We start from the raw sequence: 266,959 nt of genomic DNA, 5'->3' as shown, positions 1-266,959 counted from the left end.
CAAACTTTTTTAAAAATTAAAAAACTGAAAAATTGGGCGTGCAAAATTATTCAGCCCCCTTAAGTTAATACTTTGTAGCGCCACCTTTTGCTGCGATTACAGCTGTAAGTCACTTGGGGTATGTCTCTATCAGTTTTGCACATCGAGAGACTGAAATTTTTGCCCATTCCTCCTTGCAAAACAGCTCGAGCTCAGTGAGGTTGGATGGAGAGCGTTTGTGAACAGCAGTTTTCAGTTCTTTCCACAGATTCTCGATTGGATTCAGGTCTGGACTTTGACTTGGCCATTCTAACACCTGGATATGTTTATTTGTGAACCATTCCATTGTAGATTTTTTGCTTTATGTTTTGGATCATTGTCTTGTTGGAAGACAAATCTCCGTCCCAGTCTCAGGTCCATCAGGATTTCTTCCAGAATGGTCCTGTATTTGGCTCCATCCATCTTCCCATCAATTTTAACCATCTTCCCTGTCCCTGCTGAAGAAAAGCAGGCCCAAAGCATGATGCTGCCACCACCATGTTTGACAGTGGGGATGGTGTGTTCAGGGTGATGAGCTGTGTTGCTTTTACGCCAAACAGAACGTTTTGCATTGTTGCCAAAAAGTTTGATTTTGGTTTCATCTGACCAGAGCACCTTCTTCCACATGTTTGGTGTGTCTCCCAGGTGGCTTGTGGCAAACTTTAAACGACACTTTTTATGGATATCTTTAAGAAATGGCTTTCTTCTTGCCACTCTCCATAAAGGCCAGATTTGTGCAGTATACGACTGATTGTTGTCCTATGGACAGAGTCTCCCACCTCAGCTGTAGATCTCTGCAGTTCATCCAGAGTGATCATGGGCCTCTTGGCTGCATCTCTGATCGGTCTTCTCCTTCTATGCGCTGAAAGTTTAGAGGGACGGCCAGGTCTTTGTAGATTTGCAGTGGTCTGATACTCCTTCCATTTCAATATTATCGCTTGAACAGTGCTCCTTGGGATGTTTAAAGCTTGGGAAATCTTTTTGTATCCAAATCCGGCTTTAAACTTATCCACAACAGTATCTCGGACCTGCCTGGTGTGTTCCTTGTTCTTCATGATGCTCTCTGCACTTTAAACAAACCTCTGAGACTATCACAGTGCAGGTGCATTTATACGGGGACTTGATTACACACAGGTGGATTCTATTTATCATCATTAGTCATTTAGGTCAACATTGGATCATTCAGAGATCCTCACTGAACTTCTGGAGAGAGTTTGCTGCATTGAAAGTAAAGGGGCTGAATAATTTTGCACGCCCAATTTTTCAGTTTTTTATTTGTTAAAAAGTTTGAAATATTCAATAAATTTTGTTCCACTTCATGATTGTGTCCCACTTGTTGTTGATTCTTCACAAAAAATTACAGTTTTATATCTTTATGTTTGAAGCCTGAAATGTGGCAAAAGGTTGAAAAGTTCAAGGGGGGCGAATACATTCGCAAGGCACTGTATGTCATACATCACATGTTATGGATTTATTTCATTACCTATCATGTATTCAATTATGTGATTTGTGCTAATGTTACTTTTATGAATGTGTTTTTTCACTCATCATGTTTAGCGCTGCACTTATTATTATTCACCTAAACATTAGGGGTTGCTTAAGTTTATTAGTTTTGACTACCAAATTTGCCTCTTTTATTTCCAAATTGATATGGATGCCGGTGAGAGAATTCCATGTGTTAATTAAACAATTAATCTTTGCGTAGTTCTGAGCGCTTAGATAGTAAAGGTTGAAGGGTGAGAGGGAAATTATTTATGAGTCTTTTCAAGGGTCTGAATACCATTAAGACAAGTCATTATCACATTAGCTTTAGCCTTTATCAAACAGGAGCTATGCTTAATAAAGATCTACCTGAAAATCTATTTAGAGCTGCAAAGGAGTGGGGTCAGTAGCATTCGTGCTTTGGAAATCTTGAATGGCTTTCTCAACATCAAACTGTAATAAAGTATCTCATGGTCATGTTTACTTCAGATGCCAGGATGCTAGTCTTTTAGAAGTGTTAAGTACTATGAAGCATATAAATACTCGGAAGTGATCAGACCAAAGGCAAGTCCCTATATGTGCTGTAGGATTCAAGCTAAGAATATGGCGAGGTACGAATAAATCACCAATGTGGCTATAGGATGCCTGGGAAGCAGTGTAGAATGTATCACCTTTGGTTGTGGGGTGTAGTAGGAGCCACAGAACTACCACTAGCAGATTGTATAATCTAAACAGTATGGTGGAGCGCTAAATCATGAATAAAAATATAAACCAAACATCTAACAAATCAAATGAGGTAAGCAAGCATAAAAAAGTCCATATATGAACACACAAAGTGCACAAAAAATGGTGATAGCTTGAATAGATGCCCAGAAATAGAAAAGCTCCAGATAACAAAAGAGGGATCAGGTGTGCCCAGGAGTAGTAGAGATGAATCCACCAGACAAGTGTGTTAAAAATGGCTCCTTACCGGATCACCCTTGCCACTAAATTATAGGTGGCTAAACGCTCTAAATGAATTAATGGCTGTTAAGATGAAATCCTCCAATACAATATAGGGAAAATATCCAGGCAAGAGCATATGCAATTCACTCCAGGGGCAAAAGAACACATCTCAGGAAAGGACTCATTGTATGTAATCATGGAATAAAATAAAGGGAAGACTCCCATAGTGCATTATCAAACGGCAACCTTTTAATTAAAAATCAATGATAAATTGCACTCACGCGTAAAAGATCAAATATCAGCAAAACAAACAGAGCATGCAGCAGCAGCAGCATTCCTGCAGATCATTCCTCCTTAGATCACAGGTCTACCGGCCGTAGACGGACTCATATGGGAGAGGAAATAACATCACCCCTTCATCCATCCACCAGGGACCGATAAGAAAAAACTTGCTCCGTCAGGATAAACCACGCCCCTACACGTTTCGTAAACCCCCAAAGGACGTGAAGTATCACGAAACATGTAGGGGCGTGGTTTATCCTGACAGCGCAAGTTTTTTCATATCGGTCCCTGGTGGATGGGTGAAGGGGAAATGCAATGACAGACATCGCATGTGATTTGCAGCGTACTGCTCTGCAAATCACATGCGATGTCTATGCGATGCGAATTCAGCTATACAGATTGTATGTAAGAAACAATGAGTATGAAATGCTCGCGTGAACGTGCTTAGGTATTTTTGTAAATTATTTGGTGTTATAGATTAAAAATATAATTCGAATTTTACATAAATTATAAAAAGGTGGAAAAACTTTAAGCTGCTAGTCAAAACAATATAAATTGTGATAAATGCAATACAAGGGGACAGCGCTCAAACCTATAAAGTGAAAAATATTGATATACCATTATCTCAAACTGCGTATTCAATAATATAAAGAAAGTGCTAAAGAGATAAAGTGGCTGTGCTTAAAAAGATTAATGGTATAAGTAGTAACAATCCCTTTAAGTGGCAAGTGCAAACAGTAATAATAATAGCACACTCCTTAGTGAAAAAGGTGCTAGTGCTAAATAATATCCAATTTCAATAGTAATATAGTCCTTAGTGATGTGTTTTGTGAAAAGTGCTGGTGCTCAATAAGGTGTGATTTTACATGCAGACACAGGGAGGAGAATCCGTCACCGGGTGTTCAGCCCACTTACCAGACGACCCCTTGGGGTCTAGCGTGGGTAAATGGTCCCTTTATGCTGGTCACAAATCCTCTGTGGGCTTTAGGATGTGTATTCAAGGGTCCAATCCACTGTATGGGAGGGGCTGTGTGGGTTTCCTATGTGTGTCAGTCGGAACCTTGGTGGTCTCAGTGAGCTGCATAAAACACAATGGGGAGGCTCATAGCGTGATATGCATAGGTCATTTTTAATAAATAAATTAGTCACTTACATTATAGAACATGATATCCAGCTGGTACATTGAAAACAGCGATGGAGCCGGTTTGCGTTCCAGCTTGCGTTCCGGAAGGTTGAAGTGACATTAGGGCGTAGCACGTGACCCTGATTGTATGGCTGAATTCACATCGCATTCAGACACAACTTGCACAGGACCCTTTTTTGGGTCCGCACCAGAATCGAATTGCATGGGTGTTCACACCAATGCGATCCGATTCATGTCTGAACTGACAGTTGGCACTGCGACATGCGAACTGATCTGGGGGTGTCGGTAACTTTGTATTGACACCCCCAGTGATTCATATATGGCAGTGTGAACTGCCTGCGAGTTGAATGCGAGCGGGGAACACAGTGGATTCTCAGGGTTCCTGCATCGCATATGTGTGAACCGGGATTTATCGCAAATAACCCTGCAAACAGACGTGCACTTCGCCCCTTTCATGGATGTCCTAAGGTGGCAAGGTATAACTTACAGATGTTTTTCCTGTCAGCTACCTCCAGGGGTCGCACCACACTTTTAAGAACACCAGAAGACCTGCATGCGTTCTGTGAACAACTCGACATCCAACTAATAGATTTACCTGAGTGGTATGCCTTCAACTTTCCTGCAGAACCCTGGAAACCTACCTCTCACAACCTATCTCCTAAGGCCCAGAGAAATCTCTCCATGTCCTGGCACTGAGAGGTTGTGAGGGTCCTTGGAACATTTTTTAAGTCCTAGCCTATTGGGATAAATGTAGCCCTTTGTGGACTCTGCAGCATGGAAATCCAAGCTCACAGAGATGCCTTATAGCAGAGATATGCCTAAACGATAACATTGCTGTCCCAGATTGACACCAGCATTGGAAATAGACATCTCATTTTCTTGGGTCTTTTACAGTCAACACCAAAAACAAACCCCTCACCAAGCTCGATCCTGAGACCGGTTGTCATGCCTGATATTCAGACACGCTGATGGGGCTACCCTGTCTCTTCCCTGGCCGGTGACCTGTCTGCAATCGGGGGTTGAGCCTGGCTTAGCATGTCTGCTACTTGTTATTAATCTCATGCTTACCGGTTATCTAATTTTATTCTTTATATTGTTTTCACTTTGTTTAACTGTTTTTGGCAAACTTTTGCTCATAGATTGCTGTTTGCGGCGAACCATGCACTGGAGCCCAACAAAACCTTATATTTCAATTGTGGGGGGTTGGAGAAATATACTATTTGCATGATTCTTCATTAGTTTTATTAAAAATGAGGGATAGGGACCCATACTGTTGCCTTAATTTCTATAGTTCCCTGGTCACTTTGGATTTATTTTAAAACTCCTACGTAACCTCCATGTTCTGTTTCATCAGTGTGTAGACACTTGAGTTGCTCGGTTTTTCTCCCACTCCCACACAGCAATCCCACTGGGAATCCGCTGACCTTCTGGATTCTCCTCCACCTCACCTTTCCTACCCTCCCCTAGGTAAGATAGCGGGCCTATCTATACCCCTGGAACTGCTCCATTGTTGCTAAAGTGTGTTTCTTCTCTTAACGTGAAGGGACTTAACGTTCCTGAGAAAAGGTCGCAGGCGCTGACTGCATTTGCCAGATTAGAAGCAAATTTTATTTTACTCCAGGCAGCACATTTTAAAACAACATACTCAAGCTAACAACCAAAAAGGTTTCTAACTGCTTATCATGCAACTAACCCTTTCTCGAAGACGAAGGGGGTCTCAATCCTTGTATTTAAACACACCCTGTTCCAATTGACAGACACACTCCTTGACCCGGAGGGGAGATATATTTTCTTAAAGGGCACATTCGCCTCCAAACCCGTAAATTTGGCCAACATCTACTGCCCCAATGAACACCAAGTCACCTTTTTCAGACAGATTGGTGAAATTTTACTCTCATTTCAAACGGGAATTTCGATACTAGGTGGTGACTTTATTGTACCTCTAAATACCTTATTAGACTCTTCTTCGGGTTCCTCAGTCCTACCATACAGAGCACTGAGACAAATCTCATCACAACTATAATAACAATATAACATAATTTGACCTTGCACGATACTTGGAGAACGTTTTTTCCCTAATGAGAAAGACTACACCTTCTTTTCCTACCCTCACAGTAAATACTCTCGACTAGATTATTTCTTCCTGTCACAAAGAGACCTCCCATACCTATCTTCAGCCACTATTGAACCCATGACTACATCTGACCACCATCCGATCACACTGACCATGTCCTTTACAGAACCCACCTTTTCTGGAGACTAAATGCAGCGCTTCTTAAAGACCCTAGCACAATCAAACGTCTTACGCCTTTTTCCAGCTTTTCTAAGAAAACTCTACACCAGACATGAATTCCATTACCATCACGGAAACCCACAAGTGCATAACCCGGTAACCCGGGGGGAACTCATGGCAATGTCCGCCCAGTATAAAAAAGCTAGACAAAAGTGTATCAATTTTCTACTTGATCATATTAAAATGTTGGAATTAACCCATAAGAGATCTTTAGCCCAAAAAACGCCAGTGGAACTCATCCACACCTGATCCCTCCTTTTGGAGGAATAGGGAAAACAAGCCAAACAATGTTATATTCTAAACCAGAAGGTTTTTTACGAACACGGCAATGAAAGAAGCCGCCTTCTGGCCCGAGCTATCCAGGCGACAAAATCCTCTAATCACGTTCACCACCTAAATACTCATACGACAATAATTTACTCTCCAGAAATGACGATATAAGCCGTCAGTTTGATAGATTCTACAAAAAAACTATGCTTGTACAGAGCCAAGCATTCCTCTTTACCAGAGCCTGTTATACTACAACTAGGGGGACTACAGAACCCAGCATTCCTCCTTACCAGAGCCTGCTAAACTACAACTAGGGGGACTACAGAGCCCACCATTCCTCCTTACCAGAGCCTACGGTACTACAACTAGCATCAGGTAACTCTTCTAACCTGATGTGGCCTGCTCTAAAGGGGGATCTATGAGGGGACCTGCTCTACTAAAGGGGGATCTATGGGGGGGCCTGCTCTACTAAAGGGGATCTATGGGGGGACCTGCTCTACTAAAGGGGGATCTCTGGGGATGCTGGCCTGCTCTAAAGGGGGATCTATGGCGACCCTGCACTAAAGGGGATCTATTCCATAGATCCCCCTTTAGAGCAGGGTCCCCATAGATCTCCCTTTAGAGCTCAGTTCTCCTGGATCCCCTTTAGGACAGGCCCAGGCTCCCCATAGATCCCCCTTTAGAGCAGGGTCACTATAGATCCCCCTTTAGAAAAGGGTCCCCATAGTAATCGTGATGCATCGTGATACATCGCGGAATCGAATCGTATCGAATCGCGACCCTAATAATCGTAATCGCATCGAATCGTGAGGTAAGGGAAGATGCGCAGCCCTAATATCCAATGTGGGAAATATCCCTTGTGCTCCATATCGGTTTGCTGTAAAAAAATATATGTGTATATGCGTATATAAGAATATGTAAAAATAATGAAATAAGGAAATCTACTATATATAGTAATTAGAGTTTAGCGGACACCTGGATGTCCGTGTTCGGCGTGTCCCGGACTTTTTCCGAACTTTACCCGGACACCGAACCCCATTGAAGTCAATGGAAAGGGCTAGAGTGGTGCAAATGGCAGCAAAATGTAGTTAAGAGCATGGCAAGTGCTCTGCAAACAAATGTGGATAGGGAAATAACTTAAAACAACAAAAAAAACCAGAAAAATAAAACAATTTTCTTCATCTGTGAAGGACGAGGCCCATATGGAGTAGGAGGGAGGTTGAGGTGGCGGTGGATGTGGTGGTGTAGGTGGAAGTGGTGGTGGAGGGGGACGAGGTAGCCAACACTGCTCTTTTTCAGTCATTTTAAATGAGGGTACACCCCAAAAGAGGTGAAAGATCAAAAATATAACAATGGCTGGGGAAGGTCGGTATCCATCTCTATTCTGCACAAGGTACGGAAAAGTCCTGTGGGATCCATGCCTGGTTCATTTTAATGAACGTGAGCTTGTCCACATTGTCTCTGTCTCTGTGATAACGCCCCCCAGCAGTGCTAAATACACTTTCAGATAATACACTGGCTGCAGGGCACGCCAGCACCTCCAAGGCGTAAAGGGCAAGCTCAGGCCATGTGCCCAATTTGGAGACCCAGAAGTTGAAGGGGGCAGACCCATCATTTACTACATGTAGGCGTGTGCACACATACTGCTGCACCATGTTAGTGAAATGCTGCCTCCTGCTAAGACGTTCCATATGAGCTGCTGGTGCTGCTGTTTGTTGTGGCGTGCTGACAAAGCTTTTCCACATTTCGGCCATGCTAACCCTGCCTTCTGAGGTGCTGGCGGTGCCCTGGTTGCGTTGGCGACCTCTTCCTCCTCCTCCTCTGCCTTGGCCTTGTGCTTCCACTGTGGCCCCGCTGTCAGGTGGGAATGCCAGCAGCATCACGTCTACCAGCGTGCGCTTGTACTCGCGCATCTTGCGATCGCGCTCCAGTGAGTGAATTAAGGACGGTACGTTGTCCTTGTAACGGGGATCCAGCAGCGTGGCCACCCAGTAATCAGCACAAGTTAGAATGTGGGCAACTCGGCGGTCGTTGTGGAGACACTGCAGCATGTAATCGCTCATGTGTGCCAGGCTGCCCAGAGGCAACGAAAGGCTGTCCTCTGTGGGAGGTGTATCGTCTGTGTCCTCTGTATCCCCCCAGCCACGCACCAGTGATGGCCATGAGCTGGCCTGGGTGCCACCCTGCTGTGAACATGGTTCCATCTCCTCCTCCTCATCCTCCAGAACTGTGCCCCTGCTGGACAATTGTGTCCCTGGCGTTTGTGTGTGCAGGAACCCACCTTCGGAGCCACTTGCGAATGACTGCCCTGAAAGCCTTGGAAATGTTACCTCTTCATCCTCCTCCTCATCCTGTGCCACATCCTCTTCCATCATCGCCCGAATCGTTTTTTGAAGGAGGCATAGAAGTGGGATAGTTAAGCTGACAACGGCGTCATCGGCACTGGCCATGTTGGTGGAGTACTCAAAACAGCGCAAAAAGGCACACAGGTCTCGCATGGAGGCCCAGTTATTGGTGGTGAAGTGGTGCTGTTCCGCAGAGCGACTCACGCATGCGTGATGCAGCTAAAACTCCACTATGGCCTGCTGCTGCTCGCACAGTCTTTCCAGCATGTGCAGGGTGGAGTTCCACCTTGTGGGCACGTCACATATGAGGCGGTGAGCGGGAAGGCCGAAGTTACGCTGCAGCGCTGACAGGCGAGCAGCAGCAGGGTGAGAACGCCGAAAGTGCGCAAAGACGGCCCGCACTTTCTGCAGCAGCTCTGACATATCGGGGTAATTTTTAAGGAACCTCTGCACCACCAAATTCAGCACATGCGCCAGGCAAGGGATGTGCGTCAAACCGGCTAGGCCCAGAGCTGCTATGAGATTTCGCCCGTTATCGCACACCACCAGGCCGGGCTTGAGGCTCGCTGGCAGCAACCACTCATTTGTCTGCTGTTCCATGCTCCTCTACAACTCCTGTGCAGTGTGTGTTTTTTCCCCCAAACAGGCAAGTTTTAAAACTGCCTGCTGTCGTTTACCCCAGGCTGTGCTGAAGTTGGTGGTGAAGGTGTGTAGGAGGAGGCAAACTGAAGCACCCTGCAATCCTCGGTGGTGGAAGGACATGCGCCAAATTGCTATCTGCCTCAGGCCCATCCGCCACTGTATTTACCCAATGTGCCGTTAGGGAGATATAACGCCCCTGACCGTGCTTACTGGTCCACGTATCGGTAGTTAGGTGGACCTTGGCACAGATGGCGTTGCACAGTGCACACCTGATTTTTTCCCCCACTTGGTTGTGCAGGGAAGGGATGGCTTGCCTGGAAAAGTAGTGGCGGCTGGGCACAACGTACTGTGGGACAGCCAGCGACATAAGGCTTTTAAAACTGTGCGTCTCCTTCCTCTTCCCCTGAAGTGTTTGGGAGATGGAAAGCTGAATGCTTCCACGGGACATTGTGGAGATGGTTGGGGACCCAGGTGGTGGTGTTGCTGACAGATCGTCTGTTTGCGGGGTGGCAGGTGCCGGTATCACTACAGAGGTGGATGAAGAGGCCGAAACTGCAGCAGAAGAGGAAGCAGGATGAGCCAGAGACGTTTCTTGGTTTTGAAGGTGTCTGCTCCACTGCAGCTCGTGCTTTGCACTTAGATGCCTGATCATGCAGGTTGTGCTCAGGTTGAGAAGGTTTATGCCTCGCTTCAGGCTCTGATTGCACAGGGTGCAAACCACTCGTGTCCTGTTATCAGCACATTTTCTGAAGAACTTCCACGCTAGAGAACTCCTTTGAGCTGGCTTTGGTGCGCTCGGTCCCTTGCTGCGTTGGGCAGTAGCAGGCGTAGTGTCTAGGGCACGGTCGCTCCGCTTCTGCACCCTGCTCCCTCTTCTGCTGTGCTGGTGGCTCTGTGCGACCACCGCCTCTTCCTCCAAACTACTCAGGTCACCTGCATGACCTTCATTCCATGTGGGGTCGAGGACCTCATCGTCCTCCACATCATCTTCCACCCAGTCTTCACCCCTGCCCTCCTTGTCGGTCTCCACAATTCTGAGTGCCGCAGCAGTTGGCACCTGCGTTTCGTCATCATCGGAGACGTGCTGCGATGGTCCTTCCATGTACTCATCTTGAGAAATAAGTGGTTGGGCATCGCTGCACTCAATCTCTTCCACTTCTGGGGCAGGGCTAGGTGGATGGCCCTGGGAAACCCTGCTGACAGAGTCATCAAAAAGAAGAAGAGACTGCTGCATGACTTGGGGCTCAGACTGCTTGCCTGATTTGGAAGGGGGTGAGGTGAAAGACGGTTGGACATCGGCTGCAGGTGCCAACTCTGACCTTTCTGCAGTAGACTGGGTGGGAGACAATGTGAAGGAACTGGAGGCACTGTCAGCAGCAAACCAATCTACTATCGCATCTACTTGTTCTGGCCTCAACACTTGTAGAGGCGCATGATGCTCTACCAAATACTGCTGCCGGTTTTGTCGCCTACTCACACTTGAGGAAGGTGTTTCACTTGTGCGTGTTGCTGGCACAGATCGACCACGTCCTCTCCTTGCAACAGGAGCTCTGCCAGCAGCACCACGACCCAGGCCACGTCCCCTATTTGACAGTCTCCTCATATTTCTGTAATTTATGATCTTGCCCTAGAAAGGTGTTTATTGAATAGCGGAACAAAACAACAACAGTATTGCATGGGGTATCTCACAGTCAAATATGCAAACTATGCCGCAATTTAATTTTTTTTACCCCAAAAGGGTGTTTATTAAATAGCGGAATAGAAAAACAGTATACAAATACAACGGGTGTATCTCACAGTCAAATATGCAAAGTATGCCGCAATTTAATTTTTTTCACCCCAAAAGGGTGTATATTGAATAGCGGAATAGAAAAAAGGATATAAAATGGTGTATCTCACACGTACAAACACAGACTAGGCCCCGATTACAATTTTTTGTACCCTAAAGGGAGGATGAGGAAGAGGAGTAGGAGGAGTTCGGAACAGGAGGCAAACTGAAGCGCCCTGCAATCCTCGGAGGTGGAAGGAGATGTGCCAAACAAATTTAAAAGGTGTATCTCACACGTACCGATACAGACTATGCCGTAATTTAATTTTTTACACTCGTAAAGGGTGTATATTGAATAGCGGAATAGAAAAAAATTTATAAAACGGTGTATCTCACACGTACAAACACAGACTAGGCCCCGATTACAATTTTTTGTACCCTAAAGGCAGGATGAGGATGAGGAAGAGGAGTAGGAAGAGTTCAGGACACGAGGCAAACTGAAGCGCCCTGCAATCCTCGGCGGTGGAAGGTGATGCGCCAAACAAATTTAAAAAGGTGTATCTCACACGTACTGATACAGACTATGCCGTAATTTAATTTTTTACACTCCAAAAGGGTGTATATTGAATAGCAGAATGGAAAAATTTTTATAAAACGGTGTATCTCACACGTACAAACACAGACTAGGCCCCGATTACAATTTTTTGTACCCTAAAGGCAGGATGAGGAGTAGGAGGAGTTCGGAACAGGAGGCAAACTGAAGCACCCTGCAATCCTCGGCGGTGGAAGATGCGCCCCAAAAATTTGGAAGGTGTATCTCACAGGTACCGGTACAGACTATGCCGCAATTTAATTCTTTTTACCCCAAAGGGTGTAGATTGAATAGCGGAATAGAAAATATGATATAAAAAGGTGTATCTCACACGTACAGACCCAGACTAGGCCCCGATTACAATTTTTTGTACCCTAAAGGCAGGATGAGGAGTAGGAGGAGTTCGGAACAGGAGGCAAACTGAAGCACCCTGCAATCCTCGGCGGTGGAAGATGCGCCCCAAAAATTTGGAAGGTGTATCTCACAGGTACCGGTACAGACTATGCCGCAATTTAATTCTTTTTACCCCAAAGGGTGTAGATTGAATAGCGGAATAGAAAATATGATATAAAAAGGTGTATCTCACACGTACAGACCCAGACTAGGCCCCGATTACAATTTTTTGTACCCTAAAGGCAGGATGAGGAGTAGGAGGAGTTCGGAACAGGAGGCAAACTGAAGCACCCTGCAATCCTCGGCGGTGGAAGATGCGCCCCAAAAATTTGCAAGGTGTATCTCACACGTACCGATACAGACTATGCTGCAATTTAATTCTTTTTACCCCAAAAGGTGTAGATTGAATAGCGGAATTGAAAATATGATATAAAGTGGTGTATCTCACACGTACAGACCCAGACTAGGCCTCGATTACAATATTTTGTACCCTAAAGGCAGGATGAGGAGTAGGAGGAGTTCGGAACAGGAGGCAAAATGAAGCACCCTGCAATCCTCGGCGGTGGAAGATGCGCCCCAAAAATTTGGAAGGTGTATCTCACATGTACCGATACAGACTATGACGCAATTTAATTCTTTTTACCCCAAAGGGTGTAGATTGAATAGCGGAATAGAAAATATGATATAAAAAGGTGTATCTCACACGTACAGACCCAGACTAGGCCCCCGATTACAATATTTTGTACCCTAAAGGTAGGATGAGGAGTAGGAGGAGTTCAGAACAGGAGGTAAAATGAAGCACCCTGCAATCCTCGGCGGTGGAAGATGCGCCCCAAAAATTTGGAAGGTTTATCTCACATGTACCGATACAGACTATGCCGCAATTTAATTCTTTTTACTCCAAAGGGTGTAGATTGAATAGCGGAATAGAAAATATGATATAAAAAGGTGTATCTCACACGTACAGACCCAGACTAGGCCCCGATTACAATTTTTTGTACCCTAAAGGCAGGATGAGGAGTAGGAGGAGTTCGGAACAGGAAGCAAACTGAAGCACCCTGCAATCCTCGGCGGTGGAAGATGCGCCCCAAAAATTTGGAAGGTGTATCTCACAAGTACCGATACAGACTATGCCGCAATTAAATTTTTTTTCACCCCAAAAGGGTGTAGATTGAATAGCGGAATAGAAAATATGATATAAAATTGGTGATTTTTCAATAGCACATGTGAACACAGCAGTGTCTTATGTTTTATGTCACGGTCAGTTCAGCAGCAGGCTATGAAGGGAAAAAAAAAAAAAATTCCCCTTTAACTTTGTAATTTTTAAATAGCAGATTAGTACAGACTATGCCACAATTTAATTTTTTTTTTTACCCAAAAGGGTGTATATTGAATAGTGGAATAGAAAAAAGTATATAAAATTGAAAATCACTCAATAGCACATGTGAACACAGCAGTGTCTTATGTCACGGTCAGCTCTGCAGCAGGCTATGAAGGGAAAAAAAAAATTCCCCTTTAACTTTGTAATTTTTAAATAGCAGATTAGTACAGACTATGCCACAATTTAATTATTTTTACCCCAAAAGGGTGTATATTGAATAGCGGAATAGAAAAAATTTTATAAAACGGTGTATCTCAAACATACAAACACAGACTAGTCCCCGATTACCATTTTTTGTACCCTACAGGCAGGATGAGGAGTAGGAGGAGTTCGGAACAGGTGGCAAACTGAAGCACCCTGCAATCCTCGGCGGTGGAAGATGCGCCCCAAAAATTTGGAAGGTGTATCTCACACGTACCGATACAGACTATGCCGCAATTTAATTTTTTTTACCCCAAAAGGGTGTAGATTGAATAGTGGAATAGAAAAAATGATATAAAAAGGTGTATGTCACACGTACAGACCCAGACTAGGCCCCGATTACAATATTTTGTACCCTAAAGGCAGGATGAGGAGTAGGAGGAGTTCGGAACAGGAGGCAAAATGAAGCACCCTGCAATCCTCGGCAGTGGAAGATGCGCCCCAAAAATTTGGAAGGTGTATCTCACACGTACCGATACAGACTATGCCGCAATTTAATTCTTTTTACCCCAAAGGGTGTAGATTGAATAGCGGAATAGGAAATATGATATAAAAAGGTGTATCTCACACGTACAGACCCAGACTAGGCCCCCGATTACAATATTTTGTACCCTAAAGGCAGGATGAGGAGTAGGAGGAGTTCGGAACAGGAGGCAAAATGAAGCACCCTGCAATCCTCGGCGGTGGAAGATGCGCCCCAAAAATTTGGAAGGTGTATCTCACATGTACCGATACAGACTATGCCGCAATTTAATTCTTTTTACCCCAAAGGGTGTAGATTGAATAGCGGAATAGAAAATATGATATAAAAAGGTGTATCTCACACGTACAGACCCAGACTAGGCCCCAATTACAATTTTTTGTACCCTAAAGGCAGGATGAGGAGTAGGAGGAGTTCGGAACAGGAAGCAAACTGAAGCACCCTGCAATCCTCGGCGGTGGAAGATGCGCCCCAAAAATTTGGAAGGTGTATCTCACAAGTAACGATACAGACTATGCCGCAATTACATTTTTTTTACCCCAAAAGGGTGTAGATTGAATAGCGGAATAGAAAATATGAAATAAAATTGGTGATTTTTCAATAGCACATGTGAACACAGCAGTGTCTTATGTTTTACGTCACGGTCAGCTCAGCAGCAGGCTATGAAGGGAAAAAAAAAAAAATTCCCCTTTAACTTTGTAATTTTTAAATAGCAGATTAGTACAGACTTTGCCACAATTACATTTTTTTTAACCCAAAAGGGTGTATATTGAATAGTGGAATAGAAAAAAGTATATAAAATTGAAAATCACTCAATAGCACATGTGAACACAGCAGTGTCTTATGTCACGGTCAGCTCTGCAGCAGGCTATGAAGGGAAAAAAAAAATTCCCCTTTAACTTTGTAATTTTTAAATAGCAGATTAGTACAGACTATGCCACAATTTAATTATTTTTACCCCAAAAGGGTGTATATTGAATAGCGGTATAGAAAAATTTTTATAAAACGGTGTATCTCAAACATACAAACACAAACTAGTCCCCGATTACCATTTTTTGTACCCTACAGGCAGGATGAGGAGTAGGAGGAGTTCGGAACAGGAGGCAAAATGAAGCACCCTGAAATCCTCGGCAGTGGAAGATGCGCCCCAAGAATTTGGAAGGTGTATCTCACACGTACCGATACAGACTATGCCGCAATTTAATTATTTTTACCCCAAAGGGTGTAGATTGAATAGCGGAATAGAAAATATGATACAAAAAGGTGTATCTCACACGTACAGACCCAGACTAGGCCCCCGATTACAATATTTTGTACCCTAAAGGCAGGATGAGGAGTAGGAGGAGTTCGGAACAGGAGGCAAAATGAAGCACCCTGCAATCCTCGGCGGTGGAAGATGCGCCCCAAAAATTTGGAAGGTGTATCTCACATGTACCGATACAGACTATGCCGCAATTTAATTATTTTTACCCCAAAGGGTGTAGATTGAATAGCGGAATAGAAAATATGATATAAAAAGGTGTATTTCTCACACGTACAGACCCAGACTAGGCCCCAATTACAATTTTTTGTACCCTAAAGGCAGGATGAGGAGTAGGAGGAGTTCGGAACAGGAAGCAAACTGAAGCACCCTGCAATCCTCGGCGGTGGAAGATGCGCCCCAAAAATTTGGAAGGTGTATCTCACAAGTAACTATACAGACTATGCCGCAATTACATTTTTTTTACCCCAAAAGGGTGTAGATTGAATAGCGGAATAGAAAATATGAAATAAAATTGGTGATTTTTCAATAGCACATGTGAACACAGCAGTGTCTTATGTTTTACGTCACGGTCAGCTCAGCAGCAGGCTATGAAGGGAAAAAAAAAAAAATTCCCCTTTAACTTTGTAATTTTTAAATAGCAGATTAGTACAGACTTTGCCACAATTACATTTTTTTTAACCCAAAAGGGTGTATATTGAATAGTGGAATAGAAAAAAGTATATAAAATTGAAAATCACTCAATAGCACATGTGAACACAGCAGCGTCTTATGTCACGGTCAGCTCTGCAGCAGGCTATGAAGGGAAAAAAAAAAATTCCCCTTTAACTTTGTAATTTTTAAATAGCAGATTAGTACAGACTTTGCCACAATTACATTTTTTTTAACCCAAAAGGGTGTATATTGAATAGTGGAATAGATAAAAGTATATAAAATTGAAAATCACTCAATAGCACATGTGAACACAGCAGTGTCTTATGTCACGGTCAGCTCTGCAGCAGGCTATGAAGGGAAAAAAAAAATTCCCCTTTAACTTTGTAATTTTTAAATAGCAGATTAGTACAGACTATGCCACAATTTAATTATTTTTACCCCAAAAAGGTGTATATTGAATAGTGGAATAGAAAAAAGTATATAACATTGAAAATCACTCAATAGCACATGTGAACACAGCAATGTCTTATGTCACGGTCAGCTCTGCAGCAGGCTATGAAGGGAAAAAAAAAATTCCCCTTTAACTTTGTAATTTTTAAATAGCAGATTAGTACAGACTATGCCACAATTTAATTTTTTTTAACCCAAAAGGGTGTATATTGAATAGTGGAATAGAAAAAAGTATATAAAATTGAAAATCACTCAATAGCACATGTGAACACAGCAGTGTCTTATGTCACGGTTAGCTCAGCAGCAAGCAATCTATGAAGGGAGAAAAAAAAATTCCCCTTTAACTTTGTAATTTTTAAATAGCAGATTCGAACAGCAATCTGTAGTAAAATATAGCTGAACGCTGCACACAACAGACTGATAAAAATATATTTTTTTCTCCCTCCTCCTCCTCAGTGGGCTCAAGTGAGGGCAAAAAGATCGTTCACTGCACCACCCCCCACACTGCAAAATCTATGTAGATCGCTAAAGAACGATTGTTCTGTCCCTGCCTAATCTCTCCAGCCTGTCCCTAAAATGCTCAAATAACTTTCCCTGCCTACACTCTGACCTGTCCATGCATTCTTTTCAGGCACAAGTTTTCACTGTCTGTCCCTAATCAGCAGCCAGCACATATGATGTGTGCTCTCTCCCTACACTACAGCAGAATGATGCACCGCGCTGTGTCTCTCAAACTTATAAAGACATGGGTCACATGCTTCAGATGGCCAATCACAGCTACTAATACATTAGTAGGCATGGCTGGGATGGCTTAAGGCACACCAGTTAAACACTTGTTGATTGGCTGTTGAAAGCCCACCATTAAAAGCGCGCCATTACATACAAAACAGGAAATAAAATTACCGAACACGGATTTTAAACCCGAACATACAGTAATACAGTCCGTGTTTGCTCAACACTAATAGTAATGGAGTAAAGGAGGTATCTGTATAATATACATATAGTAGAGCATAAGCAGGAGTATGGAGCAAGAGAAAAAAAGATCAAAGATGTATAGTGAAACAGATGGAGACCAGGGAAGTGGAGGAAAAAGAAACAATAATACCAATAGAGAGTGTGGCAAAAAAAGTCAAGAAAGAGTGAGAGATATATAGGGGTAGGAAAGTGTGAAATCAATAGGGAATAAACGAATATACGTTGTGTCCGACGCAATGGCGTCACTGGGGTGATCATCAAGCGTCAGGCACGGTGCATGGCGCCGATGTGAAGGTGGTCCTGCCCTTCCATGTAGTGAAAAGGAGGGGACAGCAGGGGAGAGAAATCTCCCCAAATCACACATCGTAACTCCCGGAGCTCCTGCACCATGCCCTCAGCCCTGCATCTCCTGCACCATGCCCTCAGCCTTGAATCTTCTGCACCATGCCCTCAGCCCTATGGGGCTGGTATGAAATTTTTCCCAGGGCTGAATTTTATTTCCCAGTCCGGCCCTGACACCAGGGCTGTCAACTTTCACCCTTGATTTTGTCCTAACACCGGAACCTTTCCTTAACATGATACGGGCAAACAGAAACATTTGTGGTATTACAATGAAGAACACCGAAAACAAGGTGGCAGCTTTTGCTGATAGGAAACCATAATAGTCCTGGCGCTGGACCTCCGGATAAACAATTCTTGGGGTACTCAATCCATGAACCACATGTGTAAAAAAAATGGTATTGATCATGATAGTAATGAAGTTAATATAGTATCCACTGCTTACAGTGCAGCCAATCCCTGGCATGGGATGTCAATGCAATGGACTGAAACTAAAAAGAGGGGTGGTGCATAGAGGTGGTAAGAGTGGACAATCACCCCAAGATTAAAACAGTCAGTGGAGGGGGGGGGGGTAAGCAATAAGAATTTATTCATATTACCAGATAAAATGAGGGAACAACGCTTGGTCATCTAATCTTGGGCATCAGATGAAGACGCTGTAGGGGTCCGGAGTCACTTCTGCGAACAGCGTCACACCACCGGACTCTGGCAGCTGTGTGACACGGCCAACACACACGCCGGTTCTCCATTTGGCTCTGCTCCTCTTCTCCCATCTGCTCCCCTAGAGGTCTCTCCCAATGGGGCTATCCAACTCCATCTGACCCTTCTTGGACCCCTACAGCGTTTTCATCTGACGCCCAAGATTAGATGACCAAGCGTTATTCCCTCATTTTATCTGGTAGTATGAATAAATTCTTATTGCTTACCCCCCACTGACTGTGTTTTAATCTTGGGGTGTTTGTCCCACTCATACAACCTCTATGCGCCACCGCTCTTTTTAGCTTTTGCTGATAACTTACTGTTCTTTCTTACCAAATCACATGTCTCCCTCCCTAACCTACTTAAGGACTTAACCCACTTTGGCCATCTTTCGAGCCTAAAAATTAACTATTCTAAGTCACAAGTGCTCAATATCTCCTTCCCGACTTCCTTAATCTCTCTTTGTAAAGATAACTTCCCGTTCTCATGGCCCCTGATGTGATAACCTATCTGGGGATCCAAATACTTTCCAAACTGGACAAAATTTACGACCAAAACTTTACACCACTCCTTAAAAAAGTACAGGAAGACCTGAAGAGATGGATGAATCTTAATATTTCATGGTTTGGGCACTTAGCACTCATCAAAATGAACATACTCCCTAGACCACTCTATTTCATACAAACTATGCCAATTGCTCTGCCAAATGCTTTATTTTCCCTATACAAACGCATATGCACAATATTTATTTGGAAAGGGTCTCCGCCTCGAATCAGATATGCTCAACTTACCAAAAGGGAAGGGCGGAGTCAGTATACCTGACCTTTTTAAATATTATTTGGCATGTCATCATAGACTGTAATGTTCACCAACACAGAAAGGCATGGGTGCTACTAGAAGATGCCCAGTCCCCCATACCTCTCCGTACATCACCTTGGCTGCTACCTTCGCACCTTCCACTACAACTAACCGAACATCTCTTTCCCTGTTATGCTTCAGAATTGCCTGCAAACTAAGTGCCCTTTCATCCTCACCAAGTCCTCTTACCCCACTGAGAGGCAATCCAGATTTCCCCCCCGAGAATGGAGCATTCATTACTATTCAGGAAATGGCCTCACAGAGATGTCCTAGCATATCACTTTCTGGCTAAGGGCACTATCCTTCCATTCTCCCAACTTGAAGCTTTCTCCAGGCTCTTTTCTTTGGTGGATATACGAGCAAATTAAACACTTCCTTAGATCGTCACCGAGAAATGCACAAATCACAAGACCTCTTACGGACTTTGAAAACATTTGCACCAAAACCTCGCCCCAATGTTATCTAATCTCTACACTTTACTCACTAGTCCCTCTTGACGGATCATCAATCAGTACTGACACAGCACAACACTCATGGGAAAAAGACCTTCAAATCTCTCTCTGATGATGATTGGGAAACCATAAATGAATTTGCCCATAAATGCTCTTTTAATGTAGCCATACAGGAAAACGCCTATAAAATTAGATCTAGGTGGTACAGAACACCTTCTCTGAAGCATAATTTCGACCAAAATTGTTCCAACCTATGTTGGGAATGCGGCCGGGAAGTAGGGACTACGTCACATATATGGTGGAGCTGTGAACTCTTGCAAACATATTGGAGATCGGTACACAAAATAATTTCTCTGGTCTCATCCAACTCCCTAGACTACTCCCCGTCTCAATACCTCCTGTATTACTCCTCCCTTTCCAGGCAGAAATATTTTAAATTCCTTGCGATAAATATGGTCAATGCAGCTCGCCTCTGTATACCAATCCATTGGCGCCTTGTCTATAGTGACGTCACGAGACTGAACAAAATTGAGGAAATGGAGTTAATACACATTGCGTATGAATGATTGCATACGTTTACGAGAACTTGGGCTTGCTGGTCCCACTTTAAGAACTCAGATCAATACAAGAAATACGCATAAACTTTATGGTACTGTCGATTGACAAAAATAACAGTGTTCTCTCCACTTCCTTTATCCCCCCTCCCTTCCCCCCCCTTTTTTTCCCGTTCCTTCCCTCTTTCTCTCGCTCTATATATCTCTCTCCTCCTCCTCTCCTTTCTCTCCAATCCCAAACCACTTACTTCTTTGTGTCTGCACTGTATTCCACACTAAATATCCTCCGATTTTTCTCTCTCATGCTAAGCGGTCATGACCGTTTTTAGTTGACAGTGCATGTTGTTCACGAAATTTCTCATCCGATTTTTTTTTTTTGGGACATTTGTTCCTAGACTTCGGGTCGTCAGCAACTTCAGATCATGCGTGGTCTTTCGTATCCGATTTTTGGTCAACTGGGGACAGACGATAAAAATTTGGGTGTTTGTTCCTCTGTTTTTTTTTCATTGAAAATGTCGGCATCGGCTGCTGAAAGTTGTGTACACACTAGCCGAAAATCGTACGATTTTACCTCGGACGGGATTTTTCAGCAGATTTTCTACTAGTATGTACCCCACTTTACATTACCGTTTTGTGCCCTGACAATTCATGCAAGGGTGGACTATAGATGCTTGTTTTGTTCTGCAATTAAAAGCGGGATAGAATCCCTTAAGTGCACTTTGATGGCTAGACTGTTTTTACTGAAAGTTTCATTTTATTTTGCACACCTGCTGCCATTATGTTTAGCACTGTTTTCTCATCTACATTTTGTAAAAGATACCTTTAGCTCACATTGTTTATTGCTGTTAAACATGATGAGGATTAATAATGTTGTGGGCAACCAATTAAAGATAGTCATATATACACTATATTGTCAAAAGTATTGAGACACCTGCCTTTACATGCACATGAATTTTAATGGCATTCCAGTCTTAGTCCGTAGGGTTCAATATTGAATAGGCCAATCCTTCGCAACTATAACAGCTTCAACTCTTCTGGGAAGGCTGTCCACATGGTTTAAGAGTGTGTCTATGGGAATGTTTGACCATTCTTCCAGAAGTGCCTTTGTGAGCTTAGGCACTGATTTTGGATGAAAAAGCTTGGCTCACAGTCTCCACTCCAATTCATCCCAAAGGTGTTCTATGTGGATGAGGTCAGGACTCTGTGCAGGCCAGTCAACTTCTTCCACCCCAGACTCACTCATTCAAGTCTTTATGGACCTTGCTTTGTGCACTGGTCCAAATCATTTGGTGGAGGGGGGATTATGGTGTGGGGTTGTTTTTCAGGGGTTGGGCTTGGCCCCTTAGTTCCAATGAAAGGAACTCTTAAGGCATCAGCATACCAAGACATTTCAGACAATTTCATGCTCCCAACTTTGTAGGAACAGTTTGGGGATATCCCCTTCCTGTTTCAACATGACTTCACACCAGTGCACAAAGCAAGGTCCATAGGGACATAGATGAGCTTAGGGTTTAGGGTGGAAGAACTTGACTGACCTCAACCTGACAGAACACCTTTGGGATGAATTAGAGTAAAGACGGTGAGCCAGGCCTTCTCATCCAACATCAGTGCCTGACCTCACAAATGATCTTCTGGAAGAATGGTCAGGCTGGGTTTACACTGCTGTGCGGAGCGGCTCACAGCAGGGATCCACTGCGTCCCTGTTCCTTGTTTCAGAGACGAATCAGGCCTGAATTTTTGGCGGTATTCAGACATGAACTGGACCAGAAGATGTACAAGACTCTTCCGCAAACCACTCCACAGCCATCCCGGAGATGTGTGAACCGGCTCCATTGAGAGCCGGGCATACTCTCCTGTAATGCGAATTGAATGCGGGGAAACCTGCATCCAATTCGCACTGGTGTGAACCCAGCCTCAACATTCCCATAAACACTCTCCTAAACCTTGTGGACAGCCTTCCCAGAAGAGTTGAAGCTGTTGTAGCTGCAAAGGGTGGGCCAACTCAATATTGAACCCTACAGACTAAGACCGGGATGCCATTAAATTTCATGTGCATATAAAGGCAGGCAACCCAATACTTTTGACAATATAGTGTATATCTTGAATAGATAGATAAATAGGTTAAACCCTTCATTTTTGTGCCTAACTTTAACTGCAGTGGTTATTTTGCTATAACTTAGACATCTGATACACTTAGCTTAACACAGTACAATTACAGCCCATTCATACTGGCTCGACACGACTTTGTGTGGCGCGACTTGCACGGACTTCATATAATTGAAGTCAATGCAAGTCGCCTCCAGGTCGCCCCAAAGTAGTACAGGACCCTTTTTCTAAGTCGGAGCGACTTGTGTCGCTCCTTTTAGAACGGGTCCTGTACTACTCAATGGCGAGCGACCGACCACGACTTGTCAGGCGACCAAGTCGCCTGACAAGTCGTGCTAGTCGGAATGGACTCTTAATGTACTGTATATAGAAAATATAAATTTTGTAAATTGATTTGCAAATCTTGACACAGACAATCAATTAGCTCCCATTAGCACTAAATAAATAAATACATGAATATATAAATAAATACATTCAGAGGTATAGTGTTCCATGATAAAATATAGCGCAAGAACGCATTATCAGCTATCAAAGTGTTAAAATACAAATTGCAGTTTTTCCTTCAATGTTAAATAGCTAATTCAGTACAATCAGCAATGAGAGCTTGGCTTCTATAATAAATAAGTGTTCTATGGTTAATCGTGTCACTTAACATCTGATCAGGTTCATATTGTAACCCTGACATCATCACGTTTCTTGTATTACTTTTACAGGAAATATCTAATTATTCTAATTGAGGTTTTGTACTTCCAGGCTCAAATATGAAGGTCTTCATTTGCTTCTTCAGTTCCTATGGAAACATCTGGTTTCTACAGCAACAGCAATTGCTTTGTATTACCTAACCCTGGGAAAAATACAGTGTCTATGGAGCAGAGCTAAAATTTCCTTTTGAATGAAGATCAAGGAAGGTACTTTAATTATTGAGGTTATGCATTACTAATTAATGCACGTTTGATTAGTCAGGTTTTCACAGTCTACACTTTTAGGTGCACTACAAACAAGCTTTTGCCACAAAGGCATATGTAATACTTAGGGGCACAGCAGTTTAAATACATCTTCCAATTACAAGGAAATGCAATAATTTTTCCATTTAACTTTTCGGCATAATTAACCACAGAGAAGACAGAAAGCCAAAGAAATTAAGGTAGGAGACTGCAATGACACTTATACTTCAAGGTCGATGACAGGTGAATTTATGTCATGTAGTAGAAAGGACGTTAGTCAAGCTTACATACATATAATGATGTTATTGTTAAAATGGTTCATAGCAAAGGTCGATATTAAGTTGATTTTTGTCCCTATAATTTTTTTTAGCTATTGTTCATATTCATGAATGCAAAAAATGAAATCCTATACAATTCAAGCAAGCTTTATCTTTCCATGCGACTGTGTTCTTTAGTCCTAGTTGTACGTGAGTTAGTTTTATGACTTGATAAAGACATGTACCACTCTGTTTTTTTTTTGTTTTTTTTATCAACGTATATTGAAATCTGAATTGGATGGTATTTAGTTTATTAAAGCATTGTGCAGCTGAAGCAAATTGTAATTTTTTGGGGAACAAAATACAATTTTTACCTTTTTCAAAAAAAATGTTTTGTTTTATTTAATAGTACTGACAATCTACTCTTTTTTATTGTCTGTATCCCAGTTGGAGATTTGCTAGCACTTCCTGTCTCGAAAGAAGATACATTTCCCTAACATAGATACAGACAGCAATTAAACCAGGCAAACTGTATTTTTTTCTAATTCCCAGAATGGTAATAGGAATAATAAACACATCTTTACCCTTTATTTTTTTTAGAGAAATTGTTATTGTGGGAGCAGTTTACAGCACATTTAAATGAATTCAATTATATATTGATTTGTATATTTTGCAGATACCATCACCACAAAACATTGCTGGGGACTGGAAGACATGGAGAGAGCCAGTCCAGTGAGGGACAAGAAGGAGTAAGTAAAAATGTAATTTTGTATATTTTCTTCCATCAAAGGCATAACTGCTGCATTGTCATGTATGTAATGGCATATTTTATGGCATATATTCAGGAAATAAGTTGATATAATTCATTGGTTAAATGTTATTGCACTCAGTCTAATTACATACAACACATATCACCATTTTTTTTTATTTTAACTGTTTTCTGCGCTTAGTGTGAATATTCTACAGATTGTGCCAATATTCAATGATACCAACAGCTGCACTCACTGTATTGCACATACCAATATGAAAATATATATTAAGGGAGAAAATGTTGCGCTGTCATTTAAAATGCTTGTAAGTGCTTCTCAACTTATAATAGTTGCAATAGGCAAATTTGTTATAATAAGCGCTATCATGCAACCAGTAACCATAAAGTGCAAAAAAGTACCAAAAAAATCATAAATAACAGTTCATGTGCATATAATAAACAAAATCATCATAATCATAAATAATCAAAAAACTGTTCAAATTCATAAAGTCTGTGCTAGCATGCAAAAGTGATAGGCAAAATCCAAAAACGTTGTGTATATATAATAAAGTCCCAAATAAAATGATGATATTAAGAATGGATATTAAAAATGGTGCTCCACGTGTGCACTTCCTATTTGGCTAGTGCTCCAGGTGATCACTCATTAGTGCTCTGCTCATAGGTGTAAAAAATAAGCCTCTTTCCAGATATTAAGACCTTATTAGCCTTGCTTTAGTGAGAACACCCCTCACTTTGGGTATGAAACATGGCTCCCATTAGAAAGGCTCATAACAATTGGCCCCTTAGTAAGGATCTCTGGATCTCTCTGCAAATTTTTAATCCAGCATATTCATATAGAGCAGGGTACGTGTGAAAGGAGGGAACGGAGTATGGTACTCATTTAGCAAGATACACTTTATTTTAAAAAAGGCATATTCTCACAAGTATTGGGAAAAAAATAAACAGCCATTCAGTAAAGCCTGGTACAAACTAAACAAGTTTTTTTTGTTTGCCCCCCACCAGAACATTGCACTCAGCGCTCTATGCAATTGGCTGAGAGCACTGATCGGGATCCAATGCCCTGGTGGGTGTGCTGATGTCACTGATACGACCTCTGCCCAACATACCATTGAATGAGACATCGTCACTAGGGCAAGTAGTTCTAAAGTATAATAGTATAACAATAATAGGCACAACAAGGGTAACAACTACAAAATCCCCTCTTACTTTATCTAAAACAAAAAAAAAAGTTTGTGCCAGGTAGGTATTAATAATAACACAGAAATGTTTGAGGACCAGGTTCACATTGCATTTGGTATATTGTATTCTATTATGGTACTTTATATTGCCTTGAGAAATTTAGCTTCACCCCTGATGAAGTAAAATAATGATTTTCCAGCCTCCAAATTGATCAAATAGGATACATTGTCATAAACTGTGAAAAGTTATGGAATACCCTTCTCTACATTTTGGAATTAGATACAGTTTTGCCCAAAGTTATACTATGACATGCGATGCCAGGCATTGTGCATGTGCACCTTATTTGCACATTGTCCCACTGCACTCCTAGGACAGCCCATTCTATGTGCATTTGCAGGCGCTACCATTGAAGTCTATGGAGGCAAAATGCCTGAATACACTAGAAAAAGCTCATGTATTTTTCTGAGTGCAGGACGTAACTTGTCAGGTGATTGAGCCTACAACAGAGACATTTAGAAAGAATGATATTGTGCATGTTGAGCAAAGTCAGGCATAGTCAGGCATAGGGAACTGAACAGAAAAATGCTCAAGTGTGAATGGGGGCTTACTCCAAAACTTCCTACCAAAACTTACATAGTCTACCTAGGAATTGTTACTCATTATATGCTACTCATGATATACCCATTATTTTTATATTTTTACAGTGCAGTTATTTTGCAACATAAAACAGGATGCATAGAATTGTCTAAAGATTGTAAGGAAAAGGAAATGAACTATGCTGAATCCCTTGAGCCACCATCAATGCAGGTACAATACATTGTATTTCTCATTAGAAATCATAGATCTCAGGAACATATGGGCAGGAATTGTCACCCAACGTGGGGACCTTCGTGAATGTGCTATAAAATGGCTAGGAGCAGAGGCATAGTGGCAGCGATCATGCGGATGTCAGCATTAAGACAGCATCCCAACTTGAAAAGAGAGCCATTTACCTTGCACAGTTTACTGTAATATGCCAAGTAGCTGTTAAGCACTCTTCCCATGTCACTGTAAACTTTCTCTTTCCATGCGAATGCAGCATTTCCCGTCCCAAATATGTGGGGTACTGAACGTTAGGGCTGGGGTCAAGCTCACCAACCCCCACGCTACCCCATGCCAAGTGGCTCACTTCCCACTGGCTTGCTGCTATAACATTCCACACCACTCAACTGGTTACCCATGACAACAGTGGCATGAATGCATCTCATGCTAACTCCCCTGCACCAATAACCCTTCATGGTGGCCAGTAGGGATGATCAAACGATTCAGGTCGACCATCGGTTCGACCTGAATATTGGGTGTTCGAAATTCAGGCGAATTCCGAACTTTTTGCGGTAAAAGTTCGAATTCGGTCACCAGAACCGCCCAAAATGCAATGGGACAGGAAGTGGGCTTTAAAAGCCCGTGATTGGCCCAGAAACGTCAGTAAACGCCAATGAGGGGGCAAGAGTCTGCTAGGAACGTGATTGGAGTGACTACGGGGACCAGAGGCCAATCAGGAGTGAATACGCCCCACAGTATATAACATAGCCCTGCCTAACCTCTAACACTGTGATACAGAGACTTTGGAAGAGAGTGGAAGCATTTGTGTTTCTCCTGCTGTGTTACAACGTTTGCTGCATTGCTTGTAAAGCTCCAGTGTCATTTTGCAATTATCTTCTGCTGTATGGAGCTGTTCTTTTAGTGTGGGGAAAGGGATATGCAGTGTAGTTAGGATACTATATACCACTATAGTTAGATTCAATAATCTAGTTTTTTAGGGATACTAGGTTCCGTCTAGTGAGCATGTTGCACTGCTGATATATCTATAGCAGGTATACGTGCTTGCTAGTCAGCTATTGTGCAAAATTCCACACCCCTTACAGGAAGCACATGGTGACCCCACTCTGCCATGTCAGGGTGACCGGAGTTTAGGGTGACCTGACTCTGCCATGCCAGGGTGACCCCACTCTGTCATGTCAAGGTGACCGGAGTTTAGGGTGACCTGGCTCTGCCATGCCAGAGTGACCCCACTCTGCCATGTCAGGGTGACCGTAGTTTAGGGTGACCTGACTCTGCCATGCCAGATTGACCCCACTCTGCCAGGTCAAGGTGACCGTAGTTTAGGGGGACCTGACTCTGCCATGTCAGGGTGACCGTAGCTTAGGGTGACCTGACTCTGATAAAGCCTCAGTGACAACTATACATAAATTAAAATTCATCACAAAAAAAACAGATTATCTTTCTTAGAATTTCAGTAGAGCAGGGATGGCGTTACCCTCCTTTCATAAAGTGCAAATAAATAAAGTGCATAAATTGCATAAATAATCCAAAACATCCAACTAAGCAAGAACAGAGTCCTTCAAAAGTCTTAATTTATATAGTGCATTTATTTGCACTTTATGAAAGGAGGGTAACACCATCCCTGCGCTACTGAAATTGTAAGAAAAATAATCTGTTTTTTTTCTGGTTCTGGACATGCAAAACATCTGAACTTCTATATAGGGGTATATATACACACACACTTATATGTATTTTACACTTACACATATATATGTGTGATAGGAGCGGAGCCATATTGGTGTTAATTATTTTATTAGCGCAAGTATAGTGTTCTGCTACTTTCACACCTATATATGTGTATGGGTATATATACATATAAGTGTGTGTGTGTATATATACCCCTACACAGAAGTTCTGATGTTATGCCTGCCTCCAATAACCCCCCCAAAAATGCCCAAAAAAACGCTTGCTACAAAACCGGCAAGGTGTGAAAATAGCGGAGCCATATCCCTGTTCTTTATTAATTCTAATACAAACGACCTTTTTTTTCTGGTTCTGGACATGCTACAGAGCTGAAACTTCACAGGTACACTTTTTAGACCCCCAGACACTAAATCCAAAGAAATTTAATTTTTTTTTTCAATAATTTTTTCAATAATTGGCTCTCTATCAAAAACAACAATTTTTAAGAACTTTTTTTTCCTGATTCATAGTCCCTGGGGCATGACCCAGAACCCTAGGCACTTTTTAGGGGCATTTATTAGGTTTTAGGTTTTTTGATTCCCGAAGTTTGGGTCCCATTGATTTCAATGGGGTTCTGGAATCCGAACCAAACTTTCTGGAAATTCAGGTGTTCTGGTCAAACCAAACTTTTCAAAAGTTTGATCATTCCTAGTGGCCAGCCCCCTTCTTCTCTTCATCCCCCTTTTCAGTACAAGCCCTGTTCTTTTAATGGGTGCTTATGTGGACCCCTTTGAAGGAACTTCAGGCCAGGCATTTGGTAACTTTGAGAAATTTTACTTGAATTCACAAGTTACAAAATTAATGTGGCACAGTCTCTCAAAAATCCTAACTTAGGATGCCCAAATGATTAGTAATTAGTAAAAATACCTCTAGTGCAGTTGTATGATAAAATGTGTTATGTATCAAAAGGGACCTAAGACTTAATCTATATAATGAATCAAGCTTTTAAAAGTGTTGCCGCTAGAACCTATGTGTCCACATCACATAATCAGACAATGTTAGTATTAAAGAGACCACCCTACATCATACCTAAACAGGCTAGTAAAACCCTCATCTCTATGCATAGGTAAATATAAAAACAGATGGATGAAAATAACAAAGTCTCTAAATTAGCAATAATTGACAACAAAAGTTTTGAAGATAGTTCATCAAAGTGTTATAGGTGAGTTTTTAATGGTCATACTTCCACCTGTACGTATACTATTTTTATTGCGGGTGTCCAAAAAAGACAATTTTAAATTCAAAATGCTTGTTTAAGGTCTCAGAAATTACAGCCTGTTCAAACAGGGTTTCTAGCTGTGGTGCAAACCTGTATGCTATTTCCATCGTTCTATCGTTGGTGTAAAAAAATACCTTTGATGGATGCCTGTTCAAGCGCTCATAAATTGAAACCGTTTTGCCTAAAGCTGTGCTAAAAAGCGTCAAATTTTTTCAAAGTTTAGTCTGCCAAAGAAAGGACACATTTTATATATTTCAAGGTGCAATCTGATTTCTCTCTCTCCTTCCAAAAATTGCAGCCTATACAAGAAAGTATTAAAAGGTGTCCTTCAAAACCGCTCCATTTTTCCATCTTCTTAGAAAATAGCTGTTCTGATAGTGAAATAGCAAAAATGCTCCAAGAAGGCTGCATCAATTTTTTTACAATTGTTTAGGTATACAGTCTGAGAAAAAATATATTGTGATTTGTTTATCCCAGATCAGGTCTGCTGAATCTCCCTCTGACATATAATCTTACTAAATAAGGAGTACATACTGTTCAATTGCTAATCATTTCGTTTTCTGGCCTGTTGTGCTAAAAAAAAGCATACTCTAGTATTTACATATTTTAGGAGGATCAAAACTGCATAGATTCTCTATCTTGCACTGTAGTCTAGTAAATAGTAAATGGTTTTATTGCCTCTTCTGCTTCCAATGTCAAATTAGTGTTTCTACACAAAAAAAGTTTAGCAAAATGTTTTTGGTGTGGAAATCAATCATATTGGGTTGCTGCTGCTGTATGCATACTAAGCAACTATGTAAAAGTAAAGAAAAAACAGATATCAATTTATGTGGTGCCGGAATATGGTGACATTAAAGTGGTTGTAACCCTAAAAAAAAAAAAAATAAAAAAAAAATAAAAAGACCCTGATCCTTCACAGCAGGAAACACATTATAGTGCTTGTGCTGTGTCATTTGTCCCTCTCTATGTTCTAAAAAAAGCCTGGTTGATCCTGCAAGCTCCAATGTCCCTCTGTCTGTGCTGACCATGGTAATCATGGCTGCTGATCCTTATCATGGTCAGGTTACATGCCTCCGTCATCCTGCCGTCTCCCCCCCCTCCCCCCCTTTGATTGCCAGCAGATGACATGGCTCCCTAAATCGTCACGGTCTGTGGAAACTTTACACTGGACCTCATGCAACTTGTATTCTGTGCTTCTCCACTCTTCCTCCAGACTCTGGGACCTTGAATTCCAAATGTAATGCAAAATTTTTCACAGTCTGTGATGATTTGGGGAGCCATATCATCTGCTGGTGTTGGTCCACTGTGTTTTATCGAGTCCAAGACAGCGCAGCCTTCTATCAGCAAATTCTAGAACACTTCATGCTTCCCTCTGCTGACCAGCTTCATGGAGATTCTGATTTCATTTTCAAGCAGGACTTGGCACCTGCTCACACTGCCAAAAGTACCAATACCTGGTTTAATGATCATGGTATACTGTGCTTGATTGGCCAGCAAACTCGCCTGGCCTAAACCCCAGAGAGAATCTGTGGGGTATTGTCAAGAGGAAGATGAGAGACACCAGACCCAACAATGCAGATGAGCTGAAGCCACTATCAAAGAAACCTGAGCTTCCATAACACCTCAGCAGTGCCACAGGCTGATCACCTCCATGCCACGCCGCATTTATGCAGTAATTCATGCAAAAGGAACCCTGATCGAGTATTGAGTGCATACTATACTGTACATGGACACGCTTTTCAGTAAGCCAAAATTTCTGTATTAAAAAAACTTTTTTTATTGGTTCTAATGTAATATTCTGATTTTCTGAGACACTGGGTTTGGGTTTTTACTAGCTGTGAGCCATAGTCATCAGAATTAAAATAAATAAATGCTTGAAATATATCACTGTGTGTAACGCATCTATATAAAATATATGAGTTTTACTTTTTGAATTGAATTACAGAAATAAATTACTTTTTTGATGATATTCTAATTTTATGAGATGCACCTGTATTCAGTGTCCATGTGTTATCCTTTGTTTTCCTGCCTTCTCTTTTTTGTTTGATTGCTAATCCCACAGTAGACTAACATGTGGTGCTCCATTAAAATAGAAAATCGTTTACTTATACTTACTGTAATTTTTCTTTCCTGGCGCATCCTCATGGCATTCCCACCCTTCGGGATTGCAAGTCTAGCTATGAAACATCTGTACACCAGCCAGTTTAAAAGGACTGGTTAGGAGAATGTTCTGGGAGGGTCAAAGGGTGGAGCTGACCTACAGCAGGTTTACATGAGGATGCAAAAGAAAAACATTCATTTTAGGTAAACAATTTTCGATTTTTTTCACCTATTTAGTGCCAATTCACATATATGCGATGCGGGAACCCTGCGAATCCACTGCGGGTTCCCGCATCGCATTCAACTCGCAGGTAGTTCACAAAGTTAATGACACCCCCAGATCAGTTCGCATATTGCAGTGCGAACTGTCAGTTTGGACATGAATCAGATCGCATAGGTGTGAACACCTAGGCGATCCGATTCTGGTGTGGACCAAAAAAAGTATCCTGTGCGAGTTGTGTCCAAATGCGATGCAAATTCAGCCATACAATCTGTATGGTGTAACGCTCTTGCGTTTTATGTATGATGTGGATTTTCAGCTGCAGAAATATTCCACTTCAGTAGTCATGTAGAGAAACGCTGAGACATTAATCCCAACTCCCAATGACTCATCATGTGTGGATGATCTCAATTCAGCAAGTAAATACACACACTCAATAAGATGTTTCCTAGAGTGGCTTATGTATATAGTAACACAGTGATGATAGGCTGAAGAGACAGGTTGGGTAGAGATGGTAGATGACAGACACTTGAAAGGAAATGTTCTTGAAAGTAAGATAGTAGCAGATGGGATGCAGATAGGTTTAGCAATCATGTATGGTAGCAGATGACAGAGTAGCAGGTGGACATACAAGAGAGATCAACCCAGTGCAAGAACAGGTGGTAGTAGGTTCAAGAGCTAGCAATCTTAGATAATGCAGATGTAGTAATAGTCCTTAGTATGCAGAGCTAGATAGTGTAAGCTTTAGTATGAAGGTTATAGAGGTTTCCCCTGTGGGGTACTTATCACTAATAGCAATGTAGCAGAGGAGAGGTTCGGCAAGAGCGGATGATCCGGTAGCGGGATACAGGGATCAGCGCAGCGTGGTTCCGACAGCGAGGTATGCTTGCAAGCATGAGAGCTTCAAGACAGGTTAGCATCAAGGCACAAAGCAGTTTGAACGAACACATGTGAGTGAGAGCCGGCAATCTAAATAGCCATCCAGTCCGGCGCTCAGTGATGACAGCATCAGTCTTAAAGGTGTATGCGCACCTTACCAAAAGAGAATGGTGGGGCGCATACACTTATGAAAGAGTAATTAGGGTACCCAAAGGTACCAGAACATTACATATGGCTGAATTTGCATCACACAGATTTCGCATTTGATTTGCAGAGCAGTGCACTCCTAATCACATGCGATGTCTGTCATCACACATATGTGAACCAGGGCTCCAATGTAAAAGAGAGCAATGAAAACACTCATCTCTTTCCATGCTGTTTCTCTCCTGATGCTAGAGCAGCAATGTTATATTGAGAGAAAAATATGCCCGATTCTGTCAGCAAGGGAGCGATGCCTAAGGCCCCTTTCACACGGCTCTGTTCTGTCAATGGAGCCGTTCTGCTCAGTGGGGGATCGATCTGCCGATCCCTGCTAAGCAGGCGGATGACAGCTCCGTCTCAGCTCTGCATGCATCGCATATATGTGAACCGGCACTAAATCAGGCAGTGTTATTAATATTAATATTATTATCAACCACCCCTCTCCTCACACACACATACAACATACACAGTCACACACGTGTTTTCTGATATTTATCTGAAACTTTTTACCCTTACACAGAAAACAAAATATACAAGAATGCATTGTACGTTTGTTTTTATTAATATATATATATATATATATATATATATATTTTTACAATTTTTTTTGTTGTTGTAAGCATTGCCATATCCACCAATTTTCTTTCAAAATCGTACCCTTGTATTTAAAAATAAAGATTAAAATGTCAAATAATGGCCTGTTTTTATTTAACTTAGGCACTTCAGTTTATCAGAACAGAGCTCCAGAAGACACAGAAATCTATAAGCGATCTCCAGACCGAGCGAAGGTAAGCCATTTATAGCAGTTTGATTGTTGTCTTATCTTCATCCATTAGATTCAATTTCCATGCTATTCGGGGAAATGTGTATGCAATAATTGCCTTCATACAAGTGAACATCAGGCAGTCATAAATGCAGGAGTCTTGATATTAAGAGGATTTTTGTAAGGGACAGGCATTATCCCAGACTATAAGACCACAGTTGCACAGTACTTCACATTTTGCAGCCAAAATGTCAGCAAATGAAACCTAGGCAAAGTGACCATAGTCCTTGAGGGGTCAGGCAAAGGCTAGAAGTCGAGCTGTCTGAAGAAAACCTGAATGTACAGAATTTAACCAGAAGATAATGTAAATAATAACTGTATAACAAAGCAGGGGTCAAAGTTATTCAGGCACAGATTGTGCCTAGGGATGTGAAAGAGTCAAAAGTCAGGGAGAGTAACAGAACTTTTTGCCAGGGATACCATGCCTCAAATCCAAAACTTGTAACATAGCAGAAGTCAAAAAGAGGCCAGTGTAGACAGAATTTAAGGGAGGTTAGGAAACCATTGTGAGTAACAGCATCAGTTCCTTGCTGAAGACCACATAGCTGGAAAACCCACTTCTGGTAGTTTCCTAACAATTTGGTCATAAGTAGAGATGATAAAGTCTACAAGTAATTTATTCTGGAATATTTGTAGGACAACTAAAGTAGGTTTAAAATGTATAAAGGCACATGCTATTATCAAGCAGCAAACTCATTTACTGCACTTTTCTTGTTATTTAGGGTTTTTTTTTTTTGTCCTACTTTGTGGTGGATTCGGGGATATTGGTCTCTTTTAGGTGTGGTCCCATCCTTAGTAAACCCCTTTCTTTTGGTTGCAAGGTTTTCATTAAAAAAAGTGGGCCTCTGCTGCACTATTCTCCTCCGGCCAGCTGGGAGAGAGCCAAAGCCAAGCAAGCCCTTAAATTTCTATCTAGAGCACTGAGAATCCTGGATAATGTAGTTTGAGACGGCAGCCATATATTGGGACAAATAGACTCCCTACCTTAACTTGGTGTGTCATAGGGGCTGAAGCTCTTATGAAGGTTGAGGAAAAGAACAGAAGACCTATCCTATCCAGCAGCTCTTAAGAGGGCCATGCTACACTTGTATCCTGTGTCTCTAGCACATTTGGGCTTAGACTTACACTGATGCTGGTCACCTTTTCAATGTTTTATCACAAGCAATCTCTTAATTCTTGAATGAAAACAAATCTACCAGTTCCCTGAGTTTCTAGTACATTTCATCCCAGTCTTGCTCATTAAAACTCTAAAAGTGTTTGATAGAAACTGACCAGTGGCAGGACAATTTTGAATCTGCGATAACAGGGACAGGAAAAAATACATTCTACTGCCTAATATGCACTGCCAGAGTATGCTGTCCCTGAGGCAGTCCATGGACATTGTATTATTCCATAATACCACCTGCACTTTACTGCACCCCCAAGCCTATAATATAAAGGATTTTCTGTTTTTTGCAAGTTGCTCTTGAAGCCACATGGAAAGGATTCTCTCCCTGCTGTACTGTATTTTTAAAAACATTTTTTACATTGGTACATACATGTCACATATAGCAGTGCCTGGCTCCCCATGACTTTTTTTTAATAATAACTTGCCTCTTAGCCCTAACGATTTGCAGAATTTAAAAAGATATCTCCATGTAATAGGATTTGCAGCTAAGGAAAGACTTGTTGAATTTCAAACAGGATTTGCCAAATTACCTAGGCAGATTTGCTTATCCCTAAGAACCATAAATACATGAAGGCACTAGATGTCCCACTGGTTTAAGAATACACTTTTTCATTAACCGCCGACATAAGGAGGCACATCCCAACTGACCACCGTACTACAATCTTCACTTTTATTCTCACAATTACTGTATATTTGTTGAATTTCATAATTACTGAAAATAAGTTTGTTATATAGCTAAGGGGATGTTAATACATTATTCACCCCCAAGTGACAAACATGCTAGGTATACCACAGACTGCAGACATTGTATTATGGAGTGATTACACAATATTAAGTGGCTTGGGTTGGGATCGTACCGGACTTTTGGGTGTTTGGTACCCGGACCCGAACAGTTTACTGTATGTCCAGGATACAGTCCGTTGTTTGGTAATTTATTTCATGTTTTGGCACGGTTTTAATGGCGCGGTTTCAACAGCTGCAGGGCAGCCAATCAACAAGCATTTAACTAGTGTGCTCTTAGAAGCCATCACAGCTATGCCTACTAATGGCATGGCTGTGATTGGGCAGTGCAGCATGTGACCCAGCCTCTATATAAGCTGGAGTCACATAGCGCCACGTCACTCTGCTCTAACTACTGTAGGGAGAGGTTCCTGATGCTGCTGAGAGAGAGATAGGAGATTATTGTAGGGGCAGGCTGGAGATTGCTTTCAGGGAAAGAATAGGAAGAATCTTCTTTAATCAGACAGCGATCTACATCGATTTTATTGTGTGGGGGTGCAGTGCACAATCTTTTTGCCCTGACCTGAGCCCAGTGAGGAGGAGGGAGAAAAAAAAAAACTTTTACCAGTCTGTTAGGTTGGTGGCGTGCGGCGTGCAGCGGCCGTGTAATGCAAGCTCAGTGCATATGTGTCTGCTTAATCGGGATTTAAAAAAAAAAAAAAATTTTCCTTCATATTTTACATTGACATACAGTGTTTAGACACTGCTGTTCTAATCTGCTATTCAAAAAGCACCAATTTAAGGGAAAAATAATTATTTTTCAGTTTTTAGGGAAAAATCACTATTTTTCAGTTTTTCATTCAAATTAGTTTTTATTCAATAGCGGAATAGAACAACAACAGTATCCAACCTGTTAGGTGGGCGGCATGCGGCGTGTAGCGGCCATGTAATGCAAGCTCAGTGCATATGTATCTGCTTAATCTGGATTTAAAAAAAAAAAGTTTTTTCCTTCATATTTTACTGTGACATACAGCGTTTGACACTGCTGTTCTAATCTGCTATTCAAAAATCACCAATTTAAAGGGAAATTTTTTTTCCATTTTTTTTCTTTATATGTTACTGTGAGATAAAGTCTTTAGACACTCATGTGTCCTAATCCGCTTTTCAAAAATCACCAATTAAAGGGAAAAATAAAAAATTTTCATTCATACGTTACTGTGAGATACACCCTTTGGATACTGTTGTTCTATTCCGAATTCAATAAGAACCCATTCAGGGGAAAAAAAATAAGTTGCGGCCTAGTCTGCATATGTTACTGTGAGATACACCCCTTGTATACTGTTGTTCTATTCCGCTACTCAATAAACACCCATTTAGGGGAAAAAAATTAAATTGCGGCCTAGTCTGCATATGTTACTGTGAGATACACCCATTGTATACTGTTGTTCTATTCCGCTATTCAATAAACACCCATTTAGGGAAAAAAAATTAAATTGCGGCCTAGTCTGCATATGTTACTGTGAGATACACCTGTTGGATACTGTTGTTCTATTCCGCTTTTCAATAAAAACCCATTTAGGGAAAAAAATTAAATTGCGACCTAGTCTGCATATGTTACTGTGAGATACACCCATTTAGATACTGTTGTTCTATTCTGCTATTCAATAAACACCCATTTAGGGGAAAGAAAGATATTAAATTGCAGCTTAGTCTGTATCTGTACGTTTGAGATAAACCCTTTTACATACTGTTGTTCTATTCTGCTATTCAATAAACACCCATTTAGGGGAAAATTAATAATTTTGCAGCATTTGCTGATTATGTTACTGTGAGATACACCCTTTAAATTTGTTTGAAGCATCGGCTTCCACCACTGAGGATTGCAGAGCGCTTCAGTTTGCCTCCTGTTGCTAACTCCTCCTACTCCGCTTCCTCATCCTCATCCTCTACCGCCTCCTCATCTGGAGCAGTGATCATTTCTAAGGCTTTCAGGGTATTCATTCACAAGTGGCTCCGAGGGTGGGTTCCTGCACCCACAAACGCCAGGTACACAATTGTCCAGCAAGGGCACAGTTCTGGAGAATGACGAGGTGGAGGATGAGGAGATGGAGGAGGAGGAACCATGTTCACAGCAGGGTGGCACCCAGATAACAGATAACAACAGACACAACACTTGATCTTAGCCAAAAGGTCGAGAAGCGATGCTGGTGGCATTCCCACCTGACAGCGGGGGCACAGTGGAAGCACAAGGCGAAGGCAGAGGAGGGGGAGGAGAAGGTCGCCAACGCAGCAAGGGCACGCCAGCACCTCAGAAGGCAGGGTTAGCATGTATGAAATGTGAAAAAGCTTTGTCGGCATGCCACAACAACCAGGGACACTCAGACTATCACCCGGTGGGTGCATAAAAAAGTTTACACCAAAAAAGTGAAACACAAAAAGTGCACAGGGTGTACACATGGTCCCTGACCCTGATGCCCCGGAGCGCAAGGCTCTTGACAGGGACTAGGGTACTTACACTGGCTAACCTGGCCGAAACCAGGCAGCCCCGTTCTTTAGGAGGTCTGCTGAAACAGGCCACCCCAAGTACTAGGTGGGGCTCTCCTGAAGAGACACCCCATGAGAGAGGGTAACCCAAGCCAGAAGGCCATATCCACCCCCTCCCAAGACTTTCAGGGACAGGCCTAAGGACCTACACCCTACTAATCACGCTGTGCAAAACAAAGTGTACCGCCACAATAAAAAACACAAAACGTGAGACACACAACACATAAGAGTGGGGAAAGGGATAGAGGAGAAGTGCAAGGTTAGTGCCACATTGCAATACTATGGCAGGCCCTTCGGCCAGGAATAAAAAATTCCTCTGGTCCTGACTCCTGACCAAAAGGCCCAGCCCTAGAGGCAGGTGTGAAAAACATGTGTAGGAAGTGCAGTGTCCTTGGTGCCATACTCATAGTAATGCCATCCATCGTGAATTATGGCACCCCTGGACTGCCACTCCAGGGACACATACACCACAGGCTTTTCAGAATCCTGGTCCCTGGCAAGACCAGTGCAGCCCCGTCCCTACCAGAAGGCCTCAGAACTTAGACAGCCTTGGGAAAGCCCGGCCCACAAATAGGGACACATACCTTTTCCAAGGCCAGACACGACCCAGAAGGGGGAAAAAAAAAACCCTGCCACTATCACTGTTCCTTGTCATATACCATATACCATACACATACTGAATGACGGGTCTGCCCCCTTCAACTTCTGGGTCTCCAAATTGGGCACATGGCCTGAGCTTGCCCTTTATGCCTTGGAGGTGCTGGCCTGCCCTGCAGCCAGTGTATTATCTGAACATGTATTTAGCAGGACTAGGGGCGTTATCACAGACAAGCACAGCCGCCTGTCCAGAGCCAATGTTGACAAGCTCACGTTCATTAAAATGAACCAGGCATGGATCCCACAGGACTTGTCCGTACCTTGTGCAGAATAGACATGTATACCGGACTTACCCAGCCATTGTTGTATTTTTGATCTTTCTCACTCTTTTGGGGTGTACCCTAATTTAAAAAGAAATTTAAAATTAAAAACAAAAACCAGTGTTGGCTACCTTGTCCTCCTCCACCGCCGCTTCCACCTACACTGCCACATCCACCGCCACCTCAACCTCCTACTCCATATGGGCCTCGTCCTCCTAGTTCAAGATGATTATTTTTTATTTTTATGTTTTTATGTTATTTTAAGTTATTTCCCTATCCACATTTGTTTGCAGAGCACTTGCCATGCTCTTAAGAAGATTTTGCTGCCATTTGCAGCCCTCTAGCCCTTTCCATGTTTTTTTAGAGCCATTTTAGTGCTCAAAAGTTTGGGTCACCATTGACTTCAATGGGGTTCGGGATCAGGGTAAAGTTCGGGTTAAGTTTCGGGTCATGAACCCAAACTTTTTTTTCAAGTTCGGCCGAACCCGGACATCTAGGTGTTCACTCAGCTTTACTTAAGAACAAACCTACAGTACCTATCTTGTTCATAACCCGGGGACCGCCTGTATTGTGTACTTTACAATTAATATTAAAATCTGTGTAATAATGACCATGTGACTGAATAACAGCATGTTCCTTATAATCTAATATAGTTTAAGCCAGTGCCTGCATTTTATCAGAAAATAAAGTTAGAATTGATTTGAAGTGAAAGCACAAGCCTATTGTCCTAATTTAAATTCTACCAACTCATATCACCACATGAGATCAAACAATAAAGTAGTCTTTATAGAATAAACAGTTTGAATTCTGATTCATTGGACAATGCTGAACAAACTGATATGTTCTGCTAATATCCTTTTTCCCCCTCAGGTCACTCTGCTACTATTAATCACTGCAGGAATGACAGGTTTTCCCAGGTAATGCATCTTTTTTTTTTTTTTTGCAATGCAGGTTACTGAGGAAGCAATTAAGTCGCTGGAATGGCGTTGTCCAAGTGCTCCAAGAAACTCAAGAAGACAATCATTGCAGAATAGAAGCCCATATACGTACTTTAGCAGTCAGCAGTGACTGTCTGAGAAAAGAACTGGAAGAGCTAAGACAGAATGTTCAGGTACTGCCAAAGCAAAGCAAAAGTACTTATTATTTTTGTTTAATCAGAGTTGATAAAATCTAGGGCCCTTTTATACTGTGGCATTGTAAGGCTCCATGTACACGGGACGTTGTTAAAAGTCCCTTTGAATGCTGGAATTTTTAGGACGTTTAAAACGTCCGTTAGGTCGCGTTTGCACCCGCTTTAGCGGGCGTTTGCAGGCGTTTGTGTTTAGAACCGTTCCTAGAGGTCAAAATAATCATTCCCCTTTAAAATGGAAAAACGCGAGCGCTAAACGCGGGTCATCTCGTTCGGTCGCGTTTTTGCGTTTGAAACGCCGGGAAACACACGTTCGAACGCAAATAATTGCTTTCCAAAAAACGTTCCTGAACTCAACTGCCTGCAAATGACTGTAAACGACCCTGTGTACATGGACAGATAAGATAACATGTAGGTGGGTTCAGGGGCTTCTGAAAAAAACGCCCAACTGCTCCTAAACGGCCATTTACAACGTCCCGTGTACATGGAGCCTAAGGTAAAACAAAATGTACACATTTAAAGTGATTTCTTAAATCTAGATACAGGAACAAGGTGCTGTTCCTGTAGAGGGCTATAAGATGTGTCCACTTTCCTGAAGTTATCTGCTCTGTGTATCAAGAGTGCCACCAGCAGCTCCTTTGTGAATCAAGCCTTGTAAATAGATTGTCAAAATATTTCTACAATATACAGTATTTTGGTTAGTGTATACGTGCAAATCAAAGACTTGCTCCTTTAAAGTGCACATTTTGTCAGTTCTAGCATACATGCAATTGCAGAATAAAATTTGAAAAATAAATCACTTTTATTTAACATTTTATTACTATTTAGACCTATTGAATGTGTATTAGTTCCTTAATAACTTTTTTTTACAGTTTATATCCAAACCTTTTTTCATTTTTGCAGCGCTGCTTTAAAATAATATAGGAATCATAACTGTAGTGCCTTTGAAAAAGGTGAAGCTTGTAGGAAAAAAGTAGCATTTTAGTAAGAGGAGACTTCAGTTTGAGACCTTTAGCAAGAGGTATTACCTTAGTTCCTAGGTGAAAGAAAAAAATGTTGTTATTTTATAATGTTAATGAAAACCTTGCTCCTTTATGCAGTGTTCATTATGACTTAGCCTAGGTTCACACTAGTGCAGCTGCATAATAATGCTTTTTTAGCGCATTTTTGTGTGAATTTTTTTTTGCTTTTTCATGGGTTTTTTTTTTTTTTTTTTGTAAGAGGAGAAGCCTGGATTTTAAACACAGAACATGTTTTGAAGGCATTTAAAATGATTTTTCCATGAGCTCCTATTAAAGTCTATGGGGAGAAAAACGCACTATGCTGCAACAAAAAAAGCACCTGCACCTTTATAAAAATTGCACTTGACCATGTTGCATTTATGTGAATGGACACCATATTGAGAATTAAAATATGGATGTAATCTTGCAAACTTCTATGTGGATGTTTAATAAACACTTGTGTTTTGCCCACACCCACCACACTCTCATATAAATGCGTTTGTGCAATGCTTCAAACCTTATTGTACCGCGCTACACAATATGTCCACAAATTATCTAAAAAAAACCCCAAAATATACTTAAACAACACAAAAAGTCCATAAATTAGTCCCATAAATTAATATTTCTTGTTATGAGAAGTAAATCACTTCTCAAAAGAAAACAGTCTCCAGTGCTAAACATGCTTATTGTTCTTCTACTGTCAATCCCCCATTGCAAAAAACACTGCATGCAATATGTGCACCCTTCACCGGCTGAGCTCTCACCTGAGGTATATGGCCATACAATGAAGTATGGTCAAAACACGCTTATGTCCCACCATTGAAGACTCAAAATGGTCTTTCCAGATCCTTGGATAACTCAGTACTCCTGGCCACACTCATACAATGATTTTATTCCTTGCTATGCCTTCATTAAGCTGTATTTATAATTTATAAAACTGGTTTATTGCCATAAAAAAACAAAATAAAACACTCACACTATCTAGGTGTTTGTAGTACACCAAACTGTAATGGCATGTGTGATATATCCAATAGCCAATTTCAAAACAGTACTCTGTGATAATTGTTACCGCGGTGCCTCATTCTCCTGGCGTTGTGATGTCATCAAGCCCCTCCCCTATACATTACACCACAGGGCCACGTGACTTCATCAGGGAGTAAGTTCAGCACTAGAGACTGTTTTCTTTTGAGAAGTGATTCACTTCATATCACAAGCAATACTGATTTATGGGACTTATTTATGGACTTTTTCTTTTTGTTTAAGTGTATTTTGTATTTTTTTAAGATCATTTGTGGACAAATTATTGTTTAGCACTGCACCATCTAGCGAATAATGTGATTTGCATTGTTTTTCATGGCAACGCAATGACAGACGCAGAAGAAATTGCACTAGTGGGAACAGGGCCTAAAACACATTGGTTAAACCACACATATTAAGCCACTTTAGATAAGTTACACCCATAGTCAAGGGAGTCACACCCAAATAGAGAAATTAAAATCTATAGGATTCCATAAAATTGGCTGAAACCAGCTAACATAAGTTTCAGAAAATATGTTTGTTAATATCTCCTTTCAAACACTATTGTGAGAGTTTTTTTTTTTTTTTTACATTGGAGCATTCATTTTTGCCTATCCATAAAACAACACAAATGTATCATTCCCTATTAAATCATTTTTAACATGTAGTACAAAGGGTATAATAGTTTACTGTTTCTATCTCAAAGATTTCAAAATTCCAACTTTTAGAAGATCTAACAGTGCTTTTAGATTTATTCTTTAGATTAATTTTAAATTTGGTGTTAGTTCACAAGTTGGTACTTGGCTTTAAAGGTGTTTTTCGTTAATAAAACTATGCAAATTATCTTGCCTTTGTGGTAACCTAAGGTTTGACATTGTAATTTTATGGAATTGTCTGTATTTATCTTTCTATAGTCACCACAGTTTTGTTCTCGTAGTTCTAGAAGGTATTTTAAACTATAGATAATTTTAGGTTTGAAAGAATAATGGAAAAATAACTTGTGTAAGTCAAATCTATGTTGTAATAGTGTGTCCGGCATACAATATAGCAAATATAAATTATGTGTGTAACAAAAAAGTTTCTTTGCCATTCATTGAGAGATGCAGGCAGTGGCGGCCGGCCCATAGGGGGCGCAGGGGCGCCGCCCCCCCCCCCCAAAAAAAGAAAAAGAAAAAAAAAAGATTTAAAAAAAAAAAAAAAAAAAAAAATTTTGCCCACAAGGGGCGCCCGTCTCATTGGTGCCTATGGGGGTGGGGTTTTCCACCCGCAGAGGCGCCGATAGACGGCCTTCTGGGGCGTAACTGTAGCGCAGAGCTCTGCACTCCACCACCCCTCTTTCGGCGTCCGCCGCATTGGTGCCGATGGGGGGTGGGGTTTTCCACCAGCAGAGGCGCCAATTGGCGGCCTTCTGGGGCGTAACTGTAGCGCAGAAAAATGCGCTACACCACCCCCTTTTGTGATGTCTTGGATCATGATTGGTCCAGACTCCAGCCTGGACCAATCATGATTCAGGACATCCATGGTGACCTCGTTGGGGGCGGTGCCGGTGCGTGCATCAGTCACTCACCGTCACCGCCCGGTCACTTTCCCGCCGCAGCCCGCGAAGAAGAGGAGTCGCGAGGAGGGGAGAATTCGCCGCCAGGAGCCGAGCAGAAGAGGACGGACATCAGAGTCGCGAGGAGGGGAGAAGCCGCCGCCGGGAGCCGAGCCGTCGCCAGGTAAGTGCCTATTCCACCACCTGCGCCATGCCTGTGCCATGCCTATTCCACCACCTGCGCCATGCCTGTGCCATGCCTATTCCACCACCTGTGCCATGACCTTACCACCACCTGTGCCATGACCTTACCACCACCTGTGCCATGCCTGTACCATCTGTGCCATGCCTATTCCACCACCTGTGCCATGCCTGTACCATCTGTGCCATGCCTATTCCACCACCTGCGCCATGCCTGTGCCATGCCTATTCCACCACCTGCGCCATGCCTGTGCCATGCCTATTCCACCACCTGCGCCATGCCTGTACCATCTGTGCCATGCCTATTCCACCACCTGTGCCATGACCTTACCATCACCTGTGCCATGACCTTACCATCACCTGTGCCATGCCTGTACCATCTGTGCCATGCCTATTCCACCACCTGCACCATGCCTGTGCCATGCCTATTCCACCACCTGCGCCATGCCTGTGCCATGCCTATTCCACCACCTGCGCCATGCCTGTGCCATGCCTATTCCACCACCTGCGCCATGCCTGTACCATCTGTGCCATGCCTATTCCACCACCTGTGCCATGACCTTACCACCACCTGTGCCATGACCTTACCATCACCTGTGCCATGCCTGTACCATCTGTGCCATGCCTATTTCACCACCTGTGCCATGCCTGTACCATCTGTGCCATGCCTATTCCACCACCTGCGCCATGCCTGTGCCATGCCCATTCCACCACCAGCGCCATGCCTGTGCCATGCCTATTCCACCACCTGCGCCATGCCTATTCCACCACCTGCGCCATGCCTGTACCATCTGTGCCATGCCTATTCCACCACCTGTGCCATGACCTTACCATCACCTGTGCCATGACCTTACCATCACCTGTGCCATGCCTGTACCATCTGTGCCATGCCTATTCCACCACCTGCGCCATGCCTGTGCCATGCCTATTCCACCACCTGCGCCATGCCTGTGCCATGCCTATTCCACCACCTGCGCCATGCCTGTGCCATGCCTATTCCACCACCTGAACCATGCCTGTACCATCTGTGCCATGCCTATTCCACCACCTGTGCCATGACCTTACCACCACCTGTGCCATGACCTTACCATCACCTGTGCCATGACCTTACCATCACCTGTGCCATGCCTGTACCATCTGTGCCATGCCTATTCCACCACCTGTGCCATGCCTGTACCATCTGTGCCATGCCTATTCCACCACCTGTGCCATGCCTGTACCATCTGTGCCATGCCTATTCCACCACCTGCGCCATGCCTGTGCCATGCCCATTCCACCACCAGCGCCATGCCTGTGCCATGCCTATTCCACCACCTGCGCCATGCCTGTGCCATGCCTATTCCACCACCTGCGCCATGCCTGTACCATCTGTGCCATGCCTATTCCACCACCTGTGCCATGACCTTACCATCACCTGTGCCAGACCTTACCATCACCTGTGCCATGCCTGTACCATCTGTGCCATGCCTATTCCACCACCTGCGCCATGCCTGTGCCATGCCTATTCCACCACCTGCGCCATGCCTGTGCCATGCCTATTCCACCACCTGCGCCATGCTTGTGCCATGCCTATTCCACCACCTGCGCCATGCCTGTACCATCTGTGCCATGCCTATTCCACCACCTGTGCCATGACCTTACCATCACCTGTGCCATGACCTTACCATCACCTGTGCCATGCCTGTACCATCTGTGCCATGCCTATTCCACCACCTGCGCCATGCCTGTGCCATGCCTATTCCACCACCTGTGCCATGCCTGTGCCATGCCTATTCCACCACCTGCGCCATGCCTGTACCATCTGTGCCATGCCTATTCCACCACCTGTGCCATGACCTTACCACCACCTGTGCCATGACCTTACCATCACCTGTGCCATGACCTTACCATCACCTGTGCCATGCCTGTACCATCTGTGCCATGCCTATTCCACCACCTGCGCCATGCCTGTGCCATGCCTATTCCACCACCTGCGCCATGCCTGTGCCATGCCTATTCCACCACCTGCGCCATGCCTGTACCATCTGTGCCATGCCTATTCCACCACCTGTGCCATGACCTTACCACCACCTGTGCCATGACCTTACCATCACCTGTGCCATGACCTTACCATCACCTGTGCCATGCCTGTACCATCTGTGCCATGCCTATTCCACCACCTGTGCCATGCCTGTACCATCTGTGCCATGCCTATTCCACCACCTGCGCCATGCCTGTGCCATGCCCATTCCACCACCAGCGCCATGCCTGTGCCATGCCTATTCCACCACCTGCGCCATGCCTGTGCCATGCCTATTCCACCACCTGTGCCATGACCTTACCATCACCTGTGCCATGCCTATTCCATCACCTGTGCCATGCCTGTACCATCTGTGCCATGCCTATTCCATCACCTGCGCCATGCCTGTACCATCTGCGCCATGCCTATTCCACCACCTGTGCCATGCCTGTACCATCTGTGCCATGCCTATTCCACCACCTGCGCCATGCCTGTGCCATGCCTATTCCACCACCTGCGCCATGCCTGTACCATCTGTGCCATGCCTATTCCATCACCTGTGCCAAGCCTGTGCCATGCCTATTCCACCACCTGTGCCATGCCTGTACCATCTGTGCCATGCCTATTCCACCACCTGCGCCATGCCTGTGCCATGCCTATTCCACCACCTGCGCCATGCCTGTACCATCTGTGCCATGCCTATTACATCACCTGTGCCATGCCTGTGCCATGCCTATTCCACCACCTGCGCCATGCCTGTACCATCTGTGCCATGCCTATTCCACCACCTGTGCCATGACCTTACCATCACCTGTGCCATGACCTTACCATCACCTGTGCCATGCCTGTACCATCTGTGCCATGCCTATTCCATCACCTGCGCCATGCCTGTACCATCTGCGGCATGCCTATTCCATCACCTGTGCCATGCCTATTCCATCACCTGTGCCATTCCTATTCAATCACCTGCGCCATGCCTGTACCATCTGTGCCATGCCTATTCCACCACCTGTGCCATGACCTTACCATCACCTGTGCCATGCCTATTCCATCACCTGTGCCATGCCTGTAACATCTGTGCCATGCCTATTCCATCACCTGCGCCATGCCTGTACCATCTGCGGCATGCCTATTCCACCACCTGTGCCATGCCTGTACCATCTGTGCCATGCCTATTCCACCACCTGCGCCATGCCTGTGCCATGCCTATTCCACCACCTGCGCCATGCCTGTACCATCTGTGCCATGCCTATTCCATCACCTGTGCCATGCCTATTCCACCACCTGCGCCATGCCTGTACCATCTGTGCCATGCCTATTCCATCCCCTGTGCCATGCCTATTCCACCACCTGCGCCATGCCTGTACCATCTGTGCCATGCCTATTCCACCACCTGTGCCATGACCTTACCATCACCTGTGCCATGCCTGTACCATCTGTGCCATGCCTATTCCACCACCTGCGCCATGCCTATTCCACCACCTGTGCTATGGCCTTACCATCACCTGTGCCATGCCTATTCCATCACCTGCCCCATGCCTGTACCATCTGTGCCATGCCTATTCCACCACCTGTGCCATGACCTTACCATCACCTGTGCCATGCCTGTACCATCTGTGCCATGCCTATTCCACCACCTGCGCCATGCCTATTTCACCACCTGTGCCATGACCTTACCATCACCTGTGCCATGCCTATTCCATCACCTGCGCCATGCCTGTACCATCTGTGCCATGCCTATTCCACCACCTGTGCCATGACCTTACCATCACCTGTGCCATGCCTATTCCATCACCTGTGCCATGCCTATTCCACCACCTGTGCCATGACCTTACCATCACCTGTGCCATGCCTATTCCATCACCTGTGCCATGCCTATTCCATCACCTGCGCCATGCCTGTACCATCTGTGCCATGCCAATTCCACCACCTGTGCCATGACCTTACCATCACCTGTGCCATGCCTATTCCATCACCTGTGCCATGCCTGTACCATCTGTTCCATGCCTATTCCATCACCTGCGCCATGCCTGTACCATCTGTGCCATGCCTATTCCACCACCTGTGCCATGACCTTACCATCACCTGTGCCATGCCTATTCCATCACCTGTGCCATGCCTGTACCATCTGTTCCATGCCTATTCCATCACCTGCGCCATGCCTGTACCATCTGTGCCATGCCTATTCCACCACCTGTGCCATGCCTGTACCATCTGTGCCATGCCTATTCCATCACCTGTGCCATGCCTATACCATCTGTGCCATGCCTATTCCACCACCTGCGCCATGCCTGTGCCATGCCTATTCCACCACCTGCGCCATGCCTGTACCATCTGTGCCATGCCTATTCCACCACCTGTGCCATGCCTGTACCATCTGTGCCATGCCTATTCCATCACCTGTGCCATGCCTATACCATCTGTGCCATGCCTATTCCATCACCTGTGCCATGCCTGTACCATCTGTGTCCTGCCTGTACCATCACCTGTGCCATGCCTGTACCATCACCTGTGCCATGCCTGTACCATCTGTGCCATGCCTATTCCATCACCTGTGCCATGCCTATACCATCTGTGCCATGCCTATTCCATCACCTGTGCCATGCCTGTACCATCACCTGTGCAATGCCTGTACCATCACCTGTGCAATGCCTATTTCATCACCTGTGCCATGCCTGTACCATCACCTGTGCCATGCCTGTACCATCTGTGCCATGCCTATTCCATCACCTGTGCCATGCCTATACCATCTGTGCCATGCCTATTCCATCACCTGTGCCATGCCTGTACCATCACCTGTGCAATGCCTATTCCACCACCTGCGCTATGGCCTTACCATCACCTGTGCCATGCCTATTCCATCACCTGCCCCATGCCTGTACCATCTGTGCCATGCCTATTCCACCACCTGTGCCATGACCTTACCATCACCTGTGCCATGCCTGTACCATCTGTGCCATGCCTATTCCACCACCTGCGCCATGCCTATTTCACCACCTGTGCCATGACCTTACCATCACCTGTGCCATGCCTATTCCATCACCTGCGCCATGCCTGTACCATCTGTGCCATGCCTATTCCACCACCTGTGCCATGACCTTACCATCACCTGTGCCATGCCTATTCCATCACCTGTGCCATGCCTATTCCACCACCTGTGCCATGACCTTACCATCACCTGTGCCATGCCTATTCCATCACCTGTGCCATGCCTATTCCATCACCTGCGCCATGCCTGTACCATCTGTGCCATGCCAATTCCACCACCTGTGCCATGACCTTACCATCACCTGTGCCATGCCTATTCCATCACCTGTGCCATGCCTGTACCATCTGTTCCATGCCTATTCCATCACCTGCGCCATGCCTGTACCATCTGTGCCATGCCTATTCCACCACCTGTGCCATGACCTTACCATCACCTGTGCCATGCCTATTCCATCACCTGTGCCATGCCTGTACCATCTGTTCCATGCCTATTCCATCACCTGCGCCATGCCTGTACCATCTGTGCCATGCCTATTCCACCACCTGTGCCATGCCTGTACCATCTGTGCCATGCCTATTCCATCACCTGTGCCATGCCTATACCATCTGTGCCATGCCTATTCCACCACCTGCGCCATGCCTGTGCCATGCCTATTCCACCACCTGCGCCATGCCTGTACCATCTGTGCCATGCCTATTCCACCACCTGTGCCATGCCTGTACCATCTGTGCCATGCCTATTCCATCACCTGTGCCATGCCTATACCATCTGTGCCATGCCTATTCCATCACCTGTGCCATGCCTGTACCATCTGTGTCCTGCCTGTACCATCACCTGTGCCATGCCTGTACCATCACCTGTGCCATGCCTGTACCATCTGTGCCATGCCTATTCCATCACCTGTGCCATGCCTATACCATCTGTGCCATGCCTATTCCATCACCTGTGCCATGCCTGTACCATCACCTGTGCAATGCCTGTACCATCACCTGTGCAATGCCTATTTCATCACCTGTGCCATGCCTGTACCATCACCTGTGCCATGCCTGTACCATCTGTGCCATGCCTATTCCATCACCTGTGCCATGCCTATACCATCTGTGCCATGCCTATTCCATCACCTGTGCCATGCCTGTACCATCACCTGTGCAATGCCTATTCCATCACCTGCGCCATGCCTATACCATCACCTGTGCCATGCCTATACCATCACCTGTGCCATGCCTATACCATCACCTGTGCCATGCCTATTCTACCACCTGTTCCATGCCTATACCATCTGTGCCATGCCTATTCCATCACCTGTGCCATGCCTGTACCATCTGTGCCATGCCTATACCATCACATGTGCCATGCCTGTACCATGACCTCAAAGTCATGCAATTTTTTTACCTCGTTTTTTGCCGCGAAGCAATACCTATTACATTTTTGTTTTTGCGCCCCCCCAAAAATTTTGAGCACCAGCCGCCACTGGATGCAGGAGTTAAGTTTGTCTCTACAGGGCAGCTGTCTGGAATAGTTGATACTCAGAGCTGCCTCGGAAGCCGTACCCAGACCCTGCATGGCAAAAGAATGAGCAGCATACTTGTCATGTGATCGTCAAGCATTGGGCTCTGCTTTTGGGGTTCCCCACACACCTAATGTACTGGCTTACTGGCCACAGGGCAGTTTACAGGTCCAAAGTTGTGTCACATCCCCTAGTATGAATCAGTCTTTGAGGATTCACTCAGTCAGTAAGCCAATAAATGGGGCAAATATATACTGGAACCTTTGGGCACTGGGCTCTGCATTATAGAGCTTTGCAGACTTGTTGGTACTGTGTCAGTTAGCCACAGAGTGGTCTCCAATTTTAAATCAGTGGTACAACCTCCAGTGTACTAAATCTTTAGTGTCTCCCTCTGATGCAGGTAAGTGGTGTATGTGATATAAGCTCTACTGGGGAAGTTATTCACATAGTATAATCCAAATATTAGAACAGTGGTTCCGCTTTCTGGATTATCCAGCCTCTGGCATTTTCTTAAGAAAGTATATCTCAGCAAGTTACAAATGGTATGTTAATTTCGAATGCTGCACTCCATGTTAATGGCTGCTTTCCAGACCTGTGCATTCTGAGGCTAAGAGCACTCTCATTACTTGGAGCAGAGGGGTTACTTCCACTGTACCCAGTCTCTGATAACCTGCATGGTCTGATGAACATTTTATAAGTTTCCATTGGACATTCTGCTCTGCCCTGGCATTCTCCAGTCCTTGTAATGTGCTTGTTAGTGGCAAAATGCTGTTTCCAAGCTCAGAGTTGTGATACAGTTCTTGTGTGTTCCACTTTCTAAACACAGACTCTATCACTAGACGTCTGTTTATTAGAAATGTATTTTTCATGTCACCTTTATTCACAGGCTACAGCATCCTACACAGACTTAAAACAAGTGACCCCTCATTTCAGTGTGACCCTGTTTCGTTCACTCATTAATGAGCTGTGTTGTCATTCCAGAACAGTAGGAATTGCCGCATGGCTCTGATTCATGAATTATTAAAATGTTTCCGCATATTTTCCTGAGGTGATGTCATCAACTTGTGTGAACTCAGTGCTGATGTCACTCATAGCACTCACACCTCTTCTTCTTTCCCTTGCTTCTGGAAGTAGAATTGTAATGTTACTGCTACTGCTGTGTTTTGGAACACCATGTGGATTCAGAGCAAATGTCTGTGGCCAAAACCCAGGGACCCCTATTTATATAGGTTCACCCCCATTACCAGCTTCTTTGGCATAAGTATTTGAGCCTGCTGTTTCTAATGGATCTACAAGGCCTCTTACCTCCACATCTGACATGTGTCAGTCTGTGTGCAGGTAATGACTCAGCCTGCTTACAGACATTCAGAACTTTTTACTGCTACCTCTTCAGCAGCATATACCTCTGACCCTGCTAGTACTTTACCTTTAAAGTGTTAATTCTTCTTTTCATAAAAAAATAAAAAGGGAACTAACGCCATACATCCTCCCTACCCCTTCTTCCGGACTCCGCTGTACTTATCTCTGGGGATTCTAAACTGTCAGTGCACACGCAACTAGGCCAGTAGACCAGAAAATTGAAATCCCACTCTACCTCTTCTTAGTGCAATTATTCCAGGACAGACCAGAGTGATTCACTGTGCAGCTACGGACAAAGCAGAATCTTTCTGGTCTTGTCCCAGGAGTGCTGATTAGAGATGAGGGAGAAGAGCACAGGTATAAATTCCCTAGACAGCTGGACTGGCTGCATGGGCACTGACAGCTCAGCAACCCCAGTGAGTAAAGTGAGTACTAGGGAATAGGGAGGGTTTATGGTGTTTATTAATCTTTTCATTCATCTGAAAAGGTGAAATAACACTTTAAGTATACCTGTGGCTCATATTATTTTTTCTGATTTGATTCAGAACCTTCACAGCCTACTCCTGTGGGATCTCTTTTAATCAGGTCATTGATGATTCTGACATGCTCAATGTTTTCATTTAATCGGATTAACATTGTCTGCTTTACTACACCCATGGGAGGTCCATCTGATGAATTTGCCTTCATGACCGTCTCCTGATTATGTGAGACAGTATTAACTCTGAAAAGGGTGTTGGCAGGTGTAGTTCCTACTCCAACCAGCAGGTGGTGTCTTGCCATGATCAGAGGAGGTGCTTTGTAGTCCAACTTTTGGTCTGAATTTCTATAGGATCAAGTTTGATATATGTAGGCCATATTACCTTTCATGAGAGGGGCAGTTTTTTATGCTTTTTTTTATATACTTTATTAGCTTTTACTGTGCAATATTTGTTTTTTAAATGTAGGCCACTATTTTTTTTTGTTGAGGGGGGGAGGGGGGCAGTTGTGAGCAACGCCCCCCCAAAAAGGATACTGTGCTAAACCTGTAGGTAAATAGGAGGATCAGAACCTTTGCTGAGTGAAAGAGTGGGATTAATAATAAAGTTGGCAGTGTCTCCACCCAGGACAGGGCCTCTGTGAACAGAGGAGATCCCCTTCTTGCATATAACATTAACCATAAGCATATAGATGCACACCAGTGATGAAGTAATACAAGCTTTTGTAGTGATGTGATAATTTCTTTGCCCATTTTCCAAGTGTATACTCCTGTTATGCAGTGCTTGTTTTGCCCTTTTCCAATATGGCTACTGCAAGGAGAATAAGATCATCAAGAAGAGCAGAGGTAGGGCAAGGATTCTTGGGTAGTTGTGGAAGAGAGAGAGTATATGTTGAGGGAGAACAGTGTATTCCTGCTGGGAGAGCACAAACTGTAAGTTGCTGCAGCCTCCCCTCACTGAGACATACATAGAGACTGTTAATGATTTCATGTTTCTGTTCGGAAAATACCTTTTGTTGGATGGTTCACTGAATGCTATTTCTTCAATACATGGACTTTCAAATACAATGCTGTGTGGATTACTGTCTATGTGGATGATACACTGCTCAAAAAATTAAAGGAACACTTTGAGAACACATCAGATCTCAATGAGGAAAAATACCATGCTGAATATCTATACTGATATGGACTGGGTAATGTGTTAGGAATGAAAGGATGCCACATCGTTTGATGGAAATGAAAATTTTCAACCTACAGAGAGCTGAATTCAAAGACACCCTGAAAATCAAAGTGAAACAATGATGCAGCAGGCTAGTCTATTTTGCTGAAATTTCACTGCAGGAACTCAAAATAGTACTCAGTAGTTTGTATGGCCCCCACGTGCTTGTATGCATGCCTGACAATGTGCATGCTCCTAAAGAGATGACGAATGGTGTTCTGGGGTTTTTCCTTCCAGATCTGGACCAGGGAATCACTGAGCTTCTGAATAGACTAGGATGCAACCTGGTAGCATCGGCTGGACCAAAACATAATGTCCCAGAGTTGTTCTATTGGATTTAGGTCAGTCAAGAGTGGGGGCCATTCAATGGTATGAATTCCTTCATCCTCCAGGAACTGGCTGCATACTCTTGCAACATGAGGCTGGGAATTGTTGAGCACCAGGAGGAACCCAGGACCCACTGCACCAGCATAGGGTCTGACAATGGGTCCAAGGATTTCATCCCATACCTAATGGCAGTCAGGGTGCCATTTTCTAGCCTGTAGAGATCTGTGCGTCCCTCCATGGATATGCCTCCTCAGACCATCACTGACTCATAACCAAACAGGTCATGCTGAACGATGTTACAGGCAGCATACCCTTCTCCACAGCTTCTCCAGACTCTTTCACATATGTCACATGTGCACAGGGTGAACCTGCTCTCATCTGTGAAAAGCACAGGGCACCAGTGGCGGACCTGCCACTTCTGGTGTTCAGTGGCAAATGCCAATCGAGCTCCACGGTGGTGAGTAGTGAGCACAGGGCCCACTAGAGGACGTCTGGCCCTCAGGCCACCCTCATGAAGTCTGTTTCTGATTGTTTGCTCAGAGACATTCACACCAGTAGCCTGCTGGAGGTCACTTTGTAGGGCTCTTGCAGTGTTCATCCTGTTTCTCCTTGCACAAAGAAGCAGATTCCGGTCCTGCTGATGGGCTAATAAAAACTGGACAGCCCTGCCCAGTTTTCCTAGAGTAACTGCCTGACGCCTGAAATCTCCTCCAAGCTTTTAAAACTGTGCTGGGAGACATAGCAAAACTTCTGGCAATGGCATGTATTGATGTGCCATTCTGGAGGAGTTGGACTGGCTGTGCAACCTCTATAGGGTCCATGTACCCCCTTATGCTATCAGTAGTGACACTGACTGTAGCGTAATGCAAAACTAGTGAAAAACAGTCAGAAAAGATGAGTAGGGAAAAAAAAGTCAGTGGCCTCCACCTGTAAAACCATTCCTGTTTTGGAGGTGGTCCCATTGTTGTTCATCTGATGCACCTGTTGTTAATTTAATAAATACCAAAGCAGCTGAAACTGATTAACAACCCCCTCTGCTACATAACTGACCAGGAATTTAATTGACTTGATGCTATACTCTGAATAAAAAGTTTTCCTTTCATTTTTTTGAGCAGTGTACATTTCTCAATTGGGTTTTCACTTGCTATTCACAAGCCCCAATTGAGTGGAGGCACTAGCGCTTGTTAGAAATCCTGTCCTGATCACACAGATTATAAACCATCATACCCCAGTAGCCACAGAGAGTGAAAAGAATAACTCTACACTTTATTTAAAACCACTTCCATACCGGGCGCTTTCTGGCACTCCGCTCATACATGTAAAAATCATCATTTTTTTTGCTAGAAAATTACTTGGAACCCCCAAACATTATATATTTTTTTTAGCAGAGACCCTAGGGAATAAAATTGCGGTCATTGCAACTTTTTATGTCACACGGTATTTGCGCAGAAATTTTTCAAACGTGTTTTTTTTTTTTAAAAAAAAACTGTTTTATGAATTAAAAAAAAAAAAACACTTAAGTTAGCCCAATTTTTTTGTATAATGTGAAAGATAATGTTACGCTGAATAAATAGATACCTAACATGTCACTCTTTAAAATTATGCACACTTGTGGAATGACGCCAAAATTCGGTACTTAAAAATCTCTATAGGCAACACTTTACAAATTTTTACAGGTTACCAGTTTAAAGTTACAGTGGAGGTCTTGGGCTAGAATTGTTGCTCTCGCTTTTAACGTTCACAGTGATACCTCACATGTATGGATTGAACTCCGTTTACACATTTGGCCGCGACGTACGCATGCGTTCGCTTCTGTGTGCGAGCACGCTGGGACAGGGGCACTTTAATTTTTTTGTTTATTGTTTATTTTATTTTTTAATTTAACACTTTCCCTTTAATTTTTTTATTTTTATTGATCATTTTTATTCCTATTACAAGGAATGTAAACATCCCTTGTAATAGGAATAGTGAATGACAGGTCAGATCTCTCCTACAGGCTAAAGCGTAAAAAAAAACAAAACATCTCGGCTATTCAGCTGAGATCAGTGCAGTATTGAAAACTGACAAGCTGGGCGTGACGTCATTACGTCGCGCCCGAACCTCCGAGAGTAATAGAGACTGCTGGGGACAATCTGGTCCTCGCAGTCTCTATGGTGTACTTCTGCTGGCGGCCGATTCCCTCCTCGGCTCGCCGATCGCACGGGCGAGCTAATAGAAGCACCGGAGGGTGGTGGGAGTCGCCAACTGAAAAAAATGAAAAAAAAAAATGATATCTGAATGATGCAGGCAGCTGCAGGCATCATTCAGATATGTCCACCTAAAGCCCAGGACTTCATATGACGTCCAGCAGTAAGGAAGTAGTTAAGAAAAGATTACTAACAGTACATACTGTACATTTAATATACAAACTGATATCTTCAGTAAAGGACCAGATAGGAGTCCTTGTGGAATGGTGCACATATAACCAGATATATTAATTTGTGACTATGATGTTTCTGTGGCAGCTTTTGGTGTGATTTGTAGGTTCTCCTTCTCATCCCTCTCATTCTATCTCTCTCCTCTTTTGAGACCTACTGTATTCACCTGTTTTCTTTATCGGCCTCTTGAACCAGTATCACACTTTACCTGGCAGTGCAGTCATCAGAAATTTTGGGGCCCCTTACACAGCTTTAAGCCTGGGCCCCCTGGGCCTGACCACCAAGTTACATCCTTCTACTCCTCTGCCTGTGGCTGTGAATGCATATAGTTGAATGCTAGGATGCCAGGCGGTCCTAGCAAACAATAATTTTGACAGCGGCGGCCAGCGGGAGTCAGGAGCCAGTGCAGTGGGTGACACCAGCGAGAGTCGGGACTAGTTGCCGATGTAGGGGAGGAAAGGAAAAACTTGGAGCTAGGGGAGGAGGTGTCAACTTGGAGCCTGGGCATCTCTTGGGACTACTACATCTATATGGGATGTACCCCCCTGATGGTGGCCCTGCTGTCTAGTTACCCTACTTTCTCTCCTCTGAAATACCCACTATATTTCTTGGTGACTTTAACATCCCTGTTAACAGTTCATCTACATCTCAATGTCTCAATGTCTTAACTTACCCTGATCTTTTGGCCTGAAACAATGGACACACAGTTCCACGCTCACAGATGGTAAAACCCTTGACCTTGTATTTTCCTATCTCTTATTTACCTTACTTCTGGTAACCTCAACCCCCTTTTTTTTCTCTGATCACAGCCTCATCAGTATCACAGTGTCCTTGTCCTCAACCACCTATTCCTCCAAGCATGAAACAATTACTCATAGAAACGTTTGCCACTTTAAAGTGTTTGTAAAGGCTCCGAGTTTACCTTTATGCATTCTGTTGAAGGAGGTAAAAAACCTTCTCTGTGTAGAAGCCCCCAAGCCCCCCTAATACTTACTTTAGCCTAATCGTGATCCATCAATGTGCACAAGAGCCTTTGCTCTCTGGGGCTCCCACTCCTCATTGGCTTAGGCAGCAGTGGGAACCATTGGCTCCACCACTGTCAATCACAGCCAGTGAGCCAATGAGGAGAGAGAGAGGGCTGGGCCAAGCTTCGGCTCTGTGTGTGGTTGGGAGCGAGCTTGCTCAGGTTCCCCCATAGAAAGTTGCTTGCTGCTAGGGGACCCAAGAGGAGGAAGAGGATCCGGGCTGTTCTGTGCAAAACCACTGCACAGAGCAGGTTAAGTATGACATACTCGTTATTTTAAAATAAATGGGAGCCTTTATTATCACTTTAACCGTTCACTTCTCTATTCTGCTTCTCACCACTTCTTTGACAAAATCTTACCCTTGTTCTGTCCTAACCTGGCTATCTCTAACTACACTCAGAATGAGGCCTGACCTTTACATCCTTGGCAAACTGACGACGCCAGAAACTTCAAGAGACATATCCGTGCTCTTGAGCGACTGTGACTTAAACCCAAATCCCGGCAGGACTTTACTATACAAATCTGCCTTCCTAAATTACAATTCCTGACTCTATGCTGCCAAACAAACCTACTTTGTCACACTACTATTAATGCTTTGTTATCCAGTCATTGTTGTCTGTTCTCTACTTTTAACTCTCTCTGCCTTGTCCCCCAACCCTCTCCACCCACCAACTTACTCACTGCCCAAGAGATTAACAATCACTTTGAAAACAAGATCGATGCAATTCTTTGGGACACCTTCACTGTACAGATATCTTCCCCACTTAACATACCCTGCCTAACAGCACATTCCACACTTTCTTATTTTTAACTGGCTACTACTAAAGAGGTTACCAAACTTTTCTTACTATTATGGTCACCCTATACTTTTATCCTATGCTTTCTCACTCTTATCTTTAATCTCTATCTACTTGCACCTTACCCATGCACAAATAACACTATACTTAAAAAGCCCTCACTGGACCCCACTAACCTGAACAATTTAAGACCCATCTCTTTGCTCCTATTTACCTCTAAACTTTTAGAATGCTTAGTCTATAACCGCCTGATCTCCTACCCCACTGAAAACAATCTTCTTGACCCCTTAAAGTCTGGGTCAATATGGGTCACAGCACTCCACAGAAACTGCCCTACTACAACTCACTAATGATTTACTAACTGCTAAAACTAAAGCCCATTACTCCATACACTTACTGCTAGACCTCTCTGCGGCCTTTGATGCTGTTAACCACCTACTTCTTCTCAATAAACTCCACTCCCTTGGCCTCCAAGATTCTGCTCTTTCCTGGTTCTCCTCCTATCAATCACAGTTCTCTTCAGTGTTACTTGTAACTCTGTCTCTTCCTCTCCACTTCCTCTTTCTGTAGGGGCCCCCCAAAGCTCTGTTCTTGGACCCCTTTTATGGCTTCCAATACTAACTCTATGCTGATGACACTCAAATCGATCTCTCTACTCTTCACCTCACCTTTAGTCTCCTCTCACAGTACTTGTGTACTAACTGACTTATCTCCATGGAGGTTGTACCACTTCCTCAAATTACATTTTCTAAAACTGAACTAGTAATATTCCCACCTGCTCATGCCCTCCTACTTGACATTTCCAACAGGATCAATAATACAACGTTCAGTCCCTCTCCTCACGCCAGGGTACAAGGTGTAATCCTAGACTCTAACCTGTCCTTTTGGCTCCAAATCCAATAACTATCAAAAATCTTGAAGACTTCACCTCCATAACATTTGTAAAATTTGCCCCTTTTTAACTAATGAAACAAGCCAAACTATTCATTCATTCCCTTGTTACCTTTCACTCAATGTGTGCCACCCCAATCTGCCAATCTCTTCACTAGCTTCTGAATATCCAGTAAATTAAATTCAAAATACTAACAACAACATACAAAGCCATTCACAACTCTGCCCTGAGCCACATCACCAATCTTGTCTCCAAATATAACCCAAACTGTCCTCTCCGTTCCTCCCAAGACCTCCTGCTCTCTAGCCCTCTTGTCTTCTCCTCACATGCTTGTCTCCAGGACTTTGTCAGAGCCTCTCACATCCTTTGGAACTCTCTACCTCACTCTGTCTGGCTATCTCCTACTCTGGCCACCTTTAGGCAATCCCTGAAAACTCATCTTCTCAGGGAAGTCTATCATGCCTCCGACTAACAATTGAACTTTAAATTCTTCCATCAGCTTATCCCCCATATTTATTACCTTTTGTACCACTTTCTCCACCCTACTAGGCTATAAGCTCCTATGAGTAGGGCCCTCTTAGCCCTCTTGTATTTTATTATATTATAACTGCACTGTCTCCTTTTAGATTGTAAAGCACTGCGGAAACTGTTGGCACTATCTAAATCCTGTATAATAATAATAATGATAATCATAATACTTCTAAAGTCCCTGCACATCCATTGTGCTACTATGTGTCCTCACTCCTGCCTTTTCTAATATATAGGTGTATAAATCTCTCCCGCCCTTTTATAACCACTTGACCTCTGGAAGATTTACCCCCCCCCCCCTCATGACATGGCCATTTTTTGCGATACTTTAACTGACAATTGTGGGGTCATGCGACGCTGTACCCAAAAAAGATGTATGCCTTTTTTTCTCACAAATAGAGCTTTCTTTTGGTGGTATTTGATCATCTCTGCGTTTTTTTTTTATTTTTCCGCAATAAACGAAAAAGACCAACATTTTTGAAAAAACACAACATTTTTTACTTTCTGCTATAAAACATATCCAAAAGAATGTAAAAAATCTAATTTCTTCATCAATTTTGGCCAATATGTATTCTGCTATATACAGTACTTATTTTTTAAGTTTGGTTAAAAAAAATCCAAATAATCATGTTTTTATTGGTTTGCTAAAAATTATAGTGTCTACAAACTATGGGAGGTAATGGAATATTTTTATGTATAATCACAGCAGAAGCGTGTCGCCAGCGCCGCGCATACACACCCCAGACTCGGAAGTGCAGGATCATGTACTAGTTATGTGATCCTGCGCAGCAGAGCCGCCTTGCCGCCGTATATATAATATAAGTTATATGGTCAGCAAGGGACTTGATACTCCACCCTTCTTCTTGAGGTCAAGGGGTGTCCTCCACATTGTTGTTTAGGTCCATCGTCCTTCAGATAGCTATTTTGCTCTAGGGGTGCTACCTTTAGTGCTGTGGAACACAGATTCATTCTTGGTGTCTTGTACTTGTTAGTAGCAAAACTCTCCCTTTTCATTTAGCATATTTTGGATATTGATACCTTTTGATAATCTTCTAGTCAGATTTCACTCAGTGGGTGTTGTCCACCCCTCAGATGGATTGCATTTAGTTGTCCCAAAAATATCATAATTACTATATTCCTGCATTCCTCAATGGTTGATGAAGAAAATAAGATTTTTGAATTTACAGTAAAAAATGTTTCTTGATGTTGATTGGGGGACACAACTCCCACCTCTCTGTGTTTATTGGCCCTATGTACTGCTTGCACACAATACTGAAGCATGACCGTTTCCAACAGATGTGCATACTAAATTAGTAGGCTCACATGTGTTACGAAGAGTCCCAAGTTCTGATATTGCTCTTTCCTGTCCCTTCACATGCTAATTCACCTCATGGTTTTATGGAGGGAAAACTCCACATAGCCACATGAATAATTTCTAACAATTTTGTAGAGGTACATCTTGCTAGAAACAATACAACCACAGCATCTTCGCCTAAGCAAGCAATGTCCACACTCAGCCTTCATCAACATGATCATATCCCACACACCTGCTTGATGGTTAGAACTTTTGTAGGAGACAGGCATGCATGCATTCTTTTCATAATGTAGCTGTATAGTAACCCTTGACAGCAATAAATAACTATATTCGTCCAATGTGTAATGTTTTAATGATTCCCTGCATAGTTCTTTTATAGACAGGGCTTTTTTCAGTGGGAACGCGGGGGGATGCGGGAGGACGCGGGAGGACGAGGGGGAACGCAGTTCTCCACACCTCTAGCATTGAATGTATGTAATGGCAAGGAGTGCTGAGGTATGCTGAAGGGTCTATTGATGCTGGCTGCTGGCGGTTCAATCATCGCTGGTGGGGGTTCTTTTTTTGTGTGGGGGTCTGTGTCGATAGGTAGGTCTATTGTTGCTGGTGGGGTCAATTGTTGCTGGGAGAGATTTACTGTTGAGGGAGAGGTCTATTGTTGCTGGCTGCTGGGAGATCTGGTGTTTTATTTTTTTGTGGGGGTCCATTGTTGCTGGGGGTGGAAGTATATTGTTGTGTGAGGAATCTATTGCTGCTGAAGGGGGTTTATTGCTGCTGGGGTGGGGTCTATTGTTGCTCACTGTTTTACTGTCTTTCTTGTTATCATTAACTCATTCCATACAAATTACTTAGTAGCACAAAATTATATTTGGTTTTGTAGTCTCTAAAAGGGGCAGTACTAGGAGGTGGGTAGGGGGTTGAAACAAGGGATGGTGCTCAGAGGTAGGTAGTGGGCAGAGACAAGGGGTGACTCAGAAGGGGGGAGTTCCTGCACCTGTTCTTTGAGAAAAAATGCCCTGTCTATAGATATAGCTAAAAAAGCTATAAAACTTACACAATTACTATAATTTCATAGAATATTTATATAGAATACTTAAAGAAAAAGAAAAAGAAAAAAGAAAAAGCTGTGCTAATCTGAGGTGGAACAACCAAATGTCCCAAAAAATGAATAATTGGAAAACTGTAATCAATCATGGACAATAACCACAAATTGTCACAGCTAAATAGAAATCACAAATAAAGTGAGCAAATATTAACAAATATTAAAATGAAATCTCTCTTCAATGAAGTGTGAATTATCCCAATTATTTGCATGCAATAAATACAGGTCACAAAAAACAAATATAGTAAATTAATCACAAAGGTTATAACAAAAAATAGTGAAATATTGAACAAATAACTCATCCCCAATATAAGTCATTTGTGACGAGCGTGTAGGGTCCGGCCTGCTGACGTCGCCTCGCTTCCCAGAAGGACGGGCTAGTCTATGAGCCGGCCGGCTTATTTGTTTCGTGCAGTTTTATTTCCTGCACAATGTGAGTTATTTTACCATTTATTTTAATAAATTATATACGGTTTAACACTATGGAGCCTATCATGTTTTTTTGAGATTACCGGACATATCATAAGGGTTAGTGCCATGGAACATCGCTGTCCCAGTTGGTTGGCTGAAGAAAACAATCTCTCCTAAGGATGATATGAGCTTTTGCTCTACACAAGCCTAGTTCCTCTGATTTCTGGTAAGCTCGTGAATATGCTAATTTAACCGGAGCACCGTGGTGAAGCCAGTATTGCTGAAAATCATTATTCACCTTTATTTTCTACTATTCACCATCTTGGGACTCTCAACTACAAGGGACTTTCACTCAATTTAGGTTATTTGTTCAATATTTCACTATTTTTTGTTATAACCTTTGTGATTAATATTTCACTATTTTTTGTTATAACCTTTGTGATTAATTCACTATATTTGTTTTTTGTGACCTGTATCTATTGCATGCAAATAATTGGGATAATTCACACTTAATTAAAGATAGATTTCACTTTAATATTTGTTAATATTTGCTCACTTTATTTGTGATTTATATTTATCTGTGACAATTTGTAGTTAAGGTCCATGATTGATTACAGTTTTTCAATTATTCATTTTTTGGGACATTTGGTTGTTCCACCTCAGATTAGCGCAGCTTTTTCTTTTTCTTTACTTATGTTTGGTGGTATCTCACTATAAGCTGCAGCTTTATTATCTCTGGCCCCATTAACGCAGTTATACACTGGTGTTATATAGAATACTTACTTTTGTGAAATCCTGCTTGAAACAATATTCTAAATATATCTCATATACTGTTTTTTAGGGTATACTTTATTTCTCTAAGATGAAACAAAAAATGGATCAAAGGACACCAAGGTTTCCAAATTCCATTAGTTTGGATGACCGTGAATTTAACAAGACTAGGGTATCCATCCAAAGGAGCAAGAAGAGTTGTCATCTCAATTTAGAGAGAGAAAATGACCATCTGAAGGTGCGAAATAAACAGACACTGACACATATGAGACACTTGTGTGAGTCCATTAAGATTTCTACTAGCTATAAAGGAAATTACACACTAGGAACTGAAATGAGGCCTGAAAAAAGTAGCTTCGTTATAAAAGATACAATAAGCAACCAACCTACACATGGTCCTCAAGAGTCGTCTGTGAAGAATGAGGAAGATGAGCTCAAGGAGTTAATAGAAAAACTGAAAGATGCATTATCTCTCCAAATACAGCCAGGTAATGTAGTTATTAACCTCTGGCTACAGGAATATGACATTTCATATTCTTCTAGCAGATTTTATGGCAAATCTCTACTAATATGAGACACACAACATCATTTAAGAACTTCTTTGAGCATCATTACATACCTTTAACAATCATTTTCCATTACTTTTCAATCCATGTTCTCTGTGGCAGTCCCAGGGGTGTGCTTGAGTGTGCTATAGTGAACCCAAAATTTCTTTAAGCACCTCAATCCAGTGGACCCCTGCTTCATTAGCAAAAAAATCCCATTAACACTATGCTTGCAATAGTGCTTCCTTCCTCTGTTGAGAAGAGTACTCCCCCCGCCCAACAAATAAACTATAGTGCTGGCAGCTATAAGTAAGCTTTGCAGAGCCAGGTGCCCAGGTAAGTATAACTACAGAATACCAATGCTGAAAATTGCCTGCTCTGACACTTACTGGGGGGTATAGTACTGGGTGTTTTTTGCTGAGGGTTATTGCTTGCCCTGATTCTTACTGGGAGTTACTGCCGGGGGTTTATTATTGCTGGCCCCAACACTTGCTGGGGGTTCTTGTACTGGCAGTTTTTGTGCTAGAGGTTATTGCTTGCCCTGACATTTGCTGGAGATTATTGTAGAGGGTTATCATTGCTGAGCATAACACTTGCTGGTAGTTATCACTGTCCCTTAAAAATGTATTGGAGGTTTTTTCTGTGGTTTATCATTTCCAACATTGACACTTGCTTGGGGTTATCCTAACTGTTCCTGATACCTGATGGGGGTTGTCATTGCTGGCTCTGACACCAATGCTGGGGGATATTATTACCACGGACACCATCAATAGGGCTTGCTTTAATCCAACATTTTTTTCAACTGTACCCCCTAGGCTCCATTTCATATAAAACTTACCAAAACATAAGGGGAAAAGGTGGCATGCTACATTCCACACATCATTCATATAAATGTATTATTTATTTTAACTTTAAAATATATATTTTTTTATTATTATTATATTATTTTTTTATTTTAAATATGTTAGGAATTTTGAATAATACCAGCTGTGGCAAATGTAAAAGGACACTGGCTAAAGCCAATATACAAATATACATGGATACAGGGCCGATCCTGGGCGGGTTCACGGGGTGCACCGCACCCAGGCGCCGCAAACTGAGGAGGAGGAGGGGCGCCGAAGCTCCGGTGGCAGAGTCCCTTCCCTCCCTCCTCCTCTCCTTTTGTGCGGTTACTGTAGCGGCAGTATACCAGCGGGGGGAGGGGGGCATCCCGACTCCCACGGGTGCCACTCACTGGAGGGTCCGTGCAGGTCTCCTGTCACGTTCGTCTGCAGACTGTAGTACACCTGTGCCTGAGCCAGAGTCGGGGGGCGGAGCTGGGAGGCGCCGAGGCGGTCCTAGGTACGGATAACTTACTGCTTACCACTTGTTCACACTGTGGAAACAGCTGCCACTAGAGAGTATAGGCGGGCAGGAGGGGCGACATATAGGAGAACCGATCTCCTCCTGGTTCCTGCAGGGCTTTCAGTGGCTGCAGGGGCGGGATTAGTTCTACCATATGCCGCCCCACCTGACCTCCTATCCAGCCTGGTGCTAGCTAGCTCAGCTGTATTCACGATGTTAACAAGTGACAAGCAGTGATTCGTACCTGGGACCGCCTCCCAGCTCCGCCCTCCGACTCCGGCTTCGGCTCCCGCTTCTTGGCTGTTCCTTCCTAGCACTGCCACTGGGCAAGGTAGGAGAAATTCTCCCTGTCCTGAGGCCCCTCACGGACAACACAATCTCTGCCACAGCAGAGTCTAAGTAAGGATATACACTGTCTAGCGAGTTCCAGGTGTCCTACTATCACTCTGCTCCCCCCCCGCCCCATACTTCCCCCCTCCCATTATGCTGCTCCCTCCATACTGCCCCCCTCCTGGCACACTGTCCCCTATACTGCCCTCCACTGCCCCCCTCCTGGCACACTGTCCCCCTATACGTCCATCCACTGCCCCCTCCTGGCACACTGTCCCCCTATACGTCCATCCACTGCCCCCTCCTGGCACACTGTCCCCCTATCCGTCCCTCCACTGCCCCCCTCTCTAATCATGCTGTCACCCCATACTGCCCTCCACTGCCCCCCTCCTTCATGCTGTCCACCTATACTGCCCCTTCCTGTCACACTGCCCCCCCCCCATACTGCCCTCCACTGCCCCCCCTCCCATCACACTGCCCCTCTCCCATCACACTACCTCCCTCCTGTCACACTGCCCCCCCCCATACTGCTGTCCACTGCCCCCTTCCCATCACATTGCTCCTCTCCAGTCACACTGGCCCCTCCCAACACACTGACCCCCTCAAATCACACTGCCCCCTCATACTGTCCTCCACGCCCCCCCCTGTCACACTGCCCCCCCTTCTGAAGGTGCCCCCTGTGCTCCCTCACCCAGATTGAGGCACCCGAATACAGAAGGTGTAACTGTGTGTGGCAAGTTTAGTGGGAGGATGTTAATGGAGAATGCGGAGCTGCAAAATGCCCCACTCCCCCGCAGCGCTACCGGCATCCCCTCTCCCCCTGATATCTCAGTAAAGCTCCAAAAATGGAGCTCCTAAAAAATTGTAAAAACAATAAAAAATAAAAATGTAAAATAAAATGGTAAAAAATTATTAAAAAAAACAAAACAAAATAACAAAAATTTTAAACTTCTGGCCCCGACCACTGTCATACTGACCATGTCCACTGCCATACTGACCACATCCACTGCTCTAATGACTATGTCTACTGCCCTACTGACCATGTCTGCTACAATACTGACCATTCCACTGCCATACTGACCACGTCCACTGCTCTAATGACTATGTCTACTTCTCTACTGACCATGTCCACTGCCATACTGACCATAGGTTGCATTTGGTGGTCACTGGTAAGCTGCATTTGTTGGACACTGGTAAGCTGCATTTGGTGGGCGCTGGCATTTAGTGAGCACTGGTAAGCTGCATTTGGTGGGCACTGGTAGGCTGCACTTGGTGGGCACTGGTAACTGCATTTCGTGGGCACTGATAGGCTGCATTTGGTGGGCACTGGTAGGCTGCATTTGGTGGGCACTGATAGGCTGCATTTGGTGGGCACTGATAAGGCTAAATTTGGTGGGCACTGGTAAGCTGCATTTGGTGGGCACTGGTAAGCTGCATTTGGTAGGAACTGGTAGGCTGCATTTGGTGGGCTCTGGCAGGCTGCATTTGGTGGGCACTGATAAGGCTGCATTTGGTGGGCACTGGTAGGCTGTATTTGGTGGGCTCTGGTAAGCTGCATTTGGTGGGCGCTGGTAGGCTGCATTTGGTTGGCACTGGTAAGCTGCATTTGGTGGGCTCTGGTAGGCTGCATTTGGTGGGCTCTGGTAGGCTGCATTTGGTGGGCACTGATAAGGCTGCATTTGGTGGGCACTGGTAAGCTGTATTTGGTGGGCACTGGTAGGCTGCATTTGGTGGGCACTGGTAGGCTGCATTTGGTGGGCTCTGGTAAGCTGCATTTGGTGGGCACTGGTAGGCTGCATTTGGTTTGGACTGGTAAGCTGCATTTGGTTGGCTCTGGTAGGCTGCATTTGGTGGGCTCTGGTAGGCTGCATTTGGTGGGCACTGATAAGGCTGCATTTGGTGGGCACTGGTAAGCTGTATTTGGTGGGCACTGGTAGGCTGCATTTGGTGGGCACTGGTAGGCTGCATTTGGTGGGCTCTGGTAAGCTGTATTTGGTGGGCACTGGTAGGCTGCATTTGGTGGGCACTGGTAAGCTGCATTTGGTGGGCTCTGGTAGGCTGCATTTGGTGGGCACTGATAAGGCTGCGTTTGGTGGGCACTGGTAAGCTGTATTTGGTGGGCACTGGTAGGCTGCATTTGGTGGGCACTGGTAAGCTGCATTTGGTGGGCACTGGTAGGCTGCATTTGGTGGGCACTAATGAGGCTGCATTGATCACTTGTATCATATCCGCAGTCTCTGACCATCTCTTGTATCAAGTCTGCAGTCTCTGACCATCTCCTGTCTGGGGGCTCTGTCTAACACACTCTCTAACTACAGATGCCCTCTCTGTGTCCATTAGATAGACCCCCCTCCAGTTCCCATTAGAGTACTCTGCTTCTCTTACTTTAATTTGTTTATTGTTAAGAGATAGTGGGAGGGTCCCGGGGTGAGGAAAGACTTCTTAGGGGAGCATCTCTGTGTTTGAGCCGTTGCCATAGAAACATTTGTAAAGGGGAGGAGATAGTAAGATGACCACGCCCATGTGGGGGCGCCAGAAATATTTCTGCACCCAGGCGCCTGTGACCCTAGGATCGGCCCTGCATGGATACATATACAGTTTCATGTAAAGGTTTATCCACCCTGTTCACATCACCTGTTTTGAATATATTTTTCAGTTTAAAAAGGCATGGGGAAAAAAAGTGACACGTTTTAACAAGTTTTAATTCTTAAAGACCAACTCCAGCTTTTCTTGGGCTTCCTCCCCATGCCCTTCTTCTTCACTTTCTGAACCCCCCCAGTTAAAAAAATCACTGTATACGTGCCTTAAAGAAGGAGGGCAGTAAAGCCCAAAACAACATTCGAAGCACATGGGTGAGCAACATGAATATCAAAATGTGGAGAGAACAAAAAGAGAGCTAACCCTGGTGTGCCATAATCCGAAGAAAATACAAAGAAAAGGGGAGGTATAGCAAATGCTAACCCAAAATTGCGGACTTTAAGGGCACATAAATGGATAGGCAGTGAGTTAAGTAAAAATTAAACATTTTATTAATTTATATATGTTAAAAAGAACACACAGGTGTAGACACACACCAACATATTAAAAAGGAGAAAAACATAGAGTGAAAACCCTCAATGAAGATTCACAGTATACATAGTGGGGTCATTGTCACTGTACAATACATATTTTAATAAGAGGTCATTTAGCAGAGTACTAGTCTGGAAAATGGTCGACGCGTTTCACGGTAAGCTTCGTCAGGACCACAAACGATTGTGCACCCTCTTAATAAGGAAAACATAGCAAAAAATTAATTAATAAGATACATTTATTTATTTCCTTTTACCAATTTATATGATCTGCGACCTTATTTTAAGAGTAACGTATTCATGTATATACCCCTGCCCCGCTGCCGCCTTTCATTCCTTACTAAGATTCCTAGGTAACCACTATATATATATAAATATAAACATACATATATAATTTTTCTCTCTTTTTTTGCTATATTTTTCTGCTATTTATATGGCTTATATGCTAATAAGCCTTTCTCCTGCAATGCTACCTTAACCATATTATCTTGTTACCTAGTATTCGATATTGGTGTGCGGTTGTCCTTTTGCCCACCATACCTGCCGTGAATCACACACAAATTTTGCACCCTAAGAGGTTGGTCCATTTATCATAAACATTACATGTTATTGTAACTTTGTACTTTTCTTTTTTTTTTATTAGATTTTGTTATGTTTATTGTATGTTATTAATTAATTTTTTGCTATGTTTTCCTTATTAAGAGGGTGCACAATCATCTGTGGTCCTCACGAAGCTTACCACGAAACGCGTCAACCATTTTCCAGACTAGTACTCTGCTAAATTACCTCTTATTAAAATATGTATTGTACAGTGACAATGACCCCACTATGTATACTGTGAATCTTCATTGAGGGTTTTCTCTCTATTTTTTTCTCCTTTTTAATATGCTGGTGTGTGTTTACACCTGTGTGTTCTTTTTAACATATATAAATTAATAAAATGTTTAATTTTTACTTAACTCACTCTCACTGCCTATCCATTTATGTGCCCTTAAAGTTTGCAATTTTGGGTTAGCATTTGCTATACCTCCCCTTTTCTTTGTATCAAAATGTGGAATTTATTTTGGTATAAACTTCCAAAATTTTGCTGATACGATGAGATGTGAATTTATCCAGTCTTACTCATCTCAGGTATCCTGCTTTGAATATTTGGTCTGCTCTAATAATCTCATATATCAGAAATATATACATGTATATAAATATAAATAACTAAGGTTTTTTTTTGTTTTTAATTTTCTCTTGTAGGACAAGTGCCTGAAATAAAACAGGAGTTTCTACATACTGCAGGGCAAGTTTGCAAGTCGTACTCTGACCTTATAGGAAAAGTTATTGAACCAACTTTAAAATGATATTTGGAAGGGTTAGCACTAAAATATACGTTATCAATTAGAATGTAACTCTATTTTTGCAAAATGCCATAAAAGCCATTTTGTGATTTAAAGCTTTTAAAAATATACATGTTTCTCTTTCATCTGTAGCCATCTACAATTTATTTGCTAGCAACAAATGTAGACCAATTTATATAAAAAAAAAAAACATTCAGCTCAATGTATTATATGACAATGATTAAATAATTTTTTAGAATTTATAGTCTAGTAGTGTATTTGAAATGTCTTTATATTGATGTGCCAAATTTAAATAAAAAAAAAATGAGGTTTACAATGATAGTCTGCTATGTGAACCAATGAGTGGTAAAGGGGGATACTTGGAGGAAAAATACTCAGGGTGGGCATCACCAGTGTAGTGATGTTCAATACTACTCTAAGGCTCCATTCACATATTGGCGTCCCAGGTCACAGTCAGAATCCCAAATCATTGCAAATTGCAGGACGCCCGTGCGATTCCCATGACTTGCAATGGCACCCCAAACGCGGCGCGATTTTCTTTTTCGATTGTCGCCTGAGGAATCGCGGTGAAATCCCGCAAACAGAATCATGGGGTGCCTGTCACCCAAAATAAGTTCTTGTACTTGTTCTTGGCATCCTGGATCGTGGTGATTCTGCCTGCGATCCGGGACACCAATATGTGAATGGAGCCTAAGAGTTGACAGTAGGCAGGATGATTATACAAAGGAAGCAGAACTGAAGACCCCAGGCCAGCTTCACAATATATTTAATACTTTACATATCTTTTGTCTGGTGAAAATACTTACTATGTGTGTCTTTCAGCTGAGTATTTATTTGACTTGTGTTGCTCTTTGTGTGGATTCCAAAATACTTTACAATACACCATCAGCAAAAGTCTACACCAGGGGTCTTCAAACTATGGCCATCCAGTTGTTCAGTAACTACAATTCCCATCATGCCTAGTCATGTCTGTGAATGTCAGAGTTTTACAATGCCTCATGGGATATGTAATTCCGCAACAGGTGGAGGGCCGTAGTTTGAGGATCCCTGGTCTACACGTTGCATTCAAAATTTCCCAGAATCCTTATCCCTATAATTTTGTTACTGGTTTTCTTCCACTATGTAAAGAATATCCTCAGCACCTCCCCATATACAAAAAACATTGTGTTAAACCAAGTCAAAATTGTTATTTTCAGCTTAAAAAGATGAGAACATGCAATCCCCCTGCTCTTCTTTTGAGATTAACCCCCCCCCCCTTCTGTTGCTACACTTACTCATGCAATTCTGCAGATTAAAGCCTCGTACACACGTGTCGAAATTCGTCCGGGAATTTTTATCCGACGACCGATCCGCCGATTTTCGGCTTGTTAGTATGATGCTTCCGACAACCGACTCCGACTTTTCGGCCGAAAAAATTCTGGTGTGCAGGCTATAAAATTTTTGTCCTCCGTCAAAACACGTCCGATTTTCGTCTCATTAGTACAGATTTCGACAGAGAAAAATCTTATGAGCAAGACTGGGCATGCTCAGAGAAGAAAGAACACAAAGAAAGCAATCCAACACATGATATCACTTCTGAAGTAGAATTCTGTCGGTCGACAAAATGCGTGTGCAGTCTAGAGCACATTCCAACCAACAAACACCACTCTGGACAAAAGATGGACGACCGGTCGGCGGAAATTCATTGCGTGTGTACTAGGCTTAAGGCCTCATGCACACTGGTTATTGCAAACGCTGTTTCTACTGACAGAAGAAAATCAGTGTTAAAATCTCACCTAAGCTGCATTTTTTCAAACAGCGTTCGGCTTTTTTTATTTTTATTTCATTAGCTAGAATTTTAAACACTGAAGTTGTAAACGTGTCTAGCACTTAGGTGCGTTTAGCTGCGTTTTTATGTCCAAAAGTTCCTCTTCTGAATGCAGTTGTTCTGCATTCAGGAGTGGGAACTTTGACTGCCTATAAACTTTGCTGCTCCTAAACTCCTCTAAAATCCTGAGGTGCATTCAGGGGCTTAGGCAAAAAGTGCCAAAAGCCCCAAAAACAACAGTTTAGGAGCAGCAGTGTGCATGAGGCCTAATACCGCAGGACATGTTTTATTTTCATTTGGATACAACATGGTAGTTGGTAAGTCACATTTACTACTTTATTGTTTAATATTACATACCAAAGTTCTAATTTTCTGTAAAGTTGAAGTCATCGCCCTGCTCCAGCTAATCATCCCAACAATAATTTTTTTCATTTTCAACTGTATTTGTAGTTATGTGCGGGAACGCAGGGGAACGCAGTTCTGGCACCTCCAGCACTGAAAATATGTAATAGCAAGGGGTGTTCTGGAGGATCTGTTGATATTGGCTGCTGTAGGATCCATTGGGGTCTATTGTTGCGGGGGGATCTTAAATTGCTGGTAGGGATCTACTGTTGAGAGAGAGGTCTATTGTTGTTGGCTGCCAGAGGGCCTCTTGATGCTGGCTGCTTGGAGATCTGGTGTTGCTGCTGGTGGGTTCTAATGTTTCTGGGTGTGGTATTTTGTTGTGGGTGGTCCATTGTTGCTGTATGGGGGTCTATTGTTGTGTGGGGGGTCTATTTTTTCCGGGCGGGGTCTATTGTTGTGTGGGGTATTTTGTTACTGGGACTGGATGTATTGTTGCTGTAGGGGATCTATTGTTGCTGGGTGGAGTTCATTGTTGCTGGGGGATCTATTTTTATGTGAGGGATCTATTGTTGCTGGAGGGTCTATTGTTGCTGGCTGCAGGGGATCTATTTTACTGTTTTCTTGTTATCATTAACAAATTCCATGCAAATTATTTAGCACCACAAAATGTATTCTTGGTTCTGTATTCTCTAAAAGGGACAGTACTGGGGGGTGGATAGGGGTGGAACCAAGGGACAGTGCTCAGAGGTGAGTAGGGGGTAGAGAAAAGGGGTGAATCAGTAGGGAAAATAAGCAGTACTGGGAGGTGGGTAGGGGTGGAACCAAGGGACAGTGCTCAGAGGTGAGTAGGGGATAGAGAAAAGGAGTGAATCAGAAATGAGGAGTTCCTGCACCTATTCTCTGAGAAAAAAGCCCTGGTTATGTGGCAATTTGGAACCACTCTCTTCTGGACTACAGAGTGGGAAGGTCTTTCTTTGGTGGCCTATGTGGCCGCCTGGTGACATGGATACTTTCTCATGAAACAATTAGCGGGGTTTTCACAGGGTTTTGAAAACTCCAGCAGCAGTATGGTGACTTCATGACTGCGGTGGGGGAGTGGAGTCTTCACTATCAGAATAGGTATGATGGAGGATCACATGAATGTGGGTTCAGGTAAGTTAAAAGAGGATTAGGAAGGATGTTTTTAAATGAGAATAGGTTAGGGGGAAGGAGGGAGTTTTTAAAATTTGCTTGGAGAAGAGCATTAAGTGTGCTTGGCCCTCAGTAGGCATAATATGGCCCTTTACCCACTTGCCGACCGTCCCATGCAGATTTACCGTGGCAGGGCAGCTGGGCTGTGCATAATCACTTAGATCTATGTGATTATGTGCACGTGGCACACCGCCGGAGCTACGCTCCTACTGTGATTAGACACAGTGAGAGCCAGACCTCAGGAGGAGTGGGCTTGATCGCCGCCGGCCTCCCACTGTCTTCAGAGAAACTGACAGGAGAGCCGCCTGCCTATGTAAACAAAGCATGCGGCTCTCCTGTCGCACAGGCACAGTGAGATTCTGTGTTTCAGCTCAGCTTAAACACCGATTTCTGTGTGCCTGTCACAGAGCCCCCCCCCCCCACAGTTAGTAAGCACATTGAGGCTTACATTTTATCCCTTGATCATCAACAGTGTTTACCCCTTCCCTGCCAGTGTCATTTATACAGTAACAGTGCATATTATTTAGCACTGATTACTGTAATAATGTCACTGGTCCCCAAAAAGTGTAAAAAATGTCAGTTAGGGGTCTGATCTTTCCACTGCATTGTCACAGTCCCACTAAAAATCGATGATCGCCGCCATTACTAATAAAAACAAGTAAAAAAAAAGTCCAAAAATCTATCCCGTAGTTTGTAAATGCAATAACTTATGCACAAACCAATTAAAATATGCTTTTTGGGATTTTTGTTTTATACCAAAAATATGTAGCAGAATACAAATTGGCCTAAACTGACAAAAAAAATTAGATTTAAAAAAAAAAAAATTCTTGGGAATGTTTTATAGCAGAAAGTAAAAAATATTTTTTTTGTTTTTTTTTTTTTCAAAATTGTCGCTCTATTTTTGTTTATAGCGCAAAATCTAAAAACCGCAGAGGTGATCAAATACCACCAAAAGAAAGCTCTATTTGTGGGAAAAAAAGGACATCAATTGTATTTGGGTACAGTGTTGCACGACCGCGCAGTTCTTAAAGTAACGAAGTGCTGAATCGCAAAAAATGGCCTGGTCATTAAGGAGGTAAAACTTTCCAGAGCTGAAGTGGTTAAAGAATAATTCCAGCTTGTTTTTCACACCCAATCTACAGTAGTGTATTTTGCTGACATGCAGATATTTATGCAATGGATGGATAATTGTGTCAGTTATTACAGCACTGAATTATAAAGCTAAGTACTGGTAAGGTCCCATTCCCTGGTGTTTAGCAATTCAGTATAATGGAGTAATAAATCTTTTTTTTCATCAAAAAAAATGTACAAGTACAGTACAATTTAATTTCACTTCATTTGTATTATTGCAAGATATACATGGCACTTTTGAATATCTAAAGGCTATTTAGCATAGAAAAAGTTTTTATTTTTCCAACAAAATCAAATATGTATTTTCCACTTAACTTATGGGTCCATCTGAATGTGTTGCAAATGTATCCTGTATATTCTTTTTTAATATTTATCATATCACATTAGCATAAGGATGGTAAGCACAAAATCAAATAAATATGTTAATTCTTCCATAATAACTATTTATTTATTTATTTAAGGCATTTGTATCAAACAATGGTATTAGAATTTCCAAGCACAACCTGAAAATGAATGTATGACAAACTATTCATTATTTGCTCAGGGTTCATTGATTTAATGATATGAAAAAAAATAAAATGTCATTTTGGTTTTCACATTGCTCTTAGGCTATTTTCTCTTCATGTGTCTTTTGATAATGCCAAGTAGCCTGGATTCACTTTTGTTTACATTGATACCCTTTAACTGTTCAAGGAGTTCTTCCCATTGTTTTGGTAATGGTCTTCGATTTTGGGAGAAGGTTTCTGAAAAAAAAAAAAAAAAGTTAACACGATTTAGCAGTCAGCAAATTAATTCTATACACATAATAGTAGCTAAGTAGAAGTTTGAAAAGTTGTTTTTATTACAAGCTGTTATGACAGATTCAGAACCTACCTAATACAAAGTAGCTGCCGCTGGTTAAAGTACCCAACTTTTTATTGCTCAGAGTTACCTTCCTCTGCTACAGCCAGTGCTGTATTTTGGCCCAGGCCTAGGGCAGCACTTTGCAGGGGGGCAGCAAAAAAGCCGCCCCCCTCCACCTGAGACTATTGGCTACTGGTTTCTAGAGCCGCCTCTCTCTCTCTCTCACACTCACCCCCCGATCTCTCTCACCCTCTCCCTCTCTCACACTCACCCCCCCTCTCTCTCTCACCCTCTCTCTCTCTCACACTCACCCCCCCCCTCTCTCTCACCCCCCTCTCTCTCTCTCATCCTCTCTCACCCCCCCCTCTCTCTCATACCCTCTCTCTCATGCCCCCTCTCTCTCATACCCCCCTCTCTCTCTCTCACCCCCTCTCTCTCTCACCCCCCCTCCCTCTCTCTCCCACCTCTCTCTCTCTCATCCCCCCTTCTCACCCCCCATCTCTCTCTCTCTCTCTCTCTCACCCCCCTCTCTCTCTCATCCCCCCTCTCTCTCTCACTTACCCACCCACCCCTCTCACTCCCTCCCTCCCTCCCTCACCCACCCCTCTCTCTCACTCCCTCCCTCACCCCCCTCTCTCTCTCCCACACCCACCCCCTCTCTCTCTCTCCCACCCCTGAATGAGTGGGGCAAATTTACATAGGGGGGGGGGTGCCCAATTTTAGTCTTGCCTAGGGCAGCACATAACCAAAATACACCACTGGCTACAGCCTCTATAGTCTGACGCATTACAGAGATGACAGTACTATACATAGGTATTTAATTTCCTCTCCATCGTTCTATATGTTTATTTTTAGACTTCGAGTGTAATTTCACAGAAAGTACTATTTCATGAGTTCTGGCTTTGATTCTATTTAACATGGAAAAAATTAAATATAAAAATTAATTGCCTAATTTTTGAAAAACAAATGGGTCTGCAAAAGGTAAAGAGCCTACACCATAAATTCAGAACTTTCGCCTCGCATCAAAGAACGCTAAACTCGTGTACAAATACCAAATCGACTATCATAAAACATTTTGTTTATTGTAAAAATAAGGTCTTAAAGTGGTATTAAAGCCAAAAGCAAACATTTCTTTTATTGCAGCTTACCAATTCCTAGATGTGATGGCTGCATTTGTTAAACTTTTTTAAGGCTTGGTTTTCTTTATTTTCATCTGAATCTGCCAGTAATGCCTCGTACACACGCAACGATTATCGGCCGACCGATCGTCCGACTTTTGTCCAGAGTGGTGTTTTGTTGGTTGGAATGTGCCTAGACTGCACACGAATATTCTCAGCCAACAAAAATCTACTTCAGAAGTGATGTCATGTGCTGGTTTACTTTCCGTGTGTTTTTTCTTCTCTAAGCATGCCCAGTCTTGCTCATCAGATTTTTGTCTGCCGAAATCGGTACTGACTGACGGAAAATCGGCCGTTGTGTTGACGGCCAACAAAAATTTTATAGCCTGCATACCAGATTTTTTTCGGCCGAAAAGTCGGAATCGGTTGTCGGAAGCATCATACTAACAAGCCGAAAATCGGCCGATCGGACGATGGCCGAAAATTCACGGCCAATTATCGACGCGTGTGTACGGGGCTTTAGTCTGTTGTCTTTCAAAATAACCCTCTGCTCTGCACTTAGAAGTTTGAGGCAAACCATTTACTATTGACAGGTGCTTACAATTACAAATTACAAGCAAACAAACAAAGGAGGGAAAAGGATCTTGTTAAATCATACCCTATATAGCAAAAGAACCCCACTTTATTCAAGAGTTGCTGTCCCCTTTCCCACAAATTGTGAATTTTTAAAAATTTTCTCTAGTCGCAAACACACTGGCCAATCAAGGATTAAATATATCCAGAGGATACCCTTAACAAACAAGTAGAAGGTCCAAAAATGCATTATTGTGGGAAAGATGGCGCTCCGACAAATTTTTTAGGGATGGTACCAACAGAGCATAAGATGTGTATCTTTAAACCTACCCTTTTTGCTTGTTAATGTAGTGAAATAAAATCAGACCTACTGGTTTCTCTTTAATATCCCAACAAGGCTCTTAATATTATTGAATATTAAAGTTAATGCTTGAGACAACGAGAATGAAGCACTATTTTTTTTTTCAAACACAATCACATTGTAATTTTAAAGTTATAATAACTAATATTATTATTAATATTATTATAACTAACTTATAATATCTCTCTTTTTGAAATACAACTGATTGAGGGTAGATTTAATCCTTACAGTTACAGAGATATAAGATCATTTAGAAATCCAGCATGCCTCTGTGACTTCTCCTCTCTCACACATTCTGTAACTCATTGCTGGCAGCTCTGATAAAAAACTATATAAAACCTTCATTCCCTTGCAAACACTCCAGTAAGACAGCATTGTTCTAGTCACTTTTAACCACTAGATGGTGCTGTGAATAAGGCTAGTGTATGGTCTGCAACATCAAAGGGAAAACAGTGAGAAGGATTCTGTTAACGCTAGCTTTTATCCTACTTGGACAGGCAAGTCACTTCTCACTGGCAAACAATTAATTATTAAGATTATCGGTTAGGTGAACTAATTCATGTAATCAGGACTATGCATCTAACTTATGTGAAACACCAAGCGTAAACAGTGGATGACCATGCCTGAATTCCTTTTGACTAGCTTTTGTGTATATATATATATATATATATATATATATATATATATATATATATATATATATATATATATACATACATACACAGTATCTCACAAAAGTGAGTACACCCCTCACATTTTTGTAAATATTTTATTATCTCTTTTCATGTGACAACACTGAAGAAATGACACTTTGCTACAATGTAAAGTAGTGAGTGTACAGCTTGTATAATGGTGTAAATTTGGTGTCCCCTCAAAATAACTCAACACACAGCCATTAATGTCTAAATTGCTGGCAACAAAAGTGAGTACACCCCTAAGTTAACATGTCCAAATTGGGCACAAAGTGTCAATATTTTGTGTGGCCATCATTATTTTCCAGCACTGCCTTAACCCTCTTGGGCATGGAGTTCACCAGAGCTTCACAGGTTGCCACTGGAGTCCTCTTCCACTCCTCCATAATGACATCACAGAGCTGGTGGATGTTAGAGACCTTGCGCTCCTCCATCTTCTGTTTGAGGATGCCCCATAGATGCTCAATAGGGTTTAGGTCTGGAGACATGCTTGGCCAGTCCATCACCTTTACCCTCAGCTTCTTTAACAAGGCAGTGGTTGTTTTGGAGGTGTGTTTGGGGTCATTATCATGTTGGAATACTACTCTGTGGCCCAGTCTCTGAAGGGAGGGGATCATGCTCTGCTTCAGTATGTCACTGTACATACAGTACATACATAGTTCCCCAGTGCCGATAGCACTCATGCAGCCCCAGACCATGACACTCCCACCACCTTGACTGTAGGCAAGACACACTTGTCTTTGTACTCCTCACCTGGTTGCTGCCACACACGCTTGACACCATCTGAACCAAATACGTTTATCTTGGTCTCATCAGACCACAGGACATGGTTCCAGTAATCCATCTCCTTAGTCTGCTTGTCTTCAGCAAACTGTTTGCAGGCTTTCTTGTGCTTCATCTTTAGAAGAGGCTTCCTTCTGGGATGACAGCCATGCAGACCAATTTGATGCAGTGTGCGGCGTATGGTCTGAGCACTGACAAGCTGACCCCCCACCCCTTCAACCTCTGCAGCAATGCCCTCATTGGACAACATTTAGTTTCCTAAAGTAATGTGCTTCATTTACAAATGACAACTTTTTTTTTATAAATTACTATTTTACCCTTCTTATACTTTTTTTTCCATCTCAATGCTGCTGATCTCTTCCAGCCACTCTCTGTCTACATGCACTCAGTCATTGACAATAGTGGACGATTCCTGCAACGTGTGCTGCTTTTTTTGTTTGACAGGGTCTGTCTTTTTTCAATATATTGCCCATTAAGTGTGTTAAGGTTGCTTTCACTTAATTTCAAATGTAATGGTAACAACATAATGATACTACCAGTATTACTGAAAATAATTTAATGAGTTATATTTTTGTTTTAATTATGTCACAATAAATGTACACAGGGATTTAGGATGGAGATCAGTACCAATTGCTCCTGTGTCCATTCATTACTAAAACATAGTTAACTGTGTTTGCAATGCTTCAGTTTGTGAAAGAACAGGAAGTTGCTCAGCACAGAGCACTTCCCATTCTTTCACTGCCTCATGCAGCTGAGGCTTCAGAGAAAGGGACTGGGGAATCTCTGTCCTCAGATCATTTCTGTCTCAAAAGTTAGACATCTGGGGTTTGTTTAGCCCCCTGATATTTCATGTCTGACAGCCTCAGCGGGAGGGGCAGAGAATCCCCCGCTGACGTCAGCCAGGAGGAGAGTAGAAGAGGAGGAGAGAGGCGGCTAATCACGTGATCACTGACCGACGCTCTAAAAGCAGGTATAGATGGCAATTTTTTTTGTAAATCACACACACGGGCATACAGGATTAGGAGATAGAGACAGGGCCGGTGCAAGGATTTTTGTCTACACAGGTGCATTTTGGTGCCCCCCCACCCCCACTGTCTACAGCCTCGCTGGTACATCCTTTACGTTGTGCCCGTAATGTGATGGAGCGAAGCATTAACAATTTGGGGAAGCTGGCAGGTGAGGAGAACTAAAATCTCCAAGCTGAGCCCAATAGGAGAGAGGGCGCAGCTTTAAGTAATGCATACCTCTCAACACAGAATGCAAGGGACAGGAATATTACGCACAGAATACATTGGGCAGGAGTGTAATGCCCAGAATGCAGGGGGCAGGAGTGCAATGCCCAAAATGCAGGGGGCAGGGGTGCAATGCCCAAAATGCAGGGGGCAGGGGTGTAATGCCCAGAATGCAGGGGGCAGGAGTGCAGTGCCCAGAATGCAGGGGGCAGGGGCGTAATGCACAGAATGCAGGGAGCAGGAGTGTATGCACAGAATTCATGGGACAGTGTAGTAGTAAGGAGAGTAAAAATCCCCACTCCCTCCCCTTCAAAAAATAAAATAAAATCCAGCACTAATTTGTACACTCCCCCCCTCCTCCAGCCTTCCCTAGTCCCAGGCCAATCCCCCCTTCTTCTAATTTCCCCATCTTAGCACTCATCCCCACACCCTTCCCAGCACCAATCCTCTACCCCCTTCCAGCACAAATCCTCCTTCCCCCTATACCCCTCTCAGAATAATCCCTCTTCCACCCCCCAAATGCTCCCTCCTAGCACAACCCCCCATTCCAGTACAAATTCTCTCCCACCCAAGCCCCCTTCCCAGCACAACAAATGCCCCCTAATTTCTTCTCCTAGCAAAACAATCCCCTAATACTTCTTCTAGAACAGATCTTCCTGCTAGTGTAAATCTTTTCCCCATTTCTAGCACAAATTCGCTCCCCTATATCCCCTTTACCAGCACAATTTTTTTTCCACCCCCTAAATACCCCCTCCCAACACAAATCCACATCCCAGCACAAATACACCACCCCAAAACCTCTGCAAGCACAAATCCGCTTTCCCTCCCAATTCCCCACGCCAGTACAACTCAGTTGCTTAGTTCCATCATAAATCCCACCCAAAACCCCTTCCCAGTACAAAACCTCGCCCCAAACACAACCCCCCCCCCCCCCCCTTTCTAATGCAAATCAATCAACAATACTTCCCAAATGTCCTGCTTTTTGTGGGACCTTCCGGAGATGAGGACAAAATCTTGCAAATCCAGGGCTAGTTCAAACCAGCATGCAGTGTGGGAAACCTGCATCCTGTGTGTGTTTCCTCAACTGCATTTAAAATGCACTGCAGTTGCAATCAGCAGTGGGTGTCAGTGGTAACATAATTACACCCCAAACTTAGGTTGCAAATGTAATGCGTTTGCCTGCATCAGATTGTATGGTGCAGTAGTACCATGTGATCCGCATCCTGTGCGTTTTATAACTCTTGGTGCAGTCTGACACGATTTCAGCCCATTCAAACGAATGGGATGAAATTGCATGGCAACTGGAATGCATGTAAATCACACAGGAACGCACAGTGTGCTCCTGTGCGATTTGTGGTGTGATCTGGCCCTGAGTCCTGGAGTGAGCCCAATGCCGCAAAAACGTCTGCCACCTGTCTCCACTAAACTTGCCTGGCAGGGGAGTACTAATGTGGGCACCTGGAGTGATTGCCCCGCATCTCTAGTGGGGTTCCCATTGTCCTAAATGCCAATTTGTTCCCTGTGTAGAAGCCAGCATCTCTTTGATTTTGGGGGGGGGGGGGGGATAAGAGAATACTGTATGTCCTAGGGGTGCTTTGGGAGGAGAGAGGACTTGTGCTGGGGGGTGGTAAGATTTCATATCCATTCTCCCCTCCTAGCACAAGTCTCTCTCCTACTGAAACACTCCCTAAGACATACAGTATTCTCTTAGCATCCCCCCCTCTCCCTCTTCCCTCCTTATCACTCTTTTCCAGCTGTTCACCTTCACCTCCCTCCTATACTTCCCTCTCCCAATTCCTCCCTGCAAGTGCCATCTACATTGTAATAATCACAGACCTCAGATCAGCCGGGAACATTCACAGCAGCACAGCAGTGTCTCCTCCTCCTCCTGTCAGTGTATAGGCATACATCACAGCCGAGGAGGGGGGGGCAGTTCAGTCCACTCTGTGAAAGGCAGCTGGTGGGCGGGGACTCGAGGAGAGATGCCTGGTGCCGTGCAGAGTGGACAGCGTGCTGTGTGGGACACCAAACACCCTGCACAAGCTGCGGGGTAGATGACACTGGTGCCCACACCAGCGCACCCCTGCACACTTGCCTCTGCTCCTGAATGATGTGCCGGGACTCCTCTCCAGGACTAATGTAAGAGTTATGGGAAGGGAATTTCCCGCCCCCGCCACCCTAGCGCCCTCAGGCGGCTGACTGTGCTGCCTTATGTGTAGCGCCGGCCCTGGATAGAGAAGATAGTATAAAAATGTAGATGTTATTTCAGCAGCAGGAGTGGACTAGCTGACAGGTAGGGAGGGGATAGGGAGAAGGACAGAGGAGAGCAGACAGGATTGCTATGGATGACGGAGGCACGTAAACTGACCACGGTGTCAGGGCTCAGCATCCATGATATACCGTGAGTAGTTTACAGGGGGGAGGGTAAAAACTGGCAGGATCAGCCAGGTTTTTTTAGGGTAAACAAGGGGCAAGATTACACAGCACACGCACTGTGCTGTATAACATGCTTTAAAAGGACAGAATCCTTTTTTTTTTTTTTTTAGGGTAACAAACGCTTTACCATTCACCAACAGAGAAAATATCCATTCCTAAGGCTTTAGGCTTTAAAAATTCACCCAGCAGGGGAAATCATATGAGGGAAACGTCAGCACTATGTACAGCCTATGAAGAATCTTATGTGAACAGCTGAATGAATGGGTTCAAACAAGCGAACCTCCAACTGCAGTGTTACGTGAACGTCATGGGGATTTGCAAAGCAAAACATTTTTTATAAATAGACCCCTTTGACCCAACTGTTGTCTGTGACTCTGGCAGACAGGCAGAGTTCACCGGCTTTTTCCATGCTATAATATGAGCCAATATAAATTTAACCAAAAGAATGTTGCCAATGTTGACTCTTGGTGAAAGTAACTAAACAGACTTCAAAAGTAGTTTAAAGGATAAGCTTACCTTTGGGAACATGCTATGTGTCCTATCCGTTTTTAAGGTGGAACAAGTAAGATGTTCCCAATGCTGCAGCCATTGCCCACACTGCCTGTGACAGCAGTTCAGGGAGAAGTTCCCTGAAGTGACAGAAGCTGTCACTTTTGAAATTAGCGCGGCTGTGCTTGGCTCCTCCCACATGGTCACATCATTCATTTACACAGCTCTGTGTGCGAATGAACTACAAGCCCCGACATCCTTTCTGGCTGTCGGCTTGACGTTCTCAATTAACTACCACGGCGCTGTGGAGCGATCTGCTGATCGCTGGTTCAATGCTTTACAGATTCCAAAAAACAATGAAATAAATAAATGCACATTTTTTTTTTTTTTTTTTACCTGCAAAAAAATGTGTGTTTATTTTTTATTTTTTTTTAAAGTGAATTTATCCTTTAAAAAATAGCAGTTTCTTCTGGCACTAGGGCTATGCTATTGGTTCAAGAGATGGAAGTACAGGACAAGGAAAGAATGCAGGGTTAGAGATTAGATTAGGAGTTGAGTTAGTTTAATGCTAAGATTAGGCTTTGGGGCTCAGTGTTTTGGAGTGTCATGAGCGATGTTAAAGCGGAACTTTACCCATAGCAACTTAATAAACATAATGTTCTTTAGCAAGAAACATACACTCCACATTAAAAATTATGCTACCAAAATTAGTGTGTGCTGTAAATGGCCTGCAGCATTGTTCCTGTTTCTTCATTCTGGAGGCTGTCATTTTAATGAAGCCCAAAGCCCCTGAACAGCAGTAAATCTTTAGGCTCTACAAATTCGGAAAATGCCTAAAAATAGAGTGCAACTGAGCATGTGCAGAACAGGGTGACCAATTTTTTTTACTGGATTTTAAACAGTACAGGCACTTTTTAATGTTTTATGTTTGTATGTTTTGCATAGCTGAACCTGCAGAAGGGGCCAGTCTGAAATTATCTTACAGGACTTAAATTTTTAAGTTTTAAGTGTTAAATGCCTATTTTAAGCTGTTAATTAAGCTTTAGGGACATTAGTTGTTGTTAATTGTTCGTTGATAGTTACAATGGAACCACAGTTTCACACAAACAAAATCTTTTTTCTGAACAAATAATAATAAATAATAATAATATGATAGAGGTGTGCAGGTGGTATACAGGTATCTCTTTAACGACAACTTGTATTCTCAATGCTGTAATTTTTTTGTTGCTACTTTTTTCATTTATTTTTATTTTTCCCCTATTTTCAGTTCTTTTATTCTGTGTGACAGTATGTCTGTATGTCATTCTGTACTTGTAAAGAAAAAAAATCATTAAATAAAATTTGATTAAAAAAAAAAAAAAGCCACTTACACTGCAATACTCACCTTTACTTCACCTCCCTGCAAGGTTAACTTTAACCGCATATATACATATAACTAGTCCTGGTATGACATGTCTCTTTTTCACAGTTACAACAAAAACATGCATATTATTCTTCAACATCTGGACTTGGTAACCTACCTTTTTATGAAGCATAATATAGTTTATAACATGTAGTAGTGCTCAGCTGCTACAATTTTAAAATCATTTCTTAAGCACAAATTATACTGTACAAGGGTCAGCAGAAAGAGCAAATAAAAACATTTGCACAGAAGATTGTCTTACTGTTCTGATCTCTATACCCCTGCCTCCTCGCTCCTCTGGTTTCCTGCATTCACCTTATCTGGTCTCTCACAGTACACAGAACATAGAAATGAAATAATTTGAGTAAATAGAAACTGCTAAATACCTTTTCTCATCAGCAGTATATAGCAGTCCTGTACCTTCTATCAGTGCCTGGTTAATGCTTGTAGGAGGAGTTTTCATACTGCACTGGCTGTCCTATCAGAATGCAGGATCCCTGACCCTCTGATAGGACAGAGCTGATTGACCCTGTGCTGATTACTTGCAATCTTCCAAAAAAAAAATTCTCTAGCAATACACACCAAACTGAGCATGTGCAGGCTGACTCCACTTACTGTCTTATCCTCAATAAATGATCCCCTAAATCTAGTCCACAATTTATTTTCCAATATCAAACAGTGAAGAGAACAAGTAAAGGGCCCTCCATATCTTTTCTTTTTCAGCCAGTGATTCCCTGTAATGTAAAAGCCATCCTAGCGGCTAATTAGCTTCTTGATTGCTTTTTCAGGCAGCGGGAGGGGACGTCCATCCCCTTCCCGCCACCCATTGATGCCTATCTGGGCTCTCCCAAGCGATCGGCAAGCCAGAGATCCGATCCGGCAGTGGTGCTAGATCACCACAGAGCTGGTTGAGGATCGGTCCATCTGTATGACCATGGGAAATGTAAACACTGCCATTTTTTTCCCTAGAATTTTTTTTTTTTTTTAATAAAAGTTTTTTTTATCTCATGTTTTCCAGGGTAGAGGAAATATCTATGGTCTTATGGCCCGTACATATGATCCAAAAATCATATGACAGACCGTCTATTTTTTTTTTGGTTGTTAGTTTCATATCGAAAATGAAGAGTTTACTAAAGTGATGAAAATTCTTGTACTACAGAATAAAAATTTGGGAAGTGATGTAATGTGTTGTAGCGTATTTGTATTTTATTTTTGAACGACAACTGTACTGATTAAACGGAAATCATACAATCTGGTATCGTACGAGAAAAAATGTCATGTTTGTTCAATTGGATATCGGATGAACTTTCATGATCAGCTCTCAAAAGCTGTGTATCAGATTATTGTACGATCAATTTAAAATAGGTATTTTTCGCATGATTTTCATACCGTGTGTGTGGGCCATTATAGACTCCCAAATGTCTCCATAAATAGGACCTGCCATGCCCTTTTTCTAATACAAGGGATGTTTAAATTTCTTGTTATAGAAATAAAAGTGAAAAAAAAGGGACAGCGTAACAAAAAATAAATAAAAACATTTTTTTTTAAACCACCTCCATCCCCTCGTGCTGGCACACCGAAGTGAATGCATATGTAGGTCGTGCCCGCAAATATAAACAGTGTTTGCACCACACATCTGAAGTATCGCCATGTACATTATAGTGAGAGCAATAATTCTAGCCCTAATGCTTCTCTGTGACTCTACACTGGTTACCTGTAAAAAATGTTAAGCGTCGCCTAAGGAAATTTTTAGGTACTGTAGTTTTTGTGACATGTTAGGTATCTATCTACTCAGCGTAACATCATCTTTTATATTTTACAAATAAATTGGGTTATATGTTGTGTTTTTTTTTTTTTTTGCATTCAAATTCATTGAAGTGTATTTTTTTCCAAAAAAAATCACTGCACAAATACCATGTGAAATAACAAATTGCAATGACCATTCTCTGGGGTTTCTGCTAAAAAAAACATATATAATGTTTGGGGGTTCCTAGTAATTTTCAAACAAAAATGTAGGCGAGAAATGTCAGGATTGGCTTGGGTGGGAAGGTGTTAATAAAACACTTACTGTGAGTGCAAAAAAACAATGTACAATAAGTAAATAAAACTGCAAGCACACCTATGTGCGTATAGTGATAGTAGATTAAAAAAAAGACTGTAGCTAAAATACATATATACAAACAAAAAAAATTGTACAAAATATAAGTAATGAATATCAAACAAAATGTGTCCAAATAAAGTTTCCTGCACAAAAAACACTGTTTCCTCTTTGTGTTATCTTTTTCTTCAACACCTTCTGATTGACATTGGTGTATCTGGAAGGACAATAAAGAATATCTAATGTTTTTTCTTAGTAAAAGCAGATAAAAATAGTTTTGATATAAAACTATTGAGGGATTTAAAAAAAAAGTGACAATTCTGGATTTGAAGAAAAGTTACAAGTTACTGTCATCTAAGATGGCTGCCCAAGATCCTCGGGCCCACCAGGTTTAAAAATAAATTGTACAATGGAAAAACATTTTTTTTTACAGCAAACCTATTTATAAAAGTAGATTTAGATATACAGTGCATCCGGAAAGTATTACAGCTTTTCACTTTTCCCACATTTTGTTATGTTACAGCCTTATTCAAAAATTGATTAAATTCATTATTTTCCCCCACAATTCTACAAACAATACCCCATAATAACAATGTGAAAGAAGTTTGTTTGACATCTTTGCAAATTTATTAAAAATAAATAAACAAAAAAAATAACATGTACATAAGTATTCACAACCTTTGCCCAGTACTTTGTTGAAGCACCATTGGCACCAAAAACAGCTTCAAGCCTTTATGAGTATGATGCCAGAAGCTTCACACACCTATTTTTGACCAGTTTCCCCCATTCCTCTTTGCAGGATTAAGCTCCATCAAGTTGGATGGGGACATCGATGCACAGACATTTTCAGATCTCTTCAGAGATGTTAAATTGGGTTCAAGCTTGAGTTCTGGCTGGGCCACTCAAGGACATTCCAGATTTGTCCCATAGCCACTCCTTTGTTATCTTAGCTGTGTGCTTAGGGTCGTTGTCCTGTTGGAAGATGAACCTTTGCCCCAATCTGAGGTCCAGAGCAGAGGTTTTCATCAAGGATGTCTCTGTACATTGCTGCATTCATCTTTCCCTCAATCTTGACTAGTCTCCCAGTCCTTGCTGCTGAAAAACATCCCAAGAGCATAATGCTATCACCACCATGCTTCACTGTAGGGGTGGTATTGGCCAGGTGATGAGCAGTACCTGATTTTCTCCACACATGACACTTGCCATTCAGTTTAATCTTTGTTTCATCAGACCAGAGCATTTTGTTTCTCATGGTCTGAGAGTCCTTCAGGTGCCTTTTGGCAAACTTCAGGCAAACTGTCATGTGCCTTTTACTGAGAAATGGCTTCCGTCTGTCCACTCTATTTTCCCAGGCCTGTAGAATGCTGCAGAGATGGTTATTCTTCTCGAAGATTCTCCTGTCTCTGCAGAGAAATGCAGGAGCTCTGTCAGAATGTCAGAATGACCATCGGGTAAACTGAATTTACCACAGGTGGATTCCAATCAAATTGTAGAAACATCTTAGGGAAGATCAGTGGAAACAGAATGCACCTGAGCTCAATTTTGAGTGTCATGTCAAAGATTGTGAATACTTATGTACATGTGATTTTTTTTTTATTTTTAATAAATTTGCAAAGATTTCAAACAAACGTCTTTCACATTGTTATTATGGGGTATTATGTGTAGAATTGTGGGGGAAAAATGTATTTAATCCATTTTGGAATAAGGCTGTAACATTACAAAATGTGGAAAAAGTGAAGCCCTGTGAATACTTTCCGGATGCATTGTAAAGGATATAATGCTATTATGTTAGAAAAATAAATTAATAGGTTAAGAGAGATAGGCAAAGAGGAATTATTAAGGGGCGATAGACTAGGAGGAATCAATAATAGATTAAGACAGAAATTGAGAGCCAAAGGACCAGAGGGCTTTAGTTTTATAACCAATTTTATTACCCAAAACAGGCACATAGAAAAACATTTAGGGAGGGAATATTTTTAATATAGGAACTTATATAGAACCGTGAATTTATGCAGCACTTTACACCTATATATTGTACATTCACATCAGTCCCTTACCCTCTAACTCACATTCATACATACACAAACTAGGGCCAGTTTAGACAGGAGCCAACTAACCTACCAGCATGTCTTCGGGGTGTGGGAGGAAACCTGAGTACCCAGAGGTAACTCACGCAGGCACAGGGAGAACATACAAACTCCAGACAGGTAGTGTCGTGGTTGGGGTTACGAACCAATAACCCTAGTACTGCTAGGTGGAAGTGCTAACCACTTAGCCACTTGGCCACTTTTACTGAGAAATAACATTTTAGGGCCCATTCTACCCAAAAAAGCCAAATTATTTACAGAATGACACTCCTGCTTAAAAATAAAATAGTTCATAATGGGGGTCAATACACCTAAAAAGAAGTTAAAGTTTTTGCAGATGTGTTTAGTGTATTGGGTATAATTATGTGTAGCACCCTCCTAGTTAGGTAGGTGCTAGGTAAAGCATCTTTTGCTCCTGCTGCTTGTCAGGGGAGCCTCATCTATTAGGTTGCCTGTCACATGTTTCCAGGTGTGATTCACTTGGTCTGAGGGAGTGTCCCCATTGTACCCAATGAGGGAACTTGTTGGACAGTGGAGGAAACCCAACCAGTGACACATTAGCTTCTATTGGAGTCCCATTCATTCTTGCAATGCATCCTGAGATTGCTCATAAAAGCAGAGGGGGCATGTGACAGGGTGTCTTTGGTGGGAAGCAGAGTCCCAGGAGGAGGTGGATGGCTGTCTCTCCTCTTGCAGTGTGTGAGGAAGGTGGTCTTAGGCCGTCGGCCTAGTGAACCAGGTGTGGAGCTGAGCTGCAGAGGATCCAGAGTGCTGATGGTGGAGATGCTGGCAGAGTCTCTTGGGAAAAAAAGGGTAGATGAGTACTGAGGGACCTGCCAAAGGGTCTGGCCCAGGAAGGGGGACCACTCCAGTGAAGTCAGGGGATCAAGGAGCTAGCTCACACTGAGAGTATGACAGTAAAGGGGGTGCCATGTACAAAGCCCTAAAGAATAGGAACAAAAGGGGGTGCCAGGAAGGGCCCTGAAGTGTGTTCTGCAGTACAGTACAGCTTATCTAAAGTGGTTCTTTTATCACTACTTCATCGCTATTGCCAAGGTGAAGCAGTCGCCTTGCCGCATTCAAGTACAATTAAACGTCCCAGCAAATTGTGCATAGTTTATTCAAGTTGGAGTATCCCACTCAGTCCCTTCTCCTATCCAAGTTCTCAATAAAACAACAAAAAAACAAAACCCCTAGACTGTTTCTTGACTGAGCCAAGCAATTTAAAGTCTCTGAACCATTGTACTGTTGCTATGGGTATCCCAGGGGAACCCGTCATCAGCAGCTCCCTAGGGAGTAGTGCTACATATGCAAAAAAGAATCAAAGAAAAAGGAAATATTTTATTTCTAATGGGACAAAAAGAAAAACAAAATCAAACAATCTATATTTTGTGGTACCAAAAGGGTGGTCTATGCAAGCATTCAGTGCCCATGTGCATATCAACATATTAGATACACCACCAGGACCCTATCAAATAGAATGAGTGAACATATTTATAATATAAAGGGTACAAATACCACAGCTTCTCAGCAAATTTTAAAAGATGTCATAGTAAAAATCTGTAGTTTTCGAAATCTTGAGGTATAGATAGGGTTATAATGGATTCGAGCTGGGGAAATCTAAAATGTGCTATTCTTCGAGAAGAGACAAAAGGAATAAGACTTCATCCCTCCATCCCTTTATCCCACTATTATCAAGCCCTCCTGTAATCTCTGCACAATCAGTTCATCAAAAAAAGCTCTATGTAGAGAAAGCATAGTTTTAAGACCAATTCATTTGTCCTAGTTGAAATAAAATCAATTAGAATAAAATCTCAGACCAGTTTGCTACTGTAATGGTATACTCAACGTATCATCAAACACTGCTACAGAAGACTAGCTCCTCAATTATAAGTTTTTTAAACTAACATACTTTTATTGCAACTGAAATGTTCCCTGCCAACAAATATTAACTTCAAATCCCCGTAGCACATTAACAGATGATAAGAAATCATTTGAACAGAAAAGTAAGTACTTTATTGTACTGTTAGTATTGAAACCCAGAGACTTTGGCAAGGACAAACCATCAAAATTTAGGAAACTCCATGTAAAATATTAACAGTTGCTGTACTATACAGATATGGTGGGACATGCAGTCAAGGCAGGTTGCAGAGGCAGCATAGACCAGGGAATAATTGTTTTATAATGACACAAAGAGACATGAGACAGAGAAGAGACCTACTTGCAGCTCCAATTAGACCAGACAATTGGGTCTTAAACACAGTGGCTGTCATGCTTAGCAAGAAAACATTAAAGTTCCAGGCTTCTTCATAAAAAATTTAAAGTTGAAGTGTGAAGTTGAAAAGTGAAGCTGCAGCGAAGTCACCAGGAAGTGGTACCTGTCAAAACCAGGTACTCACTCCCCCCCCCCCCACCCTGAAAGTTGCATGTGGCAGGGGAGGGAGGGGGGCAAACAATTGGAGCTTCCCCTTTTAGGTAGAGCTCTTTTTTAATTAGCATAACTTGTACTGGGATAGTGAAGGGTGTGGTATAATGAATGGTATTGTTACAATTGCTTGTATAAGGACATAGTTACCATAACATAGTTTAAAGAATAACTCCACTTTCATGGGGAAAAAATGCAAATAAAAAAGAATAATATAGCATATACAATTGCTACACAAGCCATATTGGAATTTAATGTTTTTAAAAACTCCCTTTCCTTTTCAATCTATAGCACTGCTGTTTTCTGTAAAACTCAATGCAATTGCCAACCTTGGGGCTTTCTGTACTCAGTTGGTGTACAGAACTTCCCCAGAGATGTTATTATCTGCTTACATGATTGGCTCACTGATTTATCCAGACGTCTGCACTAAGATACAAGAGTAGACTTTAGGCATCCTCTGCAATAGGAATTATATTTTTGTTGAGACACTCCCTAAGGGTAATTACATATAAAGGGATGCAGGCACTGTAAATGCATCAGTGGATTAGAATGAACACAAACACTCCTATTTAGGAACCAGACTTCCAAGAACGTAGTTGAACATACGGCTTTTTGTAAGAACAGGTTAAAAGGGGGTGATGGTGCGCTTCAAGGATGAATTAAATTATAAATGTGCTTCAATATAAAATTGTGATAAAAATCTTCTTTAAAACATGTGGTGAAATTAATATCTGAAAGTGCCCAGTGCTTCCAATTCTATTTCTTACAAAATATAACAAAATACTGACAGCTTATGTGATTATTAAAATCGGTGTAAATAAATATCCAAAATTGTCCAATAAATAAAGGTGAATCTTCAATCCAAAAAAGACGATTCAAAAGGTGCATTCGTGCAACAAATGGTGTGACTAATTTCCTCCACCTGGTGTTACTTCTAGGTGCTCTAAATTCTCACCTCAAATAAGGGAATAAAATGCCTGTGTTTATGTGCCTTTCCTCTAGCGTGGTTCCTTATGGCTTCTGGGACCTTCCTAGGGAATCCTGTGTATGTTTCCGATCGTTGGTGTATCTCTGGGGCTCCTTACTTGGGACTCCTTGTGATGCGGGTTCTTTGTTTAATACCACCACCTCAGGGGCTCATTGAATAAAAAGGGCCATCATGGTGCAGTATTATGAACACTTTTTATTTAAAATATATTATATATGTATATAAATACATATACACATTTTTGTAAGAACAGAAACAGGTAGGACACTGCTACAAAGTGTTAAAATCCTTGCACTGTAAATAGAGCACTGAGAGGGCTTTGTTTCTTTCACAACAAAAAGTGGAATTTTGCTTTAAGATATAATATCATATCATTCATATTAGAATATATATTTAACTGCACATCTATAAAAGATGGAAGCACTCATCTTCTGGTGTTGTCCTTACACAATCTGTATTGTGAAACTTATAAACTTAAGTTCTGTTTAACTTAAAAACTTACAGTTGCTTTATTTGTAGATACTACTCACACTGTGTGCACACATTCATGGTGCAATTAAATGCATGTACTGCCCACAAAATGCATCACATCAAAACATTTTCTTTATTTAGTTCCTGTACCATTGTCTTCAATGGAAAAGTTTTTATCATACATTTTGTGTTTTACATACACAAGTATGAACTTGCCCTAAAATTAAACCTTTTTTGCACTAGAAGGGTAAGTATACCCAATATGTTACATGGTGTGAACATTTTGTGGTGTTTCCTTTTTTAATAAAAAACTTTTCAAACATGTAGGGTGTTTATTTAGTTTTCAACTTTCCTTGTGAAAGACTAACCCGGGATACATCATACCCCTTTAACCACTTCAGCTCTGGAAGGTTTTACCCCCTTAATGAACAGGCCATTTTTTTGCGATTCGGCACTGCGTTACTTTAACTAACAATTGCGCGGTCATCGGACACTGTACCTAAATACAATTGATGACCTTTTTTTCCCCACAAATAGAGCTTTCTTTTGGTCATATTTGATCACCTCTGCGGTTTTTAGATTTTGCGCTATAAACAAAAAAAAGAGCGAAAATTTTGAAAAAAACATATTTTTTACTTTCTGCTATAGAACATTCCCAATAAAAAACAAAGATTTTTTATCAGTTTAGGCCAATTTGTATTCTGCTACATATTTTTGGTATAAAAAAATCCCAAAATGCGTATTTTAATTAGTTTGCGCAAAAGTTATAGTGTTTACAAACTACGGGATAGAATTTTGGACTTTTTATTTATTTTTTATTAGTAATGGCAGCAATCAGCGATTTTTAGCGGGACTGCGACATTGCGGTGGACAGATGGGACCCCTAACACTGACATTTTTAAATGACACTGGCAGGAAAGGGGTGAACACTGGGGGTGATCAACAGAGACAGATACCTGGGTACTCTGATGGGCTGCAGATAGGTATTTTTTGCACTCTGATGATCTGCAGATAGGTACTCTGATGGGCTGGAGACAGGTACTTGGGTACTCTAATAAGCTTGAGGCAGGTACTCAGGTACTCTGATGGGCTGCACATAGGTACTGGGGTACTCTGATGAGCTGAAGATAGGTTCTCGGGGAGGAGAGGTTCCTGCCGTCATCATTTTGCAATGCACCGGTAGGGAAGTGGTTAGGATGTAAAATTCCCCACACACAGACTACCACTACCACTAACCTAAACATTATCAACCTCACTCTTTATCCACTTACCCCTGACGAGATCTCAGTCCTTCAGTTAGGACTGGGCTTTTGCCCTTCTGATACACTGGATGTCCTGGACACCATAAAAGATCTATATATGTTTGCGAGGAACTTGACTTTTAAGTTCGTCTTTGATAAGAGTCAACTTGACTTAATAGTGGAAAAAGGATTAACGGAGTGTACTAAACACTTCTCAATTGCTGAGTATCGGGCCCTAAAGGATCTTATGTTATTATACGAGGAGGGGTCTACTGAAGACCAGCCGCCCAGTTTGGCGACTGGCCTACAGAACACTCCCTCCCCTGCTTTTGTCAGCCAGGCTATGGAAGTCGTCAACCCCAAACCAACCTTTAAACCCCGCTCTACTATTTTTCCCGATCTGATGACATGCCCAATCATCTGGTAATTTTCATATAACACAGTACAAATAAAATAAAAAATTTCCGCGCTAATATGATGAATGAATGATAAATGTCAGCAGCCAACACAAAATCAACCAACAGTGACTCAAATTATAAATAAAACGTAAAAGTGTAGCGCTAAAAGTATTGATGATCACAAAAATGATGAATAGTGTCCAAATGAATGAAAAACTAATAATCACAATAATGTGTATAAAAGAAAAAAAGTGTCCAAATGAATGAGTCCCAAAGAAAACTGATGTGAAGTAAAATCATAAATCCGCATGCACAATATTCCAAGGGGGGATTCTGCTCGTGACACCAAGGGTATGTGAAGGAAGGGAACACCTCTGTGATGGAATATGATAAGCAGCTTACCAGATTTCCATGGCTGCTCAACTTAATGAGTCAGCCTCTCCCAGCTATTAATCAAGACCACTGAAGATCTGATGTTACGTGGATACTTTGTCGATTCAAATAGACCACCTCTCAAGATGCGTGAAAAGGATCAGTATAGGATTGGCACTCCTCATTATTTTTCATCAATCATAAATGAATATGTAAGGAAAAAGAAAGCCAGGCCCATAGCGTGATCCCGTTTAAAAATTATATTCTTATTTATTAAAAAAATAGTACTCACAATGTATCATGAATAGACAGGCATATCGAATGGCTAAAACAAGGGATGAAGGTGCGAACAGTCCCAGGTAGCAAAAATGGTGAAGGCCGGCTAATTTCCAGGGGGCGTGTGGACGTTGCGTCTGGAGTCGCCAACGTTTCGTCTCAATAGACTTCGTCTGGGCCCTTCTGATACACTGGATGTCCTGGACACCATAAAAGATCTATATATGTTTGCAATTGCTGAGTATCGGGCCCTAAAGGATCTTATGTTATTATACGAGGAGGGGTCTACTGAAGACCAGCCGCCCAGTTTGGCGACTGGCCTACAGAACACTCCCTCCCCTGCGTTTGTCAGCCAGGCTATGGAAGTCGTCAACCCCAAACCAACCTTTAAACCCCGCTCTACTATTTTTCCCGATCTGATGACATGCCCAATCATCTGGTTATTTTCATATAACACAGTGCAGGATTTAAAAAAACAAACTTGGGACAGTGTTCCCACAAATCTGACTCCAGCCCAGAACCAGGCCCTAAAAAAACTTCAAACCAGGAACAATTTAGTAATAAAGCCCTCCGGCAAAGGGGGGAATATTGTTCTCATGACTCATGAGCAATATCAGGACATGTGTTATAATGTCCTTCGCAATGACACCTGGTACCAGTCCATCCCCATGACCACCATGCAGGAGTACATAGGTGAATACTATGGCCTGATTGCGGAGGCATGGTAGCAGGGTGTCATTGATAAGGATACCTACAAATTTCTTCATACCAAATTTCCTCGCATTCCTACCTTTTATACTCTTCCCAAGACCCACAAGAACCTCTCCTCCCCCCAGGTAGACCCATTGTCTCTAGCATTGGTTCCTTGACCGACAATGCTAGTCGGTTTGTAGATGCGCATCTTGCTCCCCATGTTCACGCCCTGCCCTCATATATTAAAGATACTACGGATTTATTAAAGCATATTGAGGATGTCCAACTCCCTCCTGAAGCTCTGCTCGTGGCTATTGATGTAGAGGCACTTTACTCTAGCACCCCCCACGAGCAGGGCATCGGGACGGTACAGACGTTCCTCATGGAGCAGGAGCGTTCCACTTGGCCACTCAATGTGTTTATCGTGAAACTTCTACGGTTTATCCTTACTAGGAACTATTTTACTTTTATGGACAATATGTATTTGCAGATTCAGGGCGTGGCCATGGGGACCACATGCGCACCTTCCTATGCCAACATCTACCTGGGGGGGTGGGAGAGGATGGTCTTCTCTGGGGAGGAGTTTGTACCATACTTACAATATGTGCCCTTTTGGCACAGATTTGTTGACAATCTGTTCCTGGCATGGACCGGTCCGGAGAATGTGCTAGATGAATTCCTAGCCATGCTCAATGAGAATGAGTGGAACCTACGGTTCACTTACTCTCATAGTAAGACCCATATCCCCTTTTTGGACATCATGATTTTGAAATCTCCTGATGGATACCTTTCTACTGATCTATACCATAAACCGTCAGCCGGTAATACCTTACTCCATGCAACCAGCTCACACCCGAAACCCGAACCCGAAACTTATTCATAGCATTTCATATGCGCAATATCTATGTTTGCGCCGGAATTGCTCTCATGATAAGGACTTTTATGTCCAGGCAGATCTTTTGTGTGAACGTCTCCTACAGAGAGGCTATACACGTATCAACTTGAGAAAAGCATTTAATAAAGCCTGTGCAAGGTATAGGTGTTCCTTGTTATATCCCTCTCCTAAATCTTCCCAACCCAACACCGTCAAGTTAATCACCAAATTTTCGGCTCACCACCAGACACTTCGGTCGGTCATCTCACGCCATTGGCATATGCTTACAGAACATCATATTATAAACAAATATGTGAGGGATACTCCCGAGCTAGTTTTTCGCAGAGCTACCTCTCTGCACGATCGACTGACGCACAGCCACTATGACAACCGTGGTCGCCAATCAGTGGGTATTCGGGGTACCTTCCCCTGTGGAGAGTGTCCCTGATGCCCATGGATATTGGAGGGCACTACTTACTGCCTACCTGGTGGAGATCTTTTCTCACCACGTGCCCACACAACTTGTGACACCAGAGGGGTCAGTTATCTCATGATCTGCAATTGCAATGCCTACTATGTAGGCAAGACTAGACGAGAACTACGCCAGCGGATTGGTGAACACCTTTATTGTTCCAACAGTGGCAAATTAACGGCTGTAGGAAGACATATTGGGCTACACCATAGATTTCAACCAGAGGTAGTAAAGTTTTTTGCCCTGGATGTCATCCCAGAGGATCCTAGGGGTGGCAACTGGGACCGAAAGTGGTTACAGTGTGAGACTCGCTGGATTGAGAGGCTTAATGCGGTGATTCCCCCTGGTATAAATGAGGTCAACAGTTATAAACCTTTTTTGTGACTCCATATCCTTTTCCCCTTCCATTTCTTTCTTCCCTCCCCCTTTCCCCCCTCCTCCTTTTTTCCCTCCCCCTCCCCCCTCCTCCTTTTTTCATCTCTTCTATGAGATGGAGCATACTCTATGGTTTTGCAGGGTTACCCTTCGTGACAGAGCTCCTTTTTAATACTGTATCTCTATTACTGTATTTTTTTGTTTTTTTAGTGATTGTCATCATATATGTATATGGCTCTGTACACCTGCATATGCTTTATTGGTATTTACATGTCATTATTGTTCATTATTCCTGTAATTATATGGGCATGAATATTATTCTGATCTAATGCATCAACTTTATGCTTGTTCTGTTTGTTTGTTTCATCTGATGCAGGGCTACCGTGGACTCCCTTCGATGGGCGTGACCGTTCCTCTCCCGGTGGACATGTGATCCCTTGGTTGACTGCGTCTACATTAACGTTCCATCACTCTCGCTGTGTTTTTACACAGCGTTTTCGCGCATGCGCGGCCACCGTGATCAGAGCGGCTGAGTCACGCGCCTCGTGTGGACGTGCTGACGTGCGCCGCTAGGAGACACTTAAATAGCGTCCGCCGCCGGCCATGGCGGCGGATGCTGTTCATCATTTTCCACCGGGGCCTGTGTACTTTAGACTCCTGCGGGGTAAGAATTCCAGTACATCACGGTATCTGGGCTGGCATCATAGTCTCTCTATATAGGGGGGTTTGCCTGCCCTCTACAAGGTGACATGGGTCTTTGTTTGGTATATTTATTTACAATATCTCATTGCTTTATTAGGTTTATCTATCGGAAGTACATGATCTTCCTTGCCTCTACCATACTAACTACATCAAACCGCTTTACAACCAAATTTGGCTTCTAGATATACCCGCTATTTGAGTCCTTTTGAGTGTATATGCCCTGGTGGTTAATTTATCTGTTTTTTATGGCCCAATTTGGTATGTAACTACAACCAATAGCACCCCCTATGATTTTTGGGAGACTCTGTGGTACCACGTGGTTCCTTCCTCTGGGGGATTGTTCCCTCCTTCCCCCCTTTTTTCTCTCCTTTTCTCTCTTCTTCCCTCTTCTGCATTTTTCCCTCTTCTTTTCCTTTTACCACATGGTTCTTACAGTGGGGTGTCCCCCTATCTTATATATTTCTTTTTGCTGCTCTCTCCTATCTACGGGTGGTGCATTGATATACCTTCCTATATAGATTATATTTCTAATGTAACCCCTCTAATGTTTTACTATAGTGTCTCCCATGTCCGCCGGTGAGAGGCATTTTGGTGGTCGGGCCTTTTGACTGTGATCCATTGTGGCTTTCAGCATCAGGTAAGGCAACTCCTCCCATTTATTTATGTATATGTCCTGTTACATTTGGAGACATTTGATACTAATTGATTGTTTATCATTATCAGAATAAACGTAGTGTTTAAAATATCCTCCTGAAGAAGTGGTTTTTACCATGAAACATGTCGAGGGACACACGCCTGGATGTCTGAAAATCCCTGTTGGGATAATCACAATTGTAATTTGTCTTTGTTTATTTTAGTTATTTGCATTTCTATAGCACATTTGTGTGTCTCTTTGTGCTATGAATTTTTTAATATTCTTGAATAAAACTATCGATTTTTTATCTTTTATCTTCCTTTGTATTTATGACTACAGTACCCTTAAAGTCCTAATTTTGCTTTTCCCCCTCCTCATCCCCCTTCCCCTTGGACCTCACTTGGAGGTTTGGTCCTTGATATCCCTTTTCCCTTTCTTTTAAAATCTATACATACTGGATGTTGGTACTATTTACCACCACATATCACAGGCTTCCATACACATTTCATTTTAGTTATATTTTGCAAAAAAAAAAAAAAAAAACAGCAATAAGTGAAAAAGCAAAAGTTTGGAAAAAAAGGCTTTTTTTTTTCTTTCGTTTCTTTTATAACATTTTGCAAATAAGTAATTTCATGTTCATACATTTGGACCAAAATGTATACTGCTACATATCTTTGGTAAAAAAAAAAAAAAAAAATTGTGTATATTATTTAGTCTGTGTGAAAGTTATAGAGTCTACAAGCTATGGCACCAATCATTTAAAATTGATCACACCTGATCACACCTGATGTACTAACGGCTGATCTAATTTCTTGAGGCCCTGAAATGTCAGTACAGTACAAATATCAATGACCCCCTTTGGAAAGTAAACAGTCCAAGCTATTTAGTAAGTGACATGGTGAGTTTTTTGAAGTTTTATTTTTTCCCACAATTCTTAGGAACATGAAGAAATTATTTAATTATTTATTTATGTATTTATTTATACAAAATTGTCATATTAACAATTAGGTTAAGTTTTTTCTAACACACAACACAGGAAAACTTGCAATGACACCCCAAAATACATTCTGCTACTCATCCTGAGTATGGTGATACCATATGTTTGAGACTTTTAAACAGCCTGGTCACATACAGAGGCCCAACATGCAGGAAGCACCGTCAGGCATTCTAGGAGCATAAATTACACATATACAGTAGTTTCCTGACTACCTACCACACCTATGCAGGCTCTGAAGCGCCAGGACAATGGAAAAGCCCACAAAATGACTCTATTTTGGAAAGCAAACTCCCCAACGTATATTCTATGAGGCATAATGAGTAGTGTTGAGTGAACACGGACTGTATTATTCGTGTTCGTACCGAATAATTGGATTTTTGTTACCCGAACACGGACCCGAAAACTTTACTGTATGTTCGGGTAAAAATCCGTGTTCGGTCATTTTATTTCCGGGTTTGTATGTATTGGCGCGCTTTTAATGGCGGGCTTTCAACAGCCAATCAACAAGCGTTTAACTGGTGTGCCTTAAGCCATCCCAGCCATGCCTACAAATGTATTAGTAGCTGTGATTGGCCATCTGAAGCATGTGACCAAGTCTTTATAAGTTCGAGACCGAGCGCCGCTGCGTCATTATGCTGTAGTACAGGGACAGAGCACACATCATACGTGCTGGCTGCTGATTAGGGACAGAGAGGCAAAAAATCATATTGTGTCCGAAAAGAATTGAGGGACAGGTCGGAGTGCTGCAGGCAGGGCGAGATATAGGCATTTTAGGGCGAGGCTGGAGATATTTAGGGTCAGTGTTCTACAATCGATTTTGCTGTGTGGGGGGGGTGTGCAGTGCCGGCAGTGACCGATCTTATCAATCCTTTTAGGGAGAGGCTGGAGATATTTAGGGTCAGTGTTCTACAATCGATTTTGCAGTGTGGGGGGGGGGGTTTGCAGTGCCGGCAGTGACCAATCTTATCGATCCTTTTAGGGAGAGTCTGGAGATAGGCAGGTGTCAGTGGTCCACATCGATTTTGCTGTGTGGGGGGTGGTGTGAACACAATCTTTTTGCCCACTGAGGAGGAGGGAGAAAAAAGTATTTTTTTATCAGTCAGTTGTGTGCAGAGTTTTTCCTTCAGTGCTGCTGTGCTGACTGTGATAATACCCTGCTGTGTTCACATGTGCTATTATTGAGTGATTTCAAAAGTTATACACTTTTTCTATTCCACTATTCAATATACACCCTTGGGTTAAAAAAATTAAATTGTGGCATAGTCTGTACTAATCTAGTTAAAAATTACAAACTTAAAAGGGGAATTTTCTTTTTTTTTCCCCTCCATAGCCTGCAGCAGAGCTGACTGATATAAGACACTGCTGTTCACATGTGCTATTGATAAATCACCAATTTTATATCATATTTTCTATTCCGCTATTCAATCTACACCTTTGGGTAAAAACAATTCAATTGCAGGATAGTCTGTATCGGTACGTGTGAGATACACCTTTCCAATTTTTGGGGCGCATCTCATACTACCGAGGATTTGAGGGTGCTGCCTGTTCCGAACTCCTCCTACTCCTCATCCTGCCTTTGGGGGTACAAAAAATAGTAATTTGGGCCTAGTCTGGGTCTCTACGTGTGAGATACGTACAGCTTTTGATATCATATTTTCTACTCCGCTATTCAATCTACACCTTTGGGTAAAAACAATTAAATTGCGGGATAGTCTGTATCGGTACGTGTGAGATACACCTTTCCAATTTTTGGGGCGCATCTCATACTACCAAGGATTTGAGGGTGCTGCCTGTTCCGAACTCCTCCTACTCCTCATCCTGCCTTTGGGGGTACAGAAAATTGTAATTTGGGCCTAGTCTGGGTCTCTACGTGTGAGATACATACACCTTTTGATATCATATTTTCTATTCCGCAATTCAATCTACACCTTTGGGTAAAAACAATTAAATTGCGGGATAGTCTGTATCGGTACGTGTGAGATACACCTTTCCAATTTTTGGGGCGCATCTCATACTCCGAGGATTTGAGGGTGCTGCCTGTTCCGAACTCCTCCTACTCCTCATCCTGCCTTTGGGGGTACATAAAATAGTAATTTGGGCCTAGTCTGGGTCTCTACGTGTGAGATACATGCACCTTTTGATATCATATTTTCTATTCCGCTATTCAATCTACACCTTTGAGTAAAAACAATTAAATTGCGGGATAGTCTGTATCGGTACGTGTGAGATACACCTTTCCAATTTTTGGGGTGCATCTCATACTGCCGAGGATTTGAGGGTGCTTCAGTGTGCCTCCTGCCTGTACCGAACTCCTCCTACTCCTCATCCTGCCTTTGGGGGTACAAAAAATAGTAATTTGGGCCTAGTCTGGGTCTCTACGTGTGAGATACATACACCTTTTGATATCATATTTTCTATTCCGCTATCCAATCTACACCTTTGGGTAAAAACAATTAAATTGCGGGATAGTCTGTATCGGTACGTGTGAGATACACCTTTCCAATTTTTGAGGCGCATCTCATACTGCCGAGGATTTGAGGGTGCTGCCTGTTCCGAACTCCTCCTACTCCTCATCCTGCCTTTGGGGGTACAAAAAATAGTAATTTGGGCCTAGTCTGGGTCTCTACGTGTGAGATACATACACCTTTTGATATCATATTTTTTATTCCGCTATTCAATCTACACCTTTGGGTAAAAACAATTAAATTGCGGGATAGTCTGTATCGGTACGTGTGAGATACACCTTTCCAATTTTTGGGGTGCATCTCATATTGCCGAGGATTTGAGGGTGCTTCAGTGTGCCTCCTGCCTGTACCGAACTCCTCCTACTCCTCATCCTGCCTTTGGGGGTACAAAAAATAGTAATTTGGGCCTAGTCTGTGTCGTGTGAGATACATACACCATTTGATATCATATTTTCTATTCCGCTATTCAATCTACACCTTTGGGTAAAAACAATTAAATTACGGGATAGTCTGTGTCGGTACATGTGAGATACACCTTTCCAATTTTTGGGGCGCATCTCATACTGCCGAGGATTTGAGGGTGCTTCAGTGTGCCTCCTGCCTGTTCCGAACTCCTCCTACTTCTCATCCTGCCTTTGGGGGTACAAAAAATAGTAATCGGGGCCTAGTCTGGGTCTGTACGTGTGAGATACATACACCTTTTGATAATATTTTCTATTCCGCTATTTAATCTACACCTTTGGCGTAAAAACAATTAAATTGCGGGATAGTCTGTGTCGGTACGTGTGAGATACATACACCTTTTGATATCATATTTTCTATTCCGCTATTCAATCTACACCTTTGGGTAAAAACAATTAAATTTCGGGATAGTCTGTGTCGGTACGTGTGAGATACACCTTTCCAATTTTTGGGGCACATCTCATACTGCCGAGGATTTGAGGGTGCTTCAGTGTGCCTCCTGCCTGTTCCGAACTCCTCCTACTCCTCATCCTGCCTTTGGAGGTACAAAAAATAGTAATCGCGGCCTAGTCTGGTTCTGTACGTGTGAGATACATACACCTTTTTTTTGATAATATTTTCTATTCCGCTATTTAATCTACACCTTTGGAGTAAAAACAATTAAATTGCGGGATAGTCTGTGTCGGTACGTGTGAGATACATACACCTTTTGATATCATATTTTCTATTCCGCTATTCAATCTACACCTTTGGGAAAAAAACAATTAAATTGCGGGATAGTCTGTATCGGTACGTGTGAGATACACCTTTCCAATTTTTGAGGCGCATCTCATACTGCCGAGGATTTGAGGGTGCTGCCTGTTCCGAACTCCTCCTACTCCTCATCCTGCCTTTGGGGGTACAAAAAATAGTAATCGGGGCCTAGTCTGGTTCTGTACGTGTGAGATACATACACCTTTTTTTTGATAATATTTTCTATTCCGCTATTTAATCTACACCTTTGGGTAAAAACAATTAAATTGCGGGATAGTCTGTATCGGTACGTGTGAGATACACCTTTCCAATTTTTGGGGTGCATCTCATACTGCCGAGGATTTGAGGGTGCTTCAGTGTGCCTCCTGCCTGTACCGAACTCCTCCTACTCCTCATCCTGCCTTTGGGAGTACAAAAAATAGTAATCGGGGCCTAGTCTGTGTCTCTACGTGTGAGATACATACACCTTTTGATATCATATTTTCTATTCCGCTATTCAATCTACACCTTTCGGTAAAAACAATTAAATTGTGGGATAGTCTGTGTCGGTACATGTGGGATACACCTTTCCAATTTTTGGGGCGCATCTCATACTGCCGAGGATTTGAGGGTGCTTCAGTGTGCCTCCTGCCTGTTCCGAACTCCTCCTACTCCTCATCCTGCCTTTGGGGGTACAAAAATTAGTAATCGGGGCCTAGTCTGGGTCTGTACGTGTGAGATACATACACCTTTTGATAATATTTTCTATTCCGCTATTTAATCTACACCTTTGGAGTAAAAACAATTAAATTGCGGGATAGTCTGTGTCGGTACGTGTGAGATACATACACCTTTTGATATCATATTTTCTATTCCGCTATTCAATCTACACCTTTGGGTAAAAACAATTAAATTGCGGGATAGTCTGTGTCGGTACGTGTGAGATACACCTTTACAATTTTTGGGGCGCATCTCATACTGCCGAGGATTTGAGGGTGCTTCAGTGTGCCTCCTGCCTGTTCCGAACTCCTCCTACTCCTCATCCTGCCTTTGGAGGTACAAAAAATAGTAATCGCGGCCTAGTCTGGTTCTGTACGTGTGAGATACATACACCTTTTTTTTGATAATATTTTCTGTTCCGCTATTTAATCTACACCTTTGGAGTAAAAACAATTAAATTGCGGGATAGTCTGTGTTGGTACGTGTGAGATACATACACCTTTTGATATCATATTTTCTATTCCGCTATTTAATCTACACCTTTGGAGTAAAAACAGTTAAATTGCGGGACAGTCTGTGTCGGTACATGTGAGATACATACACCTTTTGATATCATATTTTCTATTCCGCTATTCAATCTACACCTTTGGGAAAAAACAATTAAATTGCGGGATAGTCTGTGTCGGTACGTGTGAGATACACCTTCCCAATTTTTGGGGCGCATCTCATACTGCCGAGGATTTGAGGGTGCTTCAGTCTGCCTCCTGCCTGTTCCGAACTCCTCCTACTCCTCATCCTGCCTTTGGGGGTACAAAAAATAGTAATCGGGGCCTAGTCTGGTTCTGTACGTGTGAGATACATACACCTTTTTTTTGATAATATTTTCTATTCCGCTATTTAATCTACACCTTTGGGTAAAAACAATTATATTGCGGGATAGTCTGTGTCGGTACGTGTGAGATACACCTTTCCAATTTTTGGGTCGCATCTCATACTACCGAGGATTTGAGGGTGCTTCAGTCTGCCTCCTGCCTGTTCCGAACTCCTCCTACTCCTCATCCTGCCTTTGGGGGTACAAAAATTAGTAATCGGGGCCTAGTCTGGTTCTGTACGTGTGAGATACATACACCTTTTTTTTGATAATATTTTCTATTCCTCTATTTGATCTACACCTTTGGGTAAAAACAATTAAATTGCGGGATAGTCTGTGTCGGTCTGGTTCTGTACGTGTGAGATACACCACCGTTTTGTAAAATTTTTCCTATTCCGCTATTCAATATACACCCTGTTTGAGTGTAAAAATTTTAATTACGGCATAGTCTGTATCGGTACATGTGAGATACACCTTTTTAAATTTTTTTGGCGCATCTCCTTCCACCGCCGAGGATTGCAGGGCGCTTCAGTTTGCCTCCTGTTCCCAACTCCTCCTACTCCTCTTCCTCATCCTGCCTTTAGGGTACAAAAAATAGTAATCTGGGCCTAGTTTGTGTTTGTACGTGTGAGATACACCGTTTTGTAAAATTTTTCCTATTCCGCTATTCAATATACACCCTGTTTGAGTGTAAAAAATTAAATTACGGCATAGTCTGTATCGGTACATGAGAGATACACCTTTTTAAATTTGTTTGGCGCATCTCCTTCCACCGCCGAGGATTGCAGGGCGCTTCAGTTTGCTTCCTGTTCCCAACTCCTCCTACTCCTCTTCCTCATCCTGCCTTTAGTGTACAAAAAATAGTAATCTGGGCCTAGTTTGTGTTTGTACTTGTGAGATATACCGTTTTGTAAAATTTTTCCTATTCCGCTATTCAATCTACACCCTGTTTCAGTGTAAAAAATTAAATTACGGCATAGTCTGTATCGGTACATGTGAGATACACCTTTTTAAATTTGTTTGGCGCATCTCCTTCCACCGCCGAGGATTGCAGGGCGCTTCAGTTTGCCTCCTGTTCCCAACTCATCCTACTCCTCTTCCTCATCCTGCCTTTAGGGTACAAAAAATTTTAATCGGGGCCTAGTCTGTGTTTGTACGTGTGAGATACACAGTTTTTTATCATTTTTTCTATTCTGCTATTCAATATACACCCTTTTGGGGTATAAAAAATTAAATTGCGGCATAGTTTGCATATTTGACTGTGAGATACACCCGTGCGATACTGTTGTTGTTTTGTTCCGCTATTCAATAAACACCTTTCTAGGGCAAGATCATAAATTACAGAAATATGAGGAGACCGTCAAATAGGGGCCGTTGCCTGGGTCGTGGTGCTGCTGGTAGAGCTCCTGTTGCAAAGAGAGGACGTGGTCGATCTGTGCCAGCTACACGCACAAGTGAAACACCTTCCTCAAGTGTGAGTAGGCGACAGAACCTGCAGCAGTATTTGGTAGGGCATAATGCGCCTCTAGAAGTGATGAGGCCAGAAGAAGTACAGGCGATAGTAGATTGGGTAGATTGTAGATTGGGTTGCTGACAGTGCCTCCAGTTCCTTCACATTGTGAAGGTGCCAACTGCTGCGGCATTCTGAATTGTGGAGACCGACAAGGAGGGCAGGGGTGAAGACTGGGTGGAAGATGATGTGGAGGACGATGAGGTCCTCAACCCCACATGGAATGAAGGTCATGCAGGTGACCTGAGTAGTTTGGAGGAAGAGGCGGTGGTCGCACAGAGCCACCAGCACAGCAGAAGAGGGAGCAGGGTGCAGAAGCGGAGCGGCCGTGCCCTAGACACTACGCCTGCTACTGCCCAACGCAGCAAGGGAACGAGCGCACCAAAGCCAGCTCAAAGGAGTTCTCTTCCGTGGAAGTTCTTTAGAAAATGTGCTGATGACGGGACACGAGTGGTTTGCACCCTGTGCAATCAGAGCCTGAAGCGAGGCATAAACCTTCTCAACCTGAGCACAACCTGCATGATCAGGCATCTAAGTGCAAAGCATGAGCTGCAGTGGAGTAGACACCTTCAAAACCAAGAAAGGTCTCTGGCTCCTCCTGCTTCCTCTTCTGCTGCAGTCTCGGCCTCTTCTTCCACATCTGCAGTGATACCGGCACCTGCCATCCCGCAAACAGAGGATCTGTCAGCAACACCACCACCTGAGTCACCAACCATCTCCACAATGTCCCGTGGAAGCGTTCAGCTTTCCATCTCCCAAACACTTGAGAGGAAGAGGAAGTACCCCCCTACCCACCCGCGATCCCTGGCCCTGAATGCCAGCATTTCAAAATTCTTGGCCTTTGAAATGCTGTCATTCCGTTAGGTGGAGACGCACAGTTTTAAAAGCCTTATGTCGGTGGCTGTCCCACAGTACGTCGTGCCCAGCCGCCACTACTTTTCCAGGCAAGCCATCCCTTCCCTGCACAACCAAGTGGGGGAAAAAATCAGGTGTGCACTGCGCAACGCCATCTGTGCCAAGGTCCACCTAACTACCGATACGTGGACCAGTAAGCATGGTCAGGGGCGTTATATCTCCCTAACGGCACACTGGGTAAATGCAGTGGCGGATGGGCCTGAGGCGGATAGCAATTTGGCGCATGTCCTTCCACCACCGAGGATTGCAGGGCGCTTCAGTTTGCCTCCTGTTCCTAACTCCTCCTACTCCGCTTCCTCATCCTCTACCGCCTCCTCATCCGGTCAGCGTAACACCTTCACCACCAACTTCAGCACGGCCAGGGGTAAACGACAGCAGGCAGTTTTAAAACTTGCCTGTTTGGGAGAAAAACCACACACCGCGCATGAGTTGTGGAGGAGCATGGAACAGCAGACAAATGAGTGGTTGCTGCCAGCGAGCCTCAAGGCCAGCCTGGTGGTGTGCGATAATGGGCGAAATCTCATAGCAGCTCTGGGCCTAGCCGGTTTGACGCACATCCCTTGCCTGGCGCATGTGCTGAATTTGGTGGTGCAGAGGTTCCTTAAAAATTACCCCGATATGTCAGAGCTGCTGCAGAATGTGCGGGCTGTCTGTGCGCACTTTCGGCCTTCTCACCCTGCTGCTGCTCGCCTGTCAGCGCTGCAGCGTAACTTCGGCCTTCCCGCTCACCGCCTCATATGTGACATGCCCACAAGGTGGAACTCCACCTTGCACATGCTGGAAAGACTGTGCGAGCAGCAGCAGGCCATAGTGGAGTTTCAGCTGCAGCACGCACGCGTGAGTCGCTCTGCGGAACAGCACCACTTCACCACCAATAACTGGGCCTCCATGCGAGACCTGTGTGCCTTGTTGCGCTGTTTTGAGTACTCCACCAACATGGCCAGTGCCGATGACGCCGTTGTCAGCTTAACTATCCCACTTCTATGCCTCCTTCAAAAAACAATTCTGGCGATGATGGAAGAGGATGTGGCACAGGATGAGGAGGAGGAGGAGGAGGATGAAGAGGTAACATTTCCAAGGCTTTCAGGGCAGTCATTTGCAAGGGGCTCCAAGGGTGGGTTCCTGCACACACAAACGCCAGGGACACAATTGTCCAGCAGGGGCACAGTTCTGGAGGATGAGGAGGATGAGGAGGAGGAGATGGAGGAGGAGATGGAACCATGTTCACAGCAGGGTGGCACCCAGGCCAGCTCATGGCCATCACTGGTGCGTGGCTGGGGGGATACAGAGGACACAGACGATACACCTCCCACAGAGGACAGCCTTTCGTTGCCTCTGGGCAGCCTGGCACACATGAGCGATTACACGCTGCAGTGTCTCCACAACGACCACCGAGTTGCCCACATTCTAACTTGTGCTGATTACTGAGTGGCCACGCTGCTGGATCCCCGTTACAAGGACAACGTACCGTCCTTAATTCACTCACTGGAGCGCGATCGCAAGATGCACGAGTACAATCGCACGCTGGTAGACGCGATGCTGCTGGCATTCCCACCTGACAGCGGGGCCACAGTGGAAGCACAAGGCCAAGGCAGAGGAGAAGGAGGAAGAGGTCACCAACGCAACCAGGGCACCGCCAGCACCTCAGAAGGCAGGGTTAGCATGGCCGAAATGTGGAAAAGCTTTGTTAGCACGCCACAACAAACAGCAGCACCAGCAGCTCATATGGAACGTCTTAGCAGGAGGCAGCATTTCACCAACATGGTGGAGCAGTATGTGTGCACACGCCTAGACGTACTGAATGACGGGTCTGCCCCCTTCAACTTCTGGGTCTCCAAGTTGGGCACATGGCCTGAGCTTTCCCTTTAAGCCTTGGAGGTGCTGGCGTGCCCTGCAGCCAGTGTATTATCTGAATGTGTATTTAGCACGGCTGGGGGCGTTATCACAGACAAGCGCAGCCGCCTGTCCAGAGACAATGTGGACAAGCTCACGTTCATTAAAATGAACCAGGCATGGATCCCACGGGACTTTTCCGTACCTTGTGCAGAATAGAGATTGATACCGACCTTACCCAGCCATTGTTCTATTTTTGCTCTTTCTCACTCTTTTGGGGTGTACCCTCATTTAAAATGACTGAAAAAAAGCAGTGTTGGCTACCTCGTCCTCCTCCACTGCCGCTTCCACCTACACCTCCACATCCACCACCACCTCAACCTGCCTCCTACTCCATATGGGCCTCATCCTTCACAGATGAAGAACATTGTTTTATTTTTCTGTTTTTTTTTTGTTGTTTTAAGTTATTTCCCTATCCACATTTGTTTGCAGAGCACTCGCCATGCTCTTAACTACGTTTTGCTGCCATTTACTGCACTCTAGCCCTTTCCATTGGTGTTTTAGAGCCATTTTAGTGCCTGAAAGTTCGGGTCCCCATTGACTTCAATGGGGTTCGGTGTCCGGGTAAAGTTCGGAAAAAGTCCGGGACACAGACCCAGACTTTTTTTTCAAGTTCGGCCGAACCCGCCGAACACGGACATCCAGGTGTCCGCTCAACTCTAATAATGAGTCTTTTGAGCGTGTCATTTTTTTATTCCATAAGTTTTTGGAAAATATGGAAAGAAAATGAAAACCTATTTTTTTCACACAATTGATCAATTTATAAGATATTTCTAACACTTAGCATGTACATAGCAAAATTATCCCTCAGATATATTCTGCTACTCCTCCTAAGTATGGCAATACCACATGTGTGTGACTTTTACACAACCTGGCCACATGCAGAGGCCCAACATCCAAGTAGCACCTTCAGGCATTATAGGAGCATAGATTACACATATAATTTCCTGACTACCTATCACATCTATGAAGGCCCTGGAGCACCAGGACAATGTAACAGACCCACAAAATGGCCCCAGGAGACAGGTACTCAGGTACTCTGATGGATCTGGAGACAGGTACTCGGGTACTCTGATGGGCTACAGATAGGTACTCGGGTACTCTGATGAGCTGGAGACAGGTACTCGGGTACTCTGATGAGCTGGAGACAGGTTCTCGGGTACTCTGATGGGCTGGAGACAGATACCTGGGTACTCTGATGGGCTGCAGATACGTATTTTTTGCACTCTGATGATCTGCAGATAGGTACTCTGATGGGCTGGAGACAGGTACTTGGGTACTCTAATAAGCTTGAGGCAGGTACTCAGGTACTCTGATGGGCTGCACATAGGTACTGGGGTACTCTGATGAGCTGAAGATAGGTTCTCGGGGAGGAGAGGTTCTTGCCGGCATCATTTTGCAATGCACCGGTAGGGAAGTGGTTAGGATGTAAAAATCTTTCTTTCCACACCTCCAAACTCTTCAAAATATAATGGCTTTGCTGCCAAAAGGACATTCAGTGAATGGTTTCTTCTGCTGTAGGAGACCAGTACCCGCAGTCCGTATACTAATCTAACCATATGCACTTTTTCAGCAGCACTCATAGTTGCATAGTTACTTACATAGTTAGTCTGGTTGATAAAAGAAGTCCATCCAGTTCTTTCCAATACTTACCATAGTTGGTAAGGTTGAATAAAGACACCAGTCCATCCAGTTTATCCTATGCTTTTTTTCATTACATCTAAGCACATTGTCAGTGTGGCTGCTGGGAACCCTACCTTTTTGTAGCAAGGGGCTGACACAAAAATAAACTCTAATATTTTTATATTCTAATCCATTTGACCTAAGTTCAGAGTTCAGAGTCTAGAAAGTGCAAACAGTGGAATTAGTTAGCAATATCTACCACTGTGAATCTATGCTTGAACTGAACCATAATCATTACCAAAGCACTTAATGCTTGCAATTCAATAAATTGGAATTCATTTTTATATTGCACTAAAATACCTGATAATTTTAGTGGCATTGCTTTGTGTCATAATTTTTAGAAAACATTTAAAGAGACTCTGTAAGGAAGAGGGTCGAGGGAACACACTGCACATGTATGAAGGCTTCTTCTTTCTAGTGGCCAATTATTATGAGGTGCTGCCTTACTGGACAATAGGGATGAATCAAACATACCCCGGTTCAGTTCAGCGACTGTTCAGTGAATGTCATCACTGTCTGATTTGAAACCCTGTTGAAATCAATGGGTGCCAAATGTTTATTTTCAGTAATGGCCATTTTATAGGCTACAAGTCAAGGGACTGACAAAGAAAAGTCATGGGGGGGGGGGGGGGGGCGGGGCTGGAAAATATGTATTTAAAGACAAAGAAAAAAATATAATTTAATGAAGAGAGGTCATTTTGAAGTGACTCAGAGTGGAACATAAAACATATGCAATTTTTTTCATAGAACTTGCTTGGGAAATGCCTTATAGCTGTGTGTGGAAATAATCGAAGACTTTCACCATGGGGTTAATTTACTAAAGCTGGAGAGTGCAATATCAGGCTCACTTCTGAAAAGAAACCATTTAGCTTTTAGGTTTTATTGCCAAAGTTTAATTGAACAAGCTGAGGTTAGAAGCTGATTGGTTTCTTTGCAGAAGTGAGCCTGGTTTTGCACTCTCCAGATTTATTAAATAACCCCCCATGTCTTTTCTTTTACTATACTTTTACATAATTGCTTGGCTTAAATACAGCAGCAGTAACCCAATATGGTTGGTTTAAACCCCAAAATATATTTGTAGTGGGTAGTTTTTGCCAAAAAAAAAGATTTTTTTTGTGTAGAAGGTATTTACTTTAAAACAAAAAACGAAAGCTATCAACTTCAAATAAATTGGCCAACGAGGCAAAACAAATCACAGAGCATAGCTTGTTGTGATCATCACAATGTAAATCTGAGGAAGTTGTTATGACAAAAAAATAAAATAAAATCACAATACTGCGTTTTGGAAACAAAAGCAAAAATTTAAACACAGTAGTTGGAGTGCATGCAAGCAGTTTGATAGGGGCTAACGGTGGCAATGTAAGAAAGAGAGATTAGTTCATTTTTTCCAAGAAAAAACAGAAGATGCATGATATTACAAACATGGCGGCCCTAACTATTGTAGAGACTTGCAGACTATTAGGCAGACATATTTTCTTGGCCAATATTTTTTAGAGGAAGAGATAAGGCATATTTTGTTCAGAGAAAAAAATGTTTCTCTTTATTATGTCATGAAACACTGTATGGACATGTGTGGACAGGTTGCAATTTCTGAGAACTTGAGCAGGCATTTACCTTCCATAAAAAAAATGTGTCTTTTTTGGATACCAACATACCATCGAAATAGCATACACGTTTGCACCATAGCTTGTAGCGAACAAGTCACATACGGGTTTGCACCACAACCTTTTTTAACAAGTCACAATTCTAAGAATTTCAGTAGGCATTTAGCATTTGAGGAAAAAAAAAATGTTGTGTCATTTTTGGACAATGATGATGGAAATACTATAGAGGTTTGCACTAAAGCTAAAATGTTCTTTGAACAGGTTGCAATTTCTGAGAGCCCGAGCAGGCATTTAGCATCTGAGATAAGACAGTTGCGTCTTTTTTGGACACTAGTGTTGGAACTAGCATACATGTTTTTGCTTCGGCTAGAAAGCTTTTTTTTTTTTTTTACAGATGGCAATTTCTGAGAGCTTGAACAGACATTTAGCATCTGGGGAAAGAAAGTTGCATCTTTTTTTGGACACTGATGATGGAACTAGCATACAGGTTTTTGCTACAGCTCGAAAGCCTTTTTAACAGATGGTCATTTTTGAGAGCTTAACCACTTCAATACAGGGCACTTTCACCCCCTTCCTGCCCAGGCCAATTTTCAGCTTTTCGTGCTGTTGCATTTTGAATGACAATTGCGCGGTCATGCAACACTGTACCTAAACCAAATTTATGTAATTTTTTCCCCACAAATAGAGCTTTCTTTTGGTGGTATTTGATCACCGCAAGGTTTTTTCTTTTTTGCTAAACAAATAAAAAAGGCCGAAAAGTTTAAAAAAAAAACAAGTTTTTTTGTTTATGTTATACAATTTTGTAAATAGATACGTTTTTTTCCTGCACTGATGAGCACTGATGAGGCTGCACTCACAGGCACTGATGATGAGGCACTGATGGGATGGCACTGATGGGGTGGCACTTATATGCGGCACTGATAGGCAGCACTGATGGGCACTGATATGTGGCACTGATAGGTAGCACTGATATGCAGCATTGGTGGGCACTGATAGGTGGCACTGTTGGGCACTGATAGGCATCATTTATGGGCACTGATAGGGGGCACTGATGGGCACTGATTGGCGACACTGATAGGTGGCACTGATGGGAACTGCTAGGTGTCACTGATGGGCACTGATATGCGGCACTGATGGGTGCCACTGATGGGCACTAATGGGCACTGATAGGCGGAAATGGTGGGCAATAATGGGCACTGGTGGGAAGCACTGATAGATGGCAATTATGGGCACTGGTGGGCAGCACTGATGGGGAGGGCACTGGCAGGCAGCACTGATGGGGAGGGCACTGAGCCCTGATTGCCATCCCTGGTGGCCATGGTGGGCATCCCTGGGGTCATGGGTGGGAATACATGGGGTCATGGGTGGGCATCCCTCGTGGTTCTAGTGGCAACCCCCCCCCCGAGGGTCTGCACTGGTAATCAATGATCTGATTACCAGTGCAGACCCCCCCCTGTCAGGAGAGCCGCAGATCTCTGTCAGGCACAAACTAAGGAAAGCCGATCAATGGCTCTTCCTGTGTACTATGTCACCAGCTGTAATTGGTCACAGCTGGTCACATGGTAAGGAGCCTACTTCAGAGTGACACGCCGCATCACCGATCGCCGCTCTGCCGCCATCATATGACGTCCGGTCAGGAAAATGCAACCACTTTCCCGCCGTCAATCGCCTATAGGGCGGGTGGGAAGTGGTTAAGCAGGCATTTAGCATCCCTGACACCAGTTGTGGCAGGGGAGGGAGTTTTTAGCTGATTGAGAGCCTCCGCTCTGTTCCTGTATGCTGTGTGAAGTGGACTGTGTCCTTTCCCTCCAATCAGCTTTTAGAGCTCTTCTCACTCCGCTCTGCCGAGTGTAACTTCAGCTCTCTGCCCCCCTTTTCTGAACTCTAGGACAAGCTTATAAATTCAGTTTTTTGAAAAGTTGTAGAGAAGAGAAGACCGCAGATACACAGGTACAACTTATGTAGGAGGATTTGTTTTATCTCTGTGTATCACCTGAGGCCAACCCCTTCACTGGGCATTTGTACCATTTTACAATCACTTTAACTTATTTGTTTCCATGCAGCAGATGGAAAAATGAAAGTACTTTAAAGCCAACAAAGCTTTTATACCCTTTTTAGGGAGGTCACTATTTCTTGCAGGACAGAACATGGAGATTGAAATTAGATTGTATATTTGCAGAGATTTGATATAAATATTTTTACATATTTCAGAGAATCTCATCCTTATTAATGGAAGGCAGTCTCTTTTTTTTTCTGACACATGTTTTTGAAATTGTACTGATTTTCTGCACATAACGTGTTCATCAATGGCAAGAAAGAACAGACAGTCACCACCTGTAAATTCAAAAATGTTATTTTATTCTCCCTGGGACAAAGAAGAAAAATGTTTTGAGGAATATTCTGCACACATTTTAAAGCACATTTTAAAGGTTGGAATTTCAGCAGTTTTCAAAAGCAAGGAGCAGGCCATCAAGCTAAGACATACTGTCTGGCTACTGCATGTGTGGATAGGCATAGGCATGCACATTTCTATGGGCATAGAAGATGGACTGCAGGTACATCATTGCTCACATGGACTTACATGCATGTCCACTGCCACCAAGCAGCCTATTTATATATTTCCATAGTTAGTCAGGTTGAAAAAAGACATAAGTCTATCTAGCTCAACCAACAAAAAAAAAACAAATAAAAAACACAACCATACAATCCCATATACACAATCCTATACCCACAGTTGACCCAGAGAAAGGCAAAAAACCTCAGAAAACATGATTCAATTTGCTACAGCAGGGGAAGAAATTCCTTTCTGATCCCCTGGGAGGCAATCAGATATTCCCTGGATCAGTTTTATTTAAACCTGAACTTTGCACTAGTTATCTGTTGATTGGTCTTCAGTCTTGTTCCTGTTATCCAGTTCCTGATATTCATCTTAATCCTGTTACTTTGTCTATATTCCCATCGCACAGGTTCTTGGAATGAGCTCTTAAGGTATTGGGTGCTATAGTGACCCCCAGCTGGATACTGGAATGTGTATGATATGTAGATATTTGCCAGCACACCAAGGATCATAAATTTAGTCCAATTGGTTTTTATTTAAGAAAGATCACATCACAAAATTATGTAGTGCAATGTTTCGGAGCCACACAGGACCCTTTCGTCACATACCTGTGTGGGGTCCGAAACATTGCACTACATTATTTTGTGATGTGATCTTTCTTGAATAAAACCATTTAGATGAAACTGATGATCTTTGGTGTGCTGGCCAATAGCAACATATTGATCCTGTTACTGACCCGGCTTCCTCTCTGACCTTGCTCTTGGATTATCCTTGTCTCATCATGTTTGCTATCTGCCTTCGCTACCGAACTCAGCTTGGACTACTGACCATGCTTTTGCCTAGTAAATCTGAACCTTGCTGCCTGATTGTTGCTGCTTTCTGCCTGTTCCTGGCATTCCTTATTTTACTCACGTTCTGCTGTTCTTCCACTCGGCTATCATTCGGCCAGGTTTGGGACCTGACTCCACCATCAATGGGACTTGGCATTTCCATGGTGCATTGTCAGCTGTGCCTCTGCTCATCAGATACCAATAATCCCAAGTTGCTGCTCACAGAGTCTGCACCTTGGCACCTGTGCCTTTCCTTTGCTCCTACAGACCCTGTCTCAATGCCCAGGGGTGCTCAGATTGGAACTGTGCATGAGGCCACCCCTGTCATCTCATGCTCTACCTACATGTGCAGTATGTGACAGCGGTGAATAGTAAGATCAGGCCATTTTTAACAAAGGCATCACTGATAGGACCACACCAGAATGGAGGGAGCAGCATGATCATTTCTAATGATGATACCCTGTAATTCACCAACATAATTAATGACCAATACAGTAATTACCCAGCCCCCAAAACTGAACAATTTCTTTCATGCATAAATAAAACATTGTTAAATTTAGGTTTCAGGTATTAATAGCGTCAAAGCACCATAACCCAACACAAATATTCTTGCACAGGAGAAGCTTGATCCTGAGCAAAAAAATTGTATATTTTGTGAAACTGTCGCACAGCTGTGGAAAAAATTGTGATACTACATTGTACTTCTGTTTCAAATTAGAGCATCTATGCCCCCATTTATTTAAGGTTATTGTAGCAGGCCTACAGCAGTAGCATGAGATGCTAACATTAGCAGATAGCTGGGAGTTCTCACAAGGGCTGGACATGCCAATGGTGGCAGCATCTAAGATTTGTTAAAGGCCTGGAGCAATAAAAGTGGAATGCAGCAAAAGCTAAAAAGAGAATGGCAGGACCCCCCACAAATATAATCAGCAGCATCTGCATCAGGGGCTTAGTAGCTGCTGCTGATCCAAATCTGATTCATTTTCAAAAATGTCAGCCGGTATACAGTGTCTGTGGACAGATGCACTTTTTTGTCTTTCATAAAGGGGCAGAATTCACCAGCCTGTAGGCAGGAATTGTAGAACCAGCAATTTGATGAAGCTGTCATTTACACACTAGGCTTGGAGGTGGCTTTGGGTGTATTTTCTTTTTCTCTCTTGCAGCTTGGGAAGGGACATTTAGCAGCTCAATACTGCAGCTGGTGCTGTGGTGCTGGCAGAATCAGAGCAAGGTTCCTGCCTATGCTAGCTTCTACTCTACATGTAGGCTCTCTTCCCCACTGGAGGAGCCATGGTGTAGACCTCTGACACCCCTTTCTATACTGTCATCCCTATCACTGGAGGCTGCTAAGAGGGAATGGTAGATAGGGGACGTAGAGATTGAATGGGAGGTGCTGGCAGGGGGGAGGAGTGAGGCTCTTTTCCTGATGTGTGGCTTTCTTGTGCTCCCAGTGAGATGCATAGTGAGAGGTCAGATGTCTTTTCATGCATGTGGTAACCAAATGGCCGATGCAATTGCCATGCTTGACCCCCTTGAGGCAAACACTGCATCAAACAAGGGGGTGGCCTTCTGCACAGGTTTTAAAAAAGGCCCACCTAGCTGAGTTCTGGAAGCAGACTGGGGAACAACTGTGGACTGCCCCTTTGGAGCTCTGCCAACCGGTAGAATTGGATGGTTGATCCCTACACTTTTCTGTCAGCTGCTCCTGGATATTATCCTGCTTCACTGAGATTGTGCCTCTTCCTCACCTTCCTCCTGTGCTTTATCAGGCACTCAAATACAGTCAGAGACCTCATCATCATCCCCCCTCTGCTCAACTTGGCAGCTTGCTGTGGGTGCGGGAACATCACTGACAATTGTCCATGACTAGTGTCCTCTCCTTTTAGGCACCCATTACTCTCTTTCTCAACCGCAGAGCCAACATCAGAGCCAATTAATTGCTGTGCATCCTCTTGCAGCAAGTGGTTGACACTATGCTCAAATAATTCACTCTTGCTAGTTGGTGGGGCAACAACAGAGGTAACCTTGGATAAGGAGTCATAATATGCCACTTTAGCAGCATTCGAAGCAATCTGAGCCTAATTGATAGAAAAGGACCAGGATGGCTTCAATAGCCACTGCACCATCTCTACTGTACCATCACGTGCTGTGGCTGTACATCATGTCCAGCACCCAAAAAAGGGTAAATGTGCCTTGCCTGCAGATGGGCAAAGGACACATGTTCCCCGCCTGTGGCTCCTTAGACTCTAGGAATGTAATAGGAAGAAATATTGGGTAAACTAGCGCTATCAGAGTGCTGAAGCTTGGTCTAGAATGCCCTGAGATTCCCCCAAGACAGGAAGGTTTGGAAGGCAGACAGTTTTTCATTTTTGTCTCCTTACAGATCTTTTTAAATTACTTTTATACAGCTATTATTTGTATGAATATATATATATATATATATATACTGTATAGATAGATAGATAGATAGATAGATAGATAGATAGATAGATAGATAGATAGATAGATAGATAGATAGATAGATAGATAGATAGATAGATAGATAGATAGATAGATATTAGGCAGAAGCACTTTTTTGTGAAATACCCAGAAAAAAAATATTTTTTTCTTTAAAGTTGAACTTCAGGAACAAGCATTTGTTTTAAATATATCCCTCAATGGTGATGGGCTAAACACGTCCAGTTCAGTTCGCACCAGAACTCTCGAACATGGAAAATGTTCGGTCCCGAACCGCAAACCCTATTAAAGTCTATTGGACCTGAACTTAAAAAAAAAAAAACAAAAGTCCCCATTTTGAGGGACTATATGCAAGTGTTTGGCCATAAAAGGGGTATGGAGGCCCAGGGGACATGTATAAATGCAAAAACATTTTTTTAAAAGATCGTTTTTAAAGGAGCAGTGATTTTAATAAAGCTTAAAGTGAAACAATAAAAATAAAAAAAATCCTTTAAATATAGTGCCTGGGGGGGGGGGTCCCCTTAGTCTGTCTGTAAAGTGGCTCGTTTGTACCATTTATAGAACCTGCTGTAGCAAAACTTATTTTCCCGGTTGCAAGCTTTCTTGCAAAAATAAAAACATTGCCGGCAATACAAAAATGTGAAAATTCACACCCTTGTTTGATGCAGTGTTTGCCCCAATCCATACCAGACCTGATAGGATTTTAAGTGGAACCGAACAGCAAAATTTAAAAAAAAACCCACGTTGGGTCCTCCACCCTTAGGTCTGGTATGGATTTTGAGGGGAACCCCCCACGCCAAATTTTTTTTTTTAAATGGCGTGGGGGCCCTCTTCAAATTCATACCAGACCCTTATCTGAGCATGCAGGCTGGCAGGCCAGGAAAGGAGGGGACGAATGACCGCCCCCCACCCTTCTGAACCATACCAGGCCACATGCCCTTAACATGTAGGGGTGCCCCATACTCATTCCCCAAAAAAAGTGTCAAAAAGAAATAAAAACACACACAGTTTTTGACAATTCCTTTATTTAAAAAAAAAAACATGTCCCCCGATGTAGATCTATCGTCAATCACGACGCCTGAAGCACCGCTGGACCTGAAGAAAGAAAAAAAAAGCTCCACGAAGGCTACTGCTGTCTGCCTGCTCTGGTGTATGACAGTTCTTATTTAGGTAAGGGGCGGGGCCACTTGGTGATGTCACCTGCTGGCAACATCCCCTTGTGGCGTCACTGGTTGGTGAAATTACATGGGGCCTGCCACCAGGTGACGTTGCCAGGTGGCTCCGCCCCTTACCTATTTAGGAAGTGTCACACAGTGGACAAGGCAGGTGGTGGTAGGCTTCGTTGCGGATGGAGCTTCTTTTTTTTTGTTCTTTTCTCAGATGCAGCGGGTGTTATGATTGTTAATAGAGCTACATTGGGGGACATTTTTTTTTTTTTTAATAAAGCAATTGCCAAAATCTACTTGTGTGTTTTTTAAATTTCTTTTTGGTGAATGAGTAAGGGTACAATGTACCCCATACTCATTCACATGGGGGGGGGGCACGATCTGGGGGCCCACTTGGTAAAGTAGCTTCCAGATTCTGATAAGCCCCCTGCTCCCAGATGCTGGCCCCCCCTATGTGAATGAGTATGGGGTACATTGTAGAGGCCCATCCCCCCTGCCCCTAATCACCCCCCATGTTGAAGGCATGTGGCCTCCTATGGTTCAGGAGGAGGGACTGTATGTCAATTTTTTTTTTTTTTATTATGGCATGAGGTTCTTCTTAAATCCATACCAGACCCTTTTTTTTCATAATTTTTAATTGCCGGCAAGTTTTTTAATATTCAGCTGTTAGCGGGGAAAATACCAATTCACCAAAAAAGTGTAAACGTGAATAAAGACAGGAGGCGTTTTTTGGCAATTTTCTTATTAAAAAAAAAAACAATGTCCCCCAATGTAGATCCATCGTCAATCATGATGCCCGCTGCACCACTAGAAAAAGAAAGAAAACTTCTGCTCGCAAAAGGTTACCAACAGACGGCGGGCGTCATGGTTTACAGGATCTACAACAGGGGACATTGGTTTTTTATTTTTGAAAAAATACTTTTTTTGACACTTTGTTTTGGTGATTGAGAAGGGGTACAATGTACCCCATACTCATTCACATCGGGGGAGGCAGGATCTGGAGACCTCCTTATTAAAGGGGGCTTCAAGATTCCGATAAGCCTCCTGCCTGCAGACCCCCACAACCACAGCCCAGGTTTGTGGGGAAGAGGCCCTTATCTCCATTAACATTGGGGCAAGGTGCTTTGGGGTTGGAGGGGCAAAGCTCATGTTGAGGGCATGTGGCCTGGTATGGTTCAGGAACGTGGGGGGCACTCACTCCCCCCCTCTTTTCTTGAACAGCCGGGCTGCATACTCAGATAAGGGTCTGGTACGGATTCTGAGGGGGAACCCGTGTTTTTTTTTATTCTGGCGTATGGTTCCCCTTAAAAATCCATACTAGACCAGAAGGGCCTGGTATGCATTAGGGGGGGGGGGGGGCGTTGCTGTTTATTTTTTCATAATTTTTAATTGCCGGCATGTTTTTTAGCATTCAGCTGATGAGTCATCTGTTGTTAAGAACGCGTCAGCAAGCTTCTTGGCCACTCCTTCGCAACCAGCTCAATGCGATAAATTACAGCATGAAAAAATGCTGTAATTACCACTCAATTGAGTAAACACTGCATTCATTATTTAACACAAAATTCTTATTGAATTGCACTTTCTAAACTGATTTACCGCAAGCACTATTTTACTGCATTTTATTTGCCATAATTAACTCTTAGTGAATTGACCCCATACTGTCCAAAACGAATCAAAATTGTTACTCTCTCTCTCTTGTTACATTCTTTTCCTAAATAAAATTATATCTATCCTTGCCATTGCCACAAATGGGAAATCCACTGAAGCACCTCTATAGTGACAAAAGGGGCTCAGACTGTTGCTGCTTGTGGTGGGGAGGATATTTCCCCTGAGCAACTTGCAGTAGAACATTAACCCCTGTTGTTTATTAAGGGATCAGTCCACCCAAAGCTTTTACTTATGTTGGTTTATTTTAAATGCTTTAGACAGTTTTATCTCGATGAACCCTAGTGGATAGATATCTGCACTTGAGTTAATGGGTCTGCATTTCTGCTGTGGTCATTTTAAGGGTTTCCCACTCTCCCCTCTTGATTTTTTTTCATTTATCCTATTTTTTTTTTTTTGCGAGGTGCTGGAACACATAAAAGACAGTAAAAACATATCAATCCTCCAGGTGGACTTGAAGAATCAACAATTATGACAGGGAGATCTTACTGTTGGTGCTGGAGCATTCAAGATAAAAAAAGAAGTAGTTTACTTTGACCACCTATAACTAAAATATAATTTTTGGGTAGACTGACCCCTTACATTTGACCATTTTACTATAAACAGCTGGACATGTACAGTTTTTTGTTTTACATAACTACAGTAAATGATCTGTGCACATTACACAATAACTCTGTAGATGCCAAAACAAATCAACATTTTTGCTAGAAAATGTTTTCTTCACAGTACTAACAGATTATATTGTGCTTTGTGCAAAATAGTTTGAAAGCTTGTTGCGACCCTTCTGGCCAAATCTCAAAAGACTTACTTGAGGTGTACTGTGAAATGAAGTTAGTTACTTTTTTTTCTCCTTCATTTAGTTGTCTTCTACCAAGGCCATGCGCTCTGGAGAGTACACAATGTACATAGATGTCCCAGAAAAGTTGTGCTAGGTCCCAAAACAAAACACCATGTTTAAGGTTGTCAGATGACTTCAAATATATCATTAAGTCCCAGAATTCAGGCACAGAATCTGCTATCCGGGGTTTCTTCATCTCCAGTAGCTTTGCTGTAGAGGATTCCCAACACTGGGGATCTGCACGGCTTAGGGCAAGTGGATCAACTTGACCATGACAGCAGAAGATGTGGATTCCAAATATTCCCAGAAATAGCAGTAAATACGTTAGTTGCATACTACTGTACGCTTGCACCGTGCGTCCAGTGATCATATCACTTTCAGACTCCTACAAATGCAAATAGACATGAAATAAGACATTAAAGAAGAAAATTATTTTAGAGATCTTGTAATGTTTGAGATTTAAAGATATACTCTGGGCACAAAAGTTTTCATTTAAATGAATTCTTCAATAACTACAAAGGATATAAAGGTTATAAATCCGCTTTGTGTGCACCAAATTAATTTGAAAACCCTTACAGTATATTACCATGTAAAATTAGTAATGACATCATCAATGTACTGTACATGACCTGGGCAGAGAGCAGAGCTGTGGAAGGGACTAGCGGGCTTCAGCCACTACAGGCTGCCTGCAGAAAAAAAAAAAGGGGGAGAGAGCTGCACAGGGCATCCTGTAATTGCTCCTCTGTCCGACCACACTGATTCCTTCTGCTGTTCTGGCCCCCCTGTGTGCCCGGGCCCCCTACAGGAGGACTGGTGGTTCCCCCCTATCAGCGGCCCTGATTACCATCTCAAGTGAAACACATGCATATTGTTTTGTGAATATTTTCCATAAAAAACTCAAGACTTAAAAACAAACACATGTTTGTGGGTAGAAAATAGTGCATGTGTAATACAGAATGTAAAAAAAAACAAAAAAAAAAAACGTGGGGTACAAAGCAAGAACATTTGTGCAATATATGGATATATGCTAGTGTTTTTCATTACATTACATTCTTATCTGCTGCTTATAGAAAGTGTGATATGTCAATGTATACTACCTAACTCCATCATCAAGGACTATGATTCTTCCACAGTTTTAGGGTTTGTAACAAACAATGAATAAAATATATGTAATGCACCCCCTAAGAAGCAGCAAATAGAAAGGGATCCCCCACCCTGCACAGCCAGGCACACCACATCTTCACAGTACACTTGAGTGAGAAGAACAGCCCAGTGCTTTGTTTAATGTTTTATTGAGGGGGATAAACTTGGATAAGGATAAGGATATTATGGGATGCTCACTTGATCAAAGCAGTAGAACTCTTCAGGGACACAACTATATACAGTCCGCATTTATACTTCTCCTCTGCACACAGCTTAATTGCATAACTGCAACTCCCAGGACCATCTGGTATACTGTTGGGTGATCTGACAAAAGACTCAGTCTGATCAATAGCAAAAGCTCTTTGCAGGCAGTGACCGCGGGCCCCTTGTTTGTGTAGCAAAGTCCTGGTGCCCAGCTGTCCACCTCCTGTGGCTGCTGATCCCCACACCACCTCTTCAGGTACTGCCAGCCCACCTGGCTGCAGCTGCCCCTTTCTCTAGCCCTCCTAGCTAAGACTCCACAGTCCCCCCAGACTGACTTTGCTTCTATCCCTGACTGCTCTTTCCCAGTCCTCTCAGGCATGCCTCTCAGTCCTCTCCCGACTGGCTGGCTGTCTTCCTCCCTGGAGATTTCCCTGGCAGTAATCTCCTGCTGTCCTTCTCCTGCTCCTGTGCCTCCGGTCAGGACACCTCTGTGTGTTGTGAAGAGGGTCCCTTCCGCATTTGAGCCCAGGCCTAAGGTCACCCCCCCCAGACTAGGGGGTTACCCTTTAAGGGCCACCGACAGCCTAACACTCCATCTCAAGCTTCCTTTCAAACTTCACTGCCCCAGCTGGGCTGACCCAGAGTATTTGAGGGGGCCTGCCCCCTGCACACCCATCTGGGATTGGTCAGGGCCCTCAGGCTCGTCCACTCCCATTCTTCTGGAAATTTCCAGCAAGTTCCAGAAGTAGGTGGAGGTCTCAGAGATGCTGCCTGGGAGTCATCAAGCCCTCCCTGAGTCATTCACCAGACACAGATAAATACAGGCTTGGAAGCCAGCCAAGCCAAACATTTTTTCCAAACTAACAAAAATCCTAGTCTAGCACACTAGAGGGTGCTACATACAGTTTGATTCTATAGTAACAAATCAAACAATATCAATAGGCAAAAAAATGTTTTTTTTTTTTTTGGGTAGAGTGCAGAGGGAATAAAATGCTTGTCAATTTTTATTGCTGTTTGTGCCCCCTGTCAAGGAAATTTATCTTTTGTCTTGTTCTGAAAGTAAATGATAACTCAAATTTTGGGTTGTCCCCAGAAAAGTAATAGAGGGGAAATCTTTCAATAGAGACACCGGTTCTGCTTGAATTTCCTTAGATTTCCTCTCACTTCTTGTTTGGCTATAGGACAGAAAGTGAAAGGAAATCTACGCAATGAGACACAGACAGGGGTTATAACCCTTCCTTGCTCTATCCAAAATATAGAAAAAAAAGTCTTCCCTATACTTCTACTTTAAAGATAACTAAGATACAAAACATGACCCAGAATGAGTGCATGTCTGTGTTTGGCACACTGACCTTTAATTCATAGCACCCAACTCTCCTTATTTACAACCCAATTAACTCTTTCCCTCTTTTTTGCCCATCTGTCCCCTCATTTTGAGCTGATGTACAAATGTGTATCTGTATTACTTTTTTAACAATAGTAGAATAGCGCTATAATGATTTTTGAAAAACAGACATTTTTTTTTAGCGAAACCCAAGAAAAAAAATAATTTATTACAGCTTAATAGTTCTTAGATGTGACGGCTGCATTACTTTTCTTTTTGTCTTTTCACCTGATGATCCTGTCCTAGGATAACAATGCTCATTCACTGTAATGTATCTTTGCAGGAGTAGTATTGCCAGCTTAGGACGGGACAACAGAACACCTCCCCCTCTCCATAACGTAGGGAGGAGGTGTCTTGTACACAAAGGTGAGCTGGGCAGTCTGATAACATTGTTTAAAGCGGTTGTAAACCCTATATAAAAAAAAAAAACCTGCAAGACAAAGGCATAATGAGCTAGTATGCATCGCATACTAGCCCATTATGTTTAACTTACCTTAAAACGAAGCCCCGACACGGACCCCCGGACATCGATGCGGGCGCTGCCATGATCCCTCGTCGTCTCTTCCAGGTTCGGCGGCTCCGGCGCGCTGATTGGCCGGAGCCGCGATGACGTCACTCCCGCGCATGCGCGCGGGAGTGATTTTTCCGGCAAGCTCCCGGCAAGTTAATTGAAGGTCCCCCCGGACCTTCAGAGCGCATGCGCCGCTCGCGCGAGCGGCTGCATGCACTGTAAATATCTCCTAAACCGTGCCGGTTTAGGAGATATTATTTGTACCTACAGGTAAGCCTTATTATAGGCTTACCTGTAGGTAAAAGTGTCAAAAAGCGGGATACAACCGCTTTAAGAAAAGGCTGCTCGCTGGAATAATGGGTCTTTTATTGCTCTTGTTGAACAGATATAACCAAACAAAACAGGGAAAATAAGAGAAGCTTACTATGATTATTTAGCATATTTATTTATTATTATTTAGCATATAGGTTAATTCTGAGTTCCAGTGCCACACCACAGTCTCTGCCCATGAGAAGCTGCATTCCAGGCTGGATGTTTCACTGCCTTTACCCACCCGTCTTGTCCTTTCTAGCTATATCTACCAGTTACTGTGGGCTAATATATACAGTATATATATATATATATATATATATATATACTGTATATATATATATATATATATATATATATATATATATATATATACACACACACAGTATCTCACAAAAGTGAGTACACCCCTCACATTTTTGTAAATGTTTTATTATATCTTTTCATGTGACAACACTGAAGAAATGACATTTTGCTACAATGCAAAGTAGTGAGTGTACAGCTTGTATAACAGTGTAAATTTGCTGTCCCCTATAAATAAATCAACACACAGCCATTAATGTCTAAACCACTGGCAACAAAAGTGAGTACACCTCTAAGTGAAAATTTCCAAATTGGGCACAAACTGTCAATATTTTGTGTGGCCACCATTATTTTCCAGCACTTCCTTAACCCTCTTGGGCATGGAGTTTATCAGAGCTGGTGGATGTTACAGACCTTGTGATCTTCCACTTTCTGTTTGAGGATGCTCAATAGGGTTTTGGTCTAGGTTAAGGGTTTATACATGCTTGGCCAGTCCATCACCTTTACCTTCAGCTTCTTTAGCAAGGCAGTGGTCATCTTGGAGGTGTGTTTGGGGTTGTTATCATGTTGGAATACTGCCCTGCGGCCCAGTCTCCAAAGGGAGGGGATCATGCTCTGCTTCAGTATGTCACAGTACATGTTGGCATTCATGGTTCCCTCAATGAACTGTAGCTCCCCAGTGGCGGCAGCATTCATGCAGCCCCAGAACATGACACTCCCACCACCATGCTTGACTGTAAACAAGACACACTTGTCTTTGTACTCCTCACCTGGTTGCCGCCACATACGCTTGAAACCATCTGAACCAAATAAGTTTATCTTGGTCTCATCAGACCACAGGACATGGTTCCAGTAATCCATGTCCTTAGTCTGCTTGTCTTCAGCAAACTGTTTGCAGGCTTTCTTGTGCATCATCTTTAGAAGAGGCTTCCTTCTGGGATGACAGCCTTGCAGACCAATTTGATGCAGTGTGCGGCGTATGGTCTGAGCACTGACAGGCTGACCCCCACCCCTTCAACCTCTGCAGCAATGCTGGCAGCACTCATACGTCTATTTCTCAAAGACAACCTCTGGACATGATGCTGAGCACGTGCACTCAACTTCTTTGGTCAATCATGGCGAGGCCTGTTCTGAGTGGAACCTGTCCTGTTAAACCCCTGTATGGTCCTGGCCACCGTGCTGCAGTTCAGTTTCAGGGTCTTGGCAATCTTCTTATAGCCTAGGCCATCTTTATGTAGAGTAATCATTTTTTTTTTTTCAGATCCTCACAGAGTTCTTTGCCATGAGGTGCCATGTTGAGCTTCCAGGGACCAGTATGAGAGAGTGAGAGCGATAACACCAAATTTAACACACCTGCTCCCCATTCACACCCGAAACCTTGTAACACAAATGAGTCACATGACACCGGGGAGGGAAAATGGCTAATTGGGCCCAATTTGGACATTTTCACTTAGAGGTGTACTCACTTTTGTTTCCCAGCAGTTTAGACAGTAATGGCTGTGTGTTGAGTTATTTTGAGGGGACAGCAAATTCACACTGTTATACAAGCTGTACACTCACTATTTTACATTGTAGCAAAGTGTCATTTCTTCAGTGTTGTCACATGAAAAGATATAATAAAACATTTACAAAATGTGAGGGGTGTACTCACTTTTTATATATATATATACTGTATATATTAGCCCACAGTGACCGGTAGATATAGCTAGAAAGGACAAGACTGGTGGGTAAAGGCAGTGAAACATCCAGCCTGGAATGCAGCTTCTCATGGGCAGAGACTGTGGTGTGGCACTGGAACTCAGAATTAACCTATATGCTAAATAATCATAAATAAATATGCTAAATATTTTCAAAAATGTGAGGAGTGGACTCACTTTAGTGAGATACTATATATATATATACTGTATATATATATATATATAGATATTTTTTTTTTTTTGTGTGTGCATGTGTGTTTCACCTTTACCTGAAAGACGGAAGTATTCTTAGCCTAAGTTGTGACAGTTATATTGTGCCAGCCATTTACTAACCTTGTAGTAACCTTCCAATTGTTTACTAACCTTTTAGTAAAATATTATCCTATATTAAACAATATTGCTCAGTGCCACTGTCAAATTACTCCTCACATTCTTGAGTTGCTTGATTGGTAATATTTCCTAGTGCTCCTTGCAAGCTGTTATGCCACTTTTTAAGATGCTTCCTTTCACAAATGAAATTAAATAAAATACTTTCATCGTCAGATAATATGATTTACAGGCCTACAATAGTTGGCACCTTGTTCTGTTACACTGTCAACTACAACTAAGGCTATGCCCTTGGTTAAGCAACAGTTTACCTTTTGTAAGAAACTAAACACATTATGTAAATTTTTACAACAATGCCGCATATTATGTATGTAAGTATAGTCTTCATAGCTTTGGATATAGTATATTTTCTAACCCGAAATGTTTATTCAAAAAGTGCACGGTTCTTTCTGCACCATGTTTAATGCTTTGCATCAGGTTACATAAACAACTATTTTCAAAGGTTTAGCAAAATGTGTGAATTCATATTGCTTTTAACCTGTTGTTTAATAGCAACTTTTGTTTCTAGTTAAGCTACTTTCTAAATATTGTATATAGTCATTAGTTCGGTTTTTATTACTAGTTATACCAACTATGGCCCAGGACACCATTTCTCCTGACCCTCAAGATATGTTACTCTGTAGGTAACATAATCTTTTTTGCGGAATTATTTGCAAAATGATAACCTAACCTAGTGTAAATCCTAGTAAAAGCTGGTCATCTCCGTACTAATTCAGCCACGTATAATACTATTCATTACCAGCAAATGGACACTTGTCTTTCTCCCACTAATCCGAAGATATGTACATTGCATTACCAATCTGGAATAAAGTATGTCTCAAGACAAACCATTTCCTGTTTTGAAACGAGGGAAGAACAAGAACCTGTGCTTTTGAAGGTTCTAAACTTCCCTCACTACTAATAAAAGTGTTTTTATTGCCACTGTCCCTGTTAGAGAGAGGTGCCCTCACTTTATGTCTAAGAAAAGAATGGGAAGCAAAATTTTCTGTATTGGGCTACAAAAAGCAAAAAAATTAAAATAAAAACTGACAGGGGCCCTAGAAGTCCATACTTTTTGGGTTGTTAGAAAAGTAATTAAGGGGAAATCATCCAATGGGGACACTCATTCTGGTGACCTAGGGGTCCCCAAGGAATTTCCTTTAATTTGCATGGATTTCCTCTAACTTTCTGTTTGGATATGGGGAAGAGATGACAGAAAAATATATGATGTTGATGGATGTATTGGAAGTAAGTCTGGGCACACTGGTAAAAAAATAAAAAGCTAAAGTATTGAATAGGTATACACTTATTATAGGTTCTTTGCTCAGCCAATAATTAAAGTTGTAAACCTTAAGAAAAAGCTCCTGCTCCTTTAAAATATGACCTTTAGAGTGTGCATGCGTGCAGGTTTCTGGAGCGGACATGTTCTAATGGAGCTCCGCTCACCACCGTACTTTCTCAGCTTATAATCAGCGATCCGGGCACAGAAAGCAAGCTCCCCTGTGGGGGATTGCATCATGCAGCAAAGGACAGGGGGGCCAGTTAAGAGGAACCCACCACGCTCTAACAATATGGCCAGATCCGGATGCCCATTACCAACAGCACACCAGGCCTCCTTTCCCAAGATGGTGTCCGGTCAGAGAGGAAAGGGACATGCAGCCATCATGCAACCCAGTCTCCCCTCACTCTGCAGCTACATCCTTAAGTGCCTCAGCCGCTCCACAAGTGAGTCAAATCCCTGACCCATTCCCCTCCCAGTCTCAGGATGAAATTACACCACTGAATAGAGGTGAGCTCCCTCAGTTTTCTCCAGCCTCTGCTTATCAAGGTGAGGGCCTAGACTATGCAGGGTCCCCTGCCTCATCTATGGACAGACAAATGGTGGACTTAGCAGAGCTAGCTTTGAGCCAGTCCAATTCAGTGCAGGAACAGCTACAACCTCCTCCATCTGCTCCTTATCCTGGAGATGCAGCCCTATTAGCTCCTTTCTCAACATTACTCCAGCAAGAGCTATCCAAAGCTTGCACAATGATAACAGCAGAGATGAAGGGAGATTTTCACAGTTTTGGGGAAAGACTGGACACAATCTAATCTAAGATGGATGGCACAGTAAAAAGGGTTAACCACAGCCCCACAATGATTACTTCCTTACAAGAACAACTTGACCAAGCTAATGCAAAAATAGAAGATCTGGAGAACAGATCCAGATGGTACAACTTTAGGATACGTGGACTGCCAGAATCAGTTACCGATTTGGAGGACACAGATACAGATACTGATACAGGACCCTATTCCTGAAATATCCCCTAATCACCTAGAAATCGACAGAGTACATCGCGCCTTGACAGCTCTGAGGTTGGATGGTCTCCCTAGAGATGTGATAGTAAAACCACACTTTTTATAGGATAAAGGAAAAGTTTGTGTATGAGGCAAGGATCAAGGGAGATATCACCTTACTGGGCCACACTGTCCAAATATGTGCGGATATCTCTCAACTGACCTTCCAAAAGAGACGATCACTGAAACTGCTTTTGCTGCATTTAACCAATCGACATATAAAATACTGCTGGTCTATTCCATTTCGCTTATCCTTCACCCACAAGAGCAAGACATACTCCTTCACCAATTTCTGCGAAGGGGAAAAAGTTCTGCTTAACCTGGGACTGATTTCCAGAGATGCTTCACCCCTCTCCTCTCAAGAAGCTAGAGATCGACCGATCTTGTGTATATGGTCTCAACAAGGTCGTTCATCAACCAAGAGGCCCTCTTCAGTCACAAGAGCATATGGTTGATCTTGCTTTGGTCCTGATTGTTGTTTTTTGAACCAAAGTTAGCATCCAGCTAGACGCAAGCCAAACTTGATGGACAACTACGGAACTTCCTGACTGTTGCCGGGACTTGACCCTCATTTTTTTCCTAGTTTTTGTTTCCTCTTTTTACATTTAATGTGATACACAAAGTTCTTGCATTTGTTTACTTGGGAGGTGGACACCTCTACCCTGGTATTGGGTGGGGGCGTGAGTTATCTATACGCTGTTTCTGTGTTATAAGTGGGAGCCACCCTGGTCGGGTAGCAGACATCTGATCTATCCCCTAAGCCAACAGGGATGTGCAATTTGATTAAATTTGTACACCGGATACTCCTCTTCTTTTACTGCTATATAGTAAGAAAGGTACCAGGGCGCAAATGCATGCCAATTCTTGTGAGCTTGTCCCTTCTCATCAGAGGGCGACAACCCCACAAAATACTATGGGAACCTTGATTTTTCAGACGTCCTTGACCTACACTATGTTATGTAAAATCTTATTGTTACATATTATATGTTCATCGACACGTGATCGCTCAGTGTGTTAAATTACGACTCTCTTCTCTTTCTCTCTTTATTCATCTCTTTTTACTTCAGTGCACTCTTTCCCTTAGATCCAGAGGTTCTCCCTTGGCATGCTGGAATCTTGACTGAAAGGAGGAAACATGACAACAGGCGAGTACAGTCTATTGAACCGTTATGCTAAGTACCCAGTCAACCAAATTTACAATCTTAACTCATAATGTACAGGGCTTTAGTTCCCCCCCCCCAAAAAAACAGGTAATGGCTTTTCAACAATACCATGAATGGGGAGTGGATATAGTATTCCTACAGGAAACACACTTTTCCTGCACCTCAGCATCCAAATGCTTGCATGCCTGCTTCCCCACCTGCTATTTATCTAATGGTCCAGAGAAAAAAGGGGGAGTTGCGATTTGCATTGCCAAATGTCTCCCCTTTACCCCAAACATGGCAATTAAAGCGGAGTTCCGGCCTTTTTTGCAACTTTAGTGTTTCCTGGAGTGCTCGCTATGCTGATCAACAATTGGGCATTTTCAATTTTTTTCTTACCTTACCTTATTTTCAGGGCTTTTTTGATTGAACTTCCTCCTTCTCCCCCCTCTGTGGCCGTGGCCACCGACATTACTTTCGCCTTTGCATTGCATCCTGGGAGCTGTTTGTCATCACTCCCAGGAGGCTGGAATCAGGAAGAACTCCCAGAACACTCCCTGGAATCAGGAAGATCACAGCAGATTACACTGCGGTTTCAGATGCCCACATCCAAGATGGCCACGCTCAGACAGCTTTTTTAAAAGTAAGATTTTGACTAAAATCCAATACTATACACCTTGTAAGTATGAGAATAGCGGTTCTGTAAAGGGCGATGGATTAATATTATAGGGGTATTTTTAGTTAAAAAAGGTATTTGAGGCCTGAACTCCGCTTTAAAGATAAAGAAGGGAGATATATAATAGTGGTCGGGAAAATTTATGAACAAGCTATCACTATAGTTTCCTACTATGCCCCAAAATGTGGGACAAGTAACATTTTTTGAGTCTATACTAGCAACATTGATCCTACATGTAAAAGGTCAGGTTATAATCGGTGGAGACAGTAATGTATCTTTGGATCAGACTTTGGATCAGACCTTGGATAGGTTTAATCCAAATAAACCGGTACTGAAACATATCCCTAAACAGGGCTGTAAATTAGCCCGGTTATTACATTCTTATGACCTTATTGACACCTGGAGAGATTATCATTCAACAACTAGAGACTACACACATTATTTGCAGGTACATAAAACCATTTCTCAAATAGACCATTTGTTCACTTTGTACTCGAAGCCACCCTTAATCAAATTATCCAAAATTCTGACTGCATCGTGGTCTGACCACTCACCGGTGCAAATTTCTCTCACAGATTTAGGGACCAAACCGAAACCCCCCACGTGGCACCTCAATGCCTCTTTGCTCAATGACCCTACTATTTATACCGAGGTACAAACTGTGATACGTCAATATTTTATAGAGAATCAAGCTGCAGACACCTCTCCAAGCATTAATTGGGCAGCGCATAAAGCCACAATTTGTGGCAAGTTGATTCAACTTGCTTCTAGGACCAAACCCATACATACACAAGCAATACAACAACAACAACATGACCTACAAATGATACTATGAGAACTAAAGAATAACCCCAGGATAGACCTAAGACATAGGATTGATGCAGCGTGCACAGCACTGAACCTTCGCCTTACCAACAAAGCGGAAAAGCATCTTTGCTGGTCTAGACACCAATTCTACTCAATGGGAGACAAACCGACTACCTTGTTAGCGAGGAAAATTACCCCTTGTCCCTACAACTCAGCCATCCTGAAGTTACGCCTACGTGATGGCAAAATGACCCAAAACCCCCACTTGATAGAATTTTGCGACTTCTATTCTGAATTATATGCATAACTAAAGGCTTTTCCTAAAACATTAGCTGAGAAATTATTTGAAGATATCCCACTACCTAAGGTAGCAAAGGATCATATAGAGCTCATGGAGGGAGACTTCACTGAGGGGGAAGTAATGGCAGCTATAAAGACTACACATCCTTCAAAGACACCTGGTCCTGATGGATTTTCGGGGTCATTACTATAAAAAGCATGCTGAATTGTTATTGCCTCACTTGTGCTCTTTTTTAATAACTTGAGAAAAGGCACGGCTTTGGCTGCACATGAAAACGAGGCATTCATCCATGTCATCCCTAAACTTGGGAAGGACCATGGGGACTGCGTTAATTACCGTCCGATCTCACTCATTAATGTGGATCTCAAGTTGATGACTAAAGTCTTATTGAATCGTATGAATACTTTTCTGACCAGATACATCCATCTGGCCCAGGTGGGGTTTGTGCCCAATAGACAGGCCCCTGACCAGACTCGACGATTAATAGACATAATATCAGCGTTACAATCCAACTGAGATAAAGGCAGGCCCAGGAAGGGTTTGCTGTTGTCATTAGACCTTTGTAAGGCTTTTGATTCTCTGTCGTGTGATTACCTATTCTATGTACTTAAAGGCTACAGATTTGGCCCAAAGTTCTTGACAGTGCTGCAGACCCTTTATAGCGCACCCACTGCTAAGATCTTCATAAAAAGGTAAGGCTCACAACAAATAGATATTCGCAGGGGCACCCAACAAGGATGCCCCCTATCCCCCATTTTATTTATATTAGCCCTGGAACCTCTAGCTATTAAACTTAGGCTCTATAATAATATCAAGGGCATACATTATGGGAATTTGGAACACACATTCGGAAGTGCGCTCTTTTTGATGATGATATTCTCCTGCTTCTTTCCTCCCCGTCCACGTCTCTTCAAAATCTATACCAAGCATTGCACCATTTATTCATTATCTCGGGCCTGTCTGTTAATCATTCAAAATCGGTTGCCCTAAATTTAACATTGGATGCCGCCACAGTTACACAAATACAACAAACATTTCCTTTTAAATGGCAGATGAAGGCTCTTCTATATTTAGGTACCTCCCTGACCCCTACCCTGGATACTTTATATAAGGCAAATTATTCTCCATTATACAGAAAGGTGATAGCGGATCTTCAAAGATGGGATAATAATCCCCCATCATGGTTCAGTAGACTGTACATGATCAAGATGAATCTTTTGCCAAGGTTATTGTACCTATTCACAATGCTTTCCATCTCAATTAGTATGCCGGATCTATGTGAGTTTCAAAATAAAGTTTTGAAATTTATATGGTGGAAAAAGAGACCTCGGGTGAACAAACGCATCCTATACACACCCAAACTGAGAGGTGGCCTGGGAGTTCCAGACCTCGGCAAATATTTTTATGCTGCGCAATTGGCACGACAAATTTGATACCATTCTTCATCAAACCAACCTTCTTGAATGAAAATAGAATCCTCCCTGCACCTCACATAACCAATTAGTCACTTATTGTGGCTGAGATCCTTCATTATCCTTCTCATTTAACCTATGGGACAGATTAACAAAACCATATGGCTTCAAGTCCCCACACACTCCCATGGCTCCCCTACTTTGCAACCCTGAATTCACCCCGGGTCTCAATCGCCACATCTTTGCCTAGTGGACAAACAAGGGACTGATATGCATAGCTTACCTTAGTGATAATAGAGGGATCTTATCTAAAGAAGCCTTATGAGCCAAATACCAACTCCCAAACACAAGATTTTTTCATTTTATTCAAAATTTACATTTTTTGAGGTCCCTACAGCGGAAATCTGATCTCACCACTGCTACCTCAATGAAGTATTTGTGTAAATCCTACTATAAACACACTGGTCATATTTCCAAAATCTACAATATATTGAATTCTAAATAAGAAAAAATTACTTTATATGATGAAGTGGGAAAAAGACATAAGTGAGACATTTAAAAAAAGATGAATGGTTCTGAATAGCCCAGGGTGCTTCGAAATCATGCATAAATACTTCCTTGATAGAAGCAAAATATAAAGTTTTGATGAGATGGTATATGGTTCCAGTGAGAGTAGTGGCGTATGTTGCGAGGGGCTTTTCCTCTTGATTCCGTGGTTGTGGTATGAAGGGCCCAGTAATGCACAATTAGTGGTCCTGTCCAAAAGTGAAACGCTTCTGGATCCGTATTTATAATTTCATCTACTCATTTACACAGGTGAATTTATTTAAATCGCCACAGCAAGGTCTTTTGGGACGTCCAGTTGAAGGAACACCAAGACAGACAGGAAAAGTTATAGCCTTCATTTTTTACTGCAGCCAGGTTAGAAATAGCCAGATCCTGGAGGACACCTACAATCCCTTTTGACTTGGTGAAAAACAAGTTGTCATGGATTATGGTGAACGAACAACTCCCGGCAATCCTATTAGACAAACAAGCTTTGTTTGAAAAAATGTGGAAACCCTGGATCAAATGCTTGTCTGACCCCTTGTAAGCTGCTGGGGATCAGATGAGTATATAACATGGAGTGCATCTTCTTTCTCTTAGTAATCTCTCCTCTCTCTTTCTTTTCTTCTTTCTTTTTGTTTACTCCTTTTCCTTTACTCTCTTTGTAGAACCAGGGAGAAAGACGTTGCTATATCTATTGCACTGAACAAAACATTGAAGGGATGGCCGCAACCCCCGGTTAAGGGGCATATACAGTGGTTGGGGTACCGGATCTTACTTTATTGTTGTCCTCCCTTTCTCCTCCTTATCTATTTTTTTTTTTTTTTGAGGAGAAGCGACGGAGACACTGACAGTTCTCTTCTGCCACTTACATGTTACAGGAATGTTATTTGGTGCATCTTCCTCTTACTTGACATGGTTCATTGAGTAAAGTACAGTAATAGAAGTGAATACTAGATTATGGGAAAAATACTCTTTCTGAAAAGTTTATTGTGTAATAATGCAGCTCTATGCAATACTGCTATAGCTCTTTAATGTTTTTCTGCCTTGAAAACTTCAATAAAAATGTTTGAAACACAAAATATGACATTGTATGATGTAAAATACCTGGTTTATCCTGCCTGTCCTGTGTCACCCTGTGTGTGCTGACTAAAGTAATCATGGCTGTTTATCCTTGATACCATGGTCAGTTTACTTGCCTCCATCATCCTGCTCTCTGCTCTCTGGCGGGAGTCTCTCCTTCTCATCCTCCCCCCTCCCTCCCTGTTAGCTCAGTGTGAGATCCGCTCTCCTTCCTGCCCCTCCCACCACTACTTCTGTACAATAATACATTAAAATCCCTGGCATCCCCTCTTATTTAGGAACACACAAAGCACTGTGTGTCTATTTAAAAAAAGTGATATTCCTAAATACCTTCTTGCACAGCTCTGCTGTGCGGTCACGTGGTCTCCCTCTGCTGGCTGTCTGACATCAGAGGGGGATCTCAGCCCCTCCCGTTCACGTGACTATACAGTGGATCTGTGGAAAAAGGTATTTAGGAATATAATCTCTAAAAAATTAACACACAGTGCTTTATATGTGCCTAAAATAGATAGGATGCCAGAACAATTTCAACTTGTTGCCTAACAATCTCTTTAATGCCTACAATTTATGAAGTTAGAAACTGTGATCTGACTTTGATCACCCCAAGACTGACATCTTGCACAATAAGAAATTTGGGACCTGCTGCTTCTTGCCTCTGAATGTAGTTGTAAGTAATTACTTAGAAATGAACCTTAGGCCTTTGTGTGCCTGTCCTGTTAATCAATCTATGGAGTTGGTACTACATCATCTCTTATTTCCACTTGTCTTTGTAAGTTCTTATCTCGTTCTCCACCCTTTATCTACCTGGGGGTCATTTTGAATTGTCTCTGTGGGTATTTATTTAATGTATTTATCCATCACTTTTTTTGCATAGCTCTGCTGCTTTTCTGTTTCCATCTCAAAAACCATGTCTATAGTTGGTCTTCAGTTTTGTCTGTCCTTTATCTTTTCTAGTTTGTCCTTCAGATAGCATTCAGAACTTTTTCAGTTCATATTAACCTTCCTTTTTTTTTTTCTACAGCTTCAGGCAGTTGTTAATTTGTTTTAAAGATCCCTCATCTAGTTAACTAGACTGAATAGATCACTCTGTATGACTAAGGGCTCTTTCACACGGTCGCTCCGATTTATTATTCCGCTGCGGCACTTTTTTTTTTTTTCACGGACACGGATGACACTTGTGTCATCCGCTCCGTATGTCCGCATATCATCCCATCCGTTTGTCGATGATATATACACATAATGTATGTCTATATATACACATAATGTATGTCTATGGGGATTGCCGATGTCAGCGGATGACACCGCTGACATCCGATTTTGCACCCGTTCCGTTTTTTTAAACGGAAGAAAAATAGGGTTCTGTTCTGTTCCAAAAAACCGAACAGAACTGAAAGGACGAAAATCGGATGCCAGCGGATAGTCATCCGCTGACATCCACAATCCCATTGACATGCATTATGTCCGTTTTCATCCGCAAAAAAATGGGATGAAATATGGACATACGGAACGCCCGTGTGAAAGAGCCCTTAAAGGGTGATTTGTTTGACTGGGCATTCATCCTGTTACGCTAAATCAAATAAATTTTTGTTGTGACTACCCTTTGGTTTCAAACCAGCATTAATTCTTAAACTTCCACAAAGTCAGGAATTTTAAAGGATTAGAGTCAGGTATATGATTACCAATTATACTAAGCAGGAGCTAATGATCATCAATTTCATATGTAGGTTAAAACACAACAATTAAACAGAAACAGCTGTGTAGTAGGCCTAAAACTGGGTGACTGGAGGTCAGTTTGTGGAGGACAGTTTTATGTCACAGGGCATACACCATGGCAAGACTGAGCACAGTAACTAGAAATAAGGTAAGTATACTGTCAGCAAGGTCTCTCCCTGGCAAAGATTTCAAAACAGATTGGGGTTTTAAGGTGTGCTGTTCAAGCGCTTTTCAAAAAGCACAAAGAAATGTGCAACGTTGTGAACCATAGACGTTGTGGTCAGTCAAGGAAACAATGCAGCAGATGAAAGATTCATCGTGCTCACTTTCATTCAACGTCTGGCCAGCTCACTAGATTGCTTTAAAAAAAGCCTGGATTCTTTCCTAGGTGTAAATAATATAACTGGGTACAAATTTTTATAGGTAAAGTTGATCCAGGGAATATCTGATTGACTCTCAGAGGATCAGGAAGGAATTTTTCCCCTGCGGTAGCAAATTGGATCATGCTTTGCTGGGGGTTTTCGCCTCTGGATCAACTGTATATGGGATTTTATGGTAGTGTTTTCTTTACTGGTTTTTTTTTTTTTTTTTTTGGTTGAGCCAGATGGACTTAGATCTTTTTTCAACCTGGCTAACTATGTAACTATGTCACTATGTAACGTTGAAAGATGTCCAGCAGTGCCATCAGCACAGAACTGGTGGAAAGCAGTGGAACCCAGGTAAACCCAGGATCAATGTTGTCCTCAATGCTGAGTAATACAGGCCAATATCCATTATCCCATACCATCAGGGAAGCGTTTTATTGGCCCCGAATGTATTCTGCAGCAGGACAATGAACCCAAACATACAGCCAATGTCATTAGGAACTATCTTTAGCAAAAATAACAGGGAGTCCTGGAAGTGATCATTTGGTCCCCCACAGAGCTCTAATCGAAACATCATCAAACCTGTCTGGAATTACATGAAGAGACAGAAAGATTTGAGGCAGCCTACATCCACAGACCTGTGGTTAGTTTTTCAAGATGTTTGGAACAATCTACATGCCTGCTTCATAAACTGTTTGCAAGTGTACCTAGAAGAATTGATGATGTTTTGAAAGCAAAGGGTGGACACACCAAATATTGATTTGATTTGGATTTCTCTTCTGTTCATTTACCTTCCATTTTCCTGCATGCTTCAAAAACTGTTTGCAAGTGTACCTAGAAGAATTGATGTTTTGAAAGCAAAGGGTGGACACACCAAATATTGAGTTGATTTGATTTGGATTTCTCTTCTGTTCATTTACCTTCCATTTTCCTAATTGATAAAAATAAACTATTAACATTTCTATTTCTGAAAGCATTCCTAATTTACAGAATTTTCTTAAACCTACCTAAAATCTTTGCACAGTAGTATATTTATTGTATATACAGAAAGTACTCAGTAATTGTCTGAATACAAAACAACAGAAGAGTGTATATGTATAAAACCTGTTGCACTTCCCCTTTAACTTCAAACAAAAGTGAAATAAACTTCCAAAATGTACCATAACCCAATATATAATGGCTCAATAAATACCGTATATACTGGTGAATAAATCAGTATATGCAAATACATTTATATAAAATAATGTCCCACAATCGCAAACAAATATGTTAATATAAATCAAAAAACTTAACAATAGAAACAAAGTCCATTCACAGGTGAAGAAGTGTTAATGGAACTCACACATGATCACTCGTGTCCTCCAATACCAAACCCAGCCTCTTACCAGAGAAATCAGACCTCTAACATAAAGGTCATAAATGTATGAGGACTATCCATAGTAACTGTCAGAAGAACCCCCTCAGGCAGTCATAACAACATCATAAATGGACCATGGTAGGAGGAAAAGGACAGACCCATAGTGCAATACTCTCACACAGTTTTATTTTAAAAGGCATATTTGTTTGCGATTGTAGGACATTATTTTATACAAGTGCATTTTTATTCACTGATTTGTTCACCAGTATACATTTATTGAGACATTAAATATTGAGTTATAGTACATTTTGTGTGTTAATTTAACTTTTTGTTGGCTCATACTAATTTAAAGGGAAAGCACAACAGGTTATATACAGCCTTTTGTTCCAGCTTCTGCTTCCTGGTTGCTACACTGCTTTGCAATTGTTTGGCCTTTGGTCCGTCATCTATTCTAAGGTAGTATGCCTTTCAGTTACCTGTATGTATCCCTTAAGTTCTTTTAACTCCTGTATATCTTTTGTCCCCCACACAATTTCCTCTGGTACCCTAACCTACCAGATATTGGTAGTTTGTCCTAAAGTCGGCGTCCATAGATTGAAGCTTTTTCCAAGATTATCAACCCTTCTCGCTGACCTGTGGCCAGGTATTCTCCTCATGTCTGTGTATGTCCACCTTTTTTTTGGCCTGATCTTGTTATACTGACCCTGGGCTCATACAAAGTACCTGTAAAGCAACTTGTAGGTCACTATCTGTTGAAAAACTATAAATCCGAACAGCAGATTTCTTCTGTGGGCCTCATTCATTTTTGTATCTTCACACATCTGTTTGTATCTTTCCATATGCAATAATGAGATTCAATCTTTATTGTACCATCTGTTATTTTCTGCTGTAAGTTTGAATTTGATTAGTTACTGTGAGGCATTACAGACAGCTCTAATCAAACAAACTTTAATATATGTTGCTTGCTTTTAGGGGTTGGAAGATAATACTGCCAGTTCATCTTTGCTGTCTTCCTTTCTTGTGCAAAGGGAATGCTTCATGGAAACCATAAAACAAAACAGAGAGAGCACGGCCTAGTGTATTATCCTCAAAACATGTATTTTATTGTTAAAAAGGTGGTAAGTGACATATTCACAAAAAGAGTTGGACAAATAGCTCGGCCTGAGCATCAGCTTGGACTGAACATTGGCTGTTCGTCCCGTTTGGGAAACGCCCAAATTTGCAGGGTGTTCGGCGTGTGTTCGCCGCACTGAATACCCTGCAATGCACTGCGTGCTACACAGTGCATGCTGCGCACTGATTGGGCAAAGCTTTGCCCAATCAGGGCGCCATAAAAGCTGCATGTTAAGGAGCGGGGCCAGCAAGCCATCTGCGGTGTCCCTGACAACCGATGAGTCATCAGCTCTCAATGGGCTTCCCTGCTGATAGCTAAATAAAAAAGAATAAAAAATTCCAGTTAAAAAAAAAGTAAAAAAAAAAAACGCATGTCCCCCCAGTCCATACCAGGCCCTTATCCGAGCATGCAGACTGGCAGATCAGGAAAGGAGGGGAAAGAGCGAACCATACCGGGCCACATGCCCTCAACATGAGGGGGTGCTCTGCCCCCCTACCCCAAAGCATCTTGTCCCCATGTTAATGGGGACAAGGGTCTCATCCCCACTACCCTGGCCGGTGGTTGTGGGGGAATGTGGGCAGGGGGCTTATCGGAATCTGGAAGCCCCTTTAACAAGGGGGTCCCCAGATCCCGGCCCCCCTATGTGATTGAGTATGGGGTTAATAGTACCCCTACCCATTCACCAAAAAAGTGTCTAAATGTTTAACAATTCCCTTATTGAAAAATACAGAATAAAAAAACAGTGTCCCCCATACCTGAAAAAAAAAACTCCTACTGCAGGCCCCACCCTTTGACAATTCTTAAATAGGTAAAGACGGGCCACCTGGTGAAATCACCTGGTGGCACCGCCCCTTGTGACATCACGAGCCAGCATGCTCCGGTCCGAGACATCACAGGGGGGGTGGTGCCACCAGGTGATGTCACCAGGTGGCCCTGCATTACTTGTATAAGAACTGTCAAACCATGGTAGGCAGCCAGCCTTCATGGACAGCGGGAGCATTTTCTTTTTTTCGAGTCTAATGGGCGACGTGATTGACCATGGACTTACATAGGGGATTAATGTTTTTTTTATTTTTTAATAAAGGAAAAACTGACTCTTTGTTTTTTTTTTACTTTTTGCCACTTTTTTGGTGAATAAGTAGTAATCATTCACATGGGGGGTGGGACCTGGGGGTCCCCTTGTTAAAGGGAGCTTCCAGATTCCAATAAGCCCCCTGCCCACTTCCCCCCACAACCACCGGCCAGGGTTGTGGGGAAGAGACCCTTGTCCCTATCAACATGGGGAAATGGTGCACCCCCGCATGTTGAGGGCATGTGGCCTGGTGTGGTTCAGAATGGGGGGGCGCTCGCTCATCCTCCCCCTTTCCTGACCTGCCAGACTGCTTTCTCAGGTAAGGATATGGATTTTGGGGGGGACCCCACACCGCTTTTTCCTCTTTAGTTTTAGCGTGGGATTTCCCTTATAAACCAATACCAGACACGAATTGTCCCTTATAAGTATGGACTGGGGGGACCCCACGCCATTTTTTTTCTTTTTTTTTTTCAAGAGCTGGGTGCTGGCAATTGCAACCAATCATGTTAAATGCATCAATCAATTGCAATTTGCAATCAATTTAAATGTGATTTGACTAATTTTTTTTTCTTTAGAAATGTCATTTTTGCTGCAGCATGTTCTATGCATACTACAGATGTGCCGCTTTACAGGCAGACTAAGCAAAAATGTAAGCTATGAAGAAAACACTTACCAAACATGGGGTGCTTTTGTTTTCACGCAACTGAACTCCTATATGAGTAACTATATTATATAGAAAAAAGATAACACTATACTAGTGTATCTCCCCGCGCCTCGGAAAAGGTTTTGTTTAAATATAAGATAAAAATATAAAAATATGTGTGTAATTAGTGAGATATAAATATATAAATGTATATTGTGTGGCAGCAGCTGTAGATTTAAAATGGATGATAGAAAAATTGCCTCGGCTATAATTAACTTAATGTATGTGAAGAATGTTGAAAACTTATCTTTACAGTATAAGTGAAAATACAAATCAATTAAACACATGAAAATTTATAAAAAGTTCCAAGGAATTGATAAATAGATAAATACGTCTTTTCCGGTGGTGATCAATATATGTGAATAAAATAAATGTAAAATTCAATAAATAAAGTCTTTTCAAGTAGTGATCAGGTGCAAAGTGCTTCATGCCCAATAAATAAAAGTTTGTGACTTTCGTGACGTGGATTCCTCTTTTCTTGTGGCTTGTGGTAGAAATAAATGACTTACCAGAATTGTTGGGTCCTATGTGCTGTATAGCACTAGGACCTACAGCGCTTGGAGGCCGTTCAGGCCGGATTGGGGATCCCCTTTGTGGATGATCCTGGTGGGATACAGGTTAGGTTCCTCTCTACCCGATCTCGATCCAAACAAAGATGGCAGAAGCAAACCATGTGCTCACCTCTGTAGGCCAAAGCTTTTCAACATTGTTCACATACATTAAGTTAATTGTTTTTCTGCGGCAAGCGCTGTATATAGCCTAGGCTATTTTTCTATCAACTATATTATATGTTATACAATCCTAAATAAATCATATGTTTGTGTGCCTAAATTAAAATAAGCTCTTTCGTCATACATCATAATTTGTAGTCATTTCTTTGGACATTTATTGATATAATATTCGTTGAAAATAACAAAAAATTGTAGTGTTCCTGCCTTGCAAAACTGGGTTCTAGGTTAAATATTTGCATTGCTTTTGTAATTTTTCCCCAAAATTCTCCCCATGAGCTTCCTCCAAAAGCATGCTATCAGGTTCATTGGCATCCAGATGTGCATGTGTATGATTGTATAAATATGGTATGGATATTAGAATGTAAACTACTTTAATGGCCAGGAATTGATGTAATGTAAAGTCCTGCATACTATGTCAATAATAAAGAGATGCAGGAAACATGCAAGAACACAAATCTGATTATTAAAGTGTTAATTTATAATAGCCTGATCCTTAAAGCGGAGTTCCAGCTGTTTTTTTTTTTTTTAAACACACATGTGATGGTTGCAGCTACACATATGTAAATCAGTATGAGTAATACATGTATGTTTTATTAGTCTTTTTCTGGTAAAAAACATAGTTTGGTATTCCCTGTGAGCCTGCTACAATCTTTAGTGAGGGCATTTGAAGCCCACTCGTTGCTTCTTCCGGGATACGACACTCACGCATGCACATATTGTAGAAAGTGCGGCTCACGAATACCGTGATTCTACAGGCAGAGGATGCCCATTGGCTTCTGGAATTGATGAAACTCATATCCCAGGACCCAATGCACAGCTGCCGGCCGGAAATGATGTACCCTGCCACGGCGAGGAACAGCGGAAGCAGAGCATGGCCCGGCGATATAAGGTACATACATTGCTAGGAAAAAAAAAAAAAGTGCCCAAAGATAAATCATGCAGTAGTCATGAATGCAGGGGCAAAAAGTTTAAAATGTGGATAGATCTCCGCTTTAAATGCAGTATTTTCTGCAGACCTGTTTATGTAAATTAAATGTATCTTGGGGCAGTTTTTCAATACACTCTCGAAAAGGTGGCCCTTTAGACTCAAATTTAAATAGGGCATACCTTATAGTTATTCCTAAGTAGTCTAAAGACCCTTGGGAAGTCAGCAATTACAGGCTGATTTCTCAGATCAATAATGACTTAAAGCTTCTGACTAAGATATTGGCCAATAAGATGTCTTCTTTATTAGTTTCTATATCCAAATGGACCATGGACAAGTACCAAGTGGAGCTTATACCAGGTAGATAGGGCCCAGATAAAATCAAATGGGCAATCAATAACTTTTCCTTGCTTAGGTCTGGATGGGATGTCCCCCCCCCCCCCTTCCAGGAAGGGTTTCTGTTGGTTGCTGTCTATTGATCTTCAAAAAGCTTTTGACTTGACTGTTTCATGGCCATATTTATTTGCAACTCTTGAACATTGGGGTTTTAGTCCTCAATTTTTGGGGGGTTTGTGTGCCCTCTATTCCCCCCCACAGGCACAAGTAAGGATGCAGAAGATATTTTTCCCAACCAACTGCCGTTGTGTGGGGCACAAGACAAAAGTGCCCGCTTTCCCCCTTGATTTTTGTGATAGCCATCAAAACCCTGGCAATTGCAATTTAAGATGATCCAGATATTTATGGGGGGTAAATGTGCCCTTTTTGCTGATAACCTCCTTATATTTGGGACTTTCCTGCTGGTATCTATTGCGTAACACTTTGCGTTTGCTTTGGGAATTCGGAACAATATCAGGAATTCAAATGAATTTGTTTAAGTCTGTGGCCCTTAATGTGACGATGCCTAACACAAAGCTTGATCACCTCAAAGAACACTTTCCATTTATGTGGAAAGAAACCCACATTCCCTATCTTGAAATTCATCTTCGTCATACATCATAATTTGTAGTCATTTCTTTGGACATTTATTGATATAATATTCGTTGAAAATAACAAAAAATTGTAGTGTTCCTGCCTTGCAAAACTGGGTTCTAGGTTAAATATTTGCATTGCTTTTGTAATTTTTCCCCAAAATTCTCCCCATGAGCTTCCTCCAAAAGCATGCTATCAGGTTCATTGGCATCCAGATGTGCATGTGTATGATTGTATAAATATGGTATGGATATTAGAATGTAAACTACTTTAATGGCCAGGAATTGATGTAATGTAAAGTCCTGCATACTATGTCAATAATAAAGAGATGCAGGAAACATGCAAGAACACAAATCTGATTATTAAAGTGTTAATTTATAATAGCCTGATCCTTAAAGCGGAGTTCCAGCTGTTTTTTTTTTTTTTAAACACCCATGTGATGGTTGCAGCTACACATATGTAAATCAGTATGAGTAATACATGTATGTTTTATTAGTCTTTTTCTGGTAAAAAACATAGTTTGGTATTCCCTGTGAGCCTGCTACAATCTTTAGTGAGGGCATTTGAAGCCCACTCGTTGCTTCTTCCGGGATACGACACTCACGCATGCACATATTGTAGAAAGTGCGGCTCACGAATACCGTGATTCTACAGGCAGAGGATGCCCATTGGCTTCTGGAATTGATGAAACTCATATCCCAGGACCCAATGCACAGCTGCCGGCCGGAAATGATGTACCCTGCCACGGCGAGGAACAGCGGAAGCAGAGCATGGCCCGGCGATATAAGGTACATACATTGCTAGGAAAAAAAAAAAAAGTGCCCAAAGATAAATCATGCAGTAGTCATGAATGCAGGGGCAAAAAGTTTAAAATGTGGATAGATCTCCGCTTTAAATGCAGTATTTTCTGCAGACCTGTTTATGTAAATTAAATGTATCTTGGGGCAGTTTTTCAATACACTCTCGAAAAGGTGGCCCTTTAGACTCAAATTTAAATAGGGCATACCTTATAGTTATTCCTAAGTAGTCTAAAGACCCTTGGGAAGTCAGCAATTACAGGCTGATTTCTCAGATCAATAATGACTTAAAGCTTCTGACTAAGATATTGGCCAATAAGATGTCTTCTTTATTAGTTTCTATATCCAAATGGACCATGGACAAGTACCAAGTGGAGCTTATACCAGGTAGATAGGGCCCAGATAAAATCAAATGGGCAATCAATAACTTTTCCTTGCTTAGGTCTGGATGGGATGTCCCCCCCCCCCCCTTCCAGGAAGGGTTTCTGTTGGTTGCTGTCTATTGATCTTCAAAAAGCTTTTGACTTGACTGTTTCATGGCCATATTTATTTGCAACTCTTGAACATTGGGGTTTTAGTCCTCAATTTTTGGGGGGTTTGTGTGCCCTCTATTCCCCCCCACAGGCACAAGTAAGGATGCAGAAGATATTTTTCCCAACCAACTGCCGTTGTGTGGGGCACAAGACAAAAGTGCCCGCTTTCCCCCTTGATTTTTGTGATAGCCATCAAAACCCTGGCAATTGCAATTTAAGATGATCCAGATATTTATGGGGGGTAAATGTGCCCTTTTTGCTGATAACCTCCTTATATTTGGGACTTTCCTGCTGGTATCTATTGCGTAACACTTTGCGTTTGCTTTGGGAATTCGGAACAATATCAGGAATTCAAATGAATTTGTTTAAGTCTGTGGCCCTTAATGTGACGATGCCTAACACAAAGCTTGATCACCTCAAAGAACACTTTCCATTTATGTGGAAAGAAACCCACATTCCCTATCTTGAAATTCATCTTACCCCCACTATAAATCTACTATATAGCTTAATTATCCACCTCTTTAAAAAAAGCTTGAGGCTGACCTGCAACAATGGTCTTTGTATAATCTTTGCTAACTAGACAGGATTAACTTCATTAAAATTACCTTACTCCTTCAACTCTTTTATTTTTATTACTCACCACCAATAAGCCTTGTCCACTCTGACCTAGTAAAATTTCTCACTAGGTTTGCAAGGGACATTGCTTATCCAAAAAAAATTTAGATCACAGGAAGGGTTTGGACTGCCTAATATCCTGCGGTACTACCAATTGGCAAATATAGCCCAAATTTTGGTGGCCTACTCATGGACTTCTAAACCTGTTTGTGTACAGATGGAAAGAAATGCGACCCTATGCACCTGTTGGATTACTTACTATGGTCTCTATCCAAACAACGGCCATCTATTCTCGCATTCCAACCTTACACATTGCTTCGCTCTGTGGGAAAAGCTACACTCAACCAGAACTTTATATCATCCTCTTACCCTTTAGCATATATTTTTATTAACCCACTATTTCCACTGTACCTAGATATTAAAGCATTCTGTGGGTGATTGTACAAAGGGTTGTACAGAATTGGGCATTTTTTCACTCATAAATGTCCTTTTAGCATGCAGTACTGTATGAATAATTTAGAAATGCCTCCCACTGAACGCTTTTGGTTTTTGCAAATTGCCCACTTTCTACACTCCATCAGACCAGAAGTGTCTGAACAAAAGCAGCTTACGCAATATAAAAAGTGGTGTACACAGGAATCGGATAGAAGGGTGGTATTTCCATAACTTATGGGTTGCCACTTTGCTCCCCAATAAGGTTCTTCTACTTGGCAGAATGGGATAATGATCTTTTAAATGGCAAGACTTCCAACTGTGGCATAGCTGTTTTATATGCTTCTTTACAGGTATTGCAAACATTGCTCTGATAGAGGCTAATGTAAAAGTTCTCATGAGATGATACTTGGATCTTGCTCGCCTTGTTAAAATGTACTCAACAGCCTCACAATTGTGCTTTTGAGGCTGTGATCTTCTAGGGACCATGTATCATGTGTAGTGGGAATATCCCAGGGACCTGGGCTTTTGGAATGGTATCTTTACTTTGCTGGGTAGGATCACTAGGGTAACTGTTCCACAAATGCTCCAAATTGCTCTTCTTAATTAACCCATCAACAAAATCTCTAATGCCTCGTACACACGCATCGATTATTGGCCGGGAATTTTCGGCCAACGTCCGATCGGCCGATTTTCGGCTTGTTAGTATGATGCTTCCGACAACCGACTCCGACTTTTCGGCCGAATAAACTCTGGTATGCAGGCTATAAAATTTTTGTTGGCCGTCAACACAACGGCCAATTTTCCGTCAGTCAGTACAGATTTCGGCAGACAAAAATCTGATGAGCAAGACTGGGCATGCTCAGAGAAGAAAAAACACACGAAAAGTAAACCAGCACATGACATCACTTCTGAAGTAGATTTTTGTTAGCCGAGAAAATTTGTGTGCAGTCTAGGCACATTCCAACCAACAAAACACCACTCTAGACAAAAGTCGGACGATCGGTTGGCCGATAATCGTTGCGTGTGGTTTCTCCTACTGGGTGCCAAAATTACCATAGCAAAAGCCTGGAACAACCCTCAGAGTTCCTTGCATAGGCAAAGAGGAAGATATCATGGATTATGGCCCAAGGAAAAAATCGTTAGCATTTTTTATGATAAAGTTAAACAGTTTGAGGGGATATGGAATCCCTGGGCCCAATATATGAAAATACAGATAAATGCCTAACAGACTTTTCTGAACTTCAGGGGTGAATGTCTCAACCCAAATCTTCCTTACCTTTTCTTCTCCTTTTTCCTCATTTTACAGCATCCCTTCTTCTGGGAATCCCTTTCCACTGCCTCCTTTGATTGTCATAAAGCATTGTAGTACTTACTACTTCTATTGATTTCCATATTAGCTAACCTGTGCTGGGTTTCCCAGGGCAGTTATTACTCGTGCAGTTAATTCTAATGATTTGGATACATTGCTTTTGTTCCAATGCTTGCAGTGTTTTTTCGATTACCATGTTATGTTTGTAATTGTGTAGTTTTGTAGTCTTATCTGCAGAAAGGTATTGTACTGTTCCTTTTTCTGCTTACTTTTTGATAACAAATAGAGTGAAAAGGTGTATTTAAATACAAGAAAAAAATGAATATATTGTAACTTACCAGTCTTAGACATGGTGACTGCATTACTTTTCCTTTCTAAGGCTTTATTTCTTTACTTTCACCTGGTGATCCTGTCAAATCCCACTCCCTATTTTAGGGTGGGTTCCCCACTATGTCCAGCAAGGCCACCCTTGGACAGCAGCACTGGCACCCAATAAACTAAAGTCTAACTCTAGCTAACACCTTTAGGCAATTACATCAACGCTTTTTTGTTTCTTTTGAGATAAGCATGTTTTTATTCATATAGCTATATGAATAATAGCTGACCCTTGCAGACACCACTGTCTTTGTAAATAGTTTGTCTCAACACTGTAGCTGCCATTTTGCTAGACAGATTTGAAAGTTGGCCCCACCAACTGTCCCCACTTAAGCTGAAAAGGCAGCAGACAGGGGTGTGCACATGCCAGTGCCATGATGCTTTTCTTTTAAAATGCAACAAGAATTATCCCCCTGTCATATTCAGTGGACAGTACCACCTGCAAAATGTGACCCATTAGGATGAATAGGGCCGTGCTTCATCTGTATGCAATGCGTGCAGTGGCTGTGCTGTGATGTGGGTTTTTTGGAGGTACAGTAAAACAGGCGGCGAGATAGCAAGATAATACCTCCTCACTGGCTGTTAAACACGCTCTGAAAAGTGATCCACAGTGGATTGCTCTTCAGAGGGCAATTCTTGTATAAAAGAGCCCTTGTTGGTAGGATTATTTGGTAATACAACTATGTTACTGGTGGACTTTTAGAGAGGAAACTCTACAATACAATAAAATAACAACAATAAATAATAATAATTATATAATTAATTATTTAATATATTATAAATATAACAATACAAAATCTTGATCCAAAAATTAAACACACCTGTGTAGATCACTCCAAGGTAACATTAGATACATTTCATTAGATCATATATTGTGTTACTTCTTATGTAATATATAAAATAGTTTTATTATAGATAGGCTGAATCTGGATGATTTAAAATAAGGAGATGAAAAATTTACTTTTATGGGATCTTACACTTAATGCATTGTTACTTTTTGTGCAGCCATTTGAAAAAAAAAAGCCCACCTGTTGTATTAATGCTGATTTCCAGGCAATGCAACCTTATTACATCAAGTATGATGTATTTAAAAAAGAAACTGCCATAAAAGACCTGTTTTATTACTATCTTTGCTTACCTATTTTTAAAATTGTAGTAGCCTGATCGTTTCTATCTTTTAATACTTTAAGTAACTGACCCAGAACAAGCATACAGCCAGAAAAGTCTGTGTGAATTCAGAATCAGAACCTGTTGCAGGTCACTTGCAAGGGTTAACATGACAGGCAGGGAACTAACATTTTTAGAATGAGAAATATGTAGTGGCAGCCTCCATATCTCTTCTATGACCAGATTTCCTTATAAGTATATATAAGTATATTTATAGATGTTTTTAATGAGCTTATTGCTTCTGATATACATACAGCAAGATAAGTTGTAAATGATTAACAAAGTTAAAGCATGCCATAAACATATACTATTCACCGGGTACATTTTCTGAAAATTCCTTTAAGATTTCATCAATCTGTTGAAATTCCACAAGAAAAATAATAAACTACATAAATATGAAAATATATCAGAACATTTTTTTTTTCTATGAAATCCTGGTTGGATCAGATTCAAAGTTAAAAGGTTTAGCTGATCAATCTAATTGGAACAGGCAGTGTCCCTGTCCAGCGTGCTGAATGTCAGTTTCCCTACTTGTCTTATGTTCTGTTTCTCTCATTCAGCCTAAAATTAAATTTAATTTGCTTTGTGATTTCTATTTCTACACATACTAGCCCCCCTGTGCACTCTCATCAATTGAAATCTGTTATTTCTCCAATGTCCCCCCCCCCCCCTTTTCTTTGACTTCTCTGTAATGTCAATATGCCATACACTAATGCCATAATCCAATCTCACAGTTGTATCTTACCTCTTTCAGTTGTGCTATTTGCCAGAGAAGAAAATCTTTTATTCCCAGGAAGAAGAAACTTCTCTGACTGCCCTGGATCTCTGTCTGATCCCGATTTCACAAAGCCTTCGGTTGCTCTTTTTTTTTTTTTTTAAGGAGGGGGAGTGACCGGGACTCCTTTTATTGTACGTCAAAGCTCAGTAAAGAATCACCCACCCTTTGGATCTTGGAGATCTCAATAAACAGTCAATGTGCTGATTTTTTTTTTTTTCCCTTCCTTCTTTCTAAATGGCAGGTAATCCTCTATTAGCTCAATTCAGCATGGAATATAGTCTCTGGGCTGTCACAAATAGCTTCATTGAGCTATGAGATGCTATTGAACAAGTTGGGAAGCTTAAGCCAGGGGCACATTATTAACTATCCCCATGTGTCGAACTTTCGTCATCACACAATGTTTTCACGTAGTTAACTCTTCCTGGATTGATCATCAGCTCTTTATTTTACCAGTAGAGTCATTAGCGAAGTGTTATAGACTTAAGCCAGTTGCTATAGTCAGATAGTAGTGTTAGCTTTCCTGTTGGTTATTAAATATTCCTGTCTTAATTATATGATGATTTGGTAGTTACAGTAAATGATGTACTGTCATTGATAAATATTTTTTCTTTTACCATGTTTTTATTAAAGAATTTCAAAAAAATAAAAATTACAAACATTTCAAAAGGACATTGTCCAATTTCTCTCAATATAAAAATAGATACATTATAGCAAGACTTAACATCGTTATTACAGACAGTATACGAGTAAAACAGAACTGTATGAACAGTGGGTATAGGTTGATCCACAACAAACTGGTGATATTGGTTGTGCCGCCTGCATATCTAGACACCCCACACTGTATCTGGGTGGGGATAAATATATTTCAGCATTTTCTTTACATAGTTGATCCTTTTTTTTTAAACATATCTCTGCAATCTTTTTATTTTCATAGGATTGTCCTTATTGAAGGGCATCACATAATGTACTGTAGTAATGCTTTGTGTCATAATACTTTTAAAGCTTTGTCAATTATCTTTATCTAATGTACAAATATTCTTAGGGCACGTTCATACCAGGAGGCATGCGTTGTGGTCCATATGTAATGGTTGCATGTTGGTTTGCGTTGTGTAGCGGTAATGCGTTGTTACAGTATTTACTTTCTTCCTTTTTTTAACTCCTTTTTTTCACTATTTTCACCTAATGATACTTCATTCAACTCTGTGAACAACAGCAAATTGTGAATTGTGATTTTTGTGCATTGCACAACATAAAAATACAGACATGGTGAATTTTTACACAACGTGCACCGACACACATGTATGGTGTGAACAGGGCATATGTAAAAAACAACTGTTTTCTATGTGTCCTTGCATTGAGCCTGGATTGCTGATCAATGCAGCTCAAGTCAGCAACTACAATAAAATGACAGCGCTACCTCTGTGCAAATAAGTTATATTCAAAAATGTATAATTCTAATGTGAAACGCGTATATACATATTTTGCTGGGTTGTCGTTATAAACTGTCATGTGTTTCCACACCTCAACAAACAAAAGCTCAAAAAAGTAAAAGAGCAACACCACTATACTTGGTTATATGTGAAATAGAAAAAACAAAAATATCTTAATGTTAAAATGGCCAAGTTAAGGTTAGCCGCTTCCAGACCACCCATCGTATATATACTGAGGCAGGGCGGCTCGGCTGTGCAAAATCATGTACGTCATTTTGTGCAGGGGTTTTTGAGTGCCCCCCTCCCGCTGTGTTTTGACACAGCGGGAGCCAATCAGCGGGTCCGGTGGCCGAGACGGCCACCGGGACCCGCCAATCGTTCGGCAGAATGACAGAATGGCAGTCTGCCTAAGTAAACAAGGAAGACCGCTGTTCTGTCACAGAGGAAGAGAGAGATCTTGTGTTTCAGCTAAGCTCAAACACAGATCTCTCTTTTACCCTAGTAAATCCAGTCCGCCTATAGTTAGAAAGCACTCCCTAGGAGCACACTTAGCCCCTTCATTACCCCTAGTGTTAACCCTGTCCCTGTCATTTATACAGTAACAGTGCATATTTTTAGCACTCTTCACTGTATTGGTGTCACTGGCCCCAAAAAAGTGTCACTTAGTGTCAGATCTGTCCGCCGAAATGTCGCACTCCCACTAAAAAATCGCTGATCACCGCCATTACTAGTAAAAATAATTTAAAAAAAAATAAAAAGTCCATAAAACTATCCCATAGTTTGTAGACGCTACAACTTTTGCGCAAACCAATCAATATACGCTTATTAGGAATTTTTACCAAAAATATGTAGCAGAATACATATTGGCCTAAATTGATGAAAAAAAAAAATAGATTTTTTAATTTTTTTTTATTGGGAATGTTTCATAGCAGAAAGTAAAAAATATATATTTTTTTCAAAAGTGTGGTTCTTTTTTTGTTTATAGCGCAAAAAATAAAAACCGCAGAGGTGATGAAATACCCCCAAAATAATTTTATTTGGGTACAGCATTGCAACGCAGTGCCGTATCGCAAAAAATGGCCTGGTCATTAGAGGGTAAAACCCTCCAGAGCTGAAGTGGTTAAAAAGGGCATAGGTAACAAAGAGTATTTAGCTTATTGGCCACAAGAGAGTAAATAGTGAGTAGGGCTCATTTACACCAGGTGAGTTAAGCTGCACAACACCACTATACTTGGTTATATGTAAAATAGAAAAAAACTAAAATATCTTAATAAAAAAAATGAATAGGGCACTTAAATTATATACATTTTTATATTAAGATATTTTTGTTTTTTTTCTATTTTACATATTACCAAGTATAGTGGTGATGCACAGCTCAACTAACCTGGTGTTAATGAGCCCTACTCCCTTTTACTCTCTTGTGGCCAATAAGGTAAATCCTCCTTGTTACCTATGCCCTTTTTAACCTTAACTTGGCCATCATAGATGGAACAAAATTCAACCAGTTCATCAGGGACTAGCTAAATTTCAATCCATCCATGGTTGCTCCCATTCAAGATGAATTTTTCTTAATGTAATTACAAAAATAATTTTAAAATATTTTTAATCCTGCAGCTTTAGTTCCGATTCACACTGGTGCGATGCAGGAAACCCTGCGATTCAATGCCGGTTCCTGCATCGCACCTCAATCGCACATTGGTTCACACTGAAATCTGGGATCCACTGGGGGTGTCAATGTAAAGTTAATGACACCCCAAGATCGGTTTGCAGTTCACAGTGTAAACTGTCAAATGGTGCAGGAATCAGATCGCATAGGTGTGAACACCAATACAATACGATTCCAATGTGGACCAAAAAAAGGGTCTAGCGCCATTTTGGTGCGAATGCGATGCAATGAGGGCTGGTGCTAGACTATGTTGTGCCCTGGGCAAGACCAGCTACTTGCACCCTCCCACCCCCCAAAAAAATAAAGGCTGCAAATGTGCAAGAATGCTTTCTTGCCTCCTTGCCAATGTTAGCTCCATGTGGAGACTAACTGGGGAGCTGGGAGGAAGTGATGTTGCACACAGCACAGCTTGCACAGCACCTCATTGGCTGGATACGTCTTCCCGGATTGCCTGAAGTTTGCTTGTTCAGCTTTGTCTCCAGCTAACATTATCCAATCCTGCAGTGAAATGTGAAATGGGGAAAAGGGCAGCAATCCGAAAATTTTTGGCCCTTTACACAGCTTTGGGGCCGGGGCTGCCCGGGCCTGACCCCCTTACATCAGAGTTTATTCCTTTCAGTAGGGTCCCCAAAGTTCCCCCCTTACATTATGGTACTCTTGGAGCCCCTCCTCCTTTCATTAGTGTCACCCCCCCTTTATATCAAGGTCCCGAGAGTCCCGTCTCTTTAAATCAGGGTCTCCGGAGTCCCCGCCCTACATCAGGGACCCCAGAGTTTGCCCTTTACAGCAGAGTCCCCCTTTTTTTAGGATCCCCAAAGTCACCCCCCCCCTTACATCAAGGTCCCAAGAGAACCCTTGCTTCAGGGTTCTTAGAGCCCCCTTACATCAGGGTCCCTAAAGCCCCCTTACAGCAGGGTCCCCAAAACCCCCTTACACCGTGGCCCCCAAAGCCTATTCCTTTTCAATAGGGTCCTCAAAGCTAGAAGGGAAGAACAGAATAAGGGAAGGAGAGTGGAGAGGTTTAAGAGAATAGTTGGGGTAGTGGAAGGGGAAGAGTGAGTATTGTGAAGATCCTAGCTTACACCAGGATCAATTCCTTCTCATTGTAGTAGTCGGCTATAGGTCAGGTGGAAGCTGAAAGGCTGGGCACTGGGACAGGATGGGTTTGGTGGAGGAACTTCCTCCTCCTCTGAATGCTGGAGCATGAGGGGGCAAGCACATGATTGGTCGCTAGGACATGGACAACCAAACCGTAGCCTAAGAACAGCTGGTAGAGGCAGCGGTTGATGCAGTCAGCGGCCATACATTTAGGGACAGCTCTGATTGCTGCACAAGGAGAGAGAAAAGCACAGCACCTTCTAAGTGCAGCAGGTATACAACTTTAATGTAGGTCTAATAAAAACTTACTCACAAAGGTAAGTCTTGGTAAAAGCATGTAGCATAGTGCAGGGTTGTCTTTTGCCATGCACTATGGTACATGCTTTTACCATGACTTACCTTTGTGAGTAAGTTTTTATTAGACCTACATTAACCACTTTACCACCGGAGGATTTTGCTGTCTTCCGTCCAGACCACTTTTTGTGCTTCGGCACTGTGCGACTTTAACTGACAATTGTGCGGTCATGCAATGTGGTACCCAAACGAAATTTACGTCCTTTTTTTCCCACAAACAGAGCTTTCTTTTGGTGGTATTTGATCACCTCTGCGCTTTTTATTTTTTGCGATATTAATAAAAAAAGAGCGAAGATTTTGCAAAAAAATTACATTTTCAACTTTGTCTTTTAAAAAATATATAGTTGTATACCTGATACACTTAGAAGGCGCTGTTCTTTTCTCTCTACTTGTTCCTCTAGAGTTGCTTCTACCATCTTCACTAGCAGCTGCACCAATTATCCTGTACTTGCACCAATTATCCTGTTTTTTCTGATTGCTGCACAGCCTGCGCTGTTGCTGTGGCAGCAGATACGCTGACTAGTATTTGGGCAGGATGCTCTGGGGGGAAGGAGGTTTGGACCCATCAACAACTGGCTGTGGCTGCACCCTAGGTGGCTACCTACTTTGCCTAGTGTTAGCACTGGCCCTGAATGCAATTTCAGCTATAAAGTTTTTATGGCTGAAATTGCATTGCACAGACATCACATGTGATCTGCACAGCAATGCGGTGCGAATCACATGTGATGTCTATCATCACACAAGTGTGAACCCAGCCTTAATTAACCAATTGCCGACCACCGGCAGTGAATATACTATGGATGGGCGGCAGCTACAGGCTAAGTGACATACCTGGATGTCACTTGCCACATGCACACAGGGTATTGCCGTTGCTGGTACCCGGCTGCTTCAATCAACCCAGGGGATCATGCGATCGCAACGCAATCACATGATCACAATGTCGACAAAACTGTTATGAATGAATTCATTCATAACAGCTGCGTTTCATATGCTATGTTTGGTCCACAGCTGTCACATGGTACGTGGGCCAGTCACAGCACCCTGTTCCATGTGATTAGCTGTAGCCAATCACAGATCACCAGTAATCACAGCTTTCATGAATGTAACCCATTCATGACAATTGAAAACTTTGATGTTACATTGATCATAATTGTAACAGCAACCCCCCAATAGTTACAAAACTATTGTTTGTGGGCTACTGTTCTTTGACTTTAATAAAATGTTTTTGGAACAAAAAAAAAAAAAGGTTTAATAATGTTTAACATACTGTCACCAGTCAGCGTCCCTGATCACAGCTACAACAGTCATATGATAACGCTGTAATGCACTGGTGACAGTATGTAAAAAAAAAAAAAAAACGTGAAAAAAAAACTCCACATTTTTTTAAATTTCTTAATTTTCAAAAAAAATTGGTAAAACTGTCTACTTTGGGGGGTATCTGTACTTTGCTGGCATTTTGGGGCACAAGCAACAAGATAGGCCGTCAGTACATCCGGACTGATCAATTTTCAAATATACATACCATACTTTGTAGACCAGGGGTCAGCAACCCGTAGATCACAATCTAGCAGTAGATGGCAACTAGGTGACTGGTAGATCATGGTCTGGGTTTGCTGACACGCCATCCCAGAGCATCAAACAGCTGTAGTAGGAAGCAAGAGCCACATAAGCCGATGCCTCCTCTGTAGTGCTGGCTTCTGTCCTGTGCGGAGTGATACCAACTGCCTCCCGGCTAACTATCTCCAGAGTGGTGTCAGCAGCAGGAAAGAAGGTCAGTGTGAAGCAACACACTGGGCATAATAGTATAGGGCTGCTTTCACACTGATGCACTGCGGCTTACCCACACCATGGGTGCAGTGCAGTGTACCTGCAGCTTTTCTGTGGATTTGCTGCACATAGCTCTTAGACTTTCTATTATATGCTGTGGGTTTGGTGCACTTTCTGAAAGTGCACCACAGCTGCAGGATATAATAGAAGTCTATGGCAAAGCGCAGCTAGCCCAGGAAAGTCACAGATGCACTGCACATGTGGTGCAGGTAAACTGCAGCACATCAGTGTGTAAGCAGCCATATAGCAGCTCAAAACAGTAAGGGTTCATTTACATTTGAAGATTGGGGGGTGGTAAAACCCCATAGTTAACACAATTTTTTTTTACCATGTCCGCCCCCAACTGCATGCCCTTTAACTTTAGTTTAAGTGACCAGTGATTACACATGTCGCAGCCACAGAAAGAGTTATACACCCTGTCATGGTTGGTGGGTGTAGCACCTAAAAAGCAATCTTGTTAAGTACAGCAAACAAGGGGTTAAAGCAGGCAGTGCTGTGTTGCTCTCTCACCACCTGCTTTAACCCCTTGGACCCTGCAATAGCTTGCAGTTGTGGGGCGCTTGCAGACTTGAATGGGTCACGATCGGCAGGTGGTAGCACCCACCAAAAGCTACAGGGGGTTTAATTTCTGCTTTGGCATGTGTACACATTTTGGCTGCTGCCTCAGCAGCTAAAAGGGATAGGGATTGAGAGTGGTAAAACCGCAACTTAACTGCAGGGTTTTACCACCCCTAACTTTATGTGGGAACAAGCCCTAAGGGGGCCACTGCCGAATGCAACTAAGGGCTCATTCACAAGCGCAGCAGGCACTGTTGTTCTTCTGAAAAGTAATCCAAGTGTGTTTGACAAGTGGTGAGTAGGCGATATGTTGCCCATGATTCATTCACACAATTGCAACACGATAGTACGGCAATTAGAGGTTTAAATGAGGTGCCAGGAGGCGACCTTGTGCCCGGTGATCTTTGGCTTCTCCCGTTTTGTTCAGGTAATTATCCACCTCTTTAAGGTTGCCTACCCCTAAAGATGCTATAACTTTTACACAAACCAAGTAATATATACTTATTGAGATTTTTTTTTTTTTTTTTTACCAAATACATGTAGCAGAATACGTTTTGGCCTAAATTTATGAAGAGATTTGATTTTATTGGATATGTGTTATAACAGAAAGTAGAAAATAAAAAAATAAAAAATCCAGTGGTGATCAAATACCACCAAAAAAACAGCTCTATCTGTGTGAACAAAATTGTATAAATTTAATTTGCGTACAGTATTACATGACCATGCAGTTGCCAGTAAACCACTTGCCGGCCAGCAGCCGTCAAAATATGGCAGCAGGTTCCCGCAAATTGCTGTGCTTGCTTGTACTGCGGATCGCAGGAGCAATCCTGGGGGCATGCGCGTGGCACCAGAGGCACGCGCTCACCCCTTTTCGCTACAGGGGAGGCTGCTGCACAGGGCCAGCGGCCGCGATTGCCGTTGAGGCATCCACGATCGCTTCCTGTGGAGAGAGTACAGCGGGCTGCTGATGTAAACACAGCAGACTGCTGTTCTCTCAGTAATCAAAACAGAGCTCCTGTGTTTCTCCTATTTAGAAACACAGGTCTCTGTGTTGATATTACAAGCCCATCCTCCACAGTTAGAAAACACCCCCTAGGCTCACATTTAACCCTTTGATCACCCCTGATGTTAACCCCTTCCCTGCCAGTGTCATTACTGGTCCCCCCAAAAGTGTCAAAAATGTCAGTTAGCCTTGATCGCCTGAGACTTGCTGTCATGTTATGTATGTTGTGTTTATCCAAATTTGCGTTGGGGCAATCGGTGCTTATATTTTCTTTTTTTTCCTTTTTTTTGCTGTCTCATTTGCCCTGTGAGCAATGTCATTTCAATGATTTTACATGTGCCATGTATACTGAATCTACTGCACCAATTGTGTTGTTGTTTTATTGTTCTTGTTTCTCATTATACCAATAAAAAAGATTTAAAAAAAAAAAAATGTCAGTTAGGGGTCCGATCTGTCCACTGCAATGTCACAGTCCCACTAAAAATTGTAGATCGTCGCCATTACTAGTAAAAAAATAAATAAATAAATAAATAAAAATGAAAATGACATAAATCTTTCCCCTAGTTTGTAGACGCGATAACTTTTGCGCAAACCAATCAATATACACTTATTGGGATTTTTTTTTACCAGAAATATACAGTGGGTACGGAAAGTATTCAGACCCCCTTAAATTTTTCACTCTTTGTTATATTGCAGCCATTTGCTAAAATCATTTAGGTTCATTCTTCTTCCTCATGAATGTATACATAGCACGCCATACTGACAGAAAAACACAGAATTGTTGACATTGTTGCAGATTTATTAAAAAAGAAAAACTGAAATATCACATGGTCAAGTATTCAGACCCTTTGCTCAGTATTTAGTAGAAGCCCCCTTTTGATCTAATGAAGCCAGGAGTCTTTTTGGGAAAGATGCAACAAGTCTTTCACACCTGGATTTGGGGATCCTCTGCCATTCCTCCTTGCAGATCCTCTCCAGTTCTGTCAGGTTGGATGGTAAACGTTGGTGAACAGCCATTTTTAGGTCTCTCCAGAGATGCTCAATTGGGTTTAAGTCAGGGCTCTGGCTGGGCCATTCAAGAACAGTCACGGAGTTGTTGTGAAGCCACTCCTTCGTTATTTTAGCTGTGTGCTTAGGGTCATTGTCTTGTTGGAAGGTAAACCTTCGGCCCAGTCTGAGGTCCAGAGCGCTCTGGAGAAGGTTTTTGTCCAGGATATCCCTGTACTTGGCCGCATTCATCTTTCCCTCAATTGCAACCAGTCGTCCTGTCCCTGCAGCTGAAAAACACCCCCACAGCATGATGCTGCCACCACCATGCTTCACTGTTGGGACTGTATTGGACAGGTGATGAGCAGTGCCTGGTTTTCTCCACACATACCGCTTAGAATTAAGGCCAAAAAGTTCTATTTTGTTCTCATCAGACCAGAGAATCTTATTTCTCACCATCTTGGAGTCCTTCAGGTGTTTTTTTTAGCAAACTCCAAGCAGGCTTTCATGTGTCTTACACTGAGGAGAGGCTTCCGTCAGGCCACTCTGCCATAAAGCCCCGACTGGTGGAGGGCTGCAGTGATGGTTGACTTTCTACAACTTTCTCCCATCTCCTGACTGCATCTCTGGAGCTCAGCCACAGTGATCTTTGGGTTCTTCTTTACCTCTCTCCCCAAGGCACTTCTCCCCCGATAGCTCAGTTTGGCCGGACGGCCAGCTCTAGGAAGGGTTCTGGTCGTCTCAAAGGTCTTCCATTTCAGGATTATGGAGGCCACTGTGCTCTTAGGAACCTTAAGTGCAGCAGAAATCTTTTTGTAACCTTGGCCAGATCTGTGCCTTGCCACAATTCTGTCTCTGAGCTCTTCAGGCAGTTCCTTTGACCTCATGATTCTCATTTGCTCTGACATGCATTGTGATCTGGAAGGTCTTATATAGACAGGTGTGTGGCTTTCCTAATCAAGTCCAATCAGTATAATCAAACACAGCTGGACTCAAATGAAGGTGTAGAACCATCTTAAGGATGATCAGAAGAAATGGAAAGCACCTGATTTAAATATATGAGTGTCACGGCAAAGGGTCTGAATACTTAGGACCATGTGATATTTCAGTTTTTCTTTTTTAATAAATCTGCAACAATGTCAACAATTCTGTGTTTTTCTGTCAGTATGGGGTGCTATGTGTACATTCATGAGGAAGAAGAATGAACCTAAATGATTTTAGCAAATGGCTGCAATATAACAAAGAGTGAAAAATTTAAGGGTGTCTGAATACTTTCCGTACCCACTGTATAGCAGAATACACATTGGCCTAAAATGATGAAAAAATTTGATTTTTAATTTTTTTTATTGGGAATGTTATATAGCAGAAAGTGACAATTTTTTTTTTTTATTCAAAATTGTCACTCTTTTTTTGCTTATAGCACAAAAAATAAAAATTGCAAAGGTGTTTAAAAAGAAAGCTCTATATTTGGGAAAAAAGGACATAATTTATTATTTAGGTACAGCGTCCCACGACCACGCAATTGTCAGTTAAAGTAATGCAGTGTCGAATCGCAAAAAATGGCCTGGTCATTAAGGGGGAGAATCTTCCGGTCCATAAGTGGTTAAAATAGTGCAGTGCTGAATAACATGAAATGGCCCGGTCTTAAGGCGGGTAAAACCTTCCAGAGGTCAAGTGGTTAAAATAATACTTGGTGATTCCGCCATGAAGGTCCTTGTTAAATGATTTTCTGTTGTAGGCTAACAGCTCTCTGTCCCTGTCTTCCAGGTATGTTCTTACATTTTCACCCCATCACACAGGCTTTAATGATAGCATGATCCATTGTTGTCACCATTGTGAAATCCCATGCAGCCATCACTGGAAACATGCATGTAGCCAGGAAAAGACTGCAAAGAAACTACATGAGATCAGCAGCATTAAGATGCAATAGCGGGTTGGAATAGGTTTAAACATATATTTTGTTCAAAATAAATATGGCAGTTATTTACAATACAAAGTACTTTAGCAATCTAAACATGTTTGAATTGTGATTTACGTTTAATACATTTAATGTGTTATCTAGAACAACCAGTTAGTTGCTACTTATATTTTTCTAAAAAAGGTAGGCTAGCAAATAATAAATAAAATGTGACTGCTTGTTATAGACAATATGGGGAGGTATTAGGAATTTTTGTAGTTCCTTGTAAGCGTGCAACAAAGGCACAGAAGTAAGAATAGAGGAAAATCTGATAAATGTACAATGATGCTAGATGATGATACTAGAGTGCTACTACTGCTGTAGAAGCAAATGGGGGCATAGCTCTTACCTCTATAGTAAGTGATGAAGGAAGCACTAAAGGTGGCACCCAGGGCAAGCTTCAACGTTTGTGAGTTTGAGAGTAAAGTGTGGAAATTTAGCAGACCTGCTGCTAAGAGAGCAATTGTTACAAAGATTTAGCTTCTGTAACATAAACAAGCAGTATCATGAACCAGACAGGGACAATACAAATATACTTTTTTTGGGGGTTCAGCATTACTGCAGCATAGCCATCCCTAATATCTTAGATCAAGCAGCGAGACCAGCAATAAAGAGAAGGGTAGACAGTTTATACAGTATAAAATATTTCAATTACTTTTTTCCGGGGTGCCACACCACAGCAGCATCACCATCTTGGACGTGCTGGGAAAGCCGACAATTGGAAAGAAAACAAGATCAATTTTTTTTATAATGTTTATTTCTTTGGTGTACAGCTCCACACCAGCATACACATCATAGATTTTTTTATTTTTATAACTTGATGTTTATTGAATATTTTTAATAATATGAAACAAAGTAAGAAGTACATGAGAATACCGACTCACAATGAAAGGACATACATTTCAAATTTAAGTGCAAAGACATAAAAACAAAGAACCAATAAGAAGGAAGATGAGCAACCAGTTGTACATTTAATACATTAAGGCCATTCCGCTAAAGGATGGGAGCTGGGCCGGTGGATACAAGGGAAATGGTACTCGTAATGCTTCTCTATCTAGAACAGATGGAAAGAGTTCCAGAGGTAAAAGCAGGTTCTACTTGAGAGCAGTTTAGATGGGCAAGTAGTCAATGAAAGAAATTTAGGCAGCTTGATGTTATGGTGTGTGAAGCCATGCCAGGCCCAATAATATGAGTAAAAAGTCAGTGCATTAGGATATTAGGGTGCTCCTGGAAACTTCAAGCCAGGGTGTCAGGGAATCCCTGTGAGACGTCTGGGGCGTGGCCGTGCACAGGCTATTCCCAGAAGAATGACTAATGGGCGTGGCGCCAGACAGGCTATTTAAAGGAAGTTCAATCCTGTTTCCTGTGCTGACTGATCTTCAGCTGTTTCCTGTGACCTGATGATACCTGTATGCTTCCCTGTTGCTGACCTGGCTTGTTCTGAACTTGGACTTGGATTCTGCTTCTCTGCTAAACCTGACCCGGCTCCGTCCCTGACTTTGGCTCTGTTTACGATTTGGTACCCTGCTGCACCGCCTGTTGATGACCCTGGCTTTCCTACTACTCTGACTCTGTCTCAAACCTTGTCTCTCAGAACTACCCGAGTGCTTGCCTGGCTATGGCTGCACCTGTTCCATACATCATTGCATGTTCCAGTTTCCGGGATCCGGACAAGCAGCCTATCCTGATCCATCAACAACCACAGGCACTCGTGTCCCTCCTGGCCTTTGACACCCTCTGTCTCACCTTCAGTGGGGTCTGGGCCGGAGATATAAGAGAGGCCGACCTCGTCAACTCAGACTCCTCCCAGGTACATGACACAGGGGGACCATAGATTGAATAATTTGTTTGTCGTTAGGTGGGCCTTAGCAAACGTGTTCCATCAAGCAGAGTGTAGACCCAAAATAGCCTTTAAAAAAGTGCTGGTAAGGCCAAATTAAAAAAAAACCCTCCTCAATGTATTTTAAATGCACCCTGTTGAACACCTTCTTTGCATCTAAAAAGATAAGCAGGGAAGATGTCTCATGGTGTTTGGCCCACTAGATTAGGTTTACAAACCTCCTAGTGCCATCTGAAGTTTATCTTTTGGGTATGAATCCCACCTGGTCAGTGTGTCAGAGTAGGGATACATTTTGCTAGGCGGGTTGCCAAAAGTCTGGCAAGTAGCCTAAGGTCTGAATTCCGCAGAGAGATAAGGCAGTAATTAGCTGGGTTATCAAAGGATTTGCCTGGTTTTGGAATAGAAGCAATGAGGAGTCAGAAGGTCAGATAATATAATACTCATTACAGAATCCATCAGGACCCGGAGCTTTGTGGAGCGGAAGAAATGCAATAGCTGCTCTAACCTCATCCTCAGTAAATGGTTGAGAGAGCTCGGCCAGTTGCTCAGGTGTCACTGACAGAAGCTGCACAAAGGATAAAAAGGACTGGATAGTGTAATCCATTGGTGAGGCCTGAAGGTTATACAGGTTTGAGCAGTATTCTTGAAATCAAGGGGGTTCATAAGTTGTCTACCCTGGGCATTTTTCAAGTATGGGAGTTTAGATTGAGTAAGCTTATGCTTGTATTGGTTAGCCAAAATGTTACCAGGTTTGTTACCTTGAGCATACCAATTAAGTCATAGGCATTTAAAATAAAAGTCATAACCTTTGTGTAGCTAGGATCTAAGGTCTGAACATAGCTGATGGAGCTCGTCAGAGATGCATGTGTTCGGGGTGCCTTTGTTGCTGTGTTCAAGTACGCGAATCCTATTCAAATTGTGAGTAATTGTTTCACTGCAACGTTGTTTCTCATGGGCACCTATTTGTAATAATACTCCTCTAATGACCAGCTAGTGGGCATTCCAAATGGTGGTAGGATTATCAATAGAGTCAGTGTTGTGCCGAGAGTAAGATTCAATTTCAGACTTTATCTTTGCCTCAAATGTAGAGTAACTAAGGTAAGTGGTATTCTTTCTCCAAATACAGAGTGATTTAGAGGCAGCAGGCAAAAGAAGAGTCAAAGATACTGGTGCATGATCGGACCACATGGTAAAGTCAATGGAAATTGAGGAAATAGTTTGTAACATATTTTTGGACGTCAGGAATAGATCAAGTCTGGAATATGATTTTTGTGTACATGAATATCCCTAAATCACCAGGGTTCATAAAGATCTTCTGAATGAAGTAGGGCAGTAGAGCATTTAGTATGGGAGCTAGTGTCTAAAGAGGGATCAATTATGTCATTAAAATCCCCACAGGTAATGACTTGATCTTTTGGGAAGGATTTACCTTGTTAGTGATAGATTTCTAAAAAGGTTTTAGATGCGTATTAGGCTCACAAATTTTGAAAATTACGTAAGGATAGTTGTTGCAAAGTGCCGATAGAATAACAAAAATGCCTGAAGGATCTACCTCCACCAATTAGTTGGAAGGCTACTGACACCCATACTGCTCCCTACTACTCCTCTCGACTTCTTATTGGCATGAGCAAAAAACAGTGAGGATATAGTTTGTATTAGCATTGTAGTTGGTCTTAGAAAAATGCATCTCCTGAACGCACAGAACATCTGAGCATTGGGAGATTGCTCCTTTTTATAATATTGCTCACCTAAATGGGCTATTAAGTCCCTTGTCATTGAGAGAGGTGATTGTGAGAGTCATGTATAAGGGAGAGTATAAATGCTAATATGGCCTGGAGTCTGGACAGAGATCACACCAGAAAGAAACAGGGCCAATAAAAACATACATCAGACAACATTGCAGTTGTTCCGTAGTATAAAGTTTACAAATTACTGAATGTACAAAAAAACAATGAATAAACAAACAGTAAATTTAGGGAGAACAAAAGTGTACATGGCACACTGCAATACCGAGATATGGTGGAGGAATATCTAAGGGTCTTTTTCCCAACAAAGGGAAATACCTGGCTGGTTGGGAGGTATCTATAAGCATAAAAGAGGGGGCACAATACAAGACTGAGGAATCATTTTTAAGTCAGGTGTTGCTGACCAATATCTAGGGATCAGTAAATGTCAGTGGTTGTTTAGGTTGTGGGGTACTTGGAGGAGGAGAAGGCAAGGAAGCCCAATTGTGAAGCTGTTTAAGTCCATTTTTGGGGATCAGGATCAGAATCAACTGATTCTGAAACATCACAAGAAGCCTTTTTGTAAAAACCCATTTGAAAAATACTTTATGGACCCATAGAATCGTAGTAACTGGTACAAACACTTTCCTCGGCTTAGCAGTGGTGGCTGAAATCTCTTGTTTAAGGGATACATTGGCATAGTGATCTGGCAGAGTGTGCAAAGATTTAGTAGCATGCAATATTTGTTCCTTCGGGTAGAAAAAGTGCACTTTAGTGAGAGTACCTCTAGGAATAGAGGCTGGCAGATGCTTAGGTTTTTGGATCCTATGCTATGTGCTCTGTCGACGGTCACATCTTGCAGGGAGAGAGTAGGATGTATCATACAAAAAGGTTGTTGAAGATTACAGCATTCATTTGTAAAACTTAACAGTCTCCGGAATGCCTCTGATCTTTATGTTTTTTCATCTGGAGAGGTCCTCCAGGTTGGCAATCTTAAGGCGCGTTTGATGGAGTGCCTCTGCATGTTCATCCTGTGTATCCACAACTGTATTTTGTGCTCTGGCTACTTCACTTAATTAGTGTAAATTAAGGGTGCGCTGATAAATTAAAGCTGCTACCTGAACTATACCTAGTGAAATAAATGATGAAAAATGAGGTGCGCTAAATGATAACCAAAGTGACAAAATTCACAATGTAAATACATAAACATATACTGTACAATAAAAGTATATAAATCAAAGTGATGGTGATCCGGTGATGCTCAAATGAGTGCAATAGCAAATATAAGTCCACAAAGTCCAAAAAAAACTTCACCAAGTGTCACATGAAGTGATGAAAAAACTTAAAGTGATACTGCAAAAGCTCAATTGCGTGCAATGACTGATGTAAGACCACAAAGTCCAAAAAAATCTTCACCAAGTGCTACATGAAGTAGTGGAAAAACTGAAAGTAATATTTCCGGTGCTATGTGAATGAAGATCCCGCCACCAACAAGCTTTCCTCCTTACCAGATAGGATAAGATGGAACGCAGAGTAAAACTCTGATCACTAGGTTGGAAAGGAGGAGACTTCACTGAAATACCACCCTGTAGTATAATGCAAAATAGCCTCTTACCGAATGGTAGGTAAACCAAGCGCAGAAAATATTCAGTTGTAGATGCTCTTTCAGTTAATCGAATACCAGTGGCTGTATTCCGCTCCCACTATAAGTCCGTACTCCTGTGATGTGCAGAATCTAGTGCAGCTGTGCATGGTAGTTTGATTTATATACTTTTATTGTATATGTTTATGTATTTACATTGTGCATTTTGTCACTTTGGTTATCATTTAGCGCACCTCATTTTTCATCATTTACTTCACTTAATTGCCTTTAAAATCAGTGTGCTCCTCAGGCAGTTCTATCCTACCATGTACATGGACGATAGAAGCTTTTAAATCTCTCTGCAGATCAGCTTCTGGTGAGAGCAACATTAATTTCAGGGTGCATTTGGGTGCTGAATTGTCTAAGGCCAGGAATGTAGCAAGGGAGGTAGCCTGCATGTCATTCTGAATGGAAGCAAGTGTCTCTGCTCCATGCTCTGTTTTAGTATTGGGTGGCTTGGAAGATGAGTGTGTAGGGGACTGTACTGCTCTCTTACATCTTTCTGCATGTGGATGAGAGGTGTTTGTGGCAGTTGGGTCAGATTCCTTTAGCTCTGAAAGGCTATCAGTGTCAGGAGTGGGTTTCTCAGCTGGCAGGTTATGTGAGCGGCCCTCCCACTCGGCGCCATCTTAGGTTTCATGCTGGATCGGCTGCATAAAAAATTATGTCAGCCTGCATGGTCCCTGCAGATTCGATTTCTTGCGGGACATAGACAGGCGTTGCCTGGGAGTGAAAGCCTTCGTGCAGAAGGAAAGAGCTGCACATACCAATGGTGTAAGTTGATTTTGTGCCCCATGGTAGAGCACAGCCAGGGATTCAGTCAGCCATCATGCTTCGTGGCCAGACCATGCCCCCAAACATCATAGATTTAATAGATCAGAGAAGTCGATGTAGCACCCTCTAGTGTGTGCTACTAGAGGGAGAGTGGGCAAACTATATCCTGACTCATGCTTATCCTATGAGTCTGTAATTGGGTCAGGGTTATTAGAGTTTAGGGCAGCATGATTCAGACAACTCTTTGGTGCCTCCCCCTGGCTCTGGAAAGTTGGAGAACATTCTGGAACTAGTGGACAAAGGTTAGGAGGGGCTGTCATGCATGTAGATGCAGTGCTGAGGGAGACTGTCGTGGCCCTCAAGGGACCCCTGCCGGGGAAGGGCTCTGCCTAGTGTCTGGCTCAGGTGGCTGGCCTGGAAAGATCCTACCACAGGAGAAGTTGGAAGGAGGCTTTACTGAGAGGCAAGGGGAGCAAGGAAGGACAGTGTGAGTACATCAGCATGGTGCAGGGACTGACAAGGGGAAACACTGCCACATGTAGCAGGTCTCTCTTGAAGACAGAGGTGTGCTTAAGTCTATAGCCTTGCCCTGGGAGATCTCCAGAGTGTCAGTTGGGTAGACTGGAGAAAAGAAGAAACCAGGTGGGCTGGTGAAGAGGCAGGCCGGTGGGCTAACATTTCCTGCAGAAGTAGAGCTAGGACCAGTGTCTGCAAGGGAGTTGGATGTACTCCAGGATGCAGTTCACAACTGGGATTGAGAGTTCCTAGTCTATAAAGGGGCTTTTGCTAAGCTAACAAGAAACTGTTTGTTTCCAAGAAAAAAAAAGGAATAAGTCAAGCAGAGCTGTACAGGGGATCAAGTCAAGCTGTGTAGGAGGATCAGGAGGAGCTGTATATAGGGAAGACGTTGTCCCTGGGTTTTTTGGTTACAGTCAAGTTGAGCATCCTATAATTCCTTTCTCCATCTAAGTTATTATACCCTCAATAAAACAACAAAAACAATGCTCAAGGACTATTTTCTGTGTCTGGATGCAAGTTGAAAATGCTATGTGACTGGCTCTGCAGCAGTGGGGAACCCTGGCATTTGCAACTCCTATGGGAGGTAGTGCTACATAGACTAAAGTAAAATGTTTTATAATTATATTTTTCTGCAATGTATCACCTTCACTGCAACAGAATCCTAAAACAAGCAGAAAAGTCCATTTCATTTTATAGCAGTGCAACATTAGCATAATTTTTCATCTAGATGGCACGAAGGTTGGTAAAGCACAAAAAGAAAAAATCTTAAATATATATCCACAATATATTTACATTTGCTTACTTTGTTAACCAGGAAGTGCCTGTTTGCCTTATGGCTAGGGTGAAGTGTTGTACTGTATTTAGTCAATGTTTTTGAGCTTCAACAATATGTCATCAGTATTACTTCAAAGTGGCTGACCAAACAGCTGCATGTGATTACCATATAATGGATTTATCCAGCAAAAGCATAAGGAACTTTGGAACCAGAGGTAGTATTCAGTAGACTAAATCTTTTGAGAAATTATCTGATGGGAATATGATGATGAAGTTAAGGATAGGAGGCTGCCTGGTGTGCTCAGAACAGCTCAGAAAAGGAGAATCCAACTGGGTCAAAATGTATGCCTTGCTCTGTTTGTTTTCTTTTACCTATTCACAATGCCCATAAGTTCCTTTCATTCTTGAGATGCCTATCCACCATCTTTCACTTATTTCCACATTTCTTGCTTTTAACGCCATAGGAGAGAGAGAGCAGCAGTACAAGTACAGTGTTATTTATTTATTTATTTTACTTAATGTGTGTAACGCTCCTGCGTTTTTGTTATAGTGAGCTGGATTTGCAGCTGCAGAATCTCCACTCAGTAGTCATGTAGAGATGTGTTGAATTACCAGATCCAACTCTCCAGACTCATCACTGTGGACCCGCCTGCTTCAGCATACAAATACACATACACTCTATAAGATGTTCCTGGAGTGATAGGATGTATATGAGTGAGCAGTGATAGCAATGATAAGCACTTGATAGTAATGTTCAGGAGAGTGGTAGATGGTAATAGGTAGAATGCAGATAGGTTAGTAATCATGTATAGTAACAGGTGGTAAGGACAGCAGATGACATATACAGGAGAGACTAACCCAGTGCAAGGATAGATGGTAGTAGACTCAAGAGCTAGCAATCTATGTAACAGTGTAGATGATAGGATTAGTAATGCATAGATAGTAACAGTCCTTAATGTGCAGAAGTAGATAGTGTAAGTTTGTTAAGAAGGAATCCCCTGTGGGGTACTTATCACTAGTGAGGTTAGTAAGTAGAAGGGTCCGGTAGTAAGGGAGTGATCCGGTAGCGAGATACGGGATCAGTAGCGAGGTTCCGGTCTGTTCCAGGTAAAGAGAATAGCTGGAGGCTCCGGCAGCATAAGACAAGGCTGTTAAGCATGCGGTTTGAACGAACAACCTGTGAGAGAAAGCCGGCGATTGAAATAGCCGCTCAGAGCGGCGCTCAGTGATGATGTCATGCGGCTTAAAGGTATATGCGTCAAGACTGTGGACCTCGCGCTTATGGAGTGTGGGATATCAATAAAATAGGTGTTTATAATTAGCTGCCTGCTGCAAGAAAAGTGCTAGTGCTTTTAGTGGATGGGGGTCAGTGATTGCAGCGCTGCTATTAAAAAGAATTAAATAAATAGGTGTTCTGAAAAATCAATATAGTAAGCTAAAATAATGATGAATCAATCATCAATAAAGTGCCAGTGAGTGCAAATTCTGTGCAAAACGATAAAAACTCATAAATAGTGCAGATATTACAATGTAAAACTCATATCTAAAAATGCAATCTGAGTGCAAGATAGAAAACAGTCCATAAAACAGTCCTTATAGTAAAAAACAGGAGCTGGATGCTTATTCTTGTTGCTTCGGGGTATCCCCCTTTGGGTATCTACTTACCACTATGTGGTGAGATTGAAGCAGAGTAAGCTGATGTTATCCTATGACTCCTGCAGGGCTGGTTCGGCTGTATGTTGGAAGCGATCCTCGTTCACAGTGCAGTATTCCCAGGTGTCCTCATGGAAATAAAATTACTGGACATAGTGAGGACCGTTTAAAATACATTTATTCGAAGTAAAATATTGGCCGAGAGGCAGCCACGTGACTTCCGGTCGGTGAGGAGAACGCTGTGGAGCAGCTAACCACCATACCGAGTATAGGCAAATACAGGCTCTTTTATGTTACATGTTTGTGAGTATCCCATTGTATTTTACTTCGAATAAATGTATTTTAAACGGTCCTCACTATGTCCAGTAATTTTATTCTGCTTCAATCTCACCACATAGTGGTAAGTAGATTGATTGATTCATCATTATTTTAGCTTACTATATTGATTTTTCAGAACACCTATTTATTTAATTATTTTTAATAGCAGCGCTGCAATCACTGACCCCCATCCACTAAAGGTATATGCGTTCCACCTAACTGAAAAGGTGGGACGCAATATGCAATGAAAAATGGGCAATAAGGGTACCAAAGGTACCAGAATCTTACAATGTGACAGAGGTTCAGCATTAGGGATGAGCTTCAAGTTCAGGTCGCCTTTGAGTTCGACCCTAATTCTTGCTGTTTGCAGTTTGAGAAAATGGCAAACTAATGTGATCATTCATCGCTTTAGTGACCATTACCAATCATGCACTTTCTGGCTCCTGAACTATGAAAAGTTGGTTTGAAAGGGACAATCATGGGGTTTTCTAATGTGCCAAGCCCCTATAATATAAAAGTCAAGGTCCTCATGAGCCTTTGTTCATTGTGTATTGAAAAAGATATAGGGTAGTGAGGGGAACTCATAGAAGGAAAGTAAATGTTCATACTAGTCCTTAGTGCTAAAAATCATCTCTGTGTTATCTAGCAGATTAGGCAGAGATTTGAGAGTTTTACAGGGATAGTTAGAAGCCGATAATTCAAAAAGCATAACTTTGTTTTCACCAAGTTTATTCAGAAGTGTTAAAGCAGGTTAGGGACAGGTGCGTGCTAGTGGTCACTGCAGAAAATGTCCATATTTATTTTGAGACAAAGGGGTTGATTCACTAAAGGCAAATAAGCTGTTCATTTTCTAAAATAATTTTATCTTAGCTTAGTACATATGGTAAAAAATTACTTTGCAAAGAATGCTCAATCATTTGCAAGGAAAATTAAAAATAAGTATTTTTGCTTGCACATGATTGGATGATGAAAGCTAGGGAAAATGCCCCTAAAAAGTTACCAGCCTATTTGTCTTTGGTAAATCAACCCTAGTATATGTGTTTTGCAATCTTCTATAGCAGATTTAAAGACATCCCTGGATATTTTCCTGGTAGTAACAAACAGATATATGTGTGTCACAGCAACAACTTCAGTTGCTGTTTGGCAGGTTGATAGTCAGGTTGAAAAAAGACATAAGTCCATCTGGCTCAGCCAATGAAAAACAAAAAACAGAATACAAAACAAAAAACGGAATAAAAAACAAAAAACCTGGAAGCCCAGGTCCTGAATCTAGGGAAGCAGCTGGCAATACTGTGAAGAATCTCTATACTAAAGGAGAGTTGGGAACGTACCCAGCAGGTGTCGGCAGGGGCCAGCACAGAGGCTGGTGGAGATACAGGGAAGCAGGCACCAGAGTAGTTGGGTGATATTTAGGCGGAGTAGAGGGGAAAGAGTCAAGGAGGCCGGTCCTGGGCTGAAGCATCCTAATAAATATGCCCTGTTAAGTGATGTTGGAGAAACCAGTCAGGGACCAGCATTGCTGGAGCAGAGCGATGCCCCTAGCTGCCAGGGGAAGAACTCCAGTGAGGGCAGGAGCGAGGCTAAGGGTAAGGAAAGACAGATTCTGGTGGTAGAGGACTCAAATATTAGAAGGACAGAGAGGGAGATTAGGGAAGTTAACAAGTGGCTAAGGAGCTGGTGTAGAAAGGAGGGGTTTGGGTTCCTGAAGAACTGGGCCGACTTCTCAGTTGACTACTGGCTCTTTAGTAGGGATGGACTGCACCTAAATGGGGAGGGTGCAGCCCTACTGTGATAGAAGATGGCCAAAAAGGTAGAGAGGATTTTAAACTAGGTGATGGGGGGAGGGTCCAGATGTAGAGCTAGCCAGCGGGCAATATTTGGAGCATTAGTGGTAGGGTGACCAGAGATCCAAAATCCAAGGTAGGTAAGTTGACAAGTCCAAAGTGCAGTCTCATAACATCTAACAAGGATATAGTTTGCGACCGAACAAAATTACAAGGTTTGTATACCAATGCTAGACGTCTGGCTAACAAGATGGGAGAACTAGAGCTATTAACCACTTGCCGACCGCCGCCCGACTATATACGGCGGCGGTCAGCCCCTCCCAGGCAAAGTGACGTACTGGTACGTCACTAGCCTGGGAGCGAATAGGGGGCGAGCGCGCGCCGCCGGAGGCACGCTCCCGCCCCCGCTCGTACCCGACGAAGCCGGCGCGTGTGACCGGCGGACCCGATGTCCGCCGGTCACTCGCGATCGTCGGGTAGAGAGGGAGAAAGGCAGGCGGCTAATGTAAACAAAGCCGCCTGTCACTCTCCCCTGTGTAAAAGCACAGATCACTCGGTCCTGCTATGTAGGACCGTTGATCTGTGCTTTTACTGTACATCACAAGCCACATCCAATGACAGTTAGAAACCCCCCCTAGGGACATACTTAACCCCTCCCTCTCCAATAAAGTTAACCCCTTCCCTCCCAGTGTCATTTTTACAGTAACAGTGCATATGTATAGCACTGATTACTGTAGTAATGTCACTGGTACCCCCAAAAGTGTCAAAAATGTCAGTCAAGGGTCCGATCTGTCCGCCGCAATGTCGTAGTACCGCAAAACAAATCGCAGATCGCCGCCATTACGCGTTAAAAAAAATTTACAAAAATCTTTCCCTTAGTTAGTAAACGCAATAACTTTTGTGCAAACCAATCAAAATACGCTTATTATGATTTTTTTTTTTTTTTTTACCAAACATAGGTAGCAGAAAACAAATTGGCCAAAAATGTAAAAAAATTTAGATTTTTACATTTTTGGGGGGGGGGGGGGAATTTAAAAAAAAAATTGAAAAATATTGTTATTTTTGCAAAATTGTCGCTCTTTTTTTGTTTATAGCGCATGATCAAAAAATCGCACAGGTGATCAAATACCACCAAAAGAAAGCTCTGTTTGTGGGAAAAAAAGGACGTCAAATTCGTTTGGGTACAGCATCGCACGACCGCACAATTGTCCGTTTAAGTCACGCAGTGCCGAATCGCAAAATACCCCCTGGTCAGGAAGGGGGTAAAATCTTCCGGGGCTTAAGTGATTAATATGAGGAGGATTTTGATTTTGTGGGAATGTTAGAGACTTGGTTTGACACCTCTCATGATTGGCTGGAAACCATTCAGGGGTATTCCCTTTATCGCAGAGATAGGGAAGGTAAAAGAAAAGAGGGGTATGTCTGTATATCAAGAACGATGTGCAAGTGAATATGAGGGACAATATCATTAATGGAGCTAGGGAGGAAATGGAATCCTTATGGGTAGAGCTTTAAAGGGAAGGTACTATGGGGAAAGTAATATTGGGCGTATGCTATAGGCCCCCCAACCAGAGGGAGGAGGGGGAGGCGAACCTCCTATCACAGCTTGGAATAGCAGCAAGGATGGGAAACCTCATTATATTATGGGGATTTTAATTAACCAGATACAGACTGGACAGGAAGAATCATGCATTCATCTAAGGCTCTCCATTTCCTAAATGTTTTGCATGACAATTTTATGGGTCAGAGGGTGAAGGCACCAACGAGAAACAATGTGTTACTAGAACTATTGATTACTAACAATACAGACCTGAGCACGGATGTAGAAATACGGGGCAACTTAGGAAACAGTGACCATAGGTCAATTTGTTTCAGTATAAACCACAGAAATGGGAAACACAAGGGTAATACAAGGACACTGAAATTCAAAAGAGCCAACTTCCCTACACTGTGCTATTTGCTAGATGATATTAAATGGGATAGAATCCTAGGAACAAAAAAATGGAAGTGCTTTAAGAAGATGGTAAATAAAGGTATGGGCCAGTGCATTCCAACAGAGAATAGGTTTAACCACTTTAATACAGGGCACTTTCACCCCCTTCCTGCCCAGGCCAATTTTCAGCTTTTAGTGCTGTCACATTTTGAATGATAATTTTGCAGTCATGCAACGCTGTACCCAAACAAAATTGTTATCATTTTTTACTACAAATAGAGCTTTCTTTTGGTGGTATTTAATCACCTCTGGGTTTTTCTTTTTTGCTAAACAAATAAAAAAAAAAAAACGAAAATTTTGAAAAAAAAAGTTTTTCTTTGTTTATGTTAAAAATTTGGTAAATAAGTAAGTTTTCTCTTGCACTGATGAGCACTGATGAGGCTGCACTAAGGGGCACTGATAAGGCAGCACTGATAGTCACTGATGAGGTGGTACTAATGGGCACTGATGATGAGGCACTAATATGTAACACTGATGGGCACTAATAGGCAGCACTAATAGGCGGCACTGATAGGTGGCACTGATATGCAACATTGATGGGCACTGATAGGCAGCACTGATGGGCACTCATAAGCAGCACTAATGGCCACTGTTAGTGGCACTGATAGGCAGCACTGATGGGCACTGATAGGCAGCACTGATGGGTGGCACTGATGGGTGACACTGATTGGCACTGATAGATGGCACTAATAGGCAGCACTGATGAGGCACTGACAGGCATTACTAATGGGCACTGATTGGAATATCCCTTATAGGCACTAATCTGCATCTTTAATTAACATTGATTGGCATCCCTGATGGCCACGGGTTGGCATCCCTAGTAGCATGGGTTGGCATCCCTGGTGGGCTCTAGTGGGCATCCCTGGTGGGTCTGCACAGATAATCAATGCATTGATTATCAGCACAGACCCCCCCCCCATCAGGAGAGCCCCCAATCGGCTCTCCTCTACTCGCGCCTTGTCAGCACTAATAGAGGAAAGCCGATAAACAGCACTTCCTGGTTACAATGTGACCAGCTGTGATTGGTCACAGCTGATCACATGGTAGGATCTTTACTGGGATTGGAGATGCGGTGTGTCAGAGTGACACACCGCACCACCGTTCACCGGTCTGCGCGCCCTCGCGGGTGCGCACGAGTGACTTATCCTGCTGGACGTCATATGATGCCCAGTCAGGATAACTTAACCACTTTGTGGCTGTCATTCTGCTATATGGCGGGCGGGAGGTGGTTAAAAGAGCTAAAATAAACCCTGGGTGCCTAAACTATAACATAAAAATGCATATAAAAATGAAAGAAAAGGCCTTCAAAAAATATAAGGCTGAGGGGTCATTGGCAGAATTCCAACATTACAAAGAATGCAATAAGAAATGTAAGAGTGCAATCAAGATGGCTAAAATAGAACACGAAAGGCACATAGCGGAAGAGAGTAAAAAAAAAACCAACATTTCTTTAAGTATAGAAATAGTAAGAAAGTGAGGCCAGAACATATTGGCCCCATAAAGAATGATGAAGGGAATCTGACTTTAAAGGACAGAGAGAAGGCAAAGGCTCTGAATACATTTTTCTCCTCAGTCTTTACAAAAGAAACGGGGGGGCTAGTTACATCACTCCCGGCATACATTAGGGACTCAACACAGGTGCTTGAGATACTGCAGAATTATAGGTGGGAACCCAACTACCTGTGGTTGTCACTGGATGTGTGCTCCCTGTATACTTCAATACCCCATGAGGGTGGATTGAAGGCACTAAAGCATTTTGTGGTGGTGTTTAGGCGGGCTAATAATGTGAAGAGTCTGGTCGCTCCGAGTAAAGTTAAAAACAATAAATGCAAAAATCAAGTATCGAACATCCCTGTCCTCTTTAATATGGTAGGCTCCTATAGGTGCAAACAGAGCAGATGTAAGGCTTGTACATTCATGCAACATGGTAAAAGTAGCTTTACATCCGCTGCAGGGCGTTCATATAATATAAAACAATTCATTAGCTGTGGTACACAATTTGTAGTTTATGCCTGAGGTGCCCATGTGGTTTCCTTTATGTTGAAAGGCCAGTTAGAGCAATGCGCACTAGGTTTGGTGAACACCGCCGATTCATTGAGCAGAAAAAAGATAAGCACAGTGCACCAAGGCATTTCTGTAAAGCACATGGTGGGAATACCACAGGCCTGGAGTTATTCGGGATTGAAGCCATATCTATGACTCTCCCAGAAGGTGAAAGGTTCTCATTTTTATGTAGGCAAGAAACATTCTGGATCTTCACGCTTGGGTCTATGTCGCCAGGTGGACTCAACAAGGAGTTGGAAGTTAATACGATAATTTGACATACTAGTATACGTACGTAATTGTGGGTGTGATTGGGTGTTCATATCTAGTGGTATGGCACATGGCAATGTAGCCCATGTCTGGCCCGGCATGTATGTATATGCTCAATCATGCTCATACATTAATATTTGAGTCTAAGTGTAAAACTGGGATGCAATGCTAGTTTTACTGCTATGTTTACTGCTATAGTAGGGGGTGAGTGTAGCCGGGCATAATATAGATCCAGGTATGCTTTGGGCGTCACCATCAATTGTTATATATAATAGTCAATATTGTATGAAGTTTCTATTGAGTATGAGTTTGATTTTGATATTGATTTTTAGACTGTTTTTTATATATGTCCGTGGCAACCAGCAGAGGCAGTGTACCCGTGTTGAACCCTCCACTCCGTAGCCCCTTACTGCTTGTGGCTTCGGCTTCGGCTCTCCTGTGTAGCGGTGGACGACGGCGGACTGGTGCGCAGGCGCACTGGTACCGACACGTAGTGACCCGACGGTGGAGCTATAAGGAAGTAGGGGAGAGCGGGTCACAGCGGCGGGAGCCGCAGGAAAGGAGACCAGAGTGATACTATCTGGAGGGACGGGAGGAGTGAAGAGCTTCTGTTAAGATGCCGATATGCGGTTGCAAAGAAGAAAATATGCGAGTGCATTTTAACTGTACTGTTTGTCCTATAATAAAGCGATATTGCCCGAGGTCTGCGTGCGCTTTCCTCTATTACAGATTGGTATTGCTTTTTATCCGCCCCCCAGTGGAGTGCGAGAGGAGCTGCAGTGACCAGGACATATCTGCTAAAAGGCATACATCCAGTAGGAAGTGGACACTTGGTCAGCGCCATAGGCTGGTGAAGTATTTCCCCATGTAAATGTTGTTAATCAGCATGTGCAGGGGTTGTTCTTATTGATTGTACTGATGTGGCATGAATGAGGCACAGATGGGCACTGATGTGGCATGGATGTAGCAAGGGTGAGCACTGAGGTGGCATGGATGTGGCACAGGTAAGCACTGATGTGGCATGGATGAGGCACAGATGAGCACTGATGTGGCACGGATGTGCAGTGATGTGGCATGGATGTGGCAATGATGAGCACTGATGTGGCATGGATGGGGAACAGATGAGCAGTGATGTGGCATGGATGTGGCAAGGATTAGCACTGATGTGGCATGGATGTGGCACAGATGAGCACTGATGTGGCATGGATGAGCATTGATGTGGCATGGATGAGCATGAATGTGGCATGGATGAGGCCCAGATGAGCACTAATGTGGCATGGATGAGGCATGGGTGAGTACAGATGAGTGCTGATGTGGCATGGATGAGGCATGGATGAGCACTGATGTGGCATGGATGGGCACAGATGAAACATAAGTGGGCATGGATGAGGCATGGATGTGGCACCGATGAGCATGAATGAGGCATGGATGAAGCACAGGTGGGCATGAATGAGGCACGGAGAAGGCACAGATGGGCATGCATGAGGCACAGATGGGCATTAATCAGGCACAGATGGGCATGAATGAGGCACAGATGAGGCACAGATAGACATGAATGAGGCATGGATGAGGCACAGATGGGCATGAATAAGGCATGGATGAGGCACAGATGGGCATGAATGAGGCATGAATGAGACTCAGATGGGCATGAATGAAGCACAGAGGGGCATGAATAGGGCATATATTAGGTACACATGGGCATGCATGAGGTACGGTTGAGGTACAGATGGGCATAAATGAGGCACAGATAAGGTACAGATGGGCATGAATTAGGCATGGATGAAGCAAATGTGGGCATAAATGAGGCACAGATAGGCATGAGTGAGGCACAGATAAGGGGCAGATGGGTATGCATGAGGCATGAGTGGGCATGAATGAGGCATGGATGAGGCACAGATGGGCATTAATGAGGCACAGATTGGCATGAATGAGAAATGGATTAGACACAGATGGGCATGGATGAGGCACAGGTGGGCATGTATGTGGCACAGATGGGCATTAATGAGGCATGGATTAGGTACAGATGGGCATGAATGAGGTATGGATGAGGTATAGATGGGCATAAATGAGACACAGATGGGCATGAATGAGGCACGGATGAGGCACAACTTGGCATGAATACGCCCTGAATGAGGCACATAAGGGCATGAATGAGGCATGGGTGAGACACATACGGGCATGAATGAGGCACAGCTGGGCATGGATGTGGCACAGATGGGCATACATGAGGCACGGATAAGGTACATATGGGCATGAATGAGGCACGGGTGAGACACAGATGGGCATAAATGAGGTACAGATGGGCATGAATTAGGCATGGATGAGGCACAGATTGGCATGAATATGCCCTGAATGAGGCACAGATGGGCATGAATGAGGCACAGATGAGCATGGATGAGGCATGGATTGGTATGAATGAGGCATGGATGTGCATGTATGAGGCACGAATAGACATGAATGAGGCATGAATGAGGCATGAATGAGGCACGAATGAGGCACAGATGGGCATGAATGCAGCATGAACGAGGCACCGATGGCCATGAATGCGGCATGAACGAGACACAGATGGGCATGCATGAGGCAGAGATGAGCATGAATGAGGAACAGATGGGCATGAATGAGGCATGGATGAGCATGAATGAGGCACGGATGGGCATGAATGAGGCAATGAATGGGGCACGGATGGGTATAAATGATGCACGGGTAAACACTGCTAAGGTCCCCCTCCTCTCCTCGCACACTGTACCAATCGGTGTGTACAGTGTGCGAGGAGAGGAGACAGATGAACCGGACATCGGCTAGTTTGTTGGCAACTAATTGCTAAGTCATTGGACAGAACGATCACCAATGCCAGCAGCCCTTTACCATGATCCGTGATGTGCCGGGTCCGGTGAACATGGCGAGCATGGACACTTCTGTGTGCACGCCCCAGGGGGGCGCATGGGAAGCGGGATTCTGGGAGGACATCATTGTACGCCTTCCCAGGATAAGCAAACTGCGCTGTAGCCATCATTCGGCTATGGCCCAGTCGACAAGTGGTTAAAATATGTGTACAATATCACACACTGTATACTGTAATAAAATGTGACATTCAAATGTGAATATTATAAGAATAATAATATTGTTATCTAAACCCAAAAACATGAAATATAATACAGCTTACCAGTTCTTAGATGTGGTGGATGCATTAGTTCTATTTTTTTCAGGCTAAGTACATTTTTTGCAAGTACAGAAAATATCTGGTGATAAGTTGTAAGGGTGATGAGGAGAGGAGGAGATGTTTTTAGTCCAGATCAAGAGAACAGCCTAGGGTGTAAATGACATGCTTCCATAGATACTGCGCAGTGAATTAGCCTTGTCACTCTAAAACAGGAAGTGTGTTATGGGCAGGATCAACAGGTGCAAATAAAAAAAAAATAAAAAATCTTATGCAGCCACTATATCTAAGGATTAGTAAGCTGCCTTATTTTCTTCATGGATTTAGATATGCTTTAAATGCAAATATAATTAAAAAAACATTTGTGGTATAATATTGTCATAGCGAACACTGAACTTTTTTGCTTCTAGCTTTGAAAAAATGAGGCTTATCTCACTCATAAATATGCAGTGCACACATGACATCTCTGTTATCTGTGTCTGTGTCATCATTGTTCCTAGGAATCTCCCTTTCATGTCTGAGAAATACTGTAACAGCCATATTCCCAATGTCATGCCAGTGGTATATCTCTTAGTCTATAACATTTGACAATGGAACTAAGGAGCACCTAAGCTGTTAATCTCTTTCAAATCTGAATTCCAGGAATTATTTGGATTGCATACTTACTTTGGTCCAGCTTGGCATATCTCATATCTGATGGTCCACTGGGGATGCTGGAAATCACTGTAGTAGTCAGCACTACTACAGTGATAGCCTCAAGTCCTGTTGGTTGTGTGTGTGAGTGACCCTCCCTTTTCATAATAACCACAGGAGTTGCTTGCTTGCCACTACCACCATTCATTGAATGCAAGGCGCAATACAACAGTATGCAATGGGTGTATCTCACTGTAACATACACAGACAGGGCCGCAATCAACTTTTTTTGCCCCTAAATGTTTTTTTTTATTGCAAGGCGCAATACAACAGTATGCAATGGATGTATCTCACTGTAACATACGCAGACAGGGCCGCAATCAACTTTTTTTGCCCCTAAATGTTTTTTTTATTGCAAGGCGCAATACAACAGTATGCAATGGATGTATCTCACTGTAACATACGCAGACAGGGCCACAATCAACTTTTTTTGCCCCTAAATGTTTTTTTTATTGCAAGGCGCAATACAGCAGTATGCAATGGATGTATCTCACTGTAACATACGCAGACAGGGCCGCAATCAACTTTTTTTGCCCCTAAATGTTTTTTTTTTTTATTGCAATGCACAATACAACAGTATGCAATGGGTGTATCTCACTGTAACATATGCAGACAGGGCCACAATCAACTTTTTTTGCCCCTAAATGTTTTTTTTTTTATTGCAATGCACAATACAACAGTATGCAATGGGTGTATCTCACTGTAACATACGCAGACAGGGCCGCAATCAACTTTTTTTGCCCCTAAATGTTTTTTTTTTTATTGCAATGCACAATACAACAGTATGCAATGGGTGTATCTCACTGTAACATATGCAGACAGGGCCGCAATCAACTTTTTTTGCTCCTAAATGTTTTTTTTTTATTGCAATGCGCAATACAACAGTATGCAATGGGTGTATCGCATTGTAATGAATGAAAAACTTAAAAATAATTGTCCCCTTAATTGGTGCTTGTTGAATAGCAGATTTGAAATGCAATGTCTGTCAAAACGCTGTAAGTCACAGTAAAATATGAAGGAATTTTTTTTTTCTTTTTTAAATGCAGATTAAGCAGACACATATGCACTGAGGTTGTATGAAATGTGCAGCACCGCACGCCTAACAGGTTGGATACTGTTGTTCTATTCTGCTATTGAATTTAAAAAAAAAACCATTTGAATGAAAAACTGAAAAATTATTTTTTTCTCTAAATACTGAAAAATAATTATTTTCCCCTCGCATTGGTGCTTTTTGAAGAGCTGGCTAGAAAAGCAATGTCTGCCTAAAGACTGTATGTCAAAGTTAAATATGAAGTAAAAAAATGTTTTTCTTTTTTGAATGCAGATTAAGCACACACATATGCACTGAGCTTGCATGAAATGTGCAGCACCGCACGCCTAACAGACTGATAAAATGTTTTTGTTTCTCCTTTTCTCCTCCTCACTTGGCTCAGATCGTTCACTGCACCCCCACACAATACAATCAATGTAGATCGCTGTCTGATTAAAGCAGATTGTTCCTTTCCTACAAGCAATCTCTCCAGCTTGGCCCTACAGTAAACTCCTATCTCTCCCTCCGGGCAAAAAGATTGTGCACTGCACCCCACACAATCAAATCAATGTAGATCGCTGTATGATAAAGCAGATTGTTCCTATGTTTACCCTACAAGCAATCTCTCCAGCCTCGCCCTACAGTAAACTCCTATCTCTCCCTCAGCAGCAGCAGCAGGAACCTCTCCCTACAGCAGTTATAGCAGAGTGACACGCGGCGCTGTGTGACTCCAGCTTATATAGAGTCTGGGTCACATGCTGCACTGGCCAATCACAGCCATACCATCAGTAGACATGGCTGTGATGGCTTCTAGGGCACACTAGTTAAACTCTTGCTGATTGGCTGCCTTGCACCTGTTAAACGCGCCAAAACATCAAATAACGTTACCGAACAACAGACAGTACCCGAACATACAGTGAAATGTCCGGGTTCCGGTCCGAGTACCGAATACCCGGACACGAACACGAACAATGCAGTCCGGGTTCGCTCAACCCTAGTTACTATGCACCAGTTCTGAGTTTGTGTACCACGGGCATCACTAGCCTGCAATCTCTCACACAACACCCCTGTCTACACAGCTGCCCCAAGTCACAGTTGATGCAGCAGTCTACCACCTGTTGACTGTTCTTGTGGTTGACACCCACTGCAGTTCAGCCTGATATCCCTGTGTCCATTGTCTTGTCCATCGTCTCCTGAGCCAAAGCTACTCAGTGCTGACTGGATCAGATATGCCTGTCTACCTGTACCAACTTCTGGAAAAAACTCAGAGTCACTCATGCCAATCCATGCCCTTACACTACCTATTCATTTTGCAGAGGCCCTGAACCGGAGTTTTAGGACAAACCATCCTCATCTCTTCAGGCTATTCCACCAGGTACATGACAATACTGGAGGAAAATAAATGACTGACAGAGGGACTTCATAACTTGGGAGGGGAATTTATAGTTTGAAAAGGCTTAAAAGTGTACAGCGAAGATGTGGGTTGTAGCTTACCTCACAGGAGTAAGGTAGGTTACAGAAGTTAGGAAGAGTGACAGGAGTGATTTTCAGGAACTAGCTCTTGGAAAGCCATTCTAGAAACTTACACAGAGCTGATAGCTGACCTGTGTACCCACCCTACATTTTTTTATATTAGGTAGTCTTATGCAAGATGTTTGTCATGGCAGCCATGACTTCAAGGGTTCTTTGATGTTTACAAAAAGAAAGGTACAGTAGTTTTGGTTTAAAAAAAAGCCACATTGAATGGTATGAAACTCTCTTGAGTTAGTAATAGTTATGGTCTCCTTGGGTGTTGATTCACAGAGGACCCTAAGTTCGAGTGAGCTCTCAAACTGGACAGGTCTAAGGACAGGGGCTGTTCTATCTGGGACCAAAGACCCACCTTCCTGTATAATAAAATTGTTAGTGTAATTAATTGTATTGCAAATGAGTTGTGTATCTATTTAAACTTACGACTCAATAACTGGCTGCTGTGGGCAGCTGAAACCATGAGCACACAGTCTGGTGTTTTATTTATGGGAAGTTTGGGTGAAGCATTGGAGGAACTTGATTGACAAATTGCTTATAAGGCGAGAAGTGATCATCAGAGCAGAAAACCACAGACAGTAATGATAAAAAAAGAGATTCATTCATAACATATATTTAAAGATACCTATTGTGAAAGGAAATTTAGAAGATTCCAATACTAACCTCCTACTGAGAAGGACAGTTGTAACAAAAAAAATCCTTACTTCTGTCTTTGACATGTTTAAAAATCACATGCAGATGACTTAGTGACTGTGTACTAAAAGGATCCTTACTTGGGAACTCAGTTGGAATTTAGTTGGTAATAAAAAGAAAAATTAAACCAACGCTGATGAAAAATAACACTCTCCTTCATGTAATAAGTATATTTAATTGGTAAGAGCTCTTTCTTTCTAGAAAGTTTACCTTTTGGTAGTATAAGAGAAAATCTAGCTTCCTCATCTGATGATAAGGTGATCATCACATGATCTGGACAATTCTGGGATATCTAGTGGAACCAAATGCCTTCAGAAGTCATCTAATTAGTAAATAGAGTCCACCTGTGTATAATTTCACCTCAGTATAAATACAGCTGTTCTGTAAAGCCCTTAGAGGTTTGTTAGAGAACCGTAGTGAACAAACAGAATCATGAAGGCCAAGGAACACACCAGACAGGTCAGGGATAATGTTGAGGAGAAGTTTAAAGCAGGGTTAGGTTATAAAAAATATCCCAAGCTTTAAATATCTCACAAAGCACTGTTCAATTTATCATCCAAAAATGGAAAGAGTATGGCAAACTGCAAACCTACCAAGACATGACCGTCCACCTAAACTGACAGGCCGGGCAAAGAGAGAATTAATCAGAGAAGCAGCCAAGAGGCCCATGGTAACTCTGGAGAATCTGAAGCTCAGTTGGAAGAATATGTCCATAGGACAACTATTAGTCATGTACCTCACAAATCTGGCCTTTATGGAAGGGTGGCAAGAAGAAAGCCATTGTTGAAAGAAAGCCATAAGAAGTCCTGTTTGCAGTTTTGAGAAGCCATGTGGGGAACACAGCAAACATGTTGACGAAGGTGCTCTGGTCGAAATTGAACTTTTTGGCCTAAAAGCAAAATGCTATGTGTGGCAGAAAACTAACACTGCACATCACCAAGGAACACCATCCCCACCATGAAACATGGTGGTGGCAGCATCATGTTGTGGAGATGCTTTTCTTCAGCAGGGACAGGGAAGCTAGTCAGAGTTTATGGTAATATGGAAGAAGCCAAATACAGGGCAATCTTAGAAGAAAACCTGCAAAAGACTTGGGACCGGGGTTAACCTTTCAGCAGGACCATGACCCTAAACATACAACCAGAGCTACAAAAGAATGGTTTAGATCAAAGCATATTCATGTGTTAGAATGGTCCAGTCAAAGTCCAGACCTAAATACAATTGAGAATCTGTGTGCTGTTCACAGATGCTCTCCATCCAATCTGGCAGAGCTTGAGGTATTTGGCAAAAAAGAATGGGCAAAAATGTCACTCTGAAGATGTGCAAAGCTGGTAGAGACATCCCCAAAAAGACTTTCAGCTGTAATTGCAGTGAAAGGTGGTTCTGTAAGTATTGAACCAGGGGGGCTGAATACAAATGCATGCCACACTTTTCACCTATTTACTTAAAAAAATTAAAAACCATTTATCATTTTCCTTCCACTTCACAATTATGTGCCACTTTGTGTTGTCTATCACATAAAATCGCAATAAAATATATTTACGTTCTTGGTTGTAACATGACAAATGTGGACAATTTCAAGGGGTATGAATACTTTTTCAAGGCACTGTATATGACTGCAAAAGTCACTACATCATTTTTTTTCACATGAACAGTTCCTACAGCAGGTGTATGATGTTTACTTTGTTTTAGGAATATTGATGAACTAGAAAGGTGCCCTGGAAAAATGTCTTTCCTTTCATAATTGCTATTATTGATTGTCAGAAAATTATGACAATGGCAAAATGGAATTCATATTTTTTAATACCTGGCGATGTGCTGACATCCAAACCAAATGCAAACAGAATTGGCATGTTTATTGTTATTAAGTAAATTATTGATTTTTAAAAAGTCCGGATGCAGACTGAAGGAAAAAAATCCTCCCAGATTATACTTTGCATTTGGTTTGTTGATACAGAGGGGGATAATGTTAATGATGATAAATAGTTGACACTTTGGTTAATACAGCAATCTCCATTAGGTCAGTGTAATAGTTTCGTTGTTAGTCATGAAGGGCTTTAAGCAAGAATCTATTAAAAATTCAAGTATAGATTTTTATTAGTTTTAAAATGATACAAAGCATACAATAGACATTTGTGTATAACAATAAAGAGAGCTGAGTAAAAAAAGCATTCCTTGAATTCTAACAGAGTAGATAGTGGTTAACATTTTCAAAGGAACATATGGATAAAGCCGGAGGTGGTCCGGAAAATTATAACAAAATATCATTCTAACGGTGAAGAATGGTAAGTAAAAATATTATTATTATTGTAGTATGCAGCCTGTGGAGAGGTTAACGGTCTTTTTAGTGTTTAAAGTTGAGGAAAGAAGAAAAAAAGAAAAAAAAAAACATGTGGTATGATGTATACCTAATCAGTTTGTGAACCAAGATGACCAAGGTAGCCATAGTTTCTCCATTTTCTTTGTGTTTTCTGATCGCAGGGAAAGATTTATTTCGTATTGGTACGTAAGGTTAACGGACATTATCACTTCTGATAGGTTGGGGGCTAAGTCTTTTTTCCAATGTCTAGTTATCGCTAGTTTGGCCGCAATTAGTATATGTGCAACAACAAGGCGATATTCGGGGGGAAGGTTATCTATTTCCAAAAATAGTAGTGCTAAAGCTGGGTTAGGTTGTGTCAGTATGCCAGTGATGGAGGAAATCAGGCTAAATATCTGATTGCAGAAACTAGTCAAGTTTTGACATGTCCATAAAACGTGGTATAGGTTATCCACTTGTCCATATTTTCGCCAGCATGAGGACTCGGTTGGATAGAATTGTACCAATTTGATCTGGAGAAGATCTTCTGGGATAACTCCCAGTGATTTATACATCTTGATATGTTATAAAAGTATTTAAACGCATGCATCCATTGTTCATTCGTAAAAGTTCTTTGAATGTCCTCTTCCCATTTTAACATGTGCTTGGTTTATCAAAAGTGGCTTTATTTTGTAGAGTATTGTATAAGAGGGATATGCCCTTAGAGTTATGTGTGGGAGAGGTAAAATATGCAAAGATGAGTGTAGGCTACAATAGTGTCGGAATGGGATAATCTTTTAAGAATTTGTTGATGCGAATATAATACAAACATGATCATTTGTACTCCTGCATGTGAGTTTAATACCTTTTTTAAATAAAATATATATGCAGTTTTACACTATGGAGCTTCTCCTTTTTTCATGCTGGTTATACATCTTGGGGATCTCTTTGGAGTTATTCAGAGCGGAGCCTGCACAGATTATAGGAGTCCCACAAGTGTCCACATCTGGTAACAGGCGATATATAGGGTGGAGGATAAGAGCTGTATATGTGATTGCCTGTTTGCTCTATGGTAAGGAGTATCTACAGGTGCCTTTCTCACTGGGCTTTTTTTTCCTTTCACCTTTATTTATTGATTGAATATGGTTATCTGGTTTACACTATGGAGTTCTCTTTTCTTGCATGGTGGTGACATCCATTTGAGAGCTTATTGGATTAATTCCGTGTACAGACAGTGATAATCATTCACCCTAGGATTTCTACAAGCATTTACATCATTTTAGTCTGGTAAGAGGCATTTTTATATGGTGGAGGATAAGCACCAATCCCTTGGTTGATTCATGCGATTGCCAGTTTGTTCTCTGGTAAGGAGTACCTACAGGTGTTTTCCCGCACTGGATTTACCTCTTCTTGGTGTGTCTCTATGCATCATGTTTTTGTGTTCTGGTAAGCAGCGCAAATATTGGTGGAGAATTTCACTTATTATTTTTGAACATCACTTTTCTTCCTTCTGTATCTATTCACTGGATACTCACTCACATTTGGTGTCATCTAAATAATTATTGAATGTACCCATTATTGTTGGGGTTTTACGCTATTGAATTCTTTTTTTTTTCTTTTTTGAGCAACTCATGACCCAAAAAATTACACAACTATTGCAAGCCTAACCTGGTTTTCCTTCAATCAAGTTGACAAGACCCTTGTTTTGGATAACTCGCTCTATATGTTCACCTTTTGGTAAGCAGGGATGATCGAACGGTTCGGGTCGACCATCGGTTCGACCCGAACATTGGATGTTCGATATTCGGCTGAATACCGAACTTTTTGCAGTAAAAGTTCGGTATTCGGCCACCAGAACCGCCCAAAATGCACTGGGACAGGAACTGGGCTTTAAAAGCCCGTGATTGGCCCAGAAACGTCTGCAAAAGCCAATGAGGGGGCAGGAGTCTCCTAGGAACGTGATTGGAGTGACTACGGGGACCAGAGGCCAATCAGGAGTGAATACGCCCCATACTATATAAGATAGCCCCGCCTAAACCCTAGCACAGTGATACAGAGCCTGTTGAAGAGAGTGGAAGCAGTTCTCTGACTCCTGCTTTGCTACACTACATTTTCTACATATCGAGTGGTTCTAAAGCTCCATATAGCAGAATTGTATTTAGCGTACAGCCAGTGTAGTTAGATACAGCGATTGTGCTGGTTTTTTGAGTTACAAAAAAAAAAAAAAAAACTTAAGGGACAGTGTCAGTCTTCTGCTGTATGGAGCTTTCTATTTAGTGCGAGGAAAGGGATATCTAGTGTAGTTAGGGAACTTTGTACTACATTAGTTATATTTAATAATTGAGTTTCTGTAGGGAAAGTGAAAGTGTGAGGGTTCTGTTTAGTGAGCACGTTGCACAGTGCTGCTGTATTGATATATCTGCAGCAGGTATACGTGCTTGCTAGGCAGCAAAATACAGTGACAACTTAACGCCTGTTGTTCAAAGCGTTAGGTCCACTGTGCAAAAGCCTTTGCAACTGTGCGTGACACGCATCTGCTGTGCTGTATCCAGCGACAACTGTGGGTCGCATAGCAGTGTGTGTTTTTCACCGCACACAGTTGCCAACGCATCAGTGACAACTTAACGCCTGTTGTTCAAAGCGTTAGGTCCACTGTGCAAAAGCCTTTGCAACTGTGCGTGACACGCATCTGCTGTGCTGTATCCAGCGACAACTGTGGGTCGCATAGCAGTGTGCGTTTTTCACCGCACACAGTTGCCAACGCATCAGTGACAACTTAACTCCTGTTGTTCAAAGCGTTAGGTCCACTGTGCAAAAGGCTTTGCTACTGTGCGTGACACACATCTGCTCTGCTGTATCCAGCGACAACTGTGGGTCGCATAGCAGTGTGCGTTTTTCACCGCACACAGTTGCCAACGCATCAGTGACAAATATGCCTGGTAGACCAAGAAAAGGCATACGTGGCCCTGCGGCGGAAAGGGGCACAGCTTCTAGGGTGTCTAGAGGCAGGGGTGGACGTGGTGGTCAGTCCTCAGCCAGGCCACCATTTGGATTGTTCTCCAGCAGTGGCCAAGCTATACGTCCACAGTATGTACAGGAGGTGGTGGACTATATGACCAAACCCTCATCATCGGCATCATCTGCAACTACAGTGACCCAGGCAGAGAAAAGTGGTCAGTCTTCTGCAGTTGTCAGAACAAATACAGATGAGTCCATGTCCACCTCACGTCCTCCCTTAGACTCAACTTCAGACATGACAGAGGAGTCAGCTGAGCTGTTTGACCACAGTGTCGGCCATCTACTCCAGCCTGATGCTCAGTCCTTTATGGAGTCTGATGTTGGGTCTGAGTTTGAGGAGGAGGCCGAGCAAGCAAGAGGGGAGAGCAGATGGCCCGCTCCATCTAAGGCCGCACCTGTTGTCTCCCGGGCCAGGCCTGATGCTCAGTCTTTGATGGAGTCAGATGTTGGGTCTGAGGTTGAGGAGGAGGCAGAGCAAGCAAGAGGGGAGAGCAGACGGCCCGCTCCATCTAAGGCCGCACCCTGTTGTCTCCCGGGCCAGGCCTGATGCTCAGTCTTTGATGGAGTCAGATGTTGAGTCTGAGGTTGAGGAGGAGGCAGAGCACGCAAGAGGGGAGAACAGACGGCCCGCTCCATATAAGGCCGCACCTGTTGTCTCCCGGGCCACTATACACACCTCTTCTTGCTGGGCCTTTTTTGAGACATCCCATGCAGACAAAACAGTTGCGATCTGCAAGATTTGTAAGAAGGGTATAAAACGTGGCAAAAATGTCAACCACCTGGGTACAAGCTGCCTAAACAGGCATTTGACAACCCACCACTTGGCCCGTTGGCAGGAGCATTTAAAGAACACACAAAAGGGCCAAAGATCGGTCAGTCGGCCTCCTAGTCCTCCTCGCGCTCCTCCTCATGCTCCACCTGCTCCACCTGCACATCAGTCTGTTCCTGGCCCTTCTATAGTCACTCGTCACCTGTTGGCAGCCTCCACTGACAGGGATGATGATATAGCAGGCAGTGTCGCATCTACCTCCAGCACACCACCAGCTGTAACATCTAGACGCCAAATTTCGATTCCACACATGCTGGAACGAAAAAAAATGTATACTCCCCGCCACCCACATGCCCAGCGTCTAAACAGTAGTTTGGCAAAACTACTGGCTCTGCAACTATTACCATTTAACCTGGTAGAGTCTGCTCCCTTCCGTGACTTTGCAAAATGTGCAGTTCCACAGTGGCAGGTGCCAAGTCGGCATTACTTTGCCCATAAGGCCCTGCCATCCCTATACCAACATGTGGAAGGCAATGTAGTGTCGTCCCTGGCCAAGTCAGTCAGCCGTAAGATACAATTGACGGCTGACACTTGGTCAAGCAAACATGGGCAGGGACGGTACATTTCTGTCACTGCTCACTGGGTGACACGGCTTGCCAGTGGAAGGGATTGTAGCCAGGGCTCGGTGCTGCAGCCAGTGTTGCCCCCACGTCTGCAAACAGCTGGTGGTGTCGCTGATCCGGGTAGATCGATCACTTCTACCCCCTCCTGCTCCTCCTCCTCTACCTCCTCCATGCCCTCCTCTGCAGAATGGTCCTTTGAATATGATGAGGTACCACGTAAACGTTCAAAGGGCTATTCTATGTCTCAGGCCAAAAGGTGTCACGCAGTGCTGCAGCTTGTGTGTCTAGGGGACAGGCAGCACAATGCCCCTGAGATTCTTGGGGCTCTGCAGGCACAGGCCCAGAGGTGGTTGACACCACGCCAGCTGCAGCCAGGGATGGTGGTTACTGATAATGGGTCAAACCTCCTGGCCGCCCTTCGTCAGGGAAAGTTAACCCATGTGCCATGCCTGGCGCATGTCCTGAATCTCGTGGTACAGCGGTTTTTGAACTTGTACCCGGGAATGCAGGATGTGCTAAGGATGGCAAGAAGGGTGTGCAGTCACTTCAGGCGGTCGTACAGTGCCACTGCACGTTTGGCCGAAGTGCAGCGCGAGTTTCACCTGCCGGTACACCGCCTCATCTGTGACATGCCCACCCGCTGGAACTCCACCTTGGCTATGCTGCAGCGCCTGTACACGCAGCAGAGGGCCCTCAATGAATACCTATGCGAGTACGGCACCAGCACTGGCTCTGCGTGCCTGGGCTTCTTTTCACCACGGCAGTGGCTTTTGATTAAGGATGCATGCGCTGTCCTCTCGCCATTTGAGGAGGCCACAAGGATGGTCAGCCGGGACAGCGCATGCATCAGTGACACCCTACCTGTACTGTTTTTGTTGGAGCACACTCTGCGTGGCATTATGGACAGGGCACTGGAGGCAGAGCAGCAGGAGGAAGAGGAGGACTTCCTTGCCTCTCAAGGCCCCCTTTATCCTGAGAATCCTGACCCCATTATGCCTAGCTCCCAGAGGCCCGAGCAGGATCCAGGGGGGGAAGAGGAGGAGGACGACGATTCTGCGGGAACTTTTGCAGGGTTTGAGGAGGAGGAGGAGGAAGACATGCAGCAATCTGCAAGGCCTAGTTTGACTCCCTCGGGACACTTTGGAGTAGTGCGTGGCTGGGAGGAGGAGGAGCCCGTTCAAGATAATGTCGTTTTGAGTGACCCTGAGGAGTCAGCTTCTGAGGCCTTCGCTAATTTGCGACGCATGGGAAACATCATGCTTCAGAGCCTGCGAAAGGACCCCAGAATCAAGGCCATTAAACAGACTGACCACTATTGGTTAGCCACCCTACTTGACCACCGGTACAAGTCTAAAGTCTCGGACTTTTCCCATCCACCCAGAGAGTCCACAGGATAAAATCCCTTGAGGACAGTCTCAAGAGGATTCTGGTGAACACGTTCCCCGACTCCCGTAGGGTGCAGGGGCGGGGACAAACTACCATGGATTCTACTGCTGGTCATGAGAGGAGCATTGGAGAAGGCGTGCGGTTGACGGATGCCTTTCGGTCTTTTTTTAGTCCTCACCGCCCAGGCCTCTCAGCTGCCACATCGCATCGACAGCGTCTGCATCACATGGTGGACGATTACGTCAGGGCACAAAGTGACATAGAGGGCTTTTCATGTGACGAAGCCGATCCACTGGCATACTGGGTCTTAAGATTAGACCACTGGCCAAAACTGGCCCAGTATGCCATGGAGTTGTTGGCCTGCCCTGCTTCCAGTGTCCTATCGGAATGGGCATTCAGCGCAGCAGGAGGATTCGTCACAGACCATCGAACGAGACTCTCCACCGACTCAGTCGACCGTTTGACATTCATTAAAATGAATCAGTGGTGGATATCAAGCTTTGATGCACCTGATGCAGACCTTGTAGACTAGGCTATCGTTGTGATGTGGCTGCTGAGCCTCAGTTTAAGCCTGGACCATGGTGCCACCCTCAAACCCTCCTCTCATTCTCTTTACGTTCACAGAACCTCATTTTGGTTATAACAAAAACTACCATGTTTGCGCACCTGTTCCACAGGTGCACACCTTTACAATTTTTGGGCCTCCTTCAACACCAGCTCTTTGGGGTTACGGTGGGGAGGCTATGCTAAACAAAAACTACCATGTTTGCGAACCTGTTCCACAGGTGCACACCTTTACAATTTTTGGGCCTCCTTCAACACCAGCTCTTTGGGGTTAAGGTGGGGAGGTTATGCTAAACAAAAACTACCATGTTTGCGAACCTGTTCCACAGGTGCACACCTTTACAATTTTTGGGCCTCCTTCAACACCAGCTCTTTGGGGTTAAGGTGGGGAGGCTATGCTAAACAAAAACTACCATGTTTGCGAACCTGTTCCACAGGTGCACACCTTTACAATTTTTGGGCCTACTTCAACACCAGCTCTTTGGGGTTATGGCGGGGAGGCTCCACCAACACCAAAACTACCATGTTTGCGCACCTGTTCCACATGTGCACACCTTCATAATTTTTACGCCTTCTTCAACACCAGCTCTTTGGGCTTACAGTGGTATGGCTCCGCCAACACCCAAACTGTAACAATCCTACAGGCTCACCTGAGTCAGAGGACTGCTGGCCGGAGGTATGAGTGGAGCCCAGTGGCAAGGACCGCAGGCCGATAGTAGGTGCAGGGAGTCTGGCAGAGGCTTGGTCAGATAATCCGGGTTGGCTACGGTGGTAGCGGTGCTGGATGCCGGATGGACACCAGGTAGTACTCTGCTGAGGACACGGGGTTCACCTGAGGTGCGGAAACTAAGTGATAGCTGGTTTTCACTAGAGCCCCTGATGGTGGGGATAGACTGCGCTGCAAGCTAACACCAGGACCCGGTCCTCAGGATCACCCAGCCAGGCAGAGTGCAGGTTTGGTCCGAAGGCGGAGGAGCAGACAAGGGATAACCAGAGAGAAGTCAGACGAGCCAAAGGTCGGGGCAGGCAGCAGTAAGCGTGGTCAGACAATCCGGATCAGCAACAGAGGTAGCAGTCCAGTAGGTAGGGACAAAGCAGAAGAGTAGTCGGTAGTCAATTCCTGGTCAGCGTTGGATTTTTGGTAGTAGATAGAGCAGCAGATGAGGAGAAGCTTGATCAGGGCTCAGGAGCTCAATCATCAGCAAGCTTGAGTGCACGGGGCTGGACTTATATAGGGAAGTACCAGGTGTCAGGAATCAAGGGTGATGAGCAAGGCTTGGCAAGACTAAGGTTGAATAATAGGCTTCAGGGAAGAATGTTCAGGGAGGAAAGTCCAGAGAGGACGGTAGTCTAGTAAGCAGGGCTACCGCCTGGGATGTGGCTGGTCACGGGTTCGAATCCCGACACAAACAACAATTTTTGCGCACCTGTCACACAGATGCATATCATTGTAATTTTTTTCCTTACAAAGGCAATTATTGCCTTCATTACCAGCACTTTCATAGGGATATGGTGTCAAGGCATCGTCTGCACCACCAAAGGCCCAATTTTTAAGCATCCTTTACTCTTCATAGTCAAGAGACAACAGTATTCATCCAAAACATCTCTAATCTTGTTCACTCTGCACTACATTGTGGCCCCTACCCCTAACCCTAACCCTCAATGTATCCGTGCATATATGTCTGTTTCTTGTGAGAATGTGAGAATTCAAGTTAAAGTGCACCAAACACCATTTTACATGAAATAAAGTGCAACTACATACATCTTTGGACAGCACCTTTTTCCAAAAAAAACTCTAATCTTGTTCCCAGTGCACTGCATTATGTCCCCATCATACACATTGGCTGTGCCGTTGATTAGGAGCAAAAGAAAGGTGCGGTTAAGCAAAAAAGTCATTTTTGAAGGTTTGGTATGCTTTAATTCTGGTTCTGGACATGCTACAGAGCTGAAACTTCACAGGTACACCTTTTAGACCTCCCAGACACTAAATCCAAAGAAATCTTTTTTTTTTTTTTTTTTTCAATAATTGGCTCTCTATCAAAAACGACAATTTTTAAGAACTTTTTTTTGGGGGTTTTAATAGTCCCTAGGGCATGACCCAGAACCCTAGGCACTTTTTAGGGGCATTTAGAAGGGGGGTCCCTAGAATCAAGTTTCAGTGCTCTCAATGCTGTTATAGATGTTTGTGAATCTATTAAAAATTGAAATGATTAAAAGTCTACAGGCTTACTTAAAAAATATATTTGCTTTATTAACTTTATTAACTTGTTTTGAGGCTGATTATTCAATCCATAACAGAGCCTTGTAAGTGCTTACTTTATTTTTAACTAAAGAACTATATTATTGAACACTAAATAGAAAGTAGCCTATGTCCTGACAAAAAGTCCTTATCCCTGTTAGAGAATTTGAATTAAAAATGTGTTCCACATCAGTGATCCCAGAATCCACTGATGATAGGAGAGAGGGTTGGGACTATAACGGACTGGTTTGTCAGAAGTTTGTAGGTAAGCAAGAAAAAATCAATAAAGATAAAAAGTTGACAATGTTTATTCAAGGAAGTATAAAAGTTGACATATAGAAAATAGGGAAAATATAACAATACAACATTTTTCACATATCATGGTGGTAGTAGTCAGACGGGTGATAGCTTTGTTCTATGCATTTCGCGGGATTGCTCCAGCTTCATCAGGAACTCTAGCGTTAAACATTCACCCCTTTTACAGAGCCAAGACTACATTGAAACCTTGAAGATGTATTAGTGAAAGAGAGAGAGTATATCAGTACATATTCCAATAATGGAGAAAAATTCCATAATTCTAGCACATGTTATTGTGATATACAAGATCATGAAATAACATACAGCTTACCACACTTAAGGATGTTGTGCTTAGTACATAATAAAATTGGACCACAGATTGCATCTCCCATCAAGCTGCCTCATGGCTCCAAACCAAACAGTCCCTGGCAGGGCCCCTAGGGGTCCTCCGAGGAGGTGGTTGTGAGGTATAGATTGGGCCAGTCTTCTATGGGTGCCACCAAATCGGACAATAGGCGGAGCCAAAGGTCTGCAGACAAAAATAGTATGCATTGTGTGACATAAAAAAATGTCATCCAAACGTATATAGCATAAGTAAAGATCATATGCTGCGCAAGGGCTACATAGAGCCCAATAGGTTGAAAAAGACATAAACTGCTGAACTCTGGAATCTAGAACCAAATCTGAGACTAAAAAGAAGCTGAGCCATAAGTCTCAATCCATGTTCAAAGTGAGAAACTGTAAGGACAGCATAAAAGAGCAGAGGTTCCATCATGTTGCCCACAAATATACAATAGTAGTGGTACAAGGTCTACAGAGAAGGGGGGAAGCCACCATAGTTCAAATCCCCAAAGAAACTCCTGAACTCTGGTTTCTTTGTCTGACTACTACCACCATGATATGTGAAAAATGTTGTATTGTTATATTTTCCCTATTTTCTATATGTCGACTTTTATACTTCCTTGAATAAACATTGTCAACTTTTTATCTTTATTGATTTTTTCTTGCTTACCTACAAACTTCTGACAAACCAGTCCGTTATAGTCCCAACCCTCTCTCCTATCATCAGTGGATTCTGGGATCACTGATGTGGAACACATTTTTAATTCAAATATATTATTGAACACTGTTATGCACTTACAAGGGCTAAGAGACTTCATGTGAGGTCAGGCAGTTATCAGGGCAGCAACTGTTAAGTTGGAAGCTAACAGTAAAGTCAGACTGAGACATAGCAAAGTTAAGCAGAAATAAAAGCAATTGACAAATATATATATATATTTTTTTTTTTTAAGTTTTCTAATAACAAGAACAAACATTGAAAATATTGCAGCTTGCCAGTCCCAAGATATATAGTATTTTTATTCATTCTGGCCTTTTTTACTTTTCACCAGATGATCTTATCTGTAACACATTTTCTGTCCTAAAGCCTACAACGCTCACTCGCTACTGTATCAATGAAAGAGAAGAGTTGTGTCTCGTAGTAATAACCTCCCTCTCCTCATCTTCATACCATGGAGGAGATGTTTTGTAATTTACAAAAGACTATATATTAGATATTAGTAGTGAATTGCTTATGCTCTGATATGTAAATAAAACTATATACACAAATTTAGGAACTGCCGCAACCACTATAAATGGTAAACTCAAACCACTCAAACAAAAATGGATAAAAAGAAATGGTGCGCTGTTCAGAAATAGGTAATAAAACCCTTTTCAATTTCAAAACACTAATAAGTGCCATATGAGTACAACAAAAAAACAATATGCATATCTTGAAATCCATATAATATTCTGTGAAATTTGTGCTTAGTGATAACACATACAGTACATGCACAATAAAAAAGTACATGCACAATAAAACAATTATAACAAACCTTCAAAAGTAAAACTTCTATAATTGTAAAGTCCACTTCAAAAACAAATTTATAATAGAGGGATGAAATGTGAAATACAGTGCCTTGCGAAAGTATTCGGCCCCCTTGAACTTTTCGACCTTTTGCCATATTTCAGGCTTCAAACATAAAGATATAAAACTGGAATTTTTTTTGTGAAGAATCAACAAGTGGGACACAATCATAAAGTGGAACGAAATTTATTGGATATTTCAAACTTTTTTAACAAATAAAAAACTGAAAAATTGGGCGTGCAAAATTATTCAGCCCCCTTAAGTTAATACTTTGTAGTGCCACCTTTTGCTGCGATTACAGCTGTAAGTCGCTTGGGGTATGTCTCTATCAGTTTTGCACATCAAAATTTTTGCCCATTCCTCCTTGCAAAACAGCTCGAGCTCAGTGAGGTTGGATGGAGAGTGTTTGTGAACAGCAGTTTTCAGTTCTTTCCACAGATTCTCGATTGGATTCAGGTCTGGACTTTGACTTGGCCATTCTAACACCTGGATATGTTTATTTGTGAACCATTCCATTGTAGATTTTGCTTTATGTTTTGGATCATTGTCTTGTTGGAAGACAAATCTCCGTCCCGGTCTCAGGTCTTTTGCAGACTCCATCAGGTTTTCTTCCAGAATGGTCCTGTATTTGGCTTCATCCATCTTCCCATCAATTTTAACCATCTTCCCTGTCCCTGCTGAAGAAAAGCAGGCCCAAACCATGATGCTGCCACCACTATGTTTGACAGTGGGGATGGTGTGTTCAGGGTGATGAGCTGTGTTGCTTTTACGCCAAACATAACGTTTTGCAATGTTGCCAAAAAGTTCGATTTTGGTTTCATCTGACCAGAGCACCTTCTTCCACATGTTTGGTGTGTCTCCCAGGTGGCTTGTGGCAAACTTTAAACAACACTTTTTATGGATATCTTTAAGAAATGGCTTTCTTCTTGCCACTCTTCCATAAAGGCCAGATTTGTGCAGTATACGACTGATTGTTGTCCTATGGACAGAGTCTCCCACCTCAGCTGTAGATCTCTGTAGTTCATCCAGAGTGATCATGGGCCTCTTGGCTGCATCTCTGATCAGTCTTCTCCTTGTATGAGCTGAAAGTTTAGAGAGACGTCCAGGTCTTCGTAGATTTTAAGTGGTCTGATACTCCTTCCATTTCAATATTATCGATTGCACAGTGCTCCTTGGGATGTTTAAAGCTTGGGAAATCTTTTTGTATCCAAATCCGGCTTTAAACTTCTCCACAACAGTATCTGGGACCTGCCTGGTGTGTTCCTTGTTCTTCATGATGCTCTCTGCACTTTAAACGGACCTCTGAGACTATCAAAGTGCAGGTGCAATTATACGGAGACTTGATTACACACAGGTGGATTCTATTTATCATCATTAGTCATTTAGGTCAACATTGGATCATTCAGAGAGCCTCACTGAACTTCTGGAGAGAGTTTGCTGCACTGAAAGTAAAGTGGCTGAACAATTTTGCACGCCCAATTTTTCCGTTTTTTATTTGTTAACAAAGTTTGAAATATGATATATATAAGATTCCAAAAGGAGTGGAGATTGAAACCTGTTTTGGCTGAGCGATTCACCCTAAGGTTCTACATGCTGGTTACCCCTGTAGGGGTGCCGCCCTCTGGTGAGTGCGGGAAGTATTGAGAGGGGAGCACCGATTTCCTCACCCAGCACCCACGTTTTTGGAGCCACTTCTGGGACCCACTCTTCTTCTTTAAGAAGAATTTTTTCACCTACATAATTTATTTTATTTTATTTGTTTTTATAATAACCTCACTTATGGAATTTTTTGGAATTTAATTGTTTCATATGGACTTTTTTACTGGATCACTCATATTGATTTAGTTATATATATATATATATATATATATATATATATATATATATATATATATATAATTTTTGACTCACTACAAATCACCTAATTTATTGATATAGAATATCCGGTTTTTAGATCACGTTATCACAATTTCTGAGAGTTACTTTATACACCTCTATTTAATTGAATATACTTTTTATTCACTTGGGAATTTTTTAGACTTATTAACTATTTATATGGTAGCACTAATTTCACTTATTTTTTTATTCCAATTTTTTTGTATATTTAATTAGCACCAGTCACTTTGATCTGCACCATATCACTTACAAATCTATTTATACTATTGCTATTTATACTACTGTGTGTTTTTTACTTATTTATTGGTCTAGTGCAATTCCCCATATTCATTTGGCGTTTAACAGCAACACACATTGTCTATTGACTGATCTACAATTTTTGGCAGCGCCGATTTACCCTACCTTTTTATAAAGTTTGAAATATCTAATACATTTCATTCCACTTCATGATTGTGTCCCACTTGATTCTTCACAAAAAATTACAGTTTTATATCTTTATGTTTGAAGCCTGAAATGTGGCAAAAGGTCGCAAAGTTCAAGGGGGCCGAATACTTTCGCAAGGCTCTGGAGTAACAAGCACCACCAAGGATCTTACCATCGGCATCATAGATTCCCATGCAAAGAGTGTGATCAGCATTATATGCCTGTTTACAAGCATATTGTGGTAAGTAGAAAACCATGCGGGGGAAACCCCCATCCAAGCACGGATTAAGCACAGAAGCACTTTATTTGCATTTCTTTGATGGACTAGGGTTATGGACGATATGCATTTTTTTCACCAATTTTTTCACCAATTTTTATGAATTTTTATGTATTTTATGAATTTTGATGCATCACTGCTCATTATTTATTTATATGTGAATTTGCACACTATATGTAGTTTTATTAGTTGAAGCAGCGCTGCAACACTGACCTGTATCATAGCATAATATGTTCTAATGGTTGTGTTTTTATTAAGGGTAAAAACACTTCCAAAAACCATGACTTCCAAGTCCCGGAGTAACACTTCCCAGAGACACAGGAAGTGATGTCACTGGCTCCGCCTGGTGAATTGCGCCACTTGTCATTTAAATTCTTCAGGACCCTGAAGAAGTCATGTGACAAGTGACGCAATGCATCCGGTGGAGCCAGTGACGTCACTTCTGATGTCTCCGGGACTCGGAAGTCGTGGTGAGGAGGCGCTATTCTGTTTTTTACTGTATCTACATGTTTATACATGTTTTGTAAGTGTTTTTAACCCTTGTTAAAAAAACAATCATTAGAAGGCATATTACTGTAATGTTCTGGTACCTCTGGTACCCTTGTCTCCATATTTCTCCTCTGCTAATTGCGTCCCATCTTGTATAACAACAGACGCATATACCTTTAAGACCGGATGACATCATTGCCGAGCGCCGATATGAGCGGCTATTTCAATCGCCGGCTTGCTCTCACTCATCGCTCGTTCAAACCACATGTTCACCGCACCTACTCCTGTGAAGTCGGAGCTGCTGACATTCTCCCTTGCTGAACTGAAGCCGGAACCTCGCTGGTGATCCGTATCTCGCTACGGGATCACCTCTCTCCTATGGACACTGTTACTACTAACCTAACTAAGTGATAAGTACCCCACAGGGGATTCTTACTAACCAATCTCCTACTGTCATCTACTGCAATTACCAAGACTATCTGTATCTATCTATTCACTATCATCTGCATAGACTGTTAGCTCTTGGGACTACCTTCAACTATCCTTGCACTAGGTTACTCTGTCTAAGTATACTCCATCTGTGTCCTCTTACCATCTGCACTATACTAGACATCAGAACCTATCTGCTTTACCATCACCTGCAACTCTCCTAATACTACTTCTAGTGCTCACCATACAATAGCCTGTCTCTCATCTATACATCCTCATATATTCTATCCCTCCATTAAACATCTAATTAATATATATATGGTATATAACAGGCTGTGCACGGCGATGAAGTCCTGAGAGTTGGATATGTTTGTTCAACAGTATCTCTACAAGGCTACTGAGTGTAATAATTCTGCAGCTGTAAATCCATCCACTAACAAAAACGCATGAACGTTACAGATTGAACGAGCCCTTAAAAAAAATATGGATTCAGCAGAATTATCCACTCATGTACTACAATTAAAACAGCAAGTAGATGCATTGATCCTTGCGCTTACAGAGGTACAAAATGAAAATCAGACTTTGAGACAGCAGCTTGGCCGCCTCACACAGCCTCCTGCTGCTCAGCCCCGTGAGCCTAAGATAAACCCTCCTATAGTGTTTTCTGGTGATCGGAGCAAATTTCGTGAATTTAAAAACGCATGTCGATTGTTTTTTTTGTTAAAACCTTTAACCTACACCACTGACCAAATTAAGGTTTGTACCGTCATCTCCTATTTAACGGGTGAACCCCGGGCCTGGGCAGACGCTCTCTTTGAAAAGGATGATCCACTCCTTAATTCTTATCCCTTATTCCTAGCACAACTCGCTAGTTTATATGAAGACCCCAACAAGCAGAGTACCGCTGATACCCAATTACGGGCCTTAAAACAAGGAAGGAGACCTGTTGAAGATTTTGTGGCGAATTTTAAAAGATGGTCCCCTGATTCAGGGTGGAACGACACATCTTTGCGAACGCAGTTTAGACTCGGCCTATCTGAGGCCGTTAAAGACGAGCTCGCCCGAGCGGATTTACCTGGCACTCTAGAGGGACTGATACAGACCAGTATCAATATTGACAGACGACTACGAGAAAGAAAGGCTAAGAAGATGGGCTCACCATTTTCCAGTCCTTCTCGGATGTTGCCTGCTGACCCTACTCCTATGGAAGTAGGAATGATACGCCCACCTCTGACCCTTTCTGAACGTGCCAGGAGGAAAACCGTGCATCTTTGCATGTACTGCGCATCCCCGAATCATTTGATAAACAGCTGTCCCCTTGTCCGCAGAAAAGAGGGTGAGTGTTCAAATGTCTTGCTAGGGGGACTCACAACTTCCTTTTCTAATCCTTATCTTTTTGTTCAATTAACATTGCAGTGGGACCAAACTAGGATCACCACCAAGGCTATGATCGACACCGGATCTTGTGGAAACTACATTGACATTTGTTTTGTCTCCCTTAATAAAATACCTATTGTTTCAAAACCCAATCCTGTCTCCGTTAGTTTTATTAACGGTACCCCTTTATCCTCTGGTCCTATCACCAGTCAGACACAGGCACTCCTTGTAACTGCTGACGAGTCTCATGTGGAAACCACCACCTTTGATGTATTAACTTCACCACATTTTCCAATTATTTTGGGACTTCCCTGGTTACACATACATCAACCAATCATCGATTGGAAAACAAGAACGTTAGCTTTCTCTTCTCACTATTGTGAGACGACGTGTAACCTCCCCACACATGATAGGATCCTGTCTGTACTGCCGGATGACATTATTCCCAAGTGTTATCAGAATTTATCGGAGGTTTTCCTTGAGAAAAACGCTCAAATGCTACCTCCCCATAGGGACTATGATTGTTGTATCGATCTACTCCCTAATAGCAAGTTGCCTTTCGGACATGTTTATCCTCTCTCACAGGATGAACTCTCTCATCTTAAGGAGTATCTGGATGAGAACTTGGCAAAAGGATTCATCCGACCTTCTACTTCCTCCACTGCTGCTGGACTCTTCTTCGTCCGCAATAAGGACTCTAGCCCTTGGCCTATCATTGATTTCAGACAATTAAATGCCATTACAATAAAGGATCGTTATCCTTTACCTCTTATTCCTGAACTTATCGAACAGGTGCGTGGCGCTTCTTTCTTTTCAAAATTGGACCTAAAAGGGGCATACAATTTAATTTGAATCCGTAAAGGGGATGAATGGAAGACGGCATTCAGAACCAGATACGGACTGTTTGAGTACCTTGTAATGCCATTTGGGCTATGTAATGCTCCCGCAGCCTTCCAACGGTTTATAAATGAGATATTCAGAGACTTGCTTGATGTTTGTGTTGTAGTATATTTGGACGATATTCTTATCTATTCTCATTCCTTACCTGAGCACATAAAACATGTGAGACTTGTGTTGTCAAGACTACTTGCACATAACTTATATGTTAAATCAAAGAAATGTTTGTTTCATAAAGAGGAAGTACTATTCCTAGGATATAATATATCTAAAAGTGGAATCAAAATGGACATGAGCAAAATATCCTGCATTCTGGATTGGCCTGTGCCAACCACTCGCAAAGCATTACAAAGGTTCCTAGGATTCTCTAACTACTATAGGAAATTCATTAAGAACTTCTCTGCGATTGTGAAACCTCTCACACAACTTACAAGCACGAAGAAACCATTTAATTGGTCAAAAGAAGCAAATAGAGCATTCTGTCTGCTGAAATCAAGCTTTACTACTGCCCCCATACTATGCCATCCAGACCCATCCCTTCAATACATCTTGGAGGTAGATGCGTCTAATATGGCAGTAGGAGCAGTTCTCTCACAACGACCAACAAACACCTCACCTCTTCACCCAGTTGCTTTCTTCTCAAAGTCATTAAGTAGCCCCGAGGTGAACTACCCAGTAGGTGAGAAGGAGTTATTAGCCATAAAACTGGCGTTAGAGAATTGGCGACATCTACTTGAGGGCACTCAATTGCCAATTCTGATATATACTGATCACAAAAACCTTCAATACCTTCAAACTAATAGAACTCTTTCCCACCGGCAGGTACGGTGGTCATTATTCTTTCTGAGATTTATTTTTTAGTGACTTACACGCCCGCAGACAAAAATAAAAAAGCGGATGCACTTTCACGACTAGCAGAGAAAGATTGTACTGAGGTTCCCTCAGTTCCTATAATACCACTTGAACGTATTATAGGAGTCGTTCGCTCCCTGAAGGAGGAGATTTTGCACAGCATAGGATTGGACTCACCTCCACCACAACTAACTACTGACGCAGAAGGCTTCCTCTACTACAACGATAAATTATACATACCCCCTACTATGCGAACCAAGATCTTAGAATTGTCGCATGATGTACCTATGGCAGGACATATGGGTATGACTAAAACTTTCAATCTACTCACTAGGCAATTTTGGTGGCCAGACATGAAGACAACCGTAAAAAAGTTCGTTTCATCTTGTGATATCTGTGCAAGGTCTAAAATTGACAACACGAAACCATCGGGGTTACTTTGTAGTTTACCGATACCCCAGGTTCCGTGGGAAGTGGTATCCCTAGACTTCATAGTGGAACTACCACCTTCCAAAGGATTCAACACCATCTTGGTGTCAGTGGACCATCTGACCAAGATGGCACATTTCACTCCTATCCGAAAACTACCTTCATCCAAACAAACAGCGGAATTACTTGTGAAACATGTCTTTAAGTTACATGGTATTCCAAAAACACTGCTGTCTGACCGTGGTTCACAATTCATCTCAAAGTTTTGGCTAGCTCTATGTCAGATACTGCGAATAGAGCGTAACCTTACTTCTCCCTACCACCCTCAGACCAACGGACAGACAGAGAGAGTTAACCAGTGCATTGAACAGTATCTGCGTTGCTATACTTGGTATCTACAGGACGATTGGGCAGATCTCCTCCCGCTGGCGGAATTCGCCTATAACAACGCGACTCATAGCACTACTAAACAAAGTCCGTTTTACCTAAATTATGGGTTTCATCCCACACTCCTTCCTCCACGTATCTTGCCATCAAGTAATCCAGTGGCATCTGATTATCTTGCCCAGATAAAGGATTCTCTGGGATTACTCAACAATACCATATCCCATGCTCATAGCCAACAAAAGAAGTACTACGACCTCCGTAGGAAACCCTCTCCCCAATATGCCATTGGGGATCTTGTTTGGCTTTCTACAAAAAATCTGAGACTAAAAATCCCTAGTAAAAAACTTGGACCTCTATTTCTGGGACCTTTTCCAATAGAGAAGCTTATTGGAAAAGCTACAGTACAACTTACATTGCCAGTAGACCTCAAGATACATCCTGTCTTCCATGTGTCTCTACTGAAGCCCCATGTTCCTAACCAAGGAATAAGGCCTACTATCTCACCTCCACCTCCTGTACAAGTGGAAGTTGGAGAAGAATTTGAGATAAAAGAAATTTTGGATTCCCGTTTCAATAGAAGAAGACTCCAGTATCTTGTACGATGGAAGAACTATGGGCCCCAAGATGACACCTGGCTGCATACCTCCGATATACATGCCCCTAGACTGATTCGCAATTTCCATTCGAAATATCCGGAAAAAACAGTTCTAGAGGCCTTCCGGAGCCGGCCTTAAGGGGGGGGGGGGTACTGTAATGTTCTTGTACCTCTGGTACCCTTGTCTCCATATTTCTCCTCTGCTAATTGCGTCCCATCTTGTATAACAAGAGACGCATATACCTTTAAGACCGGATGACATCATTGCCGAGCGCCGCTATGAGCGGCTATTTCAATCGCCGGCTTGCTCTCACTCATCGCTCGTTCAAACCACATGTTCACCGCACCTACTCCTGTGAAGTCGGAGCTGCTGACATTCTCCCTTGCTGAACTGAAGCCGGAACCTCGCTGGTGATCCGTATCTCGCTACGGGATCACCTCTCTCCTATGGACACTGTTACTACTAACCTAACTAAGTGATAAGTACCCCACAGGGGATTCTTACTAACCAATCTCCTACTGTCATCTACTGCAATTACCAAGACTATCTGTATCTATCTATTCACTATCATCTGCATAGACTGTTAGCTCTTGGGACTACCTTCAACTATCCTTGCACTAGGTTACTCTGTCTAAGTATACTCCATCTGTGTCCTCTTACCATCTGCACTATACTAGACATCAGAACCTATCTGCTTTACCATCACCTGCAACTCTCCTAATACTACTTCTAGTGCTCACCATACAATAGCCTGTCTCTCATCTATACATCCTCATATATTCTATCCCTCCATTAAACATCTAATTAATATATATATGGTATATAACAGGCTGTGCACGGTGATGAAGTCCTGAGAGTTGGATATGTTTGTTCAACAGTATCTCTACAAGGCTACTGAGTGTAATAATTCTGCAGCTGTAAATCCATCCACTAACAAAAACGCATGAACGTTACAATTACGCTATGAGTTTATATTGTTATATACCCTGAGCACTCATTTGAAGCAGGACGTGTCCAGTCCACATCCATTTAAAGGCACATTAGAATTGGATTTCAATAGATTGTAGGTACAAGGGACCAACAGCATAACATCTTAAAGGCGTTAATGTACAAAGTATAACCGCGCTAAGCACAAAATACCGTATAAATTTGAATATTGTATACAGTAATAGATATCTTAAAGGCGTTGCATGACCTGTAATGGGTCATGAAGGAAGGTGAGCTGGCATTGCACTCAGAGGTGTCTGGTGATGGCACTTTGACACACAGTTGTCTCTCTATAGATCATCCCTATATTATCTATTATAAATTTGTTTTGGAAGTGGACTTTACAATAATAGAAGTTTTACTTTTGGACATTTATTATAATTGTTTTTTGTGCATGTATGCGTTATATGCAGACGATACCACACTAATGGCAGAAAGTGAAGAAGAACTAAAAAGCCTCTTAATGAAGGTGAAAAAGGAGAGCGCAAAAGCTTTCTGAAATTGAGCATTAAGAAAACTAAGATCATGGCAACTGGTTCCATCACTCCTTGGCAAATAGAAGGAGAAGAAATGGAAACAGTGACAGATTTTATCTTCCTAGGCTCCAAGATCATGGTGACTGTAGCCATGAAATTAGGAGAGGTTTGCTTCTTGGGAGGAAAGCAATGGCAAATCTAGACAACATTATAAAAAGCAGAGACATCACCCTACCAACAAAGAGCCGTATAGTCAAAGCTATGGTGTTCCCAGTAGTAACCTATGGCTGTGAAAGTTGGACCATAAGGAAGGCTGAACACCGGAGATTTGGTGCTTTTGAACTATGGTGTTGGAAAAGGCTCTTCAAAGCCCATTGGACAGCAAGAAGATCAAACCAGTCAATCTTGAAGGAAATCAACCCTGAATATTCACTGTAAGGACAGATCCTGAAGCTGAAACTCAAATACTTTGGTCACCTACTGCGAAGTGAGGACTCTTTGGAAAAGACCCTGACCCTGATACTGGGAAACATGGAAGGAAAAAAGGAGAAGAGGACGACAGAAAACAAGATGGATAGATAGCATCATAGAAACAATGAACATGAAGTTAAGCAAGCTCCAGGAGGCAATGGAGGACAAAAAAGTCTGGCGCACTATGGTCCATGAGGTCACAAAGAGTGGGAAACGACTAAGCGACTGAACAACAACAACAATGCGTTATCACTAAGCACAAACTTCACTGAATATATGGGATTTAAAATATCCATATTTGTTTTTTGTTGTACTCATATGGCACTTATTAGTGTTTTGTAATTAAAAGGGTTTTATTACCTATTTCTGAACAACGCACCATTTCCTTTTATCCACCTTCCTGTATTTGTAGAAAATGTACTTAGCCTGAAAAAAGTTAACAAATGCAGTCCCTGCAACTAAAGATATATAAACTGCTATATATGACATTTTTTTCCTAAGTTTAGATATATTTTAAAGCAAAACTTTACCCATAACAACTAGAAACTGTAAATAGCAAGGAACATAGATTCCACATTAATAATTATGCTACCAAAACTAGTGTGTGCTGTAATTTGCTTCCAGCATTGCTCCTGTTTCTTCTTGCCGGAGGCTGCAATTTTGGTGAAGCCAAGAGCCCCTGAGCAGCAGTAATTCTTTAGCCTGTCAGCAGATCAGCCTCTAGTGGTTCCAATTTTCAGGACAATGCCAAAAAATGGAGAGCAACTGAGCATGTGAAGAGCAGGATGAGACATTGTAGTAGTGCATTACTGGGTTTTAAACAGTATAGGTACTTATTTTTAATGTTTTACAAAGCTATACCTAGAAAAGGGGCCAGCCTGAAGGGATCTAGCAGGACTTAATTTTCTGACTAAAGTTCCAGTTCAAGAAAAGCCTAACTATAACTGTTATTAAAAATGTTCCCTCCTCCCACTTCCCACCTTCCTACTCTGTATTAAAAGGATCTGCAATATAAAACATTTAAATAGGTGCACTTGGGGTAGTTGGTCTCTAAAGCAAGTCTTTAGCCAAAAGTCTAAAAAACAGTCCCTTTTTGGAAAAATAGTTGAGACACTCGGGTCACTCTCGGAAGAGTAGAAGCAAACTCTGTATGCAATAAAAGAAATAGACGAAAGCACCTCTAAGTGTAGTACAACCCAATAATAATTGAGTAACAAGCTCATATAATCAAAAATGCTTTGTTAACAGAACATCCATCGTCCATATGGATCTACATGGAGTCCGTGTGGTTCCTCAGCAATAGGACTGGATGTCAAGCAAGATTGCTCCTTCCCTTCCTGGAACCACAGTGGAATGCACCATAGGTGACGATGATGTCACACAGAGGGGGGCGTTAACGCTCCTTTGTCAAACCGATACCTAACCAGGAAAAGAGCTTCAGATTTATAGTGGAGATGCCTTGGGACAATAAAGGCCAGCAGGACAAGCACAAAATAAAATTATGTTTATGCTTAATTCTTACAATACTACCGAAATAAAATAAAAAAATCATATAAAAAATAAAAAAATTAAGTATATAAAAATGTGGTAAGTTCTCTGACATCCAGCAAAAAAGGTAAGCAAAGATGATTGTTTCAGCCACCCACATGTCATAACATGCAATCAATCAATCCATCCATCATGTATGATAAAACAAATAAAACAAACTATCTGTACATGTGCACTTACTCTGTTGCCATCTGAAGTTCAATAATGAAAAAAAAAAAACAGTACCTAAGGATAATATTAAGACAATAATTATTGCTCCCCCCCCTCCCCCTCAGTGCCAGGGGGACGTATGCCGGGGTCCTTCCAATAAACTGGCATTCTTTAATAAAGTGGCACTTCCACTCTTGCTCATCTGAACATCACTCCTATCCCTTGACAGGTAAACCTGCATATATATTTCTGCTGTTTCACATCCACCTTAAACTGAATAAAAACTGGCTGCTCTCAATGTCTTTATGGTAAACCTGCATCTATATAAATTCTGTTCCATATGCACCTTAAACACCTCAATGTGGGGCACTTTCACCCCCTTCCTTCCCAGACCAATTTTCAGCTTTCAGTGCTCTCGCACTTTGAATGACAATTACTCAGTCATGCAACACTGTACCCAAATTACATTTTTATCATTTTGAAGGTATTTATTCACCACTGAGTTTTTTATTTTTTGCGATATAAGCGAAAAAAGAGCAAAAATTTGGGAAAAAAAACGATATTTTCTACTTTCTGTTTCAAAAGAAATCCAATAAAATCAAATTTCGTCTTTGATAAAAAAAAATCCTGATAAGTGTATGATAATAGGTTTGTGTAAAAGTTATAGAATCTACAAGCTAGGCTACGTATCATTGAAAATTGATCAATCCTGATGTACTGACTACCTATTTTATTTCTTAAAGCCCTAAAATTTAAAGATAGTACAAAAACCCCCAAATGACCGCTTTTTGTAAAGAGGACAATCCAGGGTATTTAGTATGAGGCATAGTGAGTTTTTTAAAGTTACACATTTTTGCCCTCAAATAGTTTGGGTAATGAAGATTTTTTTTCCCACAAAATTGTCATATTAGCAAGTTATTTCTTACACAGGGCATAGATAAACTTGCAATTACACCCCAAAATATATTCTGCTACTCCTCCTGAGTATGACAATACCACATGTGTGAGACTTTTTCACAGCCGGGCCACATACAGAGGCCCAACATCCAAATAGCACCGTCAGGCGTTCTAAAGGCATAAATTACACATTTCATTGCCTGAGTACCTATCACATTTTTGAAGGCCCTGGAGCACCAGGACAATAGAATTACCCACAAAATGACCCAATTTTGTGAATAAAACACCCCAATGTATATTCTACGAAGCATAAAGAATCTTATGAACATGTCATTTTTTTCCACAAGTTTTTGGAAAATGTGGAAAGAAAATGTATTTTTTTTACACAAAGTTGTCAATGTATAAGATATTTCTAACACATAGCATGTACATAGCAAAAATAACACCCCAAAATACATTCTGCTACTCATCCCGTGTATGGCGATACCCCATGTGTGAGACTTTTCCACAGCCTAGCCACATACAGAGGCCCAACATCCAAGTAGCTATCACATTTCTGAAGGCCCTGTAACAGATAATAATCACTGGGATGTGGCAGATGTTGACTGGGACAGATGTGGCAGATCACAGACAGATTTGGTAGATGTTGACTGGGACAGATGTGGCAGATCACGGACTGATGTAGAAGATCACGGACAGATGTGGCAGATCATGTACAGATGTGGCAGATGATTATAGACAGATGTGGCAGATGATCACAGACAGATGTGGCACATGATGTGCGTCAGATGATCATGGACAGATGTGGCAGATGATCACAGACAGATGTGGCAGTTGATCACGGACAGGTATGGCAGATGATTACAGACAGATGTGGCAGATGATTACTGGCAAATGTGGCAGATGATGTGCAACAGAAGTGTGCCAGATGATCATGGACAGATGTGCCATATGATCATGGACAGATGTGCAGGATGATCACGGACAGATGAGGCAGATAATCAAATACAGAAGCGCCAGATGATCACAGACAGATTCGCCAGATGATCATGAACAGATGTGGCAGATGATCACAGACAGATGCGGCAGATGATCACATACAGATGTGGCAGATGATAACGGACATGATCATAGACAGATGCGCTAGATCACAGGTGTCAAACTGGCGCCCCTCCAGCTGTTGCGGAACTATAAGTCCCATGAGGCATTGCAAGGCTGACAGTTACAAGCATGACTCCAACAGGCAGAGGCATGATGGGACTTGTAGTTCCGCAACAGCAGGAGAGCCACCAGTTTGACACTCCTGCGCTAGATGATCACGGATAAATGTTCCAGATGTTCATAGTAACAGATTATTTTACTGGGATAGATGTGTGACAGGTGTTTTCACTGTGTTGGGGACACTGTGTTGGGGACACTATGTTGGGAACACTAGCTGGGTGATCAGGGAGTAAAAAGCAGTAAATCAGCTCAATACTCACTGATCCCCAGCTGGCAGCACAGATCCACTCTCCTTCTCCTCACTGTTACAACGGCTGTATTAACATTACATGATGGCTGTGATTGGACACCACTGTCATGGGATCAGGAGGGCCAATCACAGAGCACTCTTGCCGAGCAGTGTTGCTCTGTGTCCGGGAGACACAGGTACACCAAGATCGCGCAGCTGCACATACACGCGGCAGCGCGATCTCTCTCCTTCTGAAAAGCGTTCAGGAATGTCCACTCAGAAGGAGGAAACTCCCACCTGGCCCTTTATGTGCATTATCTGGGTGGGAGGAAGTTAAACTGAATACAGACTGACTGCTCTCAATCTCTTTATGGTAAACCTGCATCTATATTACTGCTGTTCCACATTCATCTATAACTCTGTTCACATTATTCTGATGTTTATTTTGTTTTTAAATTTTACCTAAATTATGGTCTGATATTAATCTTTACTACCCTGCCCTCTTGGTTCTCTTGCACTTTGATTGTGGTGTGAAAAGTACCCTGTGATAGATGTGTGTCTGATATTAACTCCCGATTGATTAACAGGCAATATCCATCCACACCCACCACAGTATAAAACTGGTCTATAGCACTTTTACGGGTGACACATGTCAGGAGGACACATGCCAGGGGACGCATGTTGGGGTTCTTCAAATAAAGTGGCATTCTTTAATTAAGTGGCACTTCCCCTCGTGCACTTCAGCAATTGCATGAAGGCAACATCTACAGCAAGCTACTTTACAAATCACCAAAATGCAGATGACCACGTTTCCCCATTCAGCTCTCCTTCCTCCCTGTAACATGTGCTCTTCACCTCTCCTTTTCACAATTGTATCCTCTCCCTGAACTCTCCTTGCTTCACCCCTCTTCTCCACCCCACAATCTGTATATATCATTCTCACTTCTGCCCTCTCCTTATTACTGCACTCATTACCTCCTCTTAATTCTAATCCCACATGCTAATAAAACCCCCAGGATGCTGAGGCATGTCCTCTCTATAAATCACACTCTCATATTACCTCCCTCACCCTTCTGCTTCTCCTAGCCTCTGAAGATATATTCCCAAACCCTGGGCCTCATTTATTTAACTGTACCCAGCGCACCCATTACCATGTACCCTCTGGCAGCAGTCACAATCCACACAATTTTGTTGCCATTCCTCTTCTTCCCAAAACCAGCCTTCCCTTCTCCTGTGTCCTCTGAAATGCCCACTCTATCTGCAACAATCATTCTCGGTGACTTCAACATCCCTGTTAATAATAACACTCCTGCTACTTCAAAACATCTTAGTCTAACCTCCTCATTTGATCTGAAGCAATGGGTACATGCTTCTACTTACTCTGATGGCAAAACCCTCAACCTTGTATTCTTCTACCTAGGCACTCTGTGCCATCTCTCCAACAATTATTTTTCTCTCTCTGATCATCGCCTTATTAGTTATGCTCTCTCCCTGTCTTCCACCACCTTTCCCTCCAACTGCCTTACAATCACCCTTAGAAACCTTTGCTACTTCATCCCTTCTCTTCTCAAATCTACTACTGGCCATGTCTATGACAAAATCTCACCCCTGTTCGGTCCCAATCTAGCCACTTCTGTCTACAAAAGATCCCTGCCCCCAACCCTGGAAGAGCTCGCCCCCCCCCCCCCCTCACTACACACAGAATCAGGCCCCCACCCCGACAACTGTGGATGACAGAAGACACCACATGTCTTCAAAAACATAGCCACATTCTTGATAATCTGTGGTGTAAGGCTAAAGTATAGATTTACTAAAGGCAAATCCACTGTGCACTGGCAGTGCACTTGGAAGTGAAGTCACTGTAGATTTGAGGGGAAGATCTGAAATGAGGGAAAGTTCTGCTGATTTCTATCATCCAGTCATGTGCAAGCAAAAATGCTGTTTTTTATTGTCCTTGCATGGCCCCTCAGATCTTTAGTAAATAACCCCTATTGTCTCACAAAGACTTTAACCAATATATATCTGCCCTCAAAAAATACAATTCTTGCCTCCACACTGCCAAGCAGACCTATTTTATCACTTAATAACACCTTTTCATCCCGTGACTGTCAACTCTTCTCTAACTTTAACTATCTACTTTGTCCCCCACTGCCTCCCCCCACTAACTCACTCACTGCCCAGGGGATCGCCAATCACTTAAAAAATAAGATTGATTTAATTTGTGAAGAAGTCTGCACTCTACAGATAACCCTCTCACTTAACACCCCATGTCCACAGGTAGAATCAACACTCCCCTTATTCAACCCTGCAACTATAGATGAGGTTGCTAAACCTATTTCTAATTCCCACCTAACCACCTAACCACCTATCCCCTGGACCCAGTTCCCACTCAAATGCTGTGTTCACCATCTGAATCTATCTTATACTCTCTAAGCTTCAATCTATCTACAGCTTCAATCTCTCCCTCTCTTCTGGCTTCATTCTCAACTCTCTTAAACATACACTAGTCACCCCAATACTTAAAAATCCTTCCTTGGACCCTACTAATCTTAACAACCTATTCCCCATCTCTCTCCCCATCTCCTTGTTCCCCTTTTCCTCCAAACTCTTTGAACGCCTGTTCTACAACCACCAGAGTGACCACGTCATTAAGAATAACCTTCTTGATCCCCTTCAGTCTGGATTTCGCCCTCAAAACTCCACAGAAACTGCTGTCCTAAAACTCACAAACGACTTAGTACCAGAAAAAACCAATGGACACTATTCTGTACTCTTTGTTCTTGACCTTTTGGCTGCTTTTGATACTCAAATCTTTCTCTCTAACCCTCAGCTCACTCCTCACGCATCACTAATTTACTAACAGACATATCAGTCTGAATGTCACAACACTTCCTCAAACTCAGCCTGTCCAAAACCAAGCTCATTATATTTCCTCCTCCATGTGCTACTTCCCCTAACCTCTCTGTCAAGAACAATGGCACAACCCAACCCGTCCCCACATGCCAGGGTGCTAGGTATTATCCTGGACTCTGAACTATCCTTTCAGACCCACATCCAATCACTTTCCAAAGCTTGCAGCCTCAACTTCCGCAACATCTCCAAAATTTGCCCCTTCACAACCATTGAAACCAACAAAGCTCCTAATTCACTCCCTGGTTATCTCTTGCCTCGACTATTGCAACTCCCTCCTCATTGGCTTACCTTTAAATTGGCTATCCCCTATTCAGTCAGTGCTTAACCACTTTAAGACCATGCCTATTTTTGACACTTGGTGTTTACAAGCTAAAATCATTTTTTCTTTGCTAGAAAACTACCCCAAACATTATATATATATATATATATATATATTTAGCAGAGACCCTAGAGAATAAAATGGAGATCATTGCAATATTTTTTATGACACCGTATTTGCGCAGCCAATTTATTTTGAAAAAAATTACCTTTTTTTAGTTAAAAAATAAGAAAGCAGTAAAGTTAGCCCAATTTTTTTCCATAATGTGAAAGATAATGTTACGCCGAGTAAATAGATACCCAACATGTCATGCTTCAAAATTGCGCACGCTCGCAGGATGGCGACAAACTTTGGTACTTACAATTCCCATAGGCGACATTTTAAAAATTGTTATAGGTTACCAGCTTAGAGTTACAGAGGGGGTCTAGGGCTCAAATTATTGCTCTCGTTCTAACAATCGCGGTGATACCTCACATGTGTGGTTTGAACACCGTTTACATATGCTTCCATATGCGTTCGCTTCTGCGTGCGAGCTATCAGGGACAGGGCGCTTTAATTTTTCCTATTTATTTTATTTATTATTTTTAATTTCTACACAGTTTTTTTTAATTAAAAAAAAATTGATAATTTTTATTCCTATCACAAGGAATGTAAACATCCCTTGTAATAGAAATAGCCATGACAGGACCTCTTTATTGTGAGATCTGGAGTCAAAAAGTCCTCAGATCTCACAAGTACACTAAAAAAGAAAAAAAAATGGTTATAAAGAAAATCGGTTCTTTAAGCCGGTTGCTAGGCAACGAATTTTGACGTTGCTCCTGTCCACCATCTTACCCTCATTCGACTTCCTGCCTCAGAGGATCTGGGATCGGATCGTATTCCCCGCTGCCAGCAGGTCCGGTATGCGGGGAAAAGGACCGGGACGAGGCGGAGGGGGGGGGCACCTCTTCCGCCACACCGTAAGGGTGATCCCACGGCGAACCTGCCACTGGGACCACCCTTACCTGAAAGCCGATTGCCCGCCGTTTTTAAAAATACCGGGGTTATGGCAGCTATCTGCTGCCATAACCCCGGTATTTAGCTTAAAAGTAGTGACGTACATCTGTGGTGGGCGATCGGTAAGTGGTTAAGAGCTACTCGCCACCAGTTTCATCATCCAACCGCTAACCTACAACGCCCCTAATTCCGCCCCTAAACATGAATTAGAATTCCCCCCAGCATAGATGTAAGTGACCGTAATTAAAGCCCCCAGCATTGGTGTCAGTGGACGCCATAATACTTCCTAGCATTGGTGCCACTGGATGCCATAATAACCTCCAACACAGGTATCAGAGGATATGTTACTAACCCCCAGCATTGATGTCAGTGGATGCATTACTAACCCCCAGCATTGGTGCCAGACGCCATAATAACCCCCAATGCAGGTATAAGAGGACACATAAATAACCCTCAACAAAGATATAAGCGGACACATACATAACCCCCAACACAGGTATCAGAGGATGCATTATTAATCCCCAGCATTGATGTCAGTGGACACCATAATAAAGCCCAACACTGGCATCAGAGGACGCATTAGTAACTCCCAGCATTGAAGTAAGTAGACGCATTATTAATCCCCAGCATTGATTTTAGTGGACGCATTAATAACCACTAGCGCAGGTGGTCAGTGGCATTGAAATGTAACCCTTCCCATTACCCACAGTTTGGGTGCAGGGGGTTCATTTTCACTGACGTTACCACAATTGCAGAAGGGGGTGATGGGATAAAATTTCACTGCCAGAGGATCAATGCAAGGTGGGGGTGGGGGATGAGGGGTTAACATTCAGACCAATGCATGTGGGGGGTTCACTTTCACTACCACTAACCTCCCCCATCCCCCATCTTCCACCTGCATTTGTGGACATGGCAATGTTAACCCCTTCCTCAATTCCAGCCTGTTCCAGTCCCATTCCCCTAGTGATATGGTGCTGGACAGGGAGCAGGAGCAAGTAAGTACAGTCAGCTGAGCTTACCTCAGCTCACACTCGCTCCTGGTAAGCTCACATCTCCCTCTTCCAGGAGTGCAGGCAGGTGGGTGGCTGGACGGGCGAGCGGTTCAGGCAGGTGGGCAGTAGGGTGGGCGGCTCAGGCAGGTGGGTGGTTCAGGTAGGTGGGCGGGTGAGCAGGGGGGCGGTCCAGGCAGGTAGCAGATGAGAAGGTGGGCGGGAGGATCATTTAGGTGGGCGGGTGAGCTGGCGGGCGGTTCAGGCAAGTGGACTGGTGAGCAGGCAGTTTAGGCAGGTGGCCAGGCGAGCAGGTGGGGGATCTCAGAAGATTTCTGCATCCCCATCCCACCCACACAACAAGCAGCCAGAGCCTGAAACTGACAGTCCTGAAACTAGAGGGAGGGGGACGAAAATTCTCCCTCCAACAGCAATCGCAGCCTGCACTGTGTGCTGTTCGGAATGGCAGAAGTGACGGCAACCTCACTCCTCTCATCTGGTCTCAGCGCCCACTCTGCACTCGTTCTAAGCAACTTTCCACTCATCAAATGCAAGCAGGCGCATGGAATTTTTGAGGGCGGGGCTAGTAAATATGTAATTTACCCTCTCCTTCCTTTTCTAAATGAACACAGTGAACACACTCGCTTGCTGTGTTCGTTCCTAACTAAAGCACAATAAACTGTGTTTACTTTGCTTCATTTTTTGAATGAATAGGAAGCCATTCAGCACAAAGCATTTCCCATTCATTCACAGTGCAGCTGAGGCTGTAGAGAAAGGCATGTGTATTTGAGTTTTTTGGTGCACACCCTAATTTAATAGGCTACGCACACCTATGGATGGGGAAATTGAGCTTTTTTTTTTTTGTTAAACCCACTGGTTAAATGAAAAAAAAAAAAAAAAAAAAAAAAACGGACTTATGTATGGAGTGCCTTATAAATATTAATTTCATTTGAGAAATGCAAAAACAGATATGTTTGCTAAGTAAAAGTACTGTAGATGTCCAGTGCAGACTCTATGAGCAAATTCTTGCCCAAGTGCGTGGGATGTGTAGTGTAAAAAGAGCCGTGTACATGACTGCAACTAATATGCATTGCTCATTCCAAACAAATAGTAGTGAGGGGGAAAAGGAAAGGTTTTTGTGCTCATTGATGATGTTACAACGAGGCAAAAACAGTAATAAGTTATTTAATCAAAAATAGAATAGAGGTTCATTACACAGTGTATGTGTATGGATTATTTTTGAAGAATAAGGATCTCATGTTGTGTCATTTTAAGACATGCATGAATGATCTCTACTGCGTAACTGTATAGAACAAGGCAAATGACACACGGTCTTGATAAACAGTCATTGCACTCATGCAGTTTTTGTCCTTCTTCAGTTAAAAAAAAAAAAAAAAAAAAAAAAAACATAAGAAGGTGCAGTTTCTAAATGTTGTTATGATATAAGGTTAATAAATTATACTGCATATGACTATTACAAGAAGGGCAAAAAAAGTGTTCAGAAATAAAACAATTATAAAACCAGAAGATCTCTTTCAAAGCCAAGTATTTTTTTTTTTTTTAATCCAGTTCATGTAATGTTAACCACTGAAGACTCAGATCCTTTATTTTTCTCAATTGTATGTTTTGGAAGAATATTTTATTAATACTTTCAGATGGAAATACATCAAAAATTCTGTCAGGATTCAATTTCATGCATTCCATCTTTAATCTACTGTATGGGAAATGCATTAAACACACATTTTATTGCCCTCAGCTGCCAAAGTGTTAAAAAGCAAGCATGCATGACCATTTTGTAGAGGGAGGTAGGGTCTGACGCAGTTTAATATTGATAAGGCTCTTGACGTCATGGAATATTAGAATGCAGGGGCGGATTTAACACCACCCTAGGCAAAGTTTTCTATTACTGTCCCAATAATATGTTCAAGCTTTTTCCTAATCATAGTGCACATAGTACACATGGCTCACTTTTACAGCTGTTAGGTGTATTTTATAAGCATCTATAAACATTTAAGCAGTTTCGTTAATGGTCTGAAATAACCCTAAATTAATTTGTAACCTATTATCATTTTAAACATTAAGTTGTGGTCTTTTGCTTGAAACTCCTCCTTAAACATCCATACCCATATTATTATTATTATTGTTATTAATATAATATTATTTCAATAGCTACTACTGTGTTGCAGTGGGATCAGAGTGAGTGAATCTATGTTACCTTTGCCATAGAGTTTTCAGTAGTGGACTGAGACACCAGAAACAGCATTCAACCGTAACAATTAATGATTTCTAAAACTTGGAATTGAGGACAATGTTCAAGAAACTTGGAGGATACACTAATGAAGAGTTCTTGAATAGGTTTAACAAATTTACCAACACAAAGATTTACCAAGCAGACTAAGGACAAGGATTACTGGAACCAAAGCGTGTTTGGCGGCAACCAGGTGAGGAGTACAAAGACAAGTGTGTCCTGCCTACAGTCAAACATGGTGGTGGGAGTGTCATGGTCTGGAGCTGCATAAGTGCTGCCGGCACTGAGGAGCTACAGTTCATCGAGGGAGCCATGAATGCCAACATGTACTGTGACATACTGAAGAGGAGCATGATCCCCTCCCTTCGGAGACCGGGTCGCAGGGCAGTATTCTTACATGATAACAACCCCAAACATACCTCCAAGACGACCACTGCCTTGCTAAAGAAGCTAAGGGTAAAGGTGATGGACTGGCCAAGCATCCAGACCTAAACCCTATTTAGCATCTGTGGGGCATCCTCAAAAAGATGGTGGAAGAGCATAAGGTTTCTAAATCCACCAGCTCTGTGATGTCATCATGGAGGAGTGGAATAGGACTCCAGTGGAAACCTGTGAAGCTCTGGTGAACTCCATGCCCAAGAGGGTTAAGGCAGTTCTGGAAAATAATAGTGGCCACACAAAATATTGACACTTCGGGCCCAATTTGGACATTCTAACTTAGGGGTGTACTCACTTTTGTTTCCAGCGGTTTAGACATTATTGGCTGTATGTTGAGTTATTTTAGGGGACAGCAAATTTACACTATTATATAAACTGTACACTCACTACTTTACATTGTAGCAAAGTGTCATTTCTTCAGTGTTGTCACATGAACAGATATAATAAAATATTTACAAAAAATAAGAGGGGTGTACTCACTTTTGTAAGATACTGTATATATATATATATATATATATATATATATATATATACACACACACATACATACGCACACTATATTGTCAAAAGATATGGACCGCCTGCCTTTACACGCACATGAACTTTAATGGCATCCCAGTCTTAGTCTGTAGGGTTCAATATTGAGTTGACCCACCCTTTGCAGCTAGAGCAGCTTCAACTCTTCTGGGAAGGCTGTCCACAAGGTTTAGGAGTGTGTCTATGGGAATCGTTGACCATTCTTCCAGAAGCGCATTTGTGAGGTCAAGCACTGTTGTTGGACAAAAAGGCCTGGCTCACAATCTTTGCTCTAATTCATCCCAAAGGTGTTCTATCAGGTTGAGGTTAGGACTCTGCACAGGCCAGTCAAGTTCCTTCACCCCAAACGTACTCATTCATTTCGTTATGGACCTTGCTTTGTCCACTGGTCCAAATTATTTGGTGGAGGGGGGATTATGGTGTGGGATTGTTTTTCCGGGGTTAGGCTTGTCTCCTTAGTTCCAGTGAAGGGAACTCTTAAGGTGTCAGCATACCAAGACATTTTGGACAATTTCATGCCCCCAACTTCGTAGGAACAGTTTGGGGAAGGCCCCTTCCTGTTCCAACATGATTGCACACCAGTGAGAGGTCCTGACCTCAACCTGATAGAACACCTTTGGGATGAATTAGAGTGGAGACTTCGAGATGGTGGCAGAGATAGGAGTGAACCGAAGCACCACCCCTGGTGCTGCCCCTGGATTAGGGTGTGCCCAGGCAAACCCAGAACACCCTCTGCGCATGCCTATGTAAACAACATACCATTACAGCAGAGCCTTGTGCGCTGGATACCAGTAAATTTGGCACTGAATGGACAGCATGAAACTGGAACGGGATGTCTTCTTAAAACTGGAACAAGAACTCATCCGCACTCGAAAAACCAAAAGTCATCACAAGGCACCACCCAGTCATGTGATCCAGTCAGCAACTAAAGGAATAACACTTTATCCAGGTCCTGTATGCTTGTGGGGAGGTGCAGTGTGGTGTCAGTAAACACTAAGAGCCCAGTTTCAGAGAACAGAACATGTATTAATGTAGAATCCAGTTATTCACAACATACCAGGCAGGGAGGCACCCATCTGGGAACACTCAGGGTATATAATAGCAGTATGTAGCAGAGCAGGTCTCAGATACAGTGATAGACTCTGCCTGATCCAAGAGGCTGCCAGAGTCACATGGGGCACTCACATCCAACTGGTTGCACCCACAGTGACCCAGAAAACCATAGAGGAGCCTTGTTCCTCTCATCTTCCTCTCCCTCTGCAATGTAAATGTGGTTGAGCACCACATGCAGTTGAGAAAGTAAACTGCACCTGCCTACATGCTTAATAATGTACAGATGATGTACATTCTGGAAATTGGATGCAACCATCATCTTGCATTCCAAGTACTAGGAGCCATTACTAAGCTCCACCTAGTCATCTGACCTGGCCCCTTGTATCAATCTGATTTGGATTATCATGGGAATGTTGGATGCTGATGCTGTCAGCTAAAATGAATGGATAGTCATAATTTGAGGTGTGTGACTGTGGAGGTTGTGCTTGCACAGGTAAGCTAAACTTTCCCAAATAGAAAGTGTATATACAGTATATATGGGGTATATTTCACTGTTTGCTGTCTGAAAAAGGGGTCCAACATGGCCCTGGAATGTGGAATTGTTTAATCTACATATTTACAAATCTCTCTTGAAAAGTTACCTCATTAAAATCCTGAAATTGACTGGTTGACTGCTGGCTCTCTCTTCTTCTTGGTTGTTAACCGTGCACACCCGGCCAAGGAAACGGAACGCTGTGGTGCTGGATGAATTTGTTACAAGGCAATAAAAACATGACAGGTTGCAGAGGGGGCCACTTGGCTGGAGTAAAGGTACACAGATACCAAGGAAGGTGGCATAATTAATAAATTATTTTTATAATTTACAAATTTTCAGAACAATTTGAAATTGGATCAGTAGGGAAGAAAAAAGGCGTGAGCTCCACCCCAAAATCCATACCGGACCCTTATCCAAGCATGCAGCTTGGCAGGCCAGGAAAGGGGGTGGGACGAGCAAACCCCCCCCCCCCCCCCCACCCTGAACCATACCAGGCCACATGCCCTAAGCATGGAGGGGGGCAGACGTCAGCCAAGACAGCAGCATCCAATCAGACCAGATGACACCTGTGGAGGTTTCAGAGGAACAAAGCTCCTCTCAACATCCATTCTCCTGTGCACAGAGACCAGCTGAACAGCACCACCCACTGATCGGAGGATAAACTGCACCTGCCTTTAAGGTGTTCTAATCTCTCTCCAGCCTTTACAAACCTAAAAAAAAAATAGTTTTCCTTTCAATTACACTTAAAAAGTATACCTAAAGCCAAAACCTTTTTTTTTTTCTTGACAGTTAAAACCCCTGTCAGGTGTTTAGTTATTTCCTTGCTTCTTTGTTTTTCCTGCCTGTCTATATTTCATTGGGGACATTTTCCCTCGCTTCCGTTCCTGGAAACCTAACTCTATGTGAGACAAAACTTCTCAAAAGTGAGAAAAGATCTGTTTTTATACAGGTGTCACCATACGATGTGTCTCTTTTGAAAGATTTCTCCTCTATTCCTGTTTCAGTGTCAACAGTTTTGAATTTCCCATCCCTGTCTGTCCTGGTGATTGGAGATGCTGTAGCTCACACAGTACATACTACGTTTGGACATATCATTTTTTATGTATTCTGATGTATAGTATGTTTATTTATGTTTCAACACATTTAACCCCCTGATGAAGATTGAAATTGTGAATTGGAACACCTTGGGGTGTACTTTGTAATTTACATCAGTGGTTGTTATTACAGTCTGCTTACATTGGTGGCTGATTTACTTTTTACAGAATATACTATGCTATTACTATTTTGGATGTTAATCGTTTGTATAATAAACTGATATGTTTTATCCATATTTAATTTAGATTTTTACAACTGGATAACTCAATAGAGATGTGGCATAATTAGGATAGCCTTGTATCTAATATCAAACTGTAAATGTATTACTTTGAACCAATAATATTAATTATATAGACATAGGAATGAATTCAGAAATAAACTTTTTCCTACTGCAAACATTCTATTCACATTAGAAATAGAACCACTTTTACATCTCTCTCCTGTTTTTTTTTTTTTTTCTAATTTTCTAATCAGTTTTCAGTCTCTGAAGTTGCATTAAAGTCTTATTTAAAACTCAGCTGGATTGCAGAATTTCATAACCAGGGTGGAAGGTATTTTTAATACATTTTAGTTATACAAAAAATGCAGACTTGTTCTAGGTGTAATTTTGAAAAACTTTGTGACTTACTGGTTAGTCAGTTTGTCTTTTGACTATCAATATAGTAACTTATTTTTAGGCTAGTGAACTTTGAAAAGTTCTCTATGTTAAAAATAAATACAACACTATCATAAAGAAACATGTACATAAAAACTGTTCAGTTTTAATTAAGCAGACTTCCCTGTCCAAGTTCTGGGGGACTACATTACATCAGGTGGTAAAGGGCCAGTCTACTTAAAACTGATGTTTCAGTTTGGGTATACATTGGAGAGTTAAACAACCTGAAAATTTTGAAGCTCTACGTAAGCGATCTGTTGGGCTCAGATGCCAGTTTGACAGCTAGGTCTTGCTGTAGAAATCTTAATAGTTATCCCTCACACCTAGACACCTAGAGCAGAACCAAACATCAAAATTACAGTTTAGTAGAAGGCGCATGCTCGGTGGCTCCCAAGACGATGCCTTAACCTGGGAGCTCTGTCCCAATCTCGGCGATTTTGAGCTCCCAGAACTCACTAGCTTTCTTGGGCCCACTCTACAGATGCTGCCCGGGCTCAGGGAGACACCGAGGTCTGTTTCCATGCCTGGAGGACTGGCCAGGAGAGACGTGTCATGTCAGCTGAACTTCAGTAAGCCGACTTCCAGGGCTTCCAAGATGGCAGCCGCATCACAGCCATGTGGAGGTGCGGGCGGAGAGGACTCCACTACTGCTCCCCAAGAGACCTGCTTGTCATTGGGTTTGAATGTGAGTACTCATCTTATTCCTGTGCCTTCCCCCAACTCTACTGATTCCCTCCTATATAGGGGTGGGCTCTGTGTTTGAGTCGAACGTAAGTTCGAGTCAAACATAAATTCGACTCGAACATCAGCTGTTTGTGTGTTCGCTGAACACACAAATAAATGGGGCACTCAGCGGGAAGTTTGCCCCATAATGCACTGCGCTGTTGCAGTGCTTTGATTGCTGATGATTGGCCAAAGCATGCACCTCACCTGTATGCTTTGGCCAATCACAGCACAATTTCCTGTCAGAGCCATGATTAGCTAAAGGCAAAGGCTAAGTCCACGCCCCACACTATCAAAGGCTGCTGCTTACACGGCAGGCGTGTATAGTGTGTTACAATAGAGATTAGGTAAGTAGTTAGTGGATAGTGAGTTCAGTGTAGTGTACAGGAATGCTCCACTTTTAAAATGTATGGATATGTTGTAGTCCTGGGTCCTCTCTTGGTGCTCCCCAAGTTTTGTGTCCCTCTCACTTACAGTTCGGAAGCAGTGCCCTTTCAAGCTGACCATGATTTCCAATAGACGTCAGTGTTAAAGACAAGGAGCAGTGCCATGCCAAGCTGACCAATATTTCCCATAGACACCATGGTTACCACTTGCCGTCCGCCCACCGTCAAATGACGGCAGAGTGGTGCGGCCATTGTTCTGGGCCAACGTCATATGACGACGGCCCATTCAGGCAGGGCAGGTGTGCGATCGTGTGCGAGCCGCCCTGCACTGTCGGTGGCGGCGTGTCCCCGAGACACAGCGCGTCACCGGCAGGGGGGAAACAGCCAATGGACATGGCTGTTTCCCACGTGATCGGCTGTGAACTAATCACACAGCCAATCACAATAGTAAAGCCCAGAAGAAGACCACGCATGCGCGATCGGGAGCACGCTGCGCGGTCATGTTGGTGGCTCTGTGTTCCCTAGGAACACAGCTAGTCACTGGCAGTAGTAAACAGCCACTGAGAGTGGCTGTTTACTATGTGATCAGCTGTGAATCCATTCACAGCCGTTCACAAATGTAAATACAGAGCAGTAACTCACTGTTACTAGCTCTTCTCCCCTCACACACTGTTTCCAGTGTGATGAGAGCAGAGCCAGAAACAGAGAGTTACTGCTCTGTATACCTGTCAATGTAAAAGCACAAGCACCTGTCCCCACACAGTCCTCAGCCCCCCCCCCCCCCAATTGCACCTGTCACCCAACAGTCACCTAATCAGTGCCCAGAAATTGCCACTAGGGATGATTGAACTTTTGAAAAGTTCGGTTCGGCCAGAACATCCGAACTACCCGAAAGTTCGGCCCGGATTTCAGAACCCCATTGAAATCAATGGGACCCGAACTTCGGTAATCAAAAAACACCATTTTAAAGCCCTAAAACCCAATAAAGGCCCCTAAAAAGTGCCTAGGGTTCTGGGTCATGCCCCAGGGATTATTAATCACACAAAAAAAAGTTCTTAAAAATTGTAATTTTTGATAAAAAAAGCCAATTATTGAAAAAATTAAAAAAAAAAAGAGATTTTTTGATTTTGACTTTGGATTTAGTATCTGGGGGGGGTCTAAAAACTGTACCTGTGAAGTTTCAGCTCTGTAGCGTGTTCAGAACCATAAAAAAAAAAGATTGTTTGTATTTTGTCACATATAGAACAGGTTAGTGGCTTCTCGCTTTTCACACATTGCCGTTTAGTAGCAAGCGTTTTTTTGGGCATTTTTTGGGCATATATATACCACTATACACAAGTTCAGATGTTTTGCCTGCCTCCAAAGAACCCAAAAAATGCCCAAAAAAACGCTAGCGCCAAAAAAAAAAAAACGCCCAGGTGTGTTGTTGCAGGCATTTTTTGGGGGTTTTTGGAGGCAGGCAAAACATCTGAACTTGTGTACAGTACCACTATACACAAGTTCAGATGTTTTTCCTGACTCCAAAGAACCCAAAAAAATGCCTGCTATTAAACCGGCAAGGTGTGAAAAGCGAGAAGCCATATTCCAGATCTATAATTGCACTAATACAAACAATCTTTTTTTTTTTTTATGGTTCTGGACATGCTACAGAGCTGAAACTTCACAGGTACACTTTTACTAAGTCAAAATCAAATCTCTCTTTTTTTTTTTTTTAATTTTTTCAATAATTGGCTTTTTTATCAAAAATGACAATTTTTAAGAACTTTTTTTGTGTGATTTTGTGTCTGGGGGGTGTAAAAGGTGTACCTGTGAAGTTTCAGCTCTGTAGCATGTCCAGAACCATAAAAAAAAGGATTGTTTGTATTAGTGCACTTATAGAACAGGTTGTTTGCTTCTCGCTTTTCACACCTTGCCAGTTTAGTAGCAGGCTTTTTTTTGGGCATTTTTTTGGGTTCTTTAGAGGCAGGCAAAACATCTGAACTTGTGTATAGTGGTATATATACCCGTATACACAAGTTCAGATGTTTTGCCTGCCTCCAAAAACCCCAAAAAATGCCTGCAACAACACACCTGGGCGTTTTTTTTTTTTTTTTGACGCTAGCGTTTTTTTGGGCATTTTTTGGGGTTCTTTGGAGGCAGCCAAAACATCTGAACTTGTGTATAGTGGTGTATATACACACATACTTATATGTATATACACACCTAGCCATATATAGGTGTGATAGGAGCGTAACTATATTGGTGTTAATTATTTCATTAGCGCAAGTAGTTTTTTTTGCTCCTTTCACACCTATATATGTCTAGGTGTATATATACAGACATGGTTGTGTATATATACCCCCTATACACATGTTCAGATGTCATGTCTGACTCCAAACATGTGCTCAAAAAATCACTAGCAACGCCTGCAGCCAAAAAGAATGCTGGCGGCGGCGGCGGCGGCGAAGCCATATTACAGAAGCGAAAGTGACTTGAGAGAAACTAGCTTTTCTCTATAGCGGTCACCCAGCCATGGAAGGGTTTTGTCACCCTGCCATAGCAGTCACTGTCAGTTAACCCTACACTACACTACGGTCCCCTTACACTTAACACTTTCCCTACAGAAACGGAATAAATTAAAGCTAACTAAAGTGTAAAAGAGCACTCTAACTACACTAGATATCCCTTTCCTCACACTAATAAATGCTAAATGACACGTTGTAACACTTTGTAACAGAAGTAACAGAACAGCATTCCACTCTCTTCCATGTCCCATATAAGAATGCTAGGAATTTGGCGGGGGCTATCTTATATACTGGGGGGCGTATTCATTAATGATTGGACTATGGACCCCCTAGTCACTCCAATCACATTCCTAGCATTCTCCTGCCCCCTCAATTGGCTTTTGCTAATGGTTCTGGTCCAATCACAGGCTTTTAAAGCCCATTTCCTGAACCATTGCATTTTGGTCGGTTCTGGTTGCCGAATTCCGAACTTTTTGGGCAAAAAGTTCTAAATTCGGCCGAACCTCGAACACCCAATGTTCAGGCCGAACCGATGGTCGACCCGAATCATCCCTAATTGCCACCCATAAAGTGCACCTGTCACCAGAGACCGCCATCAGTACCGCCGTGCACTATTGCCCGTCACCTGTCACCCATCGGTGACCATCGCCCGTCACGTGTCACCCCATCAATCACCGTCACCTGTCACCCCATCAGTCATCGTCATCTGTCACCCAATCAATCATTGTCACTTGTCACCCCATCAGTGATCGTCATCTGTCACCCTATCAATCCTCGTCACTTGTCACCCCATCAGTGATCGTCATCTGTCCCCCCATCAATCATCGTCACTTGTCACCCCATCAGTGATCGTCATCTGTCACCCCATCAATCATCGTCACCTGTCACCCCATCAGTGATCGTCATCTGTCACCCCATCAATCATCGTCACCTGTCACCCCATCAGTGATCATCATCTGTCACCCCATCAATCATCGTCACCTGTCACTCCATCAGTGATCGTCATCTGTCACCCCATCAATCATCGTCACCTGTCACCCCATCAGTCATCGTCATCTGTCACCCCATCAGTCATCGTCACCTGTCACCCCATCAGTCATCGTCACCTGTCAACCCATCAGTCATCGTCATCTGTCAACCCATCAGTCATTGTCATCTGTCACCCCATCAGTGACCATCACCTGCCACCTATCAGTCACCTGCCACCCATCAGTGATCATCCGCAGTCAACCATCACCCGTTGCACAGCCCATCACAGCTAGCATGTCAAAAAGGATGTACGGCAGCGAGGAGGCCCTTCAGGTCCTCTCCATGACTGATGAGAGCACCGGGGAGCTCTCATCAGTATCCGAATCCAATTCAGAATCCGATTCGGAATTTGAAATCGCTAATAGTAGCGGATCGGAGAGGGACTCGGACTATTCCTGTACACTTTCCTTTATAGAATGTATTTTGTAGTGTAATTCTTGGTATGTACATGCTATGTGTTAGAAATATGAGGGGCCTTCAAAAATGATAGGTTGTCAGGAAATGAGATGTGTATTTTATGTTCTCAGAATGCCTGACGGTGCTACTTGAATGTTGGGCCTCTGTATGTGGTCAGGCTATGTAAAAGTATCACACGTGTGGTATTGCCATACTTAGGAGGATTAGCAGAATGTAATTAATAAATAAAATAAATAGGAAAAAAAAGATTTAAAGCGCCCTGTCCTCATTAGCTCGCGCGCAGAAGCAAGCGCATACGCAAGTCCCGCCCACATATGTAAACAGTGTTCAAGCCACAGATGTGAGGTATCACCGCGATCGTTAGAGTGAGTGCAATAATTTGAGCCCTAAACCTTCTCTTTAACTCTTAGCCGGTAACCTGTAGAAATTTTTAAAATGTTGCCTATGGGGATTTTTAAGTACCAATGTTTGGTGCGCGCAATTTTGAAGCATGACATGTTGGGTATCTAATTACTCAGTGTAACATTATCTTTCACTTTATGGAAAAAAATGGGCTAAATTTACTGTTTTATTATTTTTTAATTAAAAAAAGTGAATTTTTTTCAAAAAAATTGCATTTGGAAGACTGCTGCGCAAATATGGTGTGATAAAAAATATTGCATCAATCTGCATTTTATTCTCTAGGGTCTCTGTTAAAAAAATATATAATGTTTTGGGGTTCTCAGTAGTTTTCTAGCAAAAAAAAATAATTTTATCTTGTAAACACCAAGTGTCAAAAATAGGTCCAGTCTTAAAGTGGATAAATGGACAACTTTGTGTAAAGTGCTACTTGTTGGGCCTCTGTATGTGGTTAGGCTGTGTAAAAGTGTTACACATGTGGTATCCCCATACTCAGGAGGAATAGCAGAATGTATTTTGGGGTGCAATTTTTGCTATGTACATGCTATGTGTTAGAAATATTGCATAAATGGATAGCTTTGTGTAAAAAAAAATGCGTTTTTATTTTCTTTCCACATTTTCCAAAAACTTGTGGAAAAAAATGACATATTCAAAAGACTCAGTATGCCTCAAAAATTATACGTTGGGCTGTTTGCTTTCCAAAATGGGGTCATTTTATGGGGGTTTCCATTGTCCTGGTACTCCAGGGCCTTCAAAAGTGCAATAGGTTGTCAGGAAATTATATGTGTAATTTGTGCTCCTAGAATGCCGGACAGTGCTACTTGGATGTTAGGCCTCTGTATGTGGCCAGGCTGTGAAAAAGTCTCACACCTGTGGTATTGACATAATCAAGAGGAGTAGCAGAATGTATTTTGGGGTGCAATTTTTGCTATGTACATGCTATGTGTTGGAAATATTTCATAAATGGACAACTTTGTGTAAAAAAAAAAACGCATTTTCAATTTTCATTTTCTTTCCACAGTTTCCAAAAACTTGTGGAAAAAAATGACATGTTTAACCACTTGCCGACCGCCCACAGTATATTTCCTGCGGCAGTCAGCCCCGTACAGGCAAAGTGACGTAGTACTACGTCGCTAGCCTGAGAGCCTGAGTTCCCTAACATGTCCGCACATGTCAAAAGAAAGCTCTATTTGTGTGAAAAAAACGACACAAAGTTTTTATAGGTACAGTGTTGCATGACTGGAGAGGGTGGGGGGCTTTTTAGAATCTGGAAGCCCCCTTTAACAGGGGGGGATGAGGGAGCGGCCCCCCTCCTGAACCATACCATGCCACTTGCCCTCAACATGGGGAGGGTGCTTTGGGGTTCCCCCAAATACCCATTCCCATGTCGATACCCATTAACATGGGGGGGGCAGGATCTGGGATCCCCCCTGTTAAAGGGGGCTTCCAGATTCTAAAAAGCCCCCCACCCGAAGACCCCCACAACCACAGCCCAGGGTTGTATGGAAGAGGCCTTTGTCCCCATCAACATTGGGAAAAGGTTCTTTGTGGGGCACCCCAAAGCACCCTTTCTATGTAGAGGACAAGCGGTCTGGTATGGTTCAGGAGAAGGGGACTGCTCGCTCATCCCCCCCCCCCATCCTGGCCTGCCAGGCTGCATGCTCGGATAAGGGTCTGGTATGAATTCTGGGGGGAATCCTTTAAAATGAGGACTTTTGGTTTTTCATGTTCATGTGCCATAGACTTTAACCAATTACTGGCCAGCCACGTAGATGTACGTCGCCTGACTTTAAGTGGTTGTACCGGGGTGATGCCTGCAGCTAGAGGCATCACCCTGGTACCGTTTTTTAGAGCCAGCGGTCGGCTTTCCGGCGGTAATAACCAATGTGGCTCGGGAGCCGCTTGATCGTTACCCCAGCGAGCGGGAGGGGACGCACATCTGCCGGCTGTATGGAGTCCCGATCAAAGCTGGATGCGGCTTTGATCGGGTCTCCGATGACGTAACCCGATGGCGGCATCCATGACGTCACATCCGGGCTACTCGGCTGCTAAAGGCGCCGGATTTAAAAAGTTAATGTATTCAAAAATGCAGTTTTCAGCATTTTGAATACATGGAAGTGTAGTGAAGTCCCCCAATCCCTCCATAAAAAGTACCTGTCACTGCCTATTGCTGTTACATGGGATGTTTACATTGCTGTTGTGACAGCAATAAAAGTGATCAGATTTTTATTGTTTTTTAAAAAACATGTGCTAAAATTAAAAAAAAAAAAATAAATAGGAAAAAAAATATTTTCAGCGGCCCCCGTCGCCGTGAGCTCGCGCATGAAAGAAAACGTATAAGGAAGTTGCACCCGCAAATGAAATCGCTGTTCAAACCACACGTGTGAGGTATCGCTGCAATCGCCAGAGCAAGAGCAATAATTAAAAAAAAAAGAGCTACACTCTAACTCTAAATTGGTAACCGTTAAAATGTTTTAAAGCGTCGCCTATGGAGATTTTTATTGACCGTAGTTTGTCACCATTCCGCGGGTGTGCGCAATTTTAAACTGTAACATGTTGGGTATCTATTTACTTGGCATAACATCCTCTTTCACAATATACAAAAAATGGACTAACTTTACAGTTTAGTTTTTTTAAATGCAGTGAAATGTAATTTTTTGTAATTTTTCCAAAAAAATGGCATTTGAAAGACCACTGCGCAAATACCGCATGACATAAAATATTGCAATGACAGACATTTTATTCTCCAGAGTCTTTGCTAAAAAATATATATACAGTGGGTACGGAAAGTATTCAGACCCCCTTAAATTTTTCACTCTTTGTTATATTGCAGCCATTTGCTAAAATCATTTAAGTTCATTCTTCTTCCTCATGAATGTACACATAGCACCCCATACTGACAGAAAAACACAGAATTGTTGACATTGTTGCAGATTTATTAAAAAAGAAAAACTGAAATATCACATGGTCCTAAGTATTCAGACCCTTTGTTGTGACACTCATATATTTAACTCAGGTGCTTTCCATGTCTTCTGATCATCCTTGAGATGGTTCTACACCTTCATTTGAGTCCAGCTGTGTTTGATTATACTGATTGGACTTGATTAGGAAAGCCACACACCTGTCTATATAAGACCTTCCAGATCACAATGCATGTCAGAGCAAATGAGAATCATGAGGTCAAAGGAACTGCCTGAAGAGCTCAGAGACAGAATTGTGGCAAGGCACAGATCTGGCCAAGGTTACAAAAATATTTCTGCTGCACTTAAGGTTCCTAAGAGCACAGTGGCCTCCATAATCCTCAAATGGAAGACGTTTGGGATGACCAGAACCCTTCCTAGAGCTGGCCGTCCGGCCAAACTGAGCTATCGGGGGAGAAGAGCCTTGGTGAGAGAGGTAAAGAAGAACCCAAAGATCACTGTGCCTGAGCTCCAGAGATGCAGTCAGGAGATGGGAGAAAGTTGTAGAAAGTCAACCATCACTGCAGCCCTCCACCAGTCGGGGCTTTATGGCAGAGTGGCCCGACGGAAGCCTCTCCTCAGTGTAAGACACATGAAAGCCCGCATGGAGTTTGCTAAAAAAACACCTGAAGGACTCCAAGATGGTGAGAAATAAGATTCTCTGGTCTGATGAGACCAAAATAGAACTTTTTGGCCTTAATTCTAAGCGGTATGTGTGGAGAAAACCAGGCACTGCTCATCACCTGTCCAATACAGTCCCAACAGTGAAGCATGGTGGTGGCAGCATCATGCTGTGGGGGTGTTTTTCAGCTGCAGGGACAGGACGACTGGTTGCAATCGAGGGAAAGATGAATGCGGCCAAGTACAGGGATATCCTGGACAAAAACCTTCTCCAGAGTGCTCTGGACCTCAGACTGGGCCGAAGGTTTACCTTCCAACAAGACAATGACCCTAAGCACACAGTTAAAATAACGAAGGAGTGGCTTCACAACAACTCCGTGACTGTTCTTGAATGGCCCAGCCAGAGCCCTGACTTAAACCCAATTGAGCATCTCTGGAGAGACCTAAAAATGGCTGTCCACCAACGTTTACCATCCAAGCTGACAGAACTGGAGAGGATCTGCAAGGAGGAATGGCAGAGGATCCCCAAATCCAGGTGTGAAAGACTTATTGCATCTTTCCCAAAAAGACTCCTGGCTGTATTAGATCAAAAGAGGGCTTCTACTAAATACTGAGCAAAGGGTCTGAATACTTAGGACCATGTGATATTTCAGTTTTTCTTTTTTAATAAATCTGCAACAATGTCAACAATTCTGTGTTTTTCTGTCAGTATGGGGTGCTATGTGTACATTCATGAGGAAGAAGAATGAACTTAAATGATTTTAGCAAATGGCTGCAATATAACAAAGAGTGAAAAATTTAAGGGGGTCTGAATACTTTCCGTACCCACTGTATATAATGTTTGGGGGTTCTAAGTAGTTTTCTAGTAAAAAATACTGATTTAAAAAAAAATGGTCTCGGTCCGTAAGTAGTTAATAGAGTTTGCATGTTCCCTAGAACTTTTTCCCTGTTCGAGATGTTCTGGTGCGAACCGAACAGGGGGCAGTTCGGCCCATTAATCTCTAAATATGGGAAGAAAACTCAATATCCTACTTAGGAATCAACCTAACCAAACAAGTGTCCTCCCCATTTAAAGCTAATTACGTCCCCTTTCTAAACAGTGTCCCTGAGGACCTCGAACATCTCTCCAAATTTCCATTTACATGGTCAGGCAGGCTGGCCTTTAAGATGCTTAGATTAGTGCAATCTAGGAGTTCCCAATTCAACCTAACAAGCACAGATCAGTGGGAGGAGCAGGGTACATGAACTTTAGAGAGTACTATTATGCCTCCATCCAATCTCAACTCAAAGATTGGTTTACAAACAATGTAGTATGCCCTTAGAGAGATATGAAACTGTCCAAATCCCAGGACATGACTTATTAGTATGGCTCCTAAGTAATCCCCCTCTTAAGACCAACAACTCTGAAATCTCCCCTACTATCTCAGTAGCAGCATTTAATTACTGCCTATCTAAGGCCTGCAAAGGTGACGCACCCTTCTAAATTCCAATACCCATCTATGTTTTACCTTGACTAATTCCAGGTTTATCTATTCAAAACTGGCAAAAACAAGGTATAACTCATTTATTAGATTTATACTCTAATGACTTACTCAAATCATTTGCTAAGCTGAGAGAAGAGTTCTCCATGCCTTCCACTTACTATTTTAAGTATATCCAAATAACATATTGCCTAATATGTAACCCACACCTCCAGGTCTATGTTCACAAAAGAATCTGGAAGTACTTCTATAGTACTACCAAAAATATTAAAGATATATCATTGTTTTACAGCCTTTTAAATACCAAAACACTTTCACCAAACTGCCCCCAATGCTAAAATTGGAAAGAGATATAGGTAAAACTTTTAGTCCTTCTCAATGGACTGTAGCATTAGCATCGAACTACAATGCAACCCGAACTTCCAACCTTTGGGAACTGACTATTAAGATTAACCTCAAATGGTACATAACCCCAACTCAAATATACACCTATGCCCCATGTGTAGCACCTCCTTGCTGGAGAAACTGTGGGGAGGCAGACAATCTTATGCACATCTTCTGGGGATGTAACAAGCTACTAAAATTCTGGGTAGATACCTTTGCACTCATTTGCAAAATTACCAAAACCCCAGTAGTTCCATCACCAGAATTTGCCCTTTTAAGCATAGGAATTAAACACTTCCCTTTCCAGCTTCGACATGTGACCACTCACATTCTTTTAGCCGCAAGACTCACCATTACTAGAAAACTGCAGACCCAATACTATTAGATGAAGTCACCTCCCATCCCATCCCCCCCCCTTTTTTTTTTACCCTTTACATATTTTTGAGCCGACCCAGGTCCCTCAGTAAGGGACTATTTAATGGGGTTTCATTACATTGGTGGCTTCCAGGCTGGAGCGTTTATCGTGCTCCTCCACCTGCTATGACATAAGGGCTTATACCTCTTATTGTGGCAAGTTTTCATCCTACCTAGAGTTGGATGGACACGTGGGCAGGGACGGGTAAGCCCCTCCCTGCCTTTTGGTGACATGAAGGGGTAGTGTGTTGGTGTTCCCTTTTTTTCTTTCTCTCATTTTCTCTTCCTTTCATGTGGACGCTACTACAGTCATTGTTTGGTTCACTCTGAGGTGGTTTTCCCTGGGTCATCTTCAAGAATCCTGGGTATTTTTTTTTTCTATAAACATTGTCTTCCTCCTCTCTTTTCCATGGCTACTGTTGATCCAGATGTTTCTCCTCTCTCTATTGTATCTCATAACACCCAAGGTTTACATCACTCCGTAAAAGGACGTAAAGTCTTTTAATATTTTCACTCTCAAAAGATCAATATCCTCCTATTGCAAGAGACACGTTTTCCTAAGCAATTTAGTCCTTTATCCACAAAAATATCCAGCTTTCCACCTTGCAAATGCTGACTAAAAAATGAGAGGCGTCGCTATATTCTTGTCTAAACGCTCAGCTTTTTCCACTCCCCCCAGACTTATGTCAGGATTGACCATATTTTTCTTTTGACCATTTATATACCACTGGACTCAAAATCTACTAATAGGGACACACCCTGGTCTGACCCAAAGCCCAAACAGTCCTCTTCCTTTGCATCTTAAACAAACTTTAGTGATCCCGTTCGATGCTCTGCTTTGGAGAAGGATCTATAGGGGTTTTTCCCTTTCAAATGATGTTGGGTGATATTTCCCCCAGAACGCTGTGGGCTGCTCATAAAGCAGTAACTAGGGGGAGGCTCCTTCATAAAGCTTCCCAAGTCAAATGTGACCATCTGCTAAACTGCTAAGTAAGCGCCACAAATGAAACCCTGTAAGCGTCTCTCTGTCTCTTTAGAATCTTTGAGATTGGCACTGAATCTGGGTCTGACCACTGCAACCGAGAAAAGCATATCTTTGATGGGGGCGCCTTTTTATCTCCAGAGCGATAAGATTGAGCCCAAACTTCACTCCCCTGTGGGTACGATTACTCAACATCCTCAATGGATTATGATGACTTTTCATGACTTTTATTATATACCGGGCTGAGAACTTGGTAGACTGACCACATTTGATTGCTTTCTTTCAAGGGATTCCCCTCCTCGAGTTAGTTGCATAAACTCAAAACACCCATTACTGAGATGGAAGTGTTGGACGTTATAAAACAAAGAAAGATTCTTTCCCGGGACTTGATGTGTTCCCCGGGACCTGATGGGTTGCTATTATAAAACCTTTGCTTCAACCCTCTCTCCTTATTTGACACAGTTCTTTAATTCTCTGTGGAATGGTAAGCCCCTGGATGCAGTTTCTAATTTAGCGTAAATATTGTTCTCTAAAGGACTCATAAATGGTCCCATAAAAGACTCTAGCGACTTCAGTAACTACAGACCAATTTATTTGATCAAAAATGACATGAAAATCTTGACTAATATTTTAGCTAATCAGCTAGCCTCCTTCATTAGTGTATATGTGCACAAGGACCAGTGGGCTTCATTCTGGGAAGACAGGGTCCAGACCAAATTGGGAGGATGATTGATGTGATCTCGATTATGTGATGGGGCTGGGATTAGGGTTCCCCTCAGGAAGAATTTCTGCTTTCTATCAATCTCCAGAAAGCCTTTGATACAATTTCCTGGCCATACATATTTGCTCTCCTTGACAGATGGTGCTTTGGCCCTAATTTTAGGGTATTCTGAATGCGCTCTACTTTAACCAAACGTCCCAAGGCTTTACAAGGCTTCTACTCAGACTAAACACACAACCATGGGCATGAGACAATCCAGTTGAGTGCTTGCAGGATCATTTTTAGTTTGCTTAGGGCCACTCTTCTATTCATATCAGGACAACCAGGTGGGCAGGGGATAAAGGGCACTACATCCCCAAACTAACAAATTTCAAGAACTATAGGAAATAGGGATTTTCAAGGTGCACAGACAACACTAAACAATTAAACATTTAGAATGTATAAAAAAAGCATTTTTATTTTGTTTACAAAACATTAAAACACCAAAAGGTATAATTTTTAAAACCATTACAGACAAACATGTGGCTTAAGCAATGATGCAGCGACTTCAGCTCTACATGTTTCACCAAAATATGGCTTCTTCAGGAGTCTTATGAATGCTGCATAAGCTATCAATATAAGTGGAATATACAATTTGTCAAAAACACAAACATGCAAGTACAAGTGGTTCAGACATTACATTAATAGACAATGATCATTTAAATACATATATAGAGCATACTGGGGAGCAGTGGCGGCTGGTGCTCAAAAATTTTTTTTTGGGGGGGGGGGGGCGCAAACAGAAAAATGTAATAGGCATTGCTTTGCGGCAAAAAACGCTGTAAAAAATTGCGTGACTTTGAGGTCACAAAAGTGTGAAAGGGGCCTTCAGTAATCAAGGTATAGTGTGCCCCCTTCAATGTAGAGTGACCAGCGTGCCCTTTTCAATGCAGAGAGACCAGCGTGCCCCCTTTCAATGCAGAATGACCAGCGTGCCCCTTTTCAATGCAGAATGACCAGCGTGCCCCCTTTCAATGCAGAATGACCAGCAAGCCCCCTTTCAATGCAGAGTGACCAGCGTGCCCCTTTCAATGCAGAATGACCAGTGTGCCCCCTTTCAATGCAGAGAGATCAGTGTGCCCCCCTTCAATGCAGAGAGATCATCGTGCTCCCCTTCAATGCAGAGAGATCATCGTACCCCCTTCAATGCAGAGAGATCAGTGTGCCCCCTTCAATGCAGAGAGATCATCGTGCCCCCTTCAATGCAGAGAGATCAGTGTGCCCCCTTCAATGCAGAGAGATCATTGTGCCCCCTTCAATTCAGAGAGAGCAGTGTGCCCCCATTCAATGCAGAGAGATCATCGTGCCCCCTTCAATGCAGAGAGATCAGTGTGCCCCCTTCAATGCAGAGATATCAGTGTGCCCCCATTCAATGCAGAGAGATCAGTGTGCCCCCATTCAATGCAGAGAGATCAGTGTGCCCCCATTCAATGCAGAGAGATCAGTGTGCCCCCAATAAATGCAGAGAGATCATAGTGCCCCTTCAATGCAGATAGATCAGTGTGCCACCTTCAATGCAGAGAGATCAGTGTGCCCCCTTCAATGAAGAGAGATCAGTGTGCCCCCATTCAATGCAGAGAGATCAGTGTGCCTCCTTTCAATGCAGAGAGATCCTCGTGCACCCATTCAATGCAGAGAGATCAGTGTGCCCCCCTTAAATGCAGAGAGATCATCATGCCCCCATTCAATGCAGAGTGACCAGCGTAGCGTGCCGTGCCCCCCATCTAGACCAGTGCACTTACCTGCAGCTTCTCCTCAGTCCCCCGGCGTCTCCTCGAGTCCTCCTGCCTCCTCCTCGGCCAACGGCATGGTTTTGCCTTTCGGCCAATCAGGAAGCGGGTCTCGGACCCGCTTCCTGATTGGCCAGGAGGAGGATCTGTGTGACAATAGCAAATTTTCATTTGCTATTGTCACACAATGGGTGGGCTCGGGGCGCACTGCTCTGCGCGCTGGGTCCACCCTTTTCTGAAGCCTATTAGAGTCTCTGGCTCTAATCAGTTGACTCAGAAAAAAAAAACCCCATTGAGCTCCATGAGTCTGGCGCCCCGCATGCAGATTAGGGGGCCGGATGCATGGATGGGGGGGGGGGGGGGCGGCGGTGCCCCTGTGCCCCCAACGCACCAGCCGCCACTGCTGGGGAGGTATCCTACTGGGGTGCTCAGACTCAAGCAGACACCTTGTGCCTCACAGTTGAGAAGAGGGCTAGTCCAGGAAGGCATTGGTGGCCATAGGAGGGATAAGGGCGATACTGGGAAGTCTAATTAACAAAATATAATAAACTAAGTTTTATTTCACCTGTTGGCTCCTATCACCAAAGGAAAAGGGGGAAGCATATTTACAACAAACATTACCTAAGGTAAGTGAGGGCTCCTTTAAGAATTCCAAAACTCTGGGATCACCACTCCCTACTCCAGGAGAGCAGAACAGAGAATGAAAAATCAAAAACACTGGGTCCTTGTTTTGATTTAACACTGCAAAAGATAAGTGAACTAAGGCATTTACAGCTTACTTCTCATAGGTGAAACATCTCCTAATTACCAACCTCCATAACATAGACAAATCTTACCAGATATGTATCAGGTCACCACATAGAACCATCCAAAGTGAGAAAGAAACATGCCAGGGATCAAGCGCTCATCCACCAGATCCATGTGGTGGAGGTGCATGTTTTTTCTGTACACCAAGCGTCGTCCTGTTGTCACATATCAAGGTGTCAAGAACGTGGACCAACTGTGCTTTGTGTGTTTATATATTGTTTTGGACTTAATTAAGTGCTGCATTTTATTTTCATATTTCTGTTGTCATTCGGTGAGTGATGCTGGCTGCTATTTATAATTAAGACGCGCTGTCTTTCTTTTATTTCACAACTTACTACCCATACCTATTGTAAAATCACAATTAAATAGATTCCAATATTCTATCATTTGTTTTATCCGGGGCAAAAATGGACATTGCTTTGCTAAAATCATGTTATATCATGTTCCCAAGGGGGGCTCGCACTCTTGAAATTGTGGTGACTGAGTACAGAACTTCAGGTATGATTTATAAATCATGATGCCTTCTATGTAGCTAATGGTATTGTGTATGTTAAATAAGGCATTTTACCTTTTAGACTTAATGATCCTTTAAAGAGATTATGCAACAGGAAACAGAATATACCTTAGAGGCTTAGAGGCTCATAAAATTGAAGCATTTACGCTGGTTATAGACAGATATATGTTAGGCCAATACAACAAGAACAGCAAATGTTTCAGCATCATATAAAATGATCTCTCCATGCACATGTAAAAAATGAATAAAGGATATATTTAATGTGGACCTGAACTAAAAAGGTGAAGATGTGTTATGTTATAGCACAAATACATTTTAATTGTGCCTGATCCATACCCTAGAAGATTTACCATTTGCCTGGAATTCCTCGTGAAAAATAGCAGGGAACTTCTTGTGCCTACAGTATCATAGCAATATATCTGCACCATGCCTCTGACTTTGATGAGAAAAGATGGCCATGCCTGAGGAATTGTAGACAGGCATCTTCCTGCTTCATGCCTTCTGGTGGTATTTATGAAGTGATCTGCTGCCCTTTATTGTTAGCTGCTTGAATCACTGTGTTATGCATAGCTATATATTATACAATGCATAATTATGATTCAGAACTTCCTGTTTTTTAGGAGCCTTGCTTTGAAAAAAACCCAGAAGGAGGAAGTGGAGTGAGAAAGAGAATATCTCAGCCACATGTCCTGTCCTGTCCTTGCTGCTAAATCTAGGCCAAAAGAGACTATTATACAAGTTATCCCATACCTCCTAACCAGCCAGGATTCGCTGGGACCAACCCAGGATTTCAAGTAAATCCTAGGGATCCCTGAATTCAGGCTGAATCTCGCAGCAAAGCCCAGTGCCAGAACAAGTTTCGGCACTTGACTCTGTCTCTCAGTTGCACCGCGCAGTGCCCAGCCAGCACAGTCCCCCTACCTCCCCCGCCTGACAGGTCGCCCATTTGCTCTACAGAGTGGGAGAGGAGGGATTCCAGATCTGCTCCACTGCATCCCCATGTCCCCCCGTGCCTGCTCACGAACCCCAGTTTGCAGCCAATTCTGTGTCTGTGAAGGGGTTGTGTGGGCGGGAATTTTGAAGTAGTGCACAGCACTGCCTGAGCCTCAGGAGAATAGCCAGCCCTGGGAAAGTAAAAGTCAGTGACTGAACTCACTCCTCTCTCTCTTCCTTCCTTCCATGTACCATAATGATCCTTCCTGCCTTCCATGTGCCATTGTGATCCTTCCTTCCTGCCTTCCATGGGCCATAGTGATCCTTCCCACCTTCCATGTGCCATAGTGATCCTTCCTGCCTTCCATGTACCAAAGTGATCCTTCCTGCCTTCCATTTGCCATAGTGAAACTTCCTGTCATCCGGGTGCCATTGCAATGCTTGCTGCCTTTCATGTGCCATAGTGATCCTTGTTGCCTTCCATGTACCATAATGATCCTTTCTGCCTTCCATGTACCATAGTGATCCTTCCATGTGCCATAGAGTTCCTTCCTGCCTTTTGTATGACAGAGTAATCCTTCCTTCCTACCTTCCTGTTGATTCCATATAACAGGGATTCTTCCCTCTCTCCAATCTCTCTCCTTAAGGGTTGGCTCACACTGGAGACATTTAAACCAGATATTATAGGTACAAGGAAGCCCAGGTTTTGTTTAACCACTGCCCTTAAGCTCCTTCCACTATCATGTTTGGTCACACCCACTTTTTCTGCCTCATGCATAGTGCACCGCATTGTCACTATCTCCCTTAAATGTCCTTCGTTATAGTTTAACTACAGCTGTCTAAAGCTTCTTGAGTGTGTTTCTGAATCCTTGTGACAGACAGATTATCTCTGTCATATTGTTATTACCTTACATGTACAGTGCTACATAGCTATTTCTGTGCTACTGTATGTTTGTAGTTTTTACCTTCCAGTAAATTAGTAAGAAAACCTGTTTATTGCAATATACCGTAGTTTATATACAGCTCATGTCATTTTAGTTCAGCCTGTCTCTTTTGGTCTGGGATTCTATAGCTGGTTTTAGCTCATGGCTTGATAGCCAGCATGGGCTAGGGCCAGGTTAGACATCCAACGGCCATTTTGGGTAGAGGTTTGGTTGCAAGTCAGATCAGAAACTACTAGGGAAAGAAAAGCAAAGAGCAGATATGCTGACTCTGAGTTCCAGTAACACACCACGGTTTCTGCATATGAGAAGCTGCATTCCAGGCTGGTTGGACAACAGCTGGAAGATCACCTCTTCTCTGCTGATCCTGTCCTCAGGTCTCTGACACCAAGCCGAACACCGCATCATGATCATTCTCAGGGGGCCCCTGTAATTGGACTTTTCTGCAACATCTATCTGGAGGTATCCCTATTAAAGCGGTAGTAACGTTTAGAAAAAAAAAACATTTTTCTCTTTCATGTGCAGGAGTGATGTCTTTGCAGCTAGGCCATTCAAGCGACCAGAGGCCATTCAAGCTCTGGTCGCTTGAATGGCCTAGCTGCAAAGACATCACTCCTGCACATGAGTATGCTCAGGTGACGTAAAACAAGTGAAACAGTACACGTTTCCGAGGTGTTCATTTTACTCACAGGAAAGCTTTGTTTTAAGCTTACCTATAGGTAAAAAGCACAAAGCAGAGTTTACTACCACTTTATTAAATATATACAGTTTATCTGGGTATATGTGCCCAATTCCACCAAGACTCCTATTGAGCCCTTTGTTGACAATACATTTTTGTAAATTGGATGTACTATTATTAATCTTTTCTTACATAAAAGTAGCATTATTTCCATATTGGCATGCATCAATGTCCTTATGGTTACTGTGATATGCTGGTTGCAGTAGTTCCTCTGCTCTCAATTACATTGATTGAATTACTGGTTAATTTCCCAGGAAGGAAATCCCCTCTGTTCACAGAGGCCCTCTCGTGGGTGGAAGCACTACCAACATTATTATCAAACTCACTCCTCTACTTAAAGTGGTTGTAAACCCTCACATATACCCAGCGAAGTGAATGGCCTCAGATGATACACAGAAATGAAACAAATCATCCTACATAAGTTTTACTTGTAAATCTGCTGTCTTCCCCTTTCTACACCCTTTGAAAAGTGCAGATCGTGTTGGAAATCTTTCTTCCTCTTTCAGCAGTGGGCTGGGAGTCTGCACTTATACTGTGTGAGAGCTGATTGGAGGAATAGGACACACATGCGCCAGAGAGCTTGTTAGAAGTGACTCATGCTGATAACAGAGGAACGGAGCACCAGAGAGAAACAGCACTAAAGCTGGGTTCACACTGGTGCAAACACAGACACTCATTGTTATTTTCACCGCATTGCTGTGCAGATCACATGCGATGTCTGTGCGATGCAAATTCAACCATACATTTTGTATGACTGCATTTTTTATCGCATTCAGACCAAAATGGTACAGGACCCTTTTTTTGGGACACCCACGCGATCTGATTCCTGCACCATTTCACAGTTCACACTGCCATCTGCGAACTGATCTGGCGGTGTCATTAACTTTCTATTGACACCCGCAGCGAGTTAGACTGTGATGCTGGAACCCGCACAGGAATCGTGCTGGTTCCCGCATCCCATGTGTGAACCCAGTCTTAGAGCTTTGGCGAGAGATAAGTAAACATTACAGATATATGTGCTTGGATCAAATTTCATGAATAGGGTTTACAGACACTTTAAGTCGGCCATAGAGGATTCAAATCTTTACCGGTTCAGCAGAGACTGGCTGAGATTTGAACAATCCATGGGCAGGCTGATTGTACCCAAGTCGATCCACTGATCAACTTGCGTACATCCAGCATGTCGGATTTTTAGGATGCCAATGGCTATATCTGGTAGCATAAAGCACTGTGTTCTCCCGACCAGGATGTCTCCCCACGCTCCCCTGTTTGGGGAGAGCTACTTCTCATAACCCCCCAAAAAAGATGGCTACATGTACTTTGTGGATCTCTCCTGTTGCTGCTTGATTAATCCTTTACCAGTCATCAGATAACCAAACATTAGAGGAACAGCTCTGGCGCAAAGAACCAAAGATATGCCAAGTTGGGTGTGAAAATGGTATGGTAAGTAAGCAATGGGAAAAGATCAACTGTAGACAATTCTAGAAGCTAACCCTTTACCTTTTTTTTTTTGGACAGAGCTTACGCGGTTTAGGGTCTCTTTAAACAACAGGAAATGCATAGTACTCAAAAGTATTTACCAATGTTCTGAAAATTGTATGTTTTTGAGGGTTTAAGGAAAGTAGGAATTTTTCAAAAATACTTTGCCCTCTCCACTAAGTGGTAAACAAACCGGATTTACACTGATTGAAAGGTCTAAGTTATTGAAAAAATTGCCACCTACAACAGAAAAAATAATCCTCATAGGTACAAATTTTTTCACTGCCATTATTTCTAAATTGTACATTATGGAAAAATGATTTCCTTGCATCTCAAAAGAGCCATTACTGATACTTATATACTTCAGGTAACAGCAATCCTAGATATGAACAAGTTAAGATAGTTTGAGTGTGTGGCATTACCTTTCGAATATGAGTCTATTCATCTTTGAAATAAGTATTCTTTATTATCTAAGCAGAAATAAAAAAATCACCCTTTAATTTCACAAGGCCATTTTAATGCATGCATGATTTAGAAAGGTGTAACACACATTATAGCAAACATCTCTTGGGATGGTTAATGATGAAACTAAAGGGCTCCTTAGTGAAATATCAATGAAATGCATTATACCTATATGAACAGAAAACGTAACATTCCTAGAAAACATAAAGCCTGAATTACGCAGGAAATAACAATGGAACCTGACCTACTTGTGAACTTCATTGTAATGACTTTGTTCTATATTAGTGTATTAGCTGTGGGTTTGCAAAGCAATGATTTTCTAAATGGTATCAAGTAGTTATTTCAAAATGAATGAAAAAAGACAAGGCGTTCTACATAGTTATGTAACTGCAACACAAGTGCAATCCAAGCAGGATATAGATTGGGAAAATATTACTTTACAATTGCAATAGGTAAGAATTAGTGTGGCCATTTAAAATGATAGAAATGTAAAATGATGATGTAAAAGAAACTGTGAAAACATTCTTAACTTTCCATTGATATAAATAGTAGGATATATGTATTCATTTTTAGGGTAACAGGAAAAGGCGGTCGCAGGGGAGCGGTTGGTGTTGGGATCTTTACGGAGTAACTCCTTTGCACTGTAATGTAAAGGGGAACTGTGATATAAAGGGGACTGCACTGTAATCATTAAATTGGCCCTTTACAGTGCAGTCTACTTTATTTCACAATGCCCTTAGCAATCTCGGCCCACCATCACAATGCCCCTTGCAGTCATGACCCCCCCCCCCTCTCTAATCACACCTTCAGCCTGTGTGTCCTCTCCCAACTCCCAGCCAGTTGACAATGCAGGATAGGGGGTGGGAGGGGCTGCATCATATTAACAAGCCAGCGATTAAGGCTGCAAAGCTGATTTCTAATTCTTTAAAGTTGTGCTATACCCTTACATATGCCCAGTGACTAGCTTCAGGTGAGACACAGAGATGAACTAAATTCTCTCACACAAGTTGAACCTGTTTATCTGCATCCATCTCTTCTTTACATCAGTTTAAAGTCCAGAATTTACACAGCTTTTCTTAACCACTTTACCACCGGAGGATTTTGCTGTCTTCCGTCCAGGCCACTTTTTGCGATTCGGCGCTGTGCGACTTCAACTGACAATTGCGCGGTCGTGCGACGCCGTACCCAAACGAAATTTACGTCCTTTTTTTCCCACAAACAGAGCTTTCTTTTGGTGGTATTTGATCACCTGTGCGATTTTTACTTTTTGCGCTATAAACAAAAAAAGAGCGTTTATTTTGAAAAAATAACAATATTTTTAACATTTTTTTATATGAAATTCCCCCCAAAAAAGATGTAAAAACCAATTTTTTTAAAAATTTTTGGCCAATTTGTTTTATGCTACATATGTTTGGTAAAAAAAATCGCAATAAGCGTATTTTGATTGGTTTGCGCAAAAGTTATTGCGTTTACTAACAAAGGGAAAGATTTCTGTCATTTTTGGTGTTTTTTTTTTTAACGCGTAATGGGGGCGATCTACGATTTTTTTTGCGGGACTGCGACATTGCGGCGGACAGATCGGACCCTTGACTGACATTTTTGACACTTTTGGGGGTACCAGTGACATTACTGCAGTAATCAGTGCTATATATATGCACTGTTACTGTAAAAATGACACTGGCAGGGAAGGGGTTAATTTTATTGGAGAGGGAGGGGTTAATGTATGCCTGGTGCTTACTGACGTGTAGGGGGGGAGGTGACTGTGTGAGTCATGGACAGATCGGATGTCCAGCTATGCTGAACAGTCCGATCTGTCACTCCCTGTCACTATGGAGATCCGCCCGCTGTGTTTACACACAGCGGGCGGATCTCCAGACTCGATCCCCGACGATCGGGTAAGAGCAGCGGCGATCGCCGCTGCTCCTCCCCTGGCCCGACTCCCGCTGTGAATGAAAACAGCGGGAGCGAGCCTTCGGCGGTGCGCAAGCGCCGCCCAGAAGGGGGAGTGTCCAACGACGTTAATACTACGTCGCTGGACGATAACTAGCCACTCTGCCGCAGTAGTATTACTGTGAGCGGTTCTAAAGTGGTTAAAGTAGAACAATAGGCAAAACTTATTTTTCATTTTGGATAGAGTATTTGAGGGATATAACCCTCGCCATCTGTTTCCCATTGCAGAGATTTACCTTCACTTCCTGTCCCATTGCCAAATACGAAGTGAGAGGAAATCCCTACAAGCTATGGCAATTCCTTGGGAACCGCCAGATTACCAGTATTCCCATTGGAAGATTTTCCCTCTATAACTTTTCTGGGGACAACCCAAAATTTGGGGTTTATCTTTTACTTTCACTTTTAATAATAATAATGGTAAACAGGACAAATAGAGAGGGTGACTCTCCCTAATGGGGGCACAGACAGCAATAAAAACCATCAAGCATTCTAATCCCTCTTTTGCCAGTAGATATACTTTAACCCTTTTGATACAAGGCCCTGTACTCCAGTTTTAAACTCAGGTGGCCAGACCATTTTTGCAATTTTTCCCTTGCTTTTTTATGTTTCACTTACAGCTTTCAGGGATTGTAATAGACCCCCAAAATCATATGTTTTCTGAAAGCAAAAGACCAGTAGAAAAAAAAGAGGGTGCACTTGATTTTTAGGGCCTCGTGATATTTGATTTGTTTCTCAAATCAATATTTTTGCTAAAAATACACACAAATCATTATTAGCAAATACAAACACAGCAAATGTCAAAAATCCCTGCTAAATTCCTACTAAATATAAAATTTTAAACTGTATTGAGGTAATAAATAACAAATATTTGTACATTTTAAATTGCGTCTTTATGCGAAATTGTGAAAATCAAACCTACGCAAAACTGTAAATAACCCCATTTTTCTAAAAACCTGGGAGGTTTTCATTTTACACTTACAGCTTTTAGAGATTGTAAAAGACCCCCCAAACCATAAATTTTCTGAAAGCACATTAACCAGTAGAATAAAAAGGGGGTGCTACTGATTTTTAGGGCCCCATGATATTTGCACAAATGTTTCTAAAAGCAATCTTTTAGCTAAAAATACACTAAAATCATTACTAGCAGATACAAACACAGCAAATGTTACACAATTCCTGCTCAATCCCTACTAAATATAAAAGTTTACCTTGTATTGAGCTAATAAATAACAAATATTTGTACATTTTAAATTGCGCCTTTTGCGAAATGGTGAAAATCGAATGTAAGGAAAACTGTAAATAAGCAAATTTCTATAAAAATCTGGAGGTTTTCATTTTGCACTTACAGCTTTCAGAGTTTGTAAAAGACTCCCCCCCCCCCCCCCCCCCAAACCATATATTTACTGAAAGCACATAAAGAAGTAGAATAAAAAGAAGTTGCTACTACAGGGGCACAATAGTTATGCAGTGCAAATGTTTATCAAATTGCTGGTCTAACTCAAAAAACACTAAAATCCTTATTAGCGTACAAAATACAACACAACTTCCAAAATTTGTGCTAAATCATTGTTCACATGGGGTGTATTAAAGCATACGCTCATCAAGGGCCATATAAAAAGCCATATTTAGCCGGACAGAAATGCACAGGTGCTCTGTGCATCCATGTGCAGGTAGTCCCATTCATGTCAATTGGGATGCAGGGGCTGTCAGGACAAATCTGTTCGGGTGTAAGTGCATGGCCCCAAACACAGGCAGTATTCAGGGACATGCATCCACATGGATGTCAAGTTTCGAGCAGTGGCTGTGCCCATACATCCGCTGTGTCCCAATTGACATGAATGGGACTGCCTACACAGGAATGCATGGAACACCTGTGCATTCCCCTGCAGCCACTGTATCCCAATTGAGATTGATACCACTGCCTGCATGGGGATGCACGGAACCCTTTTGCATCACAGTTAATAATGTAGCTGGGGCAGAGTTGTGGATGGCTTTGTAAACTATTGTTAGTACTTTGAATTTTAACATCCAATCATGTGCAAGCAAAAATGCTGTTTTTTTTTTCTTGCATGTCCCCCTCAGATCTACAGCGACTGCACTTCCAAGTGCCCTTGTAGTGCACTTCCAAATGCACCTGCAGTGCACTTGTAGTGCACAATGGACTTTCCTTTAGTAAATAAATCCCAAAGTCTTACAATATCTGTTTGGCAAGCTAATTTGTACATGGCAGGATTCGTTTACATGCTTGTAATACCTTCTGTTACTATCCTGGAACATGAATGCAGAATGCAAATAAGAACTTCTGGCTTTCCTGATGAGCAAACTTGGTCCAGGTCAGTGACTGAAAATGTAGTGAAGCTGAAGGATCACCATAAGTCCCAGAAAGCTAGCATTTTAGAAGGGGGCCAACAAATTTATGTAAAATGTAGAGTGCACAGGTTTGTCTTTGATTGTTATTTTTGGATGTAGCTTTTGGAAGTCAGCAGATAAAATAAAAACACTACATCTAATCTCTTATTAGAGCTATTCCTACCCCCTCTTTCCCCCTTTGGGGAATTGGGGTTGCAAGCAGTTCTTCAACCACCTGTGACACACAGAGAGGGTTCATTTTGGGTCCAACATCGAGCATTTTCACACGGCATCCTAGTTTGGCACCTTGCGGCAGTCTGATCTCTTGGTTTTAGCCTTATAGGCGGGCAAGTTTTCTTCATTCTTTACAGTGAACATGTAAGTGTTTTGGAAAATTTTGTCAAAATATTATAAAAATATTATAATGTATACATTTTCTGTCTAAGTGACACGTGACTTACATACTATTATTTTTAGACCACTTCCTGCGGGCACCCCTGAAGAAGGAGTTCGGGGTTCCTCTCCGAAACGCGTCGGGTCAATACCCGCGGTTCATTTGTGGTGTATTTCACTGTAGTACATTATGTCTGTATAACTTGCCAGCATTTTTATATATTTCTCTTGTTTTGTACATATTTACTTTTTCAATAAAATTTTCATATAAATTGTGTATCTTGATACTATATAGTGCCTTAAAAGTCCCGCCCCAAGGGGAACTCTACTATTTTGTATTCTTATTTTGGGATGTGGCACTCAGGAGACCACCCCACATGAATCAAAATTCTTTTGACTTATATCAGGTAGCAAATACCATTCCCCGTTTCTGATTCATGTGGTGTCTTCCCCACTTTTTTGAATATATACCTTTTGATATTTCTTTTTTGACATTTATGACTGTATAGAACAGTTTTTATATCATATATAAGTTGTTCTGGGATTAATTTGTACATTGCTTGATTACAATTTCCTCAATACTCTCTTTTTCACACCTTCAATTTCCAATTTTCTCTTTTGTACTGTAAGATCTCCTTGTAAGGGGCATACAAATATGTCCACCTATGTAGGGGATGAGTGGGAATCACTCATGGCCAAATACCTAAAAGAGTTTGGAGATAGGGAATATGCGGATGTAGACTTATCGGCCTTATTTTTTCAGTTATCTAAATTTTTGGAAAAAAAGTCTGCCTATTTTTGGCATGTCAAAACATTCCAAGATTACTTAAAAAATAAAATCAACCCAATTGGTCTTAGGATGCAGGTCTTTCCAATGTTGGAGGACCTTAGTGCAGACTTCAAGACCAAGTGGGAGAACACTCTTAGCGACTGTTCAGCCAATCTCATGACACTCCTTATTAGTACACTGTCCGTACCTCCCAATTAGACTTGGAAATCAAGAATTTATGTGAGAAAATTCAAAAATATAAATCCCACAAACTTTTTGTAATTAAGGAGAAACAGTTGAAGGAACATTTGGAAGTATATAACCGCAATATCCTTATCAAAAAACAACAAAAATTTGGTCGTGATTCCATAGCCTTTGGTCAGAAAAAGGCTTATAAATGGAACACACCTAAACCCATAATATCTCCTTCCACTCAAAGGGAACGACCATCCGCTCCCCTAATCCCCTCCAAGGGTGGACCCAAAAATTCTCCTCAAATTCCAAATAAACATAGAACTACTAAACGTGCATTTCAAGAAGACAACAGTATAGGACATTCCATTAAAAAACCTTACACTCAAGGCAATTCAGGCTCAAATTTCCCCTTGTTTAAAGCAGCCTCACAAAGGCCACACATGGACACAAATTCACTTCAAGAAACCACACAACCTAACACCGATACAAATCTTTCTTCAAACACTGCACTTTCCTCACTAGCATCTACTATTAATCTACAGGACACTACTTTTTTAGAGTTAATTCATTCACAAGCACCGACCCTCACCCCAACCGCCCCGATCTAAGTGCTATTGACTCACCCCTTTCACTAACTACACCTGTTATTCAAGCCCCACATGTCGATTTATCTGTTGTCAATCTGTCAGATTACCATCTTTCGAAAGAGGAAATTGAAATACTTTCCAAAGGTCTGAGTTTTTGTCCAAGCAAAAAGTTAGACAAGTTTGAGTTCATAAAGGACTTACACCTTTTTGCCCGAAAATTAAATTTTAAGATTTTGTTTGATAAAGAAAATACATCTAAGACTGCGCAGCCCAAACCAGACCCTGCGTTGGAGACACTCATTTCTCTCTTGGAGGAAAATGACGATCTCATCGATCGCATCGACCTGCCTTCCTTGCTAGCAGGTTGTGATCCGACAAAAACGACACAATACAATGCGGGCTCTTTTCTTAAAAAGAAGTCAGACAAGTTTCCCAACACTTCTAATCCCCACGTTGCCGCCTTCGTCAAATTGGTAACTAAAGAAATTGAAAAATTGAATACCAAAAAATTTACTAACAAAAACATCACCTTTAGCCAAAAGCAAGCTATTGAGAAACTAAAGGCGAATTCTACAATCACCATTAAACAGGCCGACAAAGGCGGCAACGTGGTGATTATGAATAATTCCCAATATGCCGCCATGTGTTTGAAGATCCTCAAAAACCAGGAATGGTATAGGAGAATTCCATCAGATATAGTATTGAAGTATCAGTTGGAATTTTATCAACTAGTTGACTCTGCATACTTGAATGCTATTATTTCTAAACACACATGGGACTTTATCCGCACACCATTTCCGATTACCCCCACCTTTTATGCCCTCCCCAAAATACATAAGGACGCCACTAATCCACCAGGGCGTCCTATTATTTCAGGTAGAGGGTCCTTAACGGACAATGCCAGTAGATTGGTCGATTCTTTTTTGAAACCATTCGTGACACAACTGCCATCTCACATACGAGATACGATCCACTTTTTACAAAAAATGTAACATATATGGGTGCCTCCTGACTGTCTGTTGGTCACGATCGATGTGGAGGCACTATACAGTTCCATTCCCCATGATCGAGGCCTTTCAGCAGTCAGACACACAATGATGCAAGATAACAACTTAGATGCATATGGCAAATTCATACTGTCCAGTTTACAGTTTATTCTATTGCACAATGTTTTCACGTTTGACGGCTCCCACTACCTCCAGGTGCAAGGCGTAGCGATGGGCACTTGTTGTGCCCCATCCTACGCCAATTTGTACCTGGGGGAGTGGGAGCAAGCTATTCTCAGGGACGACGCGTTATCGGTGTACACGGACCACATTAATTTGTGGGTCCGGTACATCGATGACGTGTTTATGCTCTGGCATGGATCACCTGAATCACTTAATGCTTTCATGGATAGATTAAACAAGAATGATTTCAATTTGAAATTTACTATGAACTTTGATCCCTGCCACGTTACTTTTTTGGATGTAGAGGTGTCTAGGGGAGAGGATGGTGCTCTCCACAGTGGGCTTTTTCGAAAGCCCACTGCTGGCAACACCATCCTCCATGCCTCTAGTTTTCATCCCGAGACATTGGTGCGCTCTATTCCGTTTGGCGAATATCTTCGGGCCAGACGGAATTGCACGGACCTCACCGTCTTTCAAGGAGTTGCTAACGATCTGAGGAGCAGACTCTTAGCAAGAGGCTATTCCCCGACGACTCTCAAAAAAGCATATAGAAATGCCAAAGGAATAGACAGGAACACACTACTGGCCCCAAAAACTAAAAAATCGGATGATCACACCCTTAGACTTATTGTCAGGTACTCAGAGCAACATATGGAAATCAAAAAGATTATGACCAAATACTGGCACATGCTTGCATTTGACCCAATTGTAGGCAGACATGTTCCAGCATTTCCACAAATTACACATAAAAAAGTTCCAGCTCTTAAAGACCAATTGACACACAGTGAATTTGCTGCCCATGGCAATAGGGACCCCTGCAAAGTCAGGGGAACCTACATGTGTGGGGCATGCAAGTATTGTAAGTTTATGCATACTATCAAGAATCCCATTCTTCCGAATGGACAAATTTTTAAGCCCATGCATTTTGCCAACTGCCGCACCCACGGGGTGGTATATTTACTTCTCTGTGGGTGCGGCTGTTTTTATGTTGGCAAAACTAAACTGGATTTCACCAAACGTGCCTGCCGGCACATAAAAAGCATGAGAACCTGCGACCCTGAGCTTCCTCTCGGTCGCCATACCAGTTTGGTACATGCAGGGAGGTTTCCTAAAATTAAGTTTCTGATCCTGGACAGAGTCCACCCCAGCTCGAGAGGGGGGGATTGGAATAAGACCCTCCTCCAACTCGAGCTGAGGTGGATCTATCGTCTTAGAGCAACAGAACCACCAGGACTTAATGAGATGGTCTCATACAAACCCTTCTTGGAAGGTTTCACATCCGGTGGCATGGAAATCTAAGGACTTCAGCTCTTTGATATGTCGCAGTTCTTTTCCTTTTTCTGCAATTCTTTTCTTTTTCTTATAACTTTCATTGTTACTTAATGTATCCAATCATTAACATGAATTTAATACAAGGGGTGTTTAAATGCTTTGTAACTCTATTTTATGCAATGGTGATTATTGAGTGAGTCCATAACATCTTGTAATTTTAGCATATGCATGAATTTAATCTTTGTACACAGGTAGGTCAGCCTGACCGACTATGGTGCCAATGGGTAATCTTGAAAAATATCCTTTCTTAAAAATTATATTTGGATATTGTATCGTTGATAACCATTTACATTTAGGCCTCTGGCATTTATTGCTTTATTTATATCATTTTTATTCTCTTACAGAACCCAAACCTTTCTCTGATGTCTCGATGGATGGAAGCTGCGTGATGGGGAGATACTTATTCCCATCTCGGCTTTGGAATAGCCCGGCACGGTAAGCGGACGCCACTAGATGGCGCCTGCAATAGCGGCAACAGCCTAATCCATCTAGCTCAGGTTGAGCTATCAGGCGCATGCCCAGTGGACTCCGCCTTGCGTTCCACGTAGGCGGAAGTCCTTTACCGTGTCGGTGGGACGCACAGGCCGGCTCAGCTTCCGCCGGATGTTTTCCAGCAGGGGGCAGGCCCGGCGTATGTGACCCGGGGAACCCTATTGACAACCAGCTGATTGCAATTGTCTCTCGGCTGAGTCCAGTCTCAGCTGATTGACAAAGCTCCTCATATATCTCACATGCCCGACATCGGACTCATTCGTTCCGCTGCCGTGCATGAGATAACATCTTTTTTGTCAAGCTGGATTTGTCTGCCCGTAAAAAGTGACTTCAAGGTATTTATTTTTTGAATATTTTTGTTAAACTGCCGGCCGATGTATTTCAATGGCGATGGCAAGTTTTGATCTTTTTCTTTTTCCTTGTTTTGATTTCATACCTTTTATAAGAGGATATTCACTATGTTTTTCCTCTGGTATTTTTAACCATAGCTTTTGGGACTCACAAACCCTGAAGTGCAATTTTTCCACTTATAATTTATCTATGTTGTCATTCATTATCTAAGCAATAGACGATGGCCTTTTCCCCTCAAACAAAACAAACAACATTTTCTACTCAATAATTTTTGGATTTTGAATTTTGTTTTTTTTTCTTGGCTTTATTTTTGGGATTTTTTCCAAAAAAAGCAATTACCATCACTATTGTGCTTTTTTTAGCTAAATTTGGGGATTTCTCTAACCATTTGGCCTCTCTCAGCAGGATTGTCTTCTGGGGGTTCCAGCTATTCCTACCCCCTCTTTCCCCCTTTGGGGAATTGGGGTTGCAAGCAGTTCTTCAACCACCTGTGACACACAGAGAGGGTTCATTTTGGGTCCAACATCGAGCATTTTCACACGGCATCCTAGTTTGGCACCTTGCGGCAGTCTGATCTCTTGGTTTTAGCCTTATAGGCGGGCAAGTTTTCTTCATTCTTTACAGTGAACATGTAAGTGTTTTGGAAAATTTTGTCAAAATATTATAAAAATATTATAATGTATACATTTTCTGTCTAAGTGACACGTGACTTACATACTATTATTTTTAGACCACTTCCTGCGGGCACCCCTGAAGAAGGAGTTCGGAGTTCCTCTCCAAAAACGCGTCAGGTCAATACCCGCGGTTCATTTGTGGTGTATTTCACTGTAGTACATTATGTCTGTATAACTTGCCAGCATTTTTATATATTTCTCTTGTTTTGTACATATTTACTTTTTCAATAAAATTTTCATATAAATTGTGTATCTTGATACTATATAGTGCCTTAAAAGTCCCGCCCCAAGGGGAACTCTACTATTTTGTATTCTAATCTCTTATTAGAAGTTTTCTCACGCAGTAGAATAAAAACAGTTCCAAAGTATCCATGTACAGCCCTTCTGCAATAACAATTGATTAGAACATGATACAAGTATGATGCTGTATGATAGAGAAGTACTCTCCTTCTTGCCCTCCTCCAAAATTGAGTTCTACTCCTCAAAATCTAAACTTTGACATGTCAACTAAGTAATCTTGAATGCTTTAATATTTTAGGAATATTGATTAATATGTCATATTTCTGAGAGGTTTATACACTGCTCAAAAAAATTAAAGGGACACTTTGAAAACACATCAGATCTCAATGAGGAAAAATATCATGCTGGATATTTATACTGAAAATGAAAAAGGAGAGCATGGGACTTTAAATGAGGTGGAGACCAGAACGCTGGGAGACATGGGTAATAAAAACAATTTATTACTGTACAACCTCAATAAACACAGTACAACATGTAAAATAGCAATTCATGTAATAACAGCATATTACAAACATATCGGTCAGTTTGATGCATTTGTAGGTACACAAAATATACATAAAGAATATAAGGACTATGGCACTTCGTCTTGGCCACACAGTCCAAAGTTGCTACATTATTGCCATACTGTAGGCGGTCTGCAGGGTGCACCATGGTAATGAATGTTAAATCAAAACCTACTGCAGCATTCATGGACCTAATATATATCATGTGTTGAATCACACAGAATTGCAATAAGCGTTCAATAGGTAAGTAACTGTTTAAAATTGATAAAGTAGCGATTATTATCTGTATAGTAGAAAAATTCATGACATCCTTGTAGCTCTACGCGTTTCATGGCTAAATACCACTCTTCAGGAGCGGATGCCAAACAACTCTGTAAAAAAGTATAAATGTAAAAAAGTATAATTGTAACTATCGATCGACTGAAATCGCATGTATGAAAATACGAAAGGAGGAAAGGGTTAACCAATCCTATGGTTACTTACAAGATGGTTGTCATTAACAAAGTGCGGCACTGTGGGCACAGGGCATCGCATGCGCCTCCCCCGGGAGCTGTGGTGGTAATCCCCGCAGTCCCGCACAACACATATCACCATAAAAACGAAGTGCAGAGTAATGAAAAAAATGTGGGTTGCGGCTGTGTTGCTGTGAAAAAGCAAAAAAACAACTAAGAGTCTGAAATAACAGAAGTTTGGAAAAAATGGCATGTGTAAAAGTGGTGGACCAAAAAAGAAGAACTCTCCACAGCCCAAAAGAAATAAAGAGGAGGAAAAAAAAAAAATTGAAATTGCAAAATGAATAAAATATAGGTAGCGATAGAAAATACTCCAAGGGAATCAGTCAGAATAACCAAATAGTAAGTAGGTGCAGTATATCCAAGAATAAAAAAGTATACAAAGTATTATAAATGTGGTTACCTTAAATGACTGCATCAAGTGTTATAGTAATAGACATGTGTAGTCTTTCAAATCCTGAGTCTGAATGATCTGTGGCAAACTGGGGGATATATATGTGCATCAGCACAACTACGGGTGCCTCCCAGCGTCACGTTAATTGCTAATTGGTAAAAGGTGTCTCCCAATTGAGGCAAACCTTCTGCCACAAGAGGGAGTGATACCCCTCAGACACAAAGCAATTATAGATGTAAACTGGTGGTATCTGATGCTAAAACGCCAAAAGACGCACAGCAAAAGACACAAAAACGTGGCGCCGACGCACGTCGGAAAAAACCTGCCACGCCCCCCATACTGGCGAGGCAGGGGGGGAAAGAGGCAGGGCACCGATATGCGTCGCAGCTCCCTGGTCTGGAGACCAAACAAATGCCCAGTCCACAGGACCGCACAATGACAATGAAAAATAAATAAATAATTGTATATCATGAACAAGAGGGACCATGATTGCCATGCTGCAGATAGTGATGAAAACGCATCCAACCATAATTAGGTAATATAGGGTAATCTGTATATAAGGGTATGCCCCGCGGTCTGTGAATCCACCTCCATCCCTATTAGTCAAACTAACGGAGGGCAAAAAGTGGGACTTTAAATGGAGCACCGAATATAGTGCCCCCCATCCCTGTAGAGAGTTTTTCTTTTTTGGTCCACCACTTTTACACATGCCATTTTTTCCAAACTTCTGTTATTTCAGACTCTTAGTTGTTTTTTTGCTTTTTCACAGCAACACAGCCGCAACCCACATTTTTTTCATTACTCTGCACTTCGTTTTTATGGTGATATGTGTTGTGCGGGACTGCGGGGATTACCACCACAGCTCCCGGGGGAGGCGCATGCGATGCCCTGCCCCCACAGTGCCGCACTTTGTTAATGACAACCATCTTGTAAGTAACCATAGGATTGGTTAACCCTTTCCTCCTTTCGTATTTTCACACATGCGATTTCAGTCGATCGATAGTTACAATTATACTTTTTTACATTTATACTTTTTTACAGAGTTGTTTGGCATCCGCTCCTGAAGAGTGGTATTTAGCCATGAAACGCGTAGAGCTACAAGGATGTCATCAATTTTTCTACTATACAGATAATAATCGCTACTTTATCAATTTTAAACAGTTACTTACCTATTGAACGCTTATTGCAATTCTGTGTGATTCAACACATGATATATATTAGGTCCATGAATGCTGCAGTAGGTTTTGATTTAACATTCATTACCATGGTGCACCCTGCAGACCGCCTACAGTATGGCAATAATGTAGCAACTTTGGACTGTGTGGCCAAGACGAAGTGCCATAGTCCTTATATTCTTTATGTATATTTTGTGTACCTACAAATGCATCAAACTGACCGATATGTTTGTAATATGCTGTTATTACATGAATTGCTATTTTACATGTTGTACTGTGTTTATTGAGGTTGTACAGTAATAAATTGTTTTTATTACCCATGTCTCCCAGCGTTCTGGTCTCCACCTCATTTAAAGTCCCATGCTCTCCTTTTTCATGTAACCAGGGATGGGGGCACTATATTCGGTGCTCCATTTAAAGTCCCACTTTTTGCCCTCCGTTAGTTTGACTAATATTTATACTGATATTGACTGGGTAATGTGTTAGGAATGAAAGGATGCCACATCATTTGTTGGAAATGAAAATTATCAACCTACAGAGGGCTGCATTCAATAATCTTATCTCCTTGGGGCTTTACAAAATTTGAAGCAAGTGCCCAAGATGCATTCAAGAGTAATGCCCCGTACACACGTGCAGATCGTCGGCCGAACGATCGGCCGTCTTTTGTCCCCGGGCTGTCGTGTCTGTTGAAAAGTGCAAAAGACTGCACAAGAATTTTGTCCGCCGACTACAGCCGACTGCAGAAGTGATGTCATGTGATGGTTAACTTTTCCTGTGTTTTTTCTTTTCTGAGCATGCCCAGTCTTGCAGATCTGCTGTCTGTCGGCCGAAATCTGTACTGACTGGCGAACAATCGGCCGCTCTGGTGTCGGCATACAAAAAATGTAATGCTTGCACGACAGATTCTTTTCGGCCGAAAGTGCGCTGTCGGCTGTCGGAAGCATCATACTAACAAGCCGAAAATCGGCAGATCGTTCGGCGGCCGAACATTTTCAGCCGACAATCTGCACGTGTGTACGGGCCTTAACTCCACTTTTGTTGAGGAAAATACAATCCCCCGCGGGTGATCAAAGTACATTGCAATGATTTTGTTGTAGTGAATTCCTACATTTTGTCGCTCTGAATGGCTGGTTGTTTCACCATGTCTCATACTATGACTATAAGATCTAAACAATCATTAAGAGTACAAAATATATTATATACAAAGATAATACAAATCCATTATAAACGTGCATTACAGTACATAGCAACGTGAATGTATGCTTATCCAAAATGATTCTACTAAAACCTACATGGTAACATTAAATTGAGTAAAATAATTTTGGATATGCATACATTCACATTGCCATGTGATGGCAATGATGGTGCCCTAATCCTTGCTGTTCTCTTCCCCTTCAGCTGCTCCTGGATGGTGCCTGTGCCTTCCACCGCCTTTCATGTTTTATGGACCTTGCTTTGTTCACTGGTCCAAATCATTTGGTGAAGGGGGGATTATGGTGTGGGTTAATTTTTCAGGGGTTGGGTTTGGCCCCTGATTTCCAGTGATGGGAACCAAGACATTTTTGACAATCTACTGCTCCTAATTTTGTGGGAACCGTTTGGGGATGGCCCCTTCCTGTTCCAACATGACTGCGCACCAGTGCACAAGCAAGGTCTATAAAGACATGAATGAGCAAGTTCGGGGTGGAGGAACTTGACTAACATGCACAGAGTCCTGACCTCAACCCAACAGAACACCTTTGGAATAAATTAGAGCAGAGACTGTGAGATAGACCTTCTCATCCACATCAGTGCCTAACCTCACAAATGCGCTTCTGGCAGAATGGTCAAGCATTCCCATAGTCACACTCCTAAACCTTGTGGACAGCCTTTCCAGAAGAGTTGAAGTTGTTATAGCTGCAAAGGATGAGCCAACTCAATATTAAACCATTTGGACTAAGACTGGGATGCCATTAAAGTTCATGTGCGTGTATAGGCAGGCATCCAATACTTTTGGTGATATAGTCTATGTCCTCAGACATTCTCTCTCCACTTTCTCCTTCTTAGGTTTTTAAAGTGGGCCTTCAAGAGACAGGCAGCTTGTTCCCTATTCTTTGGTGGCGGCAGGTCCTCTGACACCATTAAATCCAATACTGATCCCATAGCCCTTTACTGGATGTAAGGAGTGTATGGGAGAAGAGGAGAGCACCGACTGCCAGCGGAGCAGGGGATTGGCTCTTTTTGCAGGTCCCCAGGCCTAAATGGGCATTTAACCCTTGATGGGCTTTAACTTAGCTTCTGAGTATTCTCAAATTTGAAGAAATGTTATCATTGTAACCTACTGTTCAAAAAAGGCCAATAGTTCTAGTGCACATAAAAAAATAAATAAATAACTGAAAACCAAACTTACTATTTTTCATCCTCATAAACTAATTGTATCATATCATTACAGATCAAGTTGAGGTTAAGTGAATTGTAATCATACTCAACCTATTCCAGATGAAAACATTAACAAGGAATTCACTCTGACATAAAGTACATTGTGTTTTTGCTTTAAAAGGGGAATTTGGTGAAACAGGGCTCAAGTGTCTGCAATTATTTATATTATTTATATTACGTAATCATCCCTTTAGAGTTGACCTGCAGTGGCTTTTTTTTTTTAATTAGTTCTCCTTCCTGTATTAAATAAAAATACATGGTTGAACTCTTTATGCTCCAGTGCTGTCCCCAACTTCTTCCTGTGTTAAGCAGCACTGGTCCTTATCTGAGTTAAACAGCCAGTATCATTTAACAAATCAGAGCCTAGGCTGTTGACATCCCCCTGGGGTTGTGTAATCAAATACTCTGGGTTCACCGTCATTTTAGACTGAGTGGCACTCACATGTCTTTACATAACACTTAGTGCAGTAGAAAGGCCCACCTCACCCCCCACCCCCAGAAAGATAGAAAGGACCTGTAACGTTACCTACCTGTAAATTCCATATCCTGGAGTACAGTACAGGGCACAGGCTGAATACTCATAGACCCTGGGTAATAGGCTACTACCTTTTTGGTGATTAGACACTGGAAAGCTTTTGAGGAGTTCTTTTTTCTGCAAGAAATGGAGAGACCTCTAGTAAGACCTCATCTGGAATATGCAATTCAGTTTTGGACACCAGTTCACAAAAAGGAAATTGGAGAACTGGAGAAAGTGCAGAGAAGAGCAACCAAACTGATAAGAGGCATGGAGGAGCTTCCCCAAGCAATGAATGAGAAGGTGAGGGCCAAAAATAGGCAAACAGAATAGGGACCATCGGGCCGAACAACAACAAGGATCATACACACTGAAAACAGTGCTGCATAAAAATAAAATAAATAAATAACTCCCCCAAAAACTTTGCATAACACTGATCAATATTCCCTAAAGAAATATAACCACTTTTACATGAAACACATTACCTTTTTTAACTTCCTCTCGCATTCAGTTTGTTTTATCAGTTTTCAACGTAATTCCCCAATTTTTAATTTATTCACTTCATCACCTTAATCACTTGCACATGTTTACCTTCTAATTTTCACCGCCAGTGATGCATACGTTCTTCCGTACTGCACCTGCCATTTACCTCTTTGACTAAGCCCCGGTGGGTGGGGCAAAACATGTCAGAGGACTTGGTGTGTGGAGTGGTGCAAGACTGAGGCCAACATACACATGTTAACCACATATACCGGATAGGGTTGAGCTGCGATTTTTCCAAGTATGATACACACTAAGGTGATATTTTCAGCCAGCACCTCATTCCTGAGTATCAGCAAGACTATATGCACTCTTTTTTTTTGCTTAAAGTGGCACTACAAGCATATGCATTCCACTTTTACACAAAACATTAAATGTTCAAAACATGTTTGCACATTTAATATATTTCATATAAGAGTAATTATATTTATTTTAGGAATATTGATTAATATCGTATGTCATATTTCTGAGGGGTTTATTTATACACTGCTCAAAAAAATTAAAGGAACACTTTGAAAACACATCAGATCTCAATGAGGAAAAATACCATGCTGGATATTTATACTGATATTGACTGGGTGATGTGTTAGGAATGAAAGAATGCCACATCATTTGTTGGAAATTAAAATTATCAACCTACAGAGGGCTGCATTCAAAGACAACCCGAAAATCAAAGTGAAAAAATGATGCAGCAGGCTAGTCCATTTTGCTTAAATTTTATTGCAGCAACTCAAAATGGTATTCAGTAATTTGTATGGCCCCCACATGCTTGAACGCATGTCTGACAATTTAAGGGCATGCTCCTAATGAGATGACAGATGGTGTCCTGGGGTATTTCCTCCCAGATCTGGACCAGGGCATCACTGAGCTCCAGAACAGACTTAGGTGCAACCTGGTGGCGTCGGATTGGCCCGAAAAACATTATGTCCCAGGGGTGTTCTATTGGATTTAGGTCAGACGAGCATCGGGGGCCATTTAATGGTATCAATTCCTTCATTCTACAGGAACTGGCTGCAAACTCTCACCACATGAGGTCGGGCATTGTCGTGCAGCAGGAGGAACCCAGGACCCACTGCACCAGCATAAGGTCTGACAATGGGTACAAGAATTTCATCCTGATGGAAGTCAGGGTGCCATTGTCTAGCCTGTAGAGGTCTGTTCGTCCCTCCATGGATACGCCTCCCCAGACCATCACTGACCCACCACCACAACGGGCATGCTGAACGATGTTACAGGCATGATAATGTTCTCCACGGCTTCTCCAGACCCTTTCACATCTGTCACATGTTATCAGGGTGAACCTGTTCTCATCTGTGAAAAGCACAGGGTGCCAGTGGCAGACCTGCCAATTCTGGTGTTCAATGGAAAATGCCAATCGAGCGCCACGGTGCCTGGCACGAGGCCTGGCACATGTATTGCGAACACACGTTTGCTATGGCAAAGACATGTGCGTGCTGATGCAACACATGTACATTGCTGACTGGTCTTCAGCTTCCTGCTTCCTGTGTGTGTGCTTATGCTTCTGATCTCCTGTTACCAAATTGGCCTGCCCTTGGATATGTATTGTCTCTCTCTCAGCCGTGACCTCTGAATGCCCATGGATCTGCTCATGTCTCCTGTCCTGTGTATGACTTTGGCTTGCCTGACCATGTCTCTGTTCTCCTGTCTGCTGATTACCCACTTACCATCCTTGGCACCCATCCTGGACTACGCTTCCTGCTTTGCCCTGTCTGCTGTGATCTGTCCTGGTGCCTACCTGAAGTACCCAGCCTCCTGTACCTACCTGCAGTACTTACCTCCAGCACTTTCCACTGCAATCTGTTTCTTGCTGTGTCCAGTCCACACCATCTTCAGCTCTAGTAGGTAATACTGCTCACCTCATCTGGTATCCACCTACAGAGAGATCTCCACATCTGCATCTCTCATCTGTGGCACAGCACGCAATCTCTGATTCTCTTGGCTTCTCATTCTCTGTTTCCACCTTCAGGGACATTGAGCACTCAGCTGCAAGGAGAGCCCTCTCAGCATTTTGCCTTTAAGACAGGTCCCTTAAGTCTGCCTGTAAAGTGGCACATCTGTACCGTGTATATAACCTGCTGCAGCAAAACTGACATTGATAAAGAAAATAAATGACATTTACATTGATTTTCCCTGCAAGCTCTCTTTATTTTGTAAACAATGGCTTGAGAAGCCAGTCTGTATGATGAGGCTACAATTTAGTGCACTTGGAACAAGATTAGAGATTTTTAGGATAAATTCTGTTGTTTCTTTGGCAGACTTTGGAAGGAAATAACAAAGTTTTGCACCACAGTGAACAAGCCTTATGTGAAGAAGCCAAATTATAGTACACTTTTTTTTCTTTAGATGCAGTCTGGTGTCTCTTTCGCAGACTTTGGATAGAAGTAACATGTGTGGAAAAACTGTTTTTTGGGTGTTGGTGGTGCCTTCACACCGTAACCCTATAGAGGTACTCTTGATGAAAGCAGGAATTGGCCTGGCTGTAAAAAAAATTTAAATTTGATGCCCCTGTCACACAGTTGAGGAAAAATCGGTCTTTTGGTGTTGGTGATGCCTTCACCCCATAACCTTCTAGAGGTACTTTTGATGAAAGCAAGAATTGGCCTTGCTGTAAAATTTTTTTAATTGGATGCCCCTGTCAAACAGTTGCAGAATAATAAATCTTTAGGTGTTGGTGGTGCCTTCACCCTGCAAACGTCTAGAGGTATTCTTATGAAAGCAAGAATTGGCCTTGCTGTAAAAAATTTAAATGTGATGCCCTGTGTCACATTTCTGGTCCTGAAGCCGAAATGCTGAGTGGGCTCTCCTTACGGCTGAGTGCTCAGTGTCCCTGAAGGTGAAAACAGAGAACACGAAGCCCAGAGAAACTGGGATTGCCGGCGAGGCCACAGATGAGAGATTCAGATGTGGAGATTTCCCCATAGGCGGATACAGGATGAGGTGAGCAATAGGACCCAGTGGAGCTAATGATTGTAAAGACTACACACAGCAGGAAACAGGTTGCAGTGGAAGGTGCAATAAGCTTGATACAGCAAATAGGTATTGCAGACTGGAGCAACAGGTAAGTACCGCAGGTGGGTACAGCAGGCTGGGTACTACAGGTAGGCACCAGGGACGAATCACAGCAGACAGGGTGAAGCAGGAAACATAGACAGAGATGGATGCCAAGGTCGGTAAGCCAGTGGTCAGCAGACAGAAGAACAGGGATGTGGTCAGGCAAGCCAAAGTCATACACAGGAAAGGAGACAAGAGCAGATCCGTGGGCAATCCGAGGTCAGAGCTGGGGGAGAGACAAGAGTTATCCAAAGACAGGTGATCAGAAGCATAAGCACACACAGGAACAGGAAGCAGGAAGCTGAAGACCAGTCAGCAATGTCCATGTGCTGCAGTCACTCTTTTAAAGGCCAGAGGGTGCCAGGATCTGATAAGTATTGCATGAGCCATCACACACATGACTTTGCCGTGGTGAACGTACATTCGCAATATATGTGCATGCATTTGTGCGAGTGCGGCCATATTGGAAATTGGCCATCATGCCAGTCCTACGGGCAACTCTCCTCTGGCTGATCTCCTGACACTCTGTCATACAGTTGTAGAAAAATTGTTTTTTGGGTGTTAGTGGTGCCTTCACCCAGTAACCTTCTAGAGGTACTTTTGATGAAAGCAAGATTCGACCTTGCTGTAAAAAAAATTTAATTTGATGCCCTGTCAAACAGGTGCAGAAAAATTGGTCCTTTGGTGTTAATTGTGCCCATGAAACCCATACCAACCCATTTCAAGATAAAATTAACACCCACAAAGCTTAGCAGCCTAGACAGTTTTCCAGAGATTCGAGATCCCAATAACACTTAATCAGCGACATCAGCATCAGGGGTTTAATAGCTGCTGTTAATCCAGGAATAATTCATTTTGACAAATGTCAGTTGGGCAACGGAGTCTGTGGACAGACACACTCTTTTATCTGTCACAAAACCTCCAGCAGCACTGAATGCCCATTCAGAAACCATGCTGAATGCAGGGCAGCCCGGCAGCTCAATTGTATACTGGGCAAGTTCTGACCAGTGGTCTATTCTCATTACCCATAAACCCAGTGGATTGTCTACCGGAAAGCTCTCTATGTCTGTTTTCGCCGTTGAATAATCTTCCACCATATGATGCAGATGGTCCTGATGGGATGTTGAAGCTGACAGCCCTGGGCACGAGGACTAAAAAAACTTTGAAATCCATCACTTAGGTGGCCCCCTTCTCAACCACTTCTCCTTTGACCAACAGAAGTCTCAAAACTACCTTTTCCACGAGACTGTACCTTACCAAAGACTGTAAAGGTGTTACATAAACACCTCTTTAAGATGTCCTCCAGATATTTCATCCCATGCTACCTCTAGTCCCTAGTACCTGGGAGTACCTTGTGACTGGGAGCATCATTGTGACTGGGAGTACTGGGTGCTGAAAGTGATGCTGGGTGCTGAGAGTGAAGCTGAGAGTGATGATAGGTGCTGAGAGAGATGCTGGGTGCTGAGAGTGACGCTGGGTGCTGAGTGACGCTGGGTGCTGAGAGTGATGCTGGGTGCCGAGTGTGACGTGGGGTGTCGAGAGTGAAGTGGGGGGCTGAGGGTGACGCTGAGAGTGATACAAGGTGCTGAGTGGAACTCAAGGTGCCGAGAGGGACGCATGGTGCCGAGAGTGACACAGTGTGCAGAGAGTGATGCCGGCTGCCGAGAGTGATGCAGGGTGCCAAGAGTGATGCTGGGTGATGATAGTGACGCAGGGTGCTGGGTGCTGAGAGTGACGCTAGGTGCTGAGAGTGACGCGGGGTGCTGAGAGTGACATAGGGTGCTGAGATTGACAGGGGTGCTGAGAGTGACGCGGGGTGCTGAGAGGGGTGCTGAGAGTGGCACAGGGTGCGGAAAGTGACGCGGGGAGCTGAGAGTGACTGTGAAGTAATTGGAGTAGCTATAGCACCAGGGGAGCTCAGAGTAGAGTACATAACAAAAACCTTAACTTATTTTCCCTATTAGAATAGAGGGTAATAATATCCAACAGGATTGGTGATGCCACTCGGTGCACATCTTGCTCCATGTATGCTTTCCTTGCTGAGCCAATCAAGGCGGAATACTGCTGTGTGAGATGTGAGCAACATGTTTCTCTGGATGCCCAGATCCTGGATCTAGAAAACAAGGTGGCAACACTGCGCAGCATCAACAACCTGTAAAGGAGTTTGGACATTACCCAGCAGGTGCTGGCGGGGGCCTATGTGGAGGAGGGTGGAGACATGAATGCACAAGAGCCAGAGGTAGGTAGTTAGGTGACAGACAGAAGGAGGGGAAGAGGGAAGAGCGCTAGGGAGCCCAGTCCTGAGTTGGTACACTCCAACAAATATGCCAAGTTGCATGATGTTGGGAATATAAGCTCAGGGGTGGCAGTGCTGGAGCAGGCGTTCTCCCCTAGCTTCCAGGGGAGTGACTGCTCCGGTAAGGAGGGGGGGCAGAGATGCCAGAAAGTTTAGACAGATATTGGTAGTAAGGGACTCAATTATTAAGAGGACAGAGAGGGCAATCTGTCAAAAAGGCCATGGTGGCCGAACAGTATGTTGTTTACTGGGCGCTCGGGTTCGGCACATCGCGGATCGGGTGGACAGATTGTTGGGTGGGGCTGGGGAGGGCCCAGCAGTCATGGTGCACGTAGGCACCAATGACAAAGTAAGAGGAAGGTGGAGAGCCCTAAAAAACGATTTCAAGGAATTAGGGAATAAATTGAGGAGAAGGACCTCCAAGATGGTTTTCTCTAAAATATTACCTGTGCCTCGAGCCACAGCAGAGAGGCAGCGGGAGCTTAGCGAACTGAACAAGTGGCTGAGGAACTGGTGTAGAAATGAGGGGTTCAGGTTCCTGGAGAACTGGAGTCTCAGTCGGTTACTGGCTCTTTAGTAAGGACGGACTACCCCTAATGGGGATGGTACAGCCGTATTGGGAAGAAAGATGGCTCAAAGTTGGAGGGGCTTTTAAACTAGGTGTTGGGGGGGAGGGTTCAAATGTAGTAACAGTCAGCAGTGAGCAAAGGACAGAGGGTAATATGGGAGTCAGTAGGGATAATATAACCATAACGTCAAATCCCAGGGTGAATGAGTGGTCAAATCACAAACAAAGCAAGAGAAACCAATATTCACTCATACAACACTGAGAGGAGTATACACACATGCCAGGAGCCTAGCTAACAAAATAGAGGACCTGGAATTGCTATTACACATGGAGGACTTAGACTTTCTGGGAATAACAGAAATTTGGTTTGACAGCTCACACGACTGGTTGGCAAATATACAAGGGTATTCCTTGTATAGGAAGGACAGAGAAGGTAAAAGAGGGGGAGGGGTATGTCTTTATATCAAAAATGATGTATGGGTGGTAGAGAGGAGCAACATTCTAAATGGGACAAGGGGGGGGATGGAATCCATGTGGTTAGAACTCCACAGGGAAGGAGTAAGTGGGAAATTAATAGTGGGGGTATGTTATAGGCCCCCTAACTTGAAGGAGGAGCTGGACCTTCTATTACAGTTAGAAATGGTGGGAAGCAAGGAAATGTAATCATAATGGGAGCTTCAATTATCCCGATATTGACTGAGTAGAGGGGACAGCTCCCTAATTAAAGGCCCATCATTTTATGAATGTCTT

The 266,959-nt window shown here is 42.5% G+C and overlaps 2 protein-coding genes across 2 annotated transcripts; one reads left to right on the top strand and one right to left on the bottom strand.

The window, feature by feature from the left end:
- The first annotated feature begins 24,471 nt into the window (after nt 1-24,471).
- DYTN (dystrotelin) lies at nt 24,472-69,813 on the top strand. The gene is made up of 6 exons (XM_082260908.1): nt 24,472-24,535; nt 26,439-26,541; nt 33,615-33,685; nt 40,021-40,180; nt 63,152-63,569; nt 69,614-69,813. Exons 1-6 carry the CDS (start codon nt 24,501-24,503, stop codon nt 69,715-69,717), a joined length of 891 nt encoding a protein of 296 aa, XP_082117034.1. The 5' UTR covers nt 24,472-24,500; the 3' UTR covers nt 69,718-69,813.
- Nucleotides 69,814-74,735: 4,922 nt separating this feature from the next.
- FAM237A (family with sequence similarity 237 member A) lies at nt 74,736-150,839 on the bottom strand. Its single transcript, XM_082259969.1, has 3 exons — nt 150,735-150,839; nt 121,559-121,973; nt 74,736-74,931 (listed from the first exon to the last, which is right to left on the bottom strand). Exons 2-3 carry the CDS (start codon nt 121,956-121,958, stop codon nt 74,798-74,800), a joined length of 534 nt encoding a protein of 177 aa, XP_082116095.1. The 5' UTR covers nt 121,959-121,973; nt 150,735-150,839; the 3' UTR covers nt 74,736-74,797.
- Between the last annotated feature and the right edge of the window lie 116,120 nt (nt 150,840-266,959).

The sequence above is a fragment of the Pelophylax lessonae genome, assembly GCF_965119305.1.
Source record: "Pelophylax lessonae genome assembly, chromosome: 6".
Classification (NCBI taxonomy): domain Eukaryota; kingdom Metazoa; phylum Chordata; class Amphibia; order Anura; family Ranidae; genus Pelophylax; species Pelophylax lessonae.
This window is presented reverse-complemented; position numbering and strand designations above follow the sequence as displayed.

What these genes read in the sequence shown, in the direction of transcription:
- DYTN (XM_082260908.1), top strand. Translation starts at nt 24,501, where the DNA reads ATGGAGAGAGCCAGTCCAGTGAGGGACAAGAAGGA. An exon ending in CCAGTGAGGGACAAGAAGGA is followed by an intron (nt 24,536 to 26,438) that starts GTAAGTAAAAAT and finishes ATATTTTTACAG; the next exon opens with TGCAGTTATTTTGCAACATA. An exon ending in AGCTAAGACAGAATGTTCAG is followed by an intron (nt 40,181 to 63,151) that starts GTACTGCCAAAG and finishes ACTGTTTTTTAG; the next exon opens with GGTATACTTTATTTCTCTAA.
- FAM237A (XM_082259969.1), bottom strand. Translation starts at nt 121,958, where the DNA reads ATGATCACTGGACGCACGGTGCAAGCGTACAGTAGTATGCAACTAACG. An exon ending in CATTTCACAGTACACCTCAA is followed by an intron (nt 74,932 to 121,558) that starts GTAAGTCTTTTG and finishes TTTTTTTTTCAG; the next exon opens with AAACCTTCTCCCAAAATCGA.